This window comes from Polyodon spathula, chromosome 20 (genome assembly GCF_017654505.1).
Source record: "Polyodon spathula isolate WHYD16114869_AA chromosome 20, ASM1765450v1, whole genome shotgun sequence".
In the NCBI taxonomy this organism is placed as follows: Eukaryota; Metazoa; Chordata; class Actinopteri; order Acipenseriformes; family Polyodontidae; genus Polyodon; species Polyodon spathula.
In genome coordinates this window covers 5,988,640-6,267,117 of record NC_054553.1, presented here as the reverse complement: position 1 = coordinate 6,267,117, position 278,478 = coordinate 5,988,640, and the positions used below count along the sequence as shown (strand labels likewise).

Here is a 278,478-nt window from a genome sequence, read left to right as displayed (position 1 = left end):
ACTAAATCTAATAATATTTCATTTCCCCATGCTTATGCTATGCATTTACCAGTTTGTTTTGCTTACATGTGCTTTGCTATGCTATCACCATAGTATACTGCAGTAAACGGCTTTGCTTATTCTACATAAAATCTACATAATTTTGCAAGACACTTTATTCCAGCTAGTGATTTGCACCTGCTTGTGTCTCTGGTCTGAGCACAGCGAAGGGAAGCATGGTGACAGCCTCCTTGTCTTCATTTTTTCAGACTCTGAGAACTCTCTCCTTCGTTACCTGAGTGACGACAAGATCCTGGTGATTCAGGAGGAGCCCGAGACCCAGCGGGAGTGTAAGCGGGACACGGGCCAGCGATCCCGGAAGAAGGGCAAGAACCCCAGCAGCCCCAACTATCCCATCAGCCCCTCCCTGCTGACATCCACTGTGCGGCTGGACTCGTCCCAGTCAGAGTTGCTGTCCTTCCCTCCGCCCGAGAGCAACACTGTCCCCCTCTACCACGTAAGTTGACTTTAACATGCTGGAGTCCGTAGAGCTAGCCTGTGTACAAATGGATGTCACCTACAGGCATGGACACTTTATTAGGAAATATGGCCCCTTTTGCATAAGGAGATTATCATTATTAAAGCGATGTGTTGTAAAGAATGTTAGAACTAATATCCAGGTTTTTTTCTAATTATTATAAGAGTTTTTAGTAATACTGCGTTATTAAAATTGGAACTAAGGTGTTATCAGAAAAGATGTACATAGCTTATAACATAGCACAACAATTCCAGTAACAATTCAGCTTGGTATCAGTTCTAAGTGGTTAAATACAATCTATAAACATGTTCTTTAATTATGCCATTAACCATTATAGATTACAATCAGAAATAAGAACACTGTATGTTATAAGAATGTTATAATGCATATTACTACTACTTGGTTCATATATATATATATATATATATATATATATATATATATATATATATATATATATATATATAAAATCACTTAAGTAAAATAAACTATGTAGCTCATTCCAGTTCTTCACCAGGTCACCTGGAGTTCATTCAGATTGCTTGGCATCTGAAACAGCACTGCTTTCCTATGTACATACATTATCGGCTATAGTTTCATTGTGCAGGGGAATTATAGTGTGAACAAGGACTGCCAGCAAGAGCTGTCGTGTCAATGAACGAGAGAGGAAGGTCATTTCAGCAGTGCGTACTCTACAGTATGTAAGACGGGAATCCCTCTTTTTATTATTATATTCTTTGCTGACTCCTCGCAGTTAGATGCCCTTGAAATTATCGTTTTTATCTGTCAGCCCACTAAGAAATGCCGGAAAGCTCCTTGCTGGCACCTGATTGGGTAATTACAGCTTCCAGAGAGCAGATAGCAACCAGAATGGCACTGAGATCTGCGCGCACTGAACGGGTAACCCCAGCACTGTGCCAACCTCATTGGCTTCTAACGCAATGTGAGTGTTATCTTCACTTCCCCAATCCAGTGTGGGAACTGTGCTTCTAAGAAAGCAGGCTTAAAGGGTCTGCTAGGTATACATTTCTTCAGTTCGGCATGACCATAAACTACCAAACCAGATGGAATGAATGGCTTTGGTGCAAACACCAAGTCATATTAGTAGTGGTAAGATTAGTAAATACTCTGAGCCACCTAAACCCACTACCTTTCACAGTGCATTCAAGTGCTCTAACCGTGACTGTACTACACATCAAATCAAATTTATAAAGCGCCTTTCATGACAAGCCATCCCAAGGCGCTTTTAAAAAGAAAGTCAGACTTGAATCCGATACTCCATATAGTACAATCCTGTGCTCCAGTAATAGAGACCCTCAGTTTCTGCAATTTTGCACATCAGTCTTGTCTTTTCCCTGGGAGTGGGGAATTCTCAATCCCCACGATTCACAGTTGTTCAGTTCAATGAGTGCCTGTACTTTATCTCCAAAGACACTCTCTGTTATTGCTTGGGAAGAAGGGGATTAGCATGCAAGAGTGAGATGTTTAAGTTAATCGAGCCAGGGAGCGTCACATTTTTCACTGTCAAAATCGAATAGCTTTAAAATTAACAGGCAGAGGAACAGAAAATGTTTTAGACTCTTAATATGAGGGCTTCCAAGTGGCGCAACCAGTAAAGGCACTCCATGTGGAGTGCAGGATGCGCCCTATAGCCTGGAGATCACAGGTTCAAATCCAGGTTCCTAGGAGACTTAGGTCAGCAGGCCAATCCATGGTTCACCACACGTGTGTTTCAGCCAACATTCCCAGAGTCACCAGGAAGTTGCAGCAGTGAACTAAGATAAAAATAATAATTGGGCTTTCCACACTGGGGAGAAAATCAAGGTAAAGACTTGGTTTAAGACTCTTAATATGACATGGGTCATCTATAGCAGGGGTGCCCAATTCTAGTCCTGAAGGGCTGTTCCTTTCAAGGTTTAGTAGAAAACATTTCGTTAGCAAAATAAGTAACTCCTTCAGAGCATGCATTTACAGCTATCATCACCTACAATTTTAGGAGAGACATAACAAAAAATATATATGAACCAAATTTAGATCTTTTATTTAACATCATGTAATCAAAGAAACTACTAAATTACATCACAAAAGTCTACCGGAAGCCATAATAATACTACTACTTTTCAGTTCTTCAAATTCTCTTATTAAGTATATGAAAAACTACAGAGATGTATAAAATTCAATGTTAACATAACATTATTCAACAGGTTTCATTTTACTTTAGAAGCAAAATTAGTTAATTCTATGGGGTGATGCAAAACTTTTGTAGGCTTAATTGGTTCAACTAAACAATTAAGAACGTGGCTGGAACAAAAACCTGGACTGAAGATGCCAGGGTTAGGGTTGGGGTAGGGTTTGTGTTAGGGTTAGGGTTAGGGATAGGGCTTACCTCTGCGCTTGTGCTTAAAGTTATGGACTGACCTAGCCCAGCCTGGCTCCTGTAGGTCTAAAAATGTTTTATGAATATTTTTGTTGTTTAAAGAAGAAGAAGAAAAAAAACAACACTGGGTTTTACTGGATCGATCATTTCTTTAATATGTGAGGAATCTTGCCATTGCTGTCAGGATTTAATTCGGGTGCAGGCTGTGTGGATACAAGCTGCTGTCTGCCAGCTTGCACGGCACAGTACCTCTGTGAATTACATCATCCGTAATTGTCAGAAAATTAGCACACCTCAAACCTGCTTCATCCTGCTTGTCCCAGAAAGTCTTTTTTTAGCTGTCCCGTTTTAAAAATAACACAGTCGCCAGTCGGTTTTGAACCTCGTAAAACCAGTTACGCAGATTTGTGTCATGATGTGAATACTCTGTTCTGTACTTTTTAAGGAAAGCTGCTTTGTGAATGCAAAGGCACACTTGTTCTGAAATGACGTAGCGTTGTTAGTGTTTTTTTGCTTGCACTATCACAATGTTAGGTTTAATATTTGGGATATCGTACATTTTATGAACAAACAGGCTGTGTTGGCTCAAGAGGTTCCAGGTGACTGTCCCTACCATAAGCCCTCTATAAAATCCTGCTCATCGTGCCTGAAGCTGACTGGAATGCATGCCAGCGATACCATTTGCATAACAGATGAATCCTCCACACAGGCCATTAATACAAACGTGTTCTCATTCTTTTGTCACCCACTTGTAGATAACGGTATCCCTCAATACCGTGGTGCTCTAACGTAGTAGTCGAGGCAGCCTATTGAACAGTGATGAGTGCTGTTTTCTTCTCAGGCCCGGTTGTTTCTTGGCAGCCTCATAGTGCCCTTTGATGGGGTTCAAACTGCTGGACTAATGATTTTTTAAAATTCCCTTATATAGCTTCTTTTTTTCTGGAAAAACAAATACTGTCAGTCATGCGTCATCAGGGAAGTCGTCGGAATCATGAGCTGAAACAAGTTTTTTTGATTGCTGGTATTTGTTTAAAGAGGATCTTATTTGACCGGAGGTCCACGATCTCCCAGCTATGAAAGGATTGCAGAAATGATGACCTGTCTGACAGCAGTGCATCTTTTATCATTTCATAAGAGCAACAGTATGATTCCACTTTCGCCTAGCACCTTCCTGGCATGACTTTCGGAATTAAAAAAACAAAAAGGAGGATACGAAAAAAAAATTGAATTTGAGTGCAGTTCCAAACATTGCTCCCATTTGTTGTAGACATTGCCCGTTCTTTACGGCAGTTATGATTTTGCTTCAGACAAATCTTGCCTTCTTTTTACCTGTACATATTTGTTTTTTTAAAGAGCAACCAGTCTAATGTATTATTCTTCTTGTTGAGAATGTCTTTGTGTATCATTTTCGGTTTCAGTCATCACATACTGGTGATCTCTGTATAACTCAGAAGCTAAAAGCACATATGTGACCTCAAAAGAACTCTCAAGCATGTGTAGTTCTAAGTACAGCTGGTACACCAGCGTGTAACCATTAACCTGTCCCCCTGCAGCACTCTGCCTGGATGTAAGTTCTGCACCGGTAGCATTAGAACATTTTTTACATCCCCTTCATGTTGCAGGGGGGTACAGGTTAATGGTTACACTGTGGTGTACTACTAGCTGAACTTTGAGAGAAGATGTGTTTTGAGGTCACAGGGTTGCTTTCAACTTCAGAGTTTGAAAATGTCACCAGGATATGATGACTGGAACAAAAGATGGTATACAGAGTGAATCAAAACAAGTAGAAAAACACATTCGTTCAAATAAATTTGCTGGGTTAAATTTGCTGGGTCTGTCATTAGGTTTGATGTGAAAGCAGTTTAATACCGATCCTGTTTGTTTCCATCAGCTGCAGATTTATCTCTGTGTGATTTGAACTGGGACAGCTTGAAACACATACCAAGATGGGCCCGGTGACTTTGGTGGAGGAAGTTACCTAATGATACATACAGTATAGGCAAATCTTGTATTAAATAACCAATATATCATAATACATGTATTGCACCTATGGAAATTAACCTATAACTTTGACACTTTAAAGTGCTGTACCCAAGTGCTTACCTTTAATTACAATGGGCTGTATATATATATATATATATATATATAGTAAATTGGCCGGCACTTCCAACGTAGACCCAGACACAGAGATGGAAGTTTTTAAAGCTCTTACGCTCACTTTTTAATAAACACAAAATAAACACCTAGCTCTTACGAGCACTAACTACACAAACACAGGAACCTAACTGCAACAGGACAGCTAAGCTGTTTACCTGTAACACAAACTCTAACCAAACAAAACATACAAAAAGGCGTTTTTTTTTTTTTTTTTTTTACTACAACTGAGCACGTGTGGAAGTCGGGCTCCTTTACACCATAGTTGACGTCTGGAACAGACCTGGCTGATTTCTTTAAATATCTTGTCACCTGGCTCTAAATTTAAAAAATATCACGTGGACCGTGCAGGGGAAAACTACTGGTCTATATCCCAATCAATAGAAATGTGCATTCTCACTGTTTTTGTCAGGGACAGATATTAACCCCCCTATAATTGGGGTGACGGCACAATGTACAATATATATATATATATAGATATATATATCTATATATATATATATATATATAATATATATATATATATATACTATAATTTGATATTAACACTTATAATTTTAGTTAACCTGAATGTAACTGCGCTTTGATTAGCACTAACACTAATAATGAATTGAAGAATGCAGTTTTACTGTTCTGCACCGTTGTACCTATGGGACTGCTTGTTGCTCAGAGGCCCCATGGAGTGGGGTGTCTGAAAGCATCAGTTGCAGCCAGTGAGCTGCATCACATCAGCGGAGCTGTTGAGTACTCAATGATCCAAGCTGGCACCTCCGGAGCCTCAGTGCTGCCCCCAGGGACACATTTAAAGCTCTTTGGTGGTGGCACAGTGCTGGCGAAAGGTTACAGAATCCTTTTTTAAACACTGTCAGGATGGATCATGCTTAAGCAACTGGGCAGCTGTTTTCAAATCTCTGTCAGCCGCCCGCATTCTGCACATTTAGAGCAAGCACACCCCCCCCTTTAAAAATACATTTCAGAGCATATTGTTTGGACCAGGGCGACCAGATGACAACTGAGTCATCTAAAAGCCCTTTCTGGAAATGAGTTCATTATCTGCATTTGTATTATCAAGCCTTAAAAGCTGCATGAATATCAATCAATCAATCAATCAATAGTGGACCATCATCACAAAGCGCTTTACAACATAATGAGGAACATTTCGTAATACATTACATATAGGGCATAGTACATTAAATACAGCATTTAAAAAGCAATTCAAATACTTTAAATATAGACATTAAATAAAAGTCTAGGATGTGAATTCTAAACATTGTGGGTGTGTATGTCAAGCAGAATTAAACAAATAAGATGGAGTGCAAAACCTGAAATAGCAATTTAGACAACAGCTAATAACAGATATCAGGCTTAGACAGCATTAAAAGCAAAAGAGAACAAGTGGATCTTGAGAGTTGATGTGAAGCGAGTGATTGTGGGAGCTGCATGCACTAAAGCTGGGAGAGAGTTCCAGAGAGACAGGGCCATGAAGCTAAAAGAGCGCTCTCTAAACATGGCACGCTTTTGCTTGGGTATAACAAGCAAGCCAGAGTCAGAGAACCTCAGATAAGTAAGACAGTCAAGAGAGAGAGGTTCCAGAGATCCCAGCATACTTCTGAAGGCGATCAAGAAGAATGCTATAATCTATGGTATCAAAAGCAGCAGTTAGGTCAAGGAGGACAAGGACAGAGGGAGCAGCAGAATCAGCATTGAGCAGGAGATCATTCACAATCCGGAGCAGTTTTGGTACTGTGATGCTGCCAGAAGCCAGGCTGCAGAGGTTCAAGCAGATTTTTATCTCTTGATGTTTCGTCAGCTGGCTGGCCCTTTTATGAGTTTTGGAGTGAAAAGGAAAATTGGATATTGTATGGAAGTTGGGTAGGTCAAGGGAGGGTTTTTTGAGCACTGGCAGTCTTGAGGGGAGCAGGAACCAGGCCTGAAAACAGAGACAGGTTGAGAGTGTGCATAATGAAAGGAGCAAGGTCAGAAACACAGATACGGACAAGATTTGTTGGCCAGGGGTCCAAGGGGCACATAGGCTGGAGACATCAGTAAATGGAGAGAGGAGAGAAGGAAGAGAGAAGGAGGGGCTATCAGAGGAGAATCAAGGTGATCAACTATGATACTGGGTCACTAGAGGGGAAGAAGGCAAGTCGACATTGATGTTGAAATCACCTAGGAGTAGAATTTTGTCAGTTGAAGTGCAGATTAGGGAGAGGAATTGCGAGAACTCCACAGTAAAAGCAGAGTTATTCTTTGGTGGATGATAGATAACAGCAAGGGTGGGGGACATGGGAGAAGGGAGCTTGATAGGAGCTGAGGTGGCATACAGTGAAATGTGCATGTCAATCTTACAAGAATGGTTTTATACATACACAAAGAAGTGCCACAAACTGGAAAAAAAGTTGGCCCATGGTTTGTGTCCCTTGCAATATATGGCAGTGTATCAGCTCTGTCCTGCCTCCCAGTCCTCTACTCTAACCGTTGGGGTACACGGTGCAGTGATGCTTTGTGTGGGAAGACGATACAGTTTTGTCTGCACTGTCAAGGTCCTGTGATGTTCCGGGAACAACAGCAAACAAATGAGTTAATAGAAGTGTCCACCCCTGCGCAGGGATAGAACAGATTCCTAGCGTCCCAGCTGTGTTTACCCAAGCAACTGTCTTTAATTTACTGATGAGCTGTTGTGTGTTTTTGGTTAACTGGCAAGCCCTCCTCTCTCAAGAGAGATCTGCTCATCTAGCTTCAGGGATGCTAGATGGAACCGTGTTATACTGAGTGTGTGGGTGGCGAATTGGGTACAGCACTAAACTTTAGGCTGATTGGAATTCCAGGTTTGGGAAAGCCTGCCGTGTGTGTGTGGGAGGGAGACTGTGTGTTTGTGTTATACTGTACTAGATACACTTCACTCCCCTAATACTCAAGTATGGGGTATTGCTCTGTGCTGCAGTTTAGGGATCGTCTTACATCCTGGCCTCCCAGCATGGACTGTGTACTTATTGACATTCTAGAAACAATACTGGCTAAACTAAAAAAAATAGGATCTCAGAGGGTTTTATAAATAGAGACAGTGATGGGGTATTAGGGGAAATGTGTATAGAGGTTGTGAAACATGAGAGCCAAAGAGATTGCAGTGGTAACTGAGTCTTTGAGGGAGAAGCTATTCTTGGCCTGAGCAGAGGGGAAGCTGCTTCTCTCACATTGTGAATCTAACTATGCGCTTAAAAGGTGTCCCTTCTTCAATGATGAGGAGTGCTGCTGAGCTGTGCTGGAGTTAAAGTAAAGCTGTCAATCACTGCAATGCACCTGGGAGGAACAAAGGAGGTGATAAGGATGCAGCATACACTTACGCATTTGTGAGAAACTGACATTGAGAGTGCCTCTGTCAAAAATGATGTGCCAAGATTAAAACCATTATAAAATGATACAATCAGCAAAAAAAACAAAACACTGAAAATTGTTGAATTGCTCCTAATCCAAATCACTGTAGGTTGTTTTATAATAGTTTCCTTTCAGTGAAATGGCCAACTTTGCACTTTACTTCAAAACTTACGAAACTAGAGCTAGTAGATGTATTGAGTCCTTAATAACCTGCTGGGATTTTACTAGCGTTTACCAGTCTTGAGTGACTGAGTGACTTAGTGTAAGCTTTATTTTAATATGATGTGTATGTTAGATTAATTCAATATTAAGTAGAAGGATAGCCTGTGTTAGTTTGTACAGTGCACAATTCCTTTTAAGAATGATATAAAACATATTACTACTGCTGCACATGATCAAGTTGTTTCATATTCTAACACAAATCAATTACAGCAGCAATTCTAGATGCTGTAGGCCCTGTTTGAAAGCAGTCAGTTTCCAGTTGTGTACCATTTGATTCCCCTAATGAAATTTGCCTTTACCTTTGCACCTGCTTCAAAGTAGCTAACGATTGAATTGATTTTACCAGCATTTGTTGTAAACACACTGCAGGCACAGTCTCTTTCATAGCACAGGTAATGCAGTTTACATGGTCTGCAGCCTGTATATTCTTATGGTGTGGTTCAATTCAGATCCTCTGTAACCTGTTTGAAACTATCAAGACTACTTTAGTTCTTACATGGCATCACAGTTACACTGAACAAAAATATAAACACAACATGTAAAGTGTTGGTCCCATGTTTCATGAGCTGAAATAAAAGATCCCAGAAATTTTTCATACGCACAAAAAGCTAATTTCTCTCAAATTTTGTGCACAAATTTGTTTACATCCCTGTTAGTGAGCATTTCTCCTTTGCCAAGGTAATCCATCCACCTGACAGGTATGGCATATCAAGAAGCTGATTAAACAGCATTATCATTACACATGTGCACCTTGTGCTGGGAACAATAAAAGGCCACTCTAAAATGTGCAGTTTTGTCACACAACACAATGCCACAGATGTCTCAAGTTTTGAAGGAGCATGCAACTGGCATGCTGACTGCAGGAATGTCCACCAGAGCTGTTGCCAGAGAACTGAACATTAATTTCTCTGCCATAAGCCGCCTCCAACGTCGTTTTAGAGAATTTGGCAGTACGTCCAACCGGCCTCACAACCGCAGACCATGTGTAACCATGCCAGCCCAGGACCTCCACATCTGGCTTCTTCACCTGCGAGATTGTCTGAAACCAGCCACTCGGACAGCTGATGAAACTGTGGGTTTGCTCAACCGAAGAATTTCTGCACAAACTATCAGAAACCGTCTCAGGGAAGGTCATTTGCGTGCTCGTCATCCTCACCAGGGTCTTGACCTGACTACAGTTCGGCGTCGTAACTGACTTCAGTGGGAAAATGCTCACCTTCAATGGCCATTGGCACGCTGGAGAAGTGTGCTCTTCACGGATGAATCCCAGTTTCAACTGTACCAGGCAGATGGCAGACAGCGTGTATGGCATTGTGTGGGCGAGCGGTTTGCTGATGTCAACGTTGGGAACAGAGTGACCCATGGTGGCAGTGGGGTTATGGTATGGGCAGACATAAGCTACGGACAACGAACACATTGAATTTTATCAGTGGCAATTTGAATGCACAGAGATACCGTGACGAGATCCTGAGGCCCATTGTCGTGCCATTCATCCGCCACCATCACCTCATGATAATGCACGGCCCCATGTTGCAAGGATCTGTACACAATTCCTGGAAGCTGAAAATATCCCAGTTCTTCCATGGCCTGCATACTCACCAGACATGCCACCCATTGAGCATGTTTGGAATGCTCTGGATCAACGTGTACGACAGCGTGTTCCAGTTCCCGCCAATATCCAGCAACTTCGCACAGCCATTGAAGAGGAGTGGGACAACATTCCACAGGCCACAATCAACAGCCTGATCAGCTTGATGCGAAGGAGATGTGTCGCGCTGCATGAGGCAAATGGTGGTCACACCAGATACTGACTGGTTTTCTGATCCACGTCCCTACCTTTTTTTTAAGGTATCTGTGACCAACAGATGCATATCTGTATTCCCAGTCATGTGAAATCCATAGATTAGGGCCTAATGAATTTATTTTAATTGACTGATTTCCTTATATGAACTGTAACTCAGTAAAATCTTTGAAATGTGTTATATTTTTGTTCAGTGTAGATCAAACAAATGACTCAGATGTGTATGCATACATGTATTTATGTAATTCATTCTCTATAACCCCTATCTTAACCACAGCATAGATATGTGTTTGTGACCTAATTTTCCTGTACGCCCATACAAAGAGCTCTCAGAGACCTCTGTGAGGAAGTGTGGGTTGGTGTCTGTTCCATGAGTCGAGAGCTGTCCTTCACAAGCATCTTCTGTCACATTCTGTCTTGCAGAGAGCTGGGGACACGCTGCGAGGAGATTCGGATCGGTGAGTAGCTTCTGCTGGCTCTTCTTGTTTGGGCCGCTCTTGGGTTTCAGATGCGAATATAAAGTATATAAACCAAAGTCTGTTTGTAATCTGTAGACTTCCTGTGTTGAGCTGTACTGTGAAAACCATTGTGAAGAGCAGAAACAAGAAGCAGTGTGATGCAAGTTCATGTCTGAACTGAAAGGATATGGGCTCAATTCACTTCACAGTGGATTACCTTCTAGTTTTATTTTTGTGCTGTAAATTAATTATAGGCACCACATACTACATTTTCCACAGAATATCATTTTGAAATGGTTGACTCTCCATTAGCACATGTTCTGTTGGGTCGGTTTATTAATCTTTTGAGAGAATTGGGCATTTCAAATCAGGTAGAACATAGGGGTAAAATTGATAATAAAAAATTAATACAAAGCATAAGCAAACTGTTCCTAACTACATAAAATTGGTCGCTTTAAAAAGACTCAAATACATGTCCATTAATGTGTTACTCCTTACCCCACAGAACAAAAATGTGAATTTATTTTTTATTTTTATAAATTCCATCTTGATGTGCATTGCTAATGAACCTGGTCTTCATTTTTTTCTATGAATACAAAAATATATATATATATATATTAATTTCATTTAATGGAGCAATAAATTTAAAAAGAAAATAGTCCAATAAAAAAACAAAGTGTTTAACTGCAGAAGCATACTGTTTAAGTTGAAGTGAGTGTGATTGCTGTCAGCGAGCTGGATCACAGTGAAGCAGCAGCGAGGTAAAGGAAACCACACAGCGAACTCCCACAGGCCTGTGAACGAGCAGGCTGCGAGCCACAATGCACTGTGAACACACAGGGCTGCCATTCAATACACACACAGGAAGGATGATTCACATCTTTGTCACATGCATGCTGACAAGTAGCGCTAACCCACCTATATAGCAGTCAAATAGACTTGATAAGACCGGAGATTTCACAGAGACAGTGGAACCAACAAATATTGAGATAAAATAAGTTTCAATATCCATTTAAAACAAACAAGTATCTAAGTTTAATTCCTTAAACAAAAAACATGAACATATACCGATTGTAGAATCTAAAAGTCAGTAAAGATTATTCAGTTTAAATTGAAAACTGTTTTAAATTGGTGTAATTGCACTTGTGAAACAATTAAAGAATATATTTCTAGGACCAGTTACGGTAATAATGCAAATAATGCAAGAGTAACAATTAACTAAGAAGGCTCCAGCTTGAGACAAGAAAGCTTTTCATAATATTGAACCCACATAAAACTACGGATATTCAAATGGAACAGTCTGAATATATGTTGGTGCAAATGTATTCATGCAACTTAATTAACAAGAACCCCGCTGGTATTTTCTGGCTATAGGTATGTCAGCTCTAGAAGTGTGTTCATGTTCAGATCACGTCTTTATCCATGTTTTTTATTTTCCTTGAGTAGCTCTTTCTTTTTTCAAGTTCAAGTCATCTTTTTCGAGAGCCAAAAAGCCAGGGGTGTGATTCAGGCCTGTGACAGCTCTTAGCAATTTATGCTGCTGCTCATTCCCCACAGAACATCTGCTTTGAAAACTAAAATAACTCAGGCAGCTTTTTTAAATGAACTTGATGCTTTTAGTACTATTTTTAAACATAATGTATTTTTTGTTTATTTGAAACTAAGTTTCAGTTCTGCCATTTGATTTCCTGTGAAGCTATATTTTGACAACTTCCGGCATTTAGTGGGGTACTAATTACAGATTCTACACTACCCTTGCAAAACATATATAGTACTGCATTACAATTGAATTAAATCAAATTTAATTAAATACATTTTACACTTCCTTCCTTTGTTTTTTTAAATATTTATATAATACTTTGACTATGCACTCAGAAAAACATCATTTGTGTAATTGTGCTAAGAACAACATGACATTTAAAGCTGTTTACTCTATTACAAGTACAGTATGTATGGGTATTTTGCATTGTAAAAAACAGAGAAGTTAATCTTGGACTGATACATGCATAGGAAAAACACAGTAAACTTGTGTTTTTGTGAAATTCGAGGGGTCTCCCCAGTATTTGTTTGTTGATGGTATAGGTGAGGGAATGCTACCATGGGGCGCAGTGCCATCAGTTAAACATGGGGGAGGTAATGTGATAGTGTGGGGGAGTTCAACGGCAGTCAGAGTGTCGATCTTATTGAATTAATGGAATTATGTGTAAAGAAAAGCATCGCAGCATCCCACAGAAACTTGTGCTGCCATCTGGTTGATGTCTAATTGGACATCAGTTCAGCTCCCGCAGCAGGACAGCGATCCAAAACACACTCCCTTCCAGTCTTTTAATGAGATATGTGGAGAAAAAAATCAAGGGGATAGAGGTATTGATATGATATATAGTGATGGTCCGGTGTGCTCGTCTCAGTCCCGTTGGCTGCTCACTAATAGCATTCGGGTGGGATGAAACACACACATTAAACCGAGGCAACCCGAGATCATGAAACAGGCTAGTTTAAGAATGGTTTGGAAAGCTAATTGCAAGAGCATCTCCTATCAGAACTGTAATTGCCTCTAAACTGCTTTATAAATTGTGCATATAGCATACACTTTGTGGCTGAGCCATTGTTATGCAAATGAGAGCCTTGATATTCTGTAACATGTAAATGCCGCATCTCCCTCCCAGTCAGAATTTGATAGAGAGCTAACCGTACGTTCTTGACTGGCAGGTGCTTCTCAATCTAAGACTCCACAAATGATGTATGTTCTACCAGAAAAATTCTCAAAAATGAAGGAGAGTGTGCTAATTTCCACTCAGAAATATTTCTGATGAATCACTGCCTTCCTGGTTGCCCATAATGACCCCCTGATAAAAGCTTCCTATGGTTTTGCCATATCTATACAATGCGTTTAATATGCTTTGGTTAACCACAGCAGTTTTTTTTTTTTTTTTCACTACCTTTGCTTTGTTTTTACCATGAAATACCCCACTGAACTTTAGAAGGACAACTGTGTTATGTTATATTGTGTCCAGCCTCTATACTGCACAAGGCATTGTCACTCGATTTGGCATCCTTGTTCCATTAGCAATAAATACACCTTTCATGTTAAACTCTGTGAGTGACTTGGTTATGATGCTGATTGGAGATGAAGATGATGCATCGCTCGTGTCATGAGAATTCGAGTGTGTCTAATGAGTAAGCTGTCAATGGTTCAGACAATGATTTAATCCCCTTTGTAACCCCCCTTGTTAATACTCCTCTCCCCTCTCTTTACAGGTATGCTAGTTCTGGAATAGATAGACAAGGGGTCACATCCATGAGGAAGGTAAGCCCTAGTCATCTTCTTATTTAAAGGGATATATCATCAACATAACAATATTAAAGACTTACCTGTTTAATGATGTATGTTCGGTATGCTTCTCTATAGTTGTTTTGTTCAGATCATGCTTGCCACCGTTCCAGTATAAACTGCACCCAGGCCTGGGCTGCAGGGCCATTTTAAATTATTAACTGTTTTAAATCGCTGTTAAAACAATGTATTACGCTTATGAAACAACTGAATAATCTATTTATACAACAAGTTTCAGTAATAATGCAAATCATACAAGAGAGTAGTAACCATTAATCAAGAAGGCTAAAACCTAAGACAGCATTTTTTTATACAAGTGAACCCATATAAAGCCACAGGTATTCAGGTGCAAGAATCTGAATATTTGTTGGTGCAAAAGATACATATAACATAATTGCCAAGAGTCAAGGTTATTGCTAGTATTTTCTGGCTATAGGTGTGTCAGCGCTAGAAGTGTGTCCATGTTCAGATCACTGCTTTACCCACATTTTTTTTCCTTATGTAACTCTTTCTTTTTTCAAGTCCAAGTCATCTTTTTGAGAGCCAAAAAGCCAGGGGGGTGATTTTATGCTGCTGCCCATTCCTCACATAACATCTGCTTTGAAAATTAAAATAACTGGGGCAGCTTTTCAAATGAACTTGATGGTATTAGTACTATTTTTAAACATTCTGTTTTTTAAGGGATGTTTTTTTTTTCTTCTGTAGTCTGTTTTTTAATGTTAAGTTTCAGCTCTGCTGGGGAAACGTATTAGTGTCGCACAGTGCACAGTTCTTCACCTACAGGATACAGTTGTGGGCGCAGCACTAATATGCTTCCCCTCCTCACTTCAGAATATGAGAAGCGTTTTTTTGCTGGAATAATTTGTAAGCATGGCAAATACTAAGGCAGAAACAATGATAGAGAACCATAGAGAATACAAACAAAGGGAAACTAAACAAAATAAATATTATTATAGAACAATGAAGCTGGTGGAGTGTGGATTAGAGTCACGTGCAGGAGAGGGGAGTCACAGAGTGGATGGAAGCAGCTCTTCCATTCTGAATAATTGGAGTGAAATAACCAGCGCCTTAAAGCCTGAACATATATTTTGCTGAGATCAAAGAGAAGCCATTAATTATACAGTAAGCAAGCTGTTCCTGAATAACATGATGGAAAATGAGATACTGTACATGAAGGCTCATTTCACTATAAATAGAGAAATAACTCATGTACAGTACATAATGTGGAAATAATCAGGACATTGCGTTGCTTTTAAGCAATAAAATATTTAGACATTTTCATAGCTGACTGTGTCTACCACTGTATAGTATGAAGCATGTTGTATAAAAGTTCAATCTACACAGTAATTTTGAAGTTTCCCCACAGTTTTTCCCATATTCATGAAATAGTTTGTCATATTTTCCCATGTTTCACGTCTGTTCTTATTCAGGCTTTACTAGACTTTACTGTGTTTTTACCATTGTTTACCTCTGTTAAAAAAAACATACTGGTTAATTAAAATAATTTTAAAAAAGAATAAAGGCAGGAATGTGTAATAGAAATGAAAGGGCTGTCACGCATTCTTCGGGTGTAAATTCAGATTTTTCATCAATCAGCCCTAAAGCTAGTCATTTTTGCGGGGAAAACCGGTGTCCGCTAATGTTAATCCAGGGAGGCTGTTATTGGGAGGACGCTGTTTTAATGGGCCTGATCCAGCAGAACCCTAATAAACCTCTATCTGCTGTCATTCAGCTCATGTTCATCTGATGAGCAGCTATGACACCCCCTGTATTAATAGTAACTATTTATTTAATTTTCAGTCATGAACCTTCCATAAGTCTAAGAAGGAATTTGGGCTCTCTTAACTCATTGCTTCAAATGTAACTTTAAGTCTATTCCGTGGAGGAGATATTTCAGTTTGACTGTACCACCCCAGCCCCAGCTTTGTAAAGACAAATTCAATTTATAAGGTGACAGGCATGCTATAACAGTTCAACTATTGTTTTGCATGTGCCTTGGATACCGTGTGTGTGTGTCTATATATATATATATATATATATATATATATATATATATATATATATATATATATATATATATATATATTATATATTTTTTTTTTTTTTTTTTTTTTTTTTTTTTTTTTTAATTTTTTCTATAGGAGACACTGGGGTGCCAGTGCAGTAGATCTTGGACAAGCAATGGATGGTTTTAATAAAATGCAAGGTTCTGCAAGCAACCTGCTCTTCTGGTGCCTTAATACCTTTAATTGCCTTGAAAAGACATGGGAGGCAGAGCACATAATTAAGAAAGTGTGGAACAGTCTCTGGGGCAGGTGTCCTGCATTGTAATGATGCCTTTTGCAGGCTTGCACATTTCTGATTAAAGTCCTAAGCACAGATTTTAAGATGACTAATGAGACAGCTTCCAATGTTGCTTTGGATACTACTGGGGTTTGGAGATGACACACAGGACCGGGTTATGGGGACAATGCTGTATATAACCTGGAAAAACCTAAAGAAACTCAGTGAACAAACATTCCATCAGTGTCAAGTTTCTTAGAAGTTGTACCTATTTTTGATTATATTTTGAGGTTTTGGATGTACAGTATATAAGCTGGACTTGAATGATCTCCCTCTGCTCCTGTGTGTTGGGTGGTGGGGCTCTGTGCTGTTTGTTTCAGCAATAACCCTGATCAGCTTCTCCATTCATTCTCTGTCTTTCTTTGTTTTCCAGTCATTTCATTACGCCTCCTTAAGGACTAAAACCAAAAAGAGAACCAAAGGTAAGAAGCGATAGTTTCGTTATGCATCATGGGGAGGTGGTAATTAATTTTGTTATCTATAAAACTGAGCTGGTAGTCTGTGCTCCTGAACTTCAATAGCCCAGGCTCTGATTAAAGCTGTGAGGCTTGTGTGGACTTGTGGTTAGTGTGGGGGACTGGAAAGCAGAGTGAGAGATTTTTGGTAGTGGCTTTGGGGATAGTGCATAGTGTGGCCTATCAGTTTGAACCAATGAGCATGGTAGGAATAGTGAGTTGGTACGGAGAGATGAGGAACTGGTAAACAGTGTCACCGTGTATTTAGCCCTCTCAGTGCTAGTAGTTTCCTGTAATGAGGTCTCCCTGCCACCCCCTCTCCCAGGCTCTCTGACCAGCGGAAGCCGGCGGAGGATCTCCTGTAAAGACCTGGGCCATGGCGACTGTGAGGGCTGGCTCTGGAAGAAGAAGGATGCCAAGGGCTACTTCATCCAGAAGTGGAAGAAGTACTGGTTCATCCTCAAGGATTCCTCACTCTACTGGTACACCAACCAGAATGTAAGGGTCCAGTGATACTTTCAATGAAACCTGTCCATGCCTCACTCATCAAAACTGTTTCTACACCTTACAACCCTCACCTACACCTAACCCTCAACCCCTCTATTGTGAAATCACAACTCCAATCAGACACTCTGGCCTTCACAAATTTGTTTGCTCGATGCCTGATTCTGTTCCTTTGCAAGCAGGCTGCCTCAAGTTAGAGAAAATTAAATATACACTTTGTGGCCCCACTGGAGAAACAGCCTGGCAACTTCTCCTTATTATATGTTGATTAGTTCTAGCTCCCTTCCCTAATTGACTGTTGGTGGATGGCCTGTGACTCTCCCCTCACAAGAACAAACAATATGGAATCAAGATAATTATATCGCCCTTTTTTGCAGATGATACAGTATTTTTTCAGAACAACTTTCCTGCACCACTCCATACTGAGCTGTATCAGCCTAGCCTTGACTTCACAGAGATGGGCTGTCTGTCCATAATACCAGGATTCCTGGTCGAGAGCAACTGCAGCGAGCTAATAAAAATGATCAGCTTATAAAACGATGACATGATATGAGATTAAAAAAAAAATCTAGAGCTGGGACAGTAGAATTATCGGCAGCATCAGTTAGCGAGCCGGCTCCCGGATTTCATCTTTCATTCTTTCATTCTTATTTGTAATGCTCTCCCTCTCTAATCTCTCTTTCTCATCTCCCCTCCTCTTCTCTCTGATAGGATGAGAAGGCAGAAGGGTTCATCAGTCTCCCAGAATTCAGGATAGACCGAGCCATAGAATGCAGACGGAAATTGTAAGCTCACCACCATTCAGTCTTTATTCAAACAGGAAAAGAATACTTGTAATATTGATTTCATTTACTCATCATAATACATTAGATGTGGTCATTCCTTGGATTCTTGGGAGGAAGTACCATGTTTCCTAACAAGAGACCATCAGAATAAGGGATGATTTATAGATAGGGTTCTTTGTGTACAATAGTTTTAGTGTGAATTATCGTAAAATGTGATTTTCTAATGTATTATTATTAACCCTTTTCACTGAAAATTGCTGTGTGCAATGTGATAGCTAATAGCACCTCTAAGGTGCGGTACATAGAGACAGTGTGTACCTGCAGGCTGATCCACATACCCATGTAGTGCAGGCCTCAGTGATGTAGCCCGGGCGACTGTCTCTGTGGTGTTTGTCTCTGATGACTCACAGCAGCGGGTAACCTCAAAAAGCCTCTGCTCAGTCCTTCTGTTTCTCACATATCTCCAAAGCTTGTTTCTGAGTCACTTTCTCAACATCGCAGCCCTGGAGTTCCAGGTTTATAGCAGAACCAGGATTCCCTCAGCTTATAATAACATTTAACTACATTCACAATGGTGTTTTTCTCCAGTTTACTGTACTGGGGTAGCTTTTAAATCTGCACAGATGTTGGAGGGTAGTGTTTGTGCCTTGTACTGTGTATTGTAAAACAAATGGCTAAACCCCTTTTGTGAATTTGTAGTCCCAATTTATCAAATCTACCAAGAGTCAAGTGTGTACATGTTTGTGACAGAATGAAAAATGCAATGCTACAAAACTCAAGAAGCTGTAACGCTTATGTCCCTTTCCCTTTTCTCCTTCCCAGCGCCTTTAAAGCATGCCATCCCAAAATCAAGAGTTTCTTTTTTGCCACGGACTGCCTAGAGGAAATGAACAGGTAAGAACGATTGAATGTGTTTTTCTATTAGGTATACCATTCCACTTGTATTCTGATGGTTACCCAAGTAACGTCAGGACGCATCCTGTTGTGAAAGCACTTTGCCTTAAATTTGTTTTTCTAAAGTTTTCTGCAGCTGTAATAACTTGTGTTTGTGTGGCGGGCTGGTCCTTGTCCACATGTGCATGCATTCAGTTTGAGAACAGCCTAAGAAGCTGTGAGAATAAGAAAGATTAAAGATAAGCAGTTCTCCGTTCCAGCGTGATGCTTTGAGTTTCCCTTTTTTGCATTTGCACCTGAGCTGTGAGCTGCGGAGCTGTCCTGCTTTTGAAATGGCAGTTAGCAATTAGCAATGGAGCTTGGACTGGACTCCCGGCACGCAACACCTCATAGACTTCTACTGGGGAATCACCCAGATCTGAGCCCCTCAGAGTCTCAGCTTGCTGCATGGGTGCAGCTGACAGAGTTGTACATCACTACCCAACGCAAATGCTGCTCAGGCAGATCCTTCCAAAAAAATGTAGCATAATCAATATGTTTCCTATTGAATTTACTAGTTTTTCAATTGGGGTGGTGTTTTGGAAATGTATAGTATAGTTAATTTTGTGAATGTTATCATTTTTGAATACCACACTACTTCTTTTCATTGAAAATGTTATTCATTTATTATTATACCAGTCAATGACTGCCATTAGAATAGCTTGTTACATTGATTGCACTTTCCTTACATTGCAATTACACAGGTCGTGTAGGAACTAAAAAAACAAAAAACAAGTAAGTAAAAAAAATAAGAAGACAATATTAGTGTTGCTGCATCCATGTATATTGTGGTATATACATAAAACAACACAATGACCACAGCCATAAAAACAGAGAAAGTAAGAAGGACACCTTAACACAGACTAAAAATATTACAAACAAAACACAGTATTGGAGTCATTGCAATACGAACCACTCAGTTCGTATTGCAATTCGAAATGTAGCAATAGTAATGGGACTGATTTAAAAAAAAAAAAAGAAAGATAACGTAATTTGAAAGTGCTTACTCTTTAAACTGAGGTCCTATCTGCTCCAGCATCCAGGCTAAATCCCAAATACAGGCCTAACCCTAACCCTAATCCCCCCTGCTCCTCCTCCCTGACTAATTCTCTAATCCATGTCTTGAGTCCCTCTGGTCAACACTGTAAATGAGAACCAGTTCTCAGTTGGTACCTGCCTGGTTAAATAAAGATTTCATTGATTAATACCTCAAGGCACTTCCTTTTTCACATTGTGAATCTATTAGCAAACGTTGAGAGGTGTGTCAGCGGTGCAGCCCCCTTAAGGTGGGGGGGTGGGGGGTGGGACTGGAAAGTCGGAGCCCCCGTGGTCACGGGAATTGAAATTAATTCCTCTTTAGTTAAAAGACCATTTTAATTTACCCAGGTCATATAGATTCAGTCAGTCAGTCTCCAGCCACGCAGGCTGATCCCAGGCTGAGCAGAGCAAAGCACTGCAGCAATCCTATAGAACATTCCCCCATTCCCCTAAGGTAATATAACAATATGTAGGCTGATTTAAGAAATACACATTGATCGTGAATATTAGGGGGTCTTGCACAGATTTCACATTAATAACATAAATGCTGACGTAAAGAAAATGTCAAAAAATGATCCTACCAATGATGATAACTAAAACTATTATCTGTCTGTAGTATACAATATATATTTCTATGTTAGGTTTTGTCACTGAAAAGAAATTGTAAAATATGTGATGTTTACACACCTTTAAATAAAACACATTTGCATAGCTGTTATGTCTGCCTTCACATTGACACAAAATCCCAATTTATAATGTAAGAAAAGGGAGGGCATCAAAACAGTGGCTGCTAGGTTTTGTCGCCATGCCAACCTAAGAGCTCTCTTTGTAGGCTCAGTAGTTCCGATAACCACAGGCCATTGCAAACAGTCGCTTAAAATATGACTTCTTGTCCCTGTTCCACCCTGTTGGTGGTTTGTACTGAAACGTGGTTTTACAGCCATAAGAAAAACATTTTATATGAATATATTTTTAAAGGACAGCACACATTTTGTATCTAGGGATCTCAGGCTGCCGTGTACTTCAAGGGAGTCTGCAGCCATGAGTCCCACCTCTCAAAATTATTACTAAGCTACTGCAGCTGGAGAGTCATCTAGTGTTCACTAGTGATCTGGAAGGTGGGAGGCGCCTGTAGGAAGGGGAAAAACCGAGAGGGGAAAAACTAGGAGGGAGTGCTTGAGTAAGCGAGAGCCATTAATATCAAATTCAAAAATAAAACAAACAAAAAAACCTGAAACACAATTTGTAAATCCCCAGAAAATGGACTCAATAAATAAATAAATACATGAATAAATAAATAAAAGTCAGCTTTCGGGAGAGAATAACACCTAGCAGTAGTTACAACACACAAATAACATCCCTTTAAATGCTTTTTATGTGTCTTTAATTCCACCAGGTGACAGCATTAGCTATGTTTAAAAGTATTGTCGGCCGCATGAGAAGCCATTTGGCGTCTAAGCTTTCTACCTTACCTCACTACCGTCCCCACTCACCACCCTGCACTACACGTGAGCCTCCTCTGGAGAACCAGCTGTGCTTGTTTCAAAATGTACTCTGCGTTCAGTGCTTGTAAATAGGATCACACACATACACACACATAGATAGTCTTCTTCTTTCCTTCTGAAAACCTTGTTATTATATAACGTCTAAATGATTTCCTCCAAACTAATTGTAACCTTTAAAGGTGTGACAATTAAACTATTGCTTTTCTATACGGTAAAGGATCTCGATATTCTAATTCCTTTATGTCGTGTTTAGAAGATCATTTATCCCAGGATCTCGGTGGGGATAAAAAAAAAAAAAACTTCTACATTAAAAAGTAAGCTAAGAACAACCTAAGTGCGCAAGGACCTCATTTGAAGTCCTTACAAGTTGGTCACAAGTACAGATAACAAGACAGAACCCTTAGACTTACTATCTCCATGTCTGTGGGGGAAAAAAATGACAAAATAAGAGGCATGAGTGTCAAAAATAAAATTCCCTGTTGAGACGCGTTTTTAGTTTCTGTGCTGTCAGAGCCTGGTTCACAGAGATGAATTGCCACTGCAGGCTGGGAACTAAAATAGACCCCTGGAAGCAGATGTGTGCAGAAACAGGAATGATAAGGGAAGGATCACTGTCTGCACATGGCCAGGCAGTATCTGCATCCAGACGAGCCGAAGTCAGATCAAAATAATGCCTACTACCCCACACCGTACCCCATCCTTATCATAATACTTTAGTGTGGAAAGAAAAAAGTAGGTTAAAGGCATCGTCAGGCTTCTTGACTGTCACTGGGGATGCATCGTAGTTTGCTTGCTGCGATCTGATGCAGGTTCGTAGCCACGCTGCGGAGGCCAGCTGAGAATTTAGCAGAGCAGAATGTTCCTATTTCAGAGTACAGCTCACATACAGAGACCTGTGCTAGCCTTCCATGCATAATGCAGCTGCTTGTTCCTGTTTGTCTGCAGATATTTATTCTCCCCTTGTGACTGTAATATTGTATCGATATGCAGTGGCCGTACAGAGCTAAAGTGCACTCGGAAATCTGCATAAACAAACGCCCCTACATTTTGCATGTCTGATTGGTGAGACTAGACTTATTCAGTGATAACATTTCTAGTCACAGTAGTTTACAGTGTAGCTGTAAACTAAAAGCAACATCTTTCCCAACAGCAAAGACTTTTCCAAGAAAAGACGAGTATTGCATTTCTCTGAATCTGTACTGCTAAATTTAGAAAGATGAAAGTTGTGACAGTATAATATAAATTATTTATGGTGATTCACCTTTTTTGACCTGTTTTTCATTTTAAAATAAATACCGGTACTTATTTTGCAGATTTCCTGACTGGACTAAAACAGTCAGAATATGTTTAGCCTTCTGTCTGGCTAATGTGAACAGTATCGATACACAGAACTGGGCTGGGATATGGTATAGGCTAGGCATTTATTTATGGGTTTCTTTTAATTATTTTGTTGCATTATCAAACATTCCTTGAGTTCTGACTCCCATAGAGAAAGAGATAGGATGCCAAATAAGTACCAAATAAGTTTAATGTGTCTATACCCCTTTGAGCAGTATTTTTTACAATAGTCTGTTAATTTTGGTTGCATTCACAGAACAGTCAGGAGCTTTTAATGTTAGTGATATTCTCTGTGTTTTTTGAGAACACAGAGGTCTGGCTTACCTTTATAAGTGTGCTAAACTGCTAAAGGTTTTGACCGTTTCCCTCGTGAAACTGTGGTGTTTTTGGCGTTCTTTTCTGTTTTTTTTTTCTGGTATCCTGTTTTTCAGAAAAATAACTTCATTTAACATCTTTTGTTTTTCATGCTGTCGGTAGGTTTTGAGGTTTTCTGTTGTGATTTTAATTATTTGAAGCAGTTGATGTAACTAGCTACATATAACCATATTAATTGCCATTGTCATGCTTATCAAGACATCATTCCTTGTCTTACTTATTTGAAGCGCTGATACTGTGTATTAGATTCAGTGTTTTATACAAATAGCTTTCATTCCTTGTGTGGTTTATGTACAGCTTCACAGCTATAGTTTGGTTTATAAATGAATGAATGTAATACTGTGATGGGTTTAACAGACAAATTCCATTGTTTTAGTGGGAAACATACTTCACTTGAAGTATTTGTGAACAACAACCTTTTTTATACTTTTTACACAAATATTTCGTTTAACACATTAAATAGTGTGGTGTTCGCGTTTTCTTTTGCTGTGCCAGGGTGATGATTATCACAGACGTAGGATGACTCAGATCAGTTAAAGATCAAATCACACTGTTCACACAAGCACACTGGAAATGAAGTTGTTGTTTTTTGGGGTTTTTTTTGGAGAAATGATTCTGCCGAGAAATGAAGTCTGCATTTTACCATTAACCCGAGAAACATTGTTTTTATTCAGAAACACCTACACAGCTTTGAGAAACGATGCATACATACAAACAGTGTTTTAAAAAATACCCACAATGTTCTAGAATGTAGAATGGAGTAAAAATGCAGTTTGTTAGATCGACACACAGTGGGTACCCAACCTTTGAAGATAATGCCTTCCTTGATTACATTTAGTTTTGATTTTTTTTTAATACTGTGTGTGGCTGCAGGCATCCATGTTGTTGAAGGGAGTTTGGAATGTATTATGCATTGCTGTACAGAAGTGCTGACCTGGTCTGTTTATCCTGACAGGTGGATGAATCGCCTGGGACTCGCGGCTATTGGCTACACACCTGACGACAAGGTACCTCGACCTGATGAAGGTAGGTGTGAGCCTGTCAAGTTATCTTATCTATTTTTTTTTAATAGTAAAGGGAATGTACAAAATACAGGGCACAATACAGTGCTAGTTAGAGGCTTAAAATACACAATTTAAGTATATTGGATCCTATTCACGAAACTTTAAGTATTTAGCATGATTACTACTTAGGCCATATCAGTGCCTCTTACTCTTAGTGGAGAATGCTGATTGAAGTCTTCTTTTTGGATTCCAGACTACTGGAGTGAAAGTGACCAGGACGACATTGATGGCTCCCTCACCTTGAAACAGGAAGGTCCTTCCTCCATGTGTGACACCTACCATCAGACCCCCTCCGTGAGTACCACACCCTTAAACACCCAGCCTGGACACTATGCAATTACACAAAGATACCAAAAACTTGAGCTCAACAGCCTTTAAAAACAAGTTATTAAATAGTTACATGGTGATACATGGGGACTTCCTGGTTGCCCTGGTAACTAAATACTGTCTCAGGCCTACTGTGTAGTCGGTGTAGTCAAGATACACTGAGCCAGGAGGTGAGGGTGTGCAGCTCTGGAAAGGCAACAGTTAACTTAAAAGTGAATTGATTTGCAATTACTTTTTAGTGAGCAACAAACATGTTAATTAAAAGAAACCGAGCAGCTTTAAAGCTGTTCCTGGGGATACAGAAATACCGAACAAAATAAATAACAGCAGCAGCTCTGTTTCCTGTTTCCCAGGTGAACTCCTCCAGCCCGTTCCCAGAGCCCAAACACGGGCGGCACTTCTCGAGCGAGTCGACCTACTCTCAGTCGTCAGCGGAGGACTCCCGACAGGACCCCACGGGCAGCACGCACTCCTCGGGCTGTCGCTCCTCGTACCGCGAGCGCCGATCCTGGCAGGACCTGATCGAGACCCCACTCACCAGCTCCGGGCTGCACTTCTTGCAGACGGTGCCCTCTGACCCCGAGTACGCGAGCGGCCGGCCGGGTATGTCCCCTGAGCGTCGGAGACAGGCAACCCTGCCTGTGCAGCGCCGCCACCACGCAGACCGCGACGGGCCTTTCCCGCTGGTTGGGTGTGAACGAGGCTTCAACCCCCACCGGCGGGCACACAAGCAACGCAGCCAGAGCCTGCCACGCAACCGCGATGCCCGGGGCAAGGGCAGCGTGCACCCAGCGGGGCTCTCCGAGGAGAAGTCAGAGGACGAAGAGATTGAGTTTCACAAGCAGAATGGATCAAGTAAAGAAGGTGTTTACACAATGCAAATGTTTTATACTCATTTATGCTCCAAACATGACTTGTAACTGATCTTGTCATCAGTATATTTGTTGAGGTGTAATTGAACTATTAGTGGGGACAGAAGAGTTTTCAGAATTCCAGTGCTAACCCTAACCTGAGCTTCTTCTCTGAACATGTGTTTCAGAGGGCCAGTGGGAAGAGCAAGAGAGACACAGGAAACAGGAGAGCCATGACGGTCTGCAGGAGCTCTATAAGACCCTGGAGCAGGCCAGCCTGTCCGCCTTCGGGGAACAGCGGCCATCCACCAAGCAGGAGTTCCGGCGCTCGTTCAATAAGAGGTGCAACGACCCCATCATCAACGAGAAGCTGCACCGGATCAGGGCCCTGCGCAGCACGCTCAAGGTAGGGCCAGCTAAACCACACTTCCATTAACACACACTTGTGGGCTTCGCATTGGCCATATCTTTAAACAATCGATAGACACCATTGATACATACACAACACAACCAAAATAAACCTCTTAGGGTCTGGTGATGTAGAGGTTAGACCCTGAGAAAACACTGGGTCAGTGCAGTTAACCACTTATGCAAAACTTATGTCCATCAGCCTTATGCGGTGAAACAAAGTGTGCCAGCAGAGTTGCACGGCAATTGTTACATGATTTGGTAGCATCCTCATCAATATATATACCATGCTGTAGTTTTAGGAAATTACAAGTAGATTTCTGTGGGCTGCAGATTTGTTTCTGTTTTTTCTATTCTATTTATTTCTATGTATCATATCTAAAGAAAGACAACGGGGTCTATTCTCAATGTTAATATCTAATTACTGCCACCGTATAAATCATTCAAATAGAAAGCTTCATATTTTCAAACACTATGGGGTGTTTGATTTTCATAACCTTGGAAACTTTATACAGTATTTATAAGTACCGGCATTTAGACTCAACATGTAAAGGCGCTCTGCGTGGAGTGCATGATGTGCCCTATAGCCTGGAGTTCGCCAGTTCGAGTCCAGGCTATTCCACTGCTGACCGTGGACAAGAGTTCCCAAGAGGTGGTGCACAATTGGCAGAGCGTCGCCTGGGTGGGGAGGGCTTATGTCGGCCAAAGTGTCCTCGGCTCACCACACACTAGCAACTGCCTGCCTCTAAGCTCCTCAGAGCTGCATTGTCCTCCAACACTGTAGCTCTGAGGGGGCTGCATGGCAGGCCTGCAGAGTGAAAAGAAGCGGTCGGCTGACGGCACACGCTTCGGAGGACAGCGTGTGTTTGTCTTCGTCGCTTTCAAGTGAGCCCGGGGGTGGTAGCGGTGAGCTGAGCCTAAAATAATACAATTGGCTATTTTAAAATTGGGTAAAAAAAAAAAAAAAGAAAACGTATTCAGTAGAAGGCACAAATTAAATATTTGTCTACATGGACTTAGAATTCTGATCAATTCATTACAGGTCACTGATAAAGACTTTTCATTAAACATATGTCGAAATATATTACTGGTTTTCTTTTAGTACCGGTAACTGTATCTACCTTGAGGTAACTACAAACTCTCAGTGAGTTGTGCTGATGAAGTTTCCCCCCTAGTATGTAGATTCTGCAGCGCTGTGCGGGAGAGACCACCAAACACTTTAAATTTAACTTTGTGTTTTTAAGGCAAAGGAGGGCGACCTGGGCGTGATTAACCACCTTCTTGACGACCCCAACCTGACCTCAAAGAAGTTCAAGGAGTGGAAGCAGAGGCACCACGAGCTGTTCATGGACATTTGTGAGTTCAGCAGGGGGCCCAGCAAGCCTCAGAACGGAGCCTCCGAACTGTCAGCCCTGCCTCCCCTCATGACACACACCCACTCCTTCATCGAGACGCACGTCTGAGACACAAGGGGGTGCTGTGGAGCCTGCTGGCAGTTCCTGAAGAACACAATCAACCCCAAGCCCTCCTTCTGCGTCACCCTTAAAGAGACACTCCCAAACCCCATACCCAACCAACCACTGTAATATTTGTAAATAATGTATTCAAAACAAAAAGTTATCCTGTAAATATGTTGGATGAAAGTGAATAGTGCCACAGGATGCCTAAAACATGCATGAAGAGAAAGTATTATACTTATGTTTTCTTCTTAACAAAAAACAAAAAAACAAACAGAAAAATATTTTAGTTGTGCTGTTGTGGAGCACTGTGTGCATTTTTATTTAATTTTATTCATTTTTTAATTTAATTTATATTTTTTGCGATAAACATGAGGCAATGTAGCAGCATTATTGATGGGGAATCTCTCCGACCAGTACTAAAGCTTATATTGCACCTGCTCTCATAAGCTGCTCACAGATTTTTATATTATTATTATTATTATTATTATTATTATTAGTATTATTATTAATTGTTTTTAAGCGATGGATTAAAGGTAACCCAATAGTAAGATCTAGGGGCGTCTACCGACTCACTAATGGAGGAGACCCCAAAGAAACCTTGTTTAACTCTTTACGGGCTGGACAGTTTTCTGAAAAAATGACATGCATGACATTCTAACATGCACTGGGAAAGCGTTACGATTTGCATAAAGCAGCTACTCAATAAATCATTTAAAACTGTGAATTAAATCCTTGTGAATCCAATCTTTAGATTCTGGCTATTCAGAATCCCCAAAAAAGAGGAAAGAAACGCTTGCTTGAATCATCTCTGTTGCTTCAGTCACAAGCCAGTATTGCTTAGGAAGACATTCCTAGCTCTGGGTTGAACTCAGGTTTATGTTCTGTTCTGTTGAAGCACCTTTATGTCAACTATTGGCTTACATTCATACAGCATTAGCGTACTGTTGAGAGCATTGCAGCTCCTTCAGACATCAGAAGGCAGCTCCACTCTCCAGCTGAAATGAACTGAGATAACTCCTTATTGTTTTGTTTTTAAGGGATAACTGAAACACAAGCAACTCCCGCATCACAGCTAATGTACACTATCCTCACATTGCCCTCCATAGAGGAGGGACTGAGCTGCCAGTCTACTCCTCCAAAAGAAAGTGTGCCATACAAACCTCTGGACAATAGAAATTAGCCAGTGTTCATATTGATGGTTCTAGTGAAACGCACTTTAGAAGTGTTTCAAATTGTTTAGCTTGTAAAGAAAACTTTTTTTAAGACAAAGCTAATAAATGATTGTAGTAAATGATCTTGAATTCATTGCTAAATTCTTATTGAAAGAACAGTTCTTCATAGGAAAAGTGTGTTTGAAGTAATTAACAACCACTACATTCACGCCCTTTGTCTGGCTGCTTGGAGAAATGGGCATCACTCCAGGGTGTTTAAAAATCAAACAAAACTCGACTTCATAACCAAGATACCTTTGTTGTCTTTATTATGACTTTGATAAGTGCCACAACTACCTTGTAAACAATATAGAGGCTCCAGAAAGAGGGCTTGTGTGTTGGCTGCTGAGAGAACTGCTTACCTTGGTTTCTGTCCAGCCCAATCATAGATCTGGTAGTGACATTGTTAGTGGGTTTGAAGCTTCTTTCTGCATTGCTGTTGGGTTCTATGTACAGTATGTGATGAGTTCAAAGAGCACATACAGTGTAGCAGCACACTGGCCCCATACAGCATCTTTATTTTCTTCACACCCCGCTCTAAGACACTCGCCACATTCAATCATATTTCCCAGCTGCTCGAACGATGAGCTCCACAGCTGTGTCCTTTCAGCTTGCATTGCATGTCCAAAAGAAGCCATTTAACCCAAAGACAAAGAAGTATTCCTACAGTGCACAGTATGCATAGCAGTTAATAGGTGATTGTGCAATATTTTGATTCTAACCATACAATCAGATTTCAAACACTAAAAGTGAACTGAGTCAGTGTGTACAAAAATGTACATCTAACAAAGAATTGGGCTTATTTCATTTTAGTCTTGAAAACAAAGTGCAATGCCACTGTAAAAACAAGTGGTTCTCATAAAACGGGTATGATACTCAGACACACAGCAGGCCAATTGGTTGTTAATTCTTTAAATATGTCGATTTGTGTTTAGATACAGGGATTCTCCGAGTATTTTACAGATTTTAATATCGGTGATGTTGTAACACTAAAAGAAACTTTCTTATTCCATAAATCTTACCAGTGGATGTGGTTTTGAAAGAAACACGTTGTAGTGAACGGGATGGAAGTGGAATGAAATTCTATTGTCCGCTACAATCACTTTAATATCTTAAATAAGAAAGACTTCTAGTCAAAAGGCTTGTCAAACATTCTTTTAGTAGTAGTGCATATTCTACCATCGAGTGGTTTCATGTAGCATCAAGGGATTATGTTTCTGAGTTCAGTTAAGATCAAGCATGCTTGGGTTTGCAGCATCCGATTCTGCAATGGAAGAGAAAGCGTGAGAACCTTCCAACAATGTAAACTAAACCAGAATGGGCTTCTAACACTGTCCTTTGAGCCACACAGGCTAACCAAATATTTAATGTGCATCAGTAATAATCCTGGTGGGCTGGCCATTATATTCTCGTTGTAGTCTCTAGCATCTATACCTATAATGGAGTTTTATGTGTAAGTACTAATACACTGAATGCTGAATGTATTAGAAAATGATGTAAAGATTTTATTAGTGAGTCACAGAAATGATCATACACACAAATTTAAACCACACTTAAATATGAATTTAACCATCATTTATAATAAAAAAAAAAAAAAAATGACAGTGAACTTCAAGATATTGATAGTAATGCCAAGTCCAACTTATTCTGTTTTTTGTTTTTGTTTTATTATTACAGTACAATATTATTTATTTCTTTCTTTATTTATTTTATGGTTATGTTTCAGCCTAGTTTCAGAAATGAAAATTACTCCTGCGGTTTGTGATGGCAATCTTCCAGTGGGAAGAACCAGAGGCACATTATGTATTACCCTAATAAATTTTACCGTGCCAGTAATGCAAAAGATTTTATACCACATGTCATAACTAATCTATTTCACCGCACATTTTGTGACGTCAGTAATAGAATACGTTGGATCTACGATGTTGCTATGCAGGAAGGTAGTTAAAATTGATGATAGTGGTGCTACTGCAAGCTATCTGAATTTGAAAATTCAATCCAGCATCATGCGGCAGCTTTTCAAAGAAAACTGATGTAGAAATGACCCCTTGAAGAGCTAATGAACCATAATCCACCAGAACAACTGGGTAGTGACCAAAAAACTGGAAATTGAAACAAAAATGACATGTGGAAAAAAGATGAATGCATGGACCATTGAAAGATTTTATGCCACTTGGTGCAGATAGCGGTTATGCAAATATGGGAGCTTGTTGGCCATGTTCAAAAAAGCTTGAGAAGTTTATAAGTATGTTTGAAAATATTATAAAACACCAAATATTTCTTATTGGAACTGCAGTATAGACACCTTCCCTGGGACACCCAAACTGTGGGTCCGGGATTTGTTTGACAGGGCTGTGAAGGCAGTTTCCCCAGCACTGCCATGCACACTATTTGATCTGACCCTGAAGATGCTGTATGCTTCCTTGCCGTGACTGCCTGCTGGGCCAAACCTTTAACTGGGAGGAATTGTGGGTCATTTCCCTGGGGAGGCAGTTAGCTGGAAGGGAAAATAACATACAGGACTGTCTAGTTTATTACACCACTGCCAGCCACTTGGTTATTTATCATTCTTTTTTTTTTTTTTGGATGGGATGTTGCAGAATATATTGGTAAACATTTGAACATTTTCATAAATTAATATGGAAATCTGCACACAAAATCGGGTTGGAAACACATAAATCTGAGTCAAGAGCTGCTGTGGGTTATTTAACAGAATGCCTTGGAGTTAGAAGTGGAACGTATTCTCTATAAAACCAACCCCACTGTTAATTAGTGACTCTTTCTGGGAGAAGTTGGGCTGGAGCAGTCCCCCAGTATTCTGACACAGAGAGTTTATTTGAGGCTGGAACTGGCACTGCTAAGATATATTTCTGAGACTTTTAGTTTCATCATGGAATTACTCTTCATCTATAACAGAAATAATTTGCCAATTTATCCTATATGTTGTGACTTATTTCACCATGCTATTTCTTCTCTTTACAAGAATTATAGGTTTTCATTTTAGGCACAGACTGTCACATTCTCTCTTTCTTTTCATGTGTCTCAAACTTAAGAAAACTGTACGAATGGGATTCCACTGTGTGTTATTTTCGGGGTGTATACCCCATGGTACATTGCACAGATGTGTAAGATGTAAGTTGCACTGCGACATTAAAAAAAAAAAGGAACATATTGCTCTTTTTTCAAAGATATTATTAACTGTTATTCTGTACATTGACTGATTTAAAAAAAAAAAAAAAAAAAAGAAAATTAACATTTATTCTTCCTAAAAATTCAAAGTAGCCTTTTTTTTTTATATATATATATATATATATATATATATATATATATATATATATATATATATATATATATATATATATATAATAAACTGTAAAACATCAGTTGTAAAACTTTGACTTTAATAAACTGAATTCTCTGCACTAAAAATGTATCACATACTTATTGTCTAAAATATTTACTGCATCTTTAGTTTGATCCTTTGTTCTTTTTTCTTCTTCATGCCTTTGTTTGCTGCACAATCCATCTGGTAAAAGTACAGCAACTTCTAGATGGTCTATTATCATACCTGCTCTCAAAGTAGATCAATTGAGAATAAGCATGATATGAATGTCATCACAGTTTAAAAAAAGCCTGAAGATGCAGAAGATACTATTAATACTTTATTTTGGGAAATGCAGCTCTTCCAATACAACACTATGGATTACTTTATGATAATTTTAAACACAGATGTGGATAGATTGCTGGAATTGCCATTTCCTGCTACTTTACTGCCACCCAGTGGACGACAATAACAATACAAACAATGTCAGAAAGGACTTGCATTAAAGTCCATTTCAAATTCTATTTGGCCATTGCGTGCTTCTCAGCTACATGAAATGCAAAATTAAAATGACATGGTTTAATTTTGTTTTTAACATAAGAGCGAACGGGATAATACATCAAAGTCAGTTTCTACATCTCGGTGCCTGATGAATGGACTTCATAAAGTGCAGCAGCACGAAACGTTTTATTATTATTATTATTATTATTTTGCCCCGTAAAAATTTTGTCCTTCGTGTTGGCCGGTAGTAAGTCTGACGTTGAAGTGGGAGGGACTGACCATATCTGCCAAGGTGAGTAACAAATTATATGTATATATATTTTTTTACTGTGATTAAATTAACTTATTCTGCTAAATTAAATATTACCATCATGGAATCTGAAATAAATGTATCCAGTATATCGCATTACAATCAAGGCAGACAGCGAGTTCATGCACGCATGACTGTTTATCTCATTGTGCATGAGTTAATTTAAGACAAACTAAACAACATAAACTCTTACTTTTAATATATGTGTATGTTTGAAATAAACAAGCGTTTATTTATATTCTGAGCAAGGCGTCACGTCATTATAGATATTGTTAGTTTGACAAACGTCTACAGCACCCGATAACGAAAACATTTTGTAGAGACTGGGCGTTATTATTATTATTAACTCGATTTTATTTAATGAATTCACACGGACAACCTGTTGTTCATTTACAAACCTGGAGATTTAATACAGAAAAATAAGCAGCAGGGTTATTGTATTCAGGTTTAATACGTATGATGAACCCACGCACATGCCTTCAAAGTAAGTGACATTAAGCAGCTGTGTGGATAAAAGGGTTAACATATGTAGTTTTAGAAAGCTGCTATGGGGTGACAAAACAATGGAACATTGGAGTGGAAAAACATACAAATTAGCCTGTGCACAAATATCGCATTTTTCATACTTCTCTGTTTCCTTTGGTTTGTTGTAGGCTGTGAAGCTGGCAGCAATCCCAGCAGTGCTGGGGTTAGCATCCTTCCTGGTGAGCGGTGAAGGAGGGAAAGCACAATGGGAGCATCACACCTCAACAGGTAAGGATGGAGTAGAGAGAAGTGGGTGGTCACAAGCCTGTTATGACCCATATTCTTGTATTGTATAGACATATGAAATATATACATATACATTTTCATGGTATTTGCAATAATTCGGAGTCTTACTGCATTTACTCAAAAGTTGTGTTTTTTTCTATTATTTCACAAGGTGCTATGGCTTTGCCTGGGAGTTCAAGACTTGCTCTTCAGTTCTAGTTGCTTGCCGTAGACATATGTAACCTCTCAATTGAAGAACATCGCCTGGACTTGGATGAAATCGACTTAACATGGACCTATTAAAAAAATAATAATAATAAAAGAAATTAATGTAATAATAAATAAATAAATAAATACATTTTTAAAAAGGGTATAAGGACCACTCAGAATGATTGCAAACATCGTTTGATGGGGGTTAAAGAGATTTTGTGGTCTTAGAACAGCAGAAGGAAACTAGTGTGTAAAGTGAAATCAGGACTGTGCTACTATGACAGCGACCATCAGATCACTTCCATGAGGAGCATATTAGAAGGGGTAGGATATCGGTTATGTGACCCTTGCTTTCCTTCTCTGAACTCTTTTCTTGATAATGCTTAATGCCTCATTTCCACTACCTCGCTGTGGCTACCCAAGGCAACAAAACAAGGTGTTTGAACTGCTCGCCCAAGTGGGTAGGCGTGGCTATCTAGTTTTTCCTATCAGGTTTTGTATCTCATACTTGATGTAGCCAAGCTGGCCACAAAGGTAGTGCATCATCACGTAGCCAGGAGGTGTTTAAGCTCTTTATTTACAGCCATGATGAAGCATGTGGAGCCTGATATATAAAAACTAAGCAAATTTAGCCAAAAAAAAAAGACAGCTACTTGTTTGCAAAATAAAACATCCTGGTTTGAGTTCAAGCGCTCCTAGTTTTTGTTTGTAACAAATGAGTAGAAGCTGGGGACCCCAGCCCCTACTCAGAATAAATGATTTCATCTCATACGTCTTTTAAATTCAAACACCGGAAGAATGTTTGAATAAACTGTACTTGTGCAAACAAGGCTCCTGCGCACTCTGCTCATAACATCGCAATCACAAATCTAAAGTCATCCGTAAAAGAATATAGGAATATAAAAACGAGTTGCTCACGCCACATTTTCCTTCCCATCTCCAGCTCTCCATTTACTCCCCTCCGACTTCGAAGCTGAAGAATGTGGATGAGCAGCCGGGTCGTCTGCAGGGAGGTTTTTCAGTGGTGAGGGAGACGGTGCACCCCTTTGTCCAGAGGGTGAAGGTATTACCATTCAAGAATTACCGGCATCTAACTTCTGGGACATGTTCTTGTGCACCTGTTTTTGTAAGCCTTCAATTTTGGTAAAAGTTCTGCTCCTCTGTTGTCACAAACTTGAGTGGCACATCTCAAAAATAGTGACAAGCTACCACTGTTTACTTATTTTTGACATTTATTTGACCTGCGGCCTTTGAATCGGATAGCCAGCTGGAGAAGAAAATGAGGAATAATATGCAGATTCTCCATTCCATTGCTGGTGCAGTTTGTTGAAGTCACATTATTATACGTCACTGCATTGTAACAGGGCCCACCATTCTCAGACATACTGCTTTTCACTAAGAACTGCAGGAAATTCACAGTTTTACCACACTCTTGTTTACTTTTTGGTAACCTTGCTTTCTGTATTTCCATATATCCCAAAAACCAGGCAAATTAGCACAGTGTTGGTTTTGTTTATAAAGTACCTCTGTCACTCTGAAGCTCTCCAAACCCATTTCTGGTTGATTAACCTCCCCTCCCTCTGCAAGCACGCTGATTGAGATCTCTGCAGTGAGAATGGTTGGTACAATATTCACAATGAAGATTAAGGAAGTACATAAGGCTGCCCATCATAATTTCCCCTTTAAGCAAAACAAGTCTAGTCCTAGACAGTGAGGATAATTCTGTCTTTGTGGCCTCTGTCTTCCAACAAAGGTTACAATGCTATTTTAAGCAGTGGTTACTTACCACATAGGACACCTAGAAAACAGCACAGCATTAAAATATTTATTTTAAATTAAATAAACATTTTACTGTTGTGCTGTGTTACATTATATCTAACTCTTCTTCTTTTGTTTCACTAGAATGCCTATGCATCTGTCAGAAATGGAGCCATGAATGCTGTCCATTTTGGACAAGGTGAAAAAGTAATCCTTTTCAGGGCTTGCTTTATTCTTGATGAAGTCTGGTGCTGCCATGTAATGTTGTTGTTTGTATTTTTTACTTTAGATACCTACATACACCTGAAGGACCCACCTCCTGGCTTTCTACCCAGAGCCAGTGTGATTGCAGTGTCTGGATTGGCTGGCCTGATCCTAGCAAGGAATTGTAATTGGATGAAATCCATAAAGCATCCTGCTTGTCTCCACGCTGCTAAGTCCTGGACACAAAGTTAGTAAATGGTAAATCAGGCAAATACACTAATATACAGTGGCGTTCTCTGTTGTAGAAAAGTGAGAAAAACTTTTCTGGCACCTTTACACAGTGGATTACAACAATGCTTATACACCAGACAGAATGCGAAGGAAAGTTAGAAGAAAAATCTCGGCATGTATTTTTCGTTTTTCTCTGTTTGACCACTCAGACGCCAGGTTTAAGAAGGTGATCTTTCCATTGGGTCTTGCAGCTGTCGGAACTTCTGTTTGTTACCCAGCACAGGCTGTGGCAGCTGTCAAGGTAACATGCATATTCTGAAGTGGCATGGGGTCTTGTTTGTATCTGAGAATATGCTTTTGGTAGCTCAGGCCCATGGTTGACCCTCCAGGAACAGGGCTGAAGTTCTTCAGTGCCGCCTTCATTGACTTCCAGGGGTCCATGTTAGTCTTGAGTAATATAGAAACTCAGTTCACATCAATACAATAGTATTTATACCATAGTAGTTTCAGAACGATACATCTATGGAGAGAGATCAAGTCTCTCAGTCCATGAATGGTATGCAGAGGTAGTGCGTTACTTTGAATTGTTTTGAAATTTGATAAGTCTGTGGGAAGAAGGTTTATGCTGCCAGTCACTGGGCCAGTGGCACAATCAGTTCACTTTGGAAAGTCCTGCTGAAGAAGCCCACGCCAAGCTACACAGTCATGAGGTATTCTTTCATTTTGACTAGTCTATGTTTTACTGTTGAGCATTTTGTTACTGCAATATAAATTATGTCACCTGCTTAGAAGGTTATGCAGTAGTATGGCTTTTAAAAAGAAAAAGAAAAAAGTATATGAGCTACTGCTGGTTAAAACTATAGTACTTTCTGTTATGCTTTACCAGAAGTTTGCAATCTTGTTAATATCTCTCACATCTGATATGGTGGCTATAAAAACCTCACTGGGATATGATGAAGTCACAACAAGTTGGAGAACTGTAACTACACTTTTTCGTTCTATGGAGTTCAGTCACTTATATTTACAATGCAAACTATCCCAAGTAAGGATTTACAATTTAAATAAAATTGGACATGTATGTTCTCTTCCTACTTGTGTTTCTTGGTTTTGCAATTAAAGGCTTTATTTAATGTATTAGCGGTAGTAATATTTTTATAATTGTTATTATTAGTATTATTTTAATGAATGTTATTTACTCAATGTTAAATCTGAGTGGTCTGATAAGCTTATTAAAAAAGGCATCTATATAAAGAAAAAAGTTATTCAGTTATTCGCATGTACAGACTTCACAAGCACACTTGCAAACACGCATACACTAATAGCTTGGTGTTAGATTTTATCCTTTAGTCAAGTGTGTTAACTGTGTCTCTGTTTTTCTGCTGCAGTCTGTTTCAGTCCCTGTGAAAGTGCCCAACCCTGATGTAGTTAAAAGCTTAGACACCCCAGAGGTCAATGATGTTCCCACGCCAGAGATAGTCCCACATGTTCCTGAGGCTGTGCCAGATCATACCATTGAGACTGAAGTGCTTTTAGCAGAGGAGGCAGCTCCGCAAGACAACTTACCTGCTTCTGAGCCTGTTGATGCTGCTTTGCTTGAACCTGCTCCTGTCCTCAACGCTGTGCCTGATCCTTCCTCTCCTGCAGAACTACCTGCACCAACAGAGTCTTCATCCCCTCCCGAGGCTGAACAGCCAGCCACCACTAAATCACATGAATCACTGTCTCCACAGAAAGAGCAGGAAGCCGTATTGGAGCCAAGCATACCAGTCTCTCCCAGCTCTGAGACACCTACAGCTACACTGCAAATCTTATACTGATTATACAGATGTTGACATCATAATACTTACTAACACTTTAGAAGCGTATATCCTAATATATATATATATTTTTTACCTAACTTCAGACACTTTAAACTAAGAAAGTCAGATAGACCTAGACATGTTTTATCTTCATGACTTTCTAGTAGTTTTTACCCCCGCAAACCTATGTAGCAAAATAACGATAGCTGAGTGATTTCCACTTGCAAGAACAGGGTTGATTGATTGTTATGACCGTTGCAGGCTTTGAACTTGTACTTGACTCTCCTGCCTTTTCAGATCTTTCAGAGAAGCCCAGGTTCCGCCCTGACCCCCACTTACTGGACCACGGGCAGTCGAACCCAAAAGATTCTGATATGCACAGCACCCAAAGCTGAAGCCAGCAGACAGTACAAGACAGGTTTAATGTCACCAAAAGCACTTGGCCTGTCAGCACTTCTTGATTAGCCTACTGGAACTAAATCTGCTTTAAGACTTTAAGATCCCCCAGATTTCCTGTATTGGTGATGGTTTTATAACCACCATTAGATTAGATCTTAAATATTTGTAAGATATCTTGTAATTTTTCTAGGACAAGAGCTCTTTTTAAGCAAAGGCATCACACAAAGTTCTGTTCTTCAAATATTTAAATTGCTATGAAAGGAGGGGTTGGAGCAGGGGTTCAGCAACAGGATATTAATATTTCTCCCCAAAACTGGTTCCAGTGTGCCGGTGTGTGATGTTTTAAAAAATCACCTTGTAGGTCTACAGAACATTTCTCTAATTATTGAAATAGAACAAATCTAATGATTTCACTGCTGGTTGGTGTTATTTTATACCAAAAATATGAGTTAGTAGTTCATATTCATATCTGTACACTAAAATGCAGAGGTCTTTGTACAGTACTGTTGATTTAAAAAAAAAAAAAGTATTTGCAGAAAAATGTAGATATTAAGTAGACTTGCAAGTGGAGATTATTGGTATAACTCATGCATTGCACTCCAGTCATGCAATCTTAGAACCAGAGCCATCTGTACACAACATTTATAACAAGTTTCTGAACTGTAATGAAAGTAATTTACTCAAAAATATGGTGCACCCAGTAATGTTTGAATGACACAGCAGTTCTTCATGATCATCTTAAACTGAGATTATTTTCTGCTCTTCCTGCTCCAACTATTAACTACAAAGTCTTGAGAAACCTTAGCTTTAGCTTCACAATCACAAGCAGTACAATAAAGATAAATAGTTGGTAAAAGATCTCCCCTGTGCATTGGGGGATTTAGTGTCAACAGGGGCATGAAAAGGTAAATGGATCCCCAATAAAAACTCCCCACCAAGGAGCGTGATGGAAGCCCCTCACTCCTCGCCTGCCAGTTAGTAGATGCCCTGTTCAATCAGAAGAGCTGGCAGCCCTGATACTCGGAGAGGTTAATGGCACGCGGAACTGCTAATACTCCACTGAGGGCCTGCTTCACTCTACCACCAAGAAGTGAAAAATATGCTTACTCCAGGGGGAGGCACGCTACAGACAGATGAAACATCCTCTGCTTTGTGTTTCTGTGTTACAATAAAATCAACTCTTACCTGACTATGGGTCTTTCAAATTTCAAATCCTATTCCTAAACTTGGAAGAAAATGGAGAGTATGTGTGCATCAGGGTCATGATTTTAACAAACAAATTCAATATTTCCTTCTTTAGAAAAATAGGTACAACTAGCATTGATACTTATTTGAGATTATCTCAAGTTAATAGCAAACGCTGGGTTAATCTCAATTTCAGTACAATGCTCAGTGTAACACAGACGGTATACCAATTTCCACTTAAGAGGCTAGCACTGTTTAAGTGTTTCTAGGCAAAAATGCTGAGAATGCAATACAACATCATATGGGCTGTCTTATTGATTTTGTTTTTATTATATTTTGTAAAAATCAATGTCCTTGCATATAATAACTCAACTGTATCCAGATACCTCAATAAACCTTACATAAAATTGAGCCTGATGAAATAATAATTTAACACAAATGTCTTGAGCGGTTTTCAGAGTTTATGATTGTGTTTGGATGATGATATATAACATTGCTGCTGTAGGATTCCATCACATAGAAATCTTCCAGTTACAGTTTGCCAATCCAGATGCTGTAGGTGTATAGTACATGGTAAAGCCCAGGACACTGTGACCTGGAAGAAGACAGCAGTACAGAATTGAGAGACAACCTTGAATTAGACCCGTCACAAAGAGGTTTACGATGTGTTTCATACAGTGCTCTGCTGTTCTCAAGGTGCATTTTAAAAAAGTAACATCAAACTTAAATTTAATGCATGTTGTATGAGGAAGGTAGGCAGTCACATAACAAGCTCAAAGTCAGCAGAAAAAGGCAGATTTTGAGAACATTGGTAAGTTATACATTAGGTATTGGAGCAGCACAGTGCAGAACCACTCAGAATGGTTGAAATGAGACATGTCAAAGTCCTTTGCTTAACATTCATTTGAAATATACATTTTTTCTGGCATGGTGAGTTCTAATTGTGTGTAGCTTCAGATTGTGCAGCAGAGAATTGGCAAACTCAGCTGCATTTTGCTATACACACAGACAAGACAGCACATAAAACCACAAGGGATCTGTTAGACTTGGTAAACATTGTGTTGTAATCAAGCCACAATAATGCCTAATGAATATCTGACCACCTGTGTTCTTAGCAGCAGATTATGCTGTATGATACAAAACAATTAAACAGCTGTCTGTAATTTAGAGGTGCTTTTCATCATTTACCCTTCTCTGTCAGCTTCACATCCAAGGGCATGTGTTCATAAGTTGCCAACTCCTGGAAAATGAAAGGTAATACAATTAAAATGAATCCACAAATTACAAAGTATTCAAAGTAGTATTTGGTGCTACAAAGTAATTTATCTGAGGGTTTTTTTGTGTTTTTTTTTTTATTTTTTATTATTGATGTAATAAATAGCATTTTGTAACATTGATCAGTATGGCTGCCAATGAACCAGGAAACCAAAACACAGTTGATTTTAATAATCACTTTAAAGACCTGGAATTATTTTTTTATAATAACTACTGTATCAAAGTTATTAATAATAACTTTTGTATCATTTAACTTTTTTTTTTTGAACTTGTACTTATGGTTGTTGTTCAAGACACAAATGCATTGTGTCATATTAAAGGCCTGCATAAATTATGACAAGCTATAAAAAAAGTGTGTGATGGGGCTAATGGAAAAAGACAACACACAGTTGTCTCCATATAGTTGCAGCAAGAGGAATTGTATTCAGGAATATATTCAGCACCAGTTGACTTCAAGGCTGTTGTGAGCTCTTTGATTATATGGTTATGCAGTTTGTTATTTCTTGTTGTTAAGGTTGTCAACAATGTACCACTCCCAAAGTATTCAGCAATAGCATGTATTGTTATCTCCTATATATTTATATGTGTATTATCAACTGATTCAAAGTCTACTGGTCATACAGTAAACCAGGTATGTCTATGCATCATCACAATACTGCCCTCTTTAATGCATAGAAAGGTGTAGGTTTGTGAAATTTAATTACTTAAGTAGCATCAGCTGCTTTTTACATTTTGCGTATATATATATATATATATATATCCAATTCAGCCACCTGTTTTAATAGCATTCATATGTACAAAATAGATGGGGCTGGCAGAGTGGCCACAGGATTTCAATGGAATGAGGAAAGCTGTTATCTTGGCAAGCCCAAACCTTCCCAAAGCTATGTGAACATGACTGATTATAACTCAATTTGGAATCTTTTAAATGAGGCATTATAGGGGCATATTTTTCTAATATTTACTGCAGTCTGTAGGAGAAAAGACCCACACAGTTTACTCATGTAATTTTAGGGACTCTAGTCATGAAACTTTTAAGAAGTATTTTGAGTTAAGGTAGGTTAAGGAAAGGTTGTTTCAAAGCACTGGTTTACAAAGCTGCTATGAGTTTATAACTATTACACCTGGATTCAAAACCTCATTATCACTCCTTAATATACACAAATTAATCCAATATATTAAATACAAATAATGTCATAATTCTGGTATAATGGTGTTCGATATTACTTTTTTTTTTTCTGGTTCAGCCATGCAATGTAGTGGATGTTTAGTGAAACTGTCACTCTTATTTATTTGCCAGGGGAGCTTGTTATGGGAGGGGTTGGATAAAATAGTTCCGACTTATGAGTATATAACTGCATGGACTCCATAAAACATTAGCAAAATGTGATTTCACAGCAATAAACCTTAAACTGCTAATCTTTTTTACTTTAACCTGCAATTGAATTTTGTTTGCCAACATTTCTAAAGTTTTCCCCAAGAAGACTTTGGTATTTTCCTTACAGCTCAGCTGAAGATAACATTTCCTCAACCACATGAAATTAGCTTTCAGGGTTCTAATGAAGTCTATTAGGAATACGCTTCATAAAACATTGAGAGAGGTATTGGTTATTATATTAAATTATTTTATTTTATTGAGTCCTGGGGTTATAAAGATAATTTAGGGGAGTCCTTTAAATGTAAATAAAACAGTGGAGGTCTGAATACAACTTCGTCTTTGATAAGAACACATGACATGCTTGTGTACAAAGGTTATCATAAGCAAAAATATAACTTCAAATATTTCAGTTTTCCCGTAGTCTGTTTTTGACAGTGACATTGCATTTTTACCTTGATTTTTGTTTAAATCTATATGATTTCATGTTTAATACACCCCGCTATGCTGTTACCATTAAAGGCCAAAACAGTCCCCGCCTTGCTAACTCGCCCTAGCCTGTCACATTTAACTGAAAGTTCTTCAGTTCCCTAACCTCATGTGAAAGGGGCATGAGATCCTTTTAAACAGGACTAAACTTTTTTCTTTATTTTTCTGTGCTGTTTGGAGATACTACAGAGTAGTCCTGTTGTTTTGAAAACCCATCATGGATGTTTTCTTTCTTTCTTTCCCTTTTCCCTAACCTCATGTGAAAGGGGCATGAGATCCTTTTAACAAGATATACACCCCAAGAACAGAGGGGCATGTTACATTACCCCTACCCCCCATTCTAATACTTCTTGGAGAACAGTACAGTACCGGCATATGGGTTTTATTTATGGAAACAATACAAAATAAATTTTGACTATGAAATAAATCGGAACACAGTGGTGAAGTTAACAATTACCATGACGCGGCTGTTTGAATGCTAATAGGTGATTTTTGTCCCTGGCGTTATAAATATAAGGCAGAGCCTGTTTTGCCACAGTTCTTGCTCAGTGGGTGTGCTATACAGAGGTGTTTTGGTGTGCTTCATTGTTGGAAATGGATGTACACCTTGTTCTTGGACTTCTCCTAATGGCATACATTGGCCAGGCATCCAGTGGGCTAGCTATTCCGAGAGCTGCCACAGACATTGCTATCACTCCAGACCGTAAGGAATAGTTCAGCGTTTATTGCACCTGTAACAAACCTCTGCTTAGAGTAAAACAGGGTACTCGGGCATCTTCACCAGAATTCCAGAAAACAAAACAAAATCAAAGAACTTCAGGGGAAATAATCTGACGAGATCTCCTTTGCTTGTTACTAGCCAAATTTTTTTTGCAGATTAATTTTAAATTTAACTTATTATCACTCACATTGACTGTGTCTTCTGTTACTCTTTAATTTAACAATTTATTTATTTGCTACTGTATGTTTTTCTGTTTGTTTTTGCTGCCCCCAGTCAAAATGAGGCGAATAACACTTGAAAGTGATTTCTGTACATTAGAGATGACAGTATCAAAAACGATAGAGGGTTATAGGGCTTCACGATGCAGCAACGTTCATCAGCCCAATGTTTATCCCCCTTTTCTCTTTTTTGTACTGTTAGCATTTTGCGAATACACACCTGATTTTGAACTGTGTGAAAAAGCTCAAGATTTTAACTGTTCTAATGGTGACTGTTACTGTAGAAATAAAAAGCCCTACTGCAGGTAAGATATAAAGTATTTGTACTCAATTTGCAATGATTCAAGTGGATGCAGAAGATAAATGTATAAGTCATACCTGTCATACACTTCCATTGTATAAATCTTCCTGTCATGCAGTGTTTTCATTTAGTTTGTTACTGTTTCACTTCCTAGGTCATTTTAGCAGCATTGTCTTTGGGATTAAAGCAAGTTACCAGCTGCAAAGCATGTCACTCATTAAGGGGAAGCAGCTGGTTGGGTAATCACAGTAAAGACGGGGTTGAACGGTTGGGGACAGTTCACTCCCCAGTGGAATAGACCAGGAAGTGCAAGGTTACCTGAAAGTAATGCAAGCAAACAGAGTTTTCTCCAACCTAGTATTATGCCAGATATCATGTTTTAAAATTGAAAAGATGTCTTTCAAAACTGCACATACAAGATCTACTTACAGGGGAGACAGCCCTTATCAAATGATCTTGAATGACATTGCAGTGGACTGGCAATGTCATGGTTGTGTTCTCATAGGCAGTGGTAGCACAAGGGCAGCTGGCCAGCTACAGTAGTGTGAGAACTATGATAACCGTTTGATATTTTGGCATATAGGTAGGAGCAATTACATTATTGTTCAAAGTTTATTGTTAATTGTTGTGCAAAATTAAAAGTATGTTATAGTTTTCATAATATATATATATATATATATATATATATATATATATATATATATATATATATATATATATATATATATATATATATAATATAATAGTGATTATTTTATATATAATGGAATTACGTTTGTGTTGGGTTTAGTGCTACTGTTTTTTAAGTGTTTTCTTGCCAGAACCCACTTCAAAATGAGTTTGTATTTATTATACATTTTGTTCAGATGTAAAAACTACAAAGAAGGCAGTGAAGATTTCTGGTACATAGGGGAAAACTGTGACCAGATGTGGTGCTTGACAAATCTGATTCTAGTTGCTACACTGCCAGGGATAGCTCTAGCACTGTGTGTTGGAACTGTCTTTCAACGCGTGCACTACTTTAAGAAGCCTTCGGGGGAGCCTTCAGATGAGGAGGAAGGGTAAGTCATACAGGGTGAATCAAACCGACTTATGTAATGCTGATATTCTTTTGTATCTTAGAAGACAAGAAATGGTTTCAGATTTTGTATTAGTAGTCTAATAAAATTTAATGCACCTATACTACCAGAAAGAAAAGAAACACACAATACTTCCTTGGCCTTGATTCTCTTTCTTTGGGAGACTTGGTCTATCCCTTTCATTGCTGAATTCTGGCTGAATTACAACTTGACTGACTAAAAGACGGGACTGTGAAAAATCTTAAATGTATATATTTTGTGAGTTTAGTAAAAGGAGTCAGAAGAGACAGGAAGCCCGTACCACAAGCAGGAACACTCCTCAAGATAATGTGTACCATAACTTCATATTCACACCTGAGCCAGAGTCAGATGTATACAATAAACACATAGATTACCCACCGCAGAGAATGGCGAGACCAGACTAATATCTGGTACTGGCTGCCTGTCTGCCTGTCAGACGGCCAAAGCCTGTTGTAGCTTCCAGGTCTTTGCTTTAAGCATGCTCTACATTGTTTATCTGGATCAAGTAATCCTCCACTCAGGTACTAAAGGAGTTCATTATTTATTGTACCTGTTAAGCCTGCTTTAAATTATTCCATAAATATTGCTGTGAAACTGCAGAGTTACTGTGAAGTTCTTGGGCAGATTTGCAAGGCAAACCTGTGTGACTTTGCTCCAACATGGATAACCATTGACATAGACATAAGACACAAATTAAAACCGCATTCAATAAAATCTACAGTATACAGTATAAGTGGTTTATATCCAGTCACAGATTAATTTAACTATCTTATAAAAGTTATAGTAATGTTGTCTTTACCTTAGACGTCCCGAGCTGCACTTTTAAAAGGGTTGCTGACACTGACTGGTGGTTTCTCTTTCTTTGTTATTTAGGACTTCCATCGTCCACAGCCATTGGATAACTACCAAGCCCCCCAAGCCCAGCAAAAGCAGGACAACCGGCCCTATCGACCCCCACGGAACAACCCTCCAAGCAAGCCCCACAGGTAGGGGAGTTTCATAATCTCAAACGCATTTATTTATCAAAATGGCATTTTTTTTCAGCATCATCAGCTCCCTTCTGTATTTACATGTTTGTTTGTTTGTCTGTTTCAGTTCCCTGGCACCCCAGTCCAGCCAGCCTCCTGGTGTGGGCTGCTCCAGCATTATGCAGTACTCCAGCCGGTTCCCAGAGGCAACCCCTACCAGGCTGATTCTGAGGACTCGGGGGACGATGATTACATCCAGCCACTGCTTTCCATTGTCATGAGGCCCATACTGGTGACTGAGCCACCATTCACCATTGCCACACATCCACAAAGCACCTCATGCAAGGGACAACACAAATTGTTTGGCCACTTGGAAGTATATATTTTTTTCATATTTCGTAGAAAAATATAATAAAGAGCAAAGTCCTTGTCACACCAGACATGTGATGAGCGAACAATCACACGGGTATGGGAGCTCCTCCAAGCGACTGATGAGTTAATAGTACTAATATCAGCGTAAGACCTGTACTTACCACTTGCTTGCTTTTTAGTAGAATGGTACAGCTCTAGTTTGGGGTTCGCATCCCATCCTTTCCTTTCAATTCAATGAGCTGAGGTGTCCATTACAGTAACGCCCTCTATGAACAGAATCCTGACCCGTGGCTGAAACAGACGATTTAAAGTCTGTGTGCTTTACATTATAAGCTGACACGTGACACATGATTCTAAAATCCAAACCTTGCCTTTCCTTTCAGCTCAATAGCTGAGATGACAGTCAGTTATACAGGCTAAATCAGTCAGTTACTTTCTATTTTTTTCAAAAGCTAAAAAAATGCTTCTGCCCATGATATTTCTTTACAATAAAGATGCAGTAGAGTGGAAATATGTTCTGAATTGTATATTCTAGTACAATAACCATTCCACTGACTCAAGAAGGAGAACCATGTTAATTAAATGTGTCTCCCTAACAAAGGTTGCATGTGTTCACTTCCAGAAAGTTGCAGTGCCAATATTCCCCAAATTGGAATCTGGAATGGCTAGCCTCCCACCAGCAGACTACAGGCCCCAGCAGTGGCTACCAAGGGTACAAACAGCAGCAAGACCCTCATACCAGTACTGATGTGTCAGCACCAAGAACACAACGTTTAACCAAAAAAAGAATGATTATTTTCTATCTGTAACATGAGTGCTAAAACCTTGGCAATCAAACTAAGTGATGTATAACGAACAATTAATGAAATGCTCTGGCTGATGCTGAAAAGAATGAGGCGATTGTTTGATTCCCTTGACAAGCAGATGTTGAGTTGAGCTAGGATTACAGCACACTGTTATGGCATTCCCTAGGCAGCCATCTTCAATTCTTGGCAACAACTCTGCCAACCTACTTGACATGCAACGAGGGGGAATCTAGGGAGGGAAGCAAGAAAACAACCAAATACATTGTTTCTATTATGTTTATTTGATAAAGTCTATTCTATAATCTCATTACTGTTTCACCACTGTTACAAACAGTATACATCATCATGTTTTACTAAATACTGTAATACTGATTGCTATGTACAGTAAGAGTTAATTTATTGTCATGTTATTTTGTTTAACGTCATCTGCTGCTCTGTTTACAATAAAGCAATAATATTACATTATATTACATAACAACATAATCAACAATATATTACAGTCCTTAAAGATTAAGTTAGGTCTATCAAAAGATACCAATCCCTAGAAAACGCAGGGGTCGGCATTTTAACTCTCAAACACAAGAATGGAACAGGCAGGCCTATTTTAGTGGCTTGTTGCAGTAATGGCATTTAAGCTTCCTATTGCCTTATTTCATCCGTAGGGGTCAGTATTATAAATAACTCAGTACAGCAATCTATGAGCAACAGATTCATTAAGCAAATGTAACAGCCAGGGGTTGGGCACAGCCTATCACGCTTGCTTCATCCATACGAAAACACTTAATGGGAGAATATGTTGTAATAATATGTATAAAATTATTTTGAAAACAGTTCAACTTCAATAAATTTTAAGAGAGACACAGTTATGATGCTTTTTGCACCAGTGCATTGTTTGTTTTACTTTATTTCTATATGAACAGCTATTTTAATTCAGTAATAGATTAGCAAAACAGTCTTATGCAGCTGATTTCACAGACTGGTTTACCTTACACTTCCTAATGTTACCAAAGGCAAGGTACTGTACTGTATTTCAAAATTAGTGTTAATCAGGATCTATGAAACAAGTCAGTGGTGTTTGATACATTCATTCCCTGCTCTAAAACACTGACTGGCCAATAGAGTCTGCAATGTATGCAAATTGTTGTGGTCACATGTCATGCGACACATTAGCACTATTGAACAGTATCCAGTAGAGTTGTCCAACCCACTGTTAAGGCCATTCTATTTCTCACTGGCCAGAGTATATATTATAGAATACATTATAGAATGGCCCTTACTGTGAGTAAGAACACAGATCCAAGCGTGCTGTTGAAGTGGAAACAGACATGTCTTGTCAAGTGAAGGATTCTATGATTTGGGCCTGATTGTGTCTGAATAGTTGCCCACAATTTTCATAGTGGATCACATTTCACTTCCCCACAACTACATACATTTGCATACATTACAAACCTGCTGTCTTCTTATTTTACTTTCATTCTCCACCTCATATTCTTTATTATAAAAAAGACAGGTTTAATGAGTTAAATGGGGCTGAATTATGTTAGTCTGTCCCTTTGGTATAGGAAGTTCTGTGTTTGAAACAGTTTAGTTTTGCCCATGTAATATTTTACTTTAAGTTTGACAAAGGGACTGTAGGCTGTATGGAAGTCTATAATTAAAATATTGCCAAAGTTAATCAATCAATTTATTTTTTATATACCACCATTCATGGCAAAAATTATAATATCAAACATCCATGACAATTAAAAATATTAACAATTGAAATATAAAATGTCTATTTTCCATAGGCCTGGAGAAAGCAATGTTTTTAATGGTTTTAAAACTGGAGTCAGGGAATTCTAGAGGAAGGGAGCAGAAGAAAAACTCCTGTCCTCCCAGAGTGACACACCTAAATAAGGGAATGGTCAGCAATTTAAAACCTGTAGGGCGTAGTTGACGTCTAGGGGCATAGGATGCAGCAATTCCCCTAATGAGGTAATGTAATGGGAAGGTTCATAATGTAAACTGTGCATTGTTTGTTTCAATGCTCCTTGCTGTAACTGATGCCAGATGGCCCCAGGCCATTTTTGATGTTATAAATTCATGAAATATACAAGCATAACAAGTAAGCTCACACCTTTGGACTTTTTTAAATATTTTTTTAAGAAAATAATGACGTTTTATGTTCATGAACATAAGTTATGTGAATATTAAAAACTACATACTCTTCTTAAAAACAGACATTAAATAATACAAGGATTAAATTTAAAAAAAAAAAGGTTCAGCTTGTTACATTTAAAATTCGTCATTGATAAGTCTACAAATAATACGTTGGCACCTGCCAATACAATCACAGTACTGTCTCCCACTGTAAATTCACCACACGTAGTTTTTTACATATTTCTGAACGGGTTCTATTTCTTGTAAACCAGCCATGTACACTGCCTCGTGCACTGTAGACTGATATAAACACGTTTAATAACAATAAAAATCACGATAAACCATAGCTGAATCCTTCGGCACAGTAACATCTGGCTTCCATTCAACCTGAAATGTTTATTCAAAATCGGTGCAACCCAAAACCGAACTCGAACTTGTGTGACGCAGGGCTCCAGCTTTTAAACTGTAATAAATGATCAATCACCGCTTCATTTTTAGGCACGGGCTAGAGGCTACTGACCGTGTTAACAGAACAGTGTTATGGTCTTTACTCCCCACGCACGGTTAAAAAAAAAACGCCATTTGTGCATTACAACAGCAGTCGCCCGTTCTCCACACAGCTACCCCAAGAGCGCTTTTCACTCGAGTGACGTAACCAGGCAGGGATCGGCGCGCGCTGTTCCCTCCACTACTCCCTCCCTCCCTCCGCTCCCCTGTCAGCGAGCAGCCTGATTGGTCCGGGCCTGGAAAAGAGAATTCGAGAATCCCGAATGTGCAGGCCGCGGTGTCCGCGAGGCGGAAAATAAAAAGCAAAACAGCCCGAGACAAAAAGATAGAAGGGAGAAACGCTTCCTCAAGAACGGAAGGGGAGAATCCGAAAGCAGGTAACCGGGGTCGGCGAGCTGGAAACCCGTTACAGGGGTCGGCGGGCCCCGGCACCTCCCTCAGCCCGCTGTAAAAAAAAAAAAACAACAACAGACATCCGCGGCCTTATTCCCGCCGCCTTTTGTGAAATTGTAAGTTATATTCCTGTCTGCGCTTGTTTTACGGAGATGGGAGGTTGTGTTTAGTGGGAGAGAATGTGTAAAGTGCACATTGTGTTATTTACAAAACTAATGGTAATGTGTTTTTTTCTAAGCAAATGAGTTGGTTTCGACAGGAGGAGGTAGAAAATGGCGGAAATCAAGATGTCGCAGAGCGGCTCCGTCTGCATTGAACTAGCAGATCTGTTTTGTTGTAACTGTAGAAATCACATTATACAAATGTAAATGACAGCGGACAAGTTGAATAGCTGGATGTTGTGTCTAGCATGCCCCGTGTCTCAATACGAGTGGTTCCCTGAATTGTTGGTTGTTGAAATTTGTCTGATGGCAAATAGCCTGCAATTAAGGCAGGGAAGCAGCCATTTTTTTTGGTCTGTTTGCAGCAGAGGGATATATGGGGGTTGAGATTGATAGGGCAGATCAAATGGGCAATGTGCAATCAGAAAAAATACTTTCATGCTATAAATAATGGTTTAAAATGAGCTTCCCAAGGTCGATCAGGCTACATTTTTGCGTTTGTATCATTAGAAAAAAGCATACCGGTAAAGCTACCCCTTGAATGTTAGTTACCACATATTTCATTAAAATGTGTATAAATGCAACAAGCGCTTCATATTTCTGTTACCATGTTAATGCAAAACGGCATGCTGCTCCTGCTGTTCTTTGTAAACTGATATGGATAATAATGTTTTTTATTCCCGATTTTGCATACACTGTATGTAGCCTGATCTAAGTTTTTATGATGAGCGGATTTTCACCGTTTAGGGAAGGTATCATTTAAAACCTGGAGTGTTTTTGTTAGTCATTTTGATTTCACGACTTAATGGTTACCTTTTAAATACACGGTGTATTTAATTTCAGCAAACACATTTCATATTTTGTTTTATTCTCTGCTACTCAAAATGTCGTTTTGGCGGCAGGTTGTATGCGCATTGCTGCCAACCAGCTGTAGCTATTAATAATGTCACCAACAATGTTATTCGTGCAAATTAATATACATGCGACATTTAATAATGACCGTATAACGTTTACTTTGTTACCGTGTCTTATTTATTTGTTTATTTATTTATTTAAGAAATTAAATAAGAGATTCTTAAGAACTCAACTTCAACGTGTGTACATTTTTTCAAATTAGTTACCGCTATGTAAAACATGTGGAATTATAGCAAACTAAAATTGTTGGTGCTGGAAATATGCATTTGTGTGTTTAAGGTACAACATGTGATAACGCGTTACATAAAACGTGTCTTGTACTGGTGTGTATTGTTACTTGGATCTGTATTTTATTGTACAGGTACTTAAACGTTTGGAGAAAGTGTAGTTCACTAATGACACACAGCATGTGATTTAATGAGTGTAAAAATGCAGAGTAAACCTTAACAGCATGAGAATGAACACCTGATATTTTTGTTGTTGTTACTGTTTGATTGTCCCAGTGTTAGCCCAGCTACAACATACTTCATTCATGCACTGTTCAGAGAAGCATTGCACCTGGCTATGCCGAAATATAGAATTTAAAAAACAGCAGAACGAGCGAACATACATAAGTAAATACGCGGTGTGTTTTTTTTTTTATGTATGGTGGAAATTTTCTAAAAATCATACACGCTGATCAAATGCAGCGCGTGAAGGGGGCTCATTCCACAAAGCGTTGGTGTAATGCAGTGTCTTCACGAACACCACTGGTGCTGCATTTACAGTGGCTTGTGGTGTGAGTTTGCAGGAAATGTATACCTTTCCTGTACATCGCAGTTAGTTAGTTTGAAAAATAAGAGTGGATCTCATTCCTTGTGTTTTTTCTACTGACGTTTAGACGTGGGAGCAAATACTTTCTGTTCTAGAAAAAAAAAAAAGCATATGAAAGAGTGGCCTGGAGTCATTTGCAAAATGGGCTGATTCATTCAGGTTAACCAGTTAGGAAAGACATGCAGTTGAAATGCACTTGGTGAAAAATGTAATCTAAAGTAATGGCATCATTACTGTCTCAGCCAGAGCAGGAAATGGGTGCACGTTGGAAGGTAACTGCACTGTAATTAAATGTACCGTTTCCTCATTTGTTGGGCACATGCAGGTTCCATAGGAAATAGGTGTTCTTGGCTTAAGCAGTGAGATCGGTAGTGTGATCTGTGTATACGTGTGTAATATTGTGTGTGTGTGATTATCTGTACACTGTAGTGAACTTGAAGGGATACAGTATTTGGCTCATGGGGGTGCTAATGTGCATTAGTGGTAATTTTATGCAGATCATGTATTTGTTTTTTCCAACACGCATAAGGAATTATTTTGATTAGCATGTTGGCGAGAAAACCTATCCATGTGTGAATGCTGTTTAGTAGTAAGTCTTTTTTTTCTGATTAAATACAGCCAACTTAGATTTACCTCAGGCCTGGCAGTTACCCAATATTAGGAAACACCAGTTGCATGCAGAGAACCAATTAGTGTCATTGCATTGACACCCAAGTCAGAATTAGACACCAATATGCTGTCGTGAAAAATGTAATTAAATCTAGCTGATTTGATTTATTTATTGTCACTTTTCATATCAAATTGTATACATTTTTTTCCATTGAAAACTGTCAGTTGTCCTTAACATGGTTTCAGCTTGGTCATCTGTTTACCCCAATGCTTTCCAATGGGTTTATTTTTACTCCTATTGTTCTAGGGCCCAGTTAGCTGAATGCGTCTTATATAGTCTCATAAATATTTTCTTGACAGGTTGGGAGCATTGATTTAGGATCTTTCACCATTGTTAGGTGGTCACCTGGGCTCCATACATTGTAATGGAGGTTGTCATCTTCTGTCCTGATCTGTTGATGCTTCCTAGAGCATCATAGACAGTTGCTATAGAAACCAGAGCCAGAGAAGCAGCTATTCTAGAAGTGTTAAGGCCACACATGAAGAAAAATAACTTTAAAACCTGGTTACGTGCTTATTACTGTAATTTGTTGCAAGAAGGAAACCCTAAAATGTAATGTTTTAACTCTTCTCTCAAGAACCTGTGTTTTATTCTAAACAGTGTCGTTTAATGAGGTTGTAGCTTATGGAGTCTGCATGTATAGTTTTCATAGCAACATAGTAAATGGAAGTCCACAAAATTAGGGGGAAAATAGGCTGCTTTAGCTCTTATAGAGAGCCAGGAGTGGTTATCTATGACAGGTTTTACTTGAAGTAAAACTCAATCGAAATAAAAAATAAAAAAAAATTGGGAGGTTTTTGTTGCATGAAAATCAATCTTAGCAAATCACTGAAAGTAACATGCAGTCTATCTTTTGTAGGTGCCTGCAGTTGATCAACAAAAGAAACCAGCATTAAGTCTTTTTCTGTTTTGTGAGAACATTGGATCAAATGTGAAGGTAAGCAAGCTTTTAATTCTTTATACTTTTGTGTTTCCTGTTGGAAGTGAACTGAGACCTATAAAGCTCATTTTCTAACCCTTCCAACTGTCAAATGGAAAACACTTCCATCCACTCCCATGACCTGGGCTGTAGTTGAGTTTGGTGGATTTGTTCAAATGGGGGAAATAGGTTTGTTTTACCAGGTAAAAATACCAGAAAATCAAGATAGTGTGATGTTAGCCTTTCCACAGTTGATCAGTCCTGTTTTTCTTTTGTTTTGTTTTTTTGTGTGTGTGGTTGCTGTTTCTTATAGCCGTGCATGTTTATGCAGTTAATGTAAGCCTGACATGTTGTTGAATCATTTTTTTTTGTAGTTCCTGGGACCTGCAGATCATGGACCAAGGAGGTGGAGGGTTGGAACTGCAATCACAGGATTTAAAAATGCCGCACACAATGATCATGCAGGACTTTGGTAGGTACCTGAGCCCAGTTTCCACATGTTTTAACAGCATCATTTCACACTGATTCCTTTTAATAATCAGGGGTTATTTATTTATTTATTTAGTTAGTAAATTTACATCTTAATTGGAATTATTATTGGAATTTAAGTAATGAAGAATAGGGATGTTAATAGTTTTAAGTTGAATCATTTAATCTGTTTCTAAGGGCTAAATGTTTAACGATTGTCAAAGATATGAAATATAGAGGGTGTTTATACAGTAGGATCTGCAGGGTGAGATATGTATTCTTTTAGAAAAACGCATGTAGCCTCATCCACATTAATATTGTAGTATATCATAAGAAAAAATAACAGAACTTCAATGATGGCTCTTCTGATTTGGTTACAAAAATTCCCAATATATTAGTTTAAACGTGTTTAATCCCAGATTTTTAAATTTAGGAATGAAACTAAATGTAGCATACCTGTGTTTACATTATTCATTTAAATGAATGAAACTGCTGTCCCTGATTTTTTTACCTCATTATTACACTTTTATAGATTGACTTTGCACATAAACATGGGGGGGGGGCAGACATTTTACTAGCATATGAACAGTGCACGTCCTTTAAAAAAATAAAATAAATACATAATAATAATAATTTGTGATGTAGCACTCACCCTGCACCCCTTTCCCTAGTGGCTGGCATGGGTGGCATGGCTCATATTGACGGTGACCACATCGTAGTGTCTGTCCCAGAGGCTGTGCTGGTTTCGGATGTGGTGACTGATGAGGGGATCACCCTGGAGGCTGAGGTGATTGAGGGGCCGGATATTGAGCATGGGGACGAAGTGACCACAGAGGGGGTGATGGTACCCGAGTCTGTGTTGGGGGCAGAGGTTGCCATCGAAGAGGCCCTAGACCACCACGTGTTGGCCACGGACCTGATCGCTGAGCAAGTGAGGGACCAGGTCTTTGTGGCCGACTTGGTATCCCACCATCACCAGGATGAACACTTGCACCACCATGTAGTGCATGAATCTGAGGTGGTCTCAGAGGAGGTGATGGTTGCAAATTCTGATTCGGAAACAGTGATCCAAACGCATGAGGGAATGCCGGCTTCCACTGTCACCATCAAAACTGAGGATGATGAGGACGGCAAGAGCACATCTGAGGACTACCTGATGATCTCCTGTGAGCTCAGCTTTATTACTCTACCCTCCCCTCTCTTGGTAACCATTCAATAACCTGGTGTAATAAGTACCTTTTTTATGATGTGGAATAACTTTGCAATAAAATGTGTTGATTTTTTCTGAAGCTTACCTGGTCAGTTACTCAGTTGATTCATATAAATATGCCATAAAGAGACACATTAGCAATATTTATTTATGTAATTTATTTAAAACATCTTATTTTTATCTTTTAAGTGTCCATATAGCTTGGCATACCATACTTTGCTGGGCACTGTTTACGTAACTAACAAAGTATTCCTTGTTTTTGCACAGTGGATGATGTAGGGGAGAAGCTTGATATTGGAAACGCAAACTTGAAGATCAGCACTGAGATGACGCAGGGCGATTGTTCGAAAGAAGATGGTTATGGTTCAGAGGTCATCAAAGTATATATTTTTAAGGCTGAAGCTGAAGATGATGTGGAAATAGGTAAATGATGAATTTTTCTTTACCTTTGGCAAATGCCCCACTCTTAACACCCCTGCCCCTTTTCACACATTGCCACATCTTTTCCCTACTCCTAATCACCCACCATTAACAAATTAATTGTAATGACGGGTCTGTTTACATGTAACCGTTGTGGGGAGGGGCCATCCCTTCCTAATACCACATACAGTTTTAATCAGTACACTGATGAAGGCACTAGCCAAAACATTTGTCTGGTTTTATCTTAAGTGTTTTGATGTTATGCATGCCGATCTGAGAGTTATCAGTTTCACAATATCAGTGTCAGTTCTTTAACCACACATTAAGAGGCCCTTCCTAACCCTGACATGCTTCTTGTGTTTATGTTTATGTGAAGGTGGAACGGAGGTCGTGACAGAAAGTGATTTCCACAATGGGCATGCAGTGCTGGAGCCAGGGGGAGTGGGGAGGCTTCACAGAGAGAAGATGGTTTACATGGCGGTCAAAGACTCCTCTCAGGAAGATGAAGATATCAGTAAGCATCAGGAGACGTGATTAGACGTAACTGTATGAAAATGACGTGTATTCAAAGGCCCACTCATACCAGCTTGGCATCCTGTATGTTGAACCCCTGTCCATTTTTTGGCAGTGTCTGCCTCCAGTGTTCAACCCTATCTCTGTCCCCCTTCAGACTGTGCAGAGATTGCAGATGAGGTTTACATGGAGGTGATCGTGGGAGAGGAGGAGGCTCCTTCCATCCAGGAGTCTCAGATGGACGATTCCAACATCAACAAGACGTTTGTCCCTGTGGCCTGGGCAGCTGCTTATGGTAAATTTATTAATATGCAGCCCTTGCATGCTGAAGTTTTTTCTGTTTTTATCAAAAGCAAAGTTTGGCAATACAAAAGAGAGGTTTTGATGTAGTTTTGTCAAGATGTCTAGTTGTTTAGAAGTTGAATGGTACACAAAATCAGGAATGTTAAAATCCTGTTGTCCTTCTGCCCTGGGTGACAATGCACATTTGTTCTGTGGACTAATAAAAAGCAATGTTTTAACCGTTATACATGTTATATTGTTCATTTGCAGTACTCTGTACAGTGATTTATGCAAACCATTTAAGAATTGGTAAATATATTAGAAAATAAAGAAAAGATGTATAACATATAATATATATATAATATATATATATATATTATATATATAAATATACAATTTTTACCATATTAGGAGTTAGGAAATTCATATCTTACTTAAAGTAGGGAGGAACTTCACTGGTTACTGCCCCCTCAGGTAACAACCTGGACACCAGGCTAGAGAACAAGAATGGTGCTGCCACCCAGTATCTACAGATTAGCGACAGCAACAGTACCAGCCGGGTGCTGAAACAGAAGGCCAGGAAAAGAAAGAGGGGAGAGACCCGGCAGTGCCAAACAGGTAAGGGCCCACCTGGATAAGCTTTTCTTTCTTTATTTTTTTTGTATTTGTTTGGACTTTTTTTAATCTCTCAAATGTCTTGGAACCTACATCTGAACACTTCATTATGTTTCATTCTTACCTACTTATGTGCTAATTTTACACCAGTGTAGTGTTGTAGTAGACACTTTTTTTCCAGAGAGAGAGATAACAGGATAACTAACTAATCAGCATAATTAATTGCTAGAATGTCTAGAATATGAAAGTTTGTCTAATCAGTTAGATTTGTAAATGGTGACCTGTCTACTGCTTTGACAAAACAATAAGTACTTTTTTTAAAATAATAGTGGTATTACAGAAGCTTTGCTACAGATACAGTTGTATAGCATAAGGTATATGAGTTTATTTTGAGTGAGTGAGTTGATGTCATTTTTTTTTTAATGTCTTCTCTCCAGCTGTGATCATTGGTCCGGATGGGCAGCCCTTGACGGTGTACCCCTGCCACATCTGTGGAAAGAAGTTCAAATCACGGGGTTTCCTGAAACGGCATATGAAAAACCACCCAGACCACATGTTCAAGAAAAAGTACCAGTGCACGGACTGCGACTTCACAACAAACAAGAAGGTCAGCTTTCACAACCACCTGGAGAGTCACAAGCTGATCATTAAGGGAGAAAAGGCCCATGAGTTCACAGAGTACACCCGGCGCTATCGGGAGGCCAGTCCCCTGAGCTCCAACAAACTCATCCTACGTGACAAGGAGCCTAAGGTGCATAAGTGCAAGTACTGCGACTATGAAACTGCCGAGCAGGGCCTGCTAAACCGCCATCTCCTGGCCGTCCACAGCAAAAACTTTGCTCATGTCTGTGTGGAATGTGCCAAAGGTTTCCGTCACCCTTCTGAGCTGAAGAAGCATATGAGGACACACACGGGTGAGAAGCCGTACCAGTGCCAGCACTGCGAGTTCCGCTGTGCTGACCAGTCCAACCTAAAGACTCACATCAAAAGCAAGCATGGCACTGATCTGCCCTACAAGTGTGGCCACTGCCCGCAGGCTTTTGCTGATGACAAGGAGCTCCAGAAACACACAGAGATCTTTCAGGGCCACAAAACTCACCAGTGTCCACATTGTGACCACAAGAGCACCAACTCCAGTGACCTGAAAAGGCACATTATTTCTGTTCACACCAAGGACTTCCCACATAAGTGTGAAGTGTGCGAAAAGGGCTTTCACCGGCCCTCAGAGCTCAAGAAGCACTCAGAGACACACAAGGGCAAGAAGGTTCATCAGTGCAGGCACTGCGACTTCAAAATCTCGGACCCTTTCACGCTTAGTCGCCACATCCTGTCGGTCCACACTAAGGACCTACCCTTCAAATGCAAACGGTGCAAAAGGGGCTTCCGGCATCAGAATGAACTCAAGAAGCACATGAAGACCCACAGTGGCAGGAAAGTCTATCAGTGTCAGTATTGCGAGTATAACACTACGGACGCATCTGGCTTTAAACGACATGTCATCTCTATTCACACCAAGGACTATCCCCACAGGTGTGACTACTGCAAGAAGGGTTTCCGGCGGCCCTCGGAAAAGAATCAGCATATAATGCGACACCACAAAGATGCTCTGATGTAATGTTGTATAGCCACTTCCTACTCTTCCCTGTCTTGTTTGGGGATGTGTAAGGGGTGGGGCTGGGAAGATTATGTTTCTATGGTAAATGATGATACATTTTAGTGAACTGTTCTCCTGGTCAGTGCTGATTCACATTTTCATTCATTGTTAAAAAAAAAAAAAAAAAAAAAAAGAAATAGTCTTGAACAGATGTATTAAGAGTCAACAAGGGAGGGAGGTGGGGGCGGAGGAAATGTGTTTGCGCTCTCTGTTTGGCTTTCTTGACTTTCGTTTTGGTTTGTCTTAATTAGAAGCGAAAGAATCACTCCTCTTAAATATTCAGGGGTTCAAATACCAGACCCTCCTTATTTCAAAATAGCTTTACAAATGAATTGGGTGCTGAAATTAATTCTGTCCTTTTTACTTCAAACATCATCTGCAAAACTGGGATAACTGCAAAACAGAATCTTTTGTTTTTGTTTTAACATTGTCATACATAATCAATACATTATGTTATTTCAAATGCCATCAAAATGGGGTAGAAGGTTATGAGGTTCCAGCTGCATTGTGACAGTCAGTTCTGTTGGTTTCTCTCGGTGCAGTGTGAATTGAATACATCTTAAAGGATTCTTATTGACAGCTAATTGTTAGAATGGAAGCTTTAGGTACCTCGTATAGGAAGTGTTTAGTTAACAGGTTTCATGTTACCATTAAGACTTGGGTTGGAGCTTTTTCCAACTTTTTGGAAACCATACACAATTTTGCATATTGGTAACTTTAAGAATTTTAGATCTAGATGTGTGAACCCTTATCAACCCCACCATGTCTTCATGCTTTAGCTCTCATAAGGACTTAAATTACATCATCTTCAGAGGCTTGAGTCAAACTATTTGAACCCCTGAACATTTTGTATACATTTGCCCCACTGTTTTTTTTTTTTTTTTCCCCCACAATTAAATATTATTGTCTCCCTAAATAAACCTTATATTACTGATACATAAAACTGAGCAGCAGTGAGTATACAAACTGGTGTGCTTGCTCAATGACATGCATTTTTTTCTAGATATTTTGTAACCCGTGTATATTTTACAATAAACTACAGATGGCCATAGAGTTAACCCATTCAGCCATCCCTGGCTTTTATTCTGGACAGTCCACTCTACCGTGTCCTTTATTCTTTTGTGGGTTTTTTGTTGTTTTTTTATTTTATTTTTTAAAGGAAAAAGGGAGTTTAAAATAAAACATGATTTTGCAATGAAGGCAGTAGATTTCATAATCATGAAAATCAATTGTAGATCAAGAGGTAAAAATAGTCTTAGCAATTCACGCTGAAGGAAGAAGTTTTGTGAAAAATACTGGTTAAAGTATTTCACTAGTATTAGTAAACACGTGGTACTGTACACTAGATGCTAAATATTCTTGGCATTGAAGTACTAAACCACTGGTTTATGCACCTTCACTTTACATGGAACACATTTTATGCAAATTGTTTATTTCTTTCCATAATGACCTTACTTCAAAAAGGGGACCTGACATTTAAATTGTGAAGTGGCTTGCCTCTGTGATTGTCATGTCTAGTCTGCCTCCCAGGCCTGAACTCTAACCACTTGTCTGCTTCCTTCAAGCCCGCGGTTCTTACAAGTAAGTCATATAATGCCTCCTACTCCTGGTTCCAACTATAAATAAATGATTAGGGTGCACTACCTCACTCTACTATTTACTAGAGCCCCACTGCCTTTATGTCCTTTGTTCTTTTGTATTGCACTGCATCTCAGTACTGTACTTGTTACCATTACACTTATTAGTGTAGATGTGTGGTTCTCAAACTTAGTCAATCTGGGACCCTCTTTGAGATAACATGGGTCTGCTGTAACCCTCTTTGCAACAAACAAATATTGCTCATAAACTGCAGCATTGAAATGCATCTAGTTTTAGATGTTCATTTTGTAAACGGGAAGCACATATATAGACACACACACACGCAAAGAATTATTCTTAATCTGGCTGTGCACTATAACCAGAATAATGGCATCTTTTATTTTGAGCCGCCTTTGTTTGACTGAGCTGGTATCAATGTGGTCTGCTTGTGATGGGGTTGTTTTTCAACTCCCAGGGGGTCCTAAGCCCCAGTTTGAGACCTTCTAGATAATGAGTGACCGGATTCACAAAAGATATCTGGTTAGTTTATGTTTTATTTTTTATTTTATTTTATTTTACACACAGCTGCATGCAACAGTAAGTTTTTATTTTATTTTTTATACCATATAGAGAAATGCTTAAGTTTATCTCTGGGTAAATGCACCACACAGACTTCAGCTTGTAACTTTTGTTTTAACAAATTGCCTTTTATTTATTTTTGTAAGAAAAACCTATCCAGTTTACAAATCTTCCACCCAAAAAAAAAAAAAAAAAGACCTGTGTGGACTATGGAAATGCATTTAGTCCTAGACATTGTTGCTTCATACTTCATACTTTTTTTTTTTAAAGATTTGATGTGATCTGAAAGTAGTGTTGCATAAGTGTTTTGCAATTATGCATAATTCCTACCGTGCTGTTCATTTTGAGACAGTCTGTTCTAACCGCTAAAATGGCAGGAAAATGAAATTGTATGACTTTCCTTATTTACAAGTATATATAATTGGTATTCTATTTGAATGATCCTCTTGTTAGACCTGAGTTTCAGTAGACTGGCCCCTTTACCCATCGCTGCAGTTGGAGACAAGGAGAATTGTTGTTTATGAGTTGTATGATTTTTTTTTTTTTGGTGAAGGTGGAATGTATCTAAAATTGCAATATCAGTTTTGGGCAGTAGGTGTTAGCAGAGCATCAGTAACCAAGGAATACTTTCTTGCTCACTAGCAGAACTGTTTTCTTAAGTACTTTTACATTTGGGACTCCGGTGAAGCCAATTTCACTTTTTGTGCAGCCAGCATAAAGCCTCACCTTAGACTTTAGGTCATAGCACCTTGTTCTTTAGATAAGGTAGAGTGGGTGTTTTGCATTTCTTTTCAAATATACTGAAATCAAGAGGCTCTTGTTAAAATTGTGCAAATGGTAAAGAGATTTATTGCTTGGTTTTACACCCAACATCAAATTGCTCCTTAAAACAGTCTACCGTCACTGAACAAGAGCTCAATCTGAATTTTTATTAGTTTTTTATGTTACACCTGCAAATTCCAAGTTCTTGCACTTGATTGTTAATTAATCTAGTAACTGCCAATAAACATTAAAATAGGATACTTTCTGTAAGAAATACATCTTATTTTGTAGTGTGTGATTATGAGCAATTAAGTATTTTCTTTGTTTCTGGGCACAGCATTTTGATAACTGTACAGCATGTAGGAATGATGCATTTTGAGGTTAAGTGAATTGTCCCAAATTAATTCTCATAATCTTCTCATCAATCTCAAACCACTTGGCATTCCTGCTATGTATTTCTTTGTGGAAATTCATCAAAGAAATTACAGACTAAAAAGGCTCATCCCAATTGGTAATCTAGAAGAAAATATTACTGTATTTTAGTCCGTCCAGTGCTAGTTATTAAGAACCCTGTTATTTTGTCTAGCCAGGGCTTGTTCTGGAATATACCCTCTTCATTGTAATGAACTGCAAAATGTTCTAGACTGATTAGCAGGTTCAAAGGTGGAAATGTATTGTTAACTAGCCTGTTAAACGAGGTGAGATTTCAGAATGTCAAGTATCCATGGTATCCTGTACCATTGTAACCAGTGCAGACTAGTTTATATGTGCTCAGTCAAGCTGGGGATTTCAGGGTCTTTGTATCCTACCTAGACATTGTAGACTGCACATGCTAAAACCAGCCTTTAAAAAGGACTGAATACTAAGGCCTGCTATTATGCATAACCTTAGAAACCTATCGGCCTTGAATAGATTTCTAAGAATCAAAGTGTTTTAATTGAAATACCTGTCTAGAGTAGAATATGTAAGGTACTGTTTGTGGAGCCTTATGTTTACAGAAACGAGAGCAAAGCGACTGTAGTACTTTAATGCTAACAGTTGAGCTACCAGTAATTGAGTTTTTTTTTTTTTTTTTTACTTCCATAACCTGATGCACGGCATACTGTTTCAACAAGCTGAAGTATGGTTATTATTGCATCACAGAGTAGTGCACTGAATTGTTTTTATGGTCTTCAGACTTTTTAAAAGCCAATTTATTTTAGAAAATAAAAAATCATCATAATATAAAACTAAATGTGTAATGTGCACAGAATTTTTGTATGACGGAATCGGCCATTTAGAAATGGTTTTATTCAGCAGCTATCTCAAAATAGCTTTAAGTACTAAATGCTCTGACCCATTTGTTCTGTATTTATTGTACTTGTGTATTTTTTTGCACAGGCATTAATGGGGGAGGGTTCATCAGCTTTGCTGCAGATCTGTAGTTTTAACAAGGGATTCATGTTTTTGGTGCACAAGAACATATATAAACTACATTTCCCATAGTACTGTTCTGGTGGCTTATTTCTAGTTGTTCTACATGCAGTGTTTGAGGTTAGTTAGTTTGTCAGTTAGTCAGCGAGTGAGGGGATTTCATGCAAGTCTGACCCTTAGGTGGTAATAAAAGTGCCATGTCATAAAATTGGATCTTGTGGCTTAAATAGATAATCTTGCCCCCAGACGTTGATTCTGTGTACTGCTGCCCCCATTTGTTTTGTGTTTCTTTTTCTTACCCACTGTAAAAAAAAAAAAAAAAAAAGGAAGACATAGAAATCTATATTACAGTATTTCAGATGTATTTTCAATGAATGCACATTTACGCTGAATTGTATGTACATGTACTATATATAACACTTGAACTTAAAATATTGAACTGGTGCTGCAAGCAGCTGAGGAAAAAATGGAACATTGTTTTTGTTGAATGTTGTATATACTGTACAAATTCTTTGGTAATAAGGTGTAGTTTAAGTGTATTCTTGGTATGAAAACTACAATCGATTATAAGCAGCAGAGTTCATGAGCGATTTAAAACAAAACGGTCCATTTTGTGTGTGTTTTTATAAGTTGTGAAGTTTTATTAGTTTAGCTTTTTCAGCTGTTTATCCTTTTTTTTTTTTTCTTTAATTGCTTCTTTTTATGCCAGCTAAGAATCGGTTCCCTGGCAAGTTTTATATTTCTAAACTTTAGAATGACAATTTTTGTCGTTGACGTGGCTGAAAAATGTATGTATGCAATGTAAGGAAAGAAAAAAGCTTTTGTCTTTGTATATATGGGATTATTTAAATATGTTTTCCTCATTTAATGTAAATATCAAAGAATAAAAAGTCATCTCTTTTACTCCAGGTTGAAGTATCTTCATCCATGTGGGTCTCTTGTTTCCAGCAATAGTTCGGGGACCACTCTCTTGTCTCGCTGACAGGGAGGCAGAGGTGAACGTACGGGTGAGCAACCCATATCCTTGCCTCTAGATGAAAAATAAGATGTGTTTGCCTGAACACAAACCAGAACACTAGATTTTTTGGTTTGTCTTTATGATTCCAAGTACTTCCTTGATTGAGAGAATACATGACTTGTGTTCTTTCATTCAACAAGGTAAGTAGCATCCAGGTCCAGACAATTATTTACCGCTATTTATTTTGTGTAGTTTTTGTCAACTAAAGCATGGTGCTTGTGTATTGTACAATTGTTTGTATTATTTAAAATGTGATTGCATTTTATATGATTACATAATTGCAGGTTTAGTTGACTACTGTACAGTATGCACTTGTGGTTCTGAACTGTACAGCAGGTCACCCAGACAACTCAAGTGCAGCCGTTCTGGGTAGATGCCTGCACCAGACAAGTCCTGAATCGTTAGTATCCTGTCTTCTAGAATGTAATTCCTCTAATCCATCTCTTCTGAAGCCACTTCAAAGAACTGCATCCAGTGCCTGTGGCCAATTGGTAAGAGAGGCTGGTAACAATCCCTATTACTTCCTTTACAATGTTCTGCTCTGTAACTTTTTTTTTTTCTTAGATTTATTGTTTAGTGACAGAAAAGCAGTTTGCTAGTACACATGGGCATATTTGGTACACACATACATACATCTAGCATACACTTGCACACATTTGGATATGCGCTTGTGCCCAGTACACTTGCACGTACATGCACAGCTAGGTGTTGATACAAAGTTATCTTTAACCTATACAAACAGTTAATATAATATAACTTCACTCCGGGTGTGGCTGCCATAGCCTTGCTGTTGTAAACAGTAACACAAGCATTCTCACGGGCAGAGGTCTCACAGAAACATGCTGAAAACTGTCCAAAAGCCTTGAAGGCAGCAGGTGGGATATCTTGGCGTGTTGAGAAAAATCTCAAAACGAGTTCAGCGTGTTGGTTAAAAAGGCAAGGCAGGCACAAAGAGGTATAACAATTTATATTCTCATCCATAAAGCATGCAGGATTATTTACCTGCTCTAAGCAGGACTGAATTATTCTTTTTTGAAAGAAATACCTTGAATAAGCCACCTCGTACATTCAGTCTCTTGGATTTTGGTTTTTATAAAGTGCCGATTTGGTCCGCATACTTGGGTAGATTTATAATTATGACTACTATTTTTTTTAAAAGGCTACTAACCAAAGAAGAAAAAAGAGAAGTGGCTGCATTGAAGGAAAGTCTGTCCTATAGGATTACAAGATCGGCTATATACACACAAAGCTGCAGGTCCAATGAAGTACATCTGAGTGCGTTCCATATCTTATCATGGAGTTTGTACTTCTGTTTTATACATTGGAATTTGGAATGCATGTTCCATGACATCTGTGCAAGTATGTGCATTGTTAAATTGTTCAACAGAATTTGCATGATTGCATGTGAGAAACGCTCTACCTCCAGTGCTATTAGATCAATTTGTGGTTTCTTGTCTGAAAATTGTTTATCATGATATTTTGGTATGAAGACATCTTGGAAGGGATGGTACACCACAGCGTTCCAACCCATTTTTTGGCACTACACTTTGTCATGAACTTTGTAGTGCAGCTGCTCAACTATCATCAATGTCCTCTTTGCTCTCTAGTGTGGTCAGTTACAGCTTAGAGGAAAGGAGAGGTTTGGATAACGGCACCCATGACTTAGAGGAAACGCAATCATACTCTAGTTTTGAATGTGCTGTACCAGGTCATAAATATAATACAATATCAGTTACTCAATGTGCAGAAAGTCAGACATGCATACAATCCTTTATAGATAGTTTCGACTTTATTAAAATATAACAAAATCCCACATTTCAAAAAACAAACAAGATAAACATGCCACCAAAACAGAACGTAGACTCAAATAGACTGAAATACCATTTAAAAACCAAGGTAGTTTTTTTGGACAGATAGAGATTTTGTATATTATTTCTGCTCAACAGGAAACTACAAGTTGCTTCTTGGGGTGAGGGATTAAAATAATGGGTAGGAGAGGTGACAGTCTATTTGAGTTTCAGCTAATAAGAATTCCCTGAAGTTTTATTCAAAACCACTGGTTTCTTATCTTTTCAGATCAAACAGCAAACCACACTGCTCCAAATTAGTGTTTCTAAGCAGATGCAGAGCTTAATTTAAGAAAAGTAATTCTCTGAATTCAGATGTTTAGTTTAAGCTTACACTAATGAGAATTTGTATTTGTCTGTGAAAAGTGAAGGAATCCTGCACAGTGGCTGAGGTCAAGTCGGTCCTCATCTTGAACCACTTGGCCACCTCTCTCTTCATGCTCCAGAGGACGAGGCCCTGGTTCTGCTTTCAGCTCAGCGAGGGGACCTACTTCCCCTCCCTAGTTAGACACAAAGACTCCCATCTTTGTCATATGCCAGTCCATGCAGCAAACAGCATTTTAAAACAGGCCCCATTATAACCCATGCACATTCCATTACAGCTTACAGCCCAGTAAGTAAAAACAAAACTTAAATTTAAGAATCATATGAAGCATCAGATGAATATATATATATCTATATATATATATACTAATATATATATATATATACATATATATATTAGTTTTTTACATACAAAATGAATAAGCATGAAACACTATTTTTTTTCCTCTTTCCGTTAAGGTCCAGTCCAGTGTGTGAGAGAATGCATGTTTGATTGTACACCCAAACATAGCCCAATTGCAAAACATTAGCAGGGCCTCTTTCAGAAGGTTAGGGAGCACTGGCCACAATGTTCAGAGCAAAAAAAAAAATAGCAGCATGCAGAGATTAGTTATTTGTATGGATGGGTTCTTCAGCAGGCTCATTCCTATAAGAATCAAGGAGTTCTTTTAAGGAGAAATTATGTATTCCTGTTGAAAACAGAACAAACATGCTTTATATATAACAGGTACAGCAAATACTTCTCTCATTACAATTTACAGAGCAGTTTATACACATTGTAGAATATTAAAAACAAAAAAAGCTAAATATCTAAGTACATATTAATTATATATAAACGAAGTCAGTTACACAAAAATCAATTGGTGGCATTTACAGTACTCCCACTTGAAACATCAGTTTGCCTGCAGGCTTTTTTAAAGTCTTACCTTTAGCTCCAGATAAGGATTATATTTACACCACCCTTTTATACAGTTTTGTATCGGCACGGTTTCTTTAAGCTTTTCTATAGCACCAGTGATTGCTAAGCAACCTCCCAAGTTAATGGACCAGAAGCATGAATTGTAAGTAATTTCCTAAATTCCTGAAGGAGAGGTGTCAGAGCAAAGTGCCATGGTGTGGACTTACATGTTTGTACATCTCCCCAGTCTTCTCAATCACAATGGTCTTGGCTTCTTTCCTAGGCATGGTAGCCTGGTATTCATCAGACAGAAGACCCAGAATAGGATACTGATTTCTGTATCTGTGGGTAAGACAGCGAGAGAAGGCTGCATTTTAAAACGGCCTCAAAACAACAGGAGTCATATTCATAAGCCTCTCAAAAGGTAGTTTAGTGAAATTGAAAGTATATGTAAACCATAGAAGTGGTTTAGCTACTGGTGTGTCACCGGATCTCATTGTGGCTTTCCATAAAGCTATCTTTATTTTAGGCAGCTACAGAATGGGATGCGCTCAATTACTTTTTCGTGATGATCGTCTTGGTGACGCCCTTGGACTGGTTCTCCATTTCCAGCTGAAACCTCCTTATATCCTGGAAAAAAAGACCGCAACAACAGATTATAGAGGTGCTCAGACAAAAAGAAAAAGACAAGGAAGTGGAGAGGCCACTGTGAGCAAATTCCACAGATCAAAGGTCAATTAAATCATGCAACTTTTATTCTTGATTTCTACCCGCTTGCAGAATCTACTTCTTTGCTATTTCTGGAGAAACCCTGATCTTAACCCTTTGTTTTCACATTAGCAATGCATGTTTTAAGATGACTGGATGATCGGAGGATTTCAGCAGCCCCAGCAGCCCCATGACCTACCTCTTCCTGTCTCTTGATGACTGCCTCCTTCTGCTCCAGGGATGTCAGCAGCTCAGTCAGCTGGAGCTGGGTGCTGTAATCACTGCTGGACTTGGAGGAGCTTTCCATCTGCAACTTATGGAGCTGTTCCTGAAATCGAAATACAGCTCATCATAGAAGTTGTATCGGTGGAGTCTTCTACTTTTAATGCAAGACTCCTCTGCTTTAGTCTATTGGCTTGAAACACTAAGCCAAAGAGCCTGGCAGTAGCCTGATTTAACTACAAAGCCACACTGCCCTCTTGATCCTCATCTCCTGTTCTTTCAACTACAGTGACTGGACAAAAAAATAGCAAAATGAATTTTTAATTAATCTTCAATATAATTCAAAAATCCCTGAATATGGAAGATATGCAAACGTATGTGGTAGTGGTTGCCCACGCAGCTGGCTCGTCTCAACACAATGGTTGCAAAGACCACCATCCTGCATGGTGTCCCAGTACTCAACTATAACCACAGTGGAAACAAGGACTCCCATTTTTTCATCTGAGGCAGGTTGTGAGTTTTAATACCATCAGTGATTTGATTTCCCTGTCCTTCTCCTCACGAAGGGTGATGGTCATTTCCATGTATTTTTTAGTGATCGCATCTGATTTCGCCTGGAAACTGGGGCTGTTGCTCTGACCGGCGATCTAGCGAGACAAACAAGAGGTTGGGAGCTACATACAGGTAAGAGACAATGTTGGTATTATTATATCCAGTTGTCTATAATGTGTGTTACACAGTTGGGTGCGCTAGTGGTATCTATTGTGAAGGTTACCTGCTGCCTCAGCAATTCATTCTCTTGCTCCAGCACCCTCTTGCTGTACTCCATCTCCTTCAGCCGGTATTCCTTATCCAAGCATGAGGTTGTCAAGAACAGGATCTTCTCCTCCAGGCTTGTGTTACTCGAGTTGCTCTCCTTCAGGGTTTGCTGCACGCAGGGGAGACAAGGAGGCACAGTCACCAGAGCGCTGCCAGCGACAGGCAGAAAGAAGGGAGTCGGGAGGGCTGATCTTTGTAAACTGATCTTTCAAAGAGTCGCCCAAGTCTGTGGTGTATCGGATGCTAAATACCTTAAACTTGTATAGATGAGAAACCATTAACAATATAATAAATGCTACTAGGGTTACGACAGAAGCAAACATCTCAACACATGTCTGGAATGGAAAATAAATACAATGAAGGAACACTCAAAAAATAAAAGTCCAGATCAGCTTTCGGATGATCTCATTTGGATCATGTTGTGCAAGTCACTTTTTTTTTCTTTTTTTTTTTTTTTTTTTTTTTTTTTTAATTGATTCCAAAAAAGTACCATAACCTAATAAAGAAAGCAGGAAACCTAAACCACCTGCCACAAATCTAATCACCACATTTAGAAAGTAAGCATGCTATTGAAAAAAATAAGAATACAACTACAGTATTCTGACTTGGGAACAGTCGTCAATGAGCAGCGGCTCTAGTTCCAGTCGTGGTTGAGGTGTAGAGAGTGGACGCGGGCCTACCTGCAGCTGACGGTTATTCACGCGGATGGACTCCAGGAGCTTCTCGTACTGCTGGGCCTGACTGTTCTTGAAGTTCAGGTCTCTCTGCAGGGTCTCCTTGTCACTCTCCAGTCTCTGTGGGTCGAGAGGGGGAAAGAGATGAGCCCCAGCAGTGGTTATAGAACCAAGTACACTGATAACACTTCAGGCTAGAGCATGATGCCTATTTGAAGAAAAGATAACAGAATCACAATCTACCATCTACATTTACAGGGTGTATTACTGAGCTCCAGATTTATGAAGATCGGAATCAAATATTAATGCACTCTGCTGCTGCTAAAGTCTGAATCCAGAGGCTTAGGACTGGCAAAAAGGCCAGTGTTGCTTAATCTCAGGGTGTAGTGGGGAATCATAAAGGGGTAAGCTGCATGTTCAGATAAGCAGGAACAAGGCCCTGGACACTTTGCCCAGTGTGGAGTGCAGTGTTTATGGAAATCAAGGTAATGATGAGATCTGATTCTTACCCTGAGGTCGTCCTGTAGGTGAATCAGTTCCTCTCGGAGACTGCTGAAGGTGGTAAGGAGCAGCCGCAGGGACTTCTCTGAAGTCACCCGCATCTGAGCAGACAAGACAGCACATTAGACATAATTCAGCATATAGTGTGCTGTAACACACATACTGTGCAGTGTTAAAAAAGCACTGTATACAACACTGATATATCATTTTGAGTTCAAGACAACTGCACTAGCACATGCATAAAATATTTTCTAAACAAAGTTGTTAAGGCAGGAAAAAGGCAGACAAAAATCAAGCACATCCTATATAGACTTAATGTGCTAAACAAATAAATGACCAACAAATAATTATATACCATAAAGGAGATAAAGTGACAGTTTACCTGCGCTGGGGAAAATAAACAAACACTGTTGGGGAAGGGCTAAAATAATATAAATACAACAAACACTAACAGGAAAAAAAAACAACACCAACAACTAGATTTGTTCCCAGAGAAAGGAAGTGGCATGATAATATTAAAGTTTGAAAATACATCTCACTTTACTGATGCTCTGGGTGTCACAATGCAATCGGCATATGGGCACGCAGTGTCTTCTGGGAATAGTCTGGCACACGCTAAAACTTATTTCGGCAATCTTATTTTCAGCAGAAATGCGGACGAAAACTAGGACCCCCATCACCCACGCATGTCGTTTTTAACTTCCAGTCAAGTTTTAAAATTTGTTCTACCATTATGATGGCTTTTTAATTAATTTTTTTCTGGTCATCTTAAAAAAAAAAAAAAAAATCTCCTTCAGAAAACTGAATACGAAACACTATTCAACATGTCACTCCTAGTCGACGCACAGTATTATATTATAATGCTACATAATATGTATGTATTTATTGTGTCATTTAGTTCAATACTGAAGAAGCGGCTCACCTGGAGAAGGTAGCGGATCTGTTGCTTGGTCAGATCGGACACTCCCTTGGGAATCAGATGCTCAACATCCTCGTTTTCTTCCTGGAAAACAACACAAGGGCCAGGAGATACCCCTAAACATGAACAAGTAGGTCTGTACTGATAAAGTGTGCTTTTCATCAGCACTGCAGACCTGTACACCGACCTAGGAGAGATAACTCCACTCGGAACAGGAGACAGTTAAAGTAATTTAACAGACAATGTAAAAGCCCCTGAAAATACTGACTTTGTTACAACTCCTCCGGTAGTCTTTCTGTAAAGTTACTTATTGCTGAGAACACTCTTCTAGACATTAAGTGTGACTTGTGTTTATTAATAATTTCATTTAAGCATGAATTAATTGGTTTAAGTTATGAGCTCTATGAATAGAAAATGCATTAATACTATTACTAAAATCACTTTAAAAGCAAAAATAACAAATAATGCCAAATAAGGTAATTGTGTCTTTTCTCCAGATGTCTCCATTGCTTCAAGCAAACCGTTTTATTCACATAAAAATACAAGGATTACCTTTAAGTCCAGTTGACTTCTGTAAATGTATATATAAAAAAAAAAAAAAGAAAAAACATGAATTAGTAAATAATACAAATAAATCACTGCCATCAGCATACAGGTAAGTAGAGAGCAGTACAGTAAACTTACCAGTGATTCTAGTTTTGAATTTCATATAAAAATAATGAGAAAATAGAAAATAAAAAATAAACCACATTTTTGCAAAAGTCTTGGATGTATTGAAGGTCTCTTATTAAGTACGTGTATTTGTATCACATTGTTTTACATGATGGTTATAATGTGAGCAAAAGTATTTGTGTGCTTGTGTCTGCAGGTCAGACTAGCTTTGGACCTGCCATTATCTCCAGATTGTAAAAAATGAGGCAAAAGAAAAGCCCTATGGCTCGTACCTGCTTCGGATTTTGCTCACATGCTCGTAGATGCAGGAGTAGATGTCTAAGCTCTTGCGGTGCAGTTCAGCAAGGAGCACCCCAAAAAAGCGATTGTCCAATTTTGGAGCCGTGTCATAGGAGACTTCCTGAGTTTTTTGTACCTTGACATTTACCTCACTCTATAATGAAGAAGAAAAAACAGAAATACATGTATTACAAATCACCATTTTAAAATAATACCCGTTTAACGTTAGAACCCACTTAGTTTGGACTGTGAGTTTCATTTCCTGGTATAGTTTTCGTTAGCCCAGACAAAATCCACCCAATAATGTTCCCAACCGTCCGTAAATTTATGGACAGTCGATACAAAAAAAGCCACATTTTAACACTGTCTGTAAACCTGTCAATAACAAAAGATTTCATTGATTTTTGATCAAAATATTATTTTTTGGGGTGGGACAATTCTTGTCCAAAAAGATGCCTGCCTGCCTGCCTGCCTGGAGTTGAGAATCGTGGCTATTGCACAATTGCAGAGTAGGTCTATGAGGTAATTAGAGTAAATGCTGCAAGTGTTAATTCTTATTATCAAATATTAAAAAAAAAAAAAAATGTGCTGGCTTCCATAGGGAAATACATTTTTTTTTATATTGTGTCCCTGGTCAATCTGTGGAATCTGTAGCTGCACCGCAGAAATAATTCCACTTCTAGCAGGATTGACTTTTTGCAAACTTTTAGTGCTGAAACAGTAAAGTTGGATGCTTCTCTTGCAATTCCTTTATAAAGTAAACTTTCATACCCCTTACTGTGCTACATCCACTTTTAATTAATTATTACTGATGAAGCAAAATGAGTGACAATCCTATTAAAACATAAATATTCAAATATAAATGCATGCATTGCTTTATATAATTCTTAGTATTTGCTGAGAAAGGGTGTATCATGCGGTTTGTCTTACCAACTATATACACTGCTCTATTGAAGAATAGTCAGTAAATATTTCTCTGTGAATTTAATGTAGTCAGTTAGAGAATAAAACTGGGAGCATGTATTCAGACCTTCCTATTTTCCCACCTATCTGCTATGAGCGAATAGTCTGGGCAGTAGAGAAACAAGCACCAGGAAATATGCTTTGTGTGAAACTTGGCTGCCGCTTGAGGAATGGAGTGCTGGCTAATCTGATAGGCTTCAGACACTGATTAAACTCACCTGGGACAGTTCCAAAAACCGCACACTTGATAATCTCCCGCACAGGCTAACTAACCAGCTTGATCACATTCCTAAAAAGGAGTACTGTTCAAACTCAGCTTTGGGGAATGGCATAATAATAATAATCAAATATGGTATTACACCTTCCTAACGTAACACTTCTTCAATGGTCAACAAAAACAGCTTTTTAGACACGGACTGCTACAATGACATCTCTTGGCTTTGATCATTCAGGACATTTTGTTTCAGTGATATGTTATATTGATAACAATTACTGTAGAATGAAAGGTGCTGCAATCTCAAACAGGGAGAGTGAAAAATACAAGCAGAGTAACAGCTTTGTGTTTCTCTACCAGCATGGGAAAGACCGCTTTTACTCAGAAGCCCAAATGATTCATCAAGGTACTACCCTAGGTCTATAAATGTCTATGAGAGTAGTGATTAAAACAATATATAAATATCACATGTGAGAAAAACATGTTACCATAGTGGTGTGAACATCCCACTCATGTCTCCTGAGCTACACCACCATCTTTACTGCTCACATGCTGAACCATGCAATATCTACTGTAATAAACACAATCCCACCGAGTTTAAAAATGAAATGAGAGGATCAAAATACCACCATCCTTTAGATCAGCCCTGTTTATAGTGTTGTTGGGTGGTGAGCCTTCACACTCCTTAAATACTGTGTATTTGCTAATAACCTCTAACAGCACACCTTTAAGGACATTTACATTCTTTATACCAATACTAAAGGGTGGGGAGTGCTAAATTTATATACTATAAATAGATTTGTTTTGGGGGGACGAGGGTTCTATCTCCGATAGCTTCTGACTGGGAACCCCGAGGCTTGGCTACCTAGCTGCCAGTGCAGGATGAGGGAGCTTTGTTCAAACACCTGAACAACAGCCCAGCCACGTTTGCTCGTGGTGAAATGGCCTTCCGTAAATGTTGAACAGCTAACTGGTAGGGCTCCAAATGTTGCTGCTAACTGGACCATGCTGTCTATTTCCTCCTATGCTGGCATGCCTTCCTCCAGTTCTCTGGAAGTGCACCCTCCAAAAACAAAAATATATACGATTTACAAAAGAACCCCACGCCTTTCTAGTGGTATGTAAAGAATGCCTGGTATTGTGCTACTATGAAAAAATATATTTTGAAATGTTGCATCTTGTACTTTATCATCTTAGCCCAGGGAGGCTGGCAGTTAAATATACTAATACAAGTTGGCAAGAAACATTTCAATATTTAATTGTTGAAACTGTCTCTTGTTTCCTGTTAACTTTTATGAATTGGCAGTGCTCCAATGTATTGCTATTATAGGAAAAAGCCCCACCTAAACGTTAAAAAATAAACCAATACAGTTTTTACTCCAATTGCTAATAAAGTCCTTTTTGCTATTTGTTTGAAACTGTTGCTATGGCAACTGACATGCCCGTGACTGAGCCAATCAAATACCATGGAGACCACAATAAACGAACCACTCCCACTGTTCCTTGGTGGACAATGATTTTAAACTTGTTTGATGTACAGAAGTACCGAACTTCACAGGTTCGGGTGAAAGATAAAGTTAACAGAGTTTTTTGTTTTTTTTAAAGCTAGCTTTACTTATGAAACCAGATTCAGATGACCTTGGGAACTCCTATACGTGTAAATTGGATTGATGTAAAAGATTCTCAAGCTTTGCTCAGCACACCTGCAAAGCACAAGTGTTTCTCTTACCAATGAAATCCAGTCATAGCTGTGCAATCAGGACCAGCTTATAGTTTATTTCTGAAAACATTCAACTCATCATTTACGAGAAAGATCCACGATCCATTTTATTGGTCAGGTTTTTGATTGTATAAGCAACAAATCACATATTTTGACAACGAAGGTGTTTATGCTCAGTAGAAACAGTAAATCAACTCTGATTATTTTTTACTTGATTTACAACGGCAACAATGAATTGCATCAACAAATCTAAATATGACATTTTTCACACACTCAGGTGTCAATATGTTCCGATTTTAATTCTGAGTAACGCTGGATCTGTAGTGTGCAGAGTCAGGTATTTGCTAGATGCATATAGAAGAAACTGAACAGACACAAGCAAACTGCAAAGTGGGAAGCAACCGCTCTATACAAGGAAGAATTTGGTTAAAAAAAAAACCACAAAGATGATTAAGAGAAAGACTACGAAGCTGGGTTTCAGTTAAGCTGCACAGTATAGTAAGCATCATATCATTCAAGCAAATGAATCTGAAAAGGGGGGTAGGGTGGGAAGTTTGTGTCTGATTTGAACTGTATCCCTCTACCCTACTCAAAACCACATTCGGACCTGCGCTAAATACAAGCTGAACTAAACTCCAGCAATGTTTATGCTTATAACATGACCAACCTTCTTTGCAAAACCAGCCTGAACCAAATTAAATAAATAAACATTGTCTGCTTTAACAACAGGCATGTGTTCACTGGAGAAGGATGTATTTTGGCTCAGACACTACACACAGCAGTGTTTAACTTGGTGTTGTGTGTGTACAGTTGCTCTTGAAGCTGGGACAAGTATTGTTTTTTCAAGGACTGGTTTAGGTGCATTTCTGTTCATTGGCAGCTGCTGTTGTTTTGTGGACTCCACACAGAGCACAGTCATTAGGTTAATGAAAATTAATGAGAAGGACTGTGGTTTGGAAAGTTTTAAATTCCTGTTTAGTGAACAATCAATGCTATTCAAATCAACTGCACACCTTTCTAGAACAGTGCCATATAGCAGGTGTCTGAGAATTGAAAACAAAGAATTTGCATGTTTTCATCAACCAATGATGAAAGAGTGAGGTTTTTTTTTTTAAATAGCCCTTGGCTTTCATCCACAACCATGGGCATCTACTTTTCTAATTAACTGAAAAAAAGAAGTTAAATATTGAAACCAACATTCATGCTACTTGAAGCACTCAAGTCTCTTTTCAGAAGCTTATACATGTTACAAGTTTGAATGTGGTCAATCTTAAGTTCTACCAGTAAATGTCAACATTTATCAAATAAGGTGGTAAATGTCAGAAATAATGAAGAAATAAATTGCTTTCCAGATATGTACCGGTTCATCTGATGATTTACAGAAGCTTATTAGTAAATCCTGGTATATCCGATTAATTAATTTATTCCTGCATATAAATTGTATATTAACAAAATAATCACTGGCAAAGAATATATTCATAAAAATCTAACTTTGTTATGACACAAAGTCAGGGAATAGATATAGTGACTTACTTATTGAGCATGGTAGACCCTTGTGCCACTTGGAGTTACATAGGACTCCTGAACCCTTACAATGCGTGAAACCGAGACATTCAGTCATTGGCTATTCTTCAGGTTTACCGGTAAATGTCTGAAGTAAAGAGTTATGTTTACTTTGGACATTTACCGTTTTGCTTGGTAAATGTCAAGATTTATCAATATTCTCTCTTACCATAACATGGATACAGTATAAAGACGTGATATTTTGAAATAACAAAATACTGTACTACTATTATAGCTTCTGGTAGACTTTTGCAATATCAATTTTGTAGTTTCTTTGATTACATGAAGTTAAATAAAATATCTAAATTATGTTAATATTTTATTTTGTCTTTTGAAATTGTCTTAATCCTAAAATTCTAGGCGATGCAAAGCTGCAGGTTGTTACAAGTCTGACATCTTCATAAACAATAGTTATTTCAGTTTTTACCCCAGACCTGTTCTGATGGTTTTCTTCGAACTGGAATAAGAGCTATACCAGCTTTAGTGCATTGCATGTCAGAATATTTTGAAGTGGTGTGGGTTGAACTAAGTTCAGAGTTAAAAAGCCTACTCTAACTAGCACTGGGGTTACATTTTAATAATGGCACCACTATGCTTACAACTGTGGCAAAGTTAACAGATGTTTTTTTTGTAAATGTTTGCTAGGATGGCACAAATAACTGCACACAGTTATCACAGTGTTTGTTACTTGGAAGTTTAAGGAAAGCCACTATAAGGATAGAGGTAGAATTATTCAAATGTAACCCTTAATGTTCCCTAAATCCATCTAGTTTCTAAAACTTTTTTCTGATCTCCCACATGGCTTTCCAGTGTGAATCAAGACACAACAGAAGAGCTGAACAGACAGAGAATATTATTCAGAGATCCTCGTCTTGTGGGGACTTAAACCTGCTTCCACAAATACGCTCAAATCTCAATGCACAATCTCTGGCCTTTAGGGCACTAGAGAAATTCAAATGCTATGTGGTTATGGGAACAGCATTATGGGGTAGATGTAAGGATACTCGCAAAGTGATTTGCAGGTGCAAAACCCCCATAATGCGGTGTAGGTAAAGAATGGTGTTCACCAGCTGTTCTGCACCCACTATCAAATTTGCACTCTGCCATCATCAATCCATTAAAAGTATACTGAAATGCATTCAAATGGAGAAAAGAGCATGGAATTGTTCAGGATCTGGATACTAAGCGGGCGTGACGCAAGGACTGTGATGTAAGGATTTTGCCTTGCATTTAGGCAACTGGATGTCCTGTTGAAAAGTGCAGGCCAATACATATATTTCATAAGGATACTAGCATAACTGATGTTGGCTGGGGCTTTTCCAAACAACTCTGTTTCATGATGAGTGACCTCAGCTGTAAGGAATCTCAGCTCCTTCTCAGAAAATGTTTCTTTTCAGTGCGCCAAGAGGACTTTACTGCCCTTCCGCTCACATTATTTTTTGGTTTGTACTTTCGTGCTCCGCAAATGTCATACAGCGCCTACACTGTTCTCTGTTCTTCTAACTCTGCAAGTGCGACGCTAAATAGACCAATGCACTCATTGAGACCCTCATTATCATAGTTGCGGATCGTTATTTGTGCGTGTTGTGAAATTTGCATTGCTCTTAAGCTTACATAGGGCGCAATGCCTAATAATTGCCTTGCTGCCATGAAATTTGAGTTTTGTACCCGCAATTATTTGCACTACACCCTTTACTTAAATCTACCCCAATATCTCCTCCCATAAAAGAAGTCCAGCTTGTGTACCTGTAATTACACATCGCTCCATGTGGCACAGCCTTAATAAAAAAAGAACAAAATGACATCATCTCACTAGTTCCTTTAACACTGTATACATGCATACTATAGGCAATTCAAACTAAAATATTGACACATTATCAGCAATGGCAACACATGGGATTTGGATAAAGGATATTATTATTATTATTATTATTATTATTATTATTTTTATTAAACCATACAGAATACTGGTGGTTATTTATACGGTATCATGGCATTGCAAGCAATTACCAGTTACTCTAGAACATCAAAGTATGATATGAAGACTTTAGCAGCACGTTCTACCTAGTACAGAACCACAGCAATTGCAGCTCGTTTGGTAAGGGCCTACATAATGACTAGGCCCCAGGTTTCAGCTCAAGGATGTTTGCACTTACCACAGCAGGACTGCAAGGAGGAGTTGAGGTCCTGCTGGAACTAACCTGGCTTGACCAAGAGACTCCTTTTCCATTTGAAGACTTCTCATGCAAAGAAAAAAAACAAGACAAAATCACCAACTAAGACCTGAGCAGCAAAAACATTTGCTTAATCCTGCAATAAGTGAAAAGTACTATGTTATGTGAATTCAATCTTCAAAGCACACAGAACTCGACATGGTTATTTTCTTTAACTTATTTTTAGTTTCGGATAGAAAATATACTGCAAATGGACAATAGCCCTTTTTTGACAACTAGGATTCCTAGACATGGTTTATTTAAAGTGATAACCCCTTTAATAAGCTTTCTATCAATATTAGCGCATGTATTTGATTTTGTTATCTTTTTTTTTTTTTTTTAGTTAGTTTGTACTGAAGATATTTCTTCTCTGACAGAAGCCATCCTCTTACTATCCCAGATGGCTGTCAGTTGTTTTTACACAAAGGGTAAACACAAGAGATACACCACAATTCTTATTTGTCCCTCAATACAATAAAATGAAAGCTCTGTAAACTCAGAGAGATGTGAACAGGAATAAAAAATAAATAAAACAAATGTATTCCTCTAAACAGTAGTAAGGGATACATTTTATATACAAAACCACTGTACAGATACTGTGTTTGCAGTTTTTAAAAGCATATCTGGTCAGATGTGTACATATTGGAGGTCTATTTTTCAGAATGACGCCATATAAAACTGCTGGAGACCAATGTGTTTTTACACGTCTGTCTGTAACTAGGTGGTGCATTTTATCTGGATGGGAACGGATTGCTGAGGGGGGTGGGAGAGCAGACAACCAATTATCTTTCTCCTTTTACAATTCTAACACCCCCAGATGCATTCTTGACTAACATGTTTATTAAGGGATAGTAATCCCTTTCACCGAAACTACTGATGTGGAAATGATTCTCTCACAATGGCCCATATCCTCAGTACTCACCTCAGGAGTTGAAGATTAATTAAGGAGTTCTTCAACTGCCCATAAAAAATAAGTGAAGTATTTCAAACTTATCAGTAAATCAGTTGAACGCAATTGTTGTCAGATATATTTTTTTAAATCTGCCAAGCAAACATATCCCACTGTAAATATTCAGTAGTTTTTTTTATATATATATTAAGCAAATTTAGGGGAATCATTGAAAACACCACAAAAAGAGGAGGTGGAAGAACTCTATAGCAGCAGTAGCACCACGCAGTGTACAGTGTGACCAGAAGAAGAAGTTTACGTTATCAAATAAAAGGACACAGGGAAAAGTGAAAAATAATTTGGCACACATTTAATAACAGGTGTTTACATTATCTGCATTAAAGTCAAATAAACCAGCATAGAATCAAGGGGGACCAGCATCAAATTGCATGCTGCCTAAAAGTTCACCCCCCCCCCCCCCCCCCCCCCCCCCCCCCCCCCCCCCCCCCCCCGAGTTACACCTCTCATTGTGTTAATAATTAGAGAGCGCTGCAAAGAGATGATGTTTAGTAGTTATTAAAGCAGTCATCTCAATTACAGTAGCTCAGATAAATTGGATGCATGCCACAACCTGTTTGAATGGACTCAAAAGCTTTCAGGATACCCATCCACTCACAGACCCATGGTTTTTGTGCCATCTAACTCAAGACATTCAAAGAATAGGCTTTATTTCTACTTTGACTCTGAAGCACATGGATCCATGGGCCCCATTTTAAAAGAAAATGCAAAAGGACATTTTTCAGAGAGGAATATTTCTTGCTACTTTTACTCCTCTTTGCAATTCTCCTTCGCCCATGGCTTTGAAATTCGGCCCTGTGTAAGCCGACATCCATAGAAAACATGAGAGAGGAAACCAAACACTTCCAGCCAACTTTCTCGCATTAGTGAAAGTCCAGATGAAGAACAGCCTCACTGGTTTCTTCTGACTTTTATCACATAGCTGCATGGAATAGAAACCAGATTTTCAAATCCTACAAAACTAACAGTAGCAGTCGATTCATTGGAAGGACACTTTCACATTTATTGCTGTTTCTGCACCCACACACGCTGTTGAGAAAAACTCTCTGTTTATCCCTGATACTGCTAATGGAAGACAGCAGTTTCATGAAAAGGAGTTGTAATTGGAGTCACTGCTTGGGGTGGCTCTGCGCAATTATCCTGCCCTACTGATATAAAAGGTGTGCACTTTCCTAGGATAATGGACATGTTAACAGCAGCATTAACATTAAGTTACTGTAATATATAATTGCATTACATGTTTCCTTACAAAACATAACAGGGATGGACATAAGACTCCTATTACCTAGCAGTTTTGCCCATTCCTGGTTTTACTATAAGCTTGATTAGCCACTGTGTGTTTACAGGCAAGAAGCAGATGTGTCTTATTAAACTCTTAGTAAAACTAGGAATGGATCAAACAATGTGAGTATTATTTACATCCACAGGTACATGCTGAATACAGGACTGTCTGGCATTACCGAAATCTTATAAATATAAAAAGCGATGCTACTGCTAGGGCCTGCCTTGTCTTGCCTTATTCAGAGCAGGTTTCCTTTTTGTAAATGCTTCACAACAGGAATGCCATAAAACATGCATGTTTGTCAGCTGTAAGAGGTCTGGATTCAAATCCTCATACAATTCATCACCGCTGAGGTTAAATGCGTGGCAATTAGATTAGAATTCACACGCTGACAAGTATGCGTACGCTTTGTTGGTAGCCTAATCAGACACAAGCCGAATATATTAATATTTAAACCAAAACTAAGTCACACATTGCAAAATTGAAATAAATGAAAGTAATACGTTCCCTGATCAGTAGGAAATACGATCCATGTACCGGTATGTTTTTTGTACACCAAATCAATATGTATTAGGGTATGAAAGACAGAAGGAATCCATGCATTTCAAAGTGAAATATTGCAGGCATGGCTTTTTGATCTCTCAAAGCTATTTTATTTTGCACGCTTAAATGAAAGAAGACTCCAATAGATATTCACAGCAAATAAGATACTTCAAACTATTAAAAATAACAACGTCTGGTACCACAAAACAAGACAGGGTATCCTGACTACAGTACATACTGGGATGTTCGACTTTATGTTTTGCCCAATTCTGCAATAGTTCAAGCCTCCTGCACAGTTCGAACGGGTCAAGTAAACCCACATCGTTCTACAATGGGTGACAACCATTCAAGAACAAGTTGGATTGTAAATTATTTTAAAAATGCATTGCTATATCCTCAAAAAAAGTTTGCGATCATGGGGGAAAAACAGCAAAACATGATAAACATGTATAGCGTTCACGTTACGGTAAATCAGTTAAGAGCATACTTTATATAAACGGGTTTGTGTACATATTTTCAGACTTTTGACCACCTATGCGTTTGACTTGTTTGCGTCTACTAAATAAATATTCTCCATTTGAATACATTATTATACGGATAAACCTACCCCCTTATCCACTTGCACTGTTTCCACAGTCTGCACAGTCGTGTCCACGTTGTTCTTGTTGTAGCTGCTGACGTTCTGCAAATAGCAAGGTGATAGTAGCTGTTGCTCCCTGGGTTGGCTGTCGACCAAAACATAGCCTTCCATTTTTCTTTCCAGGGGAACCAGGTACTGCACCGTTTCGTACACAACATTGCCGGCGTGAGCAGATCCATTTGTGGTCAGGTACACCGGAGACTGGACAGAAGCATGCTGCGATCCGTACTGTCGTGAGACAGTTGAGTAAGGTGAGACAGACAATTGAGTTGGAGAAACCGGTATTGAAGTTGAAGAAAGCTGTATTGGTACTTGGGAATACTGCACGGATCCTTGTGAGTGCTGTATTGGTCCTTGGGAATACTGCACCGATACTTGGGACTGCTGTATTGGTACTTGGGAATATTGTGTTGATTCTTGGGTAAACTGCCCTGTGCTCATCTGTACACCGGCTTGGCTGAGTGGCGCTGACATCCTGGCCGAAAGATAAATCAAGATAAAATTAAAAGAGCAACTGGAAAAGTTTCCAGTTATATCAGCACAAACCAAAACAAAGGAAATACGCAAATACGCGGATCCTTACCTCTGAGTTTCTGTCTCCCACACCGAGGTAAAAATGCAATGGAAGAGCTGTGGCGTGAACTAGCACAACCCAAATATTTTTCTCTCTCTCTCTCTCTCTCTCTCTCTCTCTCTCTCGATACGCCCAAGCACACCCCTTGGAGCTGTTACCTGTGATAATGAAATATTTTCTTTCGAAAAATGAAGTGTGGTGTGTTAATCATGATAGCAACTGTAACCAGAGAGCTGTTTGAATGCCGTCTGCAAACACTCAGCTTCATCCCGCAGTGTTCCTTTTGTTAACCCAACCATTAGTTTATACTAGTCTAGTCTATACTCTTCCACAGAAGACAGACCTTGTTTCTTTATTTTCTGTAAATATCTACTGTATTTTTTAAAAAATAGTTGTGTATACTGTAAAGTGTCATGCAATGTATATACACCCAGCACAATGTATATATTATTCTTTAAAAAGCTGGTCATATTTGCAGGAATTTCCAGCAGGGAAGGCTTGTTGTCTAAACTGTAATCCCATGTAGATTTCAGACATGATTCGGAGACCTCTATTGAGGTCACTAAGGTGCATTAAATGTTTCAAAATCAGGGTGAGGTGGCTTCTTCACATAATCATTTCAGGAACAGTTCACAAATAAAGCATGGGTAAACAAATCCCATGGGTAAACAAACTGAAAATCTCCTCTTAATCCATATTATTAAACCACAGTTTTGCAATAATTGAAGTGTGGCAGAAAACAACGTTTATTAACACAGTCGCCTAGACAGGATATCCCTTGTAATATGTAAACACAGAGAGACAGATTTACTAAGCTTTTGCACCAGGAAGGAATTGAAATCCATTGGAATTTTAATTCACTGATTCTTATCTGCACCTAACCTCTCTTCTCTACCTCTCCTGTTCCCACACTAAACCCTAGTTGGAACTTGAGGGTTGAGAGTCACAAGGATTCCTTCAAACTCAAGTGTTCAGCCATAGGGTCAACAGGTAATGATTTAAGACTACTGCTCTGCACTGGACCATACTCAAATTCCACTAAGGACCTTTGTGTATCAGGAAATACGACAGTGAGCTTTCTATATATTGCTATGAAGCTAACAAAAAAAAAAAAAAAAGGTCATTTATTGTTCTGAGTAATTTCTTACTAGGTGTTTACTGTATATATAAAAAAAAAAAAAGTTGTTCTTTTCAGAAAATGTGATTCACATTCCCGAGTCAGAAATCAGTTAGGGTTAGTTAACCATCACAGAACTGGAACTGTCTTCAGGGCAAATGCCCAGTCTCCCAATTGAAGGTCATATTACAGTGTTGTGCCAGTGAAATAAAATCCTAATTGAAACAGACCAAACAGCAAACACTGAAACAATTCATTCAGCCTTGCTGGAGGTGAAACGCAGACAGGGATGATTGATGTCAGCAAACCTGCTACAGGGGGGCACCTGTTGGCAGTCAGCATACAGGCTATTATATGGTTGAGAATCGCAAGTCCTAACCAGTTTTCCAAATGATTTGTAGTGACTTAAAGTGAGGAGGGACAAAACATGTTGGGGTGTTAATGCAAAGACCTGGAATTGCTCATTAAATTATAATGATATCTTAGTGGAGATGATAGGGGTCCAAACTGCTATCTATCAAATCTATTAGTCAGCCAAAAGATACAAATAAAATGGTCTTAAATCAATATAGGATAGATTCTGGATTTTCACTCAGGAAGTAGTAAATAATCTGAAATATGGGCCCCTATTTAGTTCGTACATGCTTTGCATACTCCAAGCCAGACTGCACTAATGAGTCACATGTCAGGTGTTTAAAAATGTATGATCTAGATCAGTCTTTGTAGGTGAGAGAGAGAGCGAGAGAGAGGAGAGAGCGAGGAAGACCCACCCAGCCCTTATGTGCCGATTAAGATGGACATCCCAGAATGTGGAGATTTTATCTTGGTGTTTAAGAAGCTGTTGCAACACAATACAGTATTATAGTAGGTTTATAGTCCAGAACTAAAGAAACAGTTGTTTGGCTTTACCATCGTGTATATTCATAAGGGTAATTATTGTAGTATTGTAGGGCTCATGTTAAACCATTGGTGATTTTATAAAAAGATCTGAAATGTTTTAATGTGTCCATAATCTAAATGCAATCTGAATTAACTAGTTAAACAAACAAACTGAACATTTGTAATTGATTTTGTTTATCCAATGTTCACTGGGATAAAATTATACTGCACATTTACTGGAGGTTATCATGGTTTGTCATGTTTTCTGAGGCTACATTTTGAAACTTTCATAATCCAGTTCTGAAAAATCGCTATTTGAATTTATTACTAAACCGTAGCATCCAGATCATGGGACTAAACTGAGTATGGTAAAGGTTAGGGGGTTCTACTTCTTAGAGAGAGGCTTGATCAAACTGATCCGAAACAGCAAAAGCATCACTTGCTAATGAAGCTTGAGTCGTCAACCCCACCAAAGATTTCTTCAGGCTGCTTGCTTGGTTTTTGTTGGCGTTTTTTTTTTTTTTAGGTGTTGTTATTCCATGGTTCAGAGAATGAAGTGATCAATAGAAATAGCTTAATCTTGCTTACTGTATAAAACATTATCAGGCTTTCACTAGGATTTAGAACTATGCTTTTTTCATGCACTAAACAAACGTATATGAAAGTGTGGTATTTAATTTTCAGTGATATTGCATCTCATTCTAAGATGAATCAGAACAAAACACCAACATTGTTTCCGTTTCCAGTAGTATGCTTCTGCCACCCACTGAATCCTAAACGACGTGAACTGACTTGCCACTCATTCAGTGCTCACAGGGCTGGCTCTAGGTTTTGTTAGTGGCAGGGCAATACCTATTGTATTAATGTCATCTTAATTTCTTATTTTGTTTATGTTCCCTTCACTGTTGTATGGTGTTTGCAATTACTCTAAATGGTTCTAGTTTATATATATATATATATATATATATATATATATATATATATATATATATATATATATATTAGTAAAGTCTCTACGGCAATGCAAAAGTTAAAAATTCTTTTAGCTCAACTTTCAGTTTAGATGGCTTACCAAAAGAGTTTCCTTAAGACATTCATGGTAGCACTCCCGATATTTTACTTCAAACGGATCAATTGCATAACTTCTGCTCGTTTATTTTCTTCAAAAAAAAAAAAAAATCTCTTTATTAGTTAAAACATGACTCGAAAAACAAACAAACAAACAACGCGTTTCGACACTACCGTGTCTTCATCAGGTTGACGTTAATTGTGAATTGAAAGTGAGTGTTACATTTATATCAATTATATTAATTAGTTACATATCTTATGTCTGTGTCAATTAAATAATTCCATTTAATCAAACATTGAATAATCATTCTCTCTAAAACAATTTAAATCTAAAACATCAATCAACAGTTTCAGAGTTAATAATTACTTGAACCAACAAACAACAAATTCTCTCTCTAATCATTAAAGTAATTCCAGATTCTACAAATAGGCAAGCAAACAATTCTTGTGTGTTTTAATTTCATGAAACAATTAAATAGCCCTTATAAAAAACGTGTGTAATGTTAACAAGCTATTTATCCTAAACTTCAAAGAGATAACTTGTCATTTGTATAAGCCATTAAAATCATGTACAACCTACAGCCATCAATATGATCGGAATAATGCCAATAGCGAAAGGTTACAAAATACATTAACAATTCACATTATCAGAAATCGTACTCTCCAGAATCTTAATTTATGCATTAATCAATTACAAATAAGTAACAATTATACCTTAAAACCCTCCTATACTTAAACATCATCAACTATATTTTATTTAATCTTTAATCCAATTAAATTCTTAATTAATAATGACAGAATATGCAGTTTGTATTAAAGATAAGAACTGAGATCCAGGGTTACATTTAACCCATATATAATTAAAAATAAAAAAAAAATTAAAATATAAAAACTGTTACCGAAAGCGCACAAAGAATCATCGGCCGACTGTTCTTGGAAGAAAACCCCAGGTACGACTCAGAGTTCATCTTGTGTAATGCTTTTGAAACAAATCCAAAACGACAAACTGCTTTTAAAACCTGTTACTCTGCCAACTACTTCCAGCAATCGCATTGTTTTAAAAGAAGTGCTTGTTATACACACATAACGGCATGTTTAAAGAACGACCCTGCGGAAAATCTAGTTTAGCTGCAGTACAGTTACAGAATGAATTATGCACATAAGGTGTCCGAAGCAGTTTGCTGTAAGTTACATAGTTGAATCTCTGCGTCATTCATCTTTAAAGAATAGATCAAAACTTTCCAGAAGGTCATTCTGATTATTCTGTATACAAATCGAAATCAACTTCTTGTAGCTTTGCTTCTAATAAAGAATTGTTGTTTGAATCCCTTATGAAATACAAATGCTTACTTTCAAGATGTATTGTTTTTAATACTTCATATATGCAGACATTAAATTCTGCAAATGGCATTATGTTGCTGATCGCTTTTTACTACACTGTGGCTCACTAATTTCAATCCCGAATTGTCTTGTACAGTAATAGTTATCCCTCTACTGGTATGTGGTGAGAATGCATGCCAATGAACTTGAATACACTCTTCAATGCCTCATCAGACTGTACCCCGCTCCCCCTCTTCTGTTTCTTACAGCACTGAAGCCTGGAATAGCCAAGCAACGGGGCAGTGAAGAATGTGTGCGGACGGTTTTTTTCCCACGGTGACGGAGCACTGTTGTGTGTTGATGTAAAATTCAAAAAAGTTGTCCATGGATTTTTTTCCCCCATCAACAAAAAGTTAGGAAGATTTCTTCCTCAGAATTTTGTGCAAATGGAGCAAAATATTAGCCAGCCTCCGGGATGTGAAGGTGATCCTCCGACAGCTGAGCAGATTCTTTACAGTAAGTTTCTCTTTTCTTACAGTGCTGAATGATAACTGCTACAGATGTGGGATACCAGATAGCCTATGTGGAAAATAAACTGGTAAAATATGGATATCCAACGTTTCTCATGCGCGCCTGTTATCACTAATGACTCATGAAAGTCTGTTTGTTTATTTGTTTTTAGAAAGGAAAGTATAAACTGTTCAAAACGTTTGGAGTCTAATGCAAACTTTTAAACAGTATGAATGTGCGTTATTATTATTATTATTATTATTATTTATTATTATTATTATTTATTATTATTATTATTATTAATATCAGTAGGCCATACATAACAATGTATTTCTTTGTAGACATTGATATACCCACGAGCACGCTATATGGGGTTCTAACAATGATGACTGTTCTGGGAAATCTTGTGTACCTTGAAGAAATCGTGTATTTATTAAGTAAAACACCCTTTTCTTACAAAAGGACGACTTACATCTGGATCACTGGGGCTCCACCGGTAAGTGTGAGGTTAATACTGCCTTTGTGACGCAGATTATATTTTTTAGTCTGGTTATAAAACGTTTCTATATGGATTGTCGCTTCTTTCTTTGGAACATTGTGTACACTTTGTGTTCTATCTACAAGAAGCCCGGTGAGTTATGCACACGGCATACATTATAGACACAAAGCCATCAGTTCAATTGCCTGTGTCTGAGCTGCAGTGTTCCTGTAAATTGAGCGACTAATTTGTAAACCAGGATAACTTTACAATATAACAGTAAACTGATACATTTGCAATTCGATTCTGTAAAGCCCAGAATCTAATCTATTGTCCAATGTGTTCTAGGTCATAGCAGCCACTTCCTGTATTGGACTGTGGGTACCTCGCTCAACCATGTTTACAGACTTCACTGCATCCATGTAAGTCATTTCACAGACAAGTTGCCGAATTTAAAAAATAAAAATAAAAATAAAAAATCCTGTGAAACAGCTGCTGATTTACTTGAAGGTTAGTTATTTTCACCTACAGTTGTATTCACAAAGGCTTAAAATGTTTTCTTACCTCAGAAGCAAAGCAACAGCCTGGTAGTCACCCTCTCTATGTCCTTTTCTGCAGCTACTTCACGATCTGTATCCATAAGTTCCTAGTGATGATAGTGGAGGAGTATGGTGGAGATGATGCCTTCATCCACAGGCTGCATGGAGTCCCCTTGAAGATTAGCACTGGACCCTGCTGCTGCTGCTGTTGCCTGTGTCTACCTACTATACCAATGTCCAGGTACGCCTTTTTTAAAAAGAACAGCAACAGTGAAGTGTCTCTTGTGTTTCTTTACATATATTTATACCACATGAAAGCACACGCACCAGCCAATGCAGACATGTCAACATCAACGCTATGTTTAGGACTAATTTAAAAAGTGATCCCTACTGGAAACAAGCACACATATTATAGCCTGTACCAGGGATGGAATTAAGACTCCCATTCCATAGCAGTTGGATCCATTCCCAGTTTTACTTGCAGTTTAGTAAGACACACCTGAGACTGTTACCAATACACTGAGCCTAATCAAGCACCTATTACAGCCTAGAGTGGGTGAAGCTGCTATGAAACAGGAGTCTTATTTCCATCCTTGGCCTATACTTACTCACATGCAGTATATACATAGAGTACTTCAGCACTTGGATCATCAAATAGTCCACTGTATATCATTACTTGGGTAAAAATGCATCTTAAGTGCAGTTACATTGTGTTTGTGTCTTTTGGAGACATTTCTGTGCAACTTAAGTGCTATGATCATATGGGCAATTAAGAATTCTTAGTATGTCACCTTCCTCTGGTTTCGAAAGCCAAGCCATGAAAGTCTGTTTAAGATTATTTTTTTAATCCTTATCAATATACAGTACAATCAGAATAAAAGCCGGCCACTAATTTGGTGTAATTGACATTGATCCATTCAGTCAATGGTCTCATCGTAGGGTTTGGCTTTGTCTTTGTTCCTTTTGTACGTCTCTTTCTTTGCTTTGGTAGGAAGACTTTAACTGTTCTGAAGTCTGGAACACTGCAAGCAGCTCTCCTGAGACCCATCTTGCTGTTTTTTGCCACAGTTCTGTGGACTAATGGAAACTATGAACAGGGAAAGGTAAAACACCAGCAAGAACAGTTTTCATGCAGTACCTTTTAACATGGGATCACGAAGAACCAGTAAATGCAGAATTAACAAATCATAAAATTCAATGCTCTTTACATGCAAACTGACTCACTGAATCAGGACTGCAGGACTGAATCACAGAGAGTCTGACGCTTGTTCTGAAGATGCATTGGTTATCTGATTTTGTATTTATTTCACTTAAGCATTTTTAAAATAACACAATTGATTAAGTTGCTGTCGCTTCCTTGGACCTAATCTCTTCCTGTGCTGTTGGTAAGATTCACTCAGTTGCCCAAATGCAATTAGACCATGTGGCATGCCAAACAGGAACAAGCAACTTATTCTAGCATATTTTTAAAAATTACATATCCTGAAAAAAAGCAAATGACTGTAAAAGCAAAACTGAATAAAAACCAAAACATTAATTGTACTGTATTTACTAAACCTTGACTACATCATTCCTTTTACAGATGAAAATCAATGGCGCTTTCCTCTGGATAACTATTCTCTCTGTTGCTGCATTCATACTCTCACTCTGGCCAATAGGGATTCTCTTCAACCAAGCAAAATCCAACCTGTCCAGGCACAACATAGTACCCAAGTTTGCTTTAAATCAGGTAACCCTACAGATAGCTAACCATATGTTTTTACAATGTGTTGTAATGTAAATCCCAATTGAATGGTTTGCTTGTTTTTATATGGGATGCTATTTTAGAAAAAGGCTGACTATTGAGTATTTGATTTGTCTTTAGCAGTAGATAGTCATACAAGATAGTCAAAATGCAAGAAAACTTCAGCACAAAAGTAATAGACCAGTGTTTAACCTGGTAAAACCTTGCTATGTAATCAACTTTTTATTTCAGTAAACCAAAACCATACTTGGCATTTGTGATTTTCTGTCTGCATGGGCAGGAAACTGTTACCGTAGTAACAGTTTCCTCCGTTCTTTTTTCTTTTTAGAGTGTTCTTATTCTGACCCAGGCTCAGGGTGGGATCATTAACTTGCTGGTCAGCACGGGGACCATTGTGTGCGCAGCACCCTTCTCAGCTAGAGCCAGAGGAGCATGCAAGTGTCCTTTCCGTTCCATTATTTCAGTTTGACATGCTTACTATAGATACACATAGACAGCTAGCCTGAGGTAATGCAAACACTGTGTGCTTCTGTACTATATTCAGTGATTAGACACTAACTTCGTCCTCCAAAAACATACTAATGTTAGTCTATATATATACAGCCAAATGTGGAACAGAACCATAAACAAAGTCTCCCTCTTGCTGTTCACAGTTATGCATCAGCAGCTGCTGGTGATGGAGATGTTCATTCTCATTCTGGTGTCACGCTGTTACTACAGGCGGCAGTATCACCTGAACACAGAAGAGGGGTGTCCGTCCCAGTGCCAGGAGCAGGACAATCTTAAGAGTCACGCTAACAAGGGAGTTGTCCTTCTCACAAAGCCCCTGATGGTGTCACAACAAAAGGTGTAACTAACGTGACTGAAGTAAAATTAAACAAAAATATTGTCTACCCCTTCTATAGTGGTTTCTCTTTTCTGACACTATCTCCCTGTGGTGACAACAGCACCCAGCCTCTATCCACATGCAGCAGCACAGACCGTTCCAGCAACTGTGTCACGAGTTGTATGAATGGAAGAAGGCTGACAAATACAATGATCCTGGAAACTTTCTGCAGCTTTTCTTTGCTTATTCAGAATACCTAACACATTTAAAAGCTTTAAGTAATAAACAAGGTTTAATACTAAAAAAAAAAAAAAAGTATAATAAAAAAATAAAAAACAGTATCGTGCTGGAGAATGTTAAAAGATGACAGTATATGCAACAAAAACATTCACCAAAACAGCTAGAAGATATGAAGAACAGTATATGATTTTGTATTTGCCAAGTTTATACTGTTGTTTAAAGCTTTTGAATTGCAAATTGTGAGTTTAGGAGATACTCGGTGTGGAATTTCTACCACATTGTATTTATCACCATATAAATAAATTTGGTCTGGTAGGAAAAAAAAAAAAAAATCCCTCGACCAAAACTTTGTTTTATGTCAATATGAAAATGTACCGTGGTAAACTTTTATGAAGCCTGAAAATATAGGATATACAACAAAAATAACAAGGGACTTATCAAGAAATGCATTATGCAAAGGAGTGGTAGGAAAGTGTTCTTTAAAACCTTGATTAGTGTTTTTACCTTCTTCATTAGAATGATTGCTGGTTCAGTAAAGAGTAGTGATGTATGGCCTACTTTTGTATGGCAGAACTAATACAGGCGGAGCTTCACTCAGCAGCACACAATGGGATAGTTAAAGCTGCCTAGAGACTGTGTTAAAATCCTCTGGAGATTTAACTGTTCAGAAACAGAGAAACCATTCATTCCAATTGGGAAGGACTGAGTGGAATCCAAATCAGTTTTTTCTAAGAGGCCTTTTGCGATTACTCTAATGCAAACCAGTTTCTCATTGTAGCTGTTTGAGTTACTGTATGTACCACTAACTACAGCCAACAAACCAGAGAACAGAAGAGGAAGGGGGAACAGTGGGTCAAAGCTCAGCTTTTTAAAGCTGCTGGTGGGCAGAGCAACAGGGGCTTCGATGGTTCCTGACCTGGCTAATTTGTGGGGTACAGTATAGCGAAGTGTGTTTCAGTTATGTTCCTGTCAGCACAGCACGTATTCCACCACCAGCTTCTCAGATGTATTTTAGTTTCACAGTTGTTTAAAGTTAAAATTATATATACAAGTTCATCTGAACTTTAAAACAGAATTGCAATTCAGGCATGCTAGGCCTCCAACACTGGATACCAAATCACTCTTGCTCAACCCTAGTACTTTGCAGTGCATAACAAAATCATAAAAATAAAAATAAACAGACTGTTTTAAATATTACAGAGTGTAATTTACACAGACATTCTAAGAAGCATGGGTACACCCGTTCAGATGTTTAGTTACATATTATACAATGAAATAATACATTCCATTTACTGAAATGAAAGAAAAACACAATATAACACACATTGTACTATGTACACTATCTCATTTCACAGAAGCAATTTAAAAAGTGCAAAGGCAGCTTAAACGCAACAGATCTCCCAAAACAGACCATCTCAATAATGGGACAGCAGCCAGCTAGTGAAGAAAACCCCCCCAAGCACAGCAATGTGAAATCATGCAGCTCGTTTCACCACTCACAAGATAATTAAGGAAGAAGAATCAGGATGTTTCACAGATAAAGAAGAATGATCTCACCCAGACTTTAGACATGGCAAGGCATTTTAGGAGGGAGTGTACAGTAACAGTTGTGTTTGAGTACGGACAGCCAGGAAATACTGGTTTGTTGTACCCCCAGCTCAGACCCAGACTTCACTACAAATCAGGGGTCATTATTATTCCTGTGCACAAGTTATTGTATAAAAAACAAAACAAAAAAAAACACAGTACAACTTTACAAAAATAAAAAAATATTTTTCTAATGCTCTCTCTCCACACAAACACGACTCTTACGCATTGTAATATTGTGTTATAAAATTGTAACAGTTTTGCAGGCGACTTAAATTTAGTAGTCGCCAATTGTTTTTATCATTTTTTTCTTCCAATTTGGAATAGCCAATTCTTTTTAGGCTCAGCTCATCGCTACCACCCCCGTGCTGACCAGGAGTGGCGAAGACGAACACACGCTGTTCTCCGAAGCGCGTGCCGTCAGCCGACCGCTTCTTTTCACACTGCAGACCCACAATGCAGCCACCGGAGAGCTACAGCGTCCGAGGACAACGCAGTTCTGGACAGCTTACAGGGAAGCCCACAGACGCCATGCCAGACTACAGGGGTCGCTGGTGCGCGGTGAGCCCAGGATACCCTGGCCCTCCCCCTGTGCACATTCTAACCCTTGAACATAAAGAACAAACTACAAGCCATGTTACAGACAAAAACAAACTACGACAACACTGTAAGAGTTACTTATAATAATGTCTTGACTTTCTTGACCAAACTTCATTAATTCCCCTGACCACATTATTGGAAACCCTCAACATGTATGTAATGGCGACTCAAACAATCTACACGTGAACACGAAGCTACAAATTCTGACAGTGCCACAAAGCTGCCTCTGAGGACGGTTTTTGACGACTGCAGTCACGCAGATGTAAGCAGTCTGTTTTTTAAATGGGGACCTTTTGGTATCAGGCAAAGAGGGTGGACAACTCATCAAGTTAATGGAAGAGCATAGGATGGTCTGCTTAATTGATTCCTGATTAATACAGATGAAAAGTTAAAACAATCAGAATTTTCAAATGGGAATACCATTTCCTGCTTTCCTTCCTTCGACCATTCGTCATCCTCTACCTTCTTCATTCATACAACCTCCACAGAGATGCTTTGATATGCCACGCAGCCCGACAGAAGGTTTATTCTTTTGAATTGATTTGTGTCCAAACGCAACTCCCCTCAATAAATAAATAATATTAAATAAAATACAAATACAACGCAAATGAAAACGATTGTGAGGCATACTGTGACCAGTGCAACAGCAAATCCCTGCATTTTGCGTTTGGGAGTTTCATAGAGAAGGCAAGCAGGACAATGCCAGGCTGACTCCCCCAATCACAGGAGAATAGAACAAGCACATGTTTTGTTTGGTCACTACAAGGGGAGTTTCTTCAGCTGCTCGTAAGTGATGAAAAACTGAGGGCTCTAGTTAAGGAAAACATAAAATAATGGAAGAAAAGATCACAATAATCTGACTACATATAACACTTGCTGGTCACTAAAACTCACTTTGAACAAGGAACCTGCAGATTTCACTCACTGCATACAATTTATGGGATGTGAAGCTCAAATTCAAGGCATGGTCTAGTCGACCAGAATTTAAGCTAGTGCCTTCATCAGCTTGACACATAGGTTTGTACTTTTTCAGTGTGACTGTGTTTAAAGTGAGAATCTTAGCGGAGGAATTGCAATATTACAAGACTACACATGTTCAAAGAAATGTCGGAGTAGCAATATTATCCATATGGTTTATATTCCTTCAGAAGTGATGCTTCCCTACACCAGCCAAAATGATAGCGAAATAATATTAAATACAAATATTGCTTTTAAAGAAAAACATAATGTAAAAAAAAAAAGAAGGATACAATGATATTCCATGGTCCCAGGCGTAGCCAATTGGGCCAGAATCCTTTGTAAAGCGCAAAAAAGCCCTCATTCTTCCAAGTGTGCAGCAGCCCATCCAGAGTTCCCTTGTAAAGCACTGTGTTCCCAGCCAGGACCCGCTGGTTCATCATACGCGTTCGCACCACATCAACTGGATTGGATGCCAGGGCTCCGGCCAGGCCACATGTGAAGCTGGATCTGAGAAGGAATAAGGATGGTGGACCTGAGTTTTTGGATGCATTGTCGATTTAAATTGTGAGCTGCTGTCCTTAGAGCGGCTTTAAGGAAGAGTTGAACTGCAGAAAAGGCACGTGTCAGGTTGCAGAGGTGGGGATTAGGGTGACAGAGACTGGGCTGAAAGTGGACTACTGTCTGGTGCTAATCATACTTACCAATCATAGTTTAACAGAAAACTGGGCCTGTACATTATTAATACACCAGTAAACATCTTTCGACCTGTTAATTATATTTATTAGAACAACGAATATTATCATACGTGTGTGTGTGGAGAAAGGGGCAGTAGTTAGTCACACCAGTAACAGATTATAAAGCTCTCACTCATTTAGCTTTGTAACAAAGCTGCAAATATACTCACATGAAATGTGTAAGGACGGTGTCGCCCATCAGACCCGAGAGGATCAAATGCTTTTTGGTGATGTCATAGACAGGAAGTTCCACACCAACAACAATGGCTGCTCTCTGAGCAGTGGGGATAACGCCCTACAGGAAGCAAAGTGGGAAGGGAGATGTGGCAAATTCGTACTGCACGGCATTCTGGACTACACTACTGGCACACAAATTCCAAATGCAAAAACAAGAAAAACAGTTTCTTAAAACTAACAAGCCGTGGATAAATCCTATTGGGTTTATGAGAAACACGTCAGGGCCTTTTCACAAACACTGGAGCAAAATCTACGAAGTGGAAGAGACCAATGAGTGCAGCCACTGATCTCCAATCAGTTTCCACTGAAAATATATCTACAGTACAAGCCTGGATCTCTTTCCTTACCCTCCACAGCCCACGAGTTCCCTCCTGCTGGTAGATATCAATGAAGTTTGCAATCATGCTTCCTGGGAGCAGACTCCCCTGAGCCTGCATGCGTATCTGCAAGGAGCAAAGAAAAGAAACGCTGTCTGAGCTCAAGTGCTTTGAATCCCATTCTAAGCAAAAACAAGCTTAAACTTTTGTTGAGAGTCCCTTGACTCTGAATTGCATTCTACTTATAATGGCAATGGGGAGAACAGTTGCCCTAAATCCAATAGCAGGACAGGCAGTAGCTTTGTGCAAGCCAATTGATGTTCCAGTCCTGTCTGAAGCAATAGATACAACTGGACAGTGTGACCTTAGCTGCTGTGCAATGGTTTTAACAATCTAATCTTTTTATACAGTATGGCAGAAATACGATGAAACAAGTCTTCACGAAAAAGTCTTGTTTTGTGGAATTTGTATTTAGAATGGCTTATGTTTGTTGTGAAGCAGATTTCAGAGGTTTGGGTGCAGAACGCCTTACCTTCAGTACGTCCGTAGGGTTGGCTATTGAAGACGATATGACCCCAGACACAACCCCACAGAAAACGTTGATAACCATCGTCTCATCTGAAAATAGCAAATGACTTCAGAATCAGGTTTAAAAAAAGAAAAAAAACAATGCATATGCAAGCAATACTTCATATAACAGGATCAATAATAAACGGTTATCATTTATTAGAACTAAAAAATAAATAAATACAAAAATCCACCAAAACACTACAGTATCTATTTTAAATTACATTTATTAGACATTAGAAAAAAAAAGTTAACCTTAAAATAATTACCAGCTAAAATATAATTAAATGCAAGTCCCGGAAGAAAATGATACTACACAATCTATATATGTTTATTTAGGCTGACTTACAATCTGTGAAAAATGTGAGATACTGTATTGCTGTATATCCGCATCCATTAAAGCAAGAAATTAAGGACAGACTACAATGATTATACTGTCGTTCAACAGGAATAACGAATTCTCTAGCCACACCGTAATCAAACAGGAGGTGATACAGGAGGAGAATGGATCAAGTTAGAACAATAGTAACACTGACAGGAGGACCCTCAATCTGTATCAAAACAAGCATTCAAAACACAGTGGTTCACCCCATTTTTTTATAAAAGAAGATTGAAAATGTTATGGAGGTAGTGTGGTCCAGTCCTGGGCCAGAAGGTCACTGGTTCAAATCCCACCTCTGCCCCTGACTGAGTCACTGTGTGACCCTGAGCTTAACCTCCTTGTGCTCCATCCTACGGATGAGATGCTAAATCAATGTACTATTGTAATTCCCAGCCTACCTTTGTAAAGCGCTTTGTGATGGTGGTACACTATGAAAGGCGCTATATATATATATGCGCTATCAAGTATGGGTTCAAACAATTTCTTTAAGACTTGTATTTTTTTTATATCAAAACATAATGTTCTTGTGCTCCTTGCTGTGGCCACTGCTGCTGGCTAAAGGTCTTCTTTATTCTGATATACTTCCTCATCACACACTTCAAATACTCTTTATTCACAGCCACACTTGTTTTGTGCACAATGCACAAACATTTTCTACTTTTGAGGTCGACAAACATTGGAGCTTGTTACTAGTACTACTATCTCTCACCAGCATGACGTTTGTAAAGTATGTATTGTGTTTAAGTTCCAAGGAGACTTCTAGAACACAGTAAACTACATCATCCAAGGGATATGAAATGGCTCACTATATCTGCAATGTCTTTAATGTGGACCACGGCGTTTTCAGACAGATCATCAGGAAAGCAATGATTGTGGAAATGGCTACCTCTGCAGGCAAAGAAATGTGATACACTCTGGCCAAACGTGTGCCAAAGACATTAACAAGAAATGCCCCTCTACTAAATATATAAGGAACACATTCTGTTAGCAAAATGAAAACATACCAGCCCTGTTACCAGTTTTTTTAAGCAAAAGTTCTTGCCTGAAGACAACACATTTTTATCTTTATGACTCCTTGGGTTGGGTGAGCAATCCTGAAATAGTTGTCCAAATCTGTGACAATGACTATTAAGATTCTCTTTTTTTCTGTGGGAACCTCTCTCAGAATTAAAAACTGTGCATGTAACCTGCTTAATGTTAACAATTACCCATACCTGTAGGTATAAAAAAATAATTCCCTTCCTAGAAACAATCATACCGTACTGACATTTTGAAAACTGAAAACGTTTCAATACTATTTTTCATACAGGTTTTACATCAATGCAACCAGGAACAGAATGGGTTAAAAAAAAAAAAAAAAAAAACATTTGAAAGAAAATAAGAACGATCCATCAACACCAACCTTCTGGACGGCTTACAAACAAACGTTTCAACGTTTGGTAAGTGCCAATCTTAATCGTGCCATAAGATGCCTGTCGCAAGAGAGCTGGTGAAATCCTGCATTTGGGGGGGGGGGGGGAGGGAATCACAATAATTTTACTATAAAAAATAAAAGCATCCACAATAAGCATATACTGCAGTTATATTTGTTTCTAATCAGCCACCTACAGCCTTGCACAAGGACGTTTTATGCATGGAGTTTATTTTTGGAATGAGGAAGCATATATTAATGTTCGCAAGACCGGGGTCCAGTGATTGGTAGACATCAATACTGTCATCATTTAAAAGAGACCAGTTTGACAAAACTAAAACTAACTAAAAAGGTATAGATGTCTTACCCAGAGTAAAGCGCAAGGCAACCTTCTTCCCTCACTATTCTCAGCAAGGCATGAAACATACCCTTGTACCGGATCTCTGTGTAATGGGCATTGAATGCCTGCCCCTGGACCTGAAGCCGGGTCTTGGTGAGGTCAATAGGAAAGGTACCTGCAAAGACAATTGCAGAAGTCTCACCCTTTGTACTCTGATACAAATTAATGGGTTTCAACAGTCCAAGTTGTGAAGTACACAAATACTACACCTTTATTACTGGTTAGTGCATTGGAATATGTATGCAATAACACACAAGGAGTGGTTTGTAGTGACACAACCCAAGCCTCGGGTACATTGTGAGGCACAAGGCACAGTGCTACGCACACCTTTTATTGAGCTCATACAATGCCTCATTCTTATCTTAAAAACTGTGATTTTTCTGATTGGAATTAAATGAGATATGCACCATTGGCTGTAGTCTTTTAACCATTATGTCATTGGAATGTTGGCAGCCAATAAGGATGCAGTAAATTTCCTAGCCATTTAACTAACATGTTTATACTCGCAGTTTGGTAAAAAGTTAAAGTCTGTGGAAAACATGGCAAAGACCACCTGATAATAATTTACCAGCAAACTTGGAGAAAAAAAAAACTTGCAAAAAGTAACTGAACTGGGTTTTATGGAATTGCAATGGAGCCTACTATTTAGAAAAAGGTGCTCAGTGTTACTTGTCTTGACCAGGAATTGGGAAATGTCCCCAAATACAAACCTACTTTACTGTATATATTTTCTTTACTCACCAAACTCAGCAACAATCGATGCCAGACCTCCATAAATAAAAGGCTTCCAATTCAGATTTGACATTTCAGGGAGTGTAGCTGCCTGTTTGTCTGACACTGCTAATGAAAATCAGTGTTACTGTTTCCACTGTAACATACCACCTGTGTTCACTTGGAGACCAGGCATTTTCGACTAAGCCTGCTACTTACACTTCATTAAAACTTGGAAATGCAGTACTGCTAGCAGTAATGCAAGACAAGGTCTGGTGTAACACTCACTCTAGGAATCAAACACACAACACAATTCAAAAGGAAGACATCCACATTCCCATTCTTTCATGGTCTGTAGTGTAGCGTACAAGTAACACCAATGATTTTTTACTTTACTGAAAATAATCATTAGGCATACATTACAGTACTTTATACAGTAATCATAAGGCAATACCATTACATACATACATTACATTTTTCCATCGATATACGCAGTAACAATAATATCACGGATTTACAATGTAGTTGACCTCCCGTGGCTAGTAGAATAAATGTCACCTATTTCAAAAACACCCGTGCACATTTAAAAATAGCTCAGACTGACTGATTACATACTTATTAATACTAGTAATAATATAATATAATCGCATACCTGTGTGTGCAGTTCTTGCTAAACAAACTTGGTAATTCAGGTAAAAATTATGTTCTTTCCAAGAGAGTTAAAAAAAAAAAAAAAAAAAAAAAAAAAAAAAAATTGCAAATAATTTAGACCCATACAGACTTCAATGCTCATGCGCACAAACAGGACCCGGCCGAAAGGAAGTTACCGGCCGGGTAGTAGAGGCGGGACTCGTGACAGCCAATGAATTAAAAAGTCAAGGGGCTGGGGGATAGATAACCTGTTCCTTCTAAATAGGGTCAAACTCGCGCAATAATGGTGCGATATCTCATGTACAAACTGAAGAATATGACCGTTGTTTAATGAATGAGTGTTATCCATTAACTTTGGGGAATACACATTGCAATGCAGAGTGATTGACACAAGCACACCCATACAACACAGTACGTACTGTTATACTATATTGCATCATACAGTAATGCAGGGTTTCATTCAAATATTTATTTAGGCATATTATAGTCAATCAATATAATTGACTGATCCAGTTCCACCTGCCCAGCATGTGTCACAGAAAAATGAACAATTCAAGTGAATGACAGTGGCACCTTGAGTAAACAAGCACCAATGCTCAATCCTTTTAGTGACTTACAAGATAAACAGCCGCCTGTTGTAAGCATGACTTCTGTTTTTAGTGTAACCTGATTTCACTAGGAAAACAGTACTACAGTCATATCTTTTAAATTGCTTTTAAATGTTACTTCTGCTTTATTTGAACATTTATCAGATAAAAAAAAAATTAGATCAAACCTCCACTTAAAGCATTAACCAACGTAAAGAAAAGTAAATGATAATAAGTGGAAAAGTGAGGGCCCTTTCTCTTGCTGTTTTATCAGGTTTTATCTCGTGTAGTTAAAGGCTTTTTAACAGCCATGCTAATCAGATCAGACTGGTTTATGATTTGAAGCATGCAAAACAGGGGGAAATAAATCCTGCGGAAAAACAATAATAAAGTAACCCTCAGCAGCCGAAATCCTTTGTGTCTGAAACATAAAAATGGAACTACGTAAGGCGGATGTAATCCGTTTGAAAAAAGGTGAATGTTTTATTATTTCATTTCAGTTTTTCCCCCAATGAAAAAGCCAGGCCATAAAGTATTAATAGTCCACAGTCAGGAAAGAAAGCTCAATTAAAACGCATCAATATCAAATATTTCTTCAGGAGGCAGGGCAGCTAGAGAGTTCGTTCCTAAGCTTCCATGTTCACAAAGCTGTCCGCAATAGCCGGAGAGCCCTTTGGCACAGATGGTGAAATGTAGAGAGCGGATTCCTGAAATACAAAATGAAAAATCACATTTTCATATACTATTGGTGTGAGGTATTTGCAGCATACAATACAAAATGCAATAAAATTCCACACTGTTATTTGTCATGACACATGCAGTCTTGATAGCTACATATCGTGATACATCTGAATTCAGCCTATGGACAAATGTTTAATAAAATGTATTTTTCAGTGTCTGATGTTTATCTTCCAGACTCAGTTTTATCAACCTGCATTGTAATTTCAGAGGACATTTTGACTTTACAGAATAGTGGATAACAGTGGTCACTGGACTTAGCAAAACAACTATAATCAGTGTTTAACAAGATTATCACTAGCTTTTTAGGCTATATGTATGTGTTTCTGTGACCAGGTGTGTTTGACAGGAAGTGTATGTTTGTGAGTGGATTTGTACGATTAAGCATGAGGATCTACAGCTAAGCAATAAGATGCTTGAATATATGTACAAGTTAGGAAACACCAGGGTCCCAAATCCACTAACAACCTACTCCCAACAAGTTGTGTCACTGATGGCAAATCACCAGCAACACCTACACATCTACAATAGCAACAACTTGGTGTAGACCTGGTTAGAGAAGAGAGAGATTTGGAAAAGTCTCTTCTTCACAGCGAAACAAACTCTCCAGCAAGCAATAACCCCATTGTGAACCTACTAATCGTCTTCATCAAAAGACCAAAACCATACCGTCCACTAGTTTGTGTTTATTTGAAAGTGCATTGCGTTGTTTGTTCTAGTTATTATAGTTCGTTATCTCTAAATGGAGAACTAACACAATGAGAACCAAGCTAATAAGATCTGGACCAGAGAAGGTGCACTGACTCACTGGGCACTGAGCAACATGCAGTTGTTGCGGTCTGGGCTGAGGCAGAAGAGCGAGGCAAAACAGGAGAGGCAGCAGAGCAGCACCGAGAGAAGTCTTCTCTTCAAGGACATTTTCAGCTCAGAAAAAAAACAGCATTAAACAAGCAACTGGCGTATGTCTTCCAAAGAACATAAAACAACTTGACAAAGCTTCATAGCCAAAACTTTCAGCAGTAGGAAAACTGGCTTTCAGGTGAGCGCAGGGCAGCAGAGGAGTCCAATTAGAGGCCTGGATATCTGACCGGTTTAGTGCTGCTGTCAGTATAAACGCTGACAACAGAGTTTCAGCTAAATGGAGCTGAAAACTCTAGTAGCTTTGAATAGCATTCCAACATTGTGCAGGAGTGTTGTGTTTGTTCTGAACTGGGTTATGAAAATGGGGCACATTTAGGCGTCAGTGTTTCAGCTGAAAAGGTATTTCTGTGCGCCAACATCACAAAGACTGGGTTGAGTGTTACGGGATGACAAATAACTGATCAATTCAGTTATCCAGTTCTAAGTGGCATCGGGAAGCCTTTTGTGAAATGTATTGTTACGTCATAAATAATTTAGTTGCTTTACAACAGAGGAAAGACACTGTAAAAATGTTTTAGTGCTTACATCATTTTGTAAAGCATCTCCATCATAAACTTTGAGAGTGGTTTTGATGACTCAAAGTGATCGATGAACAGATATTTGAGACGCTACATACTCTGGGCCTCCCAGAATTAAGTTGATTTGCATTACGTGTACAGGAACACTTCTGTATCCAAACTAACTGAGACCAGGGGGAGTTTGGATAATCGAATTGTTCTGATAATCAAATTATGACAGCGAAATGTTTTACACGACTTTCCCAATCAAGAAATCTCATAAAAAGATGTCATTCACCCCTTTACCTGTAAAAAATATAACCTACAATTCTGCACTGTTCTGGTAACAAGGTACTGTTCGGCTAACAGAGGTGTTCGGTTAATCAAAGTTTTACTGTACTTCGTTTACCTGTTTTATATGGGCATTAATTATAAAACATTGTGGAAGTAGTGCTGCTAGATTTAGGGTAGCCACCTTGACCAATGGGATGGCAGACACAGGGTTTATTCTACAATGAAATTAACGAAGCACCACATGAGACTAGCTTCCTATTTGCTGTTTTTTTACAGGTTATCTGAGGATTAGCAAAAGAAAAAACGGTCAGAATTCTTCAAGATATAAACCCAGAAAGCATGCAGGTGTGACTAATTAGCAAACTGGCAGCCACTCAATGTAAACAAATATGAGCTGATGCGTTCTAATGAGGCTGGAGTGTATTAGAGAGATAAAACATGTCAACAAGTATGAAGGCTCGGAACACAGTTGTACGCTGGATCATAGAACCAACCAAGACCAATAAAAAGCAGGCTTATCACAGAAAGTGTGTTGCTGTCTAGTAACCATGGAGTGGCCAGAGAGGGGAGGGTTCTGAGTACTGGTATCAACAAGTGAAGGTGTTTGCTGTTAACACTGTGAACATCCCACTGCCCAAAACCAACAAACTCACAGGAAGAGGGAGAGGGAGAGAAACCGCCCATTACACCAACTAAAAATAATAATTATTCCACAGCATTCACCTCTAACACTTATGAAGAAAAGATGTTATTTTGAGCACAAAGACATTCCAGCTGTAGAGACGAAGTCTGGACTGTAATCAGATTTCAGTCTGTGCAGGGCTGGGGTTAAAGACCTTGAGGCCACAGAAGACTCCAGATGCTGAAGTGACAGTAAACAGTGTTTGAGTTACTAAGCTGCTGAATAGGAACAGAAGAATAAGAAAACAGAGGAGAGCAGTTCAAACATTTGATTGTATATTTTTGTGGGCATGTGTGATACATGCATGCTAACTAAATATTAATCTACATGCAATATCTGCCACAATGCAGCACTGTAACCAGGATTTTAAAACAGCTGATGTCCACTGAAAACTGTGTGAGAGGGAGTGTTGGTGTATGTGTACGCTGGAGAATTCATCCAAAAAAAAAAACAGCAGGAAGAATTTAACAAACGTCACTTAGCCAGGACAGTAACAACATTCGGTCATGACGGGCCTGAGAGCATTTCTGTTGCTGATTATGAAAAAGAGGATTTCTCCTAAAACAGCAGCATGAACCATACCATCATCGCCTGGATCCTGACCGTTTCGTCTGTCCTCATCATTGGCACCAACCTCCTGATAGCAGCAGCACTGCTGCTCCTCATTCATAAAAAGGGGAGCATGAGCTGGTACTTTGTGCTGAACCTGGCTGTGGCCGATATCCTAGTGGGTATCGGAGTAACTGGGATCGCCACAGAGCTCTTCAATGCCCATGCTTCTTTGACACATAAGACTGGATGCCTTTTGCGATTGGCCTGTGTGACATCTCCCTGCGCTGCCTCCATCCTCACCATGTTCTTGATTGCCTTCGACCGCTACCTGGCCATCAAGCTGCCCCTCCGGTACATTAACATCATGACCACCCGCACACTGGCTGCATGCCTCTCTGGTCTGTGGCTATTCTGCTTCTTGATGGGGTTTTTGCCCGTGATGGTGAAGGAGCTCCAGAATGAGCAAAACTATGATGGTTTCTGTGCTTTATTCTTAGTGGTGCGCCCCAAGGACATGATTATTGTCTTCTGTGTGGCATTTTTTCCTGTCTTCTTGGTCTTCATTTTCTTCTACTGTGACATTTTAAAGATTGCTTACTCACACGAGCGGCAGATCAGAGAGACTCAACGTGCAGGCTCCCACCAAGCTCAGACTGGACACTACACAAGAGACATGAAAGCTCTGCGGACAGTGGCTATCCTGGTGGGCTGTTTCACCATCTCCTGGACACCATTCTTTATGACCAGCGTTGTACAGGCATTCTGTGAGGGATGCCATCTTTATCAAGTGATCGAGAACTATTTGTGGCTCCTAGGGCTTTCCAACTCCCTGCTCAACCCGCTTGTGTATGCCTACTGGCAGCAGGAGGTAAGGGAACAGGTAGGAATCATGTTTGCCCAAATGAGGAGCAGGATCTTTCCAGCATCTGCCACCATTGCCAGAGTGGTCAGCGTTGCTCATATCCCCACGGAACACAACCAGGGGGAAGGTAAATGAACCAACCATATCTACTGTGTATTATTTTTTCTTCATAAGCTACAACCTTGATCTGTGTTTCTTACTGTCAACCCTGTTTATAAAGAATGTAAATGGAGCATTTAAGACTATCTTAATAGACAGGTGGTTAGATTCAGGGTTGACTGCAATGTTGAGTTTCTTAGCACATAAAAAAGCTTCCATTGTCTATTTACTGTACTTATGTTTCAGATTAAACATCTTTGTCAGTTTGCAGCTAGAGGTACTAAGTAATTGTGTTCTTCTAGGTCTATTTGTTTTTATTTTTTTACATCAAATGCTGACACGGGTGCTATCCATGATTTTTTGCATGAAAACATGATTAACATTTCACATTTTCTTTGTTATTTTTCAATTGGTTTCGCTTCTGTTGTTTTCTCCCTGTATTTCCATTTCTGGAATGTGTGTGTGTCTTATCCTCACACATCACTAGTGTGCTTGGCACTGCAGTGATTACCTGACACCACCTAGTTTATCTTTGACTGTTTTTAATACACAATTAATGACTGTTTACATTCAGGTTCTGAGGCACCGAAACGTTGATGTTTAATGACATTTTTTAAAGGCTAATCGTTTGAGAGTTGTGTATTATTGGTTAAGGCTTGTGCACCTATTGATAAGGTATGTTTCATGTCAGCCATTCAATCGAAAAAATTGGTAGAGGCCGATTCTGTTGTAGGCTTCCTGTGTCATTACATTTGAATAATGAAGGGATACAGATGTCTTTATTTGCTTTATACAGTCCCCGAAGTTAGAGCATGGCTAATTGATTACATCATTTTCCATCATGCCCTTTTCCCTTTTATAAAGAATGTTATGTGTTTAGTAAAAGGGCCTTAATAGCCATCATGGTACGGTGCCTCATTGAGGACCTGGGGAGGGAGAGAATTGGTTGTCAAGATCATAAAATAATTAATCTCGGGATTTTGACAATTCAATTGTTATGTCAAGATCAGAAGACAAGTTATCACAGGGCTAATAATTACTTGCTTTTTGACAGTCTGGATACTCACTTGTTCTTGTTCCACTAACCATGACTAGCAAAGTATGAAGGGAACAAACTTTAAGCAAAACTTGAAAGTAATGTGTCCGAACAGGAAGGCTTATGGAAATAAAAGAACCTTTCATTCACAATTTCTAATTATTGGTGGTAAAAATTACCCCTTGCAGTTAAGTGTGTGAGCTATCTGATTCCTTGGATCCCTGTAGTGTGGGCTTATACAGTGTGTGGGGGGCTGCTGGTTGAGACTTGGGGGGACAAATACAGGCCACTGGTTTCAGGTTGTGCACCCCTGCATTGTACACATTATGCTACAACAAACACCAGATTATTTAAATCGACAACACGATACTTTTCTTGTCTCATCAGCTGTTTCTGCAGTGTGATCCAGACCATTTGCTATTCTGCAACACTCCGTAATGGAACCTGGACAAAGAACCAAAAGGACATTCGCAAATACTTGTCTTGAAAAGGGTTCTGATTAGTTTGTGCTGAACACACTGGGTTGCTCATTGTTTTAGCCCAGAGACTTAATCTTAGTATCTGGAAACTGGGTTAAAATCCAGAAGTAAACCTTAAGGCACAACTAAGAATTCAGATATATCCATAAAGATGTTGTTATTATATTGATTGTACACAATTTGTTCCTGTATTTTAAATACTCCATTTGAAATATTAAATAGTAAATATGTGTCTGTTCAACTTCTATCGGTTTCTTCTTGTAATTGTACAACAGTAATGCTTTTTTGAATCTGTCATCTTTGTAGTGAACAAACAGATTAAATTCCATCTCTTGAATAGAAAAGATTTTTGCCTTAAAAAGGCCCATGATGTATAACTTATTCATTCCATGCGATGAAGGTTACTATCACTGTGGGTACTTTTGGAGGTGAATACTATTTTTACATGACTTTAAATGGTTTTCCCATTTTCCGCAAGAAAATGCTCAGAATATAGCGAAAAGGCAAACAAAAAATGACTTAATTACTTACAGTACTGGCACAAATTACGTAAACAACAAATGATTTACAGCAAGACTAGGGGTGGGGATTGTATTGCCTAGTTTTCCTCACTTAGACCCTTTACTTACTAAATATCTTGGTATCCCTGAATAAATAATTGTCTCCTCTTTAAAAAATATGCTAGAAAAAGAGAGAACATTTCAGGGGAACCATTTTACTTGTGAGATGGCTTGCTCATTAAAATGCATAGCATATTTTTAAAGAGGTGACAATTATCTATTCAGAGCTACCAGGGTATTTGGAAAGTAAGGGGTCTGAGCAGCTTTCACGAACCTGTGTGTTTATTTCTGAGGCTGAACTGACCCAGCCCTTATGGTCTGGTCCTTATTTTGTACTGGTTAAACATATTCACCTAATCCTATTAAAAGGTATCACAAACAAATAAAACTTGGTTGTCTTTATTTGTTATAAATGCTATAGGTCAGACTTTCCTTATGTCTTGTACAAAACCTACAGTGCCGTTTTCACAGCATGCTGCACCTGTTTGTGTTGCTGGGAGTAAAGTTCAAAGGGAATTGCTCATGAAAATGATTTAATGTCTTCGGAAATTGGTTTGCATTATTTCCATAACATTTCTAATGTTTTCCGGCCGTGGCTGCTGGTAGGGACTGATTCGGTGAGCAGAGTTCCCGGCAACCTGGTCCTTCGCCCACGCATACTACTGAGGTGACAGCACGTCAGTAGCGCTTTACTGAAAAACAAGCTTGCAATAAAACGAGTAATAAAATAATACAAAATCATAACGGAATAATAAAACACACACAAAAAAACTGGTTAAACACAAACGAACCTACTTTAAAACTATGTAAATGAATTACAGACCCAACATACTTTTTTGATGCCTTAAAATGAACATACAAACAAGTCAGGTGTGATTGAGAAGTATATTAAATCTAACACAAGCAGTTGTCCTGGACCGGCTCATTGATTAAAATGTCACGGTTAATATCGAGGTATATGGGTCTGTTTACTTTGAATTATATGAGATTCCATTTTTTAAAAAAAAAAGTTATAATAAACCAGGTATATTATTCAAAATGTCTTATTGATTTCTTGCTTAAAAAAAAAACAAAACATACCTTGTTATTGATGGAGTGCAGTGAGTAAAGTTGAACAGATGTGTGAACCTGTCCTTTTGTATCACGAATGTATTCTTAATTATAAATAATTTTAAGAGATTTCAAAGCGAAGATTACATTGACCTCGGTAGTAGGTCTTAATAATATTTTTTTAAAAAAGCTTTCAATTACTTCTGCAAGAGACACCACTAATCTAGTCAGCTGCGATCATGAATATTCATGAGGTATCCACCCCCCCCCCCCTTTCCGTTGCACGACCCGGAAGCGGAAATAACACAAAGGACGCCAGAAGTCGCGGTTGAATTTCGATCATGAAGTAAGTTGAATTTAAAATCTTTATGAAAGTAGTTATATATTTGTATCATTTTTTTTTTTTTACAAAAGGAGATCATTATGCTGGCTCTGAAGCAGTTTGTGTACTGTGTATATCCTGTGCTGCATAAACGCAGCGTGTAAAAACATTGGAGCTTTATTCTACTAAATATAATTAACTGTTATTATTTGGAAGAGCTGCAAAAAAGGGTAACGTGTTTGTATGGCATGCAGATGTATTGTCGGATATTTACCGTTGCAACGTGATACTATCAATTGGTTTGTTATGCTCCAAAGCAGTACGTTGTTGTACAGTTCAAGGGCTCATTTTATTCTGAACCCTTGTTTGTTTGTTTTCTAAAGAAATCCAGTTTTATATGTGACCGGTTTCCCTTTTGTTCTAAGCTTTCCAACCCAGTTGCTGGACAGAGACGCAGTTAGTTGTATGCCATTAGTGTACTGGGCGCGTATGAACTGCAATTCACTAATAACACACACCGGTGTAGGAGTAGAAAATTGTTTAAAAAAAAAAAACAAACAAAAAAAAACCCCACAAAAACAACACTTTCTGTTCATTTTATACCTATCTATTTGCCATGAAGTTGTGACGAACAAGTTGAACACTAAATGGACAAAGTGACACTTTTACAACACTATTTTAAATGGAACATCACTGTTACGGACAAACACACAGTTGCATGGGATTGGATTTGAACCTTGGGACAGATGAAAGCTTATGTCTGTTAATTTGGTAAAAAGTCTAGCTTTTTTATCTTTGAAAAATGTGACAATGGCTAAGATTCAATTAACAGTAATAAACCCAATCAGTTTTTCCTATGTGTTTAAATCTTTTGATTACATGCACTTGGGTTGAATCTGGTTGGAAGCTAACAAACTGTTCTCTTTAAAGTCCTCTTACAAAGGTCAAACTGATCAATGAACTGAACCAGAGGGAAGCACAGCTTGGGATAAATGAAAAAGTCTCCTGGCATGCAGAATATAAGGACAGTGCCTGGATATTTATAGGTAAGTTAAGCCATTTCATGGAGCAGCCTTCAAACTTGTTAATTTAGTAATCCTGCAATAACTTTTTTTCTTTTTTTTTTTTTTAATGTGGAGTTCCTTGTGTTCTGTCAAATAAATAGATATTTGTAATATAAAAACAGTAAAAGTATAAGCTGTCTGAAATGCCTATCAGATTGCTTGTTTCAAATTGTTTTGCAGATGTAAAATGACATTATATTGAGATAAGCTATGCTGTTTAACTATTATTATTTCAGGAATATATAGTCTAGGGTGCTAAAATACCATCTTGCATTCAACTTTACTGATATTTTCTTCATTTGAATTATGTTTTTCATAAAATGTATATTGTTTGTTTAATTGAATTATACTGTTTAAAGCCATCTGGGTTTGTAAACCTGTATTCAATATGTTTTCTTATTGATCTGTGGCATTCACCATTTTAACTGATGTTTCTGACAGGTGGTTTCCCATATGACTTAACAGAGGGGGACATAATCTGTGTGTTCTCACAGTAAGTTGTTTATTAACTTGACAGTTTGCCATTTTAAAAATGCATTGATTTAAATCTACCCTTTCCACAAGCTTATCTCTGATGGAATTTGTCTGGCAGGTATGGTGAGATCGCCAATATCAATCTGGTGCGAGACAACAAGACGGGTAAATCTAAAGGCTTTTGCTTTATCTGCTATGAGGACCAGAGGAGTACAATTCTGGCAGTGGATAACTTCAATGGAATTAAGGTAAACCCAGTCAGTAGTTGTGAATCAGATATTCTTTCTGTGGCAGGGTAGTTAATATTTTGCATTCTGTGTTTTGCAGTTGGATTATGTTTTAGGCTTCTTAAAATAGACAATGCTTTTTTTGTGAAATAACATTGCTTAAATTCATAAATGGGGGGATTTAGAATAGGTGACATGTAAATCTAAATAAAAACCAGCAACTGACTAGTTAAAGACTAATACTAGCAGGAAGTTGAAAGTGTTTCTCGTCCTCACAAACCATTGTTGCTTCTTCACAGATAAAGGGCAGGACGATCCGTGTGGATCATGTTGCCAATTACCGTCCCCCTAAAGATTCTGAGGATTTGGATGAAGTGACAAAACGAATACGGGAAGAAGGCTGTGCCCCAAAAACCCCGCCTCCTTCCTCTTCAGAATTTGAGGAAGAGTGTGAAATGCCAGACAAAAAGCGCAAGAAAGGTGGAACTCAGGACCTAATGGGGATTGGACTTCAGATATTGCATATTTTTCCCAAACCAAAATCTTAGTTTAATGACGTTTGAGACAATGCATCTTATTGTAACTTTTCAGTTTTGTGTGGCTCTCGCTAGGATTATTGCTGTATTATATTCTTTGTAGAACAGTGGAATATACTTAGTGATAACAGGGGGCTGTATCTCATAGAGAAAGAAATGAGTCCCTTTTATATTATAGGGTGGATATCTCCCTTATAAATTCCCCCCAAAAAACAGTGAGATTTTTTAGAAAGGACTGTATCAGTATTGCAAAACCATTGTTATATTTAAGCATTTTTTTTTTAAATCTTTTTCAGAAAAGAAAGATAAAAAGAAAAAAAAGAAAGACAAAAAAGAAAAAAAGGCAGCCAAGGAGGAGAGGCGGGGGGATTCAGACAGCCAAAATTCACACCGCAGAGTGGCAACGCCCTCCCTGACCCAGCCCACTGTCAAGAGAGAAAAGGAGGATTCTGGGTATGACAAGTACGCCAGCACCAGTCGCTTTCTGGATTCTGAGAGATTTAAGGAGGACAGGAAGCCCTGGAAGGAGAATGAAGGAAGAAGCAGGGAGTGTGAGGGGGGTGGGGTCAGATACAGAGATCTCCAGGGCAGCAGCAGTCGCCACCACGACGACAGCCTGCAGGATGGGAAAGCTGGTGAGAAGGAGAGGGATCGGTGGCATGAGAGCCAGTGGGAATCTGACAGGGGCAGGAGAGAAGACAGACACTGCCATTCCAAGCATTCAAGCCAGGGAAGCCGGAACAGGGAGCGGAGCGACCCGTCTGACAGAGATAGATCATCGGGAGGCAGGGAGCACAGTCGAGACCACTGGAGGAATTGAATTGGAAAGATTTATTTTTTTAAAAAAAATCTGGTTCTCCTAGTTTCTGTACTGTTAAGAAAAACATCAGAAATTTTAGACTGGTAATTTTAATAGGATGTTTTTTTGAAGAAATTATCAGAAAGCCTTGGATGTGTAAATAATTATCCTAGTGATGACATATCAAGCATGGGTAATGATAGTTTGTTTTGGGGTTATTATTACCCCCACCATACCATGAAGATACTAAAAACAGACTGTAATAAACTGGGCTGAATCTTCATATGAAGAGTAAGTAAAACATGTGAGCTCAAAAAGCAGCAAACTGAATAATGCACCCCATCCCCAACACCAATGGCATAGCCAACACTTCAGCTATGCAAATTGTATTTCATGGATTTGTAGTGAAATTGAGACACAAACAGATTCCTACTGGTAATACAGGACACTTTAATAAATGTTAAAATTAAATAACCAAATCTGTTATTGTGTAATATTACAACACAAAAGTAATGGATGCTCAAAAAAGCATCTACATAATTAGAATTTGTAAATAAAAACAAGAGTACATCAAATCAAACAATAAAAAGAGAATAATTTTACTTTACAAAACAATAACCTGCTCAACAGGACGGCCACAGTATTTTTTCATTGCCCATGCACACAAAATTACCTCCATTTTACCCTGAGCCCACATTCTACGATATTAAATGTAGACAACTACATATGGTTTCTTACACAAGAATCATTCTGTGAGGACCTATATTTAAAATCTCCCAGCAAAATAGAAGGCTTTATTGACACCAGGGCAAGAAACAGCTGAATATGGTAAATATATTCCATTGTTGGTCATTTTTCATAATTAGCATGTTGTATAGCATTAGGAGATCTGATAAATATTAAGAAATTATATTAAAGGTGGCACTCACATATGAGCCCACATGGGATTAAAAACACAGAAAAAATAGTTTAATGAAAACAACTTCCATAGTAAATGTTTGGCTGTCACTAGGTGAAATTTCCATCTTAGAGAACCTTGTCTTTAACACCCCCATATACTGATAGGACAGCAATTCTGCAGACAGCATTGAGGTGTAGTGTAGTTTTCCAAAGTACATGTTACAGATATAATGCGTCTCTTAAGGCTGAGGCACACTCCCCCATAAGTCAATGCAGAATGTACTTGTCAAATGCCAGCTCGCCATACATTGGGCAATCCTGAAGAGTAACAGACGGAGGTTCAAACGTTTACATTTTAATGCATAGCATCAGGTATATTACGAGCAGGCGATATACCAAACAATTCTGCATGCCTTTAACATAAGGAACAAGGATGCAGAAAGGCAAGACATGAGGAATATCTATAATTGAGAGCAACAGCTGGAAGTAAAAATAATTGTTGTGTATCACTTTTTGAAAATCTTTTATTCTGATGTCAAAATATATTGTTGACGAGACGTGCTGCCATCTATACATACAATAAGACGCATACTTGTGCCATGCATGCGTGTCTCACCTTTACAATCCCACTTTCCAGCAGTTTACAAATTCTGTCTTGCATGATCTGGAACAGTTTGTCTGACGGCATGCAACAGTCGGCGGTTCTGTATTCCATGGTGGACTGCTGAAACTCAAAACTGCAGAAGAGAGGAAGGGGGGGGGGGGGGGGGGGAAGCATCCAATACACCAAACTTAACATAAGTGATGTGTGTCAAATTTGTTTTTCTTACCATCATAAATGTTAATTAAACAGTTACTCAGTTGTGTATTTGGAATGCTTGATTATAACATTGGATCTAGAATCTCGCCCACAAACCTAAAATGTAAAAATCGCTACGAAAGGTTAAATGCTGCAAGAAATCAAATCAGATGCCAATTTCCCATCCGAATACAATTTCATGGGTTTATTCCCGATGCCACAGAGTCCTATGCAGGACCTCTCAAATATTTAATAAATAGATAATGATTATGACTAATACATTTATGTCAATACAATGTACTGTATGGACACGATCAACCACTAATTTTTGTTGTCCAAGGAGTGACTCTTCTATAGTTTTCCAACCAAGTTTGATGGATTTGAAAAAAAATTACCTACTGTTTCACAGATATCTAACTGTTCTTAGTATACCATTTTTTGTCACCATTTAGACAACCATCAACTTTAATATGAAAATTTATTTTACTATCTGAATATTTGAAATCCCCCTTAAAGTGTTAAGCATATTTATTAATAATAATATCACTAGAAGATAAACAAATCTAGCCCATGTAATATTACCAAACCATGAATAATACTTTCTGCAATACACAAAATACTAAATTTGATACAAATAAAACCAACACTCAGCAACTGTGGCTCCACAAAACATACAATAATTTAGAACTGCAATCTGTATGGCTTTCTGAAATGAAAACAAAAGCATACCAGGATGGCTACTGTTTAAACTGTGGCTGTGTAGTAACGGCATGGCACTGGTACCTGGCTTTCAATTTTGAAGCAACAGGCTGCAATGCTGCTGGCAGGGTCATTTAAGAGCAACACAAGAAACTTGCTGTATTGCACCAAGGTCTTTCGATTCCCTGAAGCCTTCACAGAAAATCCACGGTAATAATGCTACACCTTTGTTAACACAAGTGCAACAAACTATACATATTTGTCTTTCTACCTAACCAAACAAAAAAGCATGGAAATAACATCAAGACTTACAAATATATACGATTTTCAAAGCCAGAGTGATGCAAATTCCCATTTGAATAAACAGAACGCACAGCTTCCTGGACTTCAAGTGTACACCTCCTAGAGCTAGTTCTGGCAGACGAGCCTTCTGTGCAATATCAGTGGCTCTCACTCCAATCGCAAAGTGCATCACAGACTGCAGTCAGCTGTTAAGTAAATAGGGCCCTGCTATCTATACAATCTGTTCAGCTAAACCATCAGAGTCGGGATAAATACTTGAGAAAATGATAAGAAATAACATTTCTGCCACAACACACTGAAGAGATGCGGCTGTATAGTGGCTGTGTACAAAAAAAGCTTGATTGCCTGCAATTCTGAGGATCACGGATTCACTATTAAATACCTGTATATCATGATGTGTGCGTGTGAAGAAGGTAACCCTACTGCAAGAATGCCCATCATAATACTGCAATATAGACTAAAATAATGTATGGGTCAGATCACACAATGCACTTACAAGTGCATTAACAGACCAAAACCAACAGGACATATTACTGTGCGATAATATAGTCTGACTCAATTTATTCACTTTGCCCACAGGTAAAATGTAAAATTATATAAAATCTTGTTTCTTAAAGCACATTGTTTGAACAGTTTATGAATGAACTTGCTATGCTTAGGCCACACTGTTATAGCTGACACTCAGAAAACATGTTCAATGGATATTTGGTGTTATTTTATTTTGCTCCTCTTAAAACATCTCCTTAAATTCTTGTTATTAAATTGAACCTCACCGTTTCTGAAATTTTCATCACTTGGTGGAAAGTCTTTATTTTAAGTAATGTTTTGCAAGCGTGATAGTGGCATTTTTAAAGGAAGCTGCCGACTCAGGAAGCACCATGACGTAGGATCATTTATAGTATCTGAATATACTTTCCCTTGTACCTCCATACGTACATAAATAGTTTATTTATTTTGATATAGCTTTGTTTCCATTGCAACATGGTGTGTGTAATTTATATAGTCATATATTACACACACACACACCTTAAGCGTTCGTCTAAGGTATTATGGTGGCACACTTCAATCCCACTTGGCAGCATCAAATGTCCCAGTAGAATATTTTGGAGCTCCAGAAAGATTAAAGTATTGTACCAATCGCTGAAGAATGCTGGGTTTTGAATGACATATTCTACACTTAAACTCTCTGCTCATAGTATCCCATGTTCTCAGGTCATAAGTTCCTACCTTTTTGGGAAAACATCTCTCCCAATCTCAATTTAGAACAAACCTATTCCTCACTGCTATTTCTATGCTACCAAAGTGACTGCAGTCTGATATTTCCAAAGTGCCTCAACGTGCCCTCTGGTGGAGCTTGCCTGCTCTGCATCACATAATGCAGAATAAGTTTTGACCTTACCTTGCTGGACCACTTGATCACCATTAAAATCACAATGATCAGTCTCTATCCTGCTCTCCACATTAACTTGCAGTCTTGTGTGCACAATGTGCAATTTTACTACCTATGCACAGTACACACCTTGGCTTCCACACACTTGCATGCACACACAGCCACACTGATGCATACTTACATGCACACACAGAAACAGGTGCCGTACACCTGCACACCCAAGCATCAGTGTACAAGATGACTGCATGAACCAGCACACATACCTGTACAGGTCAGCTGACTGCTGCAAATTTGCCAGGGGGAAAAAAAAAAAAAAAAAAAAAAAAATTAAAATGCACGTATGCAGCATTATAGCAACGCCCAATGCAGGCTCACAAACACAAAATCATGCCTCTCCTCACACAGATTACTTGAAATCAGAGCAGTTTGCAGCAGCCAGTCACCCTTGCACAACTCTGCAGAGTTTAGCAAGATACCTCTTCCTATGGGGTTTCCATAATGAGAAAAATACAAAGACCCTCATTTGCCTGCTCCTGAGGCAGGTTCCTCTTTCTCTCTTAACTTCCCCACTCATTGCCAACACAACTGCTGCTCAGCACATGGATATAGTGACATTAATACCCAGGTTGCCATTGTCTGCAAAGAGGTGGGCAATGGAGGTGTCAAAGACCAAGCAGTCGCTGTTCATGATAGCAGAAGCCACGCCGTCGTGGATGGACCGAGGCGTGGCCTCCCACGTCAGCCGGCGGCGGTTCCCATTGAGTTCCAGGCGGTAGGCAAAGTTCTCGGCCTGTTTACGGGTCCCAATTAGCAGCACGATGGCGAAGAACTGCTGGTGGCCCTCGTATTTCTCCTGCTTCTCCAGCACCAGCATGAAGTGGTGGCCGAAGCATGACTGCATCATGACCCAGTCGACGGCCCCTGGCAGGTTGATGTCTGTGGCCAGGAAGACGATATCCTCGCCCTGCAGAGTGGTGATGCTCTTGTGGGCGTGCATCAGGTGGGGCATGACCGCCTCCAGCGAGCCCTGCCACTTGCAGGAGGCCCCCGGGCAGGGGCAGGTGTATGGCCGGAACTCACACACCTCTTCATGCTCCGGCTTCTCGCTGTGGTGCAAGGACAGCAGGCAGCCAGCCGAGGCATACTGTAGAAGAGAAGAATGAGAAATGGAGAAAGCTAATCAGAATGTTATACACTGGTCTCAATACACCAGAGATGTCACCTCCCAAGAGGTTCAAGCACAGATCATATCCTGAGCTTAGATTCCTAGTGCTACAGCATATCCCTGTCAGTCGTGATTTTTCAATTACATTATCAGAAATTTTAAAGCAGCTTGTGTGAACTCTAGAGAGAAAAAAAAAAAAACACATGAAAATAACAATAGATACATAAATAGGAAACTTAAAAGGGTTCATAAGGACAGTTTTCTTGTATTACATGTTCACACTGGTAAATCCATCTCAGTTACATATGTGAGCAGGACGACGATGGGAAATGTAGTTCTGAGAGGTCCTCTTGTTCACGCCATCTTGAAGCAGGGAATGCAAATTAAAAGTGGCGCATCTAGTAAAGACGCTCCAGGATGTACCTCACAGCCTGGAGATCGCAGGTTCGAATCCAGGCTGTGTCACTGCCGACCATGACCAGGGGTTCCTAGTGGACGGCGCACAATTGGCTGAGCGCCACCCGGGTAGGGAGTGCTTCGGTCGGTAGGGGCATCCACAGATCACCGCGCTCCAGTGACCCCTGCGGTCGATAAGGACCTGCAGTTCTGCAACGGAGCCATCAGATCTGTGCTGTCCTCCGGCACTATAGGTCTGGCGGCCTCACTGCGGATCCGCAGTGCAAAAAATGACAGATTTTGTAGCAGTTGTAGCAACACAATATAATAAAAATGACCCTTTAATGTGGTACAATGATGCAAACGGTGACTGAAGGGGATACACCAAAACGTTAGACTCAAGAGATACTTCAACAAGACAGGGTTCTTGCTCTATAATGCATGTATTATAAACAGATTCATAGGAGGTTAAAAAAACCTCACATTCCACACATCTAGAATAGTGCGGTTTTAGAAATTAAGTATTTGGAGATTTGTAAAAAGGACATTTTCTCTCAATAAATGAAACGGCGGCATCCTCGTCATAAAATCAACAAAAAGAAGGGACGCTTATATCACATTAATTCAGTTAAGTGCTTCACAAAACCCAGGTGTTGAGAATGTATGGCATATGCTTAATTTATTTGGCCTTTTGCTTTGCTGTAGAACTCAGACAAATTCAGCAGGAGGGGAGGTATTGAAACCTCTACTTTAGTGGATTAGTTATTGACATGCTGGTAGGGTGGATCAGCAAACGCTGTGTGTAATATGTAGGTCAGGTGTAGGTCACAGAGCAATGCTAGAAAGCCACAGAATAGCTTTCTGTTTAATAGCAAATTTTATACTCCGAAAGCACCAGGGAGGGGGGCGGTGGTTCCAACTGCTCCACTCTGCTTGATTGAGGCGACGGCTCTCTTTAATAAGCTGATCTTGTTAATGATATTTCAGCCCAGGGGGCTCGTTCAGAGTGCTGCTTTCAGATTCCTCTCCTACTCAGCACACAAACACGCTCCCTCAATGTGAATCATAAGGGTAGCCAAGGCACACACACTAGGGGCGAGTCCCAATATTGGAGTCACCTCACTGATAACTGACAGAGAGGCAGGCACCCTTCATTATCTAGCCCTTCTATTGGCTAAGGGAGTACATGAGCAATGAGGGAAGAAAACGTTAAGTCTTTGTTGTTTGAGTTCTGCTGTTATCGGCTTGATTCCGGTCCTTTTTATAAAGTTCTGCGTTTTATAGTTAAAACCCCTCTGCTATGTGTTCTTATTTCTCACTTCTAATTTAAATTTTTTACTTTGATTAGACGCCTTAGATGTTTCTTTGCTGTTACTGTTGATGCACGTCTATGCGTCCCTATGTGTGGTTGCTGCGATACGTTCTATGGACCCATCACTGTTGAGCAATTAGAGGTTGAGTATTTGGAACTTTTATTCTTGGTGTATTTGAATATTATTATTTGAAAATTCCCATCCCTAAAATTCACATACCAATTTTCTTTCTGCAATCTAAAACTTTATAAACCAGCACTGACAATACAGGCAGATCAGTGGTCTGTTTTAAAGCTGTGCAAATCTTGTGAAATGAATTAAAAAGGAACTTCTGGAATTTCTAAGAGGGTGGAAGAAGCGCAGTGCAGAACACAGATTTATGGCAGCTTAAAAACTGTTTCATTAATTATAAAGTAACAGTATCAGGAGGAGTGGATCAAACCTTCAGCAAGAGAGGCTCTGCCCATGAAGATAGAATTATTACTGCTAAAAAACACACATTTTATTAATGTGATCATTAATGTCAGTGGATGCATAAAAAAAAAAAAAAACCCTCAGAATACAGCCAGTTCCTCATTTAATTCACATCAAACTTCAAATAGCTTACATACTTCATGTCCCCTAGGTTTAGGACAACCAGAATATATTGCAGCCAAAATCCCATGTCACCTCTATCACATCACTGAGAACTGAACCTTAACATGACTAATTAATTAAAAAATGCAATTTTTTCAAAGCCCTAATAAACTCTCCGACTTGCACCTCATACAACATGCATGCATATCCAGCACAGTACTAATCAATTAAACAACAAAGCTTGGCATTTTATAACAGGACCAGCACTCGCATAGCACAAAGGGCCTGGAAATAGTTTAAAATAAAGACAATAGGAAAACACCAAGACAGAGATTAGTGTAGGATCCCATACTAGTATGGTGATAACTGCCAACATGTCTAATCATAAGCCATGTCTTGAAGCCTCTGATACGTTAAAAAATAAATAAATAAATAAATAAAATAAAAAAAGCCCAATGTAAATGTGCAGAAGTAAAGCCTGATTACTCCAGCTTAATCTAGTCAACACAAACCCTGGAGTTAAAAAGACTCACCTTCCTCCCTTGAACTGGTAGGGCCTGGCACACTTGTCTCCCCGGACCCACCGTCCTGCCAAACAGACACTGCAGTGGAGTGAGCTCCTGAATGAGGGACAGGCACCCAGACGGACAAAGCATTGCATTCAGCGCTCACACAGCACTAGAAACCGCTCCTAGCACGCATCTACTCAATACTAGACAGTCTAGTTCGCACATACAAGTCTTTGCAAATGATTTAGCTACAAACATCCTAAATAAATAGACACATACAAATTAAACACCATTTACTGTACGCTGTTACGGTCACAAACCACAATCGGCACCCAGCTAACTACAAACCATGCAGCCACTCAGAAGCCTTGAAATGCTCCACGCACACAGCTGAAGGCACACAGCACTCCTGTATAAACACCCTGCAGCAGAGAGAGAGAAGCAGCCATCGCCAAGTACTCCCTCCTCCACATTCCTGTTCTCTCCTCCCTCCCTGCCTCTATATCCTCCTCAGTCTGGGACATTACAATTCAGTAAGTGTAATCTGGCTCACTCTCTCATCTTTCTGTTCATTCAATTTGCTCGCAGTCTCGTTGAACCCTGTCGCTCCATCCCCAGAAGCCCTGACCTCCTCTCCGGTGGGACTGTGAATGAACAGGCAGACTCAGAGCCGTGGCAGAGCTATTAAGACACCTCTCTGCCTGGTTAGCACAGAGCAGCACCTCCTCGCTCCTGCAATCACTGTCACGCAGCAGTTAATATTGGGATCGCAAGCACCTGATGGCTCCCACACACACACACACACACTGACAGATACTGCACTCCTAACTGTGTAAATGGCTAGCTATTTATAGCAATGACGAGTGCCAGTAAAATTAGCAGAGGCTCCCGAGTCGGGAACAGTTAGATGCACCCTGCAGGTACCAACAATCAGCTGCACTCTTCAAAACATGAGGGGCACAGGTGTCAAAGGAAACAAATTATTGATAAAACATAAGCTATGAAAAGCAGTTGCCACACATGCCATGTCTAAAATTACAGATGCCAAGTAACAAGATATACCCCTCACCCAAATACATCATAAAACAAGTGATGTACTAATCAATGAACCATGTGTTATAAAAGAGGAACAGTATATATTCCTGCCCTTATCAGCATCTCTGATCCCTATTAGTCTGTCATTACTGTCATACAATGCACAGCAAGCAAGGCATATAGCATCTGAAGACTAATGCAGCAGCCCCCCCCCAGCCAGGGTAAAGGCCAGTAGAGGTGACTCTGGGGTCTTGTCTTGCCACACACTAAAGGGCTGCTCAATATCAGGACAGGAATACCTGACATGATTGAGCTGAGGAGATTTTCAGGTTGATAGAGTGTGAAATTGAGAAGAAAAATAAATAAAAACAGGTGACCTTAGCTTCTTAGCTTCTCAGCCTCAGCCAGACAATGCCTACTGCTATACAAACAATTATTTGCTGGTATCACTCTGGAGGGTTTTGCTTTAAAAGATCACGATCTTATAAACCTGGTGTTGTGTTAGGGATTGATGCTGTGTAACTAGGATACAATAGCAGGGAAGATAAAATAGCTGACTGGTGGGAGGGTCTTGTAGATTTGCACCACAGTTAATTGGATTCGTTGAATAAAAAAACAACAAAAAAAAAACATTTTAAAATAAACAGATTCATATTTCCATGATCAACTAAAAACAGAAAATTCTAAAATTGGTCCAGTCTTGTTAAAATCGACCCGTTTCCAAATACTTAAGTTGTTCTTTTATAATACAGCATAATTATTAATAATAATCTACCAGTACAGTAGTAGTATCATTTTTAATGATTTATTTTACACAAATTGCTTTATTCGGTAAAATTAAATTAAATACATAATTTAGGATCTATTAAATTGCAATATTGATCATTCAACTAAATTGATAAATCGCTCCTTGCTGGTCCAATTCCAATAGAATTGGTATTCCTGATTCTTACAGAGATATCCCAGGTAAACTGGTGTAACAGTTTGAGTATCGTGATAAAAGTATTATTCTCCAAACAATTAAGGGATATTCATAGGGGTGTGCGTGTATATAGGAACTGATATAGGAACTGATTTGGGACACCCTTTTCCTAGCTTTCATAATCCACTCCAGGCCTGTCTGGGATGATCTCTCTCTCACACACAGTTTCCATTCAGGACATTCTTTCCCAGCATGGTTACATAGAGTAACCATCACCTGGCACTTCCGCTGTGCTACCTAGAGGGTTATTGACATCACTGTGAATACAAGATTTGGAGTATTAGAGCACACACACACACTTCTGGCTATTCCCTAATTTTTGGGAGCAGTGTAGCTTACCATGATTCAGTGTGTACAGGTCAGCCACTCCCTGATGATTCGCTCAGTAATTTGCACTAAATGGTCCTGTACAAGCATTACCAAAATTCAGCATCAATTCAAAAAAAATATCTCGCGTACATTTTGCTCAGGCTTCAAAATGTAAACATTCCGTGATGGACAGTACGGTAGAAGTGGATTGATTGCTCAAGTGTAACTAGGTGACAAAGCCCAGTAGGACCGACACTTGGTTTGTACAGGAAGTAGAATAAAAAGGTGTTCATATGAAAATGGCCTTTTCCTCCATTTTGTTCATGGGGACACGAGTATAGCATTAACCCTTGTATACTGGCATTAAGACCATTACAGTGCAGAACAGGAACAGCAGCAATACCATAACAGACACTCTCTACTTAGCCCCATATTGCAATACCATCACCCTGTGCTAAAGAATGCCATTATCAAGTGGATAAGCGATTCAAAAAATACATGCACAACTATTAAGTGTTCCTTGCATGGTTACATAAACTCCTCCAGTATAGAATACTGCAAACAGTCAGCCAGTAATCTAGATCTACTGCTACTGTCTCACATCTTAGTGTGCTCTTGAGATTCAAGGCACAGGCATACCTCCAGTGTCATGGGTTTACTTGTTTATAAAATGCTACCTTTTGTTGCCTTCTAATACCTCACAGCTAGTGACAATCAACTCCACCAAACATTGTGCTTTTCCCTTCAGAGTCTGAGCAACTACATAAATGTCTCAAAGGGTCTTTAAAAGAAGCAGGCACACATACACAAACAAAGACACATAAACCTTCAATCTTTTTGGACTTCATAAAAGGGCTTCACCCCAATCTCTAAAGACATACAGCAGATGAGCCCTCAATCAGTGAGCTGTCAACAACACTCGCTCCCCTCCTCCCACCACACACAAACACCTACAGGAAATGCTAGCACAAATGGGCTCTTCGCATGCAGCTCACATACACACACACAGAGCATCTCTCACATACAAATCTCAGTATTTCTCCTAACCTGGGCCCACACAGGGACCCAGCTGGCTTTCCATACAAAACAAAATGTGCCTTCCATGCTGCAGATTTTGTCTCACACAAGTGGACCTTATAGCTGCTCTGCCCTCAAATGCATATTGAGCACTGGGCTGTAGTATTATCTAGGGGTGTAAAGAAGACATTGCATAGCACATAGCAATGCCCCAGCAGCTCAGTCTAGAAATAAGAGTCTCGCTGTTTCTGCTTGAATTTAACTTAATTAAGGATCATTACATTTGACATTAACAAGCGGAGGAAAATGCATGTGTCAAAGAAGGAGGTCACCTTCGAACCTTACCTTAATGTCAAGTTGTGTGCAGTTGTGCTCAACACTAAAAAAGCTACTGTAAATTGGCTCTAAAAAAATAACCTTTGCCCAGCTGCATTAGTAGTAGGTTATGTACTCATTTCTGAATAGGTAGGACAGTATGGATCCTACACAGGATTTTGCATATTCTTCATATAGGTTTATGGAAATATGTTTACTGCAGTGAACATATATTCTGGAAATGTGTTCCATTAAAGTGCTGCAAACAAATGGGAAAGAAACATTTATTGCACAAAGCAGAGATCACATTTCTCATGGCAATGCCACCAGTCTGGATAAAAGCAGCCCTAATGCTTAAGTAATGTAATCAAAATCCTATAACAAATCAATTACAGAAGAAGCCGTCCTTCTATTTGCTTCCAGCTAATAAAGAAATGCAACCCCAATCCCCAAACAGTTCGAGTAAGCAATACCAGTGAGTACACGCCTCCTCAGCACAGATGTCTAATCTCATTCTAGTTTAAACAGTATGTGTGTAATGGGGTGGGGTGGGGTGGTTTGGGGGTCAGTAAGGTTGTTATAATGTCAGTTGGGTGGGAAAGATAAACTGTTACAAACTAGTTACCAAGCCCTGTCACACCATTCCAGATTTGTGCTTCAACCACTTTGAATTGCATTGCTTTCTATTGTTTAGCGTAAAAATGTATGGCAACAATTCCAACAAATATGCATTTTAAGAGATTTTGTTGTATACAACCAACCCCCACAGAAAAAAATAAATACACAAACTGTAGACTGTCAACAAGAGCTGTTTACACTTGGCTGCACAGAAAGGTAAATGATGCAAAATGTGGTAAACAGACAGAGGCATTCTCTTGAGTGTAAAACTGAACACAGTAGCCTCGGCTAATCTCCATCTAGAGTGCCTAAGGGAGATCAAACACTGTTGCGATTACTTTCAGCTACTGAAAAAGTCACGAGTTAGTTTACACTACTTCTGTCAAGGGAAAACCTAAACAGCACCGAAGAACTGCGCAGCGCTGTAAAATAACTAACAAAATAAGCTTACTGTAGTTTTAAAGTGCTTTTTTTTTTTTTAAATACCAATACGTTTATCCACTTCGTTAAATACACTACGAGGACCCTTTCTTAGGTCTGCCCCTTTACTAGACATTCAATTGTCACGTTGATTTTTTTCAACTAACAGCTGTCCTGGGAAGACCACACACAACCCCAAAGGAGAATACAGGCAACAGGGTGGTTCAGTAATCTAAATCACCTGCTGTATATATGTCATCAAGACAGCACAAACGCATAAGAGAAACAGACATACAGCTTTCCACTCTAAACTATTGGTACAATCACATCATAACAATAATAATAATAATAATAATAATGCTTAAATTGATCTAGTCAAACTTTAGTGACTTTAACGCACCGTACTAGACGATTCGCTTTTTTGGCTTTTATTAGATATGTTTCAGAAATCAGACTGTTTTGAGAAACCTTTTTCCACTGTCATTACCTTAGTGTGCTGGCTTACCACAAAAGTTAGAACAACTTTTTTGTACTGGATACCTAGACAGACGAAGGCTGTCATCTTACCTTGCAGGGGAACGGGAGAGTGGAAGCCACTTTCTCCATGGCCAAGTTCCTGATGCTGGGGGTAAGAGGCCCGCGACAGGTTGGGCAACAGCTCAGCTTTTGTCGGCACTGATTGCACACTAGGTGCCCGGCCTGGCATTGCAGGATCGGTGGCAGCACGTAATCAAAACACACCGGGCACTCAAAAAGAGCAGTGAGTTCTGCGGCTTGGCACGGGAGGCCTGTCGTGGGCAAAGCAGCAGCGGCAGCCGGAGTAACTGAGCCTGATCCGGCCGCTGATCCAGCCACTCCAGCAGCTGCTGCAGCCGCGGCGGCGGCGGCGGCAGCAGCGGCGGCAGCAACTGCAGCTGCAGCAGCGGCAGCTGCCCCAGCAGAGACACCGTGCTTTCCACCCCCTGCTTTCCCGGCCCCTAGTCCTCCGCCTCCGCCGCCCGCAGAGGACGGCCGGCTCATGGCGATCAATTCTATTCTACTTGGTGCTCCAGTTGAGTCTCGCAGCCCGGATTCCCCACCTCAAACTCCGGATAGGGAGAGCTTCCCGGATCCCCCCAACAGCCTCCGAGTCTCCTAGGACACAACATGGCCGCTTCTGCTTCATTGGCTAAACCTACTTAAGGAGTAGTAAGCCGATTGGACGCACCTGGTTGAAATTGGCAGCCTTTAAGCCACTCAGAAGACGCATCCTGAGGGCCACAAACAAAAAAACAAACAAAAAAAAATCCCGGAATCTGTAGTGTTTTTTTTTTTTTTTTAATAGTTACAAAACAGGCTTGCGCAAGGTGCATTTAAAGGGTCAATCTGTAACTACTGCAATTCCAACATCGCAGGACCTTTTCACAGGGTCTGCCTTGTTGTATCCTATGAATACTTCCTCTTGAACAATGTTAATATACTGACATGTTCGTCAGTTTGATGGATCCTACATGCACCTTTTTTTTTTTTTTTTTTTTTTTTTTTTTTCTCTCTCGCTTGTTTATGAGTTACTGATACTGGCATATGATTCCTTGTGGGAAAAGGACACATATAATGATGGTCGGCCTGAATTAACATATGGTGTTAGGCTATAATTAGCTGTGATGAGGAATGTTAGAAATAAAATATTTCTCTGCCCCTATCAGTAATGTTATGGAGCCATGTGATATTGACGCTTCCTACATGGCGGAATTGCCTGATTAAGTATACGAAGGTGAATGCAGATAAACTTAAATTGTATACATGTTATTTTAGATTATTTTGTAGTTTTTCATAATAATAAACAGACACTTAATCATTTAGTGCTGCTGTCTATGTACATGGCTACCACAGGGTAAGACACACGTGCTGTATTTTTTATTCTGCCGTCGTAACACGTTTTTTTGTTGTTGTTGTTGTTGTTATTTCAGATATATGTACTCATCTCCCAAGAACATATGCCATTATGATTTCTGTGGTCTGTTCTTCATTCTTTAATTTGAATAAAAAGAAGGAAATATTTGGTTTCTAGCGTGTGTAACGGGCAGTGACAGGCTGTCGTTACGGATTCTGTCGTCGCTTCCAGTCTGTGAGATGAGCTTAAAAACCATGGATGACAGCCTAGCTCTTGAAGGCTTTCCGAGTAAAAAAGAAAATGAAAAAAACGCGTCATTTAGTACGCGTTTCAAATATTCAGTACACTTTCTAATTTAACTGTATTACGTGTTGTAATTCTAATTACACTGTGTAACAATTTTGTTTGTTCCTGGGCAGTAAGTGTTATATCCTAATTGCTTATGCCTCAAAAGTATAGAAAATGGCTGTTATTCCCCACAAACTTTGCTTTTGTGACCAGGACAGTGATATTTCAACATGTCACTATTTCCAATGGGAAAATGGGCAAATGTGTGTCTTTTCATTCACATAAAGTCAGAAAAAAACAACACATGAATCCAAATTAACATGTATTTATACTAAAGTAATACAAGATGACTGCAAAAGATTTAGAAGTGAGTAGTTTTTCGAGATTTACAATTATACTGTAAATACAGTATAATCGTAAATCTCGAAAAACTACTCACTTCTAAATCTTTTGTATAAGCAATTAGGAAATAACACTTACTACCCAGGAACAAAAATTGTGTTACATAGTGTTATTACATGTACTAATTTGCGGCAGTAGCCTTTTATCGCTTTAATTCCGTGGTAACCCTGTAGCGAATGTAATTTTAAGCGTTGAAAGGTCTGACATTGAATCTAATATTAGCTATAGTAACTCAATATTTTAGTGTAAAACTGAAATAAAAATAATTAGGAAAAAGGATTGTGTACATTGTTAATACAAACGTAATCGTGTCCCAGTTAACATTGTCTCTCAAGAAGTCGGCAGCACTCAGCAAATCTATATTTGCACCGTATAACTAAATCTCTTTCGACACCATGATTTGGCATTTCTTATTCTTGATTTTTTTTTTTAAACGTATTTCAACACGTACTATTTATTGTATTCTGACTGGCCAAAATGAATACGCGTATTAGGTATTTGTTTTTGACATGGATGGCCTTCAGTGGTTTGGCTCAACTTCTTTACGTCATGCAGGAAAAATCATCACTTAGGCGCTTTCCAAAGGGGAGTGCTTGGGAATTACCTGTATTTGTACAGATTTTTCTTTGTTTTGTTTTGATAAGGCTTGTGTCTAGTCTAAGGTGACATGGTTTCTAAAACTCCACCAGAACACAACAGTCGTCCGCTGAAAGAAAAAAATCCTTTTTAACAAGGAAGCTGGAGGGAAATGGAACACGTTCGTGCTTGTGTTGAGTTTATTGCTTGGTGCAGAAATCTTTGGGACAGTTTATTTTTTTTTTCACTTCGCTATGGAAATCAAACAGGTAAAAAAAAAAAAGTCCGGGTTTATAAATAAATGCCTGTAGTCTGTAAACAGTTTAGTTTTCAAGACAGTTTTTTTTTTTCTCCACTGTAAATAATATAGATCTATTGTATATTGTGAATCGTGTATATATAGTTTCTTAAAACTATATGGCCAAAATGCTTTCTGTACTCCGATTCACAAATTTAGAGCTTAAAACTATACACACAAGTGTGTGTGTGTGTGTTTCGTATGTACTTGTAGTATGTATTTCTTTTCTGGTAGCTGTTGTTTTGTTGATGAGTTCTATATGCATTTAATTGCAAGAACAGTATTAAGTTTTGTGCCTGACACGAAAAGGTCAGTATTCTTGCAATTGGGCGAGGCTGGGGAATTCTTAAACTTGTCGTGCATATAGCTTGTCATGATCAGTGAAAGGTGAAAGAAACGCATAAAGGGTCCACCATAATGTTACATTTTCACGTTTTAAACAGTAGGACAGTCAGGAATTTTAATTGAAAAAAAGGTGTAGGAAACTTGATTTGAATAAAGGATATAGTTCCTTTGTGTTCATTGGCCAACCACTTTTTTTTCTTAAAGAAGTGGTGATGATTCAGTATGTAGTTTTGGAATTACTGTAGTTCCTTTTGCTATACATACAATAGGTTTGCTGGAGGTTAATCATCAATGCGTTATTAGGAAAAAAAAAAAGTGGTTTCCTGTGTTGAAACTGTACAGTATACAAAACAGTCCTCTGGAACCTCAGTTATGTTTGTTGTGTACAGTAGAGCCATTGTTCAGTACAAAAAAAGTGATCTGCAAGACCTTGTTCTGTTTCCATTTACCTAAGAATCCAAGTTAATAGTTAGTTTCCATCTTGCACAGACTCGAGAGCTGGTGAGATCGGGAGACTACCCACTGCGGTGTCTGCAGTATCTTGTGGATCAAGACTTTCTGGAAAGGAAATTGCCCCACTCCGGAGATTCTGCCTGTGACCAGTGGCTTAGGGAAGCAGAGCACATTATAAATAAGGTAACCCTACATGTGGAGGCTGGCCTTGGTTTCAGTGGCTGTTTTTAAGATGTGATATTTATAGTGTATGGTATGTTAGGATCCCAAGCTTGGGATTTAGATTAGGATGAGGATTAGACCATTTTAATAGTCAATTCTGAACTGTATCTGTACTGGAGACCCTTGCATTTATACTGAATGGTTATAAACTTAAGACACTGTAGGCAGAGCTGCTGTGGAAAATACCAATCATGCTGAATTGAACAATGCAATTGTTAACCTTGAAATAAATGGTAATAAACAGTGAATTGAACCACCCTTCTTACTTACTGTAGGATCAGTAATGGGTATTCTGTTCAACTAGCTGACAAAAAAAGGATATTTAAAAAAAATATATGTATATTAAATCTAAATGACAATAATATTAACATTATTGGACCATTTTGCATTGACAGAATAGGAGGTGTTAATGATAGTAATTTCTAGAACTAAGAATGTTACCTCTTGCCTCTTCTATAAATTAAAACTTTTTTTTTTTTTTTTTTAACATTTTGTTTTAATTTAGCAGTTGAAGTCAGATATCAAGAACACATTATATCGTGAACTCACAGGTAAGAAATTCATTAAAATGCCTATGCTGAAGGTACTTTTGGGCAGCTTAGGTTGCTTTGAGAGGTTAACCCCATCACGTTTATCAGGAAGCTGTAAATGAAGGTGTTGTGAAACTACTGTATCTCTTTGTGTCTTCCTCTAACCCTGACTCTTTAGAAGCAGTGTATGTATATACAGGAGGGTGACAGGCTGCTGGGGCTCTGTAGAGACAGTGCTGGGTAAACACAAGGGCTTGTAACTCTGTCATAACATTTACATTATCTATGGACAGAGGAAAACTTTTGTCAGGGAATTATTTCCTTGCATCATTCAATTGTGTCTGCTCCACAGCATAAAATGTGTCTTTGACCCATTTCAGAAAACCAGCCATTCATCTCGGACCTGATCACCTCGGAAGACAATTCCGCGTGAGGCTAAACAGCGGTAAGAAACCCAGCTAGATCCCTAAACATGGAGAAGGATGGCTTTTAACCTTCCATTAGTTTGGACTTTATTGGCCACCATTTATAAGGCTCTTTTTTTCTGATGACACACAGGTCACAAGTTACAGTGGGACAACAAAGAGGGGATGGCGTTGAAGCAAGGGATGATGGGATACCAGGACGGTCGTTCTGCGGGATGGTGTTTACTTCATCTACTCACAGGTTTACTTCCGAGTCGGTCCCCGAGGCAAGGACCAGCAGAGCCAGCCCTTCCTGCAGTATATCTACCGGAAAACCTCTTGCCAGGACCCTATCCTGCTCTCCAAGGCTGTGCTGGGACGAGGGGGCTGAGTTCGACCTGTTCTCCAGCTTCCAGGGAGCCCTGTTTCAGCTCGTACAGGGAGACTGACTTTTCTTGAAAGTGACTGACATCAGCAATGTACGGCTCAATAAGAAGTCCACCTATTTGGGGGCCTTTATGTTTTTTTAATAAATGTAATACATTTTTAAAACAAGGACCAATAAGTGTAATAATAGTATGTATTATCATTTTGTTTAATATACGTATGGATTCAGTAAAAAAAAAAATTGGTGAGAATTGGCTAGATAGAAGATTCTGTGATAATTCTGTTTTCAGGTTTATATATTAAAAACTGTACTGGGAGGAACTGTCTGTTTCTTTGATTGTGATGTAAAACACCAGTAGCTGGTTTTATTACAAGAGAGTAGCTGTTATTTACTTCATGTTAATTTTGGATTCAGGTTTCGCCAAGATACAGTGAGATAGTAGTGATGGGGACAACCCAAGACGTAGCTTCACTGTGATGTAGGTGTTGAGTTATCCACCAGTCGAGTTAACCAAGGTCGACTGTATATATCTCTGTGTATGTTCTCTATATCTGTCTGCTGGTATTCAATAATTCTCCAGATGTTATAGTTTTATAAGCTGATTTAATCAAAAAATATAATATGGTGGTTTTCGTGGGAATTATCAGCAAAGAAAGCCCTAAAGGACAAAATAAATTAAATATTATGTGCTTGTAATGCATTTCTTTCCCCTCAGCAGCCTATAAAAAGCTTTTTGTCCATCTAAACTGCCTCTTAGTTTTAATCTCACACCACTAAGATAAACTCTAAAGACTGGGACATACTGTTCTTTTACAAAAAATATTAGTGTACTGTTACAAAGAGGAAAAATTGTGGCATTCATTAATAAACTATCTGATGCATACATGCTGGTATTAGTTGGATGTAAGGATAATAGGTTAATTTTAAAAAAACTTCACAATGTATGAAACAAATATCATTATTATTTAAAGCTTCTGTATTATTTAATAAAAACTTTGATTGCAGAATTGCAAATTTACCCCACTACAAATTCCTTAGAAGGCAACATTTTAGATTTAATGCATAATTAACAATAATAATAAACAACATTTTGTATTTTAGCGTATAGTTCTTTTTCCTTTTCCTCTTTCAACTGAACAGCTATATTCATAGTCTGTTACAGGGAAAGGGTTCCAGCATTATTTTTATAAAGCAGCTCAGTGCATGGCAATAAATGCATGCCTGTTTAACTGTTCACATTATAAATGACAAATATTGTGCTTTTTTCCCCTGATGTATTGCGGCAGACAATAAATCATTAAGTACAATGAGTAGAAATCCACTGTATTTTGAAGAATTCATGCCATGCTGTGTAATACTGGCTTCATGTACCTCAGTATAGCATAGATCCACTTGGGAAGGACCTGTCAATTATATATCTGCAGATGGTACAGCCCTCAATATTTAGCCGTCACTGGACATTACTGAACATCCCAAAACAGAGCCCTTTCGGGGGAATACTTAAGCACAGGAAATACTAAGTAAGACTTATTTTGTACTGTATTTAGATCCCTGCATCCCTGTGCGTCTGCAAACGCAACCCATTTCAAAACTACCTTAAACGTTCTTGCATACATGTAATTCACAGTTACACTGAACAGTATCTGAAAGCACCCCTGTTAGCGTGGTGGCTTTTGAGGCTGAATTTATTTCAACAGCTCAGTGGACCACTGCCATGGGCCAGCCCTTAAGTATCTTTTTCTTCCCCTGAGAGAATTAAAACAGCAACTGTATAATACTGTTACTTACATGGAACAACAGTGCCAGTCAGTGGCCAGAAACAATATTGCTGCCTGTACTTACTCCATTGTGACTGCTGTACCTTTAAAATTAGGCACACACTGACCTCACCTAACCTGTTCTCCAGCATACCAGTTGAATTATTGCTTGTGACTTTTCCCTGAGGCATGTGCAGCATCCCAAAATTAGCCCAGGTTCGAAAGATATAAAAACGTTCAAGTATTCTAACAATATGTCTCAGAAGGCTTGTTTAGAGACATTGAACTAAAATATCAAAAAGCTATTTACTGTAAATCATTATTAGTGCAATACTTTAACAGCAAATAAATTATAACATTTAATAACAATAATAAATTATAATATATAACAACTATACAAACAGAATAATTAAATCTGTGCAAAATTAATTCATATAAATAATTGTAAAAGTCAAATGAACAATCAAATTCACAGGCGGAACTCTAGGGCAGAATTCTGCATGATGGATGTCAGACCCTACATATGTGGCTCAGAATCCTATCTATGGAGCTGGCCTTTCATTTAAAACTGTCATAAAGCATGTTCAACTTCCATATCCCAAAAGGAAGAAATCTGTATTAAAAGCCGGTAACTAACAATCGCTGCCTTTTACCTCCAACCACATTGCACCACAACTGTGCTCCACAGTAATTTCAGAGGTAGGATATTTTTTCAGAAATGGTCTAATAGCTGCTGCTTTATACATCCTCTTGCTCTTTTGATCCTGAAAAAAAGGATCCTGAAACAGACATTGGAAGCCTAGAGTGTACTGCTGTTGGGTTATTATAGCTTACTGACAACATTAAAAGCCGCTCTTTGGGAGTTGCAACTTGGACTTGGCTATTGTTCAGCAAAGCCATCAACTGTCTTATTCGTTCCACCTTCTGCTGCATTGACCATGGCGCAGAATCTGGAGTTTTCATCGGACAGAAGGGCAGAAGGGGCATCAAACTCCACGACCTGCACCAAATAGAATGGCAGGCTTACTGAGCATTTCTTCTTAATTGCAATTTACAGATTTCCATTGGAGATTTTTTGTGAATGAACAAACTGCATTCATACCTGTCCTTGGTCCAGCACCATGATGCGGTCACAGCTGAGGACGGTGTTGAGTCTGTGTGCGATAACCAGAGTGGTGCAGTGACAGAAAGACTCACTAATTGTCTCCTGGATCAGCCCGTCCGTTTCCATGTCAATGGCAGCTGTTGCTTCATCCAGCAGCAAAATCTGTGAGGAGAAAGCAGTTGCGTGGATTGACTTGCCTAAGCTATGCCAACGTCTGCAATTTTCTTTGCCCTTTGCTTAAACAACCAACCAGTCTCGCTGCCGCCCGGTCCTCAACACAAACTACTAGATCTTGACGTACTATTCTCTCAGATACAAACAACCATCAGGTCACGTTGCCTCTCATCCCTAAAGCTTGAACTGCTAGATTATAAACCATTCCTCTTAGCTTTAACTACCAAATCAAAGGTTTTCAACCCTGCTCCTCATACTCCCCAATGCCTCAGTCCTTATCACAAACTACGGGAGCACACTGTGATTTCAGCGCTCGCGAGATGCTCTTACCTTACTGCTCCGGAGCAGAGCCCTAGCAACACACAGCAGCTGCCGCTCCCCCACAGAGAAGTTCTCCCCATTCTCCAGCACCTCTGAATCCAGCCTCTCTGGCAGCTGAGCAATCTTAGATGTCACACACACACAGTACAATGTAAGAAAAATAGACAACAGACAGACAGACACACTGGTAAGATTGACCAAACGATCTGACCAAAAGATTTAGAAGAAGTACAGTTCTCCCAGCAGGCTGAGCAACGTGGCACGGGTCGATAGAATGAAGCTAGGCTGTTCCCACAAAATTAGAAACAGGAGGGTGTCCCCATGTACTCACACTGGCCTTCATGTGAGTCTTCTCCAAAGCCTCCCAGATCTGAGCATCCGAATACTGGCTCGAGGGGTCTAGATTGACCCTGCAATGGAATACTCTGTATCGTATCAACTGGAAGGGTTATGGTAAGACATGAATTATTAACATATACCGCGTTCATTCCTGTACCTGACGGTGCCAATGAAGAGGACTGGCTCCTGTGGTATAATGGACAGCTTCCTCCTGAGGTCCTCCAGGCCAATCTGTGCGATGTTGATGCCATCTATGGTGATGGAACCACCAGCCAGCTCAACTAGTCTGAACAGGGTCATTCCGAGCGAGGATTTACCTGCAGGCACAGGCATCGGCATTGCAAACAAACTGCAGACAGAAGTGCTCTAAATGATGTCAGCATCACAGGGATGGAATTAAGACTCCCATTTCCAAAGAGTTTGGCCCATTCCAAGTTTTACTGTGAGCCTTACTTAAGGGGTTCTCTTTGTCTGTTACTGTTTCAATCCCATGGTGAATTCCTCTCAGCTGTGTCGTCAGGGACACTCAATAGGGGAAGCAGCTGGTTTAATGGAAGGAAAGAAGTTCAGCCCTGCCTAAAAGCAATGCCTACAAACAGATATTTCTTTAACTTAGTGTAGTGCCAGATATCCTGTTTTATAATTAAATACATGTGTTCTGTAGCAAGTGTTTCTTTCAGAACTGCACATTTGAGACGTCTATAGCAATGGGTAAAAGTTATTGAATTATTCTGTTAGCTCCCTAGTCTTGGCCGATTCTGGATATATGAATTGATGTACATTCAGTATATCACAGTAGGTAGCATATTGTGCTGTGAAAAGCCCAAAGAAATGTCTTAGTCCACCAGACAAACGTTTCAACAGAAGTGTCTTTCAGTAGAGATACCTGATCCTGTGCGGCCCACAATGCCTATCTTCTCCTGGGGTTTGATGCTAAAGGACAGTTTCTTAAGAACCAGAGGCAGATTGTCACGGTAACGCATTTCCACATCTTTAAACTGGATTCCTCCTTCCTGTGGCCAGCTGAGGGCAGGAGCGGAGTCGGGAATGTGCCGAATACCTTCACACTCCAGATTCTGCAAAAAAAAAAAAAAAAAAAAAAAAAAACCCTTGGCAAAGGGTTTTTTTTTTTTTTTTTTTTAGATGTAACCCAACCCCTATATTAGGATTTAGACTTGGAGTCCTTGGAGAAGGGCTTGAATTCAGACTGGTTTGCAAAAACAATACAGTCCTTTAACATAATACAATGTGTTTTAATAAAAATACACACCAATTTTGTTGCAAGAATAATATCTGTTTTAATGCATAACCAAATTAGACATAATACCCTTTAAATTGTACACACTTTGTTTTCTATTATTACACGATTCAGTAATACGCATTGAATATCATTCCAAAGGGCTAGGCAATTAATCAGAAGTAGCTGTATACTTCATAACAGGATTTAAAACTGTTACTTTGTAAGACTCCATTCTCCATGCTGGCCACTAGAGGCCTCTCAATACAAACTAACTGAAAATAAACCCTGATAAATAAAGTACTCTGAATCCAATCTTACTTTGCCATTTATTTTTAATTTTTTTGCAAAACAAATTAAAATTTTGTTGTATAAATGTCAAAGAATGAAAGTAACACATTATGAAATGTAAAAACTGGACTCACAGTATATTTGGTATGGGGGAAATTGTAGATTTGTGTGTGTGTGTGTGTGTGTGTGTGTTATTGCCTGTTATGAAAACCAAACCCATTCTTCCTTTGTTTTATCTTCTGTCGGCTGCAGTCCTGGTTATACAAGCCCAGCTCCATGTCTTCAATGGTGTCTATAGCCCTTCCCAGTGGCCCTGAATTCTGCGTTGGCAAGAGCTTGTACCTTTATATAATGGCTGATCCGCTCCACTGATGTAAACCTGGCCTCTGACTCTACAAGGAGGCGGATGGTGAATTGAAACAGACCTGTCAACTGGGAAGGACACAGACAGGTGAGGCCTTAAATCATTTCTTCCCAAACAAATACATTTCGGAATCTTTTGCTTTTAATCCAATCAAAGCTGTCGTTTCAGTGACTGACCACATCTGAATAATGGAAACTTCAGAACCAAAAAAAAATGTATTCATTGAAACGTCAGCAAATATTCCAGGGACTCGGTTTATCTCTGCTGCACCTATGGGATATTCTACCCCTTAACTTCTAATGCTTGCCACAGTTTCTGCAGCATTACTGGTGTCAATAACTAAACTAGATTGCATAGTGAGTATATTTCTTCCACCTATTTTTAATTTAATAAGCAGGGCAACATTATTCAGTGTTAGACAGATTTTTTTAGCCCAGGATTTCGTCTCAAGCCCTTCTCATGAGGGCTGTTGAACCCATCAGCCCCCTAAAATGCAAATGGGGAGTAAAGAAACTTCCCAACAAATGTACTATTTTTCAAATTAAAATGCAAATGGGAAGGAACAGAAATAAAGAGAGAAATTAAATGAGACAAATTCGTCAGACTGGCAGGGAGACAGGTGGTTTACCTGCACAGCGTAGGAGATAGCCAGCCCTGCGTACGCGGGCGGGATCTGTCCATGCATGAGGACGATGAGCAGTGTTACCATGGTGATGAGGGCAATGCTAATGAGGTCCAGCCGCACGGCCAGCCAGCGCATCCCACAGCTGAACAGGAAGTGAGGGGCCTGGTTGGAGTCCAGCAGCTCTCGGTACCTGCCAATGAGACAAGTCTGTCCGTCAGTCCGTCCCTAGTGTTTTACTCCCTGATGACGCAGATGTCTATAGAGCCTTGCACTAATGCAGACATTTCCATAGGCTTATCCGTTCAGCCATAACTTAAAAAACACAACCCCCCCCCCCCCCCCTTTTTTTTTAAACTACATTTCTTATTAGTATTTGTTTGACTTGTGTATTTTTACAACAGGGCATATTAGTGCCAAACACATCCTCTGCAAAAGGGACATAACCATTTCATTAGGAGTCACCACAACGCCCACAGCGTGCACAAGTAATCATTAATTAGGAGACCGTTCTGCAATGGACTAAATACAGTAATGTTAACCAGGTTGTCTGTTAACAAATTCAGCTGTGAATTTAACACAGTAAATTTGTATTAGATTTATTTTCAGAATTTGTTTCATTGATTTTTTATATGTATTCACTTATCAATAGAGTTAGTAGTTGAACAAAATGAAACTTATGAAGCAGCCAACCCACCTACAGTACCTATACTCAAATAAAAGACTTTGCCAGTAAGCTACAGGAACATTTTGATGAGCAAGATGGGCATTTCTTTGTTAGCAGTGTCATAGCGTTATTATGAAGTTGAAGAACATGCTTCAACAGAGGCAATGAAGCTTACAAAGAATACAGGAGTGTTACGCTTGTAATGTATATGGGCCTCTTACCGATGCAGGACGTCAGTGCCCTTACCATAGGCGTGGATAGTAGAGAGGCCCTGGACGCTGGAGGTGACGTGAGAGATGAAGGGAGACAGGCTGATGTTATCGAGTCGTTTGAGCTCCCGGATCAGCACCCTGTCAGGGGACACCGGAACAGTTAGCTGGGAGATCTTCACAGGTCAACCAGGTAAAAATAAAACACCACTTCTCAGCAACGCATACACCTTTCAACAGGGTGCCAGTGTCACACATAATCTCTGCCAAGGGATATAGACAACACATTTCAGGTGTCTCCATCGCCAACAACTTAAAAAGTTAATTAAGTCAACAATAAGCAAAATGTACTAAATCTACTGATGCTAATCAGGTGTCTTATCATTTAATTCAGCTGTGGATTTGTTTTTTGTTTTTTTAATTTAGTAGTCACCAATTAATTTTTACCCAGTTTTTCTCAAAATTTGTAATGCCCAATTAACTCAAACCAGCAACGTCCTGCACCCCGCGTGAAGCGCCTTTACCGGATGAGCCACTTGGGAGCCCCCTAGCTGTGCATATGTTAAGACTACCGTGTGTGTGCTTTCACATCTCCAGTGGGTTTTTACAGTATAGTACTTTAAGATAGGTAAGAGCAGGTTACCTGGAGGTCCTGTTAACCAGGAAAAGGAAGAGACCAAGAGGTGCCATGGACACGAGGAACCACGGAAAGACTGCGCTGACAACCCCCAGGCAGAACAGGACCAGGGTGACATTCTGAAGCAGCATTTCAGCCTGCATGGCCAACCGGACATCCACTGAGGGAGGGAGCACAAGACACAACCATAACACCCAGTCACAAGACATTTAGAAATGACATCTCAGAAGGCAACCAAATCACAGTGAAGCATTTTGCAAAATTCTAGTACATCTCATCTGGTGTACAGATGTCATCTCGTGCACAGAACACCACACCTAATTCCAATGTTCAAAAATCAAAACAAAAAACACACATACCTGGTACCTTTTGTAAAATGGATCATCCTATTAACCATTCTTTCTTTAAATTTTGATGAACTTGACACTAGTTTTTATTAATAAAATATTATCAAAATTGCTACAAACTTAAACACACGCCATTGATTTCCGACTGAACAACAGAGAGGAGGTGGCAATAAAAGCTACGTTTTACAAAATTACAAATATTTTTCATTTTAAGATATTCCTGAGTACAATCTTCATTTGTGTGATTTATAATAAGTCAACAGAACATGTGTAGGGTGTCTCTTATTGTACAAAATGCCTCATTTCGCACAGTTTGAGAAGCAAGAACCACTCTGCTCCACTTCACGGCCCTCTGAGCACAACAGGACATCTTTTATACAATAAGAGACACTGTGTATTAGCATGAGGTAGACAACTACTTTGACAGAGTGTGCAGAAGACAATTTTTAAGTGCTTAATTGATTTTCAATTAGTTAGTATTACTGAGACAAAAGTGCTGCTAGTACTATAAATGCACTCTGCCTAGCTTTGGAGTTCTGTCAAGATTCCAGACCAGTGAGGTACGGCTCCAGCACATAAGGATTGCCCAATTCTGTGATGGAGGCTCACCTTCATCCATGTCCTTGGAGAACCTGTTGAGAATGCGTCCAAGTGGAGTGGTGTCAAAGAACCTCACTGGGCTGTGAAGGACCTTGTCAAACAGCAGGTCATGGAGCTTGGAGGCAGCTCTCAGGGTGCACTGCGGGGCACAGAAACAAAGAGCTCCATCACTTGGTTATACCAGCCCCAGCATACAAAAACTTGCAAGCTCACCCCTCAGCCTGCCTGGCTCTGTAGCTCCTTATCCACTCATTCACCCATAGGGAGCTCACTTCGGTGCCCTTCAGTCAAATTAATAAAGTGTGTATATACGTGGATATAGCCTGCAGGCAATGTGTTAAAATCATGAATCGATGGGCTACTTTTTTGCAATGCTGTTGAATCTAGCTCAGTAGTTTCCCCTTTACAAAGCCTGAGGGATGTTAAGTGCCAAATGGTTGCAGGGTCAGCCTATTGTGAAAGAAGTAAATCGCCTTTGACATTAGTGGCAGCTGTTTGAATGGAGCACACCACCCAAATGCAGTACAATCCTCACTGGCATCTAATTGTAGGATCTGCATAAAAAATGATGTGTTGTAACAGCAGAAATCCCCTTCTACAAGTGTATCCTGGAGCAAAGTACCAAGAAATGGCAAGTATAACTATTAGACAAGTTTAAAGACAAACACAGCCACCTGCTACATGATACTAAGTTAGTTATGTCTAAACTGGTTTGACAACTTATTTAGAATAAGTATACATTTAAGACTATTACACATGGATTAAGGGTTTACATCGATTTACACTGAACAGTATAATTATCACTCATGATACTGCCGAGAGTAAACGAGATCCAACCCTTTAGTAGAATTAAAATCAATCAATATTCTTTTATAGTAAGCCCAGGTGCTGCCTCTGTAAATAGAAGGAAAGGATACCTTTACAAACACGATCCCTCGGACAGCCTTCAGCAGGACAATGGTGACCATGGACAGAGCATAGACCCCGGCATAGTAGCGAGTGTGAGGATTGTCTCTCATGCTGTCACTAACCACTGTCCCATTGCCTAAGACAACTGTGGTGTTCTAAGGAAATAGAGCAACACGGACGATACCTTAGCACAGCCTGCAGTTTACTTCAGACACTTCAATGAAAGCCAAGGTATCCATTTTCAATTGAAATATTGCAGGGCCACAAATAGAAGTTACATTGCAAGGCTTGTCATCGCTGAAACAATCACTTCTATGTGACTGCTAATTTCCAGAGATATATTCATAGTACTGTTCATTTTAGCTAAGCTAGTCAACACCCCTACAACTGTTATCAACAATAAGCATTAATCCTGCTTAATCTAGTAGCCATGTGAAACTAACCAAGCCCAGTAGCAGGAAAGTTAATATATAAAGGAGCCTCACCCCACTGCCCTGCTTTATCCAGTAACTGAGCCACCAGTTACTGAAGGTGATGCTCCCTGTGGTCAGCAGAAAGAGGACAATATTGATAATGAAAGCTAGGGCTCCCCCTGCTGCTCGGATGTATGCCTTATACACCGACCATGATACAGAGCCGCTCCCTTTCTCCTCCACTTGCATCAGCTGACCTGCAGGATTGAGAGAGAGAGAGAGAGAGAGAGAGAGAGAGACATTCACGTTTATTTTATCAAAATCTGTGTACTGATAGTAATAGTTCTACTGTTAGTTAAATTACTCTAAGGCAGAATTTTTCTTCAAACATAACGATTGAACAGTGGTGGCCCACTAAATGATTATGAACTTGGTTATGAGACAAAAACAGGCTGGAATCTAGTCAATTAGACAGAGGTGTGTATTGAAGGGCTCAGACATAAATCCAATTCCACCGCTCCACCTCCTCCTGAGATACAGCTGAAAGCAGACAGCTGGTTCTTACCTTCCTCTTTGCTCTGGTGCACAACGCTGACAGACTTGCTGACAGACTTGCTGACAGACAGAAGCTTCACGGCCGTCTCCTCTCCTTTCAACGGCCTATTTTTCATGTTCTTCTGGATCAGATTCTAGAAACGCAGTCACTCAGGTTGGTCAAGGCACATTATAAGCTGCCTTATTCGTCCTTCTATCTGTCACACTGTCTGAACACTAGAAATGCCTTGATCTTCAAACTTATCATACCCTTCTATAGACATTTCTAATTGTTTTTAGCTAGAATTTACTTTTTACAAATATGCCTGCACGATTTTTTTTTTAAATTCTTTTGGTAGTGCATTCATTACAGCTACAGATTGTACAGTCAACAAAAAGTTCTACGATTACCACAAAACGTGTACATTTTAATACAAATAAACAACCACTGACAAAATGATAAGAAATATTGTAAGCTGTAGCTTTTATGCTTCTAATACAACTGACCTACATGTTATTTTAGTTATTTTATAACTTTGCTGTAACAAAAAAAAGAAAGTCTTACTTCTTGCTGCATGCTATTGAAGAGGGTGGCGTAGTCGCTTTGCCTGTTAATCAGCTCCTTGTGTGTTCCCTGCTCTGCAATGCACCCGTCTTTCATAAACAGGATCTCATCACAATCCTCCAGGTACTGTGTGAGAAGAACAGTTTAGTCACCAAGAAACATCTCAGCTCTATCTGAACACGCAAGAATATCTGCCTTCCCAACACATATTTTCAAGCCAATATATGCTCAATGCTGGTAAACGAACAGTGTGCAATAGTTAATTTTCAGCTAGAACGATTCTCCCCAAGTTGCCCTACCTGGAGCTGGTGGGTGATAAACAACACTGTCTTCCCCTTCATTGCCCCGCGGATGGCGCTGTGGAAGAGGTGAGCTCCCACGTGGGCATCCACAGCACTCAGGGGGTCGTCAAGGAGTAGTACACCTCGGCCGCTGTACAGTGCTCGTGCCAGACTGACCCTCTGACACTGACCACCGCTGAGATTCACCCCACGTTCGCCAATCTGAAACAAAATGCAGACAGTGGGCAATCAGGAACAGGCTAACCATCTGTGACAAACAGAAAACCACTGATGCTTTACGACATCCAAACATGAAAAACATTGCTGTTAACACACTAGAAGCAACAGATCACAGAAACAGGAAGTTGTGGCTAGCACAGTCAGAGCACAGTCTAAAAGTCAAAATTAATATTAGGTGAAGAATTGCTTAATGTATTGGCTTAACAAGGTTTTCAAAACAAATTGTCTGTCATTTCCTACAAGGAATGTAAATGCTAACTGATGAAATGCAAATATAGGTGCCTGAAATAGGAAGAATTGCAGCCTGGTAGCTTGTTGGAAAGTTACCTCAGTCATGTCTCCATATGGCAGGTTAGAAACATCATGGTTTAAACAGCAGGCCTCCAGCACACATTTATACCTAGAGAGAGAGAAGCAAGTCAGGCAGTCACCCACAGTGCGGTACCTACTGCTGAGGAGAGCAGGGTTAGGGTGTAAACAAAGACGGAAATAATAGTTAAATTAAGGGAAAGAAGCAGGCCTGTGCAAACAGTAAATTATTTTTTCACACATAACTTCAGACCCTAAACTAAAAATTCTCTCATAAAACTATATAAAGCAGGCGAACGTTAATATAATTGTTGCTTTTTTGTAGTTGTGGTTATCTTTACTGGGATGGAAACAGGTTGAAGAATGTTGCATGGCAGTCAACAAGAGTATGAATTTTCTGCTAACTTTTAAACCATATAGAAGACAGACAAAAAAAAAAATTCTTACTTGTCCTCGTCACACTCCTTCCCAAACAAGATGTTCTCTTTCAGTGAGCCGTTCAGGATCCAAGCCTGCTGAGACACGTAGGCGAACTCTCCACTCACAGCAATGGTACCTTCCAACAGGGCCATCTAGAGATACATTGTTAGCCAGGGGTGTGCGTAGAGGGCGGGGAAACTATGGTATGACAATTGCTGGAAATGCAAATGGAGCCCAGTGCTTTTTTTTTTTTAACCAAATTTTAAAACCAGCAAAATCAACAATCTTGCTGAGGACTTGTTAGAATTAACTAGTAGGTTAGACTGATTTCACTAATTATTATATGAATATTTCAACCAGGTAGAAAATAGACAAAATGAACAGAGCACACTGACCAAACCCAAGGTGGACTTGAGCCTTACCTGCCCCAGGATGGCAGAGATCAGGGAGCTTTTCCCAGCTCCTATACTACCACAGATTCCCACCAGCTTGCCCTGAAAATAGAAAAGCATTCACGGTTCACTTGGAACCTATTAATATCACCTGCACTTATTGATTAGATACTGTACAAAGACTGATTTGACCAAATTGATAAGCCAATCACCAGGTTTGCAACTAAACACCCCATATAGTTATTTTTTTAAACTAAGACTTATATTTTATTACACAATAGGTTGTCACCTTTTTCACATGCAGGTTGATGTTGCGTAGTGTTTTCTGCAGAGGGGGGAGGTGGTACTGCCCTGCGGTCACTGTGTTCTGTGGACTGTCCTGTTCGATGTTGGACACCAGGGGCAGGGTGTTCTGTCCTCCCTTGTTCCCCCCTTCTTTTTCGATGTACAGGCTCAGCTTTTCTTTAATCAGGACCTGCTCGATCCCCCCTTTCCTCTTGATCTTTGGGGAGGTCCTGTGGCTCTCCCTTCCCCCTCCCCCTTCCCAGGCCAATGTCGCTCCGCAGAATTCCACAGCGTTCTCGGGATCCTCCGGCTTCATCCGGATAGCCTCACGCTCCTCCATCAGGAACAGTTTCTGTTCACAAACATTCCAAACACAATATTTTAGAGCATGCCTGCGATTCCCATCCAACCTAGTTTTAATTTAAACTCAGATTTCATTTCTGCAGTTCAAAGTCTAAACCAGGTGGCCAAAAGCTGTTGCAGTATCAGCTATTGACCAAATATGCCTGCAAATATCCAAATATGTTTTATTCCTCCTACCTCACCTGAAACCTGCTGATGGCCACCGAGCCTTCAGACAAGGCCCGCACAGCCAGGGGTGTGACCTTGAGGGCAAAAGTCATAGAATTGAAGACAGTGACAACGGTAAAGGCCTGAGAAAAGAAAACAGGAATGTCATATCAAAACCCCAATTCAAACTTCTGTAAACTATGCAAGGAAGTTAAAACGTGCCCTTTCATTTAGACACGTCTTTACAGGTAAAATAAAGCAAGGTGCTGGATTGGTTCAAGGCTTGACTGAGGCTTACTTAGGGAAGCTATCTGGAAAACAACCCTAATAAAACAATGACTTTGGTGCACAATGATGTGATTTAACCATTAGCTGATTATGCTGAGAGGTGAGGCATAAAATATTTTTTGTGTAATATTTTATAGACTGTATAGCTTTCTGAGGTTCCCTATTATAAATATTGGGTTCTTAGGCTTTAATTGGTCCACTTTCACACCTGAGGAGTGCTCCTTTAACTGTACCTGTGCAGCATTCAGGTCAAAGCCCAAAGCCATATGGAGGGTGAAGGTGCAGACACTGGCAATAACCACAATGATGGGAGCCACGCCCACTGTGATGCTCTGAACATAGCCAGCCTGTTCCAGTATCCCACGCTCCTCTGCACGGATTTCTGTGAGAGACAGGAGAAGAGCAGGATGATGCACTCGTATTACTTATTACTGGAAGCATGTCCACAGAACTGGCACAGCAGTACACATGTACAATACAAGTCTGGTGTATGAGACTGTAACTATACAGTTGTGTTGAGAGAACCAAGACAGTGGATATATAATTCAGCTCAAGAGGTCACTTTCTTTTACAGCTCATGTATGTCTAATAGCATTTGTGAGTCCTTTCATTTCTCCCACTGCCCTCTTAATATACGAGCAATCTGCTAGTAAATTTGTACTGTAAGTAACAGACAGCTGTGCTACTGTGATTATTGAATATGTTCCTGCCTCTCCACATAGGAATCAACTGTTTAATCATGTGTAATACAAGAGTAAGGATTCCCTGTGCTATATTTGATAATATAATATATTTGAGTGAAAACCAATCAATCAAAAATCGGCTAATGTTCTGCCTCCACCTACTTACAGATACACAGAGCCCAGACAACATGTCAAAACAATTCGAAACAAAAACAAACACAAAACCAGGGTGAACACTGAGACTTGACGGTCTAGCATTCGTTTATTTGTTAACAGGGATGTTTCTTCATCTTCTTTACAAAGCTGTCCGGGAGTGTGTAGAAAATTAGTGAAGTGCTTATCATTGAGTCAAACTGCCTCCAATTTCTCAGCCCGGGTTGATAAGAGGAATGAGCATGAAGGGGCTGGTGTACACATACAGCAGGCCAAGCTGCCTCTCGCCTGGCTTGTGTGGAGATGAAGATTACATCCATTTTAGAGGACACTCACTGAACCTGTATTGTTATACAGAGACAGATTAGGGATGCAGGCTAACACTCACTTTTATTTTATTTAGTTTCTAGATTTGCAGCACAGTTACACTGCCCCTACACCTGGAGGCTATAAAAGCATATCATTAATGATTATAAAATGCCATGGGCCACCTAGCGAAGAATTTGTGCACTGCCGCATGGGTCAGAATTTTTTTTTTTTTTTTTACCTCTTAAAACTTAAATTAACTGCACAAAGATCAAAGCGCTTCTGGGTCAAGAGCTTTTAAAAGTGAATTTCGCCCACACTACAAGTGGTTAAGAACTATCAGGGCGCTTAGTTTTCCCATAACATTTTATAAGTAAGCAATAACCCAGGAGAGGGTGAGCAATAGTTATAAAATTACCATACTTCCTGGGTGTCTGAAGGCACTTGGATTAGCCTCATCATGTGTTACTGCTCAAGTCATATTTGTAGATACATATATAAGGGCATACATAATTCAAGTGTAATTGAAATAGAACAGGGTAGCAAGATACACACTTTGTACGCGCTGAGTGAAGGGAGTCTCCCACGAATACATCTTGATGAATTTGATACAATTGAGAATTTCATTCATGATCCTCACACGCCTGTCAGTCACTCTCACACACTTCCTCCGGAAATGGGCAGTCAGCTGCGACACAAACGTCTGAGGGAGGGAAGTAAAGGGCAAAAATCACAGAGAACAACATTGGCTTAAGAGATCGTTTGCAACAATTGCATGCTCAACAAATTAATCCATAACTTTAGAACCACAAGAAACTCAGTCAAGCAGACAAATTTTCCGTCTTACTGTTGTATATCATCTGCTATGGTATGTAACTCCATTTTCCCCCGTAACAATAAATAAATAAAGTTAGGAAAATGATATGTGCTTATCCACAGGAATAATTTTTACTGTATGCATCAGCAACCAAGAACATGCAATACCCCTTGCACCCTTCAGAGAGCAGTGTGGAGTCAAATTGCCTAATCTGTCCCCATAACAGTTTGAAAGAGTCCTACCAGGGAGGGGTAGAAGAGGATGAAAATGGTCGAGCCGAGCAGAGCGGTGGGTCCCAGGAAGACTGCGGTGTAGATCAGCCCGAGCACGGCCACGAGAGGCCCTCCGGCCAACAGGCAGCCCACCGTGGCAACCTCGAAGAGCCTCTGACCGTCAGCTGAGCACATGTTCACCAGCTGCACGAAACAAACAGGACTAAACACCTGCAAAGCGATTCTCTCTTATCACCTGACATCCTGCAGTTAAACAGCTTGGATCAGTACCTCATTTACTTAAACAAGCAAGACAGACCAGGGGAGAAACCTTAAGGCCAGTCGAGGCTGTTTTCGCTGACTAAGCTAAAACAGGTTGTGCTGCTTGAAGGACTTAAACAGAACAATGAGGAATGCTTGCACCCCACCCTGACCCTGCCCTTTTCATGTTGAATATCTTTCCATTCTTTGCTTGTTTTTATACGGTACTTTCATTCTGCATTTGACCAGGTTTCAATACCACCCTATAGATTAAAAACGGTTCTATTTCCTGCTAATCATGCTAACGGATTTAATTCGAATGAAAGGGGAAAAAAACAAAACAAAAACTTGTTTAAATGGAGTGAAAGAGCATCAAACTATGGCATGAGATTAGATTACAGCTTTTAAATTTTGCGACAGCAGTTCAAGAGCAGTTACCAGAACTATGTATTATTGTATACTGAAACCAAGACTGCATTTTAGGGTAGTACAAAAATTATCTTTGTAATAGCCATTTAGGACACGGTGAAATGTCAGTTGGATAGGGGCCGACCTCTCCGATGCTGACTTCCTTGGTACTGCGCAGTTTGAGGATCTTGTCGAAGGCGAAGGTGAGAACCGCCCCGCGCAGCCGCGCCCCTGTCCGGTAGTTGAGCGCCCACATGAGGGCGAAGGACCAAGAGCGCGTCAGTTCTGCAACGAAGATCCCGCCCACCAGGGTGAGACCGTAGAGCAGCCGAGTCTGTGAGCTTTGAGCGTACTCAAGCAGGCTGCGGATTATTACAGCCTGCCAGGGAGAGGGGAAAGAAAAGAAAAGGAGGTCATGGGGAGACAATAAAGGATAAGAATAAAAGAGGGATGAAGAGAGGAAGGGAGAGAGAGAGAGAGAGAGAGAGAGAGAGAGAGAAAGAGAAAAGCTTTGTAATTTGCTTGATTTTATGTGTATTATACGTGGGCACAAATACCCACCGGATCTAACATCAGAGGGGGGTACAAATAAAACAATTTATTTTTCTACCAGTATTGACCCCTAAACAACTGCAGATGTGAAGATATTTCAAGGTAAAAACAAAAAACAAAAAATGTCATTTAGCATTTTTTGGTTTTCAATTAAAAAAAAAAAAAAGACTGTATGAAGACTTTCAATTATCTTTAATAACAATAGGCTGCTGCATGAAAGGAACGTGCTATTGTAGCCTTACAGCTGTGACACATCGGCGCTCTCTTAAATCCCTGTAGGTTTACATTAATTACATAATAAATACTTTGAGTATTATACTGGAAAGCAAATAAGCTTTTCTTGGAAGAGTTAATTTACTTTGTGCCCGTGTTTGAAGGTACTGTCACTGTGTATAAGTGTCTGTAGCTGCAGTTTCTCCATCTCATATGCAAAGATCGTACTAAATGTCCCTTATTTTCACATGAAGAAGTGGCATCCTAATAGAGAAGTGATGATTGAATGAGTGACTTACAGGGCCGATGAATCCAGTAACCATGGTTACCATCAGGGAGATGATGGCTACCAGAATGCGGGTCTGGCAGAAACTCCATATGACATGGGAGAGCGAGGCCCTGTCTTTCCCTTTCATCTTCAGTTCTGTGTGCCATAACTTCTCAAACCTGCGTGACAAACAGATGATTTTACAGAGCTTTCTTTTTAAATTCCTTGTTGATTTTATGCAGGGGTCTATGGGCTCAAGTGATACTTAATGCGATTAATATTCTGTGTTAAATGGAGTTGTTATGACTGAAGTCTTCCTGTTTATTCACAGGGCAGGTACAGGACCAGGCAGCTCCAAAGTACACTTCCATAAGCATATACACACACAAATACAACAGCTTCTATATAGCTGAACCAAGAAGTCTGACAAGCCTGGGTGTGCCTGACAGGGAGACGAGACAGTACTTGGACCTCTGTGCTTCATCTGAGACAGAATAATTACAATTACACAGTTATTATTATTTATTTCTTAGCAGACACCCTTAAGAGACAGAATTATAATTATACAGTTATGGGGTTGTTTTTTGCGACAGAAAAGTGAACAGAATTATTTACAAACAGCCCCTCCTAACCTGGGCAAATCCCATTCAAGTATTGAGTATATCCTGTATTGAGTGTTTCCCGTATCTTCTGCTCTAGATCGTTATGGTTGACATCAACCTGCTTGAAAAATCCTACCTATTCAGAATTCCCCTCAAATGCAAAGTAAATTCAATCAGACGCTGCCCTTAATCCCCAAAGGGATTCCCTTCTTCACTATTGTCCATCATTTCAATGGAAGTTTGTTATGATTAGAAACAACCCTAGCAGTTTCTTTTGTATACACCACAAATCCATATAAAATAGACTTACAGGCCAACAACCAACTGTATATGGGTCAGAATTCATAATGCATTCACAGATCTTTCAGACTGGGCCTCTATACTACAATATGTTGTATTACATAACCCTATAATACAACATGTAAACGCTGTATGAATGCAACCCACGGTCTCACATCCCACTGCTAATTTGCTTAGTGTTCTTAGCCACCCCCCTAGCAAGATCTGTTCATGTCAACCTTTCAAGTTTCTGCTGGCAGTTCACCGTAGCCAGCAGGTGCCGCAGTGACGTGCAGCTTACAGGGTGCTATTTATATTCCTCTGGCAAATGAGTCGTGTTTCCAGGGAAGAGGATCAGTTTGTCAGCAGCACCTGGCCTCAAGTGCAAGCAGACTGAATAGAAGCGATGTAAAAACCAGCCTGTATCTCACCTGTCCTGTCTGATCAGAGAAAGCACAGAGCAAGGTGTCTTTACAGGACATTTGAACATGTACTGAAAACAAACAAAAAAAATGGTGTAAATGAATCTCTCTTAAATTTGACTCAGTGTTAATATCAGAGGTCTTTATTTACAGTCTGTAGATTACTATCATTCATTGTTTGTTGTAGTTGCACTATAATTATTGAATTGATTGACAATATGCCTGTTAATGTTCATTTAAATAACAAAAATATTAATAGTACGTGCAACAACATGCCACAGAAAAATACCATTGGGACACACCGGTCAGTGTGTTACCACAAAATCACCAGCAAGGTAAACATAATGGGATTAACGTGTCTATGTATTACTTGACCTTCAAGCTTTATTTGTTGTAATTATAATCTTCCACAAGGTGTTCTGTTGAAGGTTAATGTGTGTAATTCATACCTTTGTGATACCACTAGCAGCCTATGCCAAAAAATGAAAATATTCCCACAGTGACACGAGGCTACAGATGTCTCCCAGTCCTGTAGGTGTTCTTGTGATACCATTGTACCTTTGTGCAGAACCGTACAATTGCTACTGTTGCTGCAGTGCATTGTCATTGAAGATAATTTAGACAGTCATAAATCATTACCTGGAGTATGGGTTTACAGGCAGGGGAATCTAATCTCTTGGCAGCAGTCACTATGACAGAGCTGAGCATTAGAATGCAATTTGATCCATAGATCCTTAACTCAGAAAACTTTTAAAAGTGTACAATTGCCATTAAAGTGCTCTCACATTTCAGCTAGATTTGTATTTATTACTAAGCAGATGAAGCATAGATAAACTGCAGTCAACCCAGCTCTTACACACTTTATTCTTAGATGGACAGGATTGCAATTAGGAAGCTCTTACTATGCAACTGACCTAAGAAGACCTCGTCTTTATAAGCACTCAAGCACAGGGTGGAATTTCGGACCCACACTGTACAACGTCAGCTCCTCATGACTCCCCTCCCCCTGAACTTTATATCTTTACAGCCCTTGCCCTGTTTACAATCTCTCTCATTTCCCTATTGCAACACCATGCCATGCATTATATATATTCACTCCCTCCCTCCCATTGGACCCTGCTGGTACTATGAATAACCATGTGTGTGAAGCTGGTTGTAGCTGTGCCTCTTGCCCCAGGCCTAGCTGCAAAGACATCCAACAAACAAACAGGTTTACTCCAGTCAAAATCATTCAAAGCACCAACCGCAATACTGCTGCAGATCTTCTGTTTCCTAATGGTATTGCAAAAGGCTGGTCTTGTTGTTTACCATGATAAACTGCAATGCAATTAAGTACAGGAACAACTTGGGGTAGAAATACACTGTACTCATTATACAAAAAACATTTTATAAGCAGAAGGTTTCTTTGGAGCCTTAATTAGGTTTGGGCTCTCTAAAACAACCACTCATTTAATATACCGAATTACACGTCATGGATTTAATATAAAATTAAATTGTTCTAAATAGAACTATAAGAGTTCCATGAAGCAATTGCACACTTGGAACTGGCATGAGTGAAAATAAGACCCCCATTGTATAGCAGTTTGATTCATTTCTGGTTTTACTACAGGTTTAATATGACACACGTGAGCTTGTTACCTATACACTGTGGCTAAATAAAGCTCATAGTAAAACCTGAGATTGATAAAAGTGCTATGCAATAGGAACCTTATTTCCAACCTTGAGCCGAGAATTAGGCTACACTGCCTGCTGTAAACAATACGTTGCAAATCAGACAGCTAGAAAATCTCATCAACATAACAAGAAGAATTTCCTCTGTAATGTAGTAGTCAGAGTTGTAACTATCTAGACTGCACTCTGCAATCTCCATTTCAGGCCCTATCAGGCAGGGATTACACGGCCACTATACCATACATGGGAATGTTTAAATATACCAACAAATACAATTCCTTACAAATTGGTTCTCTGTAAGCCAGTGCAAGCATGCACATGTTAAAGGCAGGCCACTGTGTTTGTGTATGAAAAATGTCCGAGCTCCCTCAAGATATGTGCATTTTCTTTTAATCAAACTAAAGAACACTTAAATAATCAGTAATTGATGATATGCACATGCATTATCAGGCTTAGGCAAACCAACAGAAGCTCCAAGTAAAGTCAACAAAACACCTTGGGAAAGTCAAATATAATTGACCAGCTAGCTGCAGGAAGTATAATTAGTTTTTCATGTTTTTAATTATTGTACTTTATATCACATATTAGGTATAATAAACCATAAATAATTCATTCACATGTCCCTTCATGCATTAGCATAGAATAAATGGTTCAAGGAAAAACACAATATTGCATTGTGTATTGATCTAAAGCTCAGGAATACTGCTATGCTTTACAGAATGTCTAATATAACACTGTATTTATCATGTTAGTGGCATAGTGTTATATTACTGTCTGCAGTTACTTCTTGATTGCTTTTTTTCCCCAGGTCTTGCTTAATAATTCACACTGCAGCACTCAAACCAACATCAGCATGACCAATATAGAGATCCGTGATGACGGAGTTCAGTGCTGCAAACTTAGAAACTTCCAACATGCACGCCCTTTCCAAAGAGACTGTGTCCTCACACTTGTGTCACAGAGCTGAAGAGCAGCATTTATTGGTCAAGACTACAGCCCTGTCTGTTGTGCCTATACAGTATAAAAATCAATAGTAACTGGTACAATATTAATGACATAAGCTGTCTGCAGGAACAGGACACTACATAACTACTCTATAAATAACAGCATCCTGACAGAACTAAAAAGGGAGTCGGAAAGAAACTTAACTCCAGAACACTTTGGACTTCAGTTACAACAGTAAAGCAGCTTATCAATTTTCGGTTTTACCCTTCGCTAAAACTGAATGCAAATGATGAACTGTGCAGTGCCCGGTGGCCAGAGGTAAACCAGCACAGTTGTCACATAGATATTATCTGAAATAAACATGTTAAAATGCTTTCTGCAACTGTGATATAATATATATATATATATATATATATATATATATATATATATATATATATATATATCAGTGGGGTTAGTACCTTGTCTTCTCTTCAAAACACCACCACGATGTAATGAAAACGCCATGGCGTGCGTTTATTAAACAAAACAAAACAAACTCAAAACACAAACACATTCTTAATAGGTTCTCCCTGTCCCCTTCTAATTACTCCAATTAGCCCAACTGAAAAGATACTTAAACAATAAATAATCGATTAAACAACTACCAACACAATCAAACCACAACTACTGTTGTTGTGATGAAGTGTGTTCCTGGACCACAGGGTCCTAAATCTGCCATTTTTCCCCATCACTATATATATATATTTTTAAAACAAAATTTGTAATAAAAAAAGGAGTGCTACTGTTAATCACTTTGACTTCTCTTTGAAGCTCCCTGTTGTGTTCTGGTTGGGATGATCTTAATCATCACATGATTCACAGATAGTCAACATACCCCCCTACAGTTCTCAGCACAGTCGTTCTTTACAACACCCGGCACACTGAGAAGCCTGCGTCTTACCGCCTGCAGTTTGTCTCCGAAGCCTCATGGCATGAGAGCCCCCAGATATCACTCATCTCCAGGGAGGATTTCTTGTAGGCTTTCCAGCCTAGAGGAGACAGCCAGTTGAGAGTCATGAAGGAGAAGAGTCCTGCGTTGTCTATTGGGTGTTGATCCCTGAGGAGGAGACAATACGTTCAGAACAGGATGTGAAATCTCTGGACCAGCTGTCCAATGCTGCAGGGAAGAGGGTTGAGAAAGCTGTCTCCACACTGTAATAGGCATGATTGGGGCGCATTATAATCCCACTAACACTTGCACAAGATTATTATATTCAATAGTTTGGAACTGTATTGAGTAACCTGACATGTGAGACCATGAAAGAGGGATGTTGAATGCTATACTAACGAAACTGTTATAAGCTAAAGAGATTATTTATTGTTAAAAGTTTTCTTTTTTTTTTTTAAATACACTCAATAAGACAAAGTAGACACCATTATTGAGGTTTTGTGACATATTCTAAAATTATATTATGCTAAACTTTAGTGACAAACATGCATTTCTATTCTTACAATGAATATACATCCACAATCTTCTGAGTCACACATTTGAGAAATGCTCAGCCAGTTCGTCTAAAGAGGCAGCTCTTCAAGGTGAGCTTGCTAAGGTATCTCACACACTGCATGCCAAACACACGACACTTAGCGAAGACCAGCCTTGATTGAAAATGCATTTCAGTTGAAATATTTATAAGATTGCCCTTTGGAGTTGAATGTAAACAGACTATTTTGCAGTAGTGGCATGAGCTACACCAGTATCCTTGAATATAATCAGTAAACCACACCATAAGATGACATGGTGGCTGCTGTATACAGTGCATTTCATTTTGTATTCACCTAGGCTAATCAATACAAGCTAAACAGGATACACTTCAAGAACACTCACTGGGTGATTTACTACAAACTTATATTTGGCATGATTTTATTGAAAGAAAAAAAATACAAATTATAATTCTAAAACCAAAGGAAAAAAACAATGGGTATTTTTTTTTTCTTTCAGTTTATTTAATTTGTTTTAACAAAGCAATTGCGAATGTAGCCCTAGGAGTCTTTCTCCCCTCCATTGATGAAGAGAGCTAAATAATTGATAAGAACTCAAAGCGAATTACTGGCATCCTCATTCCTTTAAATAATGAGACTGAACCTGGAAAATTATGTATATTCCTTTTAACAGGGCATTGACAGTACAGTTAAGCAGTTAAGAAAACATCGCTTTGTTGTCGACCGTGACTCTATCAAGGGCTTCAAAAAGATATATGGCCATTTGACGTTGTGTGCTATAAAAACAGACAAATATAAATGTTATTTCATTATGTATGGGATTTAGTTTCACTGTAATGTGTTCCCTCATCCTTATTTATTACAAATATATTTTCCAAGGACCACTTTATGAAAAAGAAAAGAACATTGTGTACAGAATCTATGAGTCTTTGGGGTGTTGCTGTAACAGTACCTTTTTGCAGGTATTTTCAATTCCTGCTTCACCAACAACAACAGTCTAGTTATGTGAGTTTTAAAGGACAAGACTTAAAACTGCATTCCTTAGTTCGGCCTGTATCAATTTGGTGTTACCCTATATCAATGCAAACTACACAAGGAGCTTATGGTTGTTTGATTGTTTCCAAGGCTTACTTGTGCGTGGTTCTGAAGGGCTTCAGCAGCTGCAGACTCTGGCGATACTTCCCCCTCTTCATCTCCACCTCCTCCTCCTCCTCCAGGATGACTGAGTGGATGGAGGTTAGGAAGGGCAGGCCCTCAACGCGGCCGGCTGTTTCCAAGGCATCGGGGTAGAAGGAACGGCTCTGCGGGGGGAAGAGAAAAGCAGAGGCTCAGTCACCAAGGGTGGCCAGGCTGGGACACGGCTGGGTGGTTTTGTAGTCCTGGAATTAGGTAAGCTGTATTGGAATAACCACGTACAAGGTCAAACAGAAAGCAAATAATGCAACATAATTCTCCAATAAACACATACAGAAGGGAGCAAGTGTATAACTTGTTGGTAGCCAATTTGAAAGACCTGTATTGATCTTGTCCTTCAAGTCTTTCTGATTTGCATTCCCAACAAACTAGGTCCTTGCTGGAGAAGTGTGCCGATAAGGTAGGGATTAACATTAACGATTTTCATCCAACATGCATTGTCAGGATTGCCCACCTCCACCCATTCAGTCAGACACTGTTCACAACAGATTAGAAATAAGGAGTAAACTGAATGTTATCACAATAAGCCTCAGGAAACTGCCCTAATTAGGAGGTTTTCTGTTTCAATGAACAACCTGAATACACTCCTTTAAAAGTAAAGTGATTTATAACAGGACCTTGGCACTCGTCAAAAATACACACCAAAATATTTCAACCTTGTTTGAACAGGGCTAAAGTTAAACCCAGAGGTTCTGGGTTCAGTTTGGAAATAAGCATATACCAGCACTAAGAGGTGTATAAATGAAGCCTGCAAACAAATTCACTTGAACCCCACCTTTGTTTGATCTTTATTTACTAACGCAGCCAACCCACAGTAACTGGACTGACTGCTCTCTTAGGACAAGAGGAAGTACAAGTATAAACAGCTTATCTATTTAAAGTGATCAGCTTTTAGTGCTAGAGCCTGGTACTGACTCAACACCAGATATGAGCACGTCTTTCACAAGTGTTTCTGATCTTTTTGTGGAATGCACAATGATGATTCGAGGTCAGCATTAGATACAGCATTGCCCTGAGTGTGTTGCGTGTTCAGCTATACAGTACTGGAAGTGTACTGGATAGGTATGAACAATTGTTCAGGTATAAACAACTCACTAAAGACTGAAACAATATCCAAAAAAAACTATATACTTGCATGGATCAGTTTTTTTTTTTTTTTTTTTTTAGGAAGACCCTTGAGAAATTATTTTTGTGCACCAGTATTGACCCAGACAGAAAACACACTTTTTGAAACTGGCCTGACCAGATCCCCCAGTCTCCCTTCCCCCTTTGCTTGGTCACGCATAATCAAGGGGAAACTTTTATATGCACACAAACAACACTCCATTGCATCTTTACTGCCCTGGCAAAGCTGCTTTTGAAGCAACTTGGTTTCAATTAACTTTTTGCCTACGTCATCTCGGCTCATCAATAAATATACCACTGCTGCACTTTTTATGATGAACATTCTGTTTCTCACTCAAGGACCCAAAGCCACAATTTCCCCTTTTGTAATTTTCCATTTTCACTGGCTCACAACTTTTAAAAAGGCACAAGGCAATTATTAAGCTGTACAAGTTCTACTGGCAGAAATACAAATAACGGTCATTATATACCATGGTTTTGTGTATGAATAAAAAAATAAATAATAATAATAAAAAAAAAAAATAGAGACAATGCCACATAACCACATAGTGGCTTTACAGGGATCACTTAACAAGGAAGTACAGCGTGGAATTGATTTACCAGGAAGTAGCTGCTGTTGTATAATTAAAACGCTGTAACACAGCACACTGCATAACTATTTAATCCAATGTGATGCAGATGCATACTTTTGTGTTTCTGTTGTTATTGGGGTTAAAAAGAAAGAAAGAAAGAAAGAAGTGGTACTCACTTTACAAGTACAGTCCTCACTGTTTTTACATTCCGCAGATTCCATTTAATAAACAGACAACAGTCCTCAAGAACCCGTCACTGATATTTGTCTAGCAGCGCACTTGTCGCTACGGTACTTCTGGCATGGGGAATGCAATACCTGTAGTGTTGGATAAGCATCAACTAATGCAAAGTGTAGTCAGTTAAAGTTTCAAAACCGTATTCGTTATATTGTATTACTATCTGACGAGACAGCTGACACAGCACTAGTAGAAGGCTTTCCACAACGTTGTTGTTGTTTTGTTTTGTTTTTTTTTTTCCCCCAAAACTAATTTCGATGCAGCATTCCCGTGCAATTGTAACTCTTATCTCGCAGTCTTCCCTGTTGCACTGGTCAATTTACATTAAGCTCAGTCCCTTCCTTCAATGTCAATTCCTGCTTTACAGAATCCCTTGTTTGGATTTACCCACCTGCGACGTCATTGACAGCCAACCAACCGCGCAGTAGCTTCTCCGTCGCCTTGGTAACACATATACATGAACACATGGTTTGTGAGTGGCTGTCTGATTTTAGTCAACCTGAGAAGTACAGTATGCAATAATAATAATAATAATAATAATAATAATAATAATAATAGCATAATTCCAAAATATAGCCCCCGCTATATAATCTATCACAACTTTTCAGAAAACTTTTTTTTATTTTTTATGAGTAACTGTTACTTTAACCAGGTAACTCTTATTTGGTTAAACTGAAACTCATACCTATGTATTTGCATGATATGCGTTATGTCGTTCTATAAATTAAACCCACTATACCTTGCACGTGGTCTGTGTACATTAAGTAATCGGTCGGCAGGTATTTAGTCTTGTAGTAATATTTCACTTTTTCCCAGAATATTCCTCTACCATTTTCTTCAACGCTTCTGAATTACTAAACCAAATAATAAAACTTGTGATAGCAATGCCTGCTTTTTATGATGTCATTATTTACGTAAAAACAAGAACCTTTATGATTTGTATTGCGCGTTTTAACGACAATTAATATTTTCAGAGCATTACTGAAATAATCCTCTTTCTTACTTACATTTCTCTATTAGTTTCTCCGATTTTTATTTTATTATGATAGTAAATAAGTAGTAGAAATTAGTCATTCAACTTACAATGTATTCGTTCTTTAACTTTGGAGTTTATAGACAGATTGATATTGTTTATTGTTTTGTTATAGAATTACAAACACATCGAGTCCTTACCCTTCTAAGATACTTGTTACTATAGCTGTGTAACACTGTCAATTTTATTTTCATAACACAAAAACTAATACAAATTTAAAATTAAATACCTTAATAAATCTGGCTCTTAACACACAACAAATCACAATTCAGCGATTAACTCTTTACAATTCTGTCTGGTTCCATTGTTTCTGTCTGTAGAAAATAAAACTACTGCTGTAATGATGATCTAGGAGTTCTGTATGCTTTGCAAAATTGAAATATATTTCTTGAGAAATATAGTTACTTGAGAGATTGGCTTGAGAGATTATATATATATATATATATATATATATATATATATATATATATATATATAGGTGAGATAGTTACACAACAAAATTATGATGTTGCTGAGCTATTATATCACAATACATTGGCACAATGGTTTGAATTTACTGTAAAATAACCTACTTTCTGTTTCATGAACAACATTTTTTAATGATAGCCTGGCTGTTTGAGTTTGATAAAGCAGTGTTTTATTAAGGAAACCAAAACAACCAATTATATAAAAATGTCATCTTTTCCCAACCTTGAATAACACATATAAAATAATGAAAATGACAGGTCCGTTTTAATTTGTTGCAAGTGTAAAAAGTTGTCAGAATGTTAATAATGAACCTGGTTGCTTTGACACATTGCTTGCTATAGATCTGTCATTAATTGTATGAGCAAGTTTAAAATCACTTTTGCATGACACATCAGTATATTGGAAGCTATGCTAGGTGGAATTGATTGCCATGTAATCATTTCTTAGTTGACTTTACTTGAAACAAATATTTGAAAGATCGCACCAGGTCCTCGGGTGTTTAATTCAGACCTTACAGCATGAGTGGAATGTTCAATTCAATAAATAAACAAGTGGGTTGGGCTAGATAAGGATGGGAATGGATTTTTCATGGGGTCTATTTTTCACTATCAAACAGTGTTGGATATAAATAGCTGCCATTAATCATGTTGTTTTTTCTTCCTCAAATATGACTTATTGCCTCCACCCATTTTAACATTAGATTTATACATATTAGCTTGTTAGTTAATTACTGTTAGGACTGTTAATTACAAACAGCAGCCGACCCCTCCCAGTCCCTAAAGTAATTAAATCCCTTTTCCTACTAGAAGTTTATTTCAGTATGTGTACCCGTTACTAGCTCCTGTACCTGCTCCACCCCTCCCCTTCAGTTCACTGTTGGTCTAATTATTACTCCCTTAGGTATACCATTATTATATCTCAATAGTACTACACCTGATGTCTTGGTTTGACAGATGTGTGTCTGTCAAGCATATTCTTATTATGGTATACTGACATCTGCTGGTTTAAAATGGGAACTCACATTTTTTTTCTTGTGTCTTGCACATAAGATGCGTGGGTTTTGTCCCATGACTGTGTACTTAACTTGAAAAATGATTTGACATAAGATAGTTTGTTATAATTTAAAGAATACCATTCTCGACAAAGTAGACTTTCCATTTACCAGAGTAAAGTTGTTTGCTACATTTTAGACTTTGTTTGAACTTTACATTGCACTGACTGTTGCTCCCGAAGCAGAACATGCCCTGTAATTGTTCGTAGTCAACCATTATTTGCTCGCTGAACTCTCAGTGTGACAAAGGGACACTCTTACCCTTGCAGTAGTAGTACTGTGCAGTCAATTAATTGGTTACTCAAGCCCTTAAAGTCATACAACTTATCCCTGTTTTCCTAAATCGTGTGTAACCAAGACAATGCTCCAGAACAACAGCCTATCAAGGTTACCTTTCTCAATAATAGCGCTTATTAAATCAAACAATAGAAAAGGACTCATAATGCAAGCAACTTTTTTATTTATTTTTGTGCTGCTCGTTAAATAATGTGAACTATGAGTTAATATATGGAAAATGTTGAAACAAATCATAGATAAAAACTTGAAACAAGGTCCCCACTTTTAAGACATTATTTATTTTCAGGACTGTCTTGTACAGTCAACACTTTTTGTTTCATGTTTTTTTTCAGTAGTGCTTGGGCTAATCGGTTAGTTTTGAATTGAATTTGGAAATCATTTTTGTTCAGATTTGATGGCATTTACTCAGCAAAGCTTTAAGAAAACTCATTTGTGGAGTGGCGTGACAGAATGGAATAGAAAATGACAAGAACAGTCCATGAAAAATGCAGAAGTTCAGTGAGGCAGTGTGAAATCACAATTGAAGCAAGTGATTTATATGACAAATGTGTTTTGGTTTACTGGCTAGTGCTTGGATAAAGGTACTAAGACAAACCACACACAAAAAATCTGTTTTGGCAATATGTCATTCTGATATTAAATAAATATTAATAAATTGACCTGCTGATGCTTTTTTAGTTTTTATTTACTCCATCTACACAGTAAGAAATGACTGTTCTTGACCAAGCATGCTTACCAGATTCGCCAGCCAGTTTCACAAGAGTAGTATTTATTTTTTGCTTTACCCAGGAGGCGCCGTATAGCCTTGAGATCGTAGGTTAGAATCCAGGCTATGTCATTGCCGACCGTGACCGGGGAGTTCCGACCAGGTAGGGAGGGCTTAGGTCGGCAGGGCAATCCATGGTTCACCGCACACCAGCAACCCCTGTGGCTGATAGGGTGCCTGTGGGTCTGTAGTGGAGCCATTCAGATCTGTGTTGTCCTCTGGTACTATAGGTCTGGTGGCATCGCTGTGGATCCGCAGTGTGAAAAATGACAGATTCCCCTCCATTCCCCAAGTCGCCAGGGGGGGTGGAGTGGTGAACCAGGACAAAAATAATAAAATTGGGCATTCCAAATTGGAAATGACTTCTAATATGTTTCTAAGTGTACAGTGGCTCCCTCTAATCAAGTTGAGGGTGTGCTTTCTCTTGTACTCTTCACTTGCAAATCTGACACAACAAAGAGTGTGCGAGAAATACACTCTCAACTTAGAGATAGCCACCAAACACTTGCAGACACCCAGAATGGCACAATGTGCGTCAAGTGGAGTTCTAACTGGGAAAGGTACTCTGTCTAGCAAGGAACCATGGGGTACTTCAGTGTCATACCCACTGAAATGCCCAAAGGTATGCTTTGGTTCTCTGTGGGTTAATTTGCATTGTCCATCTTTGGAAATGTGCACACACTGTACATTTCAGATGTATCATCTGAACATTAGTAAAAATTTTGAATCTCTGAACTAGAATAAAATGAAAAACTGTGCCTTGGTCACACCACTTATATGTATCAATCTGTAATGAACAAAGCTTTTCCTCAGAGTAAGGGAAATTTAAGAGCTTTTAAAAAAGCTGAAAAAAAAAAAAATTACGACCCTTTGGGAACAAGGCTATCAATCGAGTCTAATAGTGACTATTCATGCATTTAGTTTCAGCTGTCGCTGTTGATTTTACAAACATTTCTTAGCTTTATTAAATTTAACAAACCCCATTAGGGAACTACTATGCTAATACAGATTTAATTAATATGGTAGCTCTTTGAACTGTAGGGACATTTATTTCATTACAGTTTGGGTGAAACGTCTAACAATTCAAAATTGTCCAGGAATGTATCAAGGTATAAAAATGGTTTATGTTGACTGAAATTGCCAGCTACAGAGCTGGAACTGTTTTCTTACTCTGCGGCAGTGTTCCTTTTCAGCTGAAATGCTGAATTATACACATTTGTAAGAATGTGCATCTTCAATGTAAGCTAACAAATAAAAAGCAGATTCAGCTTTTTAAAAAACAGTGGTGTTGTATTTATAATGATCTTCCACGTCAACTATCTTGAATGTTCTTCTACTGAAATAATCAGACTGCGTCTTCAATTACTGTTATCCAGCCTACTGTGTTGATATTTGTATACTGTTAGATGCTACGTCTGTCAAGGTTTTTTTTAGATTGTTGTATGAAGCTCAAATACTCAGGATACACACATTAACAAAAACATTTTGCTATTCATAAAAAAATTACTTTATTTTCTAAAAAATACAATTTTTAGCAATACAGATAATCTCTGGCTGTACAAAGTTTGTCTTAACTTTTCTGAACAGTTGTAAGATTTATATAGACTTTCCACTGGGACCGCAACTCGATAAAAGCACCTGAGCGGGAGCAGTCTAGCCCATTGACTGGACCTGTAAATCTGTCTAAACTAGAGATGCTGGGAATGAAGCACACTACCAAGCCAATGCCAACTACAGTGTGCATATGAAGTAAAAACTAGAAATCTCAATTGGAATAAAATTCTACTGCCTTAAAATGCATTCAATGTGTCTGGTTAGAAGAAGGTGCTAATGAATTATAACGTGTCATGAAGTTGACTGTCCATAACTACACCTTTTGAACCAATTTGTGTTAAATTTGTATCCACTATTGCCTACACTGATTTTTGATTTGATTAAACTAAAAGAACAACTAAAACATGTCTGCTTGTTCCTCCTGTCATCCGTTTTTAACTACAAGTCCATAACAGCCTCCCATCTAACTACCCCTTCCGTCAAGCTTTCTGAAAAATCAGTATCACTTTTTAAGATGGCAGCATTCCTTCAAAGAATCCTATGAACTTGACACAGGAAAAGGAGGTATCTCATTGTATAGTGTCACAGGTAGCTGTTTCATAGACTGCAAGTGGATTTAGCCATTTTTATTATTTTTTTGGCAAACGAATTGGAAACCGTAATGAATGTGCTTGTCTAAAATCTTTCAACTCATTCACATTAATGTTTCTCTGATCTCATCGAATCATTGTTAACTAAAAACCTGTTTCAAATTTTTGCAAAGTACATTTCACAAGAGTAGTTCCAGTTCACAAAACATTGTTGTTTATATATATATATATATATATATATATATATATATATATATATATATATAGACACACACACACTTTTTTACAAGGAAACTTACAAATTTTTCTTCCTCTTTGCCAGGCAACAAACTACTTGACTTATCAAAAAACACACTGGAGCTTTACACTTAAAACCGCCACTGACTTAGGACCTTTTGAACACTGAATGAGGCAAAGTGGCTCATTAACAAAAAAACAAACCTCCAAAGCTCATAAATAACAAATGCAGAAGTTAAGCACCCCCCCCCCCCAGTGAAGGGCACTGCAAGTTTCCCATTAATCTAAATCGCAGCCTCTCTGACCTACTATAGCCAGAAGTCAGAAGGGTTCGGTACACAAAGGACAGTTTCTTCTTATGAGAAATACATGATAACCCAAAATCTGCAGACATAGGCATTTTATTTAGTGCCAGCATCATGCTAATTTTTCTATGTTCAATCAAATGCAGTGAGAATAGTCAGCCAGCCAGTCATGAATCTCTTTTTCAATGTGCTATACAAAGAGAGTAGCCAGAGGGCACAGCAGTTGGAGCACCAGATCTGAAAAGCTCAGAAGTAGAGAAGCCCTGTGGTTAGAGAAACTGACTGCAGTGTAGACAGACAGTTTTGGTTGTGGAAATTAGCGAGTTAAGTGTGGAGCTGCCACATGGATTGTTACTCCTCCTTTTTACCTCAACCTTTTTTATAAGACATCTGCCAGGCTCAGGCGTCAGTACTTTTCGGAAAGTATGTACAGCCTAAAAAAAAATTCATAAAAGACAAAAAATATTTGGGGAAAATCCAAGACAAATAAGAAACATCCTCAACTCAAAAGGGCAAGTTCCTGTTGTGCAGAATCAGGTATATGCCTGCTAGGAGAACATTTCAAAAACAACATAAAAAAGAACAAAAACCAACAGTTAACAGGTTTGTTTGTTTTTTAATACAATATATAGAGCAAAGATATTTGTTTCTGTTCAGACACAGTTAACACCGTATACTTTAAAAAGGTAAAATATACATATATTAGCAAGAAACAATACGAAAATGAGCCTGTCAACTGACTGTTTTCAAATGACAGAAAGTTAATTAAAAAAAAAAAAAAGAATGAATGAAAACTGTGGTGTCTGATTTTTCTCACCGTTTATCAGTCCTGAGGAAATCCTCTCAAACATAAACAGGACTGTTTGCAAGGCACAGACACTACTGTCACTATAGCAACCTGCCTGGGAGTGAAGAGGGCCTCTAGCATCACTGTTGAGCCAAGGTAATTTGAAGCGAGTCTTTCTGACCACCAGAATCAAATCCCCCTGGACCCAGTTCATTTTCTTGTGGAACACAAATCTAACCACTATCATCTAAGTCATTTTAATCCCCTGGAAGCCACAGAACTTCCATCTCTTCTCTAGGCTTGCCCCCACGCCCGAGATCTCTTGCTGGAATGTGTTCGGCAGGCGGCCCAGCAGGGTTTCCACTTCTGTAGTGCTGATCTGAAAATACAGAGAGGAACCGGTCACAGGAGATCAAACATACTTGTTTTTTCTTTCTTGTTTATTTACCATTTTGCATAATAAGCATGCTGATGACAGGGTCATCGTATCGCAACGATGGATCTCCTGGGATTTGTGAACAAGTACTCCTCAACTTGATTCTGACAAGCTACATCACTGGTTTCTGAAGAACAAACTGAAATTCATCTAAAGGCAAAGATAATGCACTGTGGCACAGTGAGGCTCCACAGTGCTAATGCATCCGTTCTGGAGTCAGATGATGAGAAGAAGCACACTACAGAAATGGAGTTGAATTTTAAATATCCAGGCTCCTGAGCTGTTCAGATAAATTTGCTTCCTACCTTGGTGTCCAAACGCTGCAAATAAGAGCATATATACTCAATGCTGGCTCCAAAGGGATGGACATGGAGAAACGTAGAGATTATTCCTGGGAAAAAAAGACAAGGTATTAATTACACAGTATTTGGGATTCTGCAGACATTATGGGTGAGGGATGTGTCAGACAGCCATATTTACTACTCCTCTTTCAGTTGTTTTGATTGCAACTGCACATCAAAGCCTACATTAAATTAATTAAATTATATGAATACACTAACATAAATATGTAAGGTGTTAATACTGTTTCAGAGCACATTGTTGACAGTTTGCCTTTGGGGTGGGGTGGGGTAAGAATGTAAATTGTTCCATGCAAGAGTGATTATGCGGCTTGAAAAAAAAAAAAAAAAAAAAATCAACAATGTGCCAAATGCAATAAATCATGTCATTTATTTCAGCTGTTGTGTTTTAGGACTACAGCATGTACCGTTTTGAGTGAACTACTGAAAACACTGTACATCAGCAGAAAAGTAAAAACAAATTGAGAAACAGGGAAACACGAGGCAAAAAACAAATAAATGACAGCTCTTTTCAAGTAAGATACAGTAGAACAGGGCTGACCCTGTGAAACCATCTGTAAAGGGAAATCATTTTCAATTCTACAACATTGTAACTGGAAATAATTAAACAATATAGGATTCCATTGTGAAAGAAAGGAGGGATAAAGCAATGAAAGGAAATGAAATGCAGACATTAGGACCCTGGACAACAGACCTGTCAGCAGGGCAGGTCAATTTCATCTTTATTTCAGCTCTCCTCCACTGCGTTGTGATTGATGTGGGTTAATTCCAAATAGCAGCCCATTAGCTGCTTAACTGCCTTGGAGCTAATCACAGCAATCACTGTGGCATATAATGAGTTTCACTCTCCAAAGGAATCGACACAATAAATAAAATAGTCATGTGCTGGGCTATGAAACCAGCAGCATCTCACAGCCTCTTATTACTATTACTATTACCTCATTACTACTTCCTAGGGAGCGCTGGGGCAGGCACTTGTACAGACTTTCCCATTAAGTGCTCCATTTCTTTTTAAACAAGGCACACTCGTAGTTGTATTTTTTTTTCTACTGAAGTGTCCTGACGTAACAAAGCAATACTTCATTGGAGAGCTCGAGTATACTGACGCAGAGCACATTATTTCAGTTTGGGGAAATGTGATTGTTATGACAGACCAATGCCGGTGGCAGTTTGACAACCAGACTCCAGGTGAGCTAGGCCATCCCAGTGGTAAGCCAGGGCACAACCAGCTGTTGCATTCAGAAAAAGCACAATCCATCAGGCGTAACACTGTTCACATCACCCCCTCTTGTAAACTGAGCTGAACTGAACATTTTGTGGTTTTATTATTGATTGAAATTAAAAGGAAGCATTGCAGTTTAACAAGGTTCTCCCACTCGTCCTGCTCTAGACTTACCCACAAGCAGGGCCTCTCTTTCAGACTTTACTGGGCTGGATGCACCCTTCCCTGGTTGGTTTTCCTTCTCTTTACTTGCAGAAGCAACTTCTAAAACAGCGCTGTCCTGCTGGTCAAACAGAGAGAAATTATGTTTTAGCTTAAAAACAGTGAATCTCCCAAAGTCCTCTGATACTTCTCATAACACAAGCCCTTCACCAGAATACTGGAATTGTCAGCCTTCAATGTCAGAATCAGAATCAGATGCATTAACAGTTGTGTTGCTCTGGGGAAAACAGTTTCAGCATCAAGTAACTTTACAGAAAGAATACCCTGGGCTAAGTAATTAAATAGTTTAATGTCAATATACTAAAAACAAATCAAATTGGCACATATGCGCATATCAGATTAATTTGCTGGTCTGAAATTTCTATTCCTAGAATTGTATACAATGTACTAAAATAATTAAGCCCCAGTCCAAGCTGCATTAGACAATCTCAGACACATCTGCCTATTCCTCACTTATTTCTGCTTTACATTTTCTGATACAATGTATCTTTTAAAAGAATTGCAAAATTTGGATTAGCTGCGCAACCCTTCCCTATTTATAAAAAGATTCATAACTCTCACTGTCCAAACAAGACAGACCTTGGTCATGCTGCCCTTAAGAAAATTATAAATTCTGCACCACAGTTTAATATTTATTTTTCATTTGCAAATATATTGAGGTCAACAATCTACAGGAGTGCTCATCTCTTTGCATTTGAAATGCTGAAGAGTTCCAGAAACGTGCTTGGATAAACCATTTCTAAAGAAAAAGCCAACGGCTGGTAAGAAAGAAAAAAAAAAAAAAAAAAAAACAAAAAAAGGACAATTTTAAAACTACTCACTGACTACATCAGAAGCATCCATCTCAAAAACCTAACAACCTAATCAATTGAGTGTTAGCTGTGCCAATACCTATACCCTGCCAAAGACAGCTTGACGACCTCAGCAACAGGAGCTCCCAGTCTGACTGCAGTGCATCAAACAGTCAGGCCTCCCTCAACCACTTGGTGCAGCTCACTCCCTGGCGCTCTGGGTTTAATTTTCTCTTTAGAGGCCTTCCTTACTTGCCAGTATTCTATTTTGTAACCCAGCTGTGTCAGGGTGATTTATCATCCAACAAATAAAGCTCTCTGGCACTCGATGGCCCTCTAATGATCTGTCATGTTGTTGTGAGAGGAGAGCAGGGCCTGAGGACAGCAGAAGAAAAACAACAAAGCGCTTTGCACTTACATTTCCTTGATCAGCGCTCTCGTCGCTTCCTCTGTCATTTGTGTCTGTCGTCTCCTGCTACAATCAAATCAATTAAAACTCTTGAGAAACTAATGAGGCACAATATTTGCATGACCAACTGTGTAAAAATCGCAGGGTATTCAGAGTGGGGAGTGATTCAGGAGGGCAGTGCTATGGTACTAAAGGAGTGATGTAAACCAAACCTTTCGCCTCCAAACTACAGCACTGATCCACCCCACCCTGAAACCACTGCCCTTTCCACTTCAGCACAATACAAGCTTCCATTTTTTTCTGTTCTTTAAATGAATCAGTCACTAACATGTCTGCCAAACACGAAATGTTTAAACATTTACCTTTTCAGAAATGCATTATTTAGTCTTTTGGGAGAAATTAAGAAAAAAAACGAATTGAAACAAGATATGGACAATTTACCTTTCCCCTGATCTCAAACAAGATATGATATTCAGCCATGAACTTTTAAGTTATTATTTTTTCACACAGCTATGGAGCACAAAATTGTAATTTTCACTTTGATGGGTAAGATAGAGAAGTGTAAATGACAGAATTTAAATTCAAGTTTTCCCCTGATATTTTACAACAAGGTTTGAATTATAAAATAGTTTTTTCTACAAATAACACACTTTTAGGACTGAATTATACTTTATTTTTGTATTATATATATATATATATATATATATATATATATATATACACAAAATATATATATATATATATATATATATATATATATATATATATATATATATATATATATATAAGATGTTATATATAGATATATAGATATAGATTATATATATAATATATAAATATACTCGAATATATCCAAATAAGAATTCGTTATAAATCAACATGACATGTGCAGAAACCAAATTTATAATGAGCTTTATAGCCAGGTTTATTCTTAAGCACATAACCTTTTCTAAGGCTAAAGTTTGCAAGAGCCTTTGGAAGATCCCTTTGCATATATATATTTTATTTTGGCTTATCCAATAAATAAATGAATGCTGGCTTGTGGTTCTAGGGGGGTTGGGCATTTGCTGGCAGTTTCTACCCCACTTGGACCACTTGTTTCCTAAATATCTTGTTGACCTTAATGAGATACTTCAAATACAAGCAGGCCGTTTTAACAAGCAGCTGGCGACTCGCATTGAATGTTGGTTGTTATTGTATAAACCCATGTGTGGGGGTAAAATGAAGAAGTCGTTTTGCATTGGTAGTAAATGGATAATATGTATGCCATCATTGGATTTATTATAGGCCATGCTTTATAAAATCTATTTTTGAAGCACAGACAACAGTGTATTCATATATTTAATGAAGGATGAGGTCTGATTGGAGTAGAAAGGGCAATAAGTAATCCATCCTCGGTTATTTGTCATTCCAAGATACCTGATGTACAGCTATGGCCAAATGTTTTGCATCACCTAGAATTTTAGGATTGAGATCTAATAAATAAATAAATACATAATACAAATAATAGTAATAATAATAATAAATAAAAAAATGCACGAACATAATTGAGATATTTTATGTAACCAAAGCAACTACAACATAATATCACACAAGTATACAGGAAGCTGTAATAGCAGTACAGTATTTCATTTTAGATTTCGAAACGCCACATTTTTCAATTTGTCAGTTTTTCGTTAAGTGTATGGAAAACTACAAAGCGGTATGTAATTCAATACGTTAATGTAAAGTTATTCAGCAGGTTTCATTCAACATTATGAAGCAAAATGAATTAATTATATATGGTGATGCCAAACTTTTGGCCATAGCTGTATATTTAATTTCTTTGTAGTCCAGGGTTTACAGTATATAAACATAACTAATTGTCACTTTACAATATGAACCACTTCACATGAATAAAGGTTTGGAATTGCACTTAATCAATCGACACTGAGCTAGTGAAATAGCTACAGTGGCAGCCTTCTGTGTTACATGTTATATGAATAAAAAAATAAATCAAATGTAATTAAAAAATGTATTACAATGCATGCTGCTGGTATAACAATGCTTAAGATTTCACCATAGTAACCTGGACTGGATGTTTAAGTATCAGTGAGGGTTGATCCACCTTCTCCTTCATGCTCTGCAGCTGGATCTCCAGTTGCACTTTCTCCTCTCTTGTCTTCTCCAATTCAGCCTCTTGTTTCTTTAACTCTTCACGGGTGTTCAGTAGTTGCTGGAAAGAGACAGAATTATCAGTTGCTCATGTCAGGAGTTTTTTTTTGTATGTTTTATTAATTTTTTTAAATTATTGAAAACCTTGGTTTTGCTAATGTGCTAGCAATTATAAATCACTAGTGTGTCAGTGTGCATATATAAAGGTGATTTGCGTTAATTGCACTTTTCATATGCCTGACATTTACATTGAATTTACTTAAGAATGCAATCACCAAGAGCAACGTGGTGCATTTGAATAAGAGACTATCCTGATCTGATTTGGATTTTAACCAGGTATTGGCTAATAGTATAGTATGCACATTTACATTAACATACACTATATACATACAAACTGATTCAAGATCTTGACAATATGCTAGGGCCATAACCTGCTAAATTTCACATAGTTATTGAGCTGTAGTTGCCCACATTGTAGCTGCTGCATATAATTGAATAGCTGATACCTGCTCCAGTCAGCTGTACCTGTTGAATAAATTGCCTTTTTCTATTTTAGTCTCTGCAATAAATACATCATGCGAAGCTGCACATAACATTCTTGGCACTGCATGTGAAAAACAAACTAACGTGTCTGTTTTTAAGAGCTAGAATACTCCCAGTAACAGATTTTCTTGGGACAACCTGGCAGGGAAACCTCATCCTAGGGGATTTCATCCTAAGGTTTCATGCTGCCGTTACCCAGTTAAACAGCCAGGGTGGGACAGAGGTGAGGAAGGATCCCAGCTCTACCCACACAGTCACACAGATTGACAGCCTTCAGTTTGAAAAGCTAGCCATACTGCCTCCCTGTCCTTCAGCTCAATCCACTCCGATAGTCTGGTTCTTCGAACTCGTATTAGTGTTAAAATAACTTTCCTAGCTAGGATTACAGGGAGGCACAGATAAAGGAGATCACCACTAGTGCACCAGTGGAAAACATTTCAGTTTCTATTTTCATCTTCTGATAAATAAATCAAACCGTGACCACTTGGATCTCTGCAGCACCATCAGAATACCAAGTACTTGTGTGCATGCATAGCCCTTTGTGAGGCGTGCTGGGTAGAGAAGGAAAGCAAAATCCTAAACTGCAAAGTTTTGTACAATCCATCACGTGGCTCTAATACGAAACAATGAAAAGCAGAATACAATCATCACTGTTTTGTATTACTGTAATTTCAATCCATAGCTCAAACTCCAATACTATGGTATTGTTTTTTATTAAGAGGACAGCTTTAGCAATGAAGGCAATACTAAAGTTAATGCAGATTACTAGCTCATTCTTTCCCATTCTCTTCGGGTGGTGGCTGCTTACTGTCTGCGATAGGGAAGATACCTGCTTACTTGCTTTTTGCACGAGTCTTCAATGGGCAGGGCTTAGTTACCTGTTGCATGCCCTGCAATGCCTGCTGTAGGAAGCGGAGCTGCTGCTGGCGGGTGGCATCCTCCTCCTCTGTGCGCGGGAGCTGAGTCTTGCCCTGCTCCTGCTTCAGCAGCTCCACCTCATTCCTATAGGCATCTAGCTGACAGCGCAGGCTGTCATTCTCCTCCTTAAGTGCCTCCGCCTGCGCTGCCGGGCCTGGAGAAATAGGGGGTAGAGGAAGATGGGACAGGACGACTGAGTATGTGATACAGTAGATGGGATGCAGAGACTGAAATTGTTTCCATTGAAAGACTATTTAGGTTGATTTACACTACAAGTTACTATATCACCTACGTAGAAAAATGAGTACAGCGAATCTTTGTCAATGGATTATAATTCCGATGTAAAAATGATGATTGGGGCAACAATAAAAGATTATGTTACCATGGAAGCAGAACATTCTATTGAAAAGATAGATCCTTGTAATCTTCATGTACATACGTGCAAAAAATGTATTCCTATACATGCTCCCTGTGTCTGCAGCTTCATATAGAAACAAACCGCAGAGATAACCAATCTAGCTACAAGCACAGTACAACGAGAAACAAAATAAAACACAACACATTCACTATCCATGTTTATCTGAGAGTTTTACTAGAATCCCTTCCTTTTGTTTTACCATCACTAACGTGTCCTGTATGGTCACGTCACTCGTAGCTGCACTACTCATGCATTACTGCCCAAACCCATTTCGACATATACATTATTGTGTGACATTAAATTTGGAGCCATAGACTATTCTACTTCTATTACTTTCACTTGATAATGGCTACACAAAATCCATTAGTGACTATTTCACTGCCAATTAAACTAAATTTATGGTTTGCATTTCTAGCAATCATCTTTAATAATGTAGTTGCTGCCTTTTTCCTCTAAGCATTCATATCTGCATAGTATCGTGATCATGCTTCATTGAAACAGAACAATACATTAGGGGACAATTCCATTTGTATTCAGGCACAGTAATGGTAAATTACTAAGAGTCACTACTAATGCTCTCATGCATCACTGTTGTAGGAGTCATATAAATCATATTCTACTTCTCGGGCTTCACTTCACTAGCCTGCTGAAAGAGGACAGATTGGAGTGGTAGCAGCAGACTTCCTCTAAGCCTTTGCCTTTCTGTGCCTACTACCGGAGTAGCATATTCTGGGAAAAATGTCAATTAAGAATATTATTAAAAAGTTAATAAATAATGTGACAACCGGCAGGATTACTTGTTTGCCAAGTTAAACAAATTCATTTAGACAGTAGAAAAGAAAGGAACACACATGTGGTCAGCTGGTGTGGATGATTTCAACATAGTGCACATAATACTCAAGGTTCTGGGCAGGGCTACCAATTCACTCCTTTGTGAAGTAACAACCCAATTGAGTTATCGAATGGCTAAAAATCCTTTTTTATACAGATGGTCTCTAGATGTCACACATAAAGAGAACCTGGCTAAGGCTTGAACATGGCTCCAACATCCTACCTACAGCCTACTGCCCTAGTCAGTGAGCTACTTGAGGCGAAAAAACAGGCAGCTCCCATTAAAACTGCCTAAAATAATGAACAAACTAGCATGTATTTACCTAAAGATTAAATGTAATGAGAGCTGTGGGCCAAGCAATGGAAAGAGGAGACTTCCAGCAAGGATCGAACCCGTGAAACCAAAAAAGACAACTGACTGAGCAGAAGAATCTGCTTCATAAGCAGAGATTCCATTTATTTACCAGGTTTTTTGAAACGTTCATACTGTTTCTTACATTGGTTGTTATTTAACTTAGAGACTCCTTACACTACATTGATAAATTTAGTTTCTATTGAATTTACTGATTTGTTTTTGAATCTTTATTAAACGAAAAAAAATAGATTTAAAAGAAATATAAAAGCTATCACAATAGTAACAATATAAAATTGTTGTTCAGTATTTTGCATTAAAAAAAAAAAGCTTGGTTGGCACCCAATATCTTTTGACTTTGCTCAAGTTCTTGGCTGAGGACTTCACTGTGCTGTGTCACACCTGCCCCACCCACACTGACCATGGGTCAAATAGCCATCATCTCCCATAATCACAATCCTTTGACAGGTGTTTGAGAAGGACCTTAAAATTAGGCTGAATTTAAACCCTCTGGGAGGAAAGCTATTTTGTAAGCTCCATTAAGCCCATTGCAGGCGGCTTTATTTGACAAAGGAGTGCCCTGGTGTGTAGAAGAGGCGGGAGAAAGATGTCAGATTATCTGTTAGGGAGTCCGAACAGCAGAGAGAAGGCGAATGATGTGCATTAGCAGAGACAGCCTTTAGCCAGAGTGACACGCCAAGATGCAATTGTCTCTAAAGATGTATTCCAGACTTAAAACCAATTACAGAAATGCATCAGTCAGTTATTCATCTTGCTTGTGTTTTCGTTAGCGAATTCTAACACAGAACGTAAACACAATATGACAGTTACTCAATTCAGATATTTGTAAAACAAAATAAGCCTTTTCATGTACTGTCAAGGCGTTTATGTAAAGTAGTTGAAAGGTAGCAGAGTACTTTTTCTAAAAAAAAGATGACACCGATCACTGTGTCGTGTTACGGACGTCCAGGAAACCTATCGATGCTACATGCTCCCAGATCTACACAATGTAGGACACATTAAAAAAAAAAAAAAAAAAAAAAAAAAATATATATATATATATATATATATATATATATATATATATATATATTCCATTATGGGTGAGTCTGATTTGTTGACCTACCAGTCTCATCAGCATCCCTGTTTTCCGATGGGTCCTCCATGTCATCGTCAGACATCTCCATCTCCTCCTCCCTCCGGATCCCCATCAGCTCCTCATTGTGGATATTCCGGATTTCCTGTGGAAAGCGATTAAATCAATCTGTCACCTTCACCTCTGTAAATACATATTAAGAAACTCTTAATTTATTTGATGTTTTTTATTTTATTTTTAGTGGTTCGAAGATTGGTGATGATGTGAGAATGTGGAGAAGAGGTAATAATTAGTAAAAGTTCAAACAAAGTAAATAATTAAATCATATTAAAATTAAAATTATTCCTGGAAATACAAATTGAAACCTTTTGTTTTAAGCCAGAATTTGAATCTGAAAAGGCACGCTGGCCTGGAAATGCTTTTCATTGCTTCGCTTCATGTATAATAAATCAACACAATTTAAAACACCTGCCTTTTTAATTGCTCTTGAGACCGCCACATTAGCCAAATAATTCTCTAGGTCTCATCACTCCAACTTCGTGCTCCAATGTCTAAATTACCTGAATATTTGAATAATCTAGTTTCCTCTTTCATTTCTTTAGCTAATCAGGTACCAGTCAGTTCCTTAAAAATGCATTTTGTCTGCACATATTATGGTTTGTTTTACCCACTGCACACGAAAAGGCTATCCGTTTCCATGCACTTTGGGATCCTTTTGGCTGGCCGGAGAAGTGCTGCAACATGTTGAGCCTTATGTGTGACATACTGTATGACCAAGGTTGCCATTTACAGGCAAAATTGTCTGGTTTCCATGATTTATATTACATCAACCTTTTTATTTTTCTAGTTTTAATCCTCAGATAATTCAGCCCAAACTAAAGTATGAAATCCACAGACCTCTGGGATTAGACTGTCTGTCTATTAAAATGAAGTTCAAATCCATTTGGGGTACAGACTGTTCTCCTAAGGAGGACAAGGCAGACCCTTACATAATTAGCAACTAAGTCCCATAGTTGTGCAGTTAAAGAAGAGGACAGGAGAAGCTCCTGTACCAATGTACGTTAAACCCAATAAATCCACTTAGTCCCATAGCTGCAGGAGAGAGGTGATGGCTCAGGATATCAGAGCACAGTTAAGAGCACTCTCAGGGGGAGACAGACGTTACTACAATAATACTTGAGCTGTTGAATGAATTTCACAGCTTTCATTCAGGACAGAGACAGTTCCAGAAACAAACTGAATAGAACTAAAGAGAGTTCTGCTTGGTTCTATAACTTTCCAATAGAAAAAAAAAAAAAAAAAAAACTCAGTTGTTATTCATTCATTTACTGCAAAAACAGTTATTTAAATTACCACTTACCAGCACTAGATCACAGAGGTACAATACTCTTGCTAACTTACCAGGCAACTCAATTGCTGCCCACAGAGAGGACATCAGAAAGCAAGTACAAAAGCGTTCCCACCCTGAAGTGCCCTGAGCAGGTGCAGGTGTAAAAGTGGAGTCTTACCTTTTAATATGAACAGCTTGCCATACTCAACTAACACGTCTCTTCAAGACTCATTATTGAACCATGTGTAGCAGCAGATTTGATCAGAGCTGGTTCCATTCTACTACAATCAAAATGCTGCATCATACATAGCCAGTTCATATATAGAGAGAGACACGCACTTGTTGAGAGACATATACACATACAGACGTATACACTGAAAGCAGTTGTAATGTAATTGTTCCAGTTACGTCCCTCATTATTTTATTGAATAGTCCGGTGCCCTACGCCAACCTCTTAGTACAGATTTGGGATTGGAACGGATCATTAATCTACAGGGTTTAAGAGCTAATATGTCCCTTCCTAGATTATTAAGAGGCATACAGACATTTGGTCTGATGCACATGCTTCACCAAACCAGCCAAAATAAAAGTAAAAAGGGCTACAGGAAAGGGTTAACACACTGAAAATAAAAAAGTTTTACAATTAACTCCTCATCTTAACTATGCCAACCATAGGGTGAAAAGGCTCTGATGACGAATATTAGACTCATAGTAAACACTGGAATGTCTCAAACTGCTAAGCCATAGTTATTTCTATCCCTTTGTTTTCTGCAGGGATTATTAATGTTTTATATATTGCTATTCTGGGTTGTGTCTATGAGACCTGTGATGACAGGGTCCTGTTAGCAGCTCTTGGCAGTCTGAATGCTCTGTCAGAGGTAAGCAGGCTTGTCTCCTCTGTGAGAGAGCATCTCTGTATGAGAGAAAGAGAGAGAGAGAGAGAGAGAGAGAGAGAGAGAGAGAGAGAGAGAGAGAGAGAGAGAGAGAGAGAGACACACACACGAGGAACAGGGAAAGGTTCCATTGCAGCAAAAGCAGTTTGATTGCTGAAACAAGTGCCAAGAGAAAAGCCTGCACTTAAAGATCTTTGAGTCTCCACCCCTGCTGAACCTAATTGTGTCAAATAAAAAAAAAATGCTACTAATAAAATTCTGTAATAGACTAAGCTCCTTTTATCTGGCATCCCCTTAGCGCTGGCTGACATTAAATAAGATCACTTTGGTGTATTAATGAGCTCCATCTGAAGCACAAATAAGCCATTCAGTACTTTATAACCACTGAAAAATGATCTCTTTTGTGGTAGAAGACCTTTTTAGATTAATATTTTTTGTTGTTGCTTTTTTTTTTTTTTTTTTTTTTTTTAAGAGAGAAATCAGAGGCAGGAAGGTTATTATCCCAATGTTACACCCTTAAAAAGTATTGAGGTTTCTCATTTACCCTGCCCACTTTTTATTCATGAGACACACTTTCTATTCTTATTTGACATTTACACCCCCCTCCCCCCTCCCCCCTTACCAGTCACGCAATCAGCATGTTCATAAATGCACATCTCATTTTTTTTAGCAGATAACCACACTTTTGTTTGAGAAATAAAACCCCAAGTCAGCTCACTTGTATTGGAACAGTGTATAAGTATAATAACCCGAGTGAGGACGAATTTCCAATAGGTGCTCAAACTGGCTTTTGGGGGAGGGAGTGGAGTACAGTTGGAGATCCACAGATAGGCAGCTGCTGCATGAGAGGCCTGAAACTGCTCCTCTCCAACCAATGTTACAGGGCATTGACATGTTTACAACAGAGACGAGAGAGACAAAATGAAACTTAAACATGAATCCCTTCTATAATTACAGTTGAACTCCTTAATAAATGGCTTGTTTTCAAATGTTTTGTTTTTATGAGTTGCATAAGCAAAAATCAAAGCTGAGGCGGTTCCACTGCTATTTACCTTTGCATTGCTCCTGGCTATTTTGTATACTACAAATTAAGTTTGTTTGGTCACAGCGAGCTCTAGCATATTCTTAATGAGATGAAAGCATGATCTTTATTTAAGTCATTTTATTTGTTTCTCCAATCAGTGTGAATCAATGTATCAATTGTATTATACATTATTGTTACTTGCTTTTATCACCAGAAAAGTAAATGGCATTTATTTTTATATGGAATAAAAAAGGAGAGATATTTTTTAGGGAGAATCTCTAATGAAAAGCATTACCTTACAATGTATTTAAATAGACACTGGACTGTGAGAACTTACAGGCAGTGGTAAGTGTAGAGAGAGGGAGGATGTGAGAAAAGTAAAAGAGAATGCAAGATGTATATATTTATAATGCTTAGTCTTCTTCAGTGATTCTGTGATTATCCCAAACTTGGTTGCATTACCTTTTCTATGAGCGGAATCTGCATCATTAAAAAACAAATTCCATTTAGAGTGTGAATTCAGCGAAGTGTGTTTGTTACCTTCTATGTTGTAGGCAGCAGAAGCAGAACACACATGCAGTCCTAGAAAATTGGAATTAGTATATTCTGGGCACCCCACACAGCTTCATAGCGCTATGGCATTTAGTTGCCCAATTCCCTGCTAAACTAAAAATCAATACCCTGTTAGAAAAGCAATATATTTATCTCAGGAGTGGAAGTAGGGGAGTGGGTAGAGGGTGAAAGAGGGTAAAGAGAAATGCTAACAGAATAAAAAAAATTACCAACCTCTGCTTGCTTGCGCCACATATCCAGGTTCTTTCGCTGGGCTTTCGAGAAATGGTCCCATGCCTTTTGTTTGGCAGAAGCGTGGAATACAGACACAATCTGCTCAACTGTGGTGGCGTGCAGGGCCGGTCACATAGCGAACCCAGTTTGTACCATCCAGAGAGGGCGAATGAGAAGGAGCAGAGGAGTAAAAAAGTGGAATCAGGTAGGTAGCCAGTCATGCTGTACTCTCCGTTACAGCACTGTGCAGGGTTTTGGTTCTGGGTCATGTCTAGCGGGGAGCCATACAAAAAAACATGAAGGACCACAGTCCCGCCATGAGATGACTACTTTCCTAAAACACCAGACTGTGCTGAACACTGCATGAAAATACCTGGCTTGCTACAGTAACTCAAAAACGTCAAGGGTCACCACCGCTGGACTGTGGTGCTTGGTGGTGGGACATTTGTTACCAGTTTTATCCCAGACTGCTTGATTTGAACCTTGGTATCACTGAAATAATACTTGTGTACACTTTAGATATGTACATATCATTTTTATCAGCAAGCCCTCTATCAAGAGCAGTGGTGCCCCATAATATTATTTTATTAGAAATGATGAACGATGAGGGATTGTACATTTTCAGGAATTGCATTAACATCCATAGATACCAACAGGTAACACTGTTAAACTAGCCAAGCAGTTTTGTTGATATTGTTGAATATCTAACTTCTCCAACATGGTTCCTCTTCAGTGCTTGTTTTGACTGCCATGAGTAGAACCACCCATCAAGCCGAGAACTAATATTTTGTGATTCTCCCAAGAACACACCAACAAGAACCTGAAATGGTTTCCCCACCCCAGTTACTTGTCATTTATAGAAGATTAATGAAATAGTGGAGTATAGCTACCCTTGTGAGGTTTGCTCACTTTAATTTGAAGAGAAGACGATTATCCATTGATGACATTTGCTGAGCAAAATGGATGATAAATGTCCTACTCCCTCCATTGCAAACCAACAGGGCTGTCCCAAGACTTTTTTGAAACCACTGTAATTGCCATTGCATGATGTGAAAAAATGGTTAATTAAACAAATCTAGTCCATCACAATATGTTAATGTTGTATATACCCTACTGAATCTAACTAGTGATAATCCCCAAAGGAAAACAAAACAAAAACAAATCGAACAGCTACTTTACTCTTATATACTACTACAGGAAGATGACCGTGATTGGAAACTATTAATTGCATGCAATGGTCGTTATTTTTTTATAACACACCCCTGACTGCAAGCACCAGCAGTAACATTTTCCTTTCCTGCTGTGTCAAAACTATCACAGCAGATGTGAACTCAGTCCAGGCAGGTTGCTTCATATTTACTAAATTTGATAAACCGGATATGCCAAACCAATTGATGTAACAGTGTGTACACTAGAATCGTTATATTCTTGACTTCATAATGTAAATAACAACAAACTAAATAAGAAAAATGCTAAATACCTTTTGAGATTTTTTACTACCAAATTTGAAATGCCCACTTTGCAGCATTTGACATAATTTTCTAAAACTGAGGCAGTCCAGACTATTTTGCTTATGGGCAATCTTTTTTATAATATTATTATTATTATTATTATTTTTTTTTTTTATATTTAAACATGAAAGTATGCCATCAAATGCCTGGCACCTATTTTAGGTAACTATACATTTTTATTCTGAAAGGAATGTACTGTATTTTCTGCAAATGACAAATAATAAAGTGTGATGATTGTTTGGGATTTTGTGTACTTAGAAGATTTTTTTTTTTTTTTTGATGCACAGCACCTGAACATTATCCACTGGGGAAAAATCAATCACTGTTTCGAGCACCAGTGAAAACTCTCATTTCGAATTTTAATCCCCCCTCAACCCAATTTTTATATTGTTGATCTGAGCAAGAAGCCCTTAGTTCGTTACAACAAGTTTTAATTAACATCTCCAGCCAGCTAACAGTTCCTCAGCTATGGCTGATGCTGGAAAAGATAAAGTTAAGGATATCAGCGAGATCAATGTCTGGTTTAGCATCCTTTAATGTGACACCATGAATCAATAGACGGGAGAGGAGTGTGTCTACAGTGCCTGGGGATATATTCGCACCTACTCGTTAGAGCCGACACAACTGCTCTCAACGAACACTCCTCATCTCAGTCTCCAAGGCAGCTCAAGAATGAAAGGTTGTGTTAATTTAAAAAAATATTCTTCCTTATAGGACACTTCCTGATATCCTTCACTCTGCTGCAGCCCTATTTCAGCACTACACAACCGACACAGCTTTTCCTTCTAGATACAATCTCCCACTGGAGTGCAATCTCCTTCACTGTGGGGTGGCGACTCCTTCTAGTATCACAACATGTCTGATTAACAATAAGACTGAGTGACTTCAGGTCAGTGCATTCTCAAACCTTAAAAACGATAAAGAAGGGCCAAAACAATTACTCACATACACTTCAAAATGTGGCAGGGAATAGAACCATTTATAATTTAGTGTAGAATTGTATTTATCATTATTGTTAGACATTAATGATAAATACAATCACATAAGGAAGGCAGTTCATTTTAGATGCAAAAAGCAGCAGCAGCATCCCTAATAATCAAGGGCACTGAGAGATGGGTCAGTAACTGTTAACAATCTTCAGTTTTTACCATAATATATAAAGTAATAAAATAAAAGCAAGTATATCAATATATTTTTCAATACAATTTAGCTTTTTATAGAATATCCTACTGAGATTCTGCCATGGAAACACTATTTCAGTGCTTTGCATGCCATGGGTGTGTTATAATCAGGTCAGTTCTTCAGAGACACTTACATACAAGCTCCATAGTTTTACTTACTTAAAATATATTGCAGACTTATCTCCTTCAGGTTAAGTTGCCCAAGATTGAATTAAACATATAATTTTGAACAAATCAGTCCCTGTGCTAAACAGACGTGGCATTGCATAAGCTTCATGCTACAATATCAACTCTGTGTTACTGTATTTAATGAAATTCAGCAGATCCTACCTGGATTGCATTTATTGCAGATTATCCCAAGAGTGACACAGACCTCCAGAAGACTTACCTTTTTCACGGGTAACATTGATATGTATATGAAAAAAAAAAATAATAAAAGGAAACTGCCCAAGAAAAATATCAAATATTTGTATCTAGAAAGACAAGACAACAGTTTCTCATAGAGTGTACATAGTTTTTTGTTTTTTTCTGGGGGGGGGGGGAGGAAATCATTCTTTTTTTTACTTTCACTCAAAAATAATGTATTTAGTTTTCTAATAAAGATTTTCTCCTTATGTAAAGAGGAACTGAAACCAGCTGGCACATCAAGTGATAAGCAGCATGGGTTTCTGGTCTTTGCATGACGCTAGTACTGACCATCAAAAGCAGAGCAACAAGCTTGAAATGTTTGCTAAAAGATAAATGCACAGATTAGTTGGGTCTTACCACTCAGCTTGTGTGCTCAGTTAGTACACACTCACTGTAATAGCATGAGTAACAGATTAGAAGACTAAACAATCTGTTGTGATTGCAACATTTTAATATCTATATGGTTTTAACTTTTCCATGAACTATACATATTACAACTGCCTTGTAAACGACCATGATAGAGAGGCTATTGTTTATAGTCTTGAAGCGAGGACTAAAGCAGCGGTGAGATAAGTTGTCGATTTGATGTGATAGACGGTGCGTGCAGTGTAGTTAGCCCAGCATTAAGGGTAAAATACAAGAAGAATTGTTCAGTTATATAGCTATTAGTGGTGTGAATGGTAATTAGTGGTGTCCTATTGTTCACTAGACCAGGACTGAAAAAGGAACCCACATCACTGCAAACCCTGGAAGGACTAAAAGCAGACAGGGGATACTCACATTGCACCAGGATCCCAGACAGGGCGTTCATGAACTTCTCCTTGGCCTCCTCCATCTCTTTCTCGTGGGCGGCCTTCTCGTTCATGAGGCGGCGGATGTGGCTGTTGGCGGACTGGATCATGGAGTAGAAGTTGTTGGCATTGCGCCGGTTCACCTCCCCCCGCTCCACCCATGTCAGCAGGATGCGAATCACTTCAGGGAACTTGGAGTCATCTGCAGTACAGCAGTCGGAGGCAGCGGTCAAGGGGATTAGAAAAACAATGCTACTTGCTTCCCAATAACCACATGGTCATTTAAGCTCGGTCGAGAAAAAATAAAAATAAAAAAAACATTGTCTGGCTATCTACAGAAAAACATTCTTCTATAAATGTGATGCATAATGCTTAAGACTGTCACAGTGCTTCATGGCAATGGACTGATTTACTTTGTGGTCCACACAATAACCTACTGGAGTTTGATTATTCAAACAGCATTCAGAACAACACATACGTCTAAGATTAATTCTCTGTTTCAGTATTTAAAATATATTCTACATTAACGCGAAAAGGCAGTAATCATTCAGTATGGACACAGTCTAAGTTTATAAACCAGACCAAGATCATGATCAAATCTTTCAGTCCATTAAAACATTTGTTACCTTTATTATTTAGCACAGGGACATGGAAATCTAACAGTAATCAAATGTATTACAAAACATGAGGCTGATCAACACCACTACTACCATCACTCTGCCAATTACAGTGCATGCTCCACACAATATACTTCCTCAGGCAACACCATGACAACACTTGCTTTCAGACGCTCTAGAGAGTGGCAATTTATATCTCTCTGCATGCTGGCTACCATGCTGATTTTCCATTTCACATTCCTGTCTTTATCGAAAACAAAACACCTTCTATTCATTTACAGTGTAATTATAGTGTCAATTTAAACAGAGACCACTGATTTGTTATTGAGCTGAAACTGCTAGGATGTACAGCTATGGCCAAAGGTTTTGCACCCTATTTAATTAGCTAATTGTGCTTCATAAAGTATAATGAAACCTGTTGAATAATGTTACGTTAACATACTGAATTACATATACTTAATGGAAAACTGAAAATAGAAAAATTTAACATTTTCAAATCTAACATGAAATACTGTACTACTATTATGGATGGCTTTTGGTAGACTTTTACATATTGTAGTTTCTTCGATTACATGATGTTAAATAAAATAATTAAATTCAAAGTGAACTGGTTACAAGTGGGACTGGGGTTTTCATTTCAACCACTGGTCGAATATGGTGAAGGTCTCAATGGTTGCAGGCCGAGGAAAAAAAAACACTTTGAAAAACATCACAAGGACACTCTCTTAAAGTTTGCAAAACGGCATGGTGGATATGAGTTCTGGTCAAAGGTTTTGTGGAGTGATGAAACAAAAATCGAGCTATTTGGTTATATTTGGAGAAAGTCTGATGAGGTGTACAAAGAAAGCACCACCATACTTACTGTCAAGAATGAAGGTGGTAATATCCTTCTATGGGGGCTGTTTTTCCTCTAATGGCCCAGAAAATTCAGTTCCAATACATGGTAAAAATAGATTTCATAGCATACTACAAGATATTGGCCAATAAAGCGCAACGCACAACCAAAACACACATCAAAATCTACTTCAGAATGGTTATTTAAAAAAAAAAAAAAATTCAAAGTTCTGGAATAGCCTAGTCAAAGTCCTGATCTAAATCCAATTGAGAATCTTTGGTGTAAGGCTGTGCACATGAGAAGTCCTCGGAATTTGAATGAACTGGAACAATTGTGTTTGTATTTATGTATGTATGTATGTATCTTTTTTTTTTTTTTATTAGGTCTCAATCCTAAAATTTTAGGTGATGCAAAATTTTGGCCACAGCTGCACATTATAAAACAAAAAACAGCAGACCAGTTAATATAAAACTGTGAACGACTCATCCCTTGGGGTGGGGGAGTGGATTAATAATAAATGCCCTGCCTTTGATCATCTCCGCGAGCTGTCCACACTCGTGCTCGGAGTAGTGAACGATTGGTGGGGGCGAGGGGGGCCGCATCAGGTCCTCCTCCACCCTCCGCCGGTGCCTCTCCTCACGCGCCAGCATGCGCTGCCGGCACTCCCACTCGTAGAAGTCGTCCCGTGCCTGTGCAAAGTCCACGTGGAGGCGCCCCGTGTCCTTCTTGTCAGTGCTGGAGCCTAGTCTGATCCGGTAGCCTGGTTGAAACAAGCGAGAGTCAGGGGGCACTGAATCTCTAGACAGGGAAATGCTTGAAATGTATTAATTGAAATGTAGAATGATTCTCCAGCTACAGTATTTCTGTTAATTAACTAAATATATCTACCACTGACCTATTTTTCCACGGGAAATTCAGAAAATGAAATCAGAATGTGGGAACATTACCAAATTATTTTTCAAATATAATTCTGTGACCGTAGCGTGTACAAACAGAAATACTGTTGGCTCTATTACTGACTCAGTGTACTACATCTCAGTCAATACATCTGAACTAGGGGCATTTATTTTCAATAGAAAATTAATGGAGTGTTTTCTGGGGCATAGGAGTATTTGTAGAAAATAATAAAGTTTAAAATGTGCATAGTCCTAGTCACCTTGCTGTATAGCTGCCTCTCCATACATCTTTATTATTTATCTACACCTCAACTTTTCCATTTATTTCTGTCCATCTATACCATCTAAAATATCAACTAGTTTAACTAGCTGGTCTCCTGTCTCTACAGGAATATCTACATAATTTACATATCTATAAAACACACACTGCGTTTTCTCTATATCATGTATAGGGCTTCTGTTTTTCGGTTTTTATTAATGTATTTTTTGGTGTTTATTTTTAGCTACTTTTGGGTTTTATCTAAATTGTTTTTTTTTTTTTTTTTTACAGGGGTTTCGTTTTTGATATACTGTATGAAATTAGTGTTTTGGGTTACTTTCCAAAATGCTGTGTTTATAAAAATATGTATAGTAGTAACTCGACAGTACTTGTACACTTAAGTTGTAGCTTATTTCCTTTTCTGTCTTCCACAAAGAAATCCCCATGGTCACGAGCACATTCTTCTGGGGTTTTTGTGCGGAGGCATTTTTGTACATTTTGCCACAATTCTGTTTTAAATCCTCTGTATCTTAACTGTAATACAACTTTAAATCCTGCTAACAAGCTTCCATCCTGATTGTAATCTCGTTTTAAATCTCGCAAACAGAGTCTCCAATAGAAATGTAGTAATGTGCTGTCACTCAGTATTCACTAATGTATTCAGAACGAATCAATGATAGATGCAAGTCAGGAAGGTGGGATATTGCCCAGCAGCACTGGGAAAAGTATTTATTATTATTTTTATAGTAAGTTTTATTTTTTAATAGGAAAAGGGTAAAGTCAACGTGAATTTATTAACCATTTACACCGGTTTTCCCGTGTTTACTGGCTATCCACCGATTTTTATTTTTTTTTGTATCAAGGGTGTTTTATTGTTTTTTTTTTTTTCTGGTTAAAACAGAAAATCAGAAGCAATAATCATGTACAACTCCATCCCCCATCCCTTTCCTTAACTATGCCAATAATCCCCCACAGCCTTTCTCTATACCATGGATGAAAAGAATACAGCAAGCCTTATCTAACTGTAGGCAGAGACAGGTAGGCAGGTAAGCAGCCAGCAAGACTAGCTGACAACTAGACCAGGCTAGACAGAATTTAGGGCAGGTTTGCACAGAGGAGCCAACATCTGCCGCGGATGGTTTATAACCCCCAATAATCGTTAAATATTTAATAAAGTGTAAAAATAAAAAAAAAAACAGGATTATTTATGGACAGGCCTCTGCACAGCCATCAAACAGCAATTTTATTTATGGAGTGCTTACAGTTCAAAATGGAAACGGTCCCAGCTGAGACGACAGAACCCTGAAAAACCATAAATAACGCATGAATATTATTTGAGTGTATACCATTTTTAACGCCCTTTGTGCAGCCAGGATATATGGCCCCCTGTTTGCATACATGGAGTGATTTAGAACACCACCAGGGAGTTAGTCAAGTTGCTTAGAAAGAGACATGAGATAGGATAAGCATAAGAGTAAAGAGCCTAGATGGGTTGAAAATGTTTTCCTCTTTTTCATGTATACCCTCTTTTTAACACATTTATTATTCCCTACACTACTCCACCCTTTATCAGTTAAAACCCAACAGAGATAAGCAGCTGCAAAATCCCCTTCTCTCATATCATAAGCAGCGTATCCTAGTGAGAACCACAGTAGGTTTAAACCTACACAGATAGCCTTTGTTTTGAATAACTGGACCAACAGCATTCAGTCCAATTCAGCCCAACCAGGCACTTGGCTTGTTACAGGGTTCGGAAATTACTTCTTCCAAACACCCATAACTATGGGAGTAGTGTTTTGTTTTTGAACCAAACAAAAAGAACTGCTCCAACACCTGGGGGAAGCTAAGGGATTGTGGCATTTTGCTAAATCGACCCATTGGTGTCTGTAGTCGACTAGTAGTCTATTAGTCAAGTTTATGTCTTGTTAACTAGACCAATGAATTAGTTGTCAGCTAGTTGTTGCAGTCATGACCTTGTATTTGTGCTGGGATCTGACTGAATGTTGGCTTTATTCATTTAATAAAAGAAAGCTTAAAAGTGCATGTCAAGACCTACCTGACAGGAAGAGGGCCTTGTCTACTGTGTATTCCTCGGCAAAGCGAATGTGACAGAAGTTTTTCTTGCTTTTGCGAATGGCAATAATCTCCCCGCATTGCTCAAACACCTCCACAATGAGCTGCTCTGTAGCGTTTTCAGGCAAGCCCCCCACAAACACAGTCTTGCAGCCAGGGGGCCTCTGTCTGGTGGCAGGGGGGGGCAGATCTGCGGGAGGAACGAAGGGGCACACTGAGACCCTGCCATCGTGAATACCTGGGTCTGCAAACAAGTAAGCAAAGCAGAGCCAGAACATACAACCATGAAGAACAAATAGGTACTCACCACGACATTTATCAAAAAACAAACACCATGGTTTGTAAGAAATGACAAACTGGTGCTACTGGCATGTCCGAGACTAAAAAAAAGTTGGTTAGTTGCATTAGAATATTATTTGGGATATTTAAGAAGTCACAATATAGCCTGAAGCCAAGTTAATACACAGAATTTAATATACAGAATTATTATTATTTTTTTAAACCTGACATGTCTGTGCATACATTTACATTGTATTTTATTTATGCAAATTAGCTTAGTGATTTCATTTGTACTTAAAACATTTTTTTTTTCTTTTTATTCAGTTATTATATATATATATATATATATATATATATATATATATATATATATATATATATATATATATATATATCTATATATATGCGCCTGTAATAGTTGGACTACCAGAACTGAAAATAAATACACAAATACACATACGTGATTATATCAGGCCTGGCAATCACCAAGGCACACGAATGATATCCCTGCTCTTCTTAATATTCATCCTTTATCATTCAGGGGAATCTTGTACTCATTTTTTTTTCAGGCAAGTGTTAATGCCAATTTAAGCTCAACTGAAATAACAAAATTGTAATTTGGAACTGCTAAGATCATCTTTAATATCTCATCTATATGCTAACACTCTATTTGGACATATAGTGTGTGTTTCCTATGACAATTCAAAACAAAATATTGCTGTTCTATGATCATTTAAAAGCTAAAGCCACCTCCTCAGTAGGATCACAATAATCCTGGTATTTTGGATCAAAGTAATCCTGATCTCCTCTTTAAAGTCTGAAAATCCCAACTGCAACATTTAAACCGTGATTAGAAGTCAAACTGGATTACCAAAACGAAATCAGGATCACAGTAATCCCGATCGCATTTCGATGTTTTGAAAAACACAATTGCACGATATAATCCAGATCAAAACACAGAAATCCGATTACCAAGGTTTTGAAAAACGGCCCCTGTACTACAGTTGGATGAATTGAGTGTGATGCCTTAAACACTCCCCCATTTTGGATTATATTCAATCTGGATTGTTTGTTTATTTTCCTTAATTTATAGAAATTGCAATTGCAATTTTATTCAGTTTAGTTTGTTCCCTCAAGGTTGTTCAAAAATCATTTAAACCTCCATCAGCTCTATTTAGTTTCTTTGATAATAATTTGTTAGCTTGTTTGACAGAAAGCCAAAAGCATATATCGCTCCTGTAATTGCACAGCTATTTGTTCTCAGTCAGGAGTTTTTCCATTTTGATGGCCACTTAACCTCTGAAAAGCTTACAGATTGCAGATCATACACGTGTTAGGCTATGTACAATGTAAGCTTGGGTTTCCAGTTTATTATAATACCCAAGGCTAGGGTTACCAAATTTCCCGAGTGAGAAACCGAGACTTAATTTATTAAACATACAGCCTAATCGCAACTATAAAACAAATAATCCATATGTTCCTTTGCTTTATTTCATTTTTGCTACAGTTTGATACAAAATAACAGAAACTGGACAATTTAACAATTGTACTGTTCCTGACTGGGATAAAACATTAAGGCTGAAAACGGGGACTTTCCCAGTTTCTCCGGGACGTCTGGTAATCCAACCCAAGGTAACATTAGTTAATCAAAAATTAGTTATAATCTTGTGAAATCAGCTGTAAGTAGTTATTTGCTGAAATGGCTGTCTAATTTTAGAACTAAGTTATTAAAAAATTATAATAATATACATAAATATATTTTACAATTAAAGTTAAGCATTAATCCCTCTATTGCACAAAAACCATACCTTTAGACCACAGAACCTTTTTGCCTCAATCTTTCAATTAATGTTTATTAAAATGTTGGAAAAGAGGGTATTGTGCCTTACTCTACTGCCTTCTAGTTGAAACAGGGCTGAAAGTAAGATAGTTTTGATAGAGTTGTTTCTAGCTTTATATGAATCTGAAATTGTGCAATACTGCTTGGATTTTAAAAACAAATGCACCCCCCCCCCCCCCCCCTCCCCCTTTTCTAATTCCACCCAGATATGCTCTGTCTTTGAAAGGAATAGATAAAGAGAGCAACAACCTTCACCTGTCTGATTGTGGAAAAGCCTGGGTCTGGAATAAGCAGAACTGTGGATGGAAAAGCTCAGTGGAGAGAATTTATGTTCCAAACCATAAATTACACATTTTTGGTGCATGTGCAATATGTCAATAATGAGATGTGATGGTTATAGGATCTCAATCAAGAATGCATTGGCCTAAAAACGCTATGAAAAAGGGATCCATGAAACAATAGTCTACACAAATAACATACAGCTATGACTAAAAGTTTTGAATCACCCTATAGAATGAACTAATTTTGCTTCATAAATTTGAATGAAACCTGCTGAATAATGCTACATTAACATATTGAATTACATACCAATTTGTATTTTTCTATATACTTAATAAAAAAACTGACAAACTGAAAAATGTGCCATTTCGAATTCTAACATGAAATACTGTACTACTATCATGGCTTCTGGTAGACCTTTTCAATATCACTTTGTAATTTGATTACATGATGTTCAATAAAACATCTAAGTTATGTTCATATATATATTTTTTTACATGGTCTCAATCCTAAAATTCTAGGTGACGCTAAACTTTTGACCAAAGCTGTGGATGCACTCTAATACAAATTCTGATGACCTTTGACAACAACGGCTTGGATTTGGGTTTAAATGTAATTCTCCAGTCAAAGCCTACAGTTTTGGATTTGAATCAGAACTTCCACTAAAAAGCTATACGCAACACACAAAAACAATCCAACCTCTCAGAGAATTTTCAGAGCTGGAATATAGAACACGAGGCGGAGGAAGACGTTTATTTGGATTTTAGGTTCAAGGGTTTTGAAGAGTGTAAGTAGTAATAATGAAAGCAACTTACTTGGGTTTGAAGGGAAAAGGGTGCAGCTCTTGCAGTGAATGATCTCCTTCACAACTGGCATATCCTGTGAGACCCCTAGTCCAGGCATCATAGGGTTCATTGGAGCAATCCCAGTCATCATCCCAAGGCCAGGGTCGAAGTCTACAGAAAAAAGTGATGTATTGAGAATAAAAGCAACAATTACCTGTATTACTGAAGAGACTTCATAAATGCTGATTTGATTTACAGTATGCTGTAGTTCAGGGATCATTATTTATTTTCCTCATTGTAATATGACAAAATAAAGGGGGGGTGGGGGGTATATAAAAGACTTGTATCCAGCTGTTTTCATCAGCAAGTTTTTTGTTTTCCGTATAGCCAGCTGAACATTTTGATTTCACTTTAAAAAATGACCACCTCACCATCAAGGTGGTACGATGCAATAAAGCCATTTTTCATGATTTTCATATTTATATATTATATACACGGTTCAAAACACATCTACAGACATCTATCTCTCTCCTCTCTCACATATACTGTATATGGAGGCATTTCTCCGTTCCAATCAAGTCTTATTTTGTAGTGGAGTTGCAAGTATAATTGCACACAGAACATATGGGAAAACTAAACAACTTTACTCCATGCTCTTTTACAAAGAGAAATGATCGACTGTTACATCTAAATGCTCTTGGCTTAAACACACACACTCATAAAACCAATAACTGGGAAGAAAAGTGCAAAAAAAAAAAAAAAAAAGCAAAAACTTTAAAGCAATATTGCTGTAATTTTGACAAATCTGAATATATATATAAATATAACACCAAGAAGCCACATTTTTCAAATAGTCAAATCAGCTTACCGTCATCTGAGCCAGTTTTGCTCTGTTGCATTTGAATCACAGACAACAGCGCATGTGTTTATTCATGCACAGTATGTGCCTATTCGGGGAGTTTTGGGGTTTAACCCGAATGTAGAAAAAAGCATTTGAGGTGGAGAAATCGGGTTAAAGCAGATAAAACCTGAAAATCAGATGGCCTAGCAATATGTTACTATAGGAAACAATATTTTATGAACCAACATGTTTTTCTTGCAGAACACTATTGATTTCACTACATTTGTACACTTGGAAATAATAACACCATTTATTCTCAGATAAACCCCACCCCCACCCACCCGTTGAAAAGAATTGAATCTTGAAAGCTTATCGATCTTCTCTGTCTCTTCTATGTATCGAGTGCATCAAAACTAAGTTTTTTTTCTGACGTTTTCTAAAAATTAAGCTGAAACAGATAAAAAAGGGAGATAAAATATAGTTGAAAACACATTATATAAAAAGGGTAGAAAATGTACGATAATTACTAAAAGCTTGCAGGAAAATATTTGGGCTGTGAAAATCTTATCTGGTTTTTTTTTTTTTTTTAGCAAGTTGGTTTCAGTGTAGCCAGCTGAGCATTTTCCTTGCGTTCAAAAATTACAATTTGGCCACCTGGTTGTACTGTGTTTATGCAATAAATATTTAAAAGTGAATGTCAAAAAAAAAAAAAAAAAAAAAATGGACAGGGGAAAAAACAAACAAACTGATAGACAGGTGGATAAAGATGTTCAGATATCGAGCAGATAAGATGGAGAAAGAAGCAAAATATACAAATAGATGCATACATTGTGTAGATGTCGTATTATATATCAAGACAGCAAACTGCCAAAGTCAGCATTTGAAACTGCAGTAACAAAAAGACAGAGAGCAAAGGTAGCAGATAAAAAAAAAGGGAACCAGTGAACACAGAAACAAGAATTTTACTGGAAACAGTGGGTATTCCATATGTTTAATATCATGATAAGCATTACAATGTGAGCTATAATTGTACTTCAACGTTGAGCGAATTGCAAGCCAAACGCCTGCAACTCCACCCCCACCTTCTCGATGCCAGCACGATACACTCCGGCACTGCAAACATGCTGCAGCAGGTAAAGAGCAAGGAGGGAGACATTTTAACAGCATTCGTACAGCAGAATGTCTCTACGCCTTTTTGTAAATCCAAAATACTGTTAAGTCCATTGAATTTTTAAAGAGAGATCAAGATACTGAAATAGGCTTTAAAATGTTTTTTTTTTTTGTGTGTTGGAAACCACAAATACAAATTAGCTGCATTTGAAAAACAAACAAAAAAAAAGTTTTCACCATGAATGTAAAAGTCGATTACACGGCTTTCTTCTGTGATAAAATGACAATACAAAAGGTTTATGATGAGAAATTGAAACTGGTTTGCATTAGCTGCTGCATAATTATCATCTCTGCTGTGGTTACTCTTGTTTGCCCTTAGCCATGGAGTCAGAAGATAACCTAGGTTGGGCCAGATCAGTATCTTGACATGAGGAACGTACAGCACAGCAGCTGTGCTGCAATAAGGGATGTTGGGGCTTGGCTAGAGCCCAATATGAACTGGGGGGGATTAAAAATAAACAAACAAAATTTGACTCCCTCAAACCACCTTTCCTAACTATCCTCCCAATAGTATAATGGAAAACACAAAGCCAATTGCTTCACTGGGAAGCTACCCAGGAAAAAAATAATGTTTTAACCATATGTTTGTTTGTTTATACCATTCATCAGTTTCTTTTCTATAATACAATTTACATATAATAAGCCAGCCATCAACCAGTTATGGGAAAGACATTGGAGTCTCTCCTGAGGGTAGTCATCAACTTTATTCTATCATGGCCTGTGCACTACACACATGTCGACATTCTGAATAATTCCACAGCGTTTCACAGAGTTCCTGCTCACTGCTAGATACAGCAAAGTAAAACTTTTTGAAGGATGGCGGACACACCTACTCTTCCAATGCGCAAAACAGGAGAGCTTCAAAAAATACAGAACCTACCCATCTGCCAACCTACCATAACAAAACAAAGTGAGTTACAGATGGCAGAGTCTCGAGTGAGGTTTATGGTGCTGCTTGGTCTTACAATGCTAATCAAACTAGGGGGAAACTGTGTTAACGACACTCGATTAGTTTCCCGATTAAACTTTCCATTCCGTCAAGCTGACATGGCTTACAGTTTTTTATTTTAAAAACAAGTAAAATAAGCTTGATGTTGGCATGCAGCACTAATATCACTGCCTGTAGATGGGCTCACATGGTGGATGCTACCCGACGTATGCGTCTGTATTCTGACTGCCACCATACCATGCTAATTAACAAAATCCAATACCCAGAGTGTGGTCACTTCACGGAGAATCCTCTGGAATTCTAGTCAATGTCTATCCTGCATAAAATATTTAAAAAAAAAAAAAAAAGGAAAATGCAATATACAGTCTAGGACATTGGAGGTCAGGGATTCACATTTGGCTGCCTCTACTACCCCCACACTCAAGCCAAAATAAGGTTATGACCAAGGCAAGTAGGAACCTGTGGACAAAGAAATTTTCCACAGATTCCTACTTGACACAGTTATAACCTTCACAAGCTTTTTCTCGGCACTGTGTTTGTGTGTGTGTGTATGCGTGTGTGTGAGTATGTGTGTGTATATAAATAAAAATCAGTAAGACACTGCTCTAGCCTTGACTTTACCAATAAGTGCTTAAACAGTTCTACGTGAGGGAAGTGTTAAAACATTATGTTGGGGATATTGGCTGTAATAAAAATGTAAAAGAAAATGCTTTTTTAATTGCACTTATTAATCTAATGGGCTGCATATTGCTGGTGCCTCTATTAAGATGTGTGAGCTCTGAGGATCCCTGCTGGTAAAATAAATAAAGTAAAACAAATTAAAAGGGAGAATAAAAAAGGTTCAGCAAAGAACACTTTCCTTGGGTACCTCCGCGATATCCCTGTGGAGGATTTAGCAGGGGAAAAAAAGGATATCTGGGAGGTGACCTTTCCGTGGCTCGATCAGAAAAGAAGCGCTTGATTAAATATTTGATTGATTTTTACATAAAGCTGGGAAGAGAGTGGTAGAGAAGACAGCAGCTTATCTTAAATAATGTCTGTCAATAAGTTATCTCCACGGCACTTCTGATACATTTTCAGATTTATGCAAGTAAGACTGGACCAAATTACGCAAAAACGATTCCATCAAAAACAGGGAAAATGATTTGCCAATTCTTTATTCCAAGCTGAATAAGGAAACTGCTGAGGCAGCAATCGGTTGGTTTTAACGGTTGTTATAATACAGGCTGACTGGGAGAGAGCAGCTGGACTCCCAGTGATTAATGGGAAGGTGAAATGCACTCCAAGATAAAACTAATTGGGGTCTAATGAACTGCCCTCACATCACATACTATAGCTGTACTCTTCATTACCTCTGGGGCACCTGAGCAATATCTGACATTGCCTGTTTGCAGGACCAGAGGGTCACTGATTGAAACCTTCTCGGTAGTCTGCATAAGCAGCATTCAGGACAGTTATCAGTCAGATTCTAGTATCTCATCCCTTTTTTTCTACCCTCAATATTTCTCTCAGGTGCCATTATTTTATTATTATTTACAAACTGCTTTTCTGTATAAATTCCTAAAAAAAGTATGTGTATATGCACAAGAGCTCCGAAAAGGCTTATGAAAAAGGACAATTTTTGCAGCAAATCCAAAAGACTTCAAACTCAGATCATAAAAACAAAAAAAACACAATCAATTAATGAGAAACTTGATTGGAAACGGTTCACATCTGTTTAATAAAATTACATCGGTCAGAAATTGTATTCTCCCCCCCTCCCAATACATTCCTTTTATAGACCAATCCTGACCTTCATAGTAACCACCGCCTCGCTCTGTCTCATATTGTACAGACTGTTAAAGACCGTGATCTGTATCTTAATGATTACCAGCACTTTGAAAGCGGCACAGGTGACAGGTTTGACAGCGGACTGACAGCGGTAGAGACGAAAGCCCCTCTAACAGTGTTTGTATTAGTAGAATACTCTCAACATTCTAGCTGTCCAAGGACTTGACAAAAATCAATCTTACCTGACATGAGAGGTTGTCCAGTCATGCCCATTGGAGCCATGCCCAGGTTGTTCATGGCTGTTGCCCAGGCTCCTGGGTCTGACATTGGCATTCCCATTGGGCTCGAGTCCATTGCCATATTCCGGATTCCTTCTGCAAAACGAAAGAAAAAGCAAGCAAACTTTAGGACACCCTATTCACATCCTACAGTGCTAATTTATGACTAACAAAAGCCTTCCCTCAGCTGAATTATTGTTTGTGATATACCATATTTTGTTAATAAAGATTCTACTTTATAAAATGAAATTGTGGTTAACTTACAGCTGTACTACCTGTTAAATGTACAGATCTATGTTTGGCATCATCTGAAAATTGTCAGTAATTATATTCTAGGCATTTTAACAAAAATTAACCGAAGTGTAAAATCTAATTTCTTCTCTTCTCTCTTCTGTGGAAGATCTTATGGTTCTTTTATACTTGAATTTGGAATATGCAAATATTTCAGACAATACTATAGATTTCAAAGTTGCATCCCAGAAGCAAATCATACCATGTGATTTAGCCTCATTAATTTAGTCTCATATACATAACAAATAATAATTCATGCAGTGTTCATAGCAGAACACTCTTGTGAAAGATACACATGTCCACAGATATCTTACCATATTTATAAATATACAAAACTATACCAGTAACACTAGGCTTATACAATATCAACATGAACCGCCATACATCCTCGAGGCATTAAAACAACCTAAAACGTTCTAAAACTGCTTCCTGCAAACCATAGATTATTTCCAAATTAAACAATCATATGCATACCACATAAGAACAGGAAAAGCAAAAATCGCTAAAACTTTGTGATGGATATTTGCTCTGATAATCTGTGCTCATTAAAAGGTGACTATACCATTAAATAGCCAGTTCCAAACTGCCACATCATAAATGCAAATTCTAAAGTAGATAGAATTCTGGATTGAATGCCATACACATGTACAAGTAGATATGTACACATATACACCTACACATATTGTAAAAAGCAACTGCTATATGTATGTACAGAAACTACTGTAGTTGGTGATTACAGTTTAATACAGCAGCGAGAGGCCATTTAGAACTGTCATTGTATTCAATGAGAGAACGCATGAAGCAAACTTAAACAAATATTTTTTTCTTTACAGGTGAAAACCAAAGATCAAAATATACCTATATAGATATAAAAACACTATTAATCAATCTATCCAAGAAGAAACTTTACTCGGTACATAAGACATACAGAGAAGTGAATGTTAATATGCAGATTTTAATTATGTGTTGGCTCTGACAGTATGTTACTTCTGTGTTGGCGCCGCATTCAAATCAGTAAATGAATGATTTTACTGAAACAAATTGGCTGATGTACACATTTATACAACAAAGCCATAACACTAAGCACTGCTGTCACTGCTAATGTGGTTTTCAGACACAGCCCGTGGTATCAAAGCTCCCATTGCCCTGTAAATCAGTTAAAAGCTAGTTAAATTGTTTTGCCACAGCTGCCTCGCTGCTGTAATGAAGGGGTAATACAGTTACCTTTGCTCCCCCCACACCCACGGCAAGCTAATTATATTCCCGTTTCTGAAACTATGACAAAGACATGAGAAAAAGCAGCTGCCGTTGTTAAAGCAGGTTGGCTGAACTGCCACAGAAACATTATTGACTCTGCCTCACGATTGCTTTAACAAATTACTTCCAAAGAGGAGCTGATTATTCCCAGCTGCATACAGCAAATAAACAAAGCAGAAATATCTCTTTTGATCTTAAAGGCAAAAATGGGATACATTAGTGTTTTAAATCCTGTCACACAGCATACTGAAATATCTACTAAAGGGATAGTGCCTTTCATTTTTAAGTGATCCTCCATCCACCTTTTAGGCATTATTTCAGATGGTGAACCGAGTAAGTGTAAAATATATAAATAAATAAAAGAAAGAATAGGTTGAGAAACTCTGGTAATACAATAATTGGAGTTATATACTGAAATAAACAACAGTATCTGAAGGCAATAGCTTGGTAGAACAAAAGCAAAGAATATCAAATGAAGACTATGGATAGGCTGCAAAGAGACCCCTTTACTACAGAATGCTGTATGGAAGCTTCCTCAGCTATCCATTCTACCAACACAGAAAGGTGAGATTTCATGTTTCATCTTAGTCTCTGTATAAAATGATAATGATAAGCCTGATGGGCTAATAACAGCCTTTTGCAAAGGAATTCTTCAACATGATGCTGCCCACGCAGAGCAATACTGCCAAGATGACTCCTATTTCCTTACCACCCTGTTAATACTGTCAGACAGTATCTGTGCCCCAATATTAAACCCTTCAGCAGGTATGTATTCCAGTGTTATACTACTGGTGAACATTGATTTTTTTCTCTATAACAAGATAACGTCCTGTGCTTTAATCAAATAGCGGCTTCCCTATCGATATTCCTCTCGCAGATCATCCTAGTAAAACACGTTTAGCGGGATCAATGTGTTTCACTGGTAATGCTTGAGTGATTTTCGTGGTGTCGTACACGTACACATTGCTTGTGACCAAATCTCCCCAGGAATGCCCCGTGTAACACCCCCAACAACTCATGCAATCCTATCTAGTCAGCACACTGGTATGTCACGTGACTGTCTGCTCACTGAAACGAAGGGTAAAACGGACACTACGACAGCCAAAGTATATACTTTTATATTGAAGGCTATGACTTTTTAAACAAAGTTACAGACTAGAATTACACGCTACTGTACTCTGCTCACCATTATTTACATTTTGTTATCTTCTTGTTACCTTTATTAAATCGTTAATGTTATTTCCCAACCCAGGAAAAAAAAAAAAATCGAATACGATAGTTATTATCACCGATAATGTTAACATCAGCGCTTTTTTTTTTTCATTTCCTTTATGTGATTAATAAAATGTACCGGTAATTTTACTTTAACCGTATGGTGCTTGCTTGTAACTTAATGTACCAAGTGCAGCAACAGTCTCGGGTCCAAACTGTCAGCGAGTGTAGAAATATACTATTTACATCCTCGATATCTCGTGTGTAGATTACACTGTAATAATAAAGAAATTCAAAGAATAAAACAGTACTAATATTATTAATAGTTTAGCTAATGCCTTTATCCAAGGTGACCTCCTTAACTTACTCCAGCAGCTTATATTGTTCGTTTTGGATTGTCCATTTACTACCGCGAACAAAAGGCTCTGGACCCAAACAGGGTTGTTATAGCGAGGGTGTACTGTATTTAGTATTTGACTGTGTTTAATACACAACACTTGTACATTTTAATATATAATGTATGCACATTTGTTATTTCATTTTTGTTATTTTTCACCACCCATAGTGTTCAACATTTAAGAGAGGGTATAAAGAAGTTTGGATCAGAATACAATATCATCCCTTACAAAAAAGTAACATACTGCAAGTATACTTGTACCAAAATTGTCTGGTTTTAGTATACTATTGGTACCATTATACTGTCCTATTTTGGCACAAGTATACTTGCAGTATACAACTTTGTATATTCTTTTTGTAAATAATGCAACGTAGTTCTCAAATGTTGGACATTTATTAGATTGTATCTTACTTATCTTTTGCATTCCTGCATTGTCTCTTGCTACATATACACCTCCAGATTCTGACATATACTTTTAGAAAACCAGGAGCAACTTCTGCTCTGGATCAAAAAGCTATAATGCTCTGCTGCTGCCAGCCTATGTAGATAACTATAAAAAAACTAGTAGAAACTAACTAAAACACAAGTCTGGTAAAAACAGATGGAAATCTGGAAAAGGTATGGAATTTTGATGTTGAAGAAGTTACAAGAACATCAAGTTTACAAACGAGATGAGGCCATTCAGCCTATCTTGCTCGTTTGGTTGTTAGTAGCTTATTGATCACAGAATCTCATCAAGCAGCTTCTTGAAGGGACTCGGAGTGTCGGCTTCAACAACATTACTGGGGACTTGGTTCCAGACCCTCACAATTCTCTGTGTAAAAAAAAGTGCCTCCTGTTTTCTGTTCTGAATGTCCCTTTGTCTAATCTCCAATAGTGACCCCCGGTCCTTGTTTCTTTTTTCAGGGCGAAAAAGTCCCTTGGGGGGACATCTTTTAGAATTTTGAATGCTTGAATCGGACATCAGGACCTAATACTGATCCTTGTGGTACTCCACTCCACTTTGAGGTTTCTCCTCTAATCAGTACTTTCTGTTTTCTACATGTTAACGCTCCCTAATCCATGTACATGCATTTCCTTGGTGTGAGATACTGTACCTATATTGAGTACTGTGAACTTTGTACAAATCACATCCATTGGTCAATTATGGGCAACTTGATATTTTTTTGGACAATCAAATGTCGAAAATGGATTGCCCAGTCTTCTGGCTTTCGTTCTACCCTTGTTTCAAGTGTACCTTGAATCAAGTGCATTTTTAAAACTGTAAAAGACCTTGAAAAATATTAAATGTGTCAAATTCAAATTCAACTAATAATTAGATTATGTTAATTGAGAGCTTAAGTTGGAATGAAAACCAGAAGACCCTGCGGCCCTCGAGGACTGGAGTTTGACACCCCAGCTTTAGATTATTAAAATGTTCCCTGCTGTGGATTTGTGTGTGTGTTTTAACTACCTTTCTAAACATACACTGTAGTGCTAAAGTCAGAAAATTCATTTTGTATTCTACTTGGGTCCAGCTCATGAAACTAATAGAATCAACAATGTTTTTTAATCTATCGGTTGAAAGATTTTCTTTTTCACTGACTGTGCTGGGACTGTTGTTGAAATCTTCAAGCTGCTAGCCCAGTGAGATGGAACACCCTGTAACTTACAGTGCCAAGCCCCTACAGCAACTCCACTCTTCATTGATCAATTAACTCAAGTCGACAGGAGACAGCCCATATGCACCCATTCAAAACATTAATTATTAACCAACCTCATTTTTTCAATAATCTTCATGCATTTTTCATTATTAGACTTGCAGTGCCAAATGAGAAGGTTCAGACGATAATATATATATATATATATATATATATATATATATGATATATATAGATATATCTATATAATATATATATATATATATAGATATATATTTTAATTTTTAAAAAATCAGCTCATTAGGATTAGGAACAGCCTACGGCGCTCATAAAGGAACTTGCAGAAGGTGCCAAACTTGGTGGCTATTGCTTAACTATACTTGAGCCAATCCTAGGATGCATTGGTTGTTTATTCATTAAACGATGTATACTTATCAATAGTGATTCATGAATGAGGTTTCACTGTCAATCAATGAATCCCCAGCCGAGACCATAGTTCAGTCATCTGAATGAATAACCTCTGCCCCAGGACTGCTTGGATGATGACAATGATGATGCACTGGCTTTCCTGCCACCATCGTCTCCCATGAACTGCTATCATGTAAAATATGCAAAAGTCATAAAAGAAAACCACGTTATTAACAATTGTCCCTTAAGTGTACTATCCATCTTCCGGCAAAAGCAAATGAGGGTGAAAAACAAGTTATTTATACAACCCTTACTGCTTGCCTAGGCTTTCTTCTCCTCTAAAAGATATGAAAAAAATCTCTTGGGATTCTATTAAATCAGCTGAGTCATACTCTTAAGCCATCCTTCAGGCATCTGCATAAGATAAATACAATTTAAAAAAAAACGCCACGCACACACAATTGGCATTTAAAAGCATAATTACCATGCCTGCATTTTGCGGAAAACTAATTCTATGAAGCTCATTCCAGTCGAGATGGCAGGACAAACACAAGGTGACAAGAGCGGCAAAGCTCTAGCCTCTTCTGCCTACAATCTGGCAAGCTTATGAATTAAATATCAGCATACATCAAAAGCTTATGGATCTTTAACTTTATTCTTTTTTTTCCCTTACCAAACATATCTGCGGAGGCTGACATTTAGTTTTCCGACATTTAAATAAGACTTCTACATATCTCTGTTTATAGCAAACCAAACAGACTGGGAATTAAAACAATATTTAAAACATTAAAAACAAGGACACAAAAAATGTAATACTCATTTTACTTTAATAACTGTTTTTGTAACTACATATATAAGAATCTAGAAAAACCTGACACAAAATGACACTTCTTTAAAAATGTGAAACATATTGCTTGAGATCCTGATACATATTTTAAAACGCCATTACATATATTAAGATTATCTCTAGACACGGATTAAGTTTGTCATTAGTTTCACTCCTGCAGTGCAATTATTTTCTTCTCGTAAAATTTGATAACAGCTGCACAACCACAGATCCACTTGCAGCAGTGTTTTTATTTTTATTTTTTTTGTAATGCCAACACATTTGTGGCATTTTATAATATGTTTTGTTGAAAGATGAAAAGTTGTTCTATGACACAGACTTTTTTTCTGAAAACCAATTAATCATTTGGTTTAGATCACTCTGTCATCTACACTCTTTAACCACTATGAAATCCATCCATTGTTCCCACTGCGAAAGAAAGACAGGACACAGACAGACTAAAAGAATATACCTTTTTTTTTTTATTGAAGCCAAATTTCAGAACGGTTATAAGGACAGTTAGGTTCTAGAGAAAAAAAGCAAGCAAGCGCTAGCTGCTAACCAAGTTAATTCCTGACTGCTCTGTGTTAAAAGGTTTCAGGGGAAATGTGGGGTGGTGATGATGATGATGATGGATGTTACTGTTGCTCTGGAATCAGCTGGCTATTGCTCACTCACAGTGGCAATACCCAGACAGGCAGTGTATCAGAGAGGTCAGAAACAACCCAAATCCCTGCCCTAGGGAGAAGAGAAAACTGTCTGTGCAAAAAAAAAAAAAAAAAAAAAATGATGCAGAAACCTCACAAGCCTGAATAAATGAAAAACCCTGTGTTTCCCTGACAATTGATCAATGACAAACATCCCATGCATAACTGAACAGTGTATACAGTCACCACAGGAGAGGTTGCTGTCCTAACCTCTGCAGATACTTGTTTAAATGGTAACTGCTAATTATTTCATCCCAGACAGCCACGGCTTTTTAGACGTATGGTACAATTAATTTTGATGACTCAGACATTTACGGTTGGGTTGTTTTTAGTTTTAAAAGATTGGGTTAAGACTGCCTGGGCCAATACTACATTCTCCAAGTAGCATTTCATAGGAGGTGTATCAAAGGCCTCTAATTCTGACAAAATGTCTTTCAGTCTTCAAAACATCTCCTCACTTACAAAATACTTTTTGGTCCCTTTCAAACTTTTAATAGAAAGCATTAAAAGACATTTTCATCATTGTTCTAAATAACTTCCTAAGCTATTCCAAGAAGTTGATACAACCATCCTGTTGGTTTTAATGCTGCTTCTGTCACCAGAGTACAATATCAAATATCTGAAAACAAGAATGCCTAGCACCAATCCTCTCAGGGTTGATCAGGCTATTTGATCTCTCAACAGCAACTCAACCTATGTCTGCAGTTAATGGGATAACAGGTTAAATTAATGTTTTAGTGCACTTCCAATTTCCATGCAAATTCTTTTTTCTCAAGGTAAGCTCAAGGTAAGTCTTTGTTTAGGTACAGTTGTGAAGACTTGTAAATGGAGGCTGCTGTTTTCTATGAAATATTAAGTTTGCTTTTATTGATAAAAAAAAAAAAAAGCTACTTCAAAAGAGACAGTGGGAGCTCTATTGATTGATTGGGAGCTGGTACTGTAAAATACACTTTCATCCCTGTTCTGTTTTCTAGCTAAGACACATCTTCACGCACACAGCACATCTTTGAATATATGCTTTGCTCGTTACCCCAAGAATTACTTGCAGCTAAGCAGATTGTAATGCATTACCTAGCCCTCATACCTCATTAGTCTTTTTTACTCTATTTTTCAATTTCAATGTCTAAAGTGTAGCAGCTAATGTCCGCTCTGTAGCAAGTGAATGTTATATGCACAAGCATCACCTGCAAAACCAGCAAGATTGAGATAAAGATCGTGGAGCTGAAATCTGAAGGACATTCAGCATTCGATTTTTAGGCTGGGTTTTAGAACCGCCAAGTTTTTATACCACATCTAACTAGGTACTCAGACCCACTACCTTCCACACTGAAAAATCTGAGTGCTACAGATTTGACACTATCTTGAATTTTGTAAACTATTTTGCAGATTTTGTATCACAGCAAGCTTTTTTTTAATTTTTTTTTATTTTAACTTGCTACCCACCTACACCACAGTCCAGCGCTCTTTGCAGTGGAATACTTGAGCATTGTATTTTAGCGCACTACCACATCAGTTTAACAAAGTCAGATTTTAGTTGATAATACATGACTTTCTACACCAAGCACTTAAAATAATTAGTGCAAGGTCTGGGAAAAGAAAAATCCTTCCAGTATTTAATTTGGCCTTCCTTCCATCATCAGTGACTGGACTGTCAGTGCCCCCGCTGGGGTCCCCAGCGTACCCAACAGCAAGGAGTTCCAGCATGACAACGACACTTGACATGAAGCTTTGGCTATGCCTCAGGCACACATAACTCAATGGCTTTTATTTGAACAATATGAGGGCCTTTGAGACTGCAGTAGGATCTAACAAAGGCCCTCTTCTCTACCCATGCCGATGTGGTGGCATGAAGATATTTCCAGGGAGACTGTCCTTTAATGATGTGCACAATTGAAAAGATGCTGTGGTTCCATGTTAAGGCTTAAGGGTAAAGATTCTGGGTACAGTGTACAGATACGGCCCTTTTTTTTTTGTAATGAAGTTGCATCATCCAAGGATTAACTAAAAGAGCTTCAAATTGCATCCCAGTAGTTGAGCAGTGAGTTATTTCATTTACCCCTACACCCACTGACAATATGAATTACTCTGAAAGTGATAATTACACTAATGCATATATGATTTATTTAATTTGTTTGTTCTGTGCATGAAAGATTAGCCAAGCAATACAGGGAAATAACATTACAGCCCATTAATTTTAGAATAGAGAAAGCTTGTAAAATGAAACATGCAATCTCTTTTTCTTGTTTGTTGTAGCAGTAGTAGATGTTGCTCTTTAAAACTACCGGATCATTTAATAAGGGCATTAAAAAAAAAGACATAAGAAGCAAACTTATTACTAACAAGCCTATGGTCCTAGTTAGAGTTAATAACATAGTGGAGGGCATAATCTATGAGTGGGTGTAACTGACATCTTCTATCAAAGAAACAACACAAGAAAAACACAAACCACCACCTTTAAGGTGAGGTTATTGGGGGGGGGGGGGGGGGGGGGGGGGTTTCAGTATTTCCAAACCATATTTTGCAAACTTTAATATATAGTTATGTTGACTTGATGCCTGCAGAAAATAAACTGAACTAAATATAATACAAGATGTATAAAACAAAACAAACCAAAAAAAAACAGGAATACTGGATCCACAAAAGCAAAAGCAGCAAAAATAAAACAAAAAAACAAAAAACACACACACACAGAGACAATGAGAGACCCTTTGGAGACAATGATTAAAATGATATGCAGCATGACCGAGAAGAGAATCCCATGCGATTGACATATTAGAATTCATCTATAGTACTGTAGTGCAGCCCTCAGAGAGCCTGCCTATCAACGTGAATGCATGATTGTCTTTATAAGCAAAGACCAAACAAATTGACATAATAGAATTCCAGTACTTTCATGCTTGCCCTGTAGTACAGCCCTCATGTAAACAGTGTATCAAATTTAACCCATTATTTTCTTCATAGGCAAAGACATAACTAATATAAAAAGCTTTAAAAATCCTTAATAAAAACAAGAAAACATATTCCAATACACAAATTCTTGTTATACCCTTGAACGTAGAAGTGATAATAATATTGTTGCCAAGTGATAATACTATCGTTTAGACTGGAGTTGCTCCAAATGTCAAGGGCAATAGAAACCATACCCACCACACAGGTCGACAGTATTAAAGCGAACTTTATCTTTCAATAAAAAAAATAAGATGCCTCTGAATACAAGCCCTACTTCTTTGGAGACGTTTCGGTTAACACTCTCCATCAAAGCAAATGAAACGTAAATACGTCATCTACGCAGAATCTGAGTCTGAGTAAACAAACGAAAGTGCCAGCGCAGATCCAAAAAACTTTTCAGAAATGTCAGTTTTGAATTCTTGTTCATGTTTCACAGCGTTTCTCAAATTTCCCAACACTTCTTGGACAACGTTACAATTATTGCCACAATCATTGCCAACACCCCCCATCCCCAAAGATTCCAATACCAAATGTATCACTTTTCATAATAATGGTAACATCTCTTTAAATCTGAAGGAGGATTTTATTTTATTTTTGTAATGTTTGAAACCAATGCAGAAACAGAAATTCCTTAACGGTACCCAGTCTGAAACATCTGGAAACTGTTAGTATTGTAACTAGATCTTAACAGGGCTCTGCTTTTTACATAATGATTTGATATTTTAAACTAGGGCTAGATATTTTAAACCGATCAGAAACTCTTGCCAAACATTCTCCATGGCCAGGCCTATTGTTCTAGTTAAATCAAAGTCCTGTAATCTTTACAATGTGAAAGAATACACATTTGGTGTTGAAAAGGAGCATATCTACAGACTTCAAATAATCTCAATTAATTAAATCAGATGCATTTCCAAACCATAGCTAACTGGAGACTATTTGAATTATAAGATGCTTTCACATGGGGCTCCCGAGTGGAGCATCCAGTAAAGTCACTGCCGACCGTGACTGGGAGGTCCTAGGGGGTGGCACACAATTTTTTAGAGAGCGAGATGGATACTTATGAGATGTTAGTCCTGAGGCACTAATGGAGTTTTGACCTCCAATATAAAATGCAGACAAATACCAATCGTTTCTCGGTAGACACTAGAGTAGCGCAAACAGCTCTTGTATACAATCCATCCAAGAGTCCCTGAGCTGGCATTATCTCAGCCTTCCTACAGCTGCTGCCAGAATCTTATCAATGGCAGCCAATTATAAAGTCAGGAGCTACATTTAGAAAATGTCAGCAGCACAGTAACCTAGTGCTCTCCTTATCTATCACCAGCAATCCCTACAGACAAGGGGAGCTCCATTCGGATTACTACCATAAATTTGAGGGTCTGGCTGATAGGACATGCAGCTACATCTCAATTCTGAAGAACATCGGCCCTATTCACCAAAAGTAATTGGTTACATTAAAAAAAAGATAACGTTTATTTATTATTTATTAAAATGATGAAATGACTGCAGCTGTTCATAAAGTCTGTTTGACCCTCCTAGCTAAGACAGCATTAAAAAAATATATTAACAGACTGGGTACATGATGGCTATGGGGTTTTGCCTTTCAGTACTGTCTGCCGACATCTTGGACTGATTGACGTGTAAACAGCATTACCTTGGCTTAGTTTATTCTTTTACTGCTGCAACTAAAGTGAAGAGGTGTTACCACATACTATGGATCAATCAGAAAATAAATAGAAAACAGAGAACAATCTCACGGGTAATAAAACAGACAACTACTGTAAATAAACACAGAATCCAAAGACTGATAAACTTACAGAAGTATGATTGCAATACACAGCTGAAGAGTCACAAATCTTTACTGTATTGATCTCACAAGGTTGCAGATACTGATTTCTTCAGATGGCTAAAGATATACATTTAGAGTGAATGCAAGCGCACATGTGCAAACACATCAATATATCTGGTAGCGTTGCCAAGATGAACTTAAATTAGCAGCAGCCTGGATACTGCAGGGGTGGTTTTCACTTGGTCTGTGTAGTTCATTGTTCCATACATTATATATTACACGTATCAAAGAGAAATATGGACATGCTATTTTTTTTTTCATTCAACATATTGATTGGAAACATTTGATTCCTTGGAATACACCTCCATCTCTCACTCCATCGGTCACATATGTAGTAATAAGGTGCAAGTGTAATGTACAATTGAAAAACAATTACAACTGGTTAAAAATAAGACTTGTTTTATCTGAAATCACCATGTGTTAGAAGGCCATCCTGTTCCATGCCAGGAGTAAATCCAATGCTTAATTTTGAAGTTAATCCTTTTGATTTAATACTGAAATGCTTTATCTGTCACAAGAAGATAAACCAGACACACAATTAGGCAAACTCCATGCACAGTTAAAGAGTTCCAACATCAGCCAGCTAATTAAGGCAGACATGTTGCATGACCTGTTTCAGAGTTTCATCTCGCCAGAGCAGAAACAGTGCTTTGACTGACCCCTGCCTGATGGGAATTTCTATTCTTCCTGAAAGAAAATGCCAAAGATGATGTCGTCTTTGGCCCGTCAACAGCCAATTTGTCAAAGAATACAGACAGATCAGACAATGCGCCTTGTCACAAATCTTACAGCAAACAAAAAATGATCTGAAATCTTACTGTGTCAATTTAAGCTACACATGAAATTCACATCATCCATTAAAAGTTACTCCACACATCTACCACCAATAATAATAAAAAAAAAAACACTACAAAAGCTATTTGATCAGAATACAAGATTGAATGGTTCTGACCAGATTAAAAAAAGATGACAATTTATTACATCAAGGAAGACTGAAACAGCTGTAGTAATCACTTTGTTTTAATCAACAAATGCTAATTTGAATTAATTAGTGTGTGCTCCTTAATCTCTCATTTAAACATGTGTATTTAAGCAACTGAATTAATGTTTAGCTGGAAGGGAATTTCTTTCTGACTATTAATGGTGATAATCTTAAGAATTGTGGTATCCATTATTCTATGAAGGGTATTTAATTAGGTAACAGACCCTCTCATTATCTTTAAACATAAATCTAATATGAATTGTTATTTAAAATATGAACTTGTTGCAAATATAAATTTACTGGAAAACATTGTATGAAGTGTCTCCAATTACACTGGATTGAATTTGTGTATTTACATTGTAATTACTACGGAACCACACATGGTATTAAAACCACATGTGTAATTTTTAAAAACATTTGTCATCATTTGTCATTTTGGAATTAAACATGTTGCTGCATTGTAACTATGGAACCAGATGTCTAGTTACAGTACCAAGCCTTTTTTGAAAGAAAATCAGGAAAGAGAGACTCACTTATCTCAACCTAATATGGACATTCATGCCTTTCTCATTAATGCCAGATCTGCAGCAAGGCATGCTAGCTCTATCTGACAAAACTGAGGAGCTGAAACCCCAATTTGCCTGCCTGACAGAGACCTGGCTAAATGAGTTGTGTGGTCCAGACATAGTTAATTTGCTTCCTCCTGGTTATAAAATTTACTATGCGAACAGAACCTCAAAACGTGGTAGTGGTGTAGCCCTTATTTTTCAGGACCATCTGCATTGCTCCTGCAAGCCTCCCATTTCTTTTAAATCTATATAATATTCATCCGTTCATTGTTCTTTTGAGAACAACTATTCCTTTAATCTGTCCATTGTTTATCGACCCCATGGTTCGGATTCCAACTGGTTGGATGAAATGCTTGAGCTAAGTGCGACCCTGACATTGGAGCCCTTTTTCTTTGATATTGGGGGACTTCAATGTTTGGACCGACTCCCGTATTGATAAATTAGCCTCCCAGTTCATGGATAATATGTTTAGTCTAGACTAGAATCAATCTGTTTTCCCAGCTCACAGAGCCTGACATACACTGGATGTAATCTTTTCAGCACAAAATCTGGTCTATATTTTGGATATCATTCATGTTGAGTGGTCGGATCATTTCTTGATTTCATTTAAGTTTGCCATTAAAGCTTTTATCCGTAGCCATCATGTTAAAAAATACAAATTCTAGTTGGACCTAATTAACCATTAACCCCAGAGAATCGGATACCATTTTTGCAGGAGGAACTGAGGGCTGTTGATTCCAGTGCAGCTTGCCGAGTTAGTACCTATGTATAACTCTTCACTCTTCACTTACCAACAATCTTGATTCAGTGGCTCCAAAAAAGTAGATTTGTCCTAAGCGTCTGCCCCCCAAACCCTGTTAGACCTCTCAGCGGCCTTTGACACAATACAACATGGTCTTTTATTGCAGAGTGTGGAGCAGGATATGGGCATATGTGGGACTGCACTTAACTGGATCAGGTTGTTTCTGACTGATCGCTCCCAAAAAACAAAGGGTCCCTATTCCTCTTCAGCCAGTCCAGTCGCGTGTGAAGTCCCACAGGGGTCCGTATTACCTCCCCTATTGTTTAACATCTATGTGAAGCCATTGGGGGAAATGATCAGGGCACATGGCCTGTCTTAATTCAAACTACTGTGCTTAATTCACAAAGCACTCTCTCAGCAAGTTCTTCACCATCTGAATAAGAAATTTCAGGTTTAGAATCCTACTAGTAGTCTGAGGTCCTCGCACACTATGTCCCCGTGTCAGCCACGTTTTAAACACAAACGTTTTGGAGCTTGCGCTTTTTCGGTCCTTGGTACATGGATTTGGAATGCTCTGCCTGTAGAACTCTGCCTTACTGCTGAAATTCCCCCTTTTAGAAAGAAACTAAAAACATTATTGTTTCACAAGATATGCTAACACAATTGTAAGAATGTATTGTCAAATGTTTTGATACTGATATTTCATGCGGTGTGCTGTTTTCTGTAAATGTATATTCATGTCCTGTAAAGCGCTGTGAAACCACTTTTAGTCTGTTGCGCTCTATACATTTTTTAAATAAATAAATGTACAGTAGATACTTAAAGCATTGTTTACAGGGATATTAACTGTATGTAAAATACCCCTGAATTGATCATTTCTAACTCAAGTAAGACATAAAATGAATAAAAAGCAAGTTTCCAGCTCATTCTATCCGACTGTTTCTGATTTATAGTTGTAACTATGCATTATTCTAGTCAAAGTCCTAACAATGATTTATTGCCACAAAATGGCACCATAATTGATGAAAGACTCTATGGTAGCTCAGTCAGCTGGAATAAAAAGAAGGAGGAACCAATTTAAATTGAGAGATGTTATTGCAAATTTAAATATAAGTAAGCCTGACACTTCAATCATAAAATTTTTTGATGGCAGCATAATTTTGATTGGCAGCCTGCACAACCCATAACGTGTAACTGGAAACCATATATACCAGTATATATGAAAAGTCTCAGGCAGTCAGAAAACTCTGCAGATGTTTAAAGGAGTTGTGCCACGAGTAATACAAAAAAGGTAGAGGGTGTGGCCTTGAAGGCTGAATCAAGTTTCCAGACAACCACAAACACAGACGAAAGGAATTCGATACGAAAGAACAAACAGGGGCTTGGACAGAAATCTTATTGTGTAGAAACAGCAGCTCTTGATAACCAACAGCCAATGGGTTTATACCTTCATGAGGGGCTCCTAATGGAAACTGGGAGGAAAAAGCTCCATATCAATATACAGTCATTGAAAAAACACTAAGGCATGTTTTTTTTTTTTTTTATTTAAAGATAACTGTTGGCTATAAGCAATATATACTTTAGTGTAATTTTCTTGCAAAGATTAGTAGAGAAACTTTTAGACTTGTATTCTTGTGGATCCGGCATTTTCTCCATGTATTATACAGTAGACCTATAAAGATCTATACTAAAAAAAAATCAGGATTCTCACTTTCTGAATAAAATTGAAGCTAAACGAAAACATGAAAATATAACCCAAGGAAGATTTTGGTAAGGGATAAACAACAAGAAGTGTTGAACGCGGTAAAAATAATAATTTAATATTTTTTTAGCGATTTAACACTGAGTTACACTGATTTTTTTCCCCACTAACTGATACTTGTTAGATAATAAGATTCAATTGATTGTAAATATGGTAAATGGATTTCTTTTTTTCTATTTTGTTACACTTAGTTCCAACAGTTAAAATGTTTGTCTCGTATTGTGAGAATGTTGTCCTGAGATTTGTACCAGACTTTGATACTGTAGACCATTCCATCCCACTGAATCGTCTTGAAAGCACAGTGGGACTGTCTGGCCTTGTCATATCCTGGTTCAAATATCTTTCTGTTAGGTTTCAGTTTGTCTCTGTTGGTGAGGTGAAAAAAATCGGCATTATAGGAAGTTGTCTGTGGTGTTCCACAGGGCTCCATTGTAGGTCCCTTGTTGTTTTCAGTATATGTCCTGTCGTTAGGTGACATTATCCACAGACACGGCATGAACTTCCATTGCTGTGCTGATGATATAATTCTTTTGAACTTTAAAATGTTCAAGGGAGTTATTGGCTACTTCACAGACGTGAATTATAACACAAAACAGCCTATCATTTGAGACTCATATTAGGAAGTTACTAAAATATCTTTTTACCATTTGAGAAATATAGCCAAGCTTAGACCAATTATTTCCATATCTGATGCAGAGAGAGACAGATACATACCTTTTTTCATCTAGAATTGATTATTGTAAAGCACTTTTTTCTGGTGTCCCAAAACATGTGGTATCCCGCTTGCAGTCTGTTTAGCTTGTACTGCGGCTAGAATTCTGACTAAAACCAAGAAACGTAAACATATTACCCCTGTTTTGGCCTCTTTACACTGGCTCTCTGTGCAGTATAGAATTGATTTGAAGATGTTGCTGTTAACTTACAAAGCCCTGAATGGATTAGCACCTACTTATTTGCAGGAATTACTGACCCTGTATCTTCCAAACCACACTCTGAGATCACAGGATGCGGGGCTGCTTGTTATTCCTGGGGTCAACAAGAGCAACATGGGAGGTAGGGTTTTTTCTTGTAGCGCTCCTAAATTTTGGAATGCTCTGGCTTGGTTTATCAGGGAAGCTGGGACCATTCCAGTTTTCAAGTCAAGACTAAAAAAGCACTTCTTATCTTAGTGGATTTTAAATGTAACTTTAAAATTGCTGCTTTTGTTTTGTGTATACTGTTTAAATCTGTACTTAATCTGAGTATGGCGGTCGTATGAGTGACATGCTATACAAATGTATTGTGGTTTGTTCTTTTTTTCTGCTATGTACTGGACAGTGCTTTGCGACACTTTTGTATAAAAAGCGCTATATAAATGCAATAAATAAATAAATAAATAAATAAATTCTCTCTGCACAGCACATTACACAATGGGAACTGCTCAGACCCAACACATTTAGTATTGGAAAGCATTTTAGACCCGCCAGAGACTGAAGTAAACTACAAAAGAAACATATTGAAAAGACACGATACATGCATAGAAAAGGGACACAAAAAGAAAAAAAAAAGACATCTAAAGCTTTATAATATGCAGATGCTGTATTTTTAACCTTTGATGTGCAGCACTAAGTAATGCCTTGAAATGAAGGGTGCTCTGCGAGTCCAGGTCTGTTTGGTATTAAGTCACATCTCCATTGGGACCTATTAGCAGCAACTACAGGTATAATAGCGCTGAGAGTGTAGCTCTCGACAAAGCATTCCAAACATTTAAACCATAACAGGTTCTATAAAAACAGATTAAGTACATGAAATAAAAAAACAGGCGAGGAAGAGATATTAGATTCAATGACTCCATATATTTATATGCGTTTGATGGCTACCTCTAATCAAGTTGAGAGTGTACTTTCTCTTGCGCTCTGTTTGACAGACCAAACTTGCTTTGCTCACAGGTCTGACTCAGCAAAGTGTACACATGTAATTTTACTCCAGTGTTAAGGGTTAACCTATCAACACAATCCTTTAATCTACACTGCAGTTACTGTCCAAGGCTTCACAAATGCTCTGCCAATTACAGAAGAGAAAAATATATCAACTGTTTCTTCCATGAAGAGACAGACACAACACAGTCTTTCACGTCTGAGTAGTTTTCTAGCAAAATATTATTTAACAGAGCTGTGGATTAAAGGGGGTTCCTGAAGCCTATCTGCTATTTGACTGACGTTGTTAAAATGATTTCACGCTGAGAAAAGAACGAACCAGCCACATAACCTGCACAGACAATATTTACTGTTCAATCAGCTGTGTATTGCACTCAAATACAATCCGTCTCACATAGAGCTTCAGAGCAAACTTCTCATCAGGCTTTAGAATAGGAGATATCTGTAATTTGCCAGTGAATGATACAACTTTATTCACCTAAACCAAGGTGCTAACTTCTTCAATAAAGTGCAACAACTGGAAAGATGACTTACTGCCATAGTTACTACAATAACTTCGAAACACTCAACCATAATTTTGGATTATTATAAAACAACTTACCTTAAGTTATATATCTTTTAGAGTTAATGGGCCCTATACACTTACAAAATAAAATGCAGTTTTATACTAAAAACAGCCTAGAATAGTTTATTAAAAAAAAAAAAAGACTGAAGGAGGCCGACTGGTTCATGAAGCTATGGCCAAAAATGTTGCATCACCTAGAATTTTAGGATTGAGACAATTAAAAAAGCTATATGAACATAAATTTTGATTTAACATTATTATTATTATTATTATTATTATTATTATTATTATTATTATTATTATTTATTAGCAGACACCCTTACTCAGGGTGACTTACAGTTGTATACAAAAAATACACATCAAGAATTACAGTGCAATTAAGAGCAAGATACAAAATACGACTTCAGTCCTAATAAGAGCAAGTACAATTTTGATAACTGGGCAGTTCAAGAGCAGATAACAGTGTTGACAGTTACACCAGGGAGCAGATAAGAGCAAGTTAAAATGCATTAAAGGCATAGTGCTATATTTTCCAGAAGGGAAGAGTTGAGTTTTAGAGGTGTTGTCTGAAAAGACGTGTCTTGAGGAGGTGCCGAAAGGTGGTCAGGGACTGGGCAGTAATCAAACAAACTACAAAATAATATCACAAGTCTACTGCAAGCCATAACAGTAGTACAGCATACAGTATGTGGAAAACTACAAAGCGGTATGTAATTCAATATGTTAATGTAAAATTATTTAGCAGATTTCATTCAACTTTATGAAACAAAATTAGTTAATTCTATGGGATTGACTTTTGGCCATAGCTGTACTCCCAACTATGTGCCAATATAAAACAAATGTATATGACAGAAGAGATGAATATTCAAACACCTGTAATAAATACAGCTAATAAACTGGGATACAAGGCTTTGACCTCACCATTCAGGAATTTTAACAATATGATGTTTATATATATGCTCAAACCTAAATATGTAAAACCAATTCTTGGCCTGGGAGAATTTAAATTGGCTATTTTGGTCCAGGACCTTAATGAAACAGTCCAAGGGGCTTGGCCTACTCCTGCTCTATGATGGGAGGCTTAATTACAAAAAATACAGCGCTGTCCAATAAGTCTCCAAGGCAATTACTTAACCTTTAAATCACTGCACATGAGTATTTCAACAGAAACAGACGCCCACTTACATAGGCCACCGCTGAGGCTTCCTCACTGTGCTGAAGCACTGTGCCTCAGGCTAATAAATAATAAAGCAACTAATGGATAATATTGGAAAGCAGCGTAGGCTAAAAGAAATGGCAATTTTATAATGATAAATTAAAATAACTTCATCTACTTTGTAGAAAAAAAATATAGTTAAAATAGCAATATAGACTTTTTAATGGCGCAATATTTCAGCACCACATGGCAGCTTTTACCACACTAGTATTGACGGTTATGCTGTCCTGACAATTTATGGGGAAACACTTCTGCACTTGCCTGCCTCCCTCCTAAGTGCTTGTCTAACCCCTTTGTCACAATCTTTCCCTGGGGTAACGGTATTGTGTTGGCATTAAACACTACCCACACACAGAGCAAGGTCACAATCCTGAGTGCCACGAACGTCCTTTTATGGTTATGTATGTGTGCTGCCTTCAGATTCACAATAACTCAATTGAGAGTCACATTATTTGTAAGATTCAAAATTCAAATATACGATAAAATATGTTCCATGTTTTTATTTGAACCTTAGAAAAAGCATTTTATAAAGTTTTTAAAAATCTATTTCATGTCTTTATTCGTTTATGGTAGTAAATAACACCCAAGCAAAGTCTCAAGGTTTATTTCACTCTCCTAAGTAGGCTATATTGATCCAAAGAGCTGGATTTTACAGATTTATTTCCATACATAGCAGTTACTAGAAAGCCAAGTAAAGCTTTATAAATTCAATGTAGTTTTCTATTATATGAGAACATTTTAAATTCAGCCAGATTTTTTTCATTTTCAGATGACCACTAACTTACTCAACTTTTCTTTAAAAAACATGTTTCTTTCTTTAGAAGTGTAAACACACTGACACACATTCATGACTAATAAGCCATTTCAATCTTGTTTAAAACAAAACCACCACCATTGTCAAGCACCATCTCCTACACAAGAATTAGACGGTACTATAACAATATTGTTAAGATCATTTTGTGCCTTTTGGAACTGCGATTTAAAAAATATTCAAAGCCCGGACAGCATAACTCTTAGGTGTAATGGAGCAGTAAAATATAAATGTAATGAGTATTCTGTCAAACTAGTTTTTAAAGTCATAAACTTTGTAAATCACAGTCTTTCGCAATGTTTTTTTTTCAGGTCAGGGATGAAAAGAGCATGCATTTTATTTTAAATTGTAGACTGATAAAATATTTCAAACAGGTTTTTGTGCCAACTGATTTAATGAATAGGCAGCATTAAACTGGTTGAAACTAAAACCTGGTCACTGGGTAACATCCACAATAGCAATTTACAACAATCTATGAATACGCAATTGTTTTTTTTTTTGGTTTTTTTTACTCAACCATGTCAAATCAAACACAAATAAAAATTATATTAACCTTTACAGAATCATGTGTCCTTAATAGCCTATCTTTACTGATACACACTTTAAATATAGCAGGCTGAACAATAACTCTGGATTGTAAAAGTGGAGTTTTGAAAATTGTCAGGACCAAACAATTTGGGAAAAAGACCCCGTCAGTCTTTCCATGGCTAAAGCACAGTGCAGACTAGCAAGATAACATTCTTTTTTATAAAAGAAGCATCTCTGTTTATCCTGTCAATGAACGATGAGACTTCCAGAGCAGATTTGAAAAAGGGAAAAATAAGCACAAAAGCGCTAAGGGATATTTTTAGCTGCAGGCATTGACTGCCATCTGCTTTTGAGGTAGTTATTTACAACAGTTCACAGTTATCTAGGAAATCTTTCCATGCCCCAACTGTGCTGCTGTCAGTACTCGCTAGGCAAACCAAAATTAGGCTCATCAATAAAGGCATTAACATTTCTGATCTGTACTCTGACAACAAAGAATTCAGTGTGTATTTTCCTCAATTGCTTGATTGTCCTGGGGGGGGGGGGGGGGGGGGGGGGGCAATAGACTTCAAAAATAAAACGACCTCCATTGTTTCCTGGGGAGGCAATATCCTTTTCATGAAATAGTTGGACCTCAATTGTTTTTTAAGCAAGCCCTTTTGAACTCTAGAATTCTGTTTACAGCATTTCTTCACCTGTATCTGGTGCATGTTCTAAATAAAACAACATGGCTTCAGAAATAAAACGACCTCCATTGTTTCCTGGGGAGGCAATATCCTTTTCATGAAATAGTTGGACCTCAATTGTTTTTTAAGCAAGCCCTTTTGAACTCTAGAATTCTGTTTACAGCATTTCTTCACCTGTATCTGGTGCATGTTCTAAATAAAACAACATGGCTTCAGAAATAAAACGACCTCCATTGTTTCCTGGGGAGGCAATATCCTTTTCATGGAATAGTTTGACCTCAATTGTTTTTTAAGCAAGCCCTTTTGAACTCTAGAATTCTGTTTACAGCATTTCTTCACCTGTATCTAGTGCATGTTCTAAATAAAACAACATGTAGTTTAACCCTTTAAGGACCAGGATAATGATGACACGATCACACTGAAGTGGGCTTCCAGGACCGTGATTGTATAAACACGATAAAAAAACACTTTGTTTTGACGGCTTACAGGGCCACTGTACTTTGCAGTACAGGTTCGAAACACGTATCATTGCATACGGGAGGGACTGATGTTCACTTCCTGATTTTTTTCTTCGTGTAACGTCACTGAGAGGGGCATTAAGTGTCTAAAAGAGCAGAGACAGTTTACAGCAGCCCGGCAGAGACAAAAGCAGAAACAAAACATCACAGGAATTTGTTTAGAGCGATAAAAAAACAAACAAAAAAAAAAACCACAGTAAATCTGATGTATTTGACTTATAATTATATTATAACACTTATTCTGTCGTGTTTTAATATATGTTTTTACAACATTTCTAAACATCAAGAAACGAAAAGGACATAAGCATATACTATTTCATGAACAAAATGTATCAGGTAAATTTTTTCCTTTATTACTGATAATCATCATTCGGGTGAAACAATGTCATGTAATTTGCCCAAACATCAATATTTTTCAATGGAACTTTCATGATGTCCCTCAGCCCATAGAATACCGCATTTTTATGGTTTCTTAAGTACTTTACACTGTTCACCACAGCGTTCTGAAAAAAGGGACACTGTTTCCAAGACGCTGATGTAAAGAAATTATATTTTTTTTGTGAATTTTTATAGGAAGAGTGTCAACTACAGCCAAAAGGTCCTGGGGGAGCATCCCACTGAAAAATGCTTGGTCCTGAAAGGGTTAATGTACTTTGCACTTTGTAAAGTTTATTTTTTATTAAAGCATGATAAATCACTCTGGAACATGAATACGATTAACCTTGCCCCTGGTTGTAGTTTGATTTTTCTAGGACACTGAAAAATGAAATGACATATCTCTCTTGCATCCTGGTGTGTCATCTTCCATACTATAATTTGAAATTACTAATTCATAGTTATTTTCAAATTAATTAGTTCAGGGCTTCTATTAGCAAAGACAGCTTACAACCAATCAATGGAAATCAGTTTATCCACGGTGTATTAGGCTTTCCTCTATTTTTGCTGATTAGGGCTTCAATTGGGACATAACTTATTTTTTTTTAAGAATTTTAGATACGCTGATAACACTTATTCAGCGAGTTTATATATGTATGCAGCTGATATCTAGTCAATTTTATTAGTCTCAAATGTATTTCAAAATAGTGTAAATCCATTCATTGCACCTTCAACAGTACATACGGTCATTTTGAAAATAGCCTATTTTGAGTGTACTTCACTAGATCAATTTTCCAGTATCTGTTCTCCAAAATAACCTGCATCACCTGGTGGTCCCTGGTGCTTTACTGCTGATCAAGCCACTGTAACATTGCTATTGGCTCCTACAGACACACAGCCTTCAGGCAACCTAGGAACATGCTGTCTTGTTTTCTTAAGAATGCAGTAGAGTGTTCTAAATATAGGTAAAGTTCAGCTAATATTCAGTTGGACTGGAAATGCTTCAGTCATGTTGCATTAAAAAGCAGTGAGAAGCACCAGTATAAGCTAGTATACTTGTACCATAATGGTCAATAAAGAAAAACTAATGCCGTAGAGACTTTTCCACCCGTGCTTTACAATAAATTAAAGTGGTTAGCATTTCGGCATCAAAGTTTATATCACTTAATGCCATTTCATATTTCAGTTATCAGATATGACTTTGCCCCAAATAACAGAACTAAAATTGACACATGATCTTTTTCATGCTCTGGTTACCCTAAGTGGAACGAGCTTCCTTTGGGCATTAGGTCCAAATCAAGTCTTAACTTATACTGTTAATGTATGCTGCATGGTCTAAATAAGTCAACACGTAGCTGAATGTACTTTATATAAATTGCACTTACATAAAGCATAATGTTACATTACTGGCGAGCTTAGTTAAACCAAACGTAACAAATACATGCTCCTGAAAAAACATTAAATATTTAGGAAACTCCTTTGACAAATGCAAATAGCAGTCAGCATATTCAGAAAATATGTACAAAAGCAATAAAATGATGCATGCGAACGATATAGCTGTGCTGCCACAGGGATCCTGTGTTTACCTGGAGGAAGGCTGGGTCTCTTCCGTTTCTTGCTGTTCTCAGCTCCATTCTCTACAGGGCACTCTGTGACCATGGGTCCATTACAGTTGTTAAACTGTAGCGGCTCATTGTTAGTCGAAGGGTCAAAGGGCAGCGGGTTTAGTCCTAGTAAAAATAAATAAATAAATAACAACAATAAAAAATAAAAACTGGTTTTCCTGTGACAATACATTTGCATAATTAAAAAACAGTTCAACCAAAACTGAATGCATCCAGAAGACTGCACTTCCTTTGAGCTCTTTGTATAGCAGTTACTGTTAAACATTTTGTACAGAAGCAGGAAAATAAAAAAAAAATTGCTCTTGTACTTGTTATGAACGGCCATACTGTGTTATCATTTGAACGCACACTAAGACAGTGCAATCACGATCATCATGCGCTGGCATTTGCTTTGAGTGTTCTAGCCGAGGTGATGTGTCAGTACAGTTCCAACAGTCCATGCCCAGCATGCATCACTAGAACACAATAGAGATGATTCAGGTAGTGAGGGATTCTGATTAGATCAGTGTACATGTCACAGTGAACCTGGGAAAGCATTCACAATTTTCTATGCAAAGTGTCTGTGGCAGCGATTCACTGCTAAGTGTCTTAACCAGCAGTTGTGGAAGTATACCACCGAACTAATGAAGCATCATCAGTCTGGTTGATTAGGCAGTTACTTAAAGACCCAGGCATACCCTGCAGAACTATATATAATCTTTTTACTCAAAAAAAAAAAAAAAAAAAGAAAAAAGGAAAACAACTGTGCTTTATGATGATTAACAGCACTGGGAGGGAAAATTAATCAACATCTGCCAGCATGTACAGCAAGTTCTTTGCATCATTCATCAATCAATACCATTTTCTCGGTTGTATTATTTTCAGGTTAGTATATTGGATTTTGTAGACGTGAAAAAAAGTCAAGTAGCAATTTGATGTAAATTATTTAAGCATATCAAGGCTACTCAATTATCAAGAGACTGATCAATTATCAAGAGACTGTCACTAGTGTGACAATATGAATGTATAATGGAAGTGGCCCTTGCTACCTGAAACTATTCATTCTTCAAATCCCTACTGTTGCCACAAAGCTAGAGTTACTGAACCTGCTAATTCCATGATGCAATCCAGTCTACTATACCTTCCATACTGTCAGCACTCGCGTATTTAAACCTCCACCTCCTTACGGTACATATAAGCTAGAAAACATCAAGTCAAGCAAACCTAATGCCTTCTACACAATACTGTACAGCAATCCAAATCTGCACCTCTGCACTCAGAAACCAGTGTCTTGTTCCCTCCACAGCTGATACACTATTAAGTCACCTACTCAAAATATTAATAAAAAACTACTGAAGCCAATGCACCAACATTGAGCTATTTAAAAGCACAATATGAACCTTCTTTAATGCATCCAAGCCCTCTATACATAGTGTAACTTTCTTCATGCAAACTAGTTCAGAAAGCATAAAACAAATCTTTAAATGCAATGGATAGTTTTTCTTCATTTCTTGCTTATGCAAGAGACTAAACAGAATTCATTAGGTTCAGAACAAAGACATACTATGTTACAAAGAATTATCACATCAATGACCTAATGTATGCAGTTTGCCTTTTGTACTCTGACTCAGAGTCTTCAGAGATCAAATGCAAACAGCTAAAATTTTGACAAAGTGCTCCTGAAAGGTAATGAGTTTTCAATATTTATATGTAAATCCATTGAACAGGGAAGGCATAAGGGAGCGTCTACCTGAGAATAAAGACATCTCTACTAGGAACCTCATAGACTGAGGCTAAACCAGGTGGTTTACCATGCTTTATAACAAAGCCTTTTCCAAGGTTAAGTGACATTACAATGTTACTCCTGCATCTGATAACAATCAAGGTGATTGGGCTGTGATTTAAAGTTATAAGAGAAGGCCAGTGTTATGGGTATCATCCAGAGAATTCACAGGGATCTATAAGCGGTTTGATTTATTCTTAAAAATCTTCTTCAGGTAAAGTCAAACAAAAAGACTTTATTCAGGAATCAAAAATGCAAACAGGAACAAAGCAAATCTAATGTGATACATCAGTGATCTCACACAGGTCTCAGTCGATGGTGTTCTGAGCTGGCATCAGTGTAGATGTTATTTACTTCCAAGCCAAGCTGAGCTTCCATTTTTTTTTTTTCTGAGCCGGCATGGCACAAACATGTTAGTTTCTGAGCTGAGCCCAGAAATTACTTCGAACAGCACAAATATATACGTATAGCTAATTTACGTAATTTCCTTGACCAAATTTGGTCTTATTTCCCTAGCATGAGACAAAGCACATTAAAAAGCTAAATTTGCATTTCTTCTTCACTTTACCAATGTCTGCAGAAACCCAAGAAAAGTTACATTTAAGAACAATGGTATGAGTTTTGCTCAATTCTCGCAGGCAGCAAAGCGCTATACCCATGCATCACAAGGTCGAACGATAAGGCTGGTGACTGCAAACTGCTGATGTACACCAGCTATGTACAGCTTAATATGAGTTTATTAACTCTGCGTTGATTCAGAACTTACATTAAACACATGAAAAAAAAAAAAAATCGCAGTTTTACAGTTTCAATGATTTCTTACTTCTTTCACCATTTAAATGGGAAACATAAGTGAAGGTAGTATAATGGAAAACAGATGGCTGATGAAACAAGAGCTTGTGCAATTTAACTGGAAAAACCTAGTGTACACTGCCCCACACAAGGTGCATGGTTATCAGAAAAAGCCTACGTGTTTCAACTGTATACTGTGTTATTATGCGTTTCGTGACAAGTAAATGCTTTTTGAACCAGTTTTAATTGGTTTGATTATGGTTTGTGTATGGGCGCGAAACAGTTTTCTAAGCAGAAATAAAGGTTTTTATCATCCCTCCATGGTCACAGCTGCACTTGCCGAGTTATGAAAAGCCAGTTACTCCCTACAAGGCCAGGGCAATACACAAGCAAGAGTTTCAAAATCCTTACAGGTCCATTAATTAGGGTTTTCACTCCATGTAAGCACATTTCTAACATGAAAAAGAGGGTTTATATTTAAACAAATATACCGGGACACAATTAAGTTATCTTGTTTTCTTCATGTAAGCATTTTATTTATATGGTCAAAAGGATGCATTGAAAATTGCTGCTATTTCCACTGTAAGCCACATTTTCAAAGTGTCTTTTTTTAATACAGCTGTTGTGTGGAGTTTTGTCCCATAAGTGGAAATGTTCCCCTGCCAAACAATTAGCACATTTTAATGTGTAGGCATCATTATGACCTATAACTACAGCATATGGAAAATAATCACTTCGATGACCATGCAACAGTTCAAGCCAATATGTATGGCTTCTCAAGGGGTATCATTTCCATAAGAAAATATCACCAGACATTACAGCCACAATGTGGACTGATATCTCATTAATGCCAGTACAGTTTAATCTAAAATCAGACAAGCTCAGATCAGCTCTGCTTAACATGAGTTAGTACCACTAATATTCTAGATTCTGTGATGCATCGGCACCATTGCAACAGGACCACCCTGACAGTGAATGCCTCTGGATATACAGTGACCACAATGTATACCCAGTTGGGATGAGTCATGGGACAGAAGTAAAGCGGTTCAAAAGAGTGAAGAGAGTTGATGAAGTGTGATTTCAAACATCTCTCCCGAGTCCCAGATCCCACAACCATACAGTTCTGCTCTTTATCCAGCAGGCACACACAGCCTCAATTTAAATATAGATGACATTCCTAATGAAGATGTTTATAGTGCTGGTACTCGCCATATGAATGCTAACAAGGCACCTGCTGCATTTAAAATGATAATGAACAACAGACTTGTCTTTTTCTCCAGAGGCACTCTGACCATTTAACAGGATTTCTCACTTGCTGTATCAGCTACAACATGCAGAAGTCTAGGGTTAAACGATAACATATTTCATGCAAAAATAATGTAATCAGTATTCATTATATCAGTGACAAGGAGAAAATGCATCCTAATCCCCCTCTGTCATTCCGACAACCCTCTGGGGATTTATTGAAGGTTAATTTATTTAAATCTCCCAACCACGCATTTCAATTCTATTAAACAAAACTAATGAATCCTTGGACTGCAGTCTAATCAGCTTCACTCGTAATACAACGCTTGAAGTTAGAAGTGCTTTTACCTATACCACATCCCCAAAAAATCCACACTAATTCGATTTTACATATTTTTCAATTATATATGTTGTGCTATTACTCTGAAATTAACAGCACCTTCCTGTGATAATATTGCAGTACAACAGTTTAATCTGGAGGCCACAGAGCACGGTTTGGCCTCATTCCACAAATTCACCTTGCTTGAGTTTGCTCAGATGCAAGATAAAATAATCAAATCACTTTAGTAAACATATCAAACGTGCAGAAACAGTAATCTACGATGACTTCATGATATTAGGGGTGAAATCGGTATAAAATTTCTACGGTATGATAACCATGAAAATAAAAAATAATAAATTAATAAAAAAACACCATGGTAACCTTTATATTACGATACAAAGCATGCAAGTTCAATGAAGGTTTACTTAAAAGGCAGAAATACTGTAAATGACGTTGAAAATGTTTGTAATTTCCAGACATAGCAAAGACAATGCAATTTTAGAAACCACACATTTATTTTTGGTACAGGGCCCAAATACATATAGCAAAACCACTACAAAATGCATTTTACCACTAAGATGTACGTTATTATATTTTTGTCTACTGTTCACATGGCATTGCCCAAGTAAGCTTTCAATGTTATTACAAATGATAACAAATCTGTTTTTTACCAGTGAAGATACTGTAGAAGAGAAAGCTGAGTAGTACTTGAAACTTGTTTTGCACAGGATGCTGAATAAAAATAAGTTATTCAAATTAAAATGACTGGTTTCCTTCACTATGTTCATAGGAACACTAACATAGCTTTAACCATTGTATACCATAACTATGATATTTGCGGTGCATCATCACAGAAACGGTATCAACACCATAATGCACCTAAACTGCAGTAAACACAAAACCGCTATACCGACTCACCCCTACATAGTATAACAGTACAATCACTACAGTATATGTTACCACACCATTACAGTTCTTGGGGTCTTCACTCAAAATGGGGAAACCCTTTTTAGACTAATCTTGTCCAGCTGCCTGCCTACCAATAGAACTTTCAGTGCATTTGGAACAAATTATTTAGACCTATAGATTTCTGAGAGTTGAGATCTTGCATACTTTTTACGAATGTTAAATGATTTTCTAAAATACCATTACAGTTTAGTTATAGCTTCTAAAAGTACCTAAAGCGTGGTGATCTTTACAATGTGGTTGAGTGGTTTTATCATCAACAAGGGATTTGTAAACGTGGTGTTGCATACTTTCATAATTAAAATGTCTTTATCTTAATGCTACACTAGCTCAGCACGTCATAATGGATAGATACTAAATTCACTAATACCATCCGATAACTGCTTTTGTGGCTGCTCGGGGATTCTAAAATCAGTCAGTCAGATATTTCAATGAATCCGTTTTATGAAGGCTGCAAAGACGAGGGGCTAGATATATCCATACCGCTATGATAAGAAAGACCAATTTAAATTAAAGTCTGACTAAACAGAACTATATAATATTACCATATACATATATAATACGTAGGCTACACTGAAGAGCTAGAGATGATGATCCGTTTCCTTCATATTATAAGAGCACACTTTTATTCTGCAATGTCTGCATTTGTTTTTTTGTAAGTGAGTTAAAGCTGTTAAATAAGTCTATCTATTTTCCAAAAATGAATGGAGCTTAACGAAATCAGGGAGATGTGCAAGACAGTTTTATTTCTAGGACAACAATGCTCTTAATAATAGCAGGCTTGGTGGTCCAGTGGTTAAAGAAAAGGGGTTTGTTACCAGGAGGTTCTGGGTTCATCCCAGCTCAGCCACCGACTCGCTGTATGTGACCCTGCGCAAGTCACTTAACCTCCTTGTGCTCTGTCCTTGAGGGTGAGATGTAAAATTCCAAGGTCCTATTGTAAGTGACTCTGCAGCAGCAGCTGTGATGCATAGCTCACCCCCAAGTCTCTAAGTCGCTTTGGATAAAAGTGTCTGCTAAATGACCCAACAACAACAACAAGAAAATGGTCACGGTATTGATTGCACTTTACAGCTCAGGCTGGAAGGATGTCAGTTCTGCAGTGGCTACAAATGCTGAGATTTTCTGTGACGGACATGTTGGGCCAGTTCCTTAGCTGGCTGGCTTCTTTTATATTACTGTTTGTTGGCTTTGTTTACCTTTATTATATGAATCAAACTGGGCCTGTGTGTCAGAAAGGGCGAGGGCCTTTCTATTTGTATGAGTAAAATACTGCTTGGCCTACTCTTTGTCCCTCTAATACCATTCTTAAGATATTCTAGTATGTGTTCCTGTATTTGATGCAATAAAGAGAAATAAAGTGAAAAAAGAAAGGTCTTTCTGTGGTTGACTGGGTAGTTTTTGCATTGTAGTCCCATCAGGGGTGAAACAAAGCTGAACTAAAATTATAATCCCTTGGAGACAATGCCTTTGGCAGGTGTCAAATAAATACGCATACTGCTCATCAATGTGCCTGACAGCAGCCCAGCTCTTTAACCAGGCACAGAAAGGAACCAGTAGCAGAGATTTCAAAGGCAGTTTTTTTTATACCGTAAAATGTCAGTCATTAATCCTGTTTACATTCACCTTTCTACTACAGTACAACACTGTAAAAAGAGAAGTGAAAATGGGGCTATTAAGCAAGTGTTGAGAACTTGATAATAGGCACAGGTGAGATTCCTTCCATCGGGGAAGAACCACTGCTGGAAGAATCATTCTAAAGACATCACTTGATGAGACTTGGTATAATAAATGTGCATGTGCATAAGGCAGAGGAAGTCTACATTTGAACAATAATTACCTGTATTGTTCATACAGAGCATTTGAAGTGTGAAGTACAATACTATGAATCCAGTAGGACAATGAACCAGCTATTATGCATACTGCAGTGAACAAGGGAACCATTCTTGACAAATGTTTTTTTTTTTGTTTGTTTTTTTAAGCTGTTCGCTTAGCAACAACCTAAATCATGAAAATATTAATCCGTAGTACAAAAACCTTTGTCTGATGGACACCGCTTCTTTTTGCCCATGTGTTCTGAAGTTAATATTTGTATACATACTGTACAGCATTCCTGTCTTCAATGGAAATCCTTGAATGAAAGTTTCTTCTGCTCTTTTGTTGCCATGGATGGCAGTTAAGGTCACTTGAATGTTTAAAAAATTAAATTTTGACAGCTAGTATTAATTAGTGCAAACAGATTCTCTCACCTTGGGACATTCCATAAACTGCATATGGTCTGCCAAACAGAGGGCTCAGACTGCCAAGTATCCCATACCTGTCCTTTTTCAGGCACAACAACAAAGTGTTTTACAGCGTGTTGATGTGCTGGAACTGTTCCAACCTGTGGAAGAAACTATTTTTGGATGATACTAGAAGCAGGGCTGCAGCCAGCCATGAAAAATCAGAGGCACTTGCCTGTGCCCCGCTCCACTGAAGTTTTTATAACGAAAGAAAAAAGATATGAGGACATTATTATATGTTGTTTATTTAAAACACAAAAGTTTAGTTAACAGGTTTTTTTCTGAATAAGATACTATTAGAGAACTTTGAATACCCGGGGTTCTAAATTTGCAGGACCTGTGTGGTTTTGAACAGTGAAAAGTAGCTTTTTCATTGCAACATTCAAATTCAATATAAAACAAAATACGAAAAGTAACAATGCCAGAATATTTGTTGTAGACACTACACTTGGTTTAACATCCCTCTCTATCAAATGTGAATTTTAAGTGATGTCAATATCCAAATACCAAGAAGACAAGAGTACTTGCTTGCATAAAGCTTTGTAACATTAATTATAAAATGAGGTTAAGTGGGTTGACAAGACAGAGAGAGTTTAGCTGTGTGAGATGTAAGCACATATGGGTTGTAGCTTGAGCTTTTTGGATGGCCAGTCAATTTGACAGGCTGTTTGGCTGTGTACTGAACTATACTATGACATATTAAATGTGACTGGCCAGCTGCAAGGCTCCTTGCAAACCACAGCTCAATGAACTCAGCTACCAGTGCCAATCAAGCACTGTCTGAAATATGCCTTTAAATATCCCACTTACTTTAAATGCGATATTTAGGGTTTCTGGTTTTCAGGTTTTATTTCTGAGCGCTATATGCACACAACGAGGGATGAAATCTAAAATCTCCCAAAGAAGCTTAAACTTATCCTGTTTATTAGGAGTGTGCAAAGGAACAAACACAAACAAGTATCCGCAACGAGTATATATGCCTACTTTTCAGGCGTACAAGTGACACTTGTTGTTACTTGCTCTTATTTAAGGCACTTATGATTTTCGCCGTTCTCACTTTCAGCATTAAAAAATTGGACATTTTAGGTTATTATGAACAAAAATAAATGCGCACGACAGAAGAAAGAATTTAACTGTGAACAAATTAGCTGCAACATTGTCTATGACATTGAAACCTTTAATGTGAGTTCCGGGAGTTGCCGGGCCACGAAGCTGCTTGACAAACACATCAAAGGACAACTTGTTGAAAAGAGGTGGAGCAGAGCCACAGACAGGGAAAATCAAAGGAAGGGCACTGCGCTGTGCCTTCCCAAAGAAATCTGAGGGTATCAGACATATAAGCAGAGAGTGGATGATACACATTGCCATCCAGGCTGTTTGAAGATGTAAAAGCCATCTGCCCCTAGTGACCAGGTCCACCTGCTCTCATCCTGCTTGGCCCCTGGAGATCCCATTAATTCAGTCTTGCTCTTCCTTTCAATTTTAAATTAATTTATACTTCAAAATGACTGCATTTTCAGCTCTGCAGCGTTTGAAAACATGACAAAATTAGGTGTCTGTGGTAATGCAGCCAGGTAATTAAAAAAAAAAAAGTTTTCATAGACTACTTTACATGTCATTAGAGCAAATATCTCACCATAAAGTCACACTGACACCTTCTAGGCAGGAAGCCCTCAGCTGTAATGAAAGCACTCTAAGCCCATAGCTCTAGCAGTTGTCCTCAATACTTGATCAGTTTCATAACCAGTATGAAGCACTTTTTCTGTCCAAGTCCCCAGTCCCAAGGTCATTCAACCCCCTTGTCCTCCCTTAGCGCCAAGCACTACACAATACTGTATATGTTTTCAACATACACCTTTAAGAAAAAGCATGTGCCTAAAGACTATTGACTAGACATATTCTGGCTAATGATACCTCTACACCAATCCCCAGGAGAATAGCTTTACTTCAGAACAGTCAGTTTTACTGCTAGATAACTGAACAGCACCATCCCTGAGGACTGCTTCTTTTCTCTAGCAATCTCTCAACCTCTGTCCTTCTGTAGGGCAACGGCCAACAAAATCGATGATGATCTTTCTCCCAGCATTCATTTGTTTTGAAATGTTTACAGAGCAGTATACTCCAGTGAGTTTCCAGGGGAAACTCCTAAAGGACCTGACCTAATGTAACCAAAGTAACAATGGAAAGATCATTAGAATTTAATTACAATAAATATTATTTTAGTTATTTACAGTGCTACTAAAATACCACATTTTGTTGTCAGTGGAAATCCCAATCAAGGACAGCAAGAATTCATAGCGGTTTGATCCATTCCAGGTTTTACTATGAGCCTAATTAGCCATTGTGTTTAGGTAACATGAGATGTTCAGTTAAACAGTAAGTAGTGGGGTTCTGAAAAATATAGCGTTACAAGATCCTACCTAGCACATTTTGAAAGAGCTTTGAAGTTATAAGTGTAAAACGTTGTCCGGATGTTAACAGTGAAAATAAAAATATGCTACTTAAACAGCTGTAGCAACACGTGGGAACATGTAATGCTATGTTTTTGAACTCTGCTACTTAAACTTTAAGCACCTGGAATGAGCGATATCTATGAAAGTACTACAGAGGTTAAGATCCTACCTAGGTAGAGATTTACACACTGCTGCATTAAGGAAATATTAATATACCTTTTTGCAGCCTGTCTTTAATTATCAGGGTTTTCAGAGAAACCACAGCAAGACTTTATACAGCCTTAATTACAGATGTAACAAACAGGAAACGAATACTGCAACATATACAACGTGGACCATTCTGTTAGTAGTCGCCTACGCAAGCAGATCTATCTTAAGTAAGTAAGTTTAACAGTATTTCCTCACAAGTATGTTTAATGGAGACCTGACTGCCTATTGGAACAGCCTCTTAGACGGTTCCAGAGACATGTTTTATGCTGCAATGTGCACGTGGCACTTCTCTGAAAATCCTAAGGGTGAATGGATTGACAAGGGCAAAGGACATCTTTGGTGATCTGCAGCAATCCATAATTTAAATGTAATCCTTCAAAAGTAGGATACAGCAAAAGATCGAATGAAGATCACTTATCTTTAGTCCTGAAGGTCACAGATACAAATCCTGAGGCCGGATAAACTACTATTTTTCCCAGCTTCTAGCGACAACCTGGAATTATGAAGCATGGACAGTGGTATTGGGGTGATCAAAACACAGACAAACAAGATAATGCAGACACAAAGAACAATAACAGCAGCACTTCCTTTTAGAGTCACCTGCAAAATGTGTTCAAATTGTACTGTGTTGTTCTGTAAGCATGGTAAATACTGTTCTAAAAACACCAGTTTAGCTCTTTAAACTACTTATTCTTATTCTTATTATTATTAGGGTTCTTCTTTGATGGAAGGAGAATAAATCAGCCATTGAACCACAGCCCACCACAAATCAACAAGTAATGTTACAGTACATGTGCATGTGCTTTGTCTGATGCTAAAAATTAAACACAGCCTTCCAAATTTTAAAGAATTTTTATGTCCTTCATTATTGATCAAACTGTTAAAATGATTTTCATTGTATAAGCTTCTGGGTTTCCCTAGAGCCTTGATGCACTTTGACAACCAAGTCACAGTCCTACCTGCTCAGAACACTGTTCAGATTCTTTGACCTCTAGTTAGTCTGTGGGAAAATGACTTCCCTTGACACTAGTATTTTGTTAAATATTTTAAATTTGACCAACAAACAGTAGAGAGACCAGCAACATAAACCAGGGTTCATTCTTTGTTCAATCATTCATATTCTATGAAGGGAGTTTTTTTTTCTGAATCAAACAACATCCCAACCTTCCCTGGGACCTGTCAATACACATTGCTTGCTTGTTTAGCAACCTGCTGCTGTCCACTCTCAATGACTGATATGATCAGAAGTCGCTAAATGGACCATATGTCATGTTACGTACAAATAATATACAACAATTAAAATGAAGGGGGGAAGAAAGGCTGACTTGTTTGATTGAATTTGAATTTAAAACCTACTCAATATAAGGACTGCATGCTTGTGTGGTGATAATCAATCTATGGATTTCAGGGTACAGTCGTACTGTAATATACGAAAACAATCTCGGGCGAGTTGTGCGTTCCTAGTTTTATTTCATGAACAGTTTGTGTGAACATCTGTGGCAATTTATCTGTGTCTTATTTGCACATCACCACCAAAGCACACAACTCATCCCTTTTGTGGTGAGGATAAACACCACATGCTTCCATTACAGAGTGTCTGAACACAATACTTTCTTGGTTAGCAATAGCTGAGGTTTTTATATGCAATAGAGAGCTTTTTCACATCCATGACTTTGACTGTACTGCAAATGCATGCCCCCTTTTTTCTTGTTTTCCTCTTCATACTCTAGATACTGCCACAGCAGCACTGCAAACCCCTCTGCAACTTCACACAAGCACCCACCCCCGCACAAACAGCACAGGAAGAAATTCCAGCGGCTTATAATTGAATTACAACTACAAAAAGGTAGGATTACAATGGACTCTGCTGTTTGGGGTTGACTGACAGAATTATCTAAAGGTGTCATTTTGACAATAACTGGTCATACAGTAAAATGCAGAATTACTAAAGCATGGCATTTGAACTCCAGGGAATATAATATACGGTACAAGAAAAGTAAATTACTTGCTGCTCAGTACACAAACTGACAGAAATCCTGTCAACAACGTATGTGTGACAAAATGTCACTATACCATCAATCTGCATACTTTTTCCACCTAAGTCCTAAAATAATGTATGGACACATACCCTAAAACTAAAAAAAAACAAACAAACAAACAAACAAAATAATTGATTATGCCATATTAAATCCCAAATAGAAGCGCATAGTAAAAATAGATTATGGCGGCAAATTATTTGTGGATGGTTTCTTAAAATCAACCATCCACAAATAATTCATAGCAAAGTTTGAGATGTTATTAACAGTTTTTAGTTATACCCAAGTATATCTGGATTGATTTGTCCCCACATAAGCGAGGGCAGAGTGTCGCATGGGACCAAATTAATCCACTCAGATGGAACAAAAAGGAATCATACTAATTTAAAACAAGAAAGGTGTTGGTTGTGTTCCTATTGCCTGAAATAGCCTACTGTTCTCTTCTTCACCTTTTCATGATACAATACCCTTTAAAAAGTGCTAGTATACAACTTCTGTTTTATATTTCATTCATCCAACCAACCCACAACCCAGGGACCACTAACCCAGTTAGACTAATGCAATCTACAGTTCTATAGCAATAACCTTCTGCTGACCCTAAGCAGTAGATTGTTGATTTTTGATTGTTGATTGAGAAAGTGACAATTTAATGTCATAGTAACAGGGTCAGAACAAAACAATGGGAGTCAAACCCCTGTTCAAGCCATAAAAGCATGTGAGAAAGAAAGAAACGGTGCAAGTAAGAGCTAAAAGTAGACACTTTCAGGTTCAATAACATGACAGGCACTTAGTGCTTCTGGCACAGTGAATTAGTGATACAGAAAGGTTTTATTCCACCCTTTCACTTGCTGAAAAAAAAAAACAAAACCCTCCATGAATTGGAGGTCATCCTACCATAAAAAAGGTTCTCTTTCAGCATCTCAAAATATATACCACAATGTATCAAATGCATTTTAATGAAAATATTTGCTTTAAAACATTTCATAAAAAAATAAATAAAAACCAGAGTTCATTTTAAAGCAAAAAAGCAGGAGGAATGAAATAAAGTTTGTAATTACAATTTATGAAGACCTTTTGATCTCTAAACTAGTGAGGCGTGCCTCAAAGCTCCCTGCAAAACATGTCACGTTCCACAGGAACCACTGAAATACAGGGTCATAAAACAGTACGTAAAAAGTCCATAAAACTAACCATTTGATGATTTGCTGATCCAATTATTTTATCCATCTAGTGCTGTGTATAGTAACATGTAAAAGTCAGCTATTGTGGCATCAGTGCGAGAGATCTATCTCCATATTGACTTTCTTTTTGGTAGAGCTCCTAACTTACATTCTGGTTACTTGAACTTGTATCAGAATTAAAAGTTATGATTATTACTTCAATGCCTTAGCCAGCTATGAGGCACCAGAGGCACAGGCTTCAGTTAAAATCATACTAATCATTATTTATTTAGGCTCTCTTACATGTTGCTTTGCCACTAAATAAAATGCATGTTGGCCTTCGTTTTGTGCATAAATTCATTCCCATGTCCCGTTGATATCTATAGCCTCTTCAAAATCTTTTACTGTCATTGCAGACTACAGCAACACCGCTTTGTTCACCACAAACAACAAATGGGGTTGATCAAAAAAAGAATGATTAGAACTATGCATTTAAAATTTTCTTCCATCCAAAAAATAGCACAACTAACAGCACAACGCCTCTAATTACCAATACTCCATGACAGGGTTTTGACAACTCTCCAGTTTCTATCTCTCCCTATGAACTGAAATGTTTATAAGTTCAGCCTATGCATTTCTGAAACAGCTTTTGAAGAGAACTGAGATGGTCATATATTGAATTACGTGGTACGAAAATTAAAATAAGTAAATGTACTGACTACGCCCGAATACATCTCAAATCTTTTCCTTGTTAAAAGCAAAAAGGTCCCAAAGGTTTGAAACCCTAGGATAGATTTAGAAGCATTTTCCTGCAGTGTTCAAGTTGTTAATGTATTGCTACAGTAACTGTTACCCCAACCTCCTGGTAGGCCAGCTTATGACTAACAGCTGGAAACTATTTTGCCTTGTACCTGTCGAGACTAGCTTGCACACCAAAGGGATTTAACTTTGTCCATCAAGTTATGCACAGCTCAGCTGTTTTGATTAATCATGCAATACTTGAAGGTTTCCCTCCTGAGGGGCATTTCTTTCCATACTCTAAGAGACAGGATGTTACAACACAGTATAATAATGTCCTATTGTGTTCTGTAGTTATAATCTATTGTTCGAAATCTGGAATCACACTTAGGCACTCTAGTTGTGTAACCCGGTTGTATGCAACCTAATCAACATGCGGACTTTCTTGCTAGCCACTTATCTGATCACATACACCTATAGCCAAATGTTTTGCATCACCCTATAGAATTAACACATTTTGCTTCATAAAGTCGAATGAAACTTGCCGAATAATGTTACGTTAACATATTGAATGACATTCCGCTTTGTAGTTTTCCATATACTTAACAAAAAGCCGACACATTCTGAAACCTAACATGAAATACAGCACTAATTTTACCTTCCGGTAGACACTTGCAATATCATTTTTACAAAAAATGATGTCCGAATTAAATTCTATGTGACACTGAGTGACACATGCTGTTAGGTGCTCACTCGTGATGTTTGATTGCCATGATTCTTACTGATGACAGCAACCAATCTCTCATCCATATCCCAGACTGCCATAATGAATTACCAATCAAACAGGGCTGTATTCTTTATCATAGGAAAGCTATTCATATTGTACAGTTGATTGTGGACCTATAACAAAACACATCATTTTAAAAAAAACAACAGCTTTTCTTAAATTGTGTCATCAATAAAAAGGATTCAGTATTACAATAAGGAATACCTTAAATCTGTTATTTTACAGTCTTTTACAAAGTTTGATATTACAAAATATAATGCTAAATATTGTTTATTTGAATGGAGGGGTGTGCAATGATACACTAATGTCATCATGCAATATGTATCACGATATGATATACTTGTGTGATGCATAATAAGATCAAATGATTATTTAGCGATGGACTATTTTGTTAAAATACTAAAATTAAATAAGATAGGGAGAGTGTGTATTCATACCCACTACAAAACACATGTATTTATTCAATAACCAATAAGCTACGATGTGCTTCTGGTTAAATGCCTTTATTACAATACAAATGATCACAACTCTAGTACACAGTTATGCAAAAAAAAAAAAAAAAAAACCACCACCCTACAGGTGTGTAATCAGCTTAAACTGAGAGAGGCAATTTTGTTTCTACATTCAGTTCATAACTGAACAATGGCAACGGTGCACATCAGTGGAAGACTCTTTCAAGGTCATATCTTGCATGGGGGACGAAGCAAGGTAATGGTGGGCAGATGAAGATTGATTATAGACCCAAGCACTGACCTTTTTCAGACTGCCGTTTGAAGATGATCATTACAAAAAAACATCTTATCTGTGAGAGCAGTGAACGAGCTACATTTCAATAGGGTGCATGGCCACCAAGTGGAACCAGACAAAATGTTTAAAACTGTTCCGAATTAATACTTGACCATTCATTTACACAACAGTAGAATGCTGCATGTACCTACTGTACATATTTTGCATAAACAAACCCAGATCATACTGTAATATACTTGCTGCTTTACTCAGTGCCTGTTAATGCAGGGCCACTGTATGCCACAAGGAACAGACTTGGGTTGCTTCAAACTGCTGGCATAACAAGGCTCAAGTCAGACTGAATAGCTTGCCTTCAAAACCCCAGGAGCCTGGCAGTGCAAGGTCTCTACACACGCACTGACGTTCCACAGAAAACAGGAAACCCAAACATATAATACAGCCTTTTCAAAAGATACAGAGTGCGCATTCAACTAAACACTACCTTTCTTTATTTCCTCCCAAATTTCTGTATTTAGAGTGTGTTTAAAGGGTACTTGAATGAATGCACCCAAGACTGGGGTCCTCTGTGTATCAACAGCTGGTAAGGCGTGCATCCCCACAGCTGGTAAACATACCTCCCTCTCCATCAGCCAATACTAACACAACTCAATCTTTGCAGCAGGGAAAGATGTATTCAAGTAGTGAAAGGCAAATTGGTTAAACATGACCCTGACTTAGCTCAGAATAATATTTGACCCCAAATCAGAAGCGGAATACTAGTTGCATGCATTCATCACACTGCAAACTGACTAACTATATATCTTTATTCACTTCTACGCCCCTCATCAACCTCTAACAGCAGATGATCCTGTAGCATGAATTCTCGTATAACCAAGTACACTTCTAGATCAACTTTATGAGCTCCAGGTTCTAGTTGATCTAATTCCATACATGCCATTTCTATTGTAACCTACCCATCCCAGATCAGCAGACTGTATTACTGTTTAAGGCTCCATTCAACATAATAATTGATGTTTTCCCTAACCAGTGTGAATTTAATAAACAAAATAAAATAATTACTACTGCTGAAAAACACTCTTTAGTAAGTGCATTCATATTGCATTCTGTTCCCAAACAATGAAAATAGTTGCCAAGAAGCAAGTGTTTATATATATCTCGAGCCAGGGGATGTGCTACACCAAGAAAAAAACACCACAATCCGGTACACTACAGTGCTCATGATTGCTTCCATGACTACGGTATTTCTGTTTCTACTATCACTATTCTGGCATTGATTTTCATTAAATCTATCAAGTTTTTATCAACGGACACATTTTAGAAAAGGCTGAAACAGGATCAAACCATTTTGTTCATATCCATAGGTCAACTAAGCCAAAAATAACGACTTTCACAGTTGTGGAAATATCTACAGTACCTACCTTGCATTTGTACATACTTTAGCTTTATAAATCACAAACTATTAAGTAATAATTCCTATGTGTGGCTAGTGACATGACATATGATGTAGATCTTGTGCCCCGCCTCTCGGTTCCCTTGGTGACCCAGGAGGTTAATGTTATTCCCTGTTCACTCAACAGCTTTGTTGTTTCTAGACCACCACAGCAAAGCACTCTAATATAAATATATTTTAAAAGATGAGCACTGGTACAGCACACAGAGATGGGTCAACTCTCAAAAGGGACCAGCTGCTATCTATTACAATACCAATTATCAGTCATGCAGTTGTTAAGCTTAAGGTACCGTTGCTTTTAATTAGCAATCCACGGGAGCCTAGAGCAGCAAGAGATCCTGTCGCATGTACAACACACAAATCAATGCAAATACTAGAAACTCAATTACTGCAATAGTCTGTGAAGACAAGCTCATTCTATCAGTAACATCAAATGCATTTTGCTTTTCAACAACTGCAGAATTCCAATTGGGTTAAGCTGTCTACTGGGAGACAGCCTAAATTTGGTTTGCTGCTGGTGGTAATCAGATTTTAGCTAAGAGTGCTAAGACAACAGAGAAAGGGGCTTATATTCAGCTATGCAGGTGGCCAGCCTAGTAATCAAAGTTCAGCCATCGATACTATGCTACAAAGTAATAGGCGGTTGCTGTACAGCTCATATGAAAACAGCCTTCCTCATTTATAATGTAATAAAATCTCAAATTGCAATTAAGTTCTCCATGGCAGGGAAGTGATTGTTTCAGGATATTAAAGTTGTAATGTGTGTGGAGCGCAATTAAAATTTGTCAAGAAAGAGAACTGAAGAAAACATAACTTAAAAAATGTCTTTAGAGGAAATAGCAAGGTCTTTGATGTTGATGTTAAAAAGCCATGTGTAGTAATGATTCCTTTAGGTGTCAACATCTGCTGCAAGCATCCTTCCGGGGCAGATATTGCACTTCAGTTAATGTAAGATCAAGTCGTAGGTCACACCATCAGGGATTAAAAACAATTCATGTTATTATGTTTCAGTGCAAAGTTCAAATAAATTAAATAACAGTAATAATAATAATAATAATAATAATAATAATAAAGTCAAGCTTTTATAATTAAAGTTTTAATATGCAACACAAATAAAATGTGTTTCCCTTGAACTCCTTTTATGTTCAATTAGCTGTTTTCCCTAATGACTGATATTCATGGGAGCCAGGGCCTGGTTCTGATTTCAGAACACACTGCCTAGGCAAAAATCTAACAAGTGCAATGATATACCTGAAAGTAATGTGCAAGTAAACTTCTTTAACCTAGTATGGCACCAGAAATTAGTTTTGTATGTTCTTGTTTCAAAATACTTTTAAGACCAAGATATTTATATTGAATTTCGTGTATTGTTGCATTTTATAAAACTATAAAACACAAGAGAATTATGAAGAAACTTTATAATCCAGTTTCTAAAAATTATTTAACAAACATTGATTATTATTATTTATTTATTTATTTATTTTTAGTATTACTGCATTTTATTGACCGATTTTGGATCTTAAACCTAGGCCAGTCAAACTGTACACAGACACAGACACGGCATTTCAGGAAATGTACAGTAATCACAAATCGATCGGTGCAGAGCCCTACAAGATAAAAGCAAACAGATGTCATATTCCCAGATGGACCTGTATCCATCATGACATCCCATACTGATATAACTTGACATGATTCACTCCGGCAGATGGAGAGATAAAAAAAAAAAAAAAAGACAAAAGACACTCTCTGGCTCATTGAAAATCTTTTAAGGAGCAAGGGAGACAATTATCACAACAGAACCTACTGCATTGAAAATGGCAAAAGCCATCTACCAGGTGGCAGAACTGCTAAGCTTGGGTCTGTGCACTCATAAATTATCCATTTCCCCCTGAAGTAAAACATGAAAGAAAAATCACAAAAGGTTAGCAAAAAAAAAAAAAAGATGATATATATATAAATATAATATATATAGATTTATATATATATATATATATAAATAATCAAAAACACAATTAAATTGTACTTGATTGATTTAATTACATTTCTTGTGATTAACAAATGACTACTGTTTGATTAATTTATGATAATGTTTATGATCAAACCTACTGGTACATGACCATTAACAAAAATATATAAAAAAATTAAAAAAAAAGATTGCTGGCAAACAGTCCAGTTCTGTTGTAATGTATTAGAACTTGGGACCCCTGACACAATAAAGCTAAAACTAACAAAAATGTTTTATTGAAGAACATTTGGCTGCCTTTAATGCAATGGCAATATTGCTCATTTATGGGATCAGGAGGCATGGCACCAAACTACTCTCTGCACACAGGATAGCAATTCTTCTGTCGAATGCTGCAAAGGAAATTTTTAGGGAATGGATTGGGAACATGAAAATCTGTCAAAAAAAACAACTGTATCATGCCTCAAGTCCAGTTAGCAAGGAGGAGATCAAACTGATACAGCTGTGTTTGGCAGGCACATTTTAATCAATAGGTAGCAATAAAGGGTCATTCGCAGAGTTACAGTTAATGGCTGCAAATTCCCCTCGCAGAAACAAAGATCTACAAGAACTTTGTAGGATCAACCCACAGTAAAAAAATATAAAGTATGACAAAGAAATCAGCTAACAGTTTAAAAAAAAAAAAAAAAAAATGCAACATATCATAATGTATATATTTGCATATAACTGTGTTAGACTATTTATTTAAAGTCTAGTAATGGCACCAGAATGGTTTTAAAACTCCAGGGAAATACATTATTTTATGCATATAAGTAAAGTGAACTATTGCAATTATACTAGATAGCGTACAGTCTAAATATTGTACATTTGTATGGATAATTTAAATGGTTCATGATGAATTATGAGACAAGAATGAAAAGAGGAAAAAAAAAAAAAAACACATGTGGCTAAAAGTTTAAAAAAAATACTGCTGTTGTCCTTTAATTTGAATGTCTCAATTCTACGATTATTGAAAACGTAATAATATCCCCGTCATACAGTGCATACATACATTATTTAAAAACCACACAGAGTATGGGAAATTCCTTTCCAAAACCACATACACTGAAAATATACAGGGAGCTAAGGGAAATAAGATCATCACAGAGCTCATGAAACCTTCTAAAGCCATCTCCGCTGTTAGCGAGGCCAGGTGCAGATAACACAAGGAACCCAATGCATAGCATACGGTATTGCTCACTATTGCTTCTGACAAAGGTTGATTACCTAGCAAAGACTTTTATATAGTGCTCTTATTTATTTTTAATTCTTGTACCAAAAAGTAATTTTCCTTCTGTGTTTATTAATGTGGTATAAAAAGGCTTGCTTTTGCTATAAAATGTATTTATTTCATTCATTCATCTTTCTAATCACAAGCACATAAAACACAAGAAGCTAGAATCAATGGCGTAACCTAACAAGAAACCAAAAAACATTACACACAAACACACCATCACATCATCAGTGTGAAGTTGACAAATACCTGTGTACTGCACAAGAAACATTGTCCAAAGCCCTGGTGACAACGATCAGACTTCCCTCAGCTTAAATTCCCCAGGAACAAATGTGTAATGTGAGCTGTAACAATCCCTAGCTCTGCTACAATGCCTCTGCTCAGCTCAGCTCCACACAGCAGAATGATCCACAGTAGGCAGGGCAAGCAGAGGAGGATCCTTAAAGCTAATACCAGCACACACAGATATACACGCAAAAGGCAGGCAATGTAAACTGCAGATACCTCCAGGGCAAGGGGGCTGGAATTGGCTCTTCTGATCTGTAACAGTGTGTGACTGCTTCATTCTTCCTTACTGTAGCGGTGGTGTGGTTAGTGGTGAATGGCTGGGCAGAAGAGAGGAATGGGGAGGTGTGGAAGGTGAAAACATAGCATGATGTTCTGTGAAACTTCAATAATATTCAAACATCAGTGCCTAACAATATGGCATGCATTGTCAAATCACAACTTCATAACATGCATGCCCATGATTAGAATTTATTATCACTCCCTATTGCTCAGGTTTGGCCCTTTAGCTATTGGAGACGAACACAGTGCATTATCCAAGTGAAGAAAACAACATCCTTTTGTACTGAGAGACAGAGAATTTGTTCTGACAAGCCACTGATTACCATAAATTATACCATGGCATGATGTGTGAGCTGTAACGTTCATTTCCAGTGGCATCCTGGTATTGAAAAAAATTAAGCAGATGAAGACATAACTGCACCGGAAAGATCCAATTGTAACAAATGGTCTTTTAGTAGTTTGATTATAAAATAAAATGTATTAAAACTTTAATGGTTATCCCCACCAAGTTAAATAAACAGAACACTATGCTTCCTGCTTTGGAGTTTTTCCAAACCAAAGAACAACATAAAATACAATGAACAGATTTCTGACCCTATATACGAAACAGCACCTTCTGGAGTGTTTTTTGTTCAGATTTTAGAAAGAACACTGTCAAATCCAGACTGGAGGTGATAGCTGCAAATTAACTGCTGTAAACACTGTCCTTATGAATTAATGACATAACCAAAAACAGCATGTTAATTAATTAAATGGGCAGAGACACAAAGCAAATCCGGTAATTTGCAGTGTTGTAAAGGGCATCACAGAGCCAAGAGGGATGTTCCTCTTTGATGAAATGTTACAAGAGCAGGCTTAATCTTCCTCTGAGCATTTCTCTTTTGTGCATCAGCAAAGAAAATATTGGATACACACACACACATTATTCACCCCCCTTGGACTTTTCCACATTTTATTGTGTTAGAAAATGGAATCAAAATGGATATAATTAGGAGTTTTTGCCACTGATCAACACAAAAAAGTCCACAATGTCAAAGTGAAAAATAAAATCTACAAATTGTTCTAAATTAATTACAAATATAAAACAGAAAATAATTGATTGCATAAGTATTCACCTCCTTTGCTATGACACACCTAAATAAGCTCTGGTGCAACCAGTTGTCTTTAGAAGTCACATAATTAGTTGAATAGAGTCCATCTGTGTGTAATTAAGGTGTGAGGCCTATGACAACTCTAAAGGAGTTACAGTCTTCCACGGCTGAGCTGTGATACACTGTGCATACGGCAACAATAGCCCGGGTGCTTCACAAAACTGGCCTCTATGGGAGAGTGTCAAAAAGAAAGTCATTGTTGAAAAAAAACTCACATCAAATCTTGGCTAGAGTTTGCCAGAAAGCATGTGGGAGACACTGAGACCAAGTGGAAGAAGATTCTATAGTCTGATGAGACCAAAATAAAGCTTTTTGGCCTCAATGCTAAGCGCTATGTTTGGTGCAAGCCTAACACCACACATCACCCCGAGCACACCATTCCTACCGTGAAGCATGGTGGTGGCAGCATCATGCTATGGGGATGCTTCTCTGAGTCAGGGCCTAGAAAGCTTGTGAAGAGGGCAAAATGGATGCAGCAAAGTACAGAGAAATCCTGGAGGAAAACCTGCTGAAGTCTGCAAGAGACCTGGGACTTAGGAGAAGATTCATCCTCCAGCAGGACAATGATCCCAAACATGCAGCCAAAGCCACACTGGAGTGGCTTAAAAACAAAAAGGTCAAAGCCCGGACCTTAATCCAATTGAGAATATGTGGAAAGAGTTGAAAATTGCTGTTCACCAAAGGTCCCCATCCAACTTGACGGAGCTTGAGCAATTATGCAAAGAAGAATGGGCAAAAATTGCTGTGTCCAGATGTGCAAAGCCGGTAGAGACTTATCCAAATAGACTCATGGCTGTAACTGCTGCCAAAGGTGCCTCTACCAAATATTGACTCAAGGGGGTGAATACTTATGCAACCAAATATTTTCTGTTTTATATATGTAATTAATTTAGAACAATTTGTAGATTTTATGTTTTACTTTGACATTATGGACTGTTTTTGTGGCAAAAACTCCTAATTAAATCGATTTTGAGTCCATGTTGTAACAAAATAAAATGTGGAAAAGTCCAAGGGGGGTGAATACTTTTGAGAGCCACTGTATATTGTATACACACACACACACACATACATACATACATACACTGAACAAAAATATAAAACGCAACATGCAACAATTTCAAAGATTTCACCGAGTTACAGTTCATATAAGGAAATCAGTCAACTGAAATAAATTCATTAGGCCCTAATCTATGGATTTCACATGACTGGGAATACAGATATGCATCTGTTGGTCACATATACCTTAAAAAAAAAAAAAAAAAAAAAAAAAAAGGTAGGGGCATGGATCAGAAAACCAGTTAATATCTGGTGTGACCACCATTTGCCTCATGCAGCGTGACACATCTCCTTCACATCGAGTTGATCAGGCTGTTGATTGTGGCCTGTGGAATGTTGCGCCACTCCTCTTCAATGGCTGTGCGAAGCTGCTGGATATTGGCGGGAACTGGAACACGCTGTCGTACACGTCGATCCAGAGCATCCCAAACATGCTCAATGGGTGACATGTCTGGTCAGTATGCAGGCCATGGAAGAACTGTGACATTTTCAGCTTCCAGGAATTGGGTAGAGTGTCTTGTGACACGAGGCCGTGCACTATCATGCTGAAACATGAGGTGATGGCGACGGATGAATGGCATGGCAATGGGCCTCAGGATCTCGTCACGGTTTCTCTGTGCATTCGTTCGTTGTCCGTAGCTTATGCCTGCCCATACCATAACCCTACCGTCACCATGGGGCACTCTGTTCACAACTTTGACATCAGCAAACCGCTCGCCCACAAGACACCATACACACTGTCTGCCATCTGCCCGGTACAGTTGAAACCAGGATTCATCCGTGAAGAGCACACTTCTCCAGCGTGCCAGTGGTCAAGACCCTGGTGAGGGCGACAAGTACGCAGATGAGCTTCCTTGAGACGGTTTCTGACAGTCTGTGCAGAAATTCTTCGGTTGTGCAAACCTATAGTTTCATCAGCTATCCGAGTGGCTGGTATCAGACGATCTCACAGGTAAAGCAGCTGGATGTGAAGGTCCTGGGCTGGTGTGGTTACACGTGGTCTGCGGTTGTGAGGCCGGTTAGATGTACTGCCAAATTCTCTAAAACGATGTTGGAGGCAGCTTATGGTAGAGAAATGAACATTCAATTCTCTGGTGGACATTCCTGCAGTCAGCATGCCAACTGCACGCTCCCTCAAAACTTGAGACATCTGTAGCATTGTGCTGTGTGACAAAACTGCACATTTTAGAGTAGCCTTTTATTGTCCCCAGTACAAGGTGCACCTGTGTAATGATCATGCTGTTTAATCAGCTTCTTGATATGCCACACCTGTCAGGTGGATGGATTATCTTGGCAAAGGAGAAATGCTCACTAACAGGGATGTAAACAAACTTGTGCACAAAATTCGAGAGAAATAAGCTTTTTGTGCTTATGGAAAATTTCTGGGATCTTTTATTTCAGCTCATGAAACATGGGACCAACACTTTACATGTTGAGTTTATATTTTTGTTCAGTGTATATACAAATTTTTTTAAACTTAATATTTTATTCAAAACTTTAATGCTCAAACTGAAGACTTCTAAGGGTAAGAAGTTACAGTAAATGTCAGCAAAAACTAAAGAGAAAAAACTGAAATATGTTGATTGCTTAAGTATTCAGACCTGTCAACTCAATATTTGGTGGAAGCCCCTTTGGCAGCAATTACAGCCGCAAGTCTTTTTGGGTAAGTATCTACCAATGAAAGACCTAATCACCCAAAAGACGGAGCACAAGGAGGTTAAGTGACTTGCTTGGGGTCACACAATGAGTCAGTGGCTGAGCTGGGATTTGAACCAGGGACCATGCAGCCTCTTATATATATTATATAATCCAGATCGGAGGTCTGTAACATTGACTTTGTACTTAAACTTGAAAAGTAACAGCAGAGGGGGGGGGGGGGGGGGGGGGTGGGGGGTACTTTGTACGATCAACATCATATATATCATGCAGTATAATAATATACAGTTTGTTACACTGGAAAGTAAAAGTCAGTGATCAAGGTGGAAATGTTACAGAATGTTATTACACTGTAGCAATCTTCTGCATGCTGTGAAACCTCTTGTTTAATCTGAAACAATGGTAACCTTTAACATCATCAGCCAGCCCTCCATATTAATGGCTGGGTTAGCTCATATCACCCCCTACAGTTGATAAGGGCTACAGGAATTTCCACAGCAATGGCAACCGTAAGTTTGGTGCCCTATATTCTGAGTACACTTCATGGATGTGAAAACCAATGAAGTCGAACTCCAGTGGCAATTTAGAGAGCCGCAGCACATTTTCTTTCCAACATGTCTTTAAGCTCCACAAGTCCTAGTGTAAACATATCAAATTCTGGAATGCAGTTTGACATAAACCAGCTGTTATGCTTCTCAATGAGCACTTAATGTCAGGTTTGTGGGGTCCACTGCCTTGAACTCCAGCAATGAGAGAGTGAAGTTAAAGCATTCTTTAGCTCAACCAGTAGAGACACTGGACCCAATAAATATAATCTTAAAACTGAAAATAATAATTTGTGTAAATGATCCGCATCTCACAGGACTGATTAAATCACTCAAATGGAATTCAAGTAAGTATCAGTCATTATGAGAAAGACAGCCGATAGGACTAGACTTCTTAGGGGACTGATATTGGGGATGCAGCGGGCAGGAGACTGCAAACAAGAAACCATCTCAAACAAAGGCTCGAACGGACATTGCTGCAGCTTTCCAACCACAATTTCTCAGAAGGAATTAGCGACAATAGGAATGGTCACATCTCCCTCCAGACAATTAAAACACCTTGGCACATGTGTCACACTGAAGCAGAGCACTGCAGCCCATGGGCTACCCCCACCGGTTTTTAAAGGTCCTGAATTTGTTTCTACAATCACCAGCTTGCAAGTATGTTTTGTTGCATTCCAGCACATCATTGGGTACAAAAACTGAAAGCAGCAACCAAAAACAGTGTTAGTCTTAGAGGGTAAGCAAGCCTCAAAAGGCCACATCTGATTGCACTGATATTGTTATTTCTGAAGAGATACTGAAGGCGGGGTGTTTTTACTGCCACAGGTTTGCCAAGGGATACAGGACTTTTTTTTTTTTTTTTAAATCACTGCTTCTTTAAGACACAGAAAACTTATTTTAATAGTATAAGCTTCCTGTGTGGTGCTGGTAGGGAGTGACTGCGGTATCCTGTAAATTGGATTAGGTCCAAACTCCAGCAAGCTCCCCTCTGGGGAGTTTGGCCCATAAATATTTATGGAAGAGATTTTATACACTGCACAGGATACCTTTTAACCCTACTCTGTTTAGCCTTCCTTTCTGGGTTACAATCCAAACCCTGTTAATAGGAAAGCGTGCAACATCTCAGTCAGCTCCAGAAGTCAATGCACACACATTCAACATGCAATTAACAAAAAATTCTAATATTTGCTAGAGACACTGTATACGTGCTCATCCATGACATGAATCGAACTGGATTTCCAGAGCTGATGAGCATTTTGGCACTGGTGTGTGAAGTGTGTACGATTCCTAATACGGATTCCACTTCAGGCAAACATGGTAGATCTTCTGCATTTGATTCCTGAAAGAGGGAAAACCGTTAAATGTTTAAGGCTTGGACAAAGCCAAAATGGAAACATGGTTACAAATTATTGTACCTCTGTATTCGGATTAAAAGGTAAGAAAATGAGAACAAAAGTAATAGTGTAGTTATTATCTGATTGGATACAGATGGGTATTGGTTGTATATAAATCTCCAGAAGTGAGGAAAGGCCTAAGAATTATTAATGCTGATGATTGTGAGGTTCTCCCTCTACTGCTATTTCTTTTTATCATAATCTTTACAATATAACATGCATCCTGTGTATAATACACATGATTAAGCTGCCATGGGTTACAATGCATTCCTCTTGTATTCATACTACTCTATCAAAACCTGTATAACACATTCTTAATTTGTAAAAAGGCGATTATGTTTAGAAAATATACAAGCAATGCTTTAGTTCCATAATGTTACAGATTTTAAAATTTTGCCATTTTGTGCTTCAGAAAAAAGAAAAGTTTGAGGCATCCGATCGAAGCACTAAAGCTGCTGTGGCTTGACAGCACTAAGAAAGATTAAACTACTAATAAAGATGATTACAAAAAGAGCTGAGACAGAAATATGGTCTTTGAAGTTTTAACTAGACCTCCAAAGAGATACCTCACCCCGGGAGTCTCACACAGAGCCTGTTCGTTACATTCAGCAAACAAGACTACAAAAATATGAACCAGCACAGTGTCCAAGGTGAGGATTTTTAACTCACACCCAATGCATTCTGGTAAGTGTAGTCCTGCTTCTCTTAAAGAAAAGAAAGTGAAAGATACCAGAGACAACTGAAACGTTCCAGAATAAATTGTGATTGTAGAAAAGCATAACCTGTCCCAATGAACAAGGAGTCATATGGTAGCTTTAATCATTGCCAATTTATCTGAGAGAAACATTTTGTATTTTTTGTCCACAAACGACTTCCATGAAGCAGGAGAGATGTCTCATCTTGTTTTCAGTAGGTGTTCATATGCAAGCCTATATGCGTTTGTTGTACATGTTTGTACAAAAGAGAACCAGCTGTCATTCATTTGTAAAGAAAAGAAATCACCCACCAGAAACCACTATACAAGTTTGTTATGTAAACATATATATTTTTAAATGTGTTTAAGTAAATAGAGAGTGGATTTTTTTTATATATTATATATATATATATATATATATATATATATATATATATATATATATTATATATATATATAATTACAGTGGAAAATGTAACCAGCTTAATAATTTGTACATCATCTTGACAGCTGATACATATGAGGTGCAGCTCACTAAAATGCTGGAGCCCTGAAGGTCAGTCTGTACCTGCCTATCAGAAGTCAATAATCTACAAGATTGGCAGTGAATGGACTCATTTCTAAAACAATGAAATATAGGCGGATATTTAGAAAACAGTGGCATCCTCCTTTGGCTGGGGGCAGTAACCACCCAAGCTTGTTAACCACAGAACAAAATAATCAGAAAGTCAAAGCAAAGCACATGCCTCGCTGCTTGGTCGTGCACTGCAGCTAATTGATACTGAATAAGCACAGACCCAGCTATAGGTTGCTTTGTTTTGTTTTTTCCTAATTTTCTGTATTCTTGAACAGAATGCCTTACCTCCAGCTCTTCCTGCTCTGTAGTCCTTGTACATCATTAGAATTGATGCCTGTCACCTTAGGTCTGAGTCTCTGGTGTGTCCGAACAGCAGCTATGAACTGTAACTACTGGAATTCTGTAAAGAATATAAATAAATACATAAAAATGTGTGATGGATCAACTGAATAAGAAACGTGACGTACATTTTTGTGGACTGCTCTAGCAGGTGTCACAGCATAGTCCAAACGGGGTGGGAGTTCCCAAGCCCCTGGATAGGTTCTAGCAGCAAGACAACATGAGCACACAAGCCAACAAACTACAAGTTACAATGGTGCTCCTCCCAGGAGCAAAACAGCAAGACAGTAACAGGTGATAGACCAAGGTCCGAGTTGTTCAGGTCTGGAATTCTTCCATCTACTAAGGACCAGCCTTAGATCATCCTCCCAACCTCTCTATGCCATATGTGTCCTTGTACCTTGAGAAACAAGCATTGCACCAGGAAGGGAGGAACACCTTATCCTTCCTGGTACTGGTGAGAGAGACACCACCTGCAAGAGACATACAGAAAGCGGCCCCACGCTGCTGAGAATAGCATAGAAAGATTCTCCGAAGGCCGTTACTATGCCAACGGCAAAGTTCTATGGAGAAAGTTGGAGAATTACATGAGAGTTTAAGAATATTAGGAATAATAAGAATTTAACTCTTCATTTCAGTTTAAAGGCTTCTTTATATAGCAACTACACTGGATTCTGTTCCTTGAGATCCCTTTCAATACTGTCCACTGACAACCACCCACTTGCACAGCTGAATAGTTTGCCAAACTTATCTTTGACCTTCTCAAAAAAGTCAAGAAGATTAGCAAATCTAGCTTACACCTCTGAGATTATAGCTGCACTGGTTGTGCTCCACACTACCTTGCCACTTACAGAAGTTTAAGAGCTCTCAGATGTAGTAACTGGAAACAGGAAGACAATGTCTTGGTTTGGACTGTTTCGCAACACAAGAGGTCAAACGCTGAAAAGGGTTAACCCTTAAGCAAGAAACAGATTTCTGTAACACAGGCCCACTGTAACAGCAAAGTAGTGTAAGCCTTCAGGGGCCACACGATTTACAGCAATTACAGCTTACTATTTGCTAAATGAGTGTAATATAAAAGATGAACACATGTACATAAGCATAATTGCTAGTTAATTTTGTCACTAACAATATTTACACTTCAACATAATACATATTTCACAGAACACCAGCGACATTATCAAAGCACTTTATTCAAATGTAATTATTCAATTTGATCACTGTAACAATGCATACAATTGCTGGGCATTGTTTTTGTGGTTTGTTTCTTAAGGGGAGGATGGGCGGGGCTAAATTGTGGCTAAAGAAATGTACATGGAAGCATTAGATGTTTTACCATCCTCTTCACAGATAACACACATCTTTTAAAGGCAAACTTCATTCTGGTTGTACTTTCCTCTAGTTAATGTGTCTGACAATAATAAAATAAAACCAAGAAACCATTCTAAAGATGCAACAAACTTGTTTTTCAGTGCATCCCTAATGAAGTCAAAAGCAGCAGGTAGGCTACCAGTTGCCAAGCATCCATACAGTTATAAATAAGCATGAAACATCTAAAAGCTAGAAATGAGAGAGAGCTTTTAACAAATCTTGATGTGGGCTAACACCATCTAATCTTTTTATTCAATTTCTGCATTATTAAAAACCATGTTTCCTGCAATATTTTCCCCCCACTAATTTAAACATGGTTTTAGTGAAAAGGGTCAATCCTAAGACAGTTGTGAAAATCACAAACAGGCTTGTGACAGAATTGAAGTGGAAAGCAGTTTACGGTTTGTACAAAATGCGCAACGGTCATAAAAGCAATTTTTAAAATAAACCATAGAAATTATAACCAAGACAACACTTGGCTACAATAATTGTCTACATTTTTTTATATATTTCAATAGGAAACAAAGTACTCAAAATGTGCTTTTAAGAAAAGAAAAAAAAAGGTTAGCAGCAGAGAAAACTCATCATCAGCACTGGCTAGTGTTGCACTGTACTGCTCAATTTACTGGTAAGGACAGTAATCTGAAACCCATTGGCAACCGCACTTAAAGCCTGCCTGTTACTCTAAATAGGCATGCAGCCGAGAAACTCAAAAATCTCATTTTCATTTGAATGTGCCTATTACAGTGCAGCATCAGAATCACAACACTTCTTGTTGCTGTTTTTGTTATTAAAAAAAAAAAAAAAGATAATTAAAAGTAGTTATGACTTCCCCTCAATATTTTTCATAAATTTTATTAAACTGCCTGAGGAGTAATATCCACAAACTGCACGAAATAAAGCTCCTAATGAAAATGCTAAAAATGTCTAGCCTTAATTAACGGAGACTTAGGGGAGAGGTGGCGGTTGTCCTGTGGTGGTCCCCTTGAGAACTACTACACACCTACTCTCCTTGCAGAATCTTAAGGCGCACAGCCTACAGACACCGAGCTTATCGAATCCAACAGGGGCGGAATTGAAAAACAGGTCAAAATTTGGTCAGCAATTTCCATTGTCACCATCTTGTTTATGCTGTTAAAGCAATGCATGTACTGACAGGATTGCAAGTGGGCGCGTGACAAACGCTGCCGCATGTATAGCATGCACCTGAAAGCTCCTTTTACTGTTTTTTTACTGCAGAGCCGTTCATCCCATGTAAACAGTTAGAGAAGCAGTTTGGAACCCATGGTTTGACAGGACAGTCTGGATAAAAGATGTTTTAAGGGATACAAAGTGAGAGGGAAATAATTGCAGTATGGACAAAAGTAAGTTTTTTTTTTTTTTCTTCTTCTGTGGTCTCCTGTAGAGAGGATGTGCAGAATGATTCATTGTCCTTTCCTGCAGGTAAGATTACGTGCTCTTTAAGATAAGACACTATCACTACAGATTTTAACCAACTGATGAAGCTCATGTGCTCCAAGCAGCTACAGTATTGTACCTTGCCCAATAATTCTTTAAAATTGACTACTAGGCCTTGCAGTTAGCAAACCTCATTATGCTTTGAAAACCTACAGCACCCGGGGGTAGCGAACCAAAAACTGCATGGCAAAGGTCAAAATAAATGAGAAAAGTAAAACAGTCAACATATTTTCATCTAAGGATGCAAACTATCGACACGGATCCCAGGGACACACTTTATATCTACATAGTGCATTACAAGTTAAGTGAGTTACCAATTATAAACCCAAGGCTGTACTGTTCCCTTCATCTCAACAAAGGTGGTCCTCTAAAGCAAGAATAAAACAAAAACCTGGCAGCAACCCCTCCCCTTCTGAAACCTGCTTTATGAAACAGAATCAATGAAACAACATCACAAGAAGCAGATAATAAATCTGGCAACAAGGGCCAATTCATCTTACCGCACCAGAGACATACAAGACCAGCCTTACCAAAGGTAGCACAGCATGGCAGAGATGGAATACGAATCACATTACCAGCTTCTGATCCATCTCATCAACTTTACCAGCTTGTGATTTATCTTGCGCGCCTTTTATTCACCTCCTTTTACTTTGACTTCAGCAGGGGTTATCCGAACAAATGTATATGACTAAGTATCTACAGTAACACGGAGCTGGAACTACACCTTTAAATCTTAGAAGAGTGAAAATAAAGTAAGGACAGCAGGGGGAGGCATAAGGTGGCTCAGTCTACTGGCAATCAAACATGGAGCGTTTTCACCTCAAGTTTCTTTCTAAGAGCGATAGCCATTTCCATCTTATTTCCTAATGGCCCTAAATTTGTCTCCTAAATACAGGGCATGGACACCTTGAAGAGTTTATATTAGTCAAAGGTAGGATGAACATAGAGACTGAACTTCCCTCTCACCCTGGGTGGTAGCCGAGAGGCAGCGACACTGCTGTCCTACCTGCTGTTAAAAACAAACAGATGACAGCTGGCAGTAAAGTTTAAGTATACCTCCTACATCATTCTAGAGGCTGCTTAGCAACAAGAAAAGAAAGTCACTAAACTGACAAATACTTTATTACACATATCTGGGATTATATTATGCCTGGACGGTTCAGAGATTCTACATGAGCATAAACCACAGTACAAAGGAGAGGCCTGTTATACACTGTGTACTTTATCAGGAAAATACCATCTAACCTTTTTAATAAATAAAACATAATTGAAGGCAGCAGTGCATGGGTGGAATGTATTCTGTTTGTGGATCTGCAAGTGAAATGTGATGCAAGCAATGTCAGGCATATCCTCCTGAGACTTGCTTAATCAACAACTTCTTTCTCTTGTGACTTCTGTAAGCAGCATTTAAAAACATTAACAAAACAAACCCAGAACACTTCATAGACTTTTCTATACATTTGAATAAATGTCAAAATTGCAAGGCGGCCAGAGGTATCCTGGCAGCCCAGCACATGCTCCATTCAAAACATGAGGAACACATTGCCTATGTCAATAGAAACACTTTGACAATAAAGGTCCTTATTCAAAAACACGTGAGTGTTAGTCTAAGTAACATTTGAAGTGGTATAACTAATGAAATACAATTCCAGTAAATCAAACCCCTCATGCATTCCCATTTGTTAGTTAAGTGTGCAGTTTTGAAAGAAGCACATTTAAGCAAACTGTCACTCTCCAAACATTCTCCCCTTCAACACTTTCTTTCCTGTCATTAACCAACCAACTTCTTTCTTTATTAACTTTCCAGCCAGTTTTGACACCAAAGATATTAAGGAGAACTGATACACTGTAGGAGATGTAAAATGCAACATACTACCTTAAAAGTAAGCCAAGCAAACGTACAGCTTTCCTGAACTCTTAAGCACTATGTACATTTACAGACAGGAGTGCCCAAGGGCAGTTACAGTAATACAATTGTATTTTAGAAGGGACATCTATGGGAATTTAAGAGATCATTTCCATGCATACAACTTCATACATATTTTATTATGCTTAATATAGAAGGCTACTGGATACATTAAATGATGCCATTCAGCAGTCTGTATAACCTGCTCATGTTTCATTTACCCTTGGTGATAATTTAAAGGTTGACAAATTGATGACTGTACCTGCATTTTTCTGGCTTACACATTTGTCAGCAGCATGTTGACAGCATCAGTTCCAACATCTGCCACCACTGTGTAAATGCAGTATGTGTCGAAGCTTTGATTACCATAAAGATGCACTCTTGTACTCAACAGATTTGACGCTGAAAGCATATTTCAAACTAACTGGATGTCACACACCAGACTGACTGACAATTTAAACAAGGGAAGTGGGGTACAGGGATGTTCAGGCAGATGTTTGTTCCTCCGACAAAACAAAAAAGAGAGTACCAAGAAATGAGCCACTATGCCAGTAGTACTCAACTCTGGTCCTCGAGATCCACGCTTTTACTCCAAGCAGGTTCTAATGTAGTGAACTGAAACTGCTAAGTGGCAAAAAACCTGATTGGAATTAAGACCAGGACTGGAATGTATCTCGAAGGCCAGAGTTGAGTACCACTGCACTATACCATTCTATCGTCTGCTTCAGCTATGTGTTGAGAATGAAGACTCTACAAAACCAATGAAGGTAAAAATTAGGATGGGACATCTGGGATTTTTTATAGCACAACTTATTTGCCTAATATTCTTAAGTACTTATACTCTTTATGTAACAGTTTCACAGATCTGTGGCAAACATAAAAGATGGTATATCGGATGGTATTTTCAGAAGGATTCAAAATAAACCAGCCTCTCGTGGTCTATAGCACTCAGTGACGCAGCAAGCAAGCTGGCATGTGTCTGGTTCCCAAGAAAACTCTGCTTTTTATTATCAGAATTTAAAAATATGAAAGTAATTTCATTTTTATAAATTGGTCACCGTGATCATCATTTCTCAAGCAGGGCAGCCCAACACCAAATAAGACATTGATAAAGACCTGTCATGGAATTATTTTTAAGTACTTCTATATAAATGTTTGGTCCAGCAACAGTACTGGAAGTCAGGCTCTCATCACTACCACTCACACCTAAAGGTTTAAAGCTCTCAATGCCTTCCTGAATGAATTTAATGCTTTTCTATGAAATTATATGGTGGGCCACTGTGCTAATGGGAGTTCAAAAGGTGGACATCCCTGACTGAGGATACAGTCGAGAGCTGGGCATTGGGAAAATTAGAGGATAGTTATGATGATCATTTATAGGTGGTGGAGGTGAAAATCATAACCCCATTCTTAAATCTCATTACTAGTTGGTTCAAATACAACAAGGAAAATATACTCACTGGAGCTGAAACAGAATGCAGCATTGCAATCTGGGAAATACCAAGTCACTAAATTGCCAAAACCGAGCAGTGCATTACGATTTAAATCAGACAGCTTACCCTACTTGATAAAGGATGCTCTATTCATCTCACTGTATTTCAATCTGTGGCTCTCCTTATAGGGAACCAACAGAGAAGGCAGCCTCATTAGTATAGCACTAACAACTATAAATCACCTTCATGAAAATAACATGCATGCACAACACTCTGTAAATGAGTGTCAGGGCAAAATGAATGATGCTTCATGCTCAATGGGGGCGAATTGCCCATTTGTTGCACTAGTGAGGTTATATATTGATTTTTTCTCTAGCCTGGGTTCCTACTTTGCACAAAAAAGATTTGTCTTTTAAATATGTCCCAAGTCTAGAAAAATGACAACTGAAGAAGAAAAAAAAAAAAGTCACAGCAGGGGATACAATTAACACGCCAAGGTGTTCCAAGGCACAACTGTGCCTTAAACCCTTTAAGAGTATGAATATATTATCACAATCACACCATACATATAAAACATACATATATAATTTAGTTTTATTGTTTCAATGTACAACTGCTGTTTTTCTTTCTTTTCTTTTTTTTCTTTTAAATGTAGTATGATGGCATTTTTTTTTTTTTTTAATTCATATTTAAATATTCTAGGTTTGGACCTTAACATGTACAATTAACTTTTTTAGCCTTGAACAAGCATTTTATATATTTAGTTGATACTTTAAAGCCATTATAAAAAATATGGACCAACACAGATATCCTAGAGCAAAATCAAATACATAAAATGGTAAAGTCTATGGAACCAAACTGAGTTACAACATTATCAATAGCAAATATATGCCACATCAAAGGAATAACACACCTGAGTCTGATCATTCCAACAGATTCTTTCACCTTCCTGAAATCCAATCTCTTAACTCCATTAAAGTCTTCCCCCCCAGTACAAAATGCAGTTTATGAAATATATATTGGTAAATGGGATTTTGATTATCAGAATATTTAAAACCAGATACACACACAAAAAAAAAAAATGTTGCTGCAATAATGGATAATTGTAAAACAGATTTCAAAACATGGAACAGATGCTAAATGTTTTTTGATGTATGCATAAGCATGCTTCTCTTAGAGGCAATATATCTCTGAAGGTTTAGGCAATTGTTCAGAGCGATACTTATGCTCCACCCTAATCCTTCATGCTTAAAATTATTCACATCTCAGTAACATTTCAACCCTCAAAGATGGAGGAGGAGAATACTGTTCAACAGGGAAACAGAAATCCAGGAGCAGATGCTCAGACAGAATATATCAGCTGTCAATTTCTCATTTATTTTCCTGCCGTGGTTCTCACTGAAGTGGAATTAAAAGGTGAGATTCTGTTAGACGCCAAAGCTTAATAAATGTTGGAATCAGCACAGCCAATTGTTGTTGCTGCTGCTATATTACCAGGATCCTGTTGAATATGACATCTCCAGTCTCAAGGGTTCTTATCCTGTAAAAATAAATCTAACTGCAATTGAGAATGTTGTTTTGTTCTTTGGCACAGACAGACCCCCTTCCAGCTAACTGCATCCACACCAGGGTAAGGTTGATACACACAAGACAGATGCATTAAAAATCTTATTAACTTTTGAAAATAATCAGAGTTTTCCTGTGACATCTGGTGATTTCCATGAATTGCAGGGTAATTGTTAAAAAGGTCAGGATTTTTTTTTATTTGGTGGGACAATATTCCTAATTTTGGTTTGCTCCCTCTCCAAAGACACGCAGGGATTACATTTCTGCATATCTGCACAAGGTAGTTATTAACAACTTTCTCATTCCATCATTTATCAGTACATTTTCCCCAGCTTTTGCAGAGAGGAGCATTGGCTTTAAGCAAATCATAAATAATTAATTGTTTGGAGTGGACACAACGAATACTAATACCTATAGCCTCAACATCAAGTCTGATGGCAGTACCTGAGGTCATAAACTTCATCTATGAGATGTGCCTGAAATTTTAAACTACCAGCATGCATCACTGACAGCAAGGTCACTAAGCAACCTGTTTGGGAGTCTGACTACTGTTCGGGCAGGCACGGAACTGGCACCAAGAAAAGGGTCAATTATATTCTACACCTACATTATGCTTCTCCTCCACTCTCAATAAAGTATGCACTAAAGCAGAGATAAAGGATATTAATAACCATAAAAATACTGAGCCAAGAACATTAGATCTCAAATGTGGACTGATGTTAAACAATCTAGGGTGGGGAGACGGCACATACAGCACAAATCAGCTTGTGGTTATGGCTGTTATGGTTTGAATCCTATTATAGACACTCCGACAGGGAGGGGGTAGGGGCTGCCTAGCTACCTCGCTGTAAAAGACAGAACATCAAGAAACTAGTCAGTAACATTTTACAGGTATCACAAAATAAATTTATTGCAAAAAAAAATAAAATAAATAAATGTGAAGAAGTCCACTACAGCAGCTTTTCTGACCTATGACAAAGGCACATGCTTCATTATTTTTAAACATAGCAGTCACGAAGAATAATCAGTGCACCTTAAATCCCAAAAATAGATAGAAGATAGGGAATGTAATTTCCTTCAGCTGGGACTTCAGTTTCAGTTAAGTGCTTTTTATTAAAGCAGACACACCAGTTAAATTAATGTTGGGCCTTAAAACACGTTCCAGGTCAATTTACAAAGCAGGACATAATTCCAGAAAGACATGGCAAACAGAAGATAGATGTGGATGAAACAATATTGGCTGTCGAATACAACTTGTAACTTCAATTCTCACCTCCTAGTTGAAAACCTTTCCTTGTTATTTCTAATATTTCCACTTTTTGCAGTGTTCTCAGTCTTCTACCACTCTCTGCGTTTTCACTCGCATTGACTTTATTCTGATCATCTCCTCCATACTCTTTAAAAAGCTTTGTCAGACAAGTGACGCAGGGACAACAGCTTATTTACTTACTGTAAGGGCTGCACCACAGAAAGAAAACAGCTCTTAAACAACCCCTTTAAAACTATATGCTTTAAAATCAAACATTTATGTATAATAGAGAAAAGAGACAGAACTTTAAAATTCCATGCTATTACTGTGATAACCTCACCCAAGAACCAGCAGCTGTTGTGAAGGTGATCACTCCTCCAGTATCTCCTCTCCCACCCTGGGCTTTCTGCTACTATGTTCGACAGCAGGGTTTGATGGATTCTGCCATATAACAAGCACATGATTTTTTTTATTTTTATATAAACACTACTATCTTTTAAAATACAAGGAACACCAGAAACCCTCATGCTGATTTGCTGACATTAATTAATTGTAATAACTTTCTACAGCCAAGTCAACAGGACAATTTTAGGACAAAACTATTGGTCTGCATTACCTTCCTCCCATTTCTGGTATGAAATGGTCTCCGTACTGTCAGATAAACGGAGTGTAAGTCTGCCTCTATACATAAATCAGTGTGCAAATGACAAGCCCCTGTGTTTGCAAGTATCTGTGTAAAACCATGGCTCAAAGAAGAAGAAGATTAACTAAATACCTAATTTGTATCTCCATTAGGACTTATTATATTCCAATATGAAAATCTTAGTGCGAGTAAATATTATCTAATACTGAATAGCTTGATAGTGTCTTCAAGTCAAGCTCCATACAACTATTGTCATTTGCTGCTTTAGAGTGGAAAAGCTGTATGTTCATTTGTTTTTACTGCCAGACTCTGATGCCCTCAAAAACCTGTGCTGAAGAATGTCGAAACCAAGTTTTACTTAAATCGAAAAATCGCTTCTCTGTGTATATGTAAAAATGTGCGACAGGCACGGAGGTTTCCAAATACCCTAAAATTATTCTATTTGTGCTAACAAAGGTCTCTAACTAGTAGATCTCTAAATACATATTTAAAAAAAAAATACTAATACATTTGAGTCCCACTGTGATTGATCAAAACAGAGTTTGGTTGCATCGCCTTCCTGCCCAGTTTGTGGAATGGAATGTACAGGAAACAAGACAAGTCACTTGCACTAGACAGAAATCAAAGCTGATCTTGCAAATATGCCTCAAATGTTACCTGTCTCCATCCTACTAATACCCATGACAATACATTATTTTGCAAGGCTAGCAGAGAGAGGTATCTGTTTAGCATTACTGGAAAAGAAAACACTGTTGACACACAAACATTGTATGGTTACCTACAGTGGTCAGAACCTAATGTCCAAACAATGATTATTTTAGACGCACAAAACCAACCATATCTCTTATTTCCATCCAGTTAGCAGGTTAGTACCTTTCACAGATAAATGTGGACTTTACAAATTTCAATGCAAAGTTTATTTTAGTAAAGTAGTAGCCACCATTCGCACAAACCAATTCACAGTGACCTAAAAATTGTGTCCCCATAACCAAAAAAGACCATACCAAAAAAACGTAAGTGCGAGCATCAACTAGGAAAATGAATCCCTGATGAGAATTAAAAAAAACAAAACAAAAACACATTAGATTAAATTAGATTAAAATTAGATAATTAGATAATTTACTTAGTCAATAAAACATTGAGTGATGATTAACAAAGGATGTGCACAAAAATAATGCAAAATCCATGCACAGATATTGGATCAATTATCTAAATATTACTTACCTGTAAAGCTTAAGGTTTTAAACAAACTGTCATTAAAAAGAAGAGTTCTAGGTTGTGAGGCTGTACTTGTGGACACTTACAGCACTTACAAAGATGGCACTGGAAAGGATTCAAGAAGGGCAAAAGGGTTGATTATTACCTGACTGCAATCTCTGATTTAACTCTGATTTAAGGTTAACCTTAATGACAGCCTTTAATTGGTAGAACTAATCCCAGAAATATAGTTGAACTAGTACTATTTCAATAGATAGCTCTCATTTGCTGCATTAACAATTTAACAGATTACTTTCCAGGAGTGGGAACTGTCCTTCATTTAAAAGCCCTGATGAAAAAAGAACGCTGACGGAGCACAGAATATGGTACACAAGTGATCCAAATGCATATAAATGAGCTTGTGTATTGAAACATGCTGGATCTTGCTGTATCTGAACACCGTTTTAAAAGGACACAAAGGTCTACATGGGTTTTTACCTATGTCATGCTTGTTTCAATCTGAAACATCTTGTATGTAAAGTCCCAAAACAATAAAATATAATAAAATGACTGCAAAGCCCGTAGCATTATTATTCTGGTAATAACTTCTCGGATAAACCACTGTTATTCCATTATAGCAGCTCCTTCAAACCCTGTCTGCTGAAATCTAGAGTGGGTGATGTCAAGAGGCTAAATCAGAAAAAAGTAATGTATTGAAATCGGTGAGACAAAGTGATGTAGAACAAGCAAAGGGTTTCAGGATAAAATCTCCCAGTAACAGGAAGCGCTCAAGGCCCTATCCTTATAACAAATGGCTTTCTGCACATGATCACATTGCAATCGACAAGACCTAATGGAATGTTCATGCAAGTGAAATGATTTAACCTTTAATCCCTTGCATTTTGGAAAGGCCCCAAAAAGGACATATCATTCTTCTAAAAACTTTGCAATGAACTTTTTTCTTTTTCTTTTGCTTATAAATCAAGCATCATCAACCTTTGTTCTTGTATGAACAAGTATATAATCCGTTAATCTATAATTTACCCAGCATTTCAATAGAACAAGGAATTGCTTTACAGGGCTTTAAAAAAAGATCTTCAAATACTGTAGATGTCATCACCAGTGAAAGGTAATGGGCAAGGGTAGAATACAGAGGTGATTGCTACAGTAACCAGTATGCAGAATTTGGAAGTAGCAATACAGTAATGGTGTTAAAATACAGTACACCCTCGCTAGAATGGCCTTCATTGTAACAAAACTGGCCCCTGAACCCCAATTAACGCTTTTTTTTTTGTTTACGATCATATGAACACACACTGTGAACATCCCAGTCTGTACGTACATGGTGCCACCGCCGCAGTGAAGTCATCTCTTTTGTCTTAATAAAAAGCGCTGCTGTGTAACTATACATCCAAAAAGAAAATCATTTTATGTTGCAACAAAGCTGTAAACTTTATTGATGGAAAAAGGAGTAACGCAGGCATATCTTTGTCGTGAATATAGGTTGTAAAAAAAAAAAAAAAAAAAAAAAAAAAAAACACTTTTAGCTTGTTCAGCAATGATGCGGCAAAAAAAAACTTGAGAATCTGATGAACTTTTCATGTCAAATTTTTCTTGTCGGGATGATTTAGAATAAAAATTTGGGATTCCTGCATGTTGGATTATGATTTGGTGCACTTTGAAACGATTTGTGTGAGATTGATTTTGAATAAATGTTCAGCTTCAATTCGGGATCTGTTTTAATTCTTTAACGAACAGGATCGAGCAAAGGCAGAATACTGCATACATGTGACGAACAGGTATGTGTAATTCTACTTGTATTCACAATCTCGTCTCATTAACTTACTCCAATAGCTTATTGTTCATTTTGATTGTCCTTTCGCAATAATGAATCCCTCGATATAACGAACAAAAGGCTTGGACCCAAACAGGTTCGTTATAGCGAAGATGTACTGCATTCTTCATCAAACTAGTGAGTTTCCCTTAATCATGCCTTAGGAAGCATAAAAGGTTTTAAGAAATAGTGTCTCAAATAAAACTACTTAATATATTCTGCACATGCTAATGAAACAAGTCCTTGTGACCATTAGAACAAGAAACTCATTAGGGGTGTTACTGCAGACTTCACTGGATTATTTTTAAAGCTGCAAATTAAAGAGACATCTTGTACGTTATAGGAACATGCTCCCTGTACAATTAGAGCCTGTATACTGAGATCTTTCTTCTACATTTTACGTATTGATACAACTTTCAAGAATGGAGCGAGAAGTGTCTTGGTAAGGCTGCAGGACAAACATGTGCAGGCAACACGACATAGCATTAAATCTCAACAACACTGACCAAGGGGCTGTTTGAAAGAATGAATGTGGTGTTGATTGTACAGTCACAGAACTTTCAGTATCCGAGTATCTAAAGATAATAAAATATTGCTGTAAATACCAAATACACACGACTATTTCTCTATTTGAAGTGAGGGCTCCAAAATGAGTCCCTTACAATATTACATTTTTACTTTGCCTTTAATCTAGACAGATACATAGGAGGACAATATGTAAATTAATTGGGCATACAACCCAAATATTATTTCATTACAGCACATACATTTATAAAAGAGGTAGAGAATAAGGGCTTTTTCCTAATCGCTTTTGCTTGAGTTTATATGTGGACCTGTAAATGCATTAATTAACAAAATAAATTCACAACCAGGGCATTTATAAGCTTAGAATTTACTATAAAAAAAGATTAATGCATCACTGTGTAAATTTATAAGATTGTTTCAAATCTAATTTCCAAAAAAAGAAACAACTTACATTTCAGAAATGGATTAAAAAATCTCCTAACCATACTCATGATCCAGTGAAAGTGAATTGGCTGAATACTTTCAACTAATTAGCAATGTGCCAGATATGTGCTGGAATAGGCCAGTATGCTAATCAAGGTATTTCTTTCCAATCAAAGCAAGTCACTAATGAATAAACTTTGCACGCAACAATTATTTCCTGGTTTCTCATTCCTGTTTAGCAATGCATCCCCCCCATATCAAATAAAGATTGACTGTAAAACACAAAGTCATCAACTCAGTTTAATTAAGCAGTAAAAAAAAAAAAAAAGTTTGTACAAAGTGAGGGAGAATACACATATAATTAGGAGGAGGAGAACAACATAAAATCTGGAACCTATTTAAAATTAAAACTAAAAACCACTACTGAATTTAATATCCTTTTTGCTTCAAGGGCTAAATCTTAAATTGTGGCAGATGTTCCTACGTCTGACATATGCCGCCAGAAATAGCATTTTACTTCTTAGTTTACCTAAAAGCTAAAGTCCATTCCCAACCCTTCTGACTCGCAGGGCAAGTTGACAGTTTTGTGTTTTGTCGCCACGGTAAATTCATAAAGAAGAGAGTTATTGATTTGGTAGATAATCACTTTTGCATGTGCCTTTGTACAACCAAGACAACCACTTCATCCATTGTGAGCCTGTAAAATGATTAGATGAGCAAGTAGAAGGATTATGTGTTTAAAATGAATGGACAGTTAAAAAGGGCAAGAGTACTACCTATTAACCAAAGTAAAAGAAGCTATATGACAGCATACGACTGACAATAATGTACTTTGATAGAGGAAGGTTAAGTAAAGAATGTTAAAGGGTACATAAGGACCTTTTAATTTTATTGTGTTACATGTTCCCATGTAGTAGTACTGTTTTATTTGTATTTTTTTTTCTCATTTGGGCCATTTTTAAACTTAAATTGCATTCCCTGCCTCAAGATGGCTTCCCATGTACCTGCATGGACCTCTCAGAACTACATTTCCCATCATCCTCCTGCTGACTTGTAACTTAGATGGATTTACCAGTAAGCAGAAGGATAATGGGATTCCGTGTGGTCCATGTGGGTACATGGGAAGCTATCTTGAGGCAGGGAATGCAATTTATAAACATTTTAAAAAGTGGTCAAAATGGAAAAAAAAAAAAAAATAATAATAATTAAACACACACCTTACGTAAATAGTTGTAGCAGCACATGGGAATATGTAACAATAAAATAAAAAGGTCCTTATGTACCCTTTAAAGACCACTTTACAGTAACTCTCCAAGCCAAATACATTGTTTAAAAGCTACAGTGCATAAGATATTTAGAAAATGGGTTCGATTACTGAATCTCAAACACAAAAGGAGAACCGTAAATAAGTAAAAGATAAACAAAACCTGATACTGTAGTAGGCAAATACATTCTCTGGTTAGAGGGCCTGGAGATTCAAACCTTTTAAATAAGATGGCAGACAGCAGGATATAGACCTACATCTACTTGATATGCAGGCTGTATTTGGAGGTGAGAGCTGCAGCACTGTGCAATTGAAGAGCTGGTTGCCTTTGTACTTTACATTTTGGTCAATACAGAAGGGAACCAGATTTTCACTGGTATCAAAGAAAATACCTGCACTAATAGAGCAGCATGAAATAAATGCAGATTGATTTTAGCAGAACTAAACAGGGCCAGCAACCCCTTATTCCCTATGCTATCAACCTTATGCAGTAAATGTCAAAAGAATGGGCTCTCAGGAACACAGGCACTCTGTTCAAAGTAAAAAAGAGGGGGGTGAAAGTCACACTGGGACTAGAGATATACACTCTCTCCCACAGCTCTTGTGGAGGCTATTAGATGGGTGACAATAATAAATAAGCTCAAAGAAACGATATGGAGATGCTTTCTGAGCTGGGAATACTGCTGTGCTTATAAGCCCTTGAGTGGAACGAGGAATGAAGCAACGAAGTTAGTTGCTAATTATTGAAAAAATGTAATTTGCCCTTAAGAAGTCAGCACACTTTGCAAAGCGATTTATTAAAAAAAAAAAACACATAAAACTTACTGTTTCAGAGATTAAAAACATAATTTATTTTCATTTTCCTGCTGGTTCACGCAATATATTGGAAAAATTCCCCAGAGGAGGCATTTCAGTGTTTGTCGAGATAATCCAACAACTATGTAAATCCCCAGTTCTTCCAATGGACTCCAACTGTTCTGAAGGCCAAAGTTATCAACACTTCCCCTGTTCTGTCGACATGCATAGAATATATCATTAACAAGATTGTCTTTTATCCACACCTTTAAGAAGCTCTTCCAATAGTGCAGTAAACAAATGCCAGCCTAGTTGAGCACTGATGCTTTTCTACACCTTTTTTGACAAGATACAGCAATAGTTTTTGGTTGTCAAGAAATGTAACCTTTGCCACAGCAAAGGCCATTTCCTCACACATCCTTCAATACATCACCTGTCTCTTCTATTTCTTACATGCCCAAGAGTACAAGGAGTTCAGTGTACTGGAAAAGCTATTAGGAGTAATGAGAATCAATGATGAGGTTGAAATATATTGACATATTTAGCACTGCATTGCAAAGGTGCTCAATAAGCTTTCTTTATTAACTGGTAAACAGAATACTGCCCTGTTTCAACACTCTACAAACTAGTCTAATTTACAAACAGGTCAGCTACCTACAGCAGCTACAGTAAGAAAAGCAAGTCTAAACTTAAGGGTGCCCCAGTACTGATGTCAATTTACAATTCCCGGTTACTGGCTCCAGTATCTTTATATGACCCAATCTAGTGTTGATTGTTTTAGTAGTGGGATGGTTTAAAAATAAATAAATAAAATGGATGTAATGTAATTAATCTTTAATATTCAAGTAATACACGCAAAATTATTATTATTATTATTATTATTATTATTATTATTATTATTATTATTATTATTATTATTATTATTAATAACAGTTGTGGTTAATTAAGCAAAAGCAAACACATACTAAACCAACATTTATACTGGAATTGTCAGTAAGACTAGGGTGTGTGAACTGCGCATCAGCTGCAGAGTCACTTACAACAACGTCTCGCCCAAGAGATGGAGCACAAAGGAGGTCAAGTGATTTGCTCAGAGTCACACAGTGAGTCGATGAGTGAGCCGGGATTTGAGCCGGGGACGACTTGGTTACAAGCCCTTTTGTTTGACCATTGGACCACACAGCCTCCTTAACTGTATGAATGGCATTTTCACCAAAAGCACACACCTGCACTGTATAATTACATTATTGACCATTAATTACAACATTGCCTTCTGCATTCATGTCTCTTGAACATACCTTCATTCAATTCTATGGTTAGGACACAGCATGCTGTGTACAAATGTCTGGTTGCATAGCTTCCTGACACTAGAATAATTGGTTTCTGAGTATCACAATAAGCATCTTGTTACTGAAGAAATGCAGTTTGCAGCGCAGTTTTTTAATTTATCGATCAACACATCCTTCTTTGCAAAAGGCTCTGGAGGGAAGACTAGTCTTAAAGAAAAACAGAATATATTGCTTTAAAATGTTCTGATTCAACTAAATAGGGTATTCTTTCCTATCCTTCTATGAGCCCAATTTATAAAGTACTGTATTTTTTTTTTTTTTTATGGAAATTGAAAAGGAATACTTTCTGAATTTTAAGATTACTAATGTGTTTATTAACTAGTTATAAACGTTCTTAATCATTTATACCTCGTTCTGCAATCCTGGAAACGTCTGTTGCATATTTTACCTTTTGGGCAGTCTATGAGCAAGCCTGAACAAGGCTGAATTTATCTAATGTATCAGGGTTAGAAATGACCAGGGGTGTGCAACAGTAATTTCTTACCCTCCTAAACCAGTTTGATAAAGATCTGCTGTAGAAAATCTCAGATAAAAACTCACTGCTTCAGAGGGAAAGAAATTACAGGTACACACCTACAGTGGTCATTTTTATTCTGACTATTACAGAAAATGCACCTTGCTCAGAGACTGCCCAAAAAATAAAATAGAGGCGACTTAAAACGAGCCAAATGTCCTTGCAAAACAGCAATAATGATAAAAAATAAATACAAATACAATGGTAAATTAAAACGAAATTATTAACATAAAAATTCAGCGGGTATACAAAATGTATTAATTTAAGCACCACATCCCCCTTGTTTAAATTGCACCAATTGTTAATCTAAAGGCAGCATTTAACTGCAATTTTAACTCTTGCTTACATAAAACATGACGCACAGTATATGAACAGAAGATGATGTAAACACAGCTGTAGCTGATTTACCAGTAAAATCCTTCAGTGCATATTTAGGTTTTAATTTCAGGGCAGGGATGTTAACTCTTTGCTTCCGAGATGCCATAGAAGACATTCTTCTGTGCCAATGATATTTTTGTGTGAAAAAAAAATACAGGTAGCGTTCGTATTACAACTGCGAGGACACACATGAGCAGGCATACTTCAGGTTTAATCAAATAAGGACTAGATGTTCCCAAGATATAGCCTGAAGGATATAGATCTCAGCCATTTAGTCGACAGTCACAGTAACAGTAATAAGTTATTGTTACCAATTATATTTAACATGTTAAAATGTAGTAACAAACTTCTATAAAATGATATTAAGACAATATATAAATGTCCAATACCGTGGTATAACTTTATCCAGCAAGTAATCTATGACATTGACTAAACTGCTTGACACTACCAGCAGTTTAGTACCTGGACAAACATAAGATAAATTAGTCTTTGTATGTATTACAGTGAAAGTGTATAATCAAATCAAGATGTTTCTAAATCATTCATATATTTAACAAGAATACAACCTGACCCTCAAACATGAGTAAAGCAGCCATCTGTATTACAAATGCATACCAATTTGATTTAGCTGCCTTTGCTGCCTTTCCCATAGGGCTGTTGAAAAACCTTAAGCCAGTTTGCAACTTTTAAACTAATGATTTTATTCACAAAGTAGAATAAATCAAAGCAAATGTACCGTAAAACAAAATGCACACTTCCTATCAACATCTCCATTACCAAAAAGCAGTTATTTTTTTATAAGCAGCTTACAGCAGGATTAAAAAATAAATGAATAAAATGGCCACGCTATTTAAAAACTGAAAAGGGAAGCAAAGAAGATTGATTTTTTTTTTTTTTTCTAAAATTGAATTAAATTCAGATACACCACTGATTCAACAGAGAAGGAAAAACAGAGGATTAAAGTAATTCATCTGTAATTTGACAAAATCCGGTACACAGAACGTATTAACTAACAAATAAACCAGTGCAACATTACCATCTTGTGCTGGAGAACTGCAAGTGAACCTCAGAAGAATACACAGGCAGAGATGTTGCTTCTGGTTTCTACATAATAATACATGAATCCCTGATTTCCATTACATGAGTAGATGTTGCATCCCAGCATCACCCCCCTACATCCCCCACATCCCCCACTCAGCTCAGCCCAGCTTACTTACCTGTACATCAGCGTTGCATTCTTTCTATTGTGCTTGAGATCCCCATCCAGAATCTTTCCATCTCAACCACAGCCAGTCGCTGCTCCTTTCTGCTGCTTCAGATAAGTACTTCACTGTGCGACGCAACTCTTGGCCTCTGAACCCGACGTCTCTGAGAAACCGGGTTGTAGTGTGTGCCACAAATCCTCAACAACCCACCTCCACTGGGTAAACTCGGACTCTCCATCCTCGCTGTTCCGCTTCATCAGCTAGTTGAGCATACCGAAATTTCTTCCTCTCATACGCCTCATCCACAGCATCTTCCCATGGCACTGTTAACTTTACCAGACGAACAAGGCGTGCTGATCCAGATCACAAGAAAATGTCTGGTCGAAGGTTAGTGGTGGCAATCTCAGGTGGAAAAATAAGCCGTTGACCAACATCTGCCAGCATCTTCCAGTCTCTAGCAGCTTCCAGTTGTCCTGAGCGAGGCTTGATTTTAACACCTTTTCTTGGTGGTTGCTCTTCTGGACGGAGGAATATTGTCTTTTGTGTGTAATGCTTTGATGGAACTGGTGGCAACTTATTGGTGAAATTAATTAATGAGAATCAAAATGATGTCCTCATTACAGCACATCAGTTCCAATTACACTTCATTTTTAAAAGTTACTAGTGTCAATGTAATTGTTCACTATATTTTTACATAAATTCTACATAAACAGCTTAAAAGAAAGGTCGCAGTGTTGAGGCCCTGCCCCTGTGAAGAATATATTTTTGTTTGATTTGCACATAAGAAAGTCTTTTTGTTTGATTAGATATGGCAGTGATGGGAGATTAGACCACCCCCTCCACCGCTACCTCTCTAATTGAAGAGATTGTGCAGCAGGTGGCCAGGTGTCAATTGAAGAATTGACAATCAATTAGCCCTGGTCACCTGCCTTTAAAAAGAGGCTGCAAAACCAGTTTCTTGGTTCTTCTTTGTTTGTCCTTCCTTTGGCAAGCTTGGAGGTGAAGGAGAACCCTCATGACTGCATGTGGAACCAGGGTAAGCCTAGGACCACTGTGTGTTTAACTGAGAGCCTTAGGACAACAGGTAGGGTGTATTTCAGTGGATTTTTAATCCTACCAAAGTTTATTTAGTTTATGCAGGGGGAAGGTTCCTGAAGCAGGACCTCCCTTTTAGTGGGAGCAGCACATGGCCTGGAGCTTGGCCACCTTTATTTTTATAGCTCGGTTTTGTTTTGCATTTTTGTAATGATGTACATTATGTTCGTGGAAGTTCTCCCACACTAGGGATGCTATTGCTGGTACCCTAGTGGCGGCCACCAACCACTGCAACTGCCTGCACCTCTGCCATCAATAAAACCTGGACGCCAGAGCAGCGTTTTCAAATGCAAATTGTGTCTCTCATTGGATACCTGCAGAGTAACAGAACACCCCTGTTACAAGATATTAATTGGCATTTGAATTGCATCTGGATTTTGACAACTTGGGTTCTAAATACTTAAATCTTAACTCTGCACATATTTCTTTGGGACGGACAAGAAATAGTGGGTGAGAAACCATAAACTTGTCTACTAGGCTTATAACTGGCCAAGTATAAAGGATACACATGAATCTTTTAAATAACCTGCATGTATGGAGGCTGCATCCTTTCACTGCTCATTACTGTGTCACTGCAGCAGTGCCTTTAAACCTGTTCAGCTGCTGTATTTATTTACTAAAAAAAAGGCAAAGAGAATGCTAATTTGTCCCAATTTTCACCTGCTGAATCACCTAGACTTTACACCAAGTCTGTTCCATCCATTGATTCATAGCTAATGAGTAATGGTGGATCATTAAGTCACAAAGCCTTTTCAGAGGCAGTAAATGGTGGGTGGCCAAATAGTCAATGGACCGCCACTTTGATTAGTGAAGTTGTTTGTGGGAGCCAGGCTTCAGATTCGATTGTTTCAGAAATTACATCTTAGGGTTTGGGACATGACGTCAAAAGCAGTTGCGGTTTAAAATAAATGGCACAAAAAAAGCAGAGCAGGAATCTCATTTCGTGTACACTGAACAGGAATAGAAAAACTAGCCACAAGCTTAAATGTGCAACCACTATCCTAGAAAATAAATGTAAATCTTCCACTGCTCTTAGCAATGCAACTGACCAGTATATATTGTATTTGGAATCCAACCCAAATATGGAGGGTAGAAAAGCTGACCTCTGAGACAAAGAATTGACTGAACACAGATGGTTAAACCCACTACTTCTTACTCGTGGGTCAACAGTTTTCCACTAAACCTACAGTCCATAACCAAGTTTGCTATGGGACAAATGTTGAATGTGAAGAGGATTAAGTTTCTCTTCCTGTAATAATTTATAAAGTGTGCTAAAAGGTGTGATATTTTAACACTGAGCCTTAACAGCTCTATTGAAATGCTTCCAGACTTGCTATTCACCATATTAAGTTTCATGCATTGATTTCCTCCTTAAGATCAAGAAAAAAAGCTCTCATTTCACAAACTGACATCTCATCTCTCCGTTGTTCCTGAAGTTGTTATTATTGTACATTACGTGCACTGCATTACTGTAGAGCAAAGAGTGGATGCCTTTTATAACACGTTAAACAGCAATCTGTGCTTGGCAAATTGTATTACGGAGTGCCTCTATTGGCTGAAAGCTTATCTGCAGTCTCAAAAAGAATTGTGCATTCAGTTAATTTGGACAGACAGGCTTTAAAGTATTGCGACATACAGAAGAGCTTTTTAGTGGAGGAATGCTCTCCCAATTGACAACCTCTATTGTTCTACTTCAATGGATTTAAAACCTATTTCTTAACACATACACCCCCCCGCCCTACACGCACAAAGTAATAACAACTTGCTCCTATTAGACCACATAGAAAATGAACAAAGCCTATGATTGCTAGTTGAAACTATGCAACTGCAGCCTAATGCAACGTGACGTGTTAATCTTAAGTAACCATTTTTAATTTTTTTTGTGTGTGTTATATATATATATATATATATATATTTGATCGATTGACCTGTTTTGAGAAGACAAGCTCCTTACTAAAGCACAAGTTCAAACTTCAGTTATAGTTCCTTGTTCTGTTATCTCCATGTTATTCCACATTGAGGGAGCTGCGACAATCACACACCTTCCACTGATATTTTCAAACAACTTGTCAGTGAAACTGGTGGTGAAATCAGATTAAAATGTTCAGGCTACTACACAAACTTTTTTTTTTTTTTTGAAAAATGAAAACATTTATAAAGTAATAAGTTTAACATAATATGCAGCTTTATATTTTCAGCTACTAGTAGCCTAATAATTCAATAAAGTTTAAACACATTTTCAAATAATAAAGAATCATCATTGAAGGGTCAAACTTATAGCACACTCACATTTATTGATTAAACATTTATATTGAGAAAACTATGAGTAGCCTGGGAGACCGTGTCAAATTCAGTAAAAAAAAAAAAAGAGCTGGGCTAAAAGCACTTTCCCAGAATATACGGGACAAAAAGTTAATAAAGCTTTTGCTCAATGTGTAACTTCAGAAATTGCATGGTGACTTTATTTCATAAAAAAAGCCTTAACTTTACACCCTGGAACATATGTATGAAATGTCTCACACAAACAAAGATATTTTAGAAGCCTGAGTAATCGCTAAAAACAAATGCATCTAGACATTTAGAACCAATAAACAAAAATGCACTCCACCCCTTGTTTGTAGAGACTCAAAATGCACCTGTCAGGAATTTAATAATCTTGGCTACAGGCTATTGCAAGACTGATTTGTCTTTCACTGACAAATGCAAAAAGTACAAAGATATCCTGTATACAGCAGAGGGCATACATTAAAAGAGGGAAAAAAAAAAACTGAAAGGCTCTCTAATGATTCAATTGCAGCCTGTACATTAAACCTTGCTTTCTTGATCATGGAACAAGTCAAGCTAATTCAGCCTTCTATCTGTTGGTTCTTACTGAGTCGGATAATATCAAGAAACCCTTTAATGCCCTCCGAGTCACGGTGTTTCACAATAAGAAAGCTTTCTGGAACATGGTGCTTTTCTTAACTACTTACAACCAGGGCTCGCATTCTCCCTGCTACAAACACAGTAAATGATACCGAAAAACAACTTTGGATGGACTGGCCTTCGACAGTAGTATAGTAGCAACATCCTCTGTATCATGCAGCTTCGACATGTTGACAAACTCTGTTCATCATTGAGATTTATATAAATGGACTGGGGAGTCTTATCTTCACGTAGATATAATTATTGTTCATTTTTTGGTTACCTACCATTTAATAGTTTGATATTTAAGCTTACTGTAGGTCACCGTCATTTATGAATTAGACTTACATTAAACAATCTGAAACTGCAATGTCTTTCTTTAAACAAACTGAAATCCATCAAATTACTTGCATACGCTATACGCATGCTTCAACATTATTCATTTATTATTCGATAAATTATTTCAGTGTGGATCTGTATATATAATGTGTCAGTTTAAATACATTTCATTTACTTATTTTTATAGGCCAGGTCTCTCAGGATCTACAACAGACGTAGCTAAGAGATCATGTGATAAACAAATATCATAAATGATACAGCACAGAATTATCCAAGAATGAAGCCATTTATTACTCGACAGAATCTTGGCCCAGATTTAAAACTGTTGGATTTATGCCATGGACACAACCTATTGATGTTTTAATCCTCTCTTTCCTGGCTATTACTATGAATGTGTATGATTTCCCTCACCTCCCACTCTCACAGCTGTGTTTTAATTTGCTTCCCTGGTTAGGGTTACCATTTAGCATCAATAAAATAGACATTTAAATTAAAATGACAGGATTTTAAAAGGATGGGAAGTTCTTATTGCAAGACAACCCCCCAAAACCGTAAATTTCCACAGTAACCATTTACCATCATTTTTTTTTTATCCTTTCAAAAATTTACTTGTCAAATGTCACAAATCTTAGGCTTTATAGATCTGTATTTAATTAGCATGACTAAAAGGGTTAAGTTCAGCACATTGTGACTATGTAGCCAATAAAAAAGAAGAAAGCACCTTAATCTGGTAGAACAGGCATGCATGGGTTTAAACAGTTACCTATAACGTGAATGACTTGGCTAATTTAAGATTACTTCATTTACCATTACTTCAATACCTTCTATGAGACTACATAGAAGGTATTGAAATAGATAATGCCAGGAAATCACTTAACGGAAATTCTCTCATTTACTTGCAACACATTAAAATGGTGAAGTTCTCCACACAACAATACCTGTCCAGGCAAAAGGAGAATAGATGATTATTTCGCATGAGTACCCTTTAATCAAGTCATACGGATATCATTTTTTGGCTTCACTTCAAACAATATGGAAATTGAATACAAACAGAGATATAAAAACATCCCTTTAACTTAATCCTCACTTGATATGTCAGTAGCTCCACTGGAAGAGGCAGGGTGGACACATAAAACAACCTTAACAAGAGACAGAGAAATTGAACATGTCCAAATCTATCAGACTGGACCAATCATGATTAGTCCTAATCGCCTCCAGCGCAAACAATCCCATTTGTTCAACAGTCAGCCAGTAGAAACCCTTAAATAGCAGATGTTTCAAATCCCAGTTGATCCAATTCACACAGTATCCATAACTTAACACTCATTTTTCACTCAAATTTTAGAGGAACTATTTGCTTTAAGCTAAAACATGATGAAACACATGACTTTTGTAATTAGTTTCGGGAACTTAACCACTCAATCTGGTATCTTTTGAATTAAGTATTTGTATATGATCAGCTGCATTAAACTGGGCCGGACAGAGTGGATTAAGAGAACGTTGTATGTCAATCATGTTATGACCCACCTTATCATACAAACTTGCATGCTGTCAGAATCCACATCTTAGAAAGAGTAAACTGAAAGTCATCACAGTTTGCAGACCAGCAGGACAGGCTCTCCATATGGGTGATTACAGGATTATGAACAACTTTGCTTATTAAAGGCCTTTCTGGAAATAAATAATGACATAACTGTTCCATAAATGAGGACTCCCATAAATTCACAAATGTTATGATTCCGTACTCCTCTATAAATAATTTCCAAAGTCCTGGGGCATAATGAGGAGAGGCTAGATACCTTGGGGACCTCCAGAAACAACTTAAAGTGCTATGAAGTCAGCAGTTCACAGACAGAGCTAATGGTGTGACCTTGCACAGCCGGATTTGCACAGTAATTGTGTAAGATGTTTAAGAAATCAATCCAAATGTAATTAGGAAGAACATACAGAGTTGATCTCCAATGTGTTCTAGTGTCTTGTGATATTTTGCCCTGTAAGGTAGTCTGCTAAGAAATTAATAATAACAGTAAAACTAGTTTACAAACTGGGAATAATTCACAGCTGTGCCATATTCTCTCCATTTTTTAATAGACTTTACTGTGCAGGAGATATTCAATGCCTTGGAAATGTTCTTGTATCGTACCCCTGACTGGTGCTTTTGAAGAAACTTATTCCTAGTTTTTATTAGGAAATGTATTAACCAACTGTGGGACCTCCCAGAGACAGGTGTATTTAACCTGAAATCATGTGAAACGCCTTAATTGCACACAGGTAGACTCCACTCAACTAATTATGTGACTTCTAAAGACAACTGGTTGCACCATAGCCTACTTAGGTGTGTCATAGCAAAGGGGGTGAATACTTATGCAATCAATTATTTTCTGTTTTATATTTGTAATTAATTTAGAAACAATTGGTAGATTTTATTTTTCACTTTGACATTATGGACTTTTTTTTGTGTTGATCAGTGACAAAAACTCCTAATTAGATCCATTTTGATTCCATGTTGTAACACAATAAAATGTGGAAAAGTCCAAGGGGGGTGAATACTTTTGAGAGCCACTGTAAACCCTCCATAACACTATGTAACATTTTTTTTTTTTTTTGTTCCTGGGTAGTAAGTGTTATTTCCTAATTGCTTATGCCTCAAAAGTATAGAAAATGGCTATTATTCCCCACAAACTTTGCTTTTGTGACCAGGACAGTGATATTTCAAAATATCACTATTTCCAGTGGGAAAATGGGAAAATGTGTGTGTGACAGGGTCTTCCTCGGGTCACACGCGTGGGTAGCCGCTGTTCAAGCATACAGAGAGACAGAGGCTGGTGTTGAAACGCCGGCACAGGCGCGCAGGATTTATTAACAACAAAAAGAAAGTGAAAGTAAAATAAAGGCGGTCATGTGACGTTACCAGCGATGGTAACGCACAGAGGACAGATACAGAAAACCGTACAAAAAGTGCAAAATAAAACACAATACCCCAAACTATAACTCAAAAGGTGCCGTGAAAACGGCAGGCCTTGCAGCAGCCCTGATCACAGCGATCAACATGCTTTTATACTGACGCTCCGCTGAGACACGCCCACCTGCCTGCTGGAACAGCTGATTGCTTTCAGCTGCTGCTCCACGCAGACGGGTAATCGTCCCCAGCGGAGCGCCACAGCAGCTAAACAATTAAATCAATATTAACAATTAACACAAAAACATACAATAAACTACATATTCCATTGTGCAAGGCTTACGCTTTGCCACAGTGTGTCTTTTCGTTCACATAAAAAGTCAGAAAAAAACATATGAATCCAAATTAACATGTATTTATACTAAAGTAATACAAAGATGACTACAAAAGATTTAGAAGTGAGTAGTTTTTCGAGATTTACAATTATACTGTATTTATCTCGAAAAACTACTCGCTTCTAAATCTTTTGTAGTCATCTTTGTATTACTTTAGTATAAATACATGTTAATTTGGATTCATATGTTTTTTTCTGACTTTTTATGTGAACGAAAAGACACACTGTGGCAAAGCGTAAGCCTTGCACAATGGAATATGTAGTTTATTGTATGTTTTTGTGTTAATTGTTAATATTGATTTAATTGTTTAGCTGCTGTGGCGCTCCGCTGGGGACGATTACCCGTCTGCGTGGAGCAGCAGCTGAAAGCAATCAGCTGTTCCAGCAGGCAGGTGGGCGTGTCTCAGCGGAGCGTCAGTATAAAAGCATGTTGATCGCTGTGATCGGGGCTGCTGCAAGGCCTGCCGTTTTCACGGCACCTTTTGAGTTATAGTTTGGGGTATTGTGTTTTATTTTGCACTTTTTGTACGGTTTTCTGTATCTGTCCTCTGTGCGTTACCATCGCTGGTAACGTCACATGACCGCCTTTATTTTACTTTCACTTTCTTTTTGTTGTTAATAAATCCTGCGCGCCTGTGCCGGCGTTTCAACACCAGCCTCTGTCTCTCTGTATGCTTGAACAGCGGCTACCCACGCGTGTGACCCGAGGAAGACCCTGTCACACACACATTTTCCCATTTTCCCACTGGAAATAGTGATATTTTGAAATATCACTGTCCTGGTCACAAAAGCAAAGTTTGTGGGGAATAATAGCCATTTTCTATACTTTTGAAGCACAAGCAATTAGGAAATAACACTTACTACCCAGGAACAAAAACTGTGTTACATAGTGAATCATATCCTTGGAAATCTTGGTTCTATGGTAATATAATCTACAACACCAAAGACCTAAGCATTTCTGGACTTCATCCTAACTGAATTACTGCTCCCCACTTTGTTAAATCTTCCATTTATGTTTTATTAAAAAAAAAAAAAAAAAATCTGATTTTGTAGCCGTGGTTTAGTCATAGTGGTCAATTTTGTTGTACTGGTGTTTGGTAATGGCACTTTAAACTCTTTTTGAAGCAAGATGACAGGGTTATTCCATGTCTGCTCATTCAATTTTCTGGCAATATGCTACCCACAGACTCTGATGTTATTGAAACTCAGTAAGTAGTCTAAATATGAATGTTTCAAGAAAATCTGTGGCAAGACCTCAAAATTGCTGTCCATCACTGTTCCCCAACAAACCTGACATAGCTTGAGCAATTTTGCAAGGAGAAATGGGCAAATATTGTTCCATAATGGTGTGCATAGTTAATAGAGACTTATCCGAAAAGACTACTGGCTGTAATATCTGCCAGAGGTGGTTCAACCAAGTATTGACCCAGGGGGGTGAATACTTAAATGATGACATTTCAGTTTTTTAATTTATTTTGTTTACTATTTTCTTTCTTTTTTGGGGGGGCACTGAAGAAGAATGGGAATTTTTATTTGCGAGTTGCACAATCTAATGCATCAAATTCCCAGGCTGTGAGACTCTTAAATATGAAAAAAAGGGATGGGGGCTGAACACTTTTTCAAAACACTGTGTATATATATATATATATATATATATATATATATATATATATATATAATATATATAATATATAATGGAACTTTTTCTATAAGTCAGTGAAGGATTAGCCTATACTGTAGACATGCCATGCTTAAATGTTTTTACAATGCTTAAATAAAGCTGCAGACTTGTGGAGAACAGGATTTCACACATTGCAGTGATAACAGTACCTTGCATAAAACTCTCTGAATTCATTTGTATTTGTAGTATCTTTGGGTAATACATCTAAGGCAGAGATTCTGTAACCAAACAAACTGCTTGTTGAACCAGTAAATTGGACAATTTACTTACAAGCCTCCTCTTAACAATATAGGAACCTCACAGAAACAATGCACTAACCCAACGGACAGTTCTGGTCAAGAGCATGGCCATTTACTGTAACACTGAAGATTAATTTTCAGTTTATCAGCCAAAATAAAGCTTACCTGATAAGTACAGAGCGCATCAGGTAAACAAGATCAGTTTTCCAATTGGATGGAATCGAAGAATACTTAAGTATGTAGAATTACATAATTATATTGCTTTCTTACATGCACCTTTGACATTCACCTCTCTGCAAAGCATATGGCATTCTTGCTACAATTCCAGTGTCTTAAATTGAGTAACTTCCAACTTAGTGCCAAGACATGCATCCCTAAAGCATATCCACAGCACAGACTACTTCTGGCAAATTGTGTCTCTGGGTTCCATTAACTGCTAAAATGCAAGTGACAGCCATAAATACTCCCAGCAATAAAGAAACTTGTATTGCAAAATCTTTTTTTTTTTTCTATTTTGCTTCTTTGTGTATTTTTGTTTTATATATTTTGATTTATTTATGCATAAGATCATAACTTCCTTGGCAGACCAAACTAAAGTCAATATAATATAAAAGATGTTTGTCCATCGATGAGCCTACCTGTAATTTTATAAATGCACCTGGATGCGTAAAATCAGCTGTAGCTGCGTTTATTTGGGTGGCATATACAAATATTGCAGTTCGAAAATAAGTCGACGCAGTTTTATGAGAAATAGTCTGTTGGCTGTCCATTAGACAGGAAACGATGTCAACGGTTAATCTTTCTTGACATTCTGTTATTTGTCCTACATTTTGTCAAAAGCTATGGAAGCAGTTTATGATCACTTCGTTCATATATTTAACATGTGTAAAACAATATTTTATCAACATCATGAAGTCAAACCCCGAGTAATAGTGCAATGTGTGTCTGGTGGGGATTCTCTTTTTTTTTTTTTTTTTTTTTTTTTTTTTTTTAATTCGGTAGTGGTGTTTTTGTTTTTCTTCAACGTTGTGTACCACTTTTTAACGCGTACCAAAAAATAACACTACACTGGTTACTATAGATGCTTCTGCTTTATAACTGCATCTGTTTCCATCGTTTGTATTATAAATTATTGTTGACAGCTACAGTAAGTATAATGTTTTTTTGTGACGAATCAAATGTGGGGGATGTGACTACGTTAACAGCGTCTGATTATAATGAACGGCACCTGCTACTGATGTCACCACGATACACTAATAAGACAGTCAAAGTAGTTATACAAATATGAAAAAGCTAAGACACCGGTATCGTTAATTATGTTTTCGTACCGAGAACGCGGCAGTGTTTTATGTACACTTTTGCTTATGAACAACTTGTGCGCGGTTTGCTATCAACCAATATCGTTATGTGACCAAAAACAGCTCAAACTTTCCCTGACCGCTGTTTCGTTTGACTTTCCAAACACGAACCAATAACAATTATTTAAATTAGTAAAACAGTAAGTCAACTATTCGTTATTTAGCAATTCATTATAATAACATTTACTCACCGTTGAAACTGAACGTTTTAAGCCCCCTCTCAGCTCCGCATTTCCTCCTGGTTACCAACCAAGCAGACAACAAGAGCGCCACCAACAAAGAGGCAGACTACCTGCTATGGCTTCTGGGAACATAGAGGACAAGTACGTTCAGCCGACGTTAGAGAGACACCTTGTGGGGGAAAGTGTTACAGCTGCTTCCTAACTGGTCGGTGCTGGTAACGGTGCTCATGCCGGTTGAAGAGCGGTTATTTTGGGTTCAAGAAAAAAAACACACGCACGCACCCACGCACTAAAGTCCGTTGCAATAAGTTAGTCTTACCAACACCTATCAATCCGTTTAATTGCTGTACACTTGTACCCGGAGTTCACGTAAGAAAATAGCAGTTGTGTGTGTGCAAATACTGGAGGCTAGATTATCCGTCTTTTATTTTATTATTGCCTAGGTTTCTTGCGACTATGAACAAGAAAAGGCATTCCAAGCTGTACGGTATGAATGGTGTTTAAGATGTCTGCAGTAAAGCCCTTCTGCGCTGTCAGCTCTGACTGAGCTCCAAAGTGCAACGTGCACAGATTCTTAACGGGCACACAGCGTTCTTTCGACCACTCAGTGAGTTTGTGTACAAAGCTTTTCATCAAAGGATATCATCTTCCTGTAATATAATACTACACACAAGCTCCACTCCCCAGCCTCTTCTGAGAAGTTCATACAAATCCCTGAAGCCCAAATGAAACAATTGGTTTGTTACAACACAATGACTGTGATACTCTTTCTTATCCCATCAGGGTGTCCCTTGCTCTTAAGAGTTTCAAGAGTCATTCACAGTGAAGTTTTACCGAGAAAATATATAACTACATCTATGTGTTTAGGGATCAGCTTCAGCACTTTTTTACATGGATCTCAGGATTTGAACCCACAACCTTTACCGGGTGTTGTAAATGGGCTACTACTTTAACAAGTCTGGTAAGAGTTCCATATATTAACATTTCAATTTTTAGTTTGTTGTAGTTCAAACTCACTCCTGTAGTGTAGCTGTAATTGGACCATGTGAGATAAGAAAATAGATTTTTAAATGTTCATTAGCACTCATTTCAAGCATTCAGTTGTCACTAGGTTTTAAAAGTTGCTACAGTGTCCCAAGGCTGGTTTTAATATGCAAATAAATATTTGTCAAAACATATATTTCTTCTTTCATTTTTTATGACACCTCAGAGCTCTCAGACTTTCTGCAGAGTTTTATCTCGTTTCGTGAGCGCTGAAGTACAGCAGCACTCCATCTGGGAGGCAAAAACACTGTACGATGTCGTAATTGATAAATAAGCTTTTCGAGATTGCGTGGGGGTAGATAAGAAAATAAACTGCTTTTTCACCACACTTAGTTCTTCATTTTTAGGAGCACTGTGTTTTTGAGCGATTCATCTATTTTATAATATGCTGTAACAGCCAGCATTGCAAGTCCCAGTACTAAAAAACATACCATGCACAATTTCTTATGAAACCCCAAATCAAGTTAAATGGGTACAGGAACTGAGGATGTCATGCTTGAAAATGTCTATAATGTGTCTTCTCTTCGTCATTTTATACTAAACAGAGCGCTGATTCAGTTCATGTATATTATCTGCATCTTCTAAATCTAAACTATATTTTTAAACAAATACAAGCACAGTTCGACAACATCCTTTTACTACACTGTACTGTATTTTCACAATCTTAGTGCTATTGTTTATTTACTTTGGCTTTATGAAATTTAAATCCATTCAATATTACTGTCATAGTTATTTCTAGTTGCAATGTATGCATTCTGACAACATACAAGTTTTTTCTGTTCATGGAAAACCTTTGAATATTCTTGGCAGTGTAAAGGGTAAAGGTAAGTGATGACAATGCTCCAGAACATTGCAACCCACTCTGTAACCACTGACAGTTCCGTCAATCTAACAATTACTCTGGACTTTCCCCATAAGTCACTTTTTTGCAGGGATGAAGGGACATTCTTGTATATTTAGAGGATACACGTTTTCAAATCCCATTTGATCCAAGCAATTCATATTCCATTGGCAGACACTGCCAGACACCCTCTCCTGCACTGTGCATTGGCAACATGGAACCTTAAAAATGGGATGTCACGTGTCATGGTGCTGACATTTCA

General features: G+C 38.3%; 11 protein-coding genes and 1 long non-coding RNA gene across 41 annotated transcripts in view; 7 read left to right on the top strand and 5 right to left on the bottom strand.

Moving 5' to 3' along the window:
• LOC121295201 (connector enhancer of kinase suppressor of ras 2-like) overlaps positions 1–28,801 on the top strand; it is a 100,590-nt gene extending 71,789 nt beyond the window's left edge. For all 3 annotated transcript variants that reach the window (XM_041219617.1, XM_041219616.1, XM_041219618.1), the window contains 12 exons: positions 249–496; positions 10,870–10,904; positions 14,163–14,211; positions 16,952–17,000; positions 17,359–17,531; positions 18,249–18,322; positions 19,145–19,216; positions 24,467–24,537; positions 24,769–24,869; positions 25,256–25,766; positions 25,942–26,159; positions 27,406–28,801. In XM_041219617.1, coding sequence (XP_041075551.1) covers positions 249–496; positions 10,870–10,904; positions 14,163–14,211; positions 16,952–17,000; positions 17,359–17,531; positions 18,249–18,322; positions 19,145–19,216; positions 24,467–24,537; positions 24,769–24,869; positions 25,256–25,766; positions 25,942–26,159; positions 27,406–27,624 — 1,820 coding nt within the window. In that variant the 3' untranslated portion in view covers positions 27,625–28,801. The remainder of the gene's footprint in view (positions 1–248; positions 497–10,869; positions 10,905–14,162; positions 14,212–16,951; positions 17,001–17,358; positions 17,532–18,248; positions 18,323–19,144; positions 19,217–24,466; positions 24,538–24,768; positions 24,870–25,255; positions 25,767–25,941; positions 26,160–27,405) is intronic.
• A 4,072-nt stretch (positions 28,802–32,873) lies between these two features.
• Positions 32,874–38,682, top strand: LOC121295795 (MICOS complex subunit MIC27-like). 3 transcript variants are annotated; one of them, XR_005946975.1, is made up of 7 exons: positions 32,874–32,947; positions 33,619–33,718; positions 33,888–34,249; positions 34,869–34,988; positions 35,828–35,882; positions 35,973–36,145; positions 37,504–38,682. XR_005946975.1 is itself a non-coding variant. In XM_041220844.1 (7 exons), exons 3-7 carry the CDS (start codon positions 34,229–34,231, stop codon positions 37,536–37,538), a joined length of 393 nt encoding a protein of 130 aa, XP_041076778.1. In that variant the 5' UTR covers positions 32,874–32,947; positions 33,619–33,718; positions 33,888–34,228; the 3' UTR covers positions 37,539–38,682. The 3 variants fall into 3 exon arrangements, 1 of the variants encoding a protein (XP_041076778.1); XM_041220844.1 differs by having other exon boundaries at positions 35,973–36,134; XR_005946976.1 differs by lacking the exons at positions 33,888–34,249; positions 37,504–38,682 and having other exon boundaries at positions 35,973–37,252.
• Positions 38,683–49,969: 11,287 nt separating this feature from the next.
• Positions 49,970–59,902, top strand: LOC121295521 (zinc finger protein 711-like). The gene is made up of 9 exons (XM_041220246.1): positions 49,970–50,281; positions 53,584–53,661; positions 54,018–54,115; positions 54,783–55,277; positions 55,589–55,744; positions 56,118–56,255; positions 56,412–56,549; positions 57,011–57,154; positions 57,589–59,902. Exons 3-9 carry the CDS (start codon positions 54,037–54,039, stop codon positions 58,764–58,766), a joined length of 2,328 nt encoding a protein of 775 aa, XP_041076180.1. The 5' UTR covers positions 49,970–50,281; positions 53,584–53,661; positions 54,018–54,036; the 3' UTR covers positions 58,767–59,902.
• A 6,818-nt stretch (positions 59,903–66,720) lies between these two features.
• Positions 66,721–82,817, bottom strand: LOC121295845 (protein POF1B-like). 2 transcript variants are annotated; one of them, XM_041220941.1, is made up of 14 exons: positions 82,707–82,817; positions 82,091–82,598; positions 78,635–78,715; positions 72,012–72,172; positions 71,620–71,638; positions 71,071–71,151; positions 70,157–70,249; positions 69,654–69,767; positions 68,930–69,082; positions 68,682–68,801; positions 68,132–68,260; positions 67,784–67,854; positions 67,452–67,566; positions 66,721–66,972 (listed from the first exon to the last, which is right to left on the bottom strand). In XM_041220941.1, the coding sequence occupies exons 2-14, from the start codon at positions 82,595–82,597 to the stop codon at positions 66,967–66,969; spliced, it is 1,650 nt and encodes a 549-aa protein (XP_041076875.1). In that variant the 5' UTR covers position 82,598; positions 82,707–82,817; the 3' UTR covers positions 66,721–66,966. The 2 variants fall into 2 exon arrangements, with proteins under 2 accessions (XP_041076875.1, XP_041076874.1); XM_041220940.1 differs by having other exon boundaries at positions 66,722–67,015.
• A 4,473-nt stretch (positions 82,818–87,290) lies between these two features.
• Positions 87,291–91,245, top strand: LOC121295254 (organic solute transporter subunit alpha-like). 3 transcript variants are annotated; one of them, XM_041219697.1, is made up of 8 exons: positions 87,291–87,597; positions 87,933–88,087; positions 88,418–88,491; positions 88,688–88,849; positions 89,600–89,711; positions 90,191–90,337; positions 90,681–90,786; positions 91,073–91,245. In XM_041219697.1, the coding sequence occupies exons 1-8, from the start codon at positions 87,528–87,530 to the stop codon at positions 91,087–91,089; spliced, it is 843 nt and encodes a 280-aa protein (XP_041075631.1). In that variant the 5' UTR covers positions 87,291–87,527; the 3' UTR covers positions 91,090–91,245. The 3 variants fall into 3 exon arrangements, with proteins under 3 accessions (XP_041075631.1, XP_041075630.1, XP_041075632.1); XM_041219696.1 differs by having other exon boundaries at positions 91,006–91,245; XM_041219698.1 differs by having other exon boundaries at positions 87,511–87,597; positions 88,054–88,087; positions 91,006–91,245.
• A 2,629-nt stretch (positions 91,246–93,874) lies between these two features.
• On the bottom strand, positions 93,875–100,061 carry LOC121295317 (brain mitochondrial carrier protein 1). 3 transcript variants are annotated; one of them, XM_041219793.1, is made up of 9 exons: positions 99,977–100,061; positions 99,355–99,453; positions 98,581–98,728; positions 98,205–98,299; positions 96,386–96,471; positions 95,884–95,979; positions 95,470–95,594; positions 94,856–95,072; positions 93,875–94,406 (listed from the first exon to the last, which is right to left on the bottom strand). In XM_041219793.1, exons 2-9 carry the CDS (start codon positions 99,416–99,418, stop codon positions 94,365–94,367), a joined length of 873 nt encoding a protein of 290 aa, XP_041075727.1. In that variant the 5' UTR covers positions 99,419–99,453; positions 99,977–100,061; the 3' UTR covers positions 93,875–94,364. The 3 variants fall into 3 exon arrangements, with proteins under 3 accessions (XP_041075727.1, XP_041075728.1, XP_041075729.1); XM_041219794.1 differs by having other exon boundaries at positions 99,355–99,450; positions 99,977–100,060; XM_041219795.1 differs by lacking the exon at positions 99,355–99,453 and having other exon boundaries at positions 99,977–100,060.
• Positions 100,062–104,265: 4,204 nt separating this feature from the next.
• LOC121295878 (glucose-dependent insulinotropic receptor-like) lies at positions 104,266–105,243 on the top strand. The gene has a single exon (XM_041220995.1). The coding sequence runs from the start codon at positions 104,266–104,268 to the stop codon at positions 105,241–105,243; it is 978 nt and encodes a 325-aa protein (XP_041076929.1).
• A 3,370-nt stretch (positions 105,244–108,613) lies between these two features.
• On the top strand, positions 108,614–112,097 carry LOC121295488 (RNA-binding motif protein, X-linked 2-like). Its single transcript, XM_041220151.1, has 6 exons — positions 108,614–108,678; positions 109,585–109,700; positions 110,160–110,211; positions 110,311–110,440; positions 110,719–110,899; positions 111,252–112,097. Exons 1-6 carry the CDS (start codon positions 108,674–108,676, stop codon positions 111,773–111,775), a joined length of 1,008 nt encoding a protein of 335 aa, XP_041076085.1. The 5' UTR covers positions 108,614–108,673; the 3' UTR covers positions 111,776–112,097.
• Positions 112,098–112,187: 90 nt separating this feature from the next.
• On the bottom strand, positions 112,188–125,929 carry LOC121295486 (E3 ubiquitin-protein ligase Siah2-like). 4 transcript variants are annotated; one of them, XM_041220149.1, is made up of 4 exons: positions 125,068–125,929; positions 116,467–116,989; positions 113,271–113,391; positions 112,188–112,972 (listed from the first exon to the last, which is right to left on the bottom strand). In XM_041220149.1, exons 1-3 carry the CDS (start codon positions 125,518–125,520, stop codon positions 113,273–113,275), a joined length of 1,095 nt encoding a protein of 364 aa, XP_041076083.1. In that variant the 5' UTR covers positions 125,521–125,929; the 3' UTR covers positions 112,188–112,972; positions 113,271–113,272. The 4 variants fall into 4 exon arrangements, 3 of the variants coding, with proteins under 3 accessions (XP_041076083.1, XP_041076082.1, XP_041076084.1); XM_041220148.1 differs by having other exon boundaries at positions 112,188–113,391; positions 125,068–125,928; XR_005946934.1 differs by lacking the exon at positions 112,188–112,972 and having other exon boundaries at positions 113,310–113,391; positions 116,109–116,989; positions 125,068–125,926.
• Positions 125,930–126,228: 299 nt separating this feature from the next.
• Positions 126,229–130,404, top strand: LOC121295731. 2 transcript variants are annotated; one of them, XR_005946966.1, is made up of 5 exons: positions 126,229–126,253; positions 128,772–128,918; positions 129,463–129,508; positions 129,868–129,932; positions 130,046–130,404. It is a non-coding gene; the product is annotated as an uncharacterized LOC121295731 (long non-coding RNA). The 2 variants fall into 2 exon arrangements; XR_005946965.1 differs by lacking the exon at positions 126,229–126,253 and adding an exon at positions 127,638–127,908 and having other exon boundaries at positions 130,046–130,204.
• Positions 130,405–132,497: 2,093 nt separating this feature from the next.
• wu:fb13g09 (multidrug resistance-associated protein 5) lies at positions 132,498–156,831 on the bottom strand. Of its 3 annotated transcripts, XM_041220725.1 has the most exons (29): positions 156,437–156,831; positions 154,501–154,670; positions 152,831–152,986; positions 148,000–148,147; positions 147,081–147,314; positions 146,297–146,470; positions 145,793–145,940; positions 144,329–144,477; positions 143,843–143,950; positions 143,302–143,649; positions 143,043–143,114; positions 142,648–142,772; positions 142,219–142,291; positions 141,670–141,873; positions 141,371–141,496; positions 140,837–140,960; positions 140,344–140,528; positions 139,867–140,013; positions 138,959–139,088; positions 138,009–138,162; positions 137,378–137,506; positions 136,496–136,682; positions 135,846–135,935; positions 134,862–135,051; positions 134,133–134,292; positions 133,968–134,046; positions 133,646–133,759; positions 133,139–133,303; positions 132,498–133,036 (listed from the first exon to the last, which is right to left on the bottom strand). In XM_041220725.1, exons 1-29 carry the CDS (start codon positions 156,479–156,481, stop codon positions 132,917–132,919), a joined length of 4,254 nt encoding a protein of 1,417 aa, XP_041076659.1. In that variant the 5' UTR covers positions 156,482–156,831; the 3' UTR covers positions 132,498–132,916. The 3 variants fall into 3 exon arrangements, with proteins under 3 accessions (XP_041076659.1, XP_041076660.1, XP_041076661.1); XM_041220726.1 differs by lacking the exons at positions 144,329–144,477; positions 145,793–145,940; positions 146,297–146,470; ... (3 more) ...; positions 154,501–154,670; positions 156,437–156,831 and having other exon boundaries at positions 132,502–133,036; positions 143,838–143,920; XM_041220727.1 differs by lacking the exons at positions 138,009–138,162; positions 138,959–139,088; positions 139,867–140,013; ... (15 more) ...; positions 154,501–154,670; positions 156,437–156,831 and having other exon boundaries at positions 132,509–133,036; positions 137,403–137,486.
• Positions 156,832–161,613: 4,782 nt separating this feature from the next.
• Positions 161,614–276,439, bottom strand: LOC121295452 (ecto-NOX disulfide-thiol exchanger 2-like). Of its 15 annotated transcripts, XM_041220076.1 has the most exons (19): positions 276,341–276,425; positions 255,454–255,554; positions 246,077–246,191; positions 244,332–244,465; positions 238,653–238,753; positions 217,924–218,067; positions 194,096–194,227; positions 189,154–189,294; positions 185,924–186,184; positions 183,239–183,472; positions 181,250–181,462; positions 177,370–177,476; positions 173,367–173,481; positions 170,600–170,793; positions 169,084–169,239; positions 167,034–167,090; positions 165,777–165,885; positions 164,327–164,412; positions 161,614–163,964 (listed from the first exon to the last, which is right to left on the bottom strand). In XM_041220076.1, exons 5-19 carry the CDS (start codon positions 238,711–238,713, stop codon positions 163,833–163,835), a joined length of 2,142 nt encoding a protein of 713 aa, XP_041076010.1. In that variant the 5' UTR covers positions 238,714–238,753; positions 244,332–244,465; positions 246,077–246,191; positions 255,454–255,554; positions 276,341–276,425; the 3' UTR covers positions 161,614–163,832. The 15 variants fall into 15 exon arrangements, with proteins under 15 accessions (XP_041076010.1, XP_041076008.1, XP_041076019.1 ...); XM_041220074.1 differs by lacking the exon at positions 255,454–255,554 and having other exon boundaries at positions 276,341–276,439; XM_041220085.1 differs by lacking the exon at positions 255,454–255,554 and having other exon boundaries at positions 169,132–169,239; positions 276,341–276,439.
• Between the last annotated feature and the right edge of the window lie 2,039 nt (positions 276,440–278,478).

Bases quoted from the DNA above. Each gene is read 5' to 3' on its own strand.
- LOC121295488 (XM_041220151.1), top strand. The intron at 110,212-110,310 runs GTAAGTTGTTTA...TTTGTCTGGCAG, and splicing joins ATAATCTGTGTGTTCTCACA to GTATGGTGAGATCGCCAATA. The intron at 110,900-111,251 runs GTGGAACTCAGG...AATCTTTTTCAG, and splicing joins AGACAAAAAGCGCAAGAAAG to AAAAGAAAGATAAAAAGAAA.
- LOC121295878 (XM_041220995.1), top strand. From the start codon at position 104,266: ATGAACCATACCATCATCGCCTGGATCCTGACCGTTTCGTCTGTCCTC.
- LOC121295317 (XM_041219793.1), bottom strand. From the start codon at position 99,418: ATGTCAAATCTGAATTGGAAGCCTTTTATTTATGGAGGTCTGGCATCG. The intron at 98,300-98,580 runs GTAAGACATCTA...CCCCAAATGCAG, and splicing joins TGCCTTGCGCTTTACTCTGG to GATTTCACCAGCTCTCTTGC. The intron at 95,595-95,883 runs GTAAGGAAAGAG...TGCTTCCTGTAG, and splicing joins GAACTCGTGGGCTGTGGAGG to GGCGTTATCCCCACTGCTCA.
- LOC121295521 (XM_041220246.1), top strand. From the start codon at position 54,037: ATGGACCAAGGAGGTGGAGGGTTGGAACTGCAATCACAGGATTTAAAA. The intron at 56,550-57,010 runs GTAAATTTATTA...CTGCCCCCTCAG, and splicing joins GGCCTGGGCAGCTGCTTATG to GTAACAACCTGGACACCAGG. The intron at 57,155-57,588 runs GTAAGGGCCCAC...TCTTCTCTCCAG, and splicing joins GACCCGGCAGTGCCAAACAG to CTGTGATCATTGGTCCGGAT.
- LOC121295845 (XM_041220940.1), bottom strand. From the start codon at position 82,597: ATGTCAGCGCCACTCAGCCAAGCCGGTGTACAGATGAGCACAGGGCAG. The intron at 70,250-71,070 runs GTGAGCCGCTTC...TTGTCTGCTCAG, and splicing joins AGATCCGCTACCTTCTCCAG to ATGCGGGTGACTTCAGAGAA. The intron at 69,768-70,156 runs GTAAGAATCAGA...CTCGACCCACAG, and splicing joins ACCTACAGGACGACCTCAGG to AGACTGGAGAGTGACAAGGA.
- LOC121295486 (XM_041220149.1), bottom strand. From the start codon at position 125,520: ATGAGCCGGCCGTCCTCTGCGGGCGGCGGAGGCGGAGGACTAGGGGCC. The intron at 116,990-125,067 runs GTAAGATGACAG...TCTCTTCTACAG, and splicing joins CTCTCCCGTTCCCCTGCAAG to TATGCCTCGGCTGGCTGCCT. The intron at 113,392-116,466 runs GTATTAATGTCA...TCTCTTCTGCAG, and splicing joins TGCAGACAATGGCAACCTGG to TTTTGAGTTTCAGCAGTCCA.
- LOC121295795 (XM_041220844.1), top strand. From the start codon at position 34,229: ATGAGGAGCATATTAGAAGGG. The intron at 34,250-34,868 runs GTAGGATATCGG...TCCCATCTCCAG, and splicing joins TGAGGAGCATATTAGAAGGG to CTCTCCATTTACTCCCCTCC. The intron at 35,883-35,972 runs GTGAAAAAGTAA...TTTTTACTTTAG, and splicing joins TGCTGTCCATTTTGGACAAG to ATACCTACATACACCTGAAG.
- LOC121295452 (XM_041220074.1), bottom strand. From the start codon at position 238,713: ATGAAGCAGTCACACACTGTTACAGATCAGAAGAGCCAATTCCAGCCC. The intron at 218,068-238,652 runs GTATCTGCAGTT...TATTTTTACTAG, and splicing joins CCAGCCCCCTTGCCCTGGAG to GACTAAACCCGCTGCCCTTT. The intron at 170,794-173,366 runs GTAGGTCAACAA...CTATTTCTCCAG, and splicing joins CAGGGATGCTGATGAGACTG to GCCCGGCAGCGCAGGCGGAG.
- wu:fb13g09 (XM_041220725.1), bottom strand. From the start codon at position 156,481: ATGGAATCTGCGGAATGTAAAAACAGTGAGGACTGTACTTGTAAA. The intron at 145,941-146,296 runs GTAGGACTCTTT...TCCCTCCCTCAG, and splicing joins TCCTCTTCTACCCCTCCCTG to ACGTTTGTGTCGCAGCTGAC. The intron at 140,529-140,836 runs GTAAGAACCAGC...TCAATCCTGCAG, and splicing joins GCACCAGAGCAAAGAGGAAG to GTCAGCTGATGCAAGTGGAG.
- LOC121295254 (XM_041219696.1), top strand. From the start codon at position 87,528: ATGGAGCAAAATATTAGCCAGCCTCCGGGATGTGAAGGTGATCCTCCG. The intron at 88,088-88,417 runs GTAAGTGTGAGG...AATGTGTTCTAG, and splicing joins GGATCACTGGGGCTCCACCG to GTCATAGCAGCCACTTCCTG. The intron at 90,338-90,680 runs GTAACCCTACAG...TTTTCTTTTTAG, and splicing joins CCAAGTTTGCTTTAAATCAG to AGTGTTCTTATTCTGACCCA.